Source organism: Leopardus geoffroyi, chromosome B4 (assembly GCF_018350155.1).
Source record: "Leopardus geoffroyi isolate Oge1 chromosome B4, O.geoffroyi_Oge1_pat1.0, whole genome shotgun sequence".
NCBI lineage: Eukaryota > Metazoa > Chordata > Mammalia > Carnivora > Felidae > Leopardus > Leopardus geoffroyi.
In genome coordinates, this window is record NC_059341.1 from 64155345 (window position 1) to 64435834 (window position 280490).

Sequence of the window (280490 nt, forward strand, 5' to 3'; positions counted from 1 at the left end):
CTATTGAGCAACTTTACAATTTCTTATAATATTCTTTGCATTGATGATAAATCATATATAAGGGACTGAAAATGTCAATTTTTACCTGGTAATGATGGATATTATCAGCAATTTAGTAACGTTTCTAATGCTAACTCCAACTAATGATTGTTTTTTAAATGAAGGCTAATACCCTCATCAGAAGCTGGTACCAACCACATCAAAACATTTTGTTGAGTGCAGGAAAGAGCTGATTATTATTATTAAACCTTGGGTTTGGTTCCTTAGCAGATAATAGCCATAGGACTAAATTTTTTCCTCACACCAAAACAAGCACAATATTTGGTTACTTATTTGTTTAAAACCTTTTTAAGTTCAACTAGCAAGTGGTCAGAGCAAGTCAGATAATTTTAAGCTGTAAGAATAGAATTGGTTATGTGATCTAAGCAATCTTCCAACAACCATTTGACAGCTTCTAGGAAAAGGTGTCTATTACTTAATTAAAATTAACTTTTCAAATTTTTGAACTTGAAGACCTAATGAATTGTCACAAATTTATTTTTAGAAAAAGGAACCTCTAAATTTATAGAAATTTTAAAGTCTTATACTATCTCATGACATTTGAATAGCAAACTTTAAAAAAATAAAATTACTGGTAACAAAATTAATTTTATTTTAAGAAGGACATTGACAAACTCGAATAAATTCATAAGAGAATAAATCAGGCTGATGAAAGAGGCTGAAAACCACAGCATAATAGCAATAATTGAAGGAGGAGTTGTGTTTTGATTGTGCAAGAGAGCAATCTTTGACTATCTGAAGGACCATATTTAGAAAAACAAATGGTCTCATTTGTTTATGCCTAGGAACCAAATTTTTTGTGAAAATCACAAAACAGATTTGTGCTAAACATGAGAAAAAATCTCTACACATACAAATAATCCAAAGATTGTTCAAAATATTTCAGAAGTCAACCCTCCACCACTAATGATGGTATTCACAAAAATAAAAGCAAAATTTTATTTCAATGAATTGCAGTATTTACAATATAAAGATTGCTACTTCTAAATTCCTATAGAACTCTATGAATCTAGGATTTCATGGGGAAAATGAGTGGTACCATCAATAAGTGCCTCAAAATCATGAGAGGGATTTATCACTGTGGCTGAAGAGGTTAGGAATGTCTTTTTGGAGAGGATGGGATTTGAGCTTGGACTTCATTCATTCATTCATTCATTCAACAAATACTGAGTCTCTACTAAATATCAGTCTCTGACAATAAAATGATAAGCTAATGCAGAAACCAGAAACTGTCGCTCATGGAATGTGGGAGGCAGCCTTTCCAAATAACCACACAAATATAATTATGACCTGTGAGAAATAAAAGAAAAAAAAGTACTGTGAGCCTACTCATGTATGGCAAGAGAATCTGATCTAAACTGGAAGTGAGAAAAAGTGTCTTTGAGGAAGTAAAGTTGAATTATCATCAGGATTAAGATGGAGAATTGGAGAGTGGAAAGAGTACTGAACCAGGGGCAACATCAGGAATAAGTTCTTAGAGATGGTACTTGGGGTGGTGGGGAAAGACATGATTACAAGAGGCATGTCTGTGATTGAATAAAAGTCATACATGAATCCTGTTAAAGGAAAAAACAAGTGTCAGGTATTGGAGACCAAGAGAAATCATGGTTTAAGCCCTATGGATTTGGAAGTACCTACACTAAATTAGAAGCAGTTGCATGCCAAAAGTATTCAAGAGACAAATCCTACATGATTAGATTGCAATCAGTTTAATCAATATATTTTTCTTCTATGAAAATTTGTTTTTCTAAATGTCAGTAAGAAATTGGGGCGCCTGGGTGGCGAAGTCGGTTAAGCGTCCGACTTCAGCCAGGTCACCATCTCGCGGTCCGTGAGTTCGAGCCCCGCGTCAGGCTCTGGGCTCATGGCTCAGAGCCTGGAGCCTGTTTCCAATTCTGTGTCTCCCTCTCTCTCTGCCCCTCCCCCGTTCATGCTCTGTCTCTCTCTGTCCCAAAAATAAATAAACGTTGAAAAAAAAAAAAAAAAAAGAAATTGATCCTCCTGCCATAGAGTCCACTTCCTGGGAAAACCTCTGTTCTAATAATTTAAATCATTACTGAAGGTAAGCATGCCACATCATCAACAGATAAGAGAGAAAGCAGACACATGGTACAGAAAGTCAGAGAAACATGCTGGGTTGCCATTTCTAAGAGCTTTGGGAACAAAATATCCAGGAATCTAGAAGAATTTAATATTTTGCTTATAGTTAATTTTAAAAATTTTAATATGTATTTTTAAGAATTTGAATTCTTGGGGTGCCTGGGTGGCTCTGTTAAGCGTCTGACTCTTGGTTTTGGCTCAGGTCGTGATCTCACGATTTGTGAGTTTGAGTCCCGCATCTGGCTCAGCACTGACAGTATGGAGCCTGCTTGGAATTCTTTCTCTCTCCCTCTCTCTGCCCCTCCACTGCTGTTTCTCTCTCTGTATCTCAAAATAAAATTAAAAAAATAGAGGGGCGCCTGGGTGGCTCAGTCAGTTAAGCATCCAACTTCAGCTCAGGTCATGATCTCACAGTCTGTGAGTTCAAGCCCCTCGTCAGGCTCTGTGCTGACAGCTCAGAGCCTGGAGCTTGCTTCAGATTCTGTGTCTCCCTCTCTCTCTGCCCCTCCCCTGCTCATGCTCTGTCTCTGTCTCAAAAATAAATAAAAACTTAAAAAAAAAAAAAAATAAAATGCAGGGGTGCCTGGGTGGCCCAGTTTGTTGGGTATCCAGCTCTTTTTTATTTTAATTTTTAAATGTGAATTTATTTTTGAGACAGAGAGAGACAGAGTGTGAGTGGGGGAGGGGCAGAGAAAGAGGGAGACACAGAATCTGAAGCAGGCGCCAGTCTCCGAGCCGTCAGCACAGAGCCTCTGAGGGCCTTGAACTCATGAACCATGAGATTCAGGTTGTGATCTTAAGGTTCATAGGTTTGGGCTGCGACGGGTTCTGTGCTGACAGCTCGGAGCCTGAAGCCTGCTTCTGATTCTGTGTCTCCCTCTCTCTCTGACCCTCCCCTATTCATACTCTGTCCCTTTCTCTCTGTCTCTTTCTCTCTCAAAATTAAATAAACATTAAAAAAAAGTTATTCATTCCAGTATTATTTGCAATGGAAATAATCCAAATGCATCAATAGAGGACTGGTTAAATTAATGAGGGAACATTCATAAAATGGAATTCTATGCTGCTATTACATAGAATGAGGTTGCTTTTTACATACTGGCATAGAAAGATATTAACACTCTGTTATGTGGATAAAAAGAAATTTCCAGAACAGTAGGCTAAGTATGATTTCATTTGAAGACCAAAAAAGAATATATAGAGTGTATATGTATATACATGTACATATATAGAGACATTTATAGATATAGATGTCATGTGTTTGTACATGCATAAAAAATGATTGGAGACATACTACAATGTTAATCACAGTTACCTCTGAAGACAGAAATTAGAAAGAAAGTGGGAGGAGTGATTTTTATTTTATGTATTTTTTATTTTATATTATATAACTTTTTCCTTTTTGGTCTTTTATGAGCATCAATTACTTTTATAATGTAAAATTTTAAGGTAGAAAAACACCTATTAAAACACATGTAGCACATTAGGAATATAAAAAGTGTTGGGATCCCTGGATGGCTCAGTCGGTTAAGCATCTGACTTGGGCTCAGGTCACGATTTTGCAGTTCATGAGTTTGAGCCCTACATCGGGCTCTGTGCTGACTGCTCAGTCTGCTTTGGATTCTGTGTCTCCCTCTCTCTCTGCCTCTCCCCCACTTGCACTCTGTCTCTCTGTCTCTCTCTGTCTCTCTATGTCTCTCTCTCTCTCAAAAATAAACATTAAAAATTAAAAAAAGAAAAAAGAAAAAGTGCCTATATTAGTTTGACAATTACTGAGGTAACTGTTAGCTTCTTGAACTCAAGAGCCATATCCTGTTCGGCTTTAAAGCTTCCAAAATATTTTTTATGATGTGTGCATATAAATAGCTATAAAACCATACAGGCCATAAATGCTCTTTATTTTTTCTATCCAAATTCTCTGCACCCCTCATCTCTGAATGTTTAAATCCTACCCATCCTTCAAGGCCTGACTCAATGCCAGCTCACGTTCAGACATAATTATCATTTATTGATTGCCAGCTCTGATCTAGTATCACTCTTTGTGCATGTTTCATCTCTCTTCATTGTTTAAAGTCTTCATGATAATCCTGTGACATAGATGTCAGTCCTCCTCATTTACTTATGAAAAAATGGGCCTGAGCAGTTATGAGGCTTAATCAGTGTCACATGTCATAGTAAGTGGTGGAGGTGCAAGGAAACCAGGTCTTTTGAGTTCGAATTCCAGATTCATTGTCCTGTACTCTTCTATGGACTTTGCCCTGATTCCATTAACAGAAAATAGTATTTTCCTCCTCTCAATTCCTCTAATATGTTGTCAGTACATCTTAAGACACACATCAATTTCTGCTTTATATTTCAGTGATTCGTGTGCAGCCTGGATCTCTATATGATGAGAATTAAGTCTAATAGTTTTAGTCCTTGGAGGGCATGAAAATCACCTGTGAAGTTCTTTTTTCCAATATTTTTATTGTGGTAAAATACATATAACATAATGAGTGTTATCTTAATGCTTGTAAGTGTACAACTGAATGGTAATAAATACCTTTATTATGTTGTACAAATCATCACTATCAATCTCTGTAACTCTTTTTGTGTTGTAAAATTGAAATTCGACCCATTGACAAATAACTTTCCATTCTCGCCTTCCCCCAGCCCCTGGGAACCACCATTCTATTTTCTGTCTCTATGATTTTGACTACTCTAGGTATCTCATGCAAGTAGAATCATACAGTATTTATCTTTTTGTGACTGCCTTATTTAACATGTGTGATATCCTCAAAGTTCATTCATGTTGTAGAATATGTGAAATTTTCTTCCTTTGTAAGGCTGAACAATATTCTATTGTATGTATATACCACGTTTAGCTTATCAACAGATATTTGGGTTGCTTTGTGTTTTAGCAATTGTGAAGAGTGCTGCTATGAAGATGGTATACAACTATCTCTTCAAGACCCTGTTTTCCGGGCACCTGGGTGGCTCAGTAGGTTAAGTATTCAACTCTTGGTTTCAGCTCAGATCATGATCTCACAGTTTGTGAGTTCAAGCCCCAAGTGGAGCTCTGTACTGCTGGTGTGGAGCTGGCTTGGAATTCTCTCTCCTCTCTTTGCCTTCCCCCACTCATTTTCTCTCTCTCTTTTATCTCTCACTCTCTCTCAAAATAAATAAATAAAACTTAAAAAAAAAAAAAAAGATCCCGTTTTCAATTTGGGGAGGTATATACCCAAAAGTAGAATTGCTAAACCATACGGTAATTCTGTTTTTAATTTTTTGAGGAACGACTATACTATTATCCAACTATATTATTTTACAATCTCAACAACAGTGCATGAGATTTCCAATTTCTCCACATCTTAACCAACATTTGTTATTTTCTGCCTTTTTGATAGTAGCCATTGTAATGGATGTGAGTTGGTATCTCATTGTAGTTTTGATTTGCATTTTCCTGAAGATTAGTGAAACTGAGCATCTTTTCATGTGCTTATTGACCACCTGTGTATCTTCTTTGGAAAAATATCTATTTAAATTCTTTAGAATCAGGTTGTTTGTTTTTTGTTGCTGAGTTTTAGAAATTCCTTATATATTATATTAATCCTTTATCAGATACATGATTTGCAAATATTTTCTCCTATTCTCAAGGTTGCCTTTTTACTCTGTTGATATTGTCTTTTGATACAGAAAATGTTTTAATTTTTTATGAAGTCCAATTTGCCTATGTCTTCTTTTGTTGCCTATGCCTTCGTTGTCATAGCCAAGAAACCATTGCTAAACCCAATGTCATGAAGATTTGCCCTATGTTTTCTTCCTAAGAGTTTTATAGGTTTAGGTCTTAAATTTAAATTAAAAAAACATTTTTTTTAACATTTATTCACTTTTGACAGTGAAAGAGACAGAGCATGAGCAGGGGTGGGGCAGAGAGAGGGAGACACAGAATCCGAAGCAGGCTCCAAGCTCTGAGCTGTCAGCACAGGACCTGACGCGGGGCTCAAACTCACAGACTGCAAGATCATGACCTGAGCTGAAGTCGGATGCTCAACTGACTGAGCCACCCAGGAGCCTCTTAAATTTAAATTTTTGATCCATTTTGAGTTTTCTGCATATGGTGTTAGGAAAGGGTCCAACTTAATTCTTTTGCATGTGGATATCTAGTTTTCCCAGCACCATTTGTTGTAAAGGTTGTCATTTTCCTATTGAATGGTCTTGACACTCTTGTTAAAAATCAGTTGACCAAATACGTGAGGGTTCATTTCTGTGCTGTCATTTCTATTTCACTGGTCTAAATATCTGTCTTTATGCCAGTACTACACTGTTTTGATTACTGTAACCTTGTAGTAAATTTTGGAATCAGGAAATTTGGGTCCTTCAGCTTTCAAGGTTTCAAGATTGTTTTAGCTATTTGGGGTCCTTTATGATTTCAGATGAATTTTAGGATGGGTTTTTCTATTTCTGAAAAATTGGGATTTTAGTCAGGATTGCATTGAATTTGTAGATCACTTTGGTAGTATTGACATCTTAACAACAATATTAAGTCTTCCAATCCATGAACATGGGATGTATTTCTATTTATTTATATCTTCTTTAATTTCTTTCAACAATGTTTTGCAGTTTTTATTACAGGTCTTTCACTTCACTGATTAACTTAGTTCATGAGTACTTTATTATTTTTTTTAGTGTTGATTTTTTTAAGACAAAGAAAAAGCACATGCATGTACAAGCAGGGGAGGGGCAGAGAGAGGGAGACAGAGGATCAGAGGCAGGCTCTATGCTGATAGCAGAGAGCCCAATACAGGGCTCAGACTCACAAACTGTGAGATCATGATCTGAGCTGAAGTATGACACTTAACCAACTGAACCATGTAGGTGCCCTGATAAGTATTTTATTCTTTTTGATGCTATTGTAAGTGGAAATCTTTTTGTAATTTCCTTTTCAGATTGTTTATTGTTAGTGTATAGAAATGCAATCGATTTTTGCAGGTTGACTTTGTATACTGCTGCTTTGCTGAGTTCATTTATTAGCTCTAACTAATAAATAACTCTTTTTGTGGAGACTTTTCTACATATAAGATCATATAATCTATGATGAAATTTAAGGCCCACTGCCCCAAATATGGCACTTTGGCATATTGAATATTTCAAGCTAAAGGAATTTGATAGAATGGCAGAAGCAGGAAGGTCACTCTGGTCTTCTTCCCATCCTTCTCCCCTGAAAGAGATCATAAAACTCTCATGTGAGAGATGCCATTCCTATTACCAGAGGAAAGGAACATCCTTATTTCCAAAGATAAAGAGATGCTAAGAAGAATCTGAACAAGCAGACCTTGCTAAGTTTACTACACTTACCTTGTATTCTTTGACCTATCATATTTCTTCATGACTGTCCATTCTTCATCAAACTTAGCATAAAATATTCAGATTTAACTGTTTTTTGGGGTCTTCTTATGAAAGTTCTCATGTTGCATAACAAATAACTTTGTATGCTTTCTCCCCTTAATCTTTGTTCATTCAATTTTCAAATGCAGCTAGGAACCCTAGGAGGGGCAAGGGAAATCTTTTTCTTCCCTATATCTACAAATAGAGATAATTATACTTCTTCCCTTTCCAATTTGGATGTTTTTTATTTTTCTTGCCTATTCGCTCTAGCTAGATCTTCCCTTGCCATGTTGAATGGAAATGGCAAAAGTGGGGCATCCTTGCCTTGTTCCTGATCTTAGAGGAAAAACATTCAGTCTTTTGCATTGAGTATGATGCTCACTGTGGGTTTTTCACATATGGCTGTCATTATGTTGAGGTAATTGCCTTCTATTCCTAGTTTGTTGAGTGTTTTATCATTAAAAAAACAGTTGAACTTTATCAAAATGCTTTTTCTGCATCAATTGAGATAATCATGTGTTTTGCTTTGCTATTTATTTATTTATAAATTTTAAAAATGTTAATATTTATTTATTTTTGAGAGAGAGAGAGAGAGAATGAGAGCATGAGAGCGTGCTCAAGCAGGGGAGGGGCAGAGAGAGAGGGAGACACAGAATCTGAAGCAAGCTCCCAGCTCCACACTGTCAGTGCAGAGCCTGATATGGGGCTCAAACCCACGAATGGCAAGATCATGACCTGAGCCGAAGTTGGTCGCCTAACCAACTGAGCCACCCAGGCGTCCCTTTATTTATTTTAAATAAATGTTTGTTTATTTTTGAGATACAGTGTGTAAGTGGGAGAGGGGCAAAGAGAGAGGGGAACAGAGAATCCCAAGCAGGCTCTGTGCTAACAGCAGTGAGGCCAATGTGGGGCTTGAACATATGAACCATGAGATCATGGCCTGAGTGGAAGTCAGATGCTCAACTGACTGAGCCACCCAGGTGCCCCTCTGTTTTGTTTTTTAAAATGATTTTGAACCATCCTTGCATTCCAGGAATAAACCCCACTAGATCACGGTGCATAATACTTTTGAATGTGCTGCTGAATTTAGTTTTCTAGAGTTTTGTTGAGAATTTTTGCATCAATGTTCATAAGGGATGCTTCGCTGTAGTTTTCTTTACTTATAGTGTCTTTGTCTAACGTCGGTATCGACATACCTATGAACTTTTAAAAAATGTTCATACCACGAGCCAATTGAATCAGAATTTCTGCAGTTGATATCTAGTTAACTGCATGTTTTAAAACCTGCATCGGGGGGCGCCTGGGTGGCTCAGTCCGTTGAGCGGCCGACTTCGGCTCAGGTCACGATCTCGCGGTCCGGAGTTTGAGCCCCGCGTCGGGCTCTGTGCTGACAGCTTCGAGCCTGGAGCCTGGAGCCTGTTTCGGATTCTGTGTCTCCCTCTCTCTGACCCTCCCCCGTTCATGCTCTGTCTCTCTCTGTCTCAAAAATAAATAAATGTTAAAAAAAAAAAAAAACAAAAACCTGCATCGGTCATTCTGATTCACACCAAGAGTTGAGGACTGCTATGCTCAGCCACACCTGATTCATCTTTGAATGTTCATAGTGCCTTGTGAAAAACAGATATCCAATAAATTTTTGTCAAATTACTCATAATCGTTAATGATTTTTTTAAATCCAAATGTAGAATCAGAGCTGTCTTTACCGGAAGACAACTCCAAGTGGTTGGGTGAAGAGAGGACACTGCAAGAATCAGGTAGCATAAGCTCAAGGGAAGTAGTGTAGTATGAGGATAAAAGGTAAAACAATTGGGGCAGAGAGGTGTGCTCAAACACACCCTAGATGTTAACATAAAAACAGCCAAAACAGCCATAAGGAGTGAAGACAACAGGCTTTTAGGTCATTCCCTCAGGTTACATATTGCTTCTTCATGATGGCTTTGCTCTTTCTTTTCCTTTGAAAGACATCCTCATTTTATCCATATCACGCTTTAATAAAACTGATTGTACTGTGGTGGAAAAATAAAGAATTTGTCTTGGCTCCTCCAAATTCCCTTGAATTTATAAGATAGCAAAAGAGGACTAGCTAGTGCTGGGAGTGATTTGAAAAAGGATAAATTTATCTGGGATGGGGAAAAGGACTTAAGGGGACTACACCAGGAATGTGGTCAAACAGGACTGACTACATATGCCTCATAAAATATGGTGTTCCTCACCCAAGGAATTGCCCACTAAGGGAAACTATTTTTGTTAATATATCTGCCCCTTGGCCAGACAGTTTTATAATTACAGCGACGACAACAACAACAACAACAACAACAACAACAACAACAACAAAAATCTACATGTATTATATTAACTATCAGTATAAGCATTTAGAAATCTTGTTGGAATTTGTTGTAATTAGATTTGGCCAGAAATGGGCTGTTGTTATTACACAGGGATGATAGAGCTGACCCACAATCAACAAAGTGTATGCTTGAGTTATTTTTCATCACGTTCACCATAATAATCATTAGTAAATACCTTCATGCATATAATCTGCTATATGATAAGGGTACACAATGTTATACAATATACTTCCTACTCTTAATGGGCTTCCAGCCCCGTAAGGGAGACATAACAGTGACATAAAAAGTAAATACCCACTCAAAATAAAGTAATACAAGTTCAATATTACATGACATATACTTGCTGTTATTACTATATGAGTTCAGATGGTCTGTGCCCTCAAGTTAAGGAAACAGATAGGTTAATAGATTTCAGCATAACATGATAAAGTATGTGCAAGGTCCTAAGGGCACACAAGGCTGGAGCATTTAGTCCAGTCTGGTGTTCAGAGAAAGCATGTTGCTTGAGTGGATCTGGAAGGATGGATATGAGGTTGACAGGTGAGCAAACATGGGCAGGGCTTTCCACACTGCAGACCAGCACAAGCAAAAGCCCATAAGTGGAAAAAAGCATGCCATGTTGAAGGAACACGCAGAATTATTACAGCGGCAAGTGCATGGTTGGGATTTATGGGGAATAAGTCTGGTCAGGTTATGGAGGGCCTGTGAGCCATGTTAATAAACAGTTTGGACTTAGGCTGTAGGCAATGGGAACCATTAAAAGCATTTAAGCAGGGGAGTGACATGATTAGATTTATGTTTTTAAGTATCCAATTCTAGGTGCAGTGTGGAGGATGGATTAAAAGAAATAAGACTGGAGGCGGGCTGATCACTTAAGATTTTAACACTGTAGTTTAGGCAAAATTCAGTAAGGGCCATAATTGGATAGGAATGAACAAAAAAAGGACAGATTTGGGAGATTCCAAGGAGGGAAAACAAGTACTTGGTTATTGACTGGATGTATATGAAGGAGAGCACAAAGTCTAGAATAAGTCCCCTGTTTCTAATTTGAATGATGGTCACAAGAACTGGGAAATGAACAGGTTTAGAGCATAAGATAATCAGATCTGATCTGAGAAGGGGAAGGAGGAGTAGAAGCTAGAGGGGGATGAAAAGTCAAGGGAAGCTTTTTGTTTATATGTTTTGTTTTGTTTTGTTTTGTTTTGTTTTGTTTTGTTGTGTGAATAACTTGATCATGTTCATAGGCTAACATCCAAGGACCAGTGAGTTGAGAAGAAGAACCTGGAGATAAAGAGAGAGGATGTCTGATAAAGTAAGGTCCTGGGGAAAACAACAGGGACTTGAATCAGGAGCAAAGGTGGATGAGTGAGTCTGCAGCAGGAGAATGATATCTCATTCTCTGAGACTTGTGGAATGGTTGAAGCCACGCTGGAAAACGAAGCCACATGTTTAGGAATGGGTGAAATCAAATATCTGTTGCTTAATGACCTTGATTTCTCTCCATGAAATGGAAGCCAGTTAGTCTGTGTAAGATCCAAAGTCGTGTACTTGAGTAGATTGAGAAGAATGGTGAGGGAGCCATCACTGGGTGGAGTGGAGAGAGTGCTTTCAAAGGGTTGTTGAGGAGATTGAGGATTCAGCTGAGTTGGGACATCATAAATTGGTAGTGGTGATGATCTGTAGTTGCCTAATTTTCCCCTTCTGGCAGGATTCAGGAGTTCTAGAGACAATAAGTTACTAGGCTAGACAGGAGAGAAAACAGGGATACAAAGAAGTGGAGGATGTTGGAGCGACAGCAACAATCAGCCATGCTGGCTGGAGTTAAGGAAGTAGAAAGGATAGATAGGCTGAATAATGGTCCTCAGAGATATCCTATGCCAAAGAACCTGTGAATGATACTATATATGGCAAAGGGAACTTTGTAGATGAGATTAAATTATGGACTTTAAGATGAGAGATATGGGGTGCCTGGCTAGTTCAGTCAGTGAAGCATGTGGCTCTTGATCTCGGGGTTATGAGTTCAGGCCCCACATTGGTAATAGAGTTTACTTTAAAAAAAAAAAAAAAAAGACAGAGTGATTATTCTGGGTTATCTGGTTGGGCCCTATGTGTCATCACAAGTGTCCTCATAAGACAGAGGCAGAAGGAGATTTTACCATAGGAGAGAGTGAGAAGGCCATGTGACAACAACAGAAGCAGAACTTGGAGTGATGCACTTTGAAGATGGAAGAAGGGACCACAAGCCAAGGAATATAGGTGGCCACAAGAAGCTGAAAAAGGCAAGTTAATAGATTCCCCCTCAGAGCCTCCAGAAAGAACAAGCCCTGTTGACACCTTGATCTTAGCCCAGAGAAACTGATTTTTGACTTCTGACCTCCAGATCTATAAAAGAATAAATCTGTGTTGTTTTAAGCCACTATGTTTGTGGTAATTTATTACAAGAGCAAGTGGAAACTAATACAAGCAGTGAAAGATTTGCCAGAAAATCTGGCCCTTAGAAGAATGGTAGGACATGTACAAGCAAAGATGAGGGGATGGGACAATGGGTGATAAAAAATGGAGATAGGGAGAGGATGACAATGTCCACAGCATACTCAGGAGCCAGGAAACTAGCTTTCTAGAACAAAAGATCATGCTGGGAAATGAGGCTGGATCGGTAGGGTGCACCAAAATGCTGAGTGACTAGATTACCTCCTTTGTGAGTTGGGCCATGTCCTGCAGGCTTTGGGGAGTAGCCAAAGGAAGAGGAACTTAAAGTTGATTTGTAAGACTTGGAGCAGAGAAACACTTCAAATACAGAGACTAGATCAGTTTCCAATAGTCTTTGACTAAGGATAGTGGCAATGTGTATCTTTCAGGGTTCTTCATAGAAACAGAAGCAATAGGAGATGAGACACAGATGATAGATAAATAGATAGATAGATAGATGATAGAAATGATAGCGACAGAGGACTGAGACCTCTCTCTTTTCCTCTCTCTCTCTCTCTCTCTCTCACTTATGTACCTACAGAGAAGGACACAGATAGTTATTTTAAGGCACTGGCCCAGCACGTGTGGGGCTGACAAGTCTGAAGTTTGTAAGGCAGGCAGGCTGGAGACTCAGAACTTACGTGGCGGTTGACACTGCAGTCTTGAGGCAGAATTACTTCCTTTCTGGGAAACTTCAGTTTTTGCTCTTACAGTCTTCTGTGGGGACCCATTTGGAATCCTAGAGTTGGTATAAAGATGATCATAAGCTGAAGATACTTGAGATTCGAGAGACAAAGAAAAAGCTTTCTCAGAGTTCCCCCTATCTAACACCAGCAACTTTTGGGAAATAAAAAGCTACCATGAATTCCTCTTCAGGGCAAATCTATTCCCAGAAGGGAAAATGTGAATAAAAACCTACCACAAACCCCTTGTACAGAGATTTTTTATGGCCCTGAAGGAGACAGAAAGACTACTCATACCTGTAGAGACAAACATTATCACAAACTTTCTTATCTCCTGTTTATTCTTCTGAAAACACATTTATCTTTCCAAAAAGTCATTTTTTTTTCCCCATAAGTGCCTTTCTCCCAATCCTCTTCACCCCCATCATGGTATATAAGCCCCAAATTCTAACCACTCCTATGAATTACTCATCAATGAGGTCTCATCATTGTGCTATATGCACATTGAGTGGGTAATTAAACCCCATTTTTTCCCTCCTGTTAACCTGTCTTTTGTCAGTTTAATTCGCAGCTCCCATATACAAGCCCTAAGAGGGTTGGGAAAATTTTTTCCCTCTCCTACACTTTAAAGTGATTAGATAAGGGGTGCCTGTGTGATTCAGTCAGTTAAGTGTTCAACTTCAGCTCAGGTCATGATCTTGTGGTTCATGAGAGTGGTGTCAGCTCAGAGCCTGGGGCCTGCTTCAGATTCTGTGTCTCCCTCTCTCTCTGTCCTTCCCCCCACTTACACACTCTCTCTCTCAAAAATAAACATCAAAAAAAATTTTTTTTTAATTAACCTGATTGGATGAAGTCCACCCACATTATCAAAGATAATCTTTACTTAAGTCACCTGATTGTAGAGGTTAACCACATCTACAAAATATCTTCACGGCAACACAAACTTAGATTAGTGTTTGATTAAATAACTGGGTACCACAGCCTAGCCAAGTTGACACATAAAACTAACCATCACACCAGAGAAAGGAAGGATGGATAATATCAAAAAAAAAAAAAAAAAAAAAAGATTAAGAAAATATTAGCAGGATTTGGTTACTGGCTGGGTATGGGAGTAAAAGAAGTCCAAAATTTTAGGCTTGGAGTCAATGGTTAACAACTATACATCTCACTTCTGTCCTATCCTTAACAACGGGACACACATTTCCAACGACTAGTTGGGGTTAGGGATGCAATGTGTGGCAAGGTAACAAAGGTCTACATGGGGATGGTCAATGGCCTTGGTCCTGTATGTGCAATGCTTTAGGTAAAATTAAGTCCCAATAGAAGTATTAACCTGGTTGTTATAGAAAAAGAGTCTGTTACTGAAGAACTGAATAATCAGACAAAAGAAAAAAAAGCAAGAAATGATGTGGAAAGATTTTCTGAAACATGAAAAAAAATTGTCACGTTCCCCTGGGCATCACCATGCCGACTGGTCAATGCACTTGCTTTAATCCATTGAAATTTAAACAATTGGTGTAACCTTGAGCACAGGTCTACAAGCTTTCTACATTTGACATAAGATTTATTTATCTGGGTTGGTGTTTTCCTGAGTTTCATTTCTATTTTTAGGTTTGGGTTTCTTTCTAAGTGACACATGGGTACTACTTGTAAATTACAAGCTTGGCGTTTTGGCAACTGTAATAACGAAAACCTGAAGTATGAAGATTAAAAATCCTGCCTGGCCAGGTTTTCAATTGAGTCTGGATGCACTTCACTTACTCTATTAGACCGGTAACTTGTTGCCAACAGAAACTTAAAGAAGCTCTTTCTGCAATTAATATGTTAACTATCGTTAATGGTTTTGTTTTCTCCAGAGGAGCTAACAGCACAGGCATTAGTCTTTAGTCTTGATAAACTGGTTCCGAGAAATGAGAAGCACATGAGTTCAGGAAAGAGAACACAACTAGGCAATGAATCGAGCTGCAAAATGCTTTGCCCTCCAAGGTGAATTAAAACCTTGAACTTAGAAGCCAATATGACAGACTTTATTTAATGTGTCAGAAATGATTGGTGACACAAGCTTCATGGCCTCTAGTCTAAACTTTACTAAACCAGCAAGCATATGGCTTTCTACAGCCCCAAGGGCACCAAGCCCCCAGTACACCCACTACGTCCCAGTTCTCCAGACCAGCGTGCTTTATCTGCTCTGGAGAAACTGTTTTCAACACCTCACTTGACTCCTCAACCTTTCCTCAGGGTGTTTAAATTGCGCCTGTAGATGGTGGCTAAACTAGGGGTGAAGGAGGGAGGGAATTAATGTTTGATATTAGCCCCCATTACGGAAGGCCGCAGGCACCTTTCATCTACATCATCCCTTTCATCTGCTTTATCTCTTTACTTATCCCCGTGAGCTAAGCATTATTATTATCATACCCATCTTATCACCGAGCAAAATAAACTTAAGAGAAATGAAGTTAAAGTCTCGCAGCTAGTAAGTGATGGAAATGAGATTGTACTCTGCTCCTTTTGAATCCAAATATTGATCCTTTAATCACGCTGGATTACAAACCTTCATTTTGTCTAGTTTATCAGGGCAATTTCCTGCGAAAGGAACGCCTCTTCTTGGTTTACCTATCACTAAGTGTGGAGTCTTCCTACAGTTTACCTACACAGTGGACATTTCCCCAAACATTTGTTCACTTACTACAAACAAGGAAGAATCAACTTGGGCCTCCGGGCTGTTTTTACCGCTTTCTGTTTGAATGTTCTTGGTGTGGTGGAAGAGGATTGGGTCATTTGGCAAGCGGAGCTCTGCAGCTGGGGGATGCGGGAGCCACAACATCCCCGTCACCTTCTGTAGGAGACAGAGTCACTGGCTCACAAGGTCCTAACTCTGAGATCGTACAATGAGCTGCCAGATCCCTTCCAACACCACCAAGACTGCATCATGCAGCAATGTTGTGGTATCATTTTCAAGGAGGTTTCATATCCATTATCTCATCCCAACTTCAAACCCCATTCTCAGAAAATTAAGTTGCAGAAGATTTTTATTCTGCCCTCCGCCCTATGTGCTGGAACAAGAAGAGGAATAACATAAGCCTGTCCTGGTTAATTGCAGTTAATAAATGCATGAGTTCAGTCTGATTGTCCACAGGAACCAAGTTGTTTCTCAGTCTCATTTTGACTTGTGAGGACATGAGCTGAATTATGTGAAATGACAGTGGATCCATGAAAGATTCCCAAGTGATGAATTCAGGGCACGTGAAAGTGCCTTTCAGAGCAGATTAAAAAATAATAATAATTTATTTATTTACATAATCCCTACACCCAACATGGGGCTTGAACTCAAAACCCTGAGATCAAGAGTCACAGGCTCTTCTGACTGAGCCAGCTGAACTTTAGATTTGTGCTTTCTTGCTTCCATTTTCCCTCCCTACTCCTGCTCCTAGTGGCTCAGGGCTGAGGAATGTGGCCGGAACATCTGTGGATTATCTCACCTTCTACATCAATCTCAAGGTCCATGAGATCTATATAGGTCTCATGTATGTAAAGGTCTATATATATAAAGATCCAACTAGAGCTTTTCTTAAAACTTTGGGTGTCGACTACCCAAGATCTGCCATTTATTAACTCTGAAATCTTGCAAATCACTTAACATCTCGTAGTGTCAGTTTCTTCATTTCTAAATGGAGATAACAAAACCTACCTTACAACTCTTATGAAGATTAAATGAGGTAATATCTATGAAATTAAGACGCTTTTTAAAGGTAAGTCCTATCCTTAAATTAATTATTATTAATTCTTACTGAGTGATACTCTGGGGCAAGAATAAACTTTACTAGGTTATTCCAATCATGCCACTTAGGCAATCACCTATGGAATAGAGTTGGTACATTGGGACAGAACACTTTTTATCAATATAGTACCTAAGAAAGATGGAAATACTTTCCAAGGAGCTAAACTATAAAATCAACACGCAATGGAATGAATGTAAAGATATGCTGTCTCCTTTGAAGATCCTGACTCACAGCTTAAATAAAGAAAATGAAAAATATTAATGCAAGTGAAGCATTCTTATGTCAATCTGAAGGAGTCAGTGAAGAGGGAAGGTTGTGGATCAGCAATAAAAGTAGAGTGAAACTGGAGGTAGATGTTGCCCACCTTAGCCCTGGAGGAGAGTGTGTCCTCTTCAGTCTCTTGTATCTTATTCCCTTACTCAATTGAAATTATCCCCATCTGTAGTCACATATGTGGTAGTAACTCCCATCTTTAAATCTGCCCTTCTCGACCTCACATTCCCTTTAGAGTTTCTGTCCCATTGTTCTACTCCCCACAGTAAATACAGATTTTGAAAGCATTATCTACCCATGCTGACTCCATTGCCCACCTCCCATTCACTTTTCATCCCATCCAGTCTAGCTTATGCCCTCAAGGCTCCATTGGGGAAACTCTCGATGAGGTCCATCAAAAGTCCTTCTGTTTGCCAATACACATTTCCATCCTCATCCTACTGGACTTCTCAGCCACTGATACATGTGACTAGTGGCTCCTTCTAACATTCTCTTTTTGGAATCTGTGGCACTACGCTCTTGGTGTTTCTGCCACTGCCTGGTGGTAGCTTTTCAGTCTCCACTGTTAACACGTTGGCTTGTACCAAACAATTAAGTGTAAGGAGTTCCTCTGATCTCAGTCCCTAGGCCCCCTTCTTAGGTAGTCTCATCCTATTGTTTTTCAAGTGGTTCACAGATTTATATACCACCAGCCCCCATCTTTCATATATCATGGGAGACTCACATATCTGACCGGCACTTAGTATCTCCACTTGGAAGTGCTACAGGCATCTTCTACCTAACATGTTAAAACCAAAACCACTCTTTGATCTTCCTTGCCCTTCTCCTTGCAACATCCTTCTTCATTATTTCTCAATTCAGTTAATGGCAATACCAACTGCCTGAAGCTCAGGCCAGTAAACTGAAAGTCATTCTTGATGGCTCCCTCTCCAGCACCTACTGTGCCCACACCAGGCCTGGTGCCTTCAGTTCTACCTCCCATGTGTAGCTCAAATCCAGACCTCTCTACCACCACCTACTCCAAGCTGCCATCTCCTCTCCTCTGAACTACTGCAAATCACCTCCTAACTGGTCTCTCTTTTCTCTCTTGTCCTTCTTCAATTAATTCTTTTTTTCTTTTAAGGTAATTTGGAACATTAATTAAAGCTTTTCAGTGGCTTTCTGTTGTGGAAAGGTTTTCTGTCCTATAGTGGAAGTTAGGATAGAATCTGGAACCCTTACATAGGCCTGTTGTCTATGTCTCTGGGTTCTTTTCAAGCCACTCTCTTCCCTCTCTTATTACTCTTCAGCTATACTTTGCCTTCCTTTCTAGTCAAGCTCTTTCTGGCTATAGGGTCTTTGCATCTACTATTTCCCTTGCATGGAATTCTCTTTCCTTCCCTTGCCTTGCCTTTCATTCCTCTCACCATACATTTGTTGTCTGACAAACTTCTACTCAACCTGCAAGTCTTGATACTTTCTCCTCAGGCCTTTTTAAACCTTCTGATGTAAAGTAGGTTTCTTGGGGTATCTGGCTCGCCCAATTGGTAGAGCATGCGACTCTTGATCTCAGGGTTGTGAGTTTGAGCCCCACATTGGGTGTAGAGATTACTTAAAAATAAAATCTCTGCTGACTCACAGCTGTTCACTCTGGCCGAGGAACAAGTCGGTCAGGAAGCCAGGCCGCAGCCATGGCTTTTAAAGACACCAGGAAGACACCTGTGGAACCAAAGATGGAGATTCACTGAATTAGAATTACTCTAACCAGTCACAACATAAAATCTTTGGAGAAGGTATGTGTTGACTTTATCAGAGGCACAAAAGAAAAGAATCTCAGAGTGAAAGGACCAGTTTGGATGCCTACCGAGATTCTGAGAATCACTACAAGCAAAACTCCTTGTGGTGAAGGTTCTAAGACTTGGGATCGTTTTTAGATGAGCATCCACAAGCGACTCATTGATTTGCACAGTCCTTCTGAGATTGTCAAACAGATTACTTCCATCAGTATTGAGTCAGGAGTTGAGGTTGAAGTCACCATTGCAGATACTTAAATCAACCTTTTTAATAAATTATCAGTTAAAAAAATTAAAATAAAATCTTAAAAAATTTGGGGCGCCTGGGTGGCTCAGTCGGTTAAGCAGCCGACTTTGGCTCAGGTCATGATCTCACGGTCCATGAGTTCGAGCCCTGCGTCGGGCTCTGTGCTGACAGCTCGGAGCCTGGAGCCTGTTTCAGATTCTGTGTCTCCCTCTCTCTGACCCTCCCCCGTTCATGCTCTGTCTCTCTCTGTCTCAAAAATAAATAAATGTTTAAAAAAAAAAAAAGTAGTGTAGGTCTCTCATAATTTCTTCCCATAACTTTCCTTTATAATACTATAATTGGTAGTTATACATTTACTAGAGTATTTATTTGTTGTTGAATATATGTTCCCCCATAGACTGAAAGCTCCATGGGAGCAGAAATTACATGTCTTTTGTGTACCACTACTCATCCTTACAATGCACCTGAGACATAATAGGCCCTTAATAAATATTTGTTGAATGATGAATAAATTAATATCTTCCTGATAGGCATATTACACTGTGAAAACAGACATCAGAGCCTGACACCAGTAAATATTTATGTCATATAGCTTGTGTAGGTCCACCTTGCTAGGATTCTAGACTCGTCAACTAGTCTTTTTCTTTTCTTTCTTTTTTTTTTCAATGTTTTTTCAAAAAAAAATTTTTTTTTTTTTTTAGAAAGAGAGAGAGAGAGAATGCATGCATGAGTGAGGGGCAGAGGGAGAGAGAGAATCTTAAGCAGGCTCCGTGCCCAGCATGTAGCCCAATGCAGGGCTCGGTCTCACAACCATGAGATCATGACCTGATCCAAAACCAAGAGCTGGATGCTCAACTGACTGAGACGGCCAGGCACCCCATGTCAACTAGTCTTTTGATAGTCCTCTCATTTCTAATGGAAATCTCTTCAGGTCCCCAGGGGCATAACAAAGTCCAGCTGAGCTTTAACACCAAAATTCCTGATTGAGTGGCTCCTCTATAGAGATACATGCCTCAGCCCCCCAAAGTGTCACCAAGTATTTTTCAGAGTCCACTTCTCTTCTCCACCCAGCCCCACTGCTCCTCTGGGAGGATGTCATCCTCCTTGGGGGCTCTCAGGGGGTTCCCACAAGGTAAAGCCCTCAAGGTTCCCTTAATGCTCTGTCTCTTTTATCTTCACTATATTGCATGAATCTCCTAGGACTCCTTTCCTTCCAAGTCATAGAACCAACTCCAACTTGTCCGAACACAAAGTGGGCATGATTAGTGTCGTGACCCTGGAAGAGCTGGGGCTGAGCGCTGGGAAAAGCTAGAAGCAAGAACCTCTAAGCTATCTGGCCTTGGCTCTCTGTCCCTCGTCTCAGCTCTTTTCTTCCTCTTGGCTTCATTTTCACCTCCTGCAGACAAGTTCTCTCCATGTATTTGGAGACATAGCTGCAGCAGGTCTGGGGTTTCATGCACAAACCCCACATCCCAGAGAGTAAGGGCTTTCCCTCTATTAGCTCTATGTAGAAAAATCTACGGGAGGACATTACTTGCCCTGCTTGAGTGACATCTCAGTCCTGTGCAGCCGGGGGTATGGAGTCACAGGTGTAAAGGGCTGGGCAATAATACTCTCCCACGGGAGGAAACGAGCAAGGAATACTACCAGAAGAGGGGGGAAAAGTGTATGAGGTGACATTAGAATGTCTATTACCCTATGTTTTATGTGTACAGCAGTGAGGCTTCCTGTTATGGGTCGAATGGCTATGGGTTGAATTGAAAAAGACATGTTGAGGGAGTGCCTGGCTGCCTCAGTCAGTAGAGCATGTGACTCTTGATCTCAGGGTTGTTGAGTTCAAAACCCACATTGGGCATGGAGTGTATTAAAAAAAAAAAAAAAAAAAAAAAAAGATATGTTGTGGTCCTAATCCCCCAGCACCTCAAAATGGATTTTTAAAGTAGGCTTTACACCCAGCACACAGCCCAACACAGGGTGTGAACTCATGACCCTGAGATCAAGACCTGAGCTGAGATCAAGAGTCCAATGCTGGGGCACCTGGGTGGCTCAGTCAGTTAAGTGTCCGACTCTTGCTTACAGCTCAGGTCATGATCTGACAGCTTCATGGGTTTGAGCCCTGCATCGGGCTCTGTACTGACAGTGCAGAGTCTACTTGGGATTCTCTCTCTCCCTCTCTCTCTGCCCCTGCCCAACTTGCGCTCTGTTTCTCTCAAAATAAATAAATAAACAAATGAAAAAGAGTCTCTAAAAAAAGAGAGAGAGAGAGAGAGTCCAATGCTTAAGTGACTGAGTCACCCAGGCACCCATTAAAATGTGATCTTATTTGGAAATAAGGGCATTGCAGATATAATTAGTTAAGATGGGGTCACACTGGAGTAGTGTGAGCCAGTAATCTAATATAACTGGTGTCCTTATAAGAAAATATTAGTCATGATACTTGTTAAACAATAATAGGAAGGGAGATTTCATTCCGGGGTATTATGGCAGTAGGTGTAGAGACCACTGCAATGGGGTTTTGGCAGGAGAGAGATTAATCTTGACCCGGAACACAAGGCAAAGTGGGAATTTATAGCCAGGGAGCAGGGTGGGGGTCAGTGGATGGACAATTACTAGGAAAAAACATCAGAGGTAAGGAGGGAATTTTTTGCTAGGCTAACCTAACAGGATTCTTGCTGCAGGCGGCCCAGTGGAGGCAGACATCACCTGGGGGGGTGACGGAGGATGACAGACCCAATCAGATGTTGAGGGTGAAAATTCTGGCTAAAATGGGGTGACCCACAGAAGGACATGGAACTCGGAAGTTGAGGCCCTGTTGAGAAGAAAGTTGGGAGCCTGACTAGAGTGTGGTCAGGGAGAACACTGTGTAAAGAAGGAGGCACAGAGATTGGAGTGACGCATCTATAAGCCAAGGGATGCCAAGGATTGCCACCTGTCACCAGCAGCAAGGAGAGAGGCGTGGAACAGATCGTTCCACCGTGCCTCAAAAGGAACCACCCCTGCCAATGCCCTGATTTTGAATTTCTAGACTCCAGAATTGTGAGAAAATAAATTTGTGTTTTCTTAAGCCACCCAGTTTGTGGTACTTTGTTACAGAGCCCCAGGAAGCGAACACAGGGCCTCTTTTCTAACTCTGAATGGCCTTTTGTCAGAATCACATAGAGTTTCTCATAAAACCTCCCTATACCTTTTGACCAGCTTCGGACTATACCTGACTCCCTGTGGGAGTTCAAAACCAATTCCGGGGGGCACCTGGGTGGCTCAGTTGGTTGAGCGTCCGACTTCGGCTAGGGTCATGATCTCACAGCTTGTGAGTTCGAGCCCTGCGTCAGGCTCTGGGCTGACAGCTCGGAGCCCAGAGCCTGCTTCGGATTCTGCGTCTCCCTCTCTCTCTCTGACCCTTCCCCACTCACGCTATGTCTCTCTCTTTCTCAAAAGTAAATAAACGTTAAAGAAAAAAATTAAAAAACAAAAGACACAAAAAAAAACCAAAACCAATTCCGGGACTCTGAAAGTGGTTAATGCTACTCCCATTGTATCAGCTCCACTGTGGCCACTTCTCTCCTCTACCCAGCAACCACCATCCCCCAAGGCGCATGCCCACCGTAAGCTTTGGCTCACACAGGAATGTTCTGCTATGGGTCTCTTTTACTGGCAGGGGGAGAATTCTTTGATTAGGCTGACTCAATACCTGTAAAGTTGGGCAGTTGTATTTTTCATTGGAAATGAATAATGTGGCATTCTCTTTTATATATTCCTATCTTTGAGCTTCGTTAGTGAGTTAGTATCTGAGTCCTGTTTGGGCTACTGATTAAGATTCTGCATCTGCGAAGGTGAGAACTAAACTTCCTGGCCCTGACTGAAGGCCAGGTGGCACCCACCTCCATGATATCCCATTGTTTCTTCCCATTGAAGTGTCCTCGCGGATGAGATGGACTCTGGTTATAGAACTCTTTCCTGTCAGAGGACCATGCCCCTCAGTCCTAACTGAGGATTAGAACTAAATGCGGCTGTTTATCTACATTATCCCTGAAAGCTGCTGTGATTTTATTTCATCTCAAATTTATTTTTATACTATAGAAAATAAAACACCCCCAATAGATTAACTCTACTGTTATTTAGTGGTAGCTTCAAATCCCCAAGAAGACTTGTCCTTGGGCATAATGTTTTTATACACTAGTTATGAGCGTCTGTGTGCATGCATGGATGTTTGGCTTCAAATGAGTGGCTTTTACAACGTGATAACCTTGTGCCATATGTTGGGCAAATATCTTGGCCATAATTCACAGGCAACTGACAGATTAATAGATCCTCTGCCGTTCTCATTGTGGAGACTTTGTGTTAGTGGCCTTTGTCTACCATGGATCTGACAGAGGGGAAGGATTAGCTCACTGACGCTGGGAACACAGTTGACAAGGGATTTTGTGAAAACAAAGCCAAACAAACGAGGCAGCGTCCATAGGCACCTGGCTGAATAAATTAAACTTGATTGAATCCTCTATTATAATGATGACAGGAAAGGAGGTAAAATATGCCTTTCCTAACGAGCTTCTTTAAAATCATTTACTATTTAAAACTTGCTTTTCCAGGAAAGCAGAAACTTACTTAGCAAGACACCTTCAACTGGGTCTTTAAGGCTCTTCAACTGGCACTGGGCCCCCAGAAGTATAGTGCACACTTCCTGAAAGCATAGTCACTGGAAGTCGTTGCTTCAAAGCCAATGCTACAAACGAACTCAGTGCTCTTCTCCCCTTGGCCTGCCCTGGCTTCTGAGTGGCCACATGGGGATGGGCTCCATGCAGGAGAAATTAAATGTATCCAGAAGGGAAAAGACTGATTTGAAGTAACAGTCTAAAAAGGACTATGAAAATAGAGACAAAATAAGTCTAGATTCTATGAGAAAGATGAAGAAAAAAAAAAAATAGCACCAAGGTTTACTACTAAGCTTGGTGTAAATAAATACTGTACCGTTGAATTTAACATTATCTTGGGGCTTTTCCTTTGCTACAAGTTGGCATGACTAGCCAGCATGAGGCACCCAAATGGAAAAGTACAAAGGAAGAACATTTTTCGTTTTGTCAAAATGAACACGTATGTGATTACACAAGTGCCCTGTGAAAAGGTGAGAGTCTGCATAGTGTGATTTTAATAGAGTCACACTTGTCCAAATAGAAATTCCCATCAACCCGCCATTGTGTTCTCTTCCCACAGAGAGCGTCCGCCAACAGAGAGACCCCGGCAAAAGCCAGCGGTGTAGGTTCCAGAAGGATAGTGTTGAAATACGCTGGGACTGGGGCGCCTGGGTGGCGCAGTCGGTTGAGCGTCCGACTTCAGCCAGGTCACGATCTCGCGGTCCGTGAGTTCGAGCCCCGCGTCAGGCTCTGGGCTGATGGCTCAGAGCCTGGAGCCTGTTTCCGATTCTGTGTCTCCCTCTCTCTCTGCCCCTCCCCCGTTCATGCTCTGTCTCTCTCTGTCCCAAAAATAAATAAACGTTGAAAAAAAAAAAAAATTAAAAAAAAAAAAAAAAGAAATACGCTGGGATTAAAATGCTACCTAGGAGTGGAAGGAGTAGCTGAGGTTAGCTTTTACCCTTCAGTGAATTAGAGTCGACCAGAGAATTAGCTATTCATCTTGGTAGACAGGGGACTGATGTTTGATTTCCGTGCGGGATTGGGGTGCACACCCCAAACAGGAAGTGACCAAGGGTCATACAGAATAGAATAAACAAAGCCAGAGAGGCAGAGAGAGGCAGCGTGTGTGGTGAGGATACTTACTGAAACTGCTTCAGAAAACTTATTACTGCCATTTCCCAAGCTATATAATTTTTTGGCAAATTACCTAAATTTTATGGGCTTTAGGGTCCTCATCTGTAAAACTAGGGTCATAATACCACTGTCATAGGACTGCTGTGGAAATTAAATAAGATAAACATAAACCTGAACATATGAGACCAGGTTTGCATTTGGAAATATCAACTTCATACTTGCTTTGCTACAGGATAAGCTGCAGTTGTAAAGGAGAACCAGTTAGGAAGTGTAATGGGGCACCTAAGGAAGGTTCTGAACTGTGGCCAAAGGTGGAGACTGCTAGGTTAACTGATTAATAAAAGTCTTGCTCCATATAACTCTTATGATCACTGCTGGACCTCAACTGGAGCTTTTGGCAAACTTGTTTATTTTTTTTTTTTTAACGTTTATTCAGTTTTGAGAGACAGAGGACGGAGTGCAAGTGGGGGTGGGGCAGAGAGGGAGGGAGACACAGAATTGGAAGCAAGCTCCAGGCTCTGAGTTGACACCACTCTCATGAACCGCAAGATCATGACCTGAGTTGAAGTTGAACGCTTAACCGACTGAGCCACCCAGGCGCCCCTTGGCAAATTTGTTCTGTAAAGGGTCAGATAGCAAATATTTTAAGCTTTGCAGTTCATACCCTGTTGCAACTACTCATCCCAGAAAAGCACAAAAGCATCCGTGGACAATGAATGAATGAGCTTGACAGTGTTCCAATAAAACTTTTTTTTTTGAACACTTACATTTGAATTTCATATAATTTTCAGGTGTCACAAAATTTTATTCTTTCAAAAGTTTTTGAACTATTTAAAAATGTGAAAACATTTCTTAGCTCATGGGTCATACAAAACCAGGTGGCAGGGGGAGGCAGGTAGGAGCAGGGTTGAAGTAGACAAAGGGATCAAGAGTACACTTACTATGGGGTACCTGGGAGGCTTTGTTGGTTAGGGGTCTGGCTCTTGATTTCAGCTCAAGTCATGATCTCAGTGTTTGTGGGATCGAGCCCCGTGTCGGGCTCCATAGCATGGAGCCTGCTTTGGATTCTCTCTCTCCCCCTCCCTCTGCCTCTGCCTCTTCCCTGCTCGCACATTCGCTCTCTCTCTCTCTCTCAAAATACATAAACTTAAAAAGAATATACTTATCATGATGTGAGCACTGAGAAATGTATAGAAATGTTGAATCACTGTATTGTACACCTGAAACTAATATAACACTGTATGTGAACTATACTTCAATTAAAAAAATAAAAGAAATAACCAGGTGGCAGGGCTGGATTTGTCCTAGGGGCTGAATGAAGTTTGCTGACCTCTATTCTGGACACTGGATTATTTTCTTTATATTCATTATCTCCTTTAATTCACATATCAACCTGATGAGATAATGTCAGGAAGGGAACTCATGACGGGGGCACTTTGCTCTCCACGGTGACAGCCAGAGCAGAGGCACAGAGACTGGAACACAAGCATGACAAACACCTTACCACCTGGGAGTCAGTGGCAGGTTCAGGCACATCCATTCCTCGGGCATTTGAGCAGCTGGTTTCCACAGCATTTCTCCACAACAGCAGCAGAGTCCGATCAAAAACCAGGAAGCCAGCGGTCCCCTAACATTGCCCTCAACTTTCTCCTACTCTATCTCCTGCCAAAAAGACAAATAAAACGAATGTAGCACTTTTTCAACTAGACATTAACAATCTTTAGCTTTCTGCATTTTCAAGGAAAAATTACAAAGATTGTTGAGGTCTTTTTTTGAAATGTACAAGAACTTGGGCCGCCTGGGTGGCTCAGTCGGTTGAGCGTCTGGCTCTGGACTTCGGCTCAGGTCATGACGGTTCATGAGTTTGAGCCTTGCATCAGCTCTACACTGATAGTGTGGAGCCTGCTTAGGATTCTCTCTGTCTCTCTCTCTCTGTCTCTCTCTCTCTCCCTCTCTCTCTTCCCCTTTATTGCTTGTGCTGTCTCCAAATAAACTTAAAACACACACACACACACACACACACACACACACACACACACGAAGCCATTATTGAACACTTAACTACTCCTACTACATGCTTCGCACAGCTTATTTAATTTAATCTCAGAACAATAGAGGGAAACAGCTTATTAGTAGACCCAATCGGAGGACGAGGCCTAGTTTGGGTACCCAGCCAGGATCAAATACAGTAAGTGGCAGATCTGTCACCCCCAATCCGAGTCCTTCCTGTTATCATACTATGACACGTCTAGAGCAGAGTCGATGGGTATAACCTTGTTAGCGACATGAGCAGCTGAGCAGAAAGCAGTCACAGAAGGAAGGCCAAGAGGAAATCTGCCCCTGAGTGCCGGAGGAAGGCGGACAGGACAGAAGCACATGCCAGAGGTGCAATGTTATTAGAAACTTCTTAACTAGAAAGAGGTGTGTTCATACCCAGGCGTGTCTTTAAAAAATTTTATCCATCCAGCTTGGACACAACAGACACGTTGGTAGATTGGTTGAGGGGATGGGGGATGGAGGGTGGTAGGAAGAGTGCCTGGGGGGTCTGGGGCAGTTGCCGCCCTTGTATGTAGAGCTGACACAGGGTAACAGAAGGGCCACCAGGAGGCCAAGGGCACTGTTCTTTGTCTAACAAAGGGCAGGAGAGTGCACAAGAGCCCAGAGGACAGCGCTGTTATCTGCCCCAAGGGAGGTGCCACAGAGCACTCTGGGAACCCAGAGGTAGCACCTCATTCAGATCGCAGGGTTGAGTCAGATAGCGAGTGGCCTGTGGGTTGAGACACCAGAAAATGAAAGCAGCCAGAAGTACTTGCATTCCTTTTCTTTTTCTTTTTTTCCCCCAGGGGACTCACACCCGTGTCCTCCTAGAACAGTCCAGTTGGCTGCAAATAAAGGTGGAGAAACTGGGCAGTTCAAAGCAGAAGGTGGCTCTCCCTCCCACCTTTCATTCAGAAAACCCACAAAAGTGTAGCCTGAGGGTGTGTGTGTAAGGAGCAAGGAGTGACTCCACCCACTCTCGAGTAGAGGGCAGTGGGCCCGAAATGTGAGTGTGTGCGCGTGCACACAAGTGTCTCTGGGAGGAGAGGGCAGGGAGGCTTGGCTCCAGCGGGCCAGAGGGTCTTCCTGGGGTTACAGCTGCACTTCGGGGCTATCACTGTGGACACTGTGGCTGTACGAAAGCATGGCCAAAGCAGAGCAGGGATTCAGAGTCTTGAGAGGGAAAATAGTGACTTTCTTCCCTCTCTTCCTTTTCCTGGTAGAGCCCATAATCTAGGGGTGCAGACATGCATAGATCCCTAATTATAATACTAAGGGCTAAGTACTGGGGATGATAGGTGGTGATACCATTGGCCCTATAACTCAGACGGGCACTGAATTGGGTGTGGAGGAGAGGCAGGGGTCCAGAAGTCTATTTGTTATCTATTTCTGTGTAACAAATTAACAAAAACATAGCTGCTTAAGACAACAAACATTTATTATCTCACAGGTTTTTTTTTTTTTTTTTTTTGGGGTCAGGAATCCAGGCATGGCTTAACTGGCTGCCTCTCGTGGCGGAAGGTCTTCCATGAGGTTGCGGTTAATGCTGACTGCTGGGGCGGCCATCTCATCTGAAGGCCCAGCTGGGGGGGGGACCCCTGGGCCAAGCTCACTCACATCATTGCTGGAAGGATTCAGGTCCTCACAGGTTTTTGGCCGGAGGCTTCCCTCTGCTCCTTGTCACATGGCCTTCATCACAGAGCAGTTCACAACAAGGCAGCTTCTGCCACATTCCTTTCTTCAGAATCCCAAGGGCTGGATATGAGGAGCCAGGGATCAGTGGGGGCCAGCTCGGAAGCTGCCTGTCATAGTACCTGAGCTAAGACCTGCAAAGCAGACAGGAGTCAGCTAAGCAGGAGGGAAGGCGTGGAATGGCAGGTATGGGAAGCCTACAGCTATAATTCAGTGTGGCCTGAGGAGAGTGTGGCTCACCTGGGTGGAGATGAGTGATGGAAAGGCCAGTAGGGCCTAGAGGCTATAAAACCCTTTAACCCAGATTTGCAAAGAAAGACTATCTCCTGGAGGGATGGAAAGCCTAAAGCTAGAGGCTACAATTTAAGATTCAGCTCCCCACTGCTGTGGGGAGAATGGACTGGAGGGAGTAAGAGAAAGAGGGAGGCCATCAAGGGTTTGAACTAAGGTGGTGACTGGAGAGACAGAGTCTAGAGATATTAGAAGTTGGAATCTGGGGGTGCCTGCCTGGCTTAGTCGGTTGAGTGTCTGACTTCAGCTCCATTCATGATCGTGTGGCTTGTGAGTTCGAGCCCCACATCGGGCTCTCTGTTGTCAGCATAGAACCTGCTTCTGATCCTCTGTCCCCCCCTCTCTCTGCCCCTGCCCCACTTGCTCTTTCTCAAAAATAAATATTAAAAAAAAAAAAAAAAAGCTGGCTCACCTTTAAAAAAAATAATAAGTTGGAATATGTTAGATTTGGGGACTGATTGCTTACTCTCTGTCTTCCCCTTCTGGAATACAAGTTTTTGGAGGGCACGACTTTTTGTAGTTTCTGTTATCCCCAGTGCCTAGAATAGTGGTTTTAAATGAATGAATGGGGTTACCCCCACGTTTCTAGCTTGACTAATGTGGTAGAGCCCTTCACTGAGATAAAAAACACAAAGAACAGGGGCACCTATTTGGCACAGTAGGAAGAGTGTGTGACTCTTGATCTTAGGGTCATGAGTTCGAGCACCATGTTGGGTGAAATTACTAAAAAACAAAAAACAAACAAAAAAAAAAACAAAAAACACCAAAACAAACAAAAAACCTCACAGAAACAAACATAGCTAGGGATGTAATATTTGAGAAACACTGAGTCTGAGGTGTTTTGTGGGATATCTAAGAGTAAATGCTTGGTAGGTAGTTGAAATGTGGGGACCTGGAGACTTCCCAGAGAAATAGTGAGAGGTGAAGATCTGAGAGTCACAGCACCTTATGCCAGTTGTGGGAGCGGATTCTATGGCGCCTGGTCCGTTACCTCAAGTATCCAGGACACCTTGAAGAGCAGCAGGGCTTAAGAAAGCACAGGAAGAAAGGCCAACTGTCATTCACAAAAGAAAGCCCAAAATATGCTGCCACAGGGAGAAAGCAGGAATCTAGGAAAACCAGAGGGGACACCGATTGGTGAAAACAATGGCATCATCCGGCATCAAGTGTTAGGTAAGGAAGGACTGAAGGGTTCAGGAAGTTCAAGCCCTGGGTGGGTGGCGATGGAGGTGAAAAAAAAGAATTTTCCGGAAATGCAAAGCATTATTTAACATTTTGGAAGTTAAAGCTGCCATTTCCAAATTTCACTAAAAGACAAACAAAATAGGGGTGCCTGGGTGGTTTACTTGGTTAAACGTCCGACTCTTGGTTTTGGCTCAGGTCACGATTCCATAATTCATGGGTGAGAGCCCTGCTCTGAAAGCGTGGAGACTGCTTGAGATTCTCTACCCCCACCCCCAACCCCTTCCCTGCTTGCTCCACAAGCATGAGTTTCTTTAAATAAAAACAAACAAACAAACAAGACAGACAAAATAGATTTAGCATTTAGACAACAGTTTCCCAAAACTGGCTTTTATAGCAACAACTTAAGAATCACTGAGGAGGTTTTTCAAAAATACTAGTTTCTGAGTATGTCCCAGCCCTACAAAAATTAGTCTCCCAAGAGGGAGGGAAAACTAATTTTTTGAAGGCCGCCAAGTGATTTTGAAGTGTGACAAGGCTTTGAAATCATTCACTGAAACCTCTAAGAACCCCTGGTTCGCATTTGGCTTGAGCCCTTTTAGAAGAATTAAAGTGGCAGAAAAGTTCATAGATCGCTGTGAGAAGCTGATGGTTAAATTTAAGACTTTAATAGGAAATTTAAAGTAATCAAGAAAATAAACTACCCCACAGTTAAAAAAAAAAACAAACAAACATAAAACACATCCTGTATGTTTATTATCAGGAAAATGCTGAGGACTGTAATTAGGACTTTAAATTTAGTTGACAGTAAATGAGAGCTAGATTAGTAAATAAAACTGCCTGTAAACATTGGCAAATCAGTTATCCTCTCGGGTGTGGTTTATAAAAGAACCTAGCGGATATCGTAAGAGTTGGGGAGCGGCTCAGACTGGGGGAGAAGCGCCCACCGTTTCACAGCCCACAAAAGCTCTAGGGACCACCATCTCCCGTTGTCCGGGGAAAATGCCACAGGTACCTTCTCCCCATCCCCGGAGCACGGCCGGAGATGCAGTGGCCTCCATTTCCTCACAACCTTCCTTTGTCCCTGGCAATCTGACTTTGATCCTCAAAAGTCCATTAAACGCCCCTTCCAGGTCCCCAGGGACCACAGGCCTCATAAGCGCTACAAACACATAGCAGCCTTTCCAGAAGGAAGTCTCCAGAGCCCTGGGAAGCCTCTTGCTCACTCCCTCCCCGCCCCACTGCCAGCCCCATCTTCAGGGACTTCCCTCCCACCGCCTGGAAACAGGCTTCAAACTTCACCCCTCCCCCCTCCCCCTTTCCCATGACGTTAAAGTGAACTAGTTTTCCCACTTCTACTTTTTCTTGCTGTCCTTAAAGATAATTACACGGGGTTTTCATTTGCTTTATGAAACATTTACTCCTCATCAGGAAGTGAAAATAACAAAAAATAACAAACATAGGGAAGCTAGTAAGTCACAGCTTCCCCTCCCTTGCTCAGGGGAAGCCTCTGGAGCAAGGCTCAAATGTGTTTACATCTTCTGGTCAAATCACACCAGACCATTGGAGCCCTTTGGTTTCACCTCACTGGGCAGAATGTGCCTGCTGTCACGGTCTCCTTTTCCACACAGGATTTCTCGGTGCTCCTTAAGAATATTTCTTTAAAGTTAGTCCAATCTCCACCTAATTAGTCCACAAAGAAATGCAAATAAAATGGGATATCATTTTTATCTTATCAAGATGGCAAAGAAAAAAGAGAGAGAGAAATAAAAATGAAGGCCGATGATACCGAGTTTTGGCCAGCTTGCTGGGAAGCTGACTCACTCATTCTGGCGCGGCTGGAGGGACTCTGAATCAAGAGCCTTACATATGTGCATACCCTTCAACCCAGTAATCCCACTTCGAGGAAAATATCCTGAGGAAATAATCAAGAGATGCAGTCAAGGATTTATGCACAGAGGATATTCGTTGCAGAGCCATAATTGAGAAAAACTGGCAAGGACTTAGGTGCCTCCCAGGTGGGGCTTGGCTCCGCAAATCCTCCTACATCCCTATGATGGAACGGGGCTCATTCGGCTGTCCAGTCATCCGCTCGGCAAATATTTATTAAGTAACTACTCTGCATTAGGCACTTGGGCGGGTAAACAAAACAGGTAAGCTCCCAGCCCCCCCCTGGAAGATGCACCCCCTAAAATTCGGGATCTCGGAAAGCAATTTGAAATTGTTGACATTATGTTTTGGGGGCACGCAGGTTCCACACTGTATCACCCCCACTCTCTCACCGCCTGCCATAAGCAGTTACCGATTCCGAAGAGTATCTCGTTCAGCGGCTCTCCCAGGTCGACCTCTCCTCTTCAAAAGCAGGTCCCGAGGCGCTGGGTAACCTGATCACTGCGGAAAGAGCCGCGACGCGGAAGTCTTCCGATTGGTTTCCAGTTCCAGGAAGTTGCAGACTTCGGGCAAATCGCGTCGCCTCTGGGACTGTTTCTAATCAGAAGAATGAAAGAAAAGGCCGAACCAACCCTACAGGTTGTCTGGGTCTACTGATTTTTGGCCCGGGGACGGAGCCATTCGTGGGTGGGGGGAGTCCTAACCCGCGCTGGAGGGAGGGAAGGCGGTGGAGCCCTCCAGGGTGTCTGCGTTTGTCAGGGAGAGCTCTAGAACACAAAGAAGCCATCGACCACCTAGACTGGAGGGTGAAGGCGTCCGCACACAGCCGGGCTTCGGGGCGTGGGGTGGGGGCCGCAAGCTCAGAGCTCCCCCGTGCTCAGCTTTCCACCCCCCCGCAGCGACGCCAGCCCCGCGGCGTCCTTGGCCTGAGTTGCTCCTTAATGTTAACACCTAACCACTAATAATCACGGGCGCTTCTAGGTGCAACACATTGTGTAGGCGATTTGGTCACCTCTCCCTCGCGCAGGGAAAGTATGAGGTCTGTGCTACTACTCCCATACTTCCTAAGGCAAAACAGGCTTCGGACGGTTACAAGATTTATACGAAGTCACGTGGCTAGCCCCTGGGCCTGAGCGCTTCACCTCGTTACAGGACAGGACAGTCTTTCTTCCTGAAAGGGCAGTGGGACAGCCTCCCGTTTTATCCCTCGTTCCAGTTACAGAAGACAAGGAACAGGGGTCGTAATGGTAGTTAAGGCTTGTTGCTTACCGACTGGGAGCCTGAGAGAACTAAGTCACGAGCAGGGTTGCCACAGTTTACAAGTGATCTTAGAACCTACCAGAGCCCTCTGCTTCCATTTAGAAGCTCCCTTTCTCCCCCGCAGCGCCCTTCCCCCCGCCAGGGTGAGGGGTCGGCTCTGAAATGCGGCGGGGAAGAACAATAGGCGCCCTGGGCCCGAAGGGCGGAGGGCAATTTGCATCTCAGAGGAGCTCCGGTCGGGACGCCGGGTTTGGACTCTGACCCTTGCACTAAAGATCAGCGCTGGGAACTTCCTGTGACCTGTTGAGGTTTGCTGCTCGGAAGCAATAAGGAGTCTTTGACGTTAATATCCACTTAATTAAGGAATCTAAAATGGCAGTTTAGTGGCAGGATTCTGTGAGCTCCCTGAAATTGTACGGAAAAATCTGTGTTGTGTGTGCATAGGTGCGTTTTTCTGGGGAGAGTGTTCATAACTTTCCTTGGATTCTCAGAGGGGCTCACAGCTGCCCAAAGGTGAAGAACTTCTGGTCACACGTGAGCCACACTGAAGGAGAACAATGGTGCAAATCCTGTGGGAGGAGTGGGAGCAGGAAAGGGAGAGACTTAACTGAGGGGAGGTGGGGGTGGGAGGGAAGACTTTCAGGTAAAACTTCTCTGAGAGGCAGGATTTGGGTGACCAAAATATACGTTCAAAATGAAGAAATGGGCAAAGATTACTATAATAATTCAGAAGAGAAAATATGAATGATCATATTTTCCTGAGTTGTCAGTAAAACAGTCCATTTATTGCTTGCACAGTGAGGAAGAGTATAACTTTGAGTAGCCTTAGCGCGTATCAGAGGGCAAAAGGGCAAAGTCTGGATTTTTACTGGGGTTGGAAGACTGGTCTAAGGAGGGTTTTTCAGTGGTGGTTGGGGATTGTGATAAAATACTTTAGGTTTGATGGACACGGCCAGGCAAGGATTTGAGGAGAGGCCTTAAAAGAATCGTAATAATATGCCTTGTGGAAACCTAGAAGCTAAAATGCCAGTTGGCCTTCTTTGAAGGAGTGTGCCATGTGACTGCAGTCATGTGTGTTTCTTCTAGGCACTTGTTGGGTTTGTCCAGATTTACCCGACCTGCTTCCAATGTTTGGCACAGAGTGTACAACGTCTTAAGATGTCCAAAGTGCTTGTGGGTAACCAAGTGATGTACTAAGAAGCCCATTCAATGAGGTAGAAGGGAATGATGGGCACATCGTTATTGGGCTCCCCCCGCCTGTTTTTTTTTTGTTCCGTTTTAGTTTCCATGTACGTATTCTCAACTTTTCAAATAGATTTTTAAAAACTTTATTGAGCTATCATTGACAGTCAACAAATTTCACATACTGAAAGTGTGCAATTTTGTAAGTTTTGACACATGTATATGCCTGTGAAACTATCACCACAATCCAGATGATGAATATGTCTGTCCTTCCAAAGTTTCCTTGTGCCTCTTTATCATCCCATCTACTCAGTGGACCCTGTCTCCAAGAAACAACCCATTTGTCTTCTGTCACTGCAGATTCTTTACATTTTTTGTTTAATCTTATGCAAGTGTAATCCTATAGTATGTATTCATTTTTGCCCTTTTTAACTCAGAATAATTATTCTGAGATTCATCCATGTTGTTGCGTGTATCAATAGTTTATTTCTTTTTATTACTAGTAGTATTCCGTTGTGTGGATATACCACAAATTGTTTATCCACTCATCTGTTGGTAACAGCTGGGTTGATACCAGTTTTTGACTATTACAAATAAAACTGTGATGAACATTCATGTACAAGTATTTGTGTAGATACATGCTTTTACTTCTCTTTGGTAATTAATTACCTAGGAATAGAATGGCTTGATCATATGATAGGTGTATGTCAGACTTAAGAAACTGCTAAGCTGTTTTCCAAAGTGGTGGTCCCATTTTATATTCCTAGTAGCCATATATGAGATTTCTAGTTGCTTTGTATATCTTCACCAACATTTGCTGTAATCATTCCTTTCAAATTTAGCCATTCTTCGAGGTGTGTAGTAGGATCTCATTTTAGTTTTAATCTTTCCTTCCTTCCTTCCTTCCTTCCTTCCTTCCTTCCTTCCTTCCTTCCTTCCTTCCTTGCTTCATGCATGGAGCCCAATGTGGGGCTTGAACTCATTACCCTAAGATCAAGACCTGAGATGAGATCAAGAGTCAGATGCTTAGCCACCTGAGCTACCGAGGAGTCCCTTAATTTGCATTTCTGAGATAACTAATGGTGGTGAGCATCTTTTTGTGGGCTCTTTGATATCCATATATCTTCTTTGTGAAAGTGGCCATTCAAGTTATTTGCTCCTTTTTGTTGTTGGGCTGTTTATCTTATTACATTTTGAAGGTGTATGTATGTATATATACATACATATAAGTATGTATATATGCACACACACACACACACACTCACTCTGAGTACAAATTCTTTATCAGATTTGTGATTTGCTAATATTTTCTCCCAGTCTGTGGCTTAACTTTGCATTCTCCAAATAGTAGCTTTCAAAGAGTGTGCCTTTGGGCAGAGACTACTTAGTTAGGGCCTGGCTTTAGTGTCCTCTCCTTGCAGACCAGAGGCCTTTGCCACAAGATCTGCTCCCCTAGATCCTTGGTTAGGCCAAGAAGCCTTCAAGCTTGATTTCTCTCTTCATATTTATTGGGGCTGGAGGTACTGGAGCAGCAGTGTATGTCTTGTGTCTGGCATTGTTCAATCCAGATATCCATTGGGATGAAGAGAGTAACCCAGAATCCAGAATAAAGTGTGTCCTAATGATCAATGCAATGATCAATGAGTAATCTATAATTACTCGGTAATTATAGATTATAGCAAACTGAAGAAAGAGGACTCAGACTTCTAAATGAAATGTTTGACTATAAAGCTGCTTAGAATGAAGGTTTTCTGGAAGTCATTCGTATAATTTTCTACTTAACCAGGAACGATTTCCCCTGTAAACGCTCAAAATCATGTTGATGTACTGTGTTGGAGTTTACACTGATCAATAAATATCTCAAACTAGAAAAAAAAAAAACACATGCATTCTTAATTTTTATTAAGTCCAGTTTATCAGCTTTTTCTTTTATGGACCGTATCTTTTGTTGGTATGTCTAAGAAATCTTTGCTTCATCCAAAGCCATTTACCTTTGTTTTCTTTTTAAGTTTAACGATTTTAGGATTTACATTTGTATCTATGATGCATTTTGAGTTAATTTTTATGTATGGTATAAGGGGTGGATTGAAACTTCATTTCTTTTGCATGTGAACAGTCACTGCAAAGGCTATTCTTTTTGCCACTTAATTGCTCTTGAAACTTCTTCGAAGCATTGACCATATGTGTCTGGGTCTATTACCACCATTTCTATTCTGTTCAATTGATCCATTTGTCTAGATTTACCTCAATTTTTCTCACACTAAATTACTGTAGCTTTATTATAAGTGTTGAAATAGGTTAGTAGAAGTCTTCCAAGTTTGTCTCTTTTTCTCAAAGTTATTTAGACTCTTCTAGGTCCTTTGTTTTCATTATAAATTTTAGAATTGGTTTGTTAATTTCTACAAAAAAGATTATTAGGATTTGGGATGGGATTGCTTTGACTCTATAGGTCAATTTGGGGATAATTGACTCTTTTTTTAAAATTTTTTTAAACTTTTTTTTTTTTTTTTTTTCTCTGAGACAGGGAGAGACAGAGCATGAACAGGGGAGGGTCAGAGAGAGGGAGACACAGAATCTGAAACAGGCTCCAGGCTCCGAGCTGTCAGCACAGAGCCCGACGCAGGGCTCGAACTCATGGACCGCGAGATCATGACCTGAGCTGAAGTCGGCCGCTTAACCGACTGAGCCACCCAGGCGCCCCTAAATTGACTTCTAAATAATATTGACTATTCTATGAACACACCATATCTCTCCATGTATTTAGGGCCTCTTTATTTTATTTTTATTTTTTATTAAATATAATTTATTGTCAAATTGGTTTCTATGCAACACCCAGTGCTCATCCCAACAGGTGCCCTCCTTAATGCCCATCACCCACTTTCCCCTCTCCCCCACCCCTCCACCAACCCTCAGTTTGTTCACAGTCCTTAAGAGTCTCTTATAGTTTACCTCCTTCCCTCTCTGTAACTTTTTCCCCCCTCCTCCTCCCCCATGGTCTTCTGTTAAGTTTCTCAGGATCCACATATGGGTGAAAACATGGTATTTGTCTTTCTCTGCCTGACTTATTTCACTTAGCATAATACCCTCCAGTTCCATCCATGTTGCTGCAAATGGCCAGATTTCATTCTTTCTCATTGCCAACTGGTATTCCATTGTATATGTAATCCACGTCTTCTTTATCCATTCATCAGTTGAGGGACATTTAGGCTCTTTCCATAACTTAGCTATTGTTGAAAGTGCTGCTATAAACATTGGGGTACATGTGCCCTATGCATCAGCACTCCTGTATCTATTTAGGGCCTCTTTAATTTCCCTAGTTTTCAGTGAGCAGATCCTGCACATTTTTTGGTCAAATTTATTCCTAAGTATTTCAGGTTTATAATGCTATTGCATATAGAAGTACAACCGATTTTTGTACATTTAACTTTGTGTCCTGCAACCTTCTGAACTTTCTTTTTCAAAATAAAACTTTTTAAAAAAGTTGTTCATATTATTCCCCTTTCTTTTTCTTTCTTTCTTTTCTTTCTTTCTTTCTTCCTTGTTATTAATTTAATAGTTGTTTATTTTTTTTTCCAAATTTTTATTTAAATTCTAGTTAGTTAACATGTAATGTAATACTGGTTTCAGGAATAGAATTCAGTGATTCATCACTTACATATAAAACCCAGTGCTCATAACAAGCATGCTCCTCAATACCCATCACCCATCTAGCCCATCCCACCCCCGCCCCCCACCTCCCTCCATCAACCCTCAGTTTGTTCTCTATGGTTAAGGGCCTCTTATGGTTTCCTTTCCTTTTTTTTTTCCTTTTCCCATATGTTCATCTGTTTTGTTTCTTAAATTCCATATGAGTGAATTCATATGGTATTTGACTTTCTCTGACTTATTTCGCTAAGCATAATTCACTGTAGCTACATTGATGTTGTTGCAAATGGCAAGATTTCATTCTTTTTGATGGCTAAGTAGTATTCCATTGTATATACATGCCACATCTTCTTTATCCATTGTCCTTCCTTATTATCCTTTCAGTATGTGTAGAATCTATTTTTATGTCAACTCTGTCATTCTTGATATTGGCAATTTGTGTCTTTCTTCTTTTTTCTCTAAACAATCTGGCTGTAGGTTTAACAATTTTATTGATTTCTCAAAGAATTACCTTCTGGGGTGCCTGGGTAACTCAGTGGTTAAGCATCTGACTTTGGCTCAGGTCATGCCCTGCTTTGGATGAGCCCTGCTTCTCTCTCTGCCCCCGACCCCTCTGCCTCCCTCTGCCCCTCCTGAGATTCTCTCTCTCTCTACCCCTCACTCACTTGCGTCCTCTCTCAAAAAAAAAAAAAAAAAAAAAAAATTACCTTCTGGTTTCATTGATTTTTCTTTTTCTGTTTTGTTTTATTGATTTTGCTCTAATCTTTATTTTGTCTCTTTTGTTAGTTTTTAATTTTGTTTCTAAACTAATATATGTTAGATGGAACTTAGTAACATGTTACATATGTAGCACAGAAAACCTTTTTGTAGGGTAGGTGTTCAGTGCTAGCAATTTGTCTTTAAGAGCTGCTTTAGATGCTCTTTTTGCTTTCACTTTGATTCATTTTTTGACCTGTGTGGCTAGAGAACATACTTTACATGACTTGTATCTTTTTAAATTTATTGATACTTATTTTGTGGCCCCAAAGATTGTCAATCTTGGTAAATGTTCTTTGTGTTGTTGGAAAGAATTTGTATCTTGCCATTCGTGAAAATATTCTATAAATATCAATTTGGTCAAGTTGGTTGATGGTATTATCCAAGTCCTCTATGTCTCTACTGATTTCTATCTATGTGCACTTTTAATAATTGAGAAAAGTGCTTTTCCTACTATACTTGAGACTTTGTCTCTTTCTCGTTGATTCCATTAGTTTTTATTTCATGTATTTGGAAGCTCTGCTGTTTTTGAATAGGATGTCAGTGAGAAATCCAGAAGTTTTGAGGTCGTTTAAGAACACAAGGTATGGGTAGGTAAATGACAGACCTCAGGATTATGTTATGGGAGTTTTAGGAAACATCTGGCCCCACATGCTAGCTCTAACTAGAGTGATTTATTTTTAGGCTTTGCAGCCCAGAGATTAATTGCTCCATCTAGGTTACAGTATCTATTTTAATCAAATTATAACATGTCAAGATAAAGAACCAAAAGAATTATCATCACAAATATTAGGTTGAATCATATACAGTTGTTAACATTTGCCTTTGACCTACAAAAATGGTAGTTTCTCACAAAGCAAGGAATTTTGTTCATTATGGTATTCAGAATAGTGAAACACTGGGAGCTATGTACATGTTTTATATCATAGCATTTTACAGAATAGTGAAAACTTGGGAAGTAAACCTAAATGTCACATGATAAATCATGCCATATGCCTATCATGGAATTAAAGTGAATGTTTTGGGAGATGATTTAATAACTCCCTTTATATTCTCATCCAGTTTTAAGACATTAAATTTCATCTATGTATGTTGGCAACTCCCAAATTTGTATCTGAAGTCCAATTGCTCACAAAATCCAGACTCAGACATTCAATTTCCTGTTCATCATTTCCATGGATATCTAATCAATTTTTGAAATTTAACATGTCCAAACTTGAACTTCTGATCTTTCTCCAAAGCCTGTTCTTCCCACATCCTTACTTAACAGTATTTCTAGCTTCATCCTTCCAGTTGTTCAGGCCAAAATGCTTAGAGTTATTCTAGACTTTTCTTTCACTCATCCCCCACAATCCATCAGGAAATTCTCTGCCTTTAGTTTCAAAATACACCAAGTACCCAACACTTTCCATCACCTTCATTGCTACCCCTGTGGTCGTCTTTCCTTTAAACTGCAAAAGCCTCCTACCCTTCTTAACTGAAGTTATATATATATATATAAAATATATAATATATATAAAAATATGTATTATATATTTTTAATATGTATATATATATACACATACACACATATATTTTAAATTAAAGTCCATATTTTATTTATTTATTTATTTATTATTATTTTTTTTTTTAAATTTTTTTTTTTTTTCTTCAACGTTTATTTATTTTTGGGACAGAGAGAGACACAGCATGAACGGGGGAGGGGCAGAGAGAGAGGGAGACACAGAATCGGAAACAGGCTCCAGGCTCTGAGCCATCAGCCCAGAGCCCGATGCGGGGCTCGAACTCACGGACCGCGAGATCGTGACCTGGCTGAAGTCGGACGCTTAACCGACTGCGCCACCCAGGCGCCCCTTAAAGTCAATATTTTAAAGGGTAGTGATGTAAATCATACAGATACATGTGAACCACGTTCAAATGGACATGGCAGACAATTTCTGCTCTAAATCATTGCACCATAAAGTTTGGAGACATTGCTCTATTGTCTCTTTTCCTCCTGCATTTTCCTACTCCCCTCCTTTGTTTCCTCCACAACTGAATATAAGGACCTGGGGCAGTTATCAGTTTATTGCCTCTCAGCTCCAAATCTACCCTTTATTGCCCGTTCTGTGACAATGAAGCTAGACCCTTCTGTAAACATTTTTCCTTTGCCAGCTGGCACAATGTTAACCTTTGTCAGTAGAATGCACTGGAGAGAGGGCGCCTGGGTGACTCAGTCAGTTCAGTGTCAGACTCTAGTGCAGGTCATGATCTCGCGATTTGAGCTCGACCCATGTTGGGCTCTGTGCTGATAGCCCAGAGCCTGGAGTCCACTTTAGATTGTGTGTCTCCCTCTCTCTCTGCCCTTCCCCTGTTCACTCACTCTCTCTCAAATGAACATTAAAAAAAAAAGTGGCACTGGAGATGCACTGGAGGAGAGAGTTCTGCTTCCTGTTTCTGCTGTGCTCCCCTCTGCAAGCTTCTGCAGTGGGAAGCTCCTGGCTCACCTTGTACTCAGCAGCTCATCTCGTGTGGCATTCCCTTGGGTGCTCTGCACTGAGTTTTACTGGTATAGCACCTGTCCATGGATGGCTTCCCTGGCACCACCTTCAGTGGCTTCCCAGCAACTTCTGGGATATGGCATCTCCCCATGGATGCTTCCTTGGTACCTGAGGGCAGATTTCCAAGTGCCACTGGTGCATCAACTGAGTAAACTTCTTTGACAGCTAGTGGACCTTGGTGTTACCCTTTCTAACAAAATCTGGCTCTCAGCCTGAGGGAAAGGGCATTTTAAGCCTACGGTTAGTGGCTGCTTCCTATAGATGCTATTGTTTATTTATTTTTGCTATTCTTGTATTAAGAGTTCTTTTTGTTGCTTAGTAAATAAATCCTCTATTATTCTAATTTCTTGTTATAGTTTATGATGGTTAATTAATCAAACATATTTAATCAAACATTCTGAATATTTCTGTGAAAATGTGCTTTGGACAAGATTAATATTTACATTGGTGGCCTTCAAGTAATGCAGATTACCCTCCATAATGTGGGTAGGCTTCATCAAATCAGTTGAAGGCCTGAACAGAACACAGAGTGACCTTCTCTGAGCAAGAAAGAAGTCTGTCAGCAGATTGCCTTTGGACTTGAACTACAACGCTTCTCTGGCTGTCCAGCCTACCAGCCTACCCTGTAGATTTTGGATTTATCAAGTCTCTAAAATTGCATTAGCCAATTCCTTAAAATAAATCTGTGTGTGTGTGTGTGTGTGTGTATACACACACACACACACACACACACAACTTCTTGGTTCTTTTTCTCTAGAGAACTCTCATACATAGTTTTTTACATTCAACCCCCCCCCCCCGCCCCCCCTTCAGGGTGATGGGCTGGCTCAGTTGGTACAGCATTCAACTCTTGATCTTGGGGTCATGAGTTCAAGCCCCATGTTGGGCATGGATTTTACTTAAAAAAAAAAAAAAAAAAAAATCCATCCCTCTTCAAATAGCTTATGGTTTCTGTCTCTTGATTGGATCCTGACAAATATATCCTTGTTCTCCCCTGAACTCCTATTCATGCAAGTGCCTACTAAGCTTCTCTACTTGGATGTCTAATAGGCATTCCAAAGTTAGGTTCAAAAGTAATTTTTTTTTCAGTGTTTATTTATTTTTGAGAGAGAGAGTGCAGTAACAGGGAAGGAAGGGGCAGAGAGAGAGAGGAGGACAGAGGATCTGAAGCAGGCTCTGCACTGACAGCAGAGAGCCTGATGCTGGGCTTAAACTCATGAACCATGAGATCGTGACCTGAGCCGAAGTCAGACACTTCACCGTCTGAGCTGCACAGGCACCCCAAAAGTAAGCTCTTGATGTTGATCCTGCAGCCTTGTTTTCTCCTACACTTTTTCTAATCCCAGTTAAGGGCATCTCCATTTGCAGTGAGGCCTTCTCTAGCTAACCCATTTATAATTGCAGTCCTTCTCCAAGTGGCCCAATCATACTTTCAGTCTCTCTTCTTTGCTTGTTATTGTTATCTAAGTATAATGTGTATTACTTCTCCTGTTCACTATTTAACCCTTCATTAGAAAACAAATTCCAAAAAAAAAAAGAGAATATAAATCCCGTAACAGCAGGAATTTGATGTGTATGTATGTTTAAAATGCTATATGCAGGGGCGCCTGTGTGGCTCAATCAGTTAAGTGTCCAACTTCAGCTCAGGTCATGATCTCAAGGTTCATGAGTTTGAGCCCCGCATCGGGCTCTGTGCTGATGGCTTGGAGCCTGCTTCAGATTCTGTGTTTCCCTCTCTCTGCCCCTCCCCCAATCATTCTCTGTCTCTCACTCTCAAAAATAAACATTAAAATTTTTAAAAATGCTATATGCAAAAAAATAATTTAAAAAATAAATAAAATGCTGTATGCCCGTATCTTAAAGCAATGACTTAAGTAATGCTTACAATGGGTAGTCAATGAAACCTTGCCTTCTGTTATTTTTGAGTGTCTTAAGAATACTTCCCTTTCCTAAGTTCATAAATGCATTCTGTATTTTCCTCTAAAAATTTTGTTTCTCCTTTTTCGTTTAGGCTTTTACACCAAGAACGGATTTTTCTGTATGGTTTTCTTGAACCTTAAAAAAAACTGTTTTTTAAACCTCTTCTGGATAACCAGTTGCCCAGCAGGAGTATTTTTACTACTTACTTAATGGTTTTGGTTTATCCCTCTACTTTCTGAAATCACTTGCCACTCAGTATTAAGATTCTGTAATAACAAAGCAAAACAAAGTATCAACCCCACAGTTTTATTTGTAAAGAACAAAGCATGAAAAGTCATATTTAAATGTACTCCAAAACCTGAAAAACCCACGTCAGTTTCTCTGATATGTATGTTAAAGTGCTTGATATCACAATACTCTTTAAATTTTATATTATGTTCAGATGAGAAAAAAAAAATCCAGTTCTGATGCATTGTTAACAATACAAAGAAACACAATATAATTTAAATGCAGAAATGTTCATTTTTTAAAAAAAGATACACAGGGTACATTTACACACGGCTCAAGTGTAACATAGAAGGATTTTTCTATGTTTAACACCCTCAGCTGACTGACAACAGGAACTCCTTACCATACCTCTCTACTGTGAACAAGGTTTGGAACAGACTGGAGCCACACACAAATTCATTCAGGAAACTGGATCAAGCATGATTCCCTCCCACATAACCCAAGGATGCCCTGGATTCCTTTAGATGAGGAGAAATTTTTTGATATATATTTTTGTCCCTCTGGTGTCAACTGCTCAATGTGATACATTTCTGGAGCGAATCTTTACTCTGTCCTTGAGAGGATGATCAGCTCCAGGAAGATCTGGGACAATGCATTTCTTCTTGGATTCCTCTGATCATCAGTACCCTCTTCAAAACAGGTTGGAAATCCAAGAGATTTGTAAATGTATTTTAATAGGAATAAAGGACCTAGAAGTTTATTATTCGTTTCTGTCTCTTTTTAAAGCTAAATGGTAATGTAACAAATGCTTAGGAAAGAAACAGGGACTTCAAAAGAAACTGATGACTTGGAAACAGGATTCATTTTATAAAAGTAGAGAGGAGCCCACGACTCCATTCTCAATGAAGGCATGTTAATACTGAAATATAAATAGCTAAGGTTCAGATTGTCCCTTCAACATGTTGAAAAGGATAGCTTCTGTAAACCTCACAAAGAAAATACAATACTCAAAGTGAAAATCTACTGAAAAATCATAATTCTTAGCAGAAAGAAGATATTTCGATTAAGAGCTACACTTTCAATGCTGTCAAATAAATATTTCCCTGGGGATCTGAGGTCCACATCTGTTGCCTCCTGTTTCAAAATATCTTAGAGGCATCAACATATACTACACACGAACTGTTACGTATAGTTTCTACCTCTCTTCCACTTACATTTACATACAACAGTGCTTTATTCCAAAAAAAAGATACAAGCAATTCAGTATTTCCCCTGTATCATTCATCATTCATGTAGTGTGACAGAAGCTCATTAAAATGATTTTTTAAAAAGGCTTGTTAAAGTAAATATCACAGGGTCACAAAGATTCAAAAATGTCTGCAACATTTAAAATAAATTTTAGAGGGCAACTGCAGACTCTTGCAAGATTTAGGTTTCTTATATCAGATTCTTGCTCCCAGTGGGAAAGGGGAGGGAGAGGGCGCCTTGGGAAGCCTTGCTTTTGTTCTCTATGAGGCCGATTTTACCCCAGCTGGAATGGCACTTTATGCTACTCCACACTGAGCCTCAGTAGTTTTTATGGCATTGGTGAGCCCCAACCAGGCACCGCTTGCAGGGCCTCACACGTAATACCAACAAGTGTAATGCCGCTGTCAGAAAGGCTGACATTAGGAGTTTCAGGACATTTGGAAAACACTTGGAAATTAGATGTTTCAAGAGGTAATATTTTTGGCAATTTAGTTTTAAAATAATTTCCTCTTAAGCTATTATCATGTGAAAATACTAATTATGGTTCCAGGCATTACTTTTAATTTATTCTGAGGAAAAAAAAAATTACAAAGTTGATTTTTACTTAAACTTTGAGGTGTGATTATATAAAGCAATATACTGATTTAAAAAATTAATATAGCAAAAAGGATACCTCTAAATAGGTACGGTCCTTCCAAAAGTCGGTTATGTACATTTATTCTAAAGGTTCTGCTACTGTCCTGCTCAAAATATTCTGGTATTGGCTTAGGGAGAGTTATAAGCCACATAAGAGAGAAGTCTTATTTCTTTAGAATAATTTCCTTGCGGCCTCAAACTCTGCTTAAGCATCCTTTTTATTAATCAATTTGGATCGTAAGGACTTTTTGTTGTTTCCGAATATTAAATTTCTTCTGAAAGGTCAAGATTTACCATCACTGGCAATACTCAAAAGAATGGGCTGTAGGCCATTCAGATGGCTCAGAAGGAGGTCCCCACATGTTTGGAGTCCTGGCTGTATCACTGGAATAAGTATATGGGCTCCTGATGTGACCAATTCAAAGGGCCCAGCACTCTAGAAGATGTGTCATCTGGTGTGACTATTTCTTGTGAAAGCGGTCATTCCCATTGTTATGGTCCTATCACACAGAGTGGGATAAAACTTTACGTATAATTTATTTTTGGGTATTACTTTTAATGTAATGGTTTTATTCATAGGCCCCAAATCCAATTTTGCTCCCAGTTTTTATAACATGTAATTCTCAACCACTTCAGAACCATTTGTTAAAAAGAATGTTAATCCTTATAAATGCTTATTATAAATGGATAGTAATATTTATATCCTACTTGCTTGGGTGTATGAATAAAGATCCAGGGGTACAAAGACTTAATATGAATGCCTCGGAGCTCAGTGTCACGCAGTCTTGGTGTAATAAAAAACATGAATTCTAGACTCGTCACTGACCAGCTGTGGGGTAAGAATTTAACCTCTCCGATCCTCAAGTGTTCCCATCTGTAAAATGGTCACTCAATGCTAGCCTGCTCACCTAAGTCATCCTTCGGCTGCCCAGAGTGTGCCAGAAGCATGGTCTTATGAGGAAGGTAATAAGAATAAAACCCTGCCCTGATCATTCAGTGGTTTCTGATCACGGCAACACAAGAACCTGTGTGAAATGGGTTCTGGACGTCTCCCATAATAGACTTTCCATGATCCTGGAAGAGCTGCGTTGTCACGCAGACACACTTTAGACTCAGGTGAACAAATCTCCAGTCCACCAAGTCACCCAAAAACCTGTCCTTAAACCCTTCGTGGGTCTCTAAATGCGGCCTTCAACTCCCCGTTCCTCCTCAAATACTAAGTTAGATATTAAAAGGGGATGTGCCTTGGTCGCCTGGCTGAATACAGTGCTTGATAAGGGAGTGAGGCACTTGTTCATTAGTTTCTTCCTTCAGGAAAGAAGAGAAACAATACTGTTGGCTAAAGCCCAGGACCCTCAAGATCGTACGGGGGTCCTGAGAGGCCATGGCTTTGCTTCTCAGCCACAACTGGGAATAAAACCCGGCGCAGTGCTGGGGCAATTTCACTGCTAACAATGTGCAAATGCCTAACTGGTTACAGGACCTACCATAAACGAAGTCTTAAGGTAACTAGCTAATACCACATTTATTTAACTTCCTTATAAAATACCCAACTGGAAAGTTACTCACAATGTTTGGTCTTTCAAAACTGTCGCCTCTGGTTCTGCTCCCATTTTGTCAGTCTATGCTGTACTGGCTTTTACCTTCTCTGGGCCAGTTGTTTTACATTTATTACCCCTTCTTAGAAAAGGAACATAAAACTTGCCCTGAAACACCCAGAAAGGGTTCATTCTTTCTCTTTCCCTCTGTTATTTGCATTATCATGGTCAACAAATACTTTCACAAAAACATTCCAAGCTACACCAAGCCCTCCTCCTTCTTAGACATTCCTTCCATTTCCTGAGAGGGGGATGGGCACAGGAAGGGGGGGAGGTGACTGGAACCTAACAAAGACAGGGTTTGAGATTATCCTTGAGGTAAGAACTGCTGCAGGGTTTAGATGGCCAAATTATAAGTGCAGAATCAAACTGCCGTTTGCAGTTCTTATAACTGTAAGACCAACACTTTGAAATTCACATCTCCTCAAAGTACCTCACATAACAAGAATAAAAATGCCAAGAATGAAGTTAGTCTAGGCTAATCTTTCCAAAGTGTAAAGAAGTGATAATCCTACAATTTAACATACTTCTCAGGGCTTTGTGTGTTCTCTTTCCAGTTCAGCCAAGCTCCTGGGGTCCAGTATTTAAAATATTTGAACTGTATCTTTATCTTGTGCCGACGGAAAAAGATTTTCCAAAAGACTGGAGAAGTGACTCAATTCAAATGTATGAAACCAATTGTAACTTAAAATATAGAAGTGAGGACTATCACATACAGTAGGTAAAGCTGTTTACATTCACAATACAAAGGATCAGACACACCAGGATGGATGGCTACGACATAACAATGCATTCTGGGTTCCTTTGTGATACCTGGAGGGAAAAAAAAAGCCCGACTGGGTTGCACTGTAATAACGTGTTTACTGGCTTCTTCCTGGCTAGCACCACTCTTTCCCTCCCAACTCCCAATGTGGTTAAGCTACTTATGTTAAGTCACAGGAATATTCAATCTAAGAAAAGTATCTTATTAGAGTAATATAATTTCTTAAAGAAGATAGCATATTTACACACATCTAACACATGAAAATACTCTATTTTATACTAAATTCCAGGTTCAAATGAACTACAATACAGCATTTTGCCTTGTCTGTAGTGTGAGGATTGTTCAAATTGGGGAATATGGTGTGTTGCCCCCTGCAGTGACTCACTACCTTATCAGACAAGTCCAAATCGGTCCCCATAGTTGGGGAAGGTTCAGGAGCAAGGGGTCTGGACTGAGAGCTTCTAGCCAGTTGGGTTACACATCCACTCCTTTGATGAGTGATCCTTCCAAGACTATGGTGAAGTCCTGAATGGTCTGCAGAATGCGGATGAGAGAGTTGACAGTCATGCGGTCTCGCAGGAGGGCACTCTCCTCATACATTCGGGTAATGGCAGGACATTCGGCTAAGAGTGGGATCCACTGTGGGAGCAGGCGATCCCTACAGAGTCAAAGAGAAAGAAGTCCTGAGCCCTGCCCACCTTGCTGCAGAACACACGTTAGAACTTTCAATGGGAAGGTGTAGGACTGGATGGAGCAAAATCCAGCCAAGCTCTCAGGTCAGCAGAGGACCAAATTCAAGATTTTGGAAATTTGCTGGTTAAAAAGATACAGTAACGATACAGTGTTAATGGGAAAACCCAAGAGACTGAAAATAAGTTTGGGCAAATTGGCCATAAGGACCTACCCACATTAAAGAGATTCTCTATTCTGATTTAACACTTAAAAAAAAGAGGCAGAAAGTCATTTTGTATCTCTTTTTTACAGGGGTGTTACTCAGACATCTGTGGCAAGGCATGCCAAAGTATGCTGACCCTTTGGAAAGAAAGACTGCATTAAATAGTCAGAATTAGCATTAAAAAAAAAAAACAAAACTTATACAACGTAACAAGGAACAAAAGGAAAGTAAAACATTAAGTGGATTTTACAAACCAAAAGAGGGGTTGCATTGGTCTAATAAATCAGAACAAGAGATAAAAGGAGATAAGGATCATGTTTAAAAGGAATTTTAAAAGCATAGCTGAAACTGGGCCCTTTTATTAAGAAGAAATATAGAACTTAGTTTTATAAACCAGTTCTTTCAGGAGGACATCTCAACCTTCAGTGTGTCCTGATTAACCTCTAACATTAGTTACCTGCCACTAAATATCTAAGACATCCTTATCGAGCATCTCTCAATATGCCTTTTGTTTTTTTTAAAGTTTATTATTTTTTTTTGTAGTAATCTCTACACCCAACCTCAGGCTCAAACTCATGACCCCGAGATCAAGAGTCACATGCTCTTCTGACTGAGCTAGTAGCCAGGAGCCCCTCGATATGCCTTTCATGATAAAAGCAGTCATAACTAGGCCTGCCAATCTCCTGGTGGGGCTCTAGGTCTGTAGAAAAAAAAAAAAAACACATTACACAGATAACTTAAAAAAAATCTTGTTCTAAAGGCCTACATGTTTCATTTCTTATAATTCTGACAGCTGTTTAAAAATTAATGGATTGTAAAGCTCCTATGCATCATTTTCAAAAAATAAAGGGGTAGGGAACTGTCAAAGAGAAGACTTTATATACTTAAGAATTATTTATATCATATGAATTCTACAATGTTATTAAATTTAAAACAACATGGTGAAAAAATTAAAAAAAAAAAAGAAAAAAACCAACAACATGGTGCTATAGATACACAACACAAACCCTACACAGTAAATATACGTATGTGTGTCAAATTCCTTACCAAACTACCCATTACCTATCTACCCACCTTTGGAGCCAGTGTAGTGTAATGGCTGAGAGCTTGGGCACTCAAGTGAGACTGGGTATGAATCTTGGCTCTGCTTCTTTCTAGCTGTGTGACCTTGGGAAGCTTTGTTAACTCGGCTGTACCTTATACATCTGTACAGTGCTACTTCATGTATTGTGGTGGGGAAGTGATAGGAGGATTCAATGAGTACTTAGCATGGTGTCAATACACAGCAAGTACCCAATAAACATAGTTTCATAATAAAAATTGCAATGAAAGGAGCCCATGGGAAAGCTTTGCAAGGGGCATGATCTGAGGCAGCCCCTCCTGGACTTTTGTTCAAAACATAACAAAGATAGGGAAAGTCAAGAACTGGCTTTATACCGTGTTCCAAGGCAAACTAAAATCTGGAATTTGCCGTCCTTTCCAATGTTCCTGGGTGCGGTATTAATAGCATTTACATAGTGGCAGAAGGTTTTGCAGGATGATTTCTGAATAAGGACATCGTCTTCATTGTCTAGAATCTGGTCAGTGGTTTCAAAATAAGCAACCGCTTTCTCTGGGGAAGGAAGTCAGAATCATATCACAATACACATTAATACTTCATACACAGAAAGATTAATCACTTAGTTTATTCTGGAAACACTAATGGTGCTTTGCATTAGAGCCAGTCTGGAAACCAAAATCATTACTTTATCACTGATTTCACGATGAATTCTAGAGGTCCATGTTTCCTGGTGGAACGATATGCTCCGGGAGTTTATTTTCTAATCTAGACTGCATTCCAGAAGGGTGCAAAGTTTACTCTCTTTAGAATACCTTCAAACAATGGAAACTGGCAAAAAAGAAAAACAGATGGACTCCCCGGTCAAGACTGGAACCTTCTAGGAGTAGCTAGCAAATACATGGTAGCCATCGAGATGTGCCCTCTGTTCTAGTTATACAGTGGCTGGCTGACATTTTGCAATGAAATCCTTGAAATGGAACTGACTCAAGAAATCTGAGGAAGAGATATGTATACATATATTAGAAACAGGAGTAGTAAGATTCTGGGCATTCCAAAAGAAAAAAAAAAAATCACTCCTGGAAGGCCTAGCTCTGTTAACCTTCTTTTCTTTGTCTAAAAACTCTAAGTTGGATAAAACCAACCACTTCATCTAGACTATATTTACAAGACACAAAATGATTAATCACCCCTTTAAGAAAACTGGGAATTCTAGAAGAACCGCATACCAGAATAAAGATTACAAAGCTTATTTAGCAAGCTAGAGCGGTACACTGCAACAGAACTTTCTGTGATGGACGAAATGTTCTGTTTCTGCAAGGTTCCATTTGGTAGCTACTAGGTAAGGCAGGTGTGACTAACGAAGTGAATTTTAAATCTAATTTAAATTAAATAAATTTATTTATTTATTTATTTATTTTCAACGTTTATTTATTTTTGGGACAGAGAGAGACAGAGCATGAACGGGGGAGGGGCAGAGAGAGAGGGAGACACAGAATCGGAAACAGGCTCCAGGCTCTGAGCCATCAGCCCAGAGCCTGACGCGGGGCTCGAACTCACGGACCGCGAGATCGTGACCTGGCTGAAGTCGGACGCTTAACCGACTGCGCCACCCAGGCGCCCCTAAATTAAATAAATTTAAATAGCCACACGTAGCTATGGTAGTGGTTATCATACTGGATAACATAAAGCTAGAGTAATCCTTTTAAAACAAAACAGAAGTTATTTTATGTCATTTATTCCTTAGCTCAAAGCCTTCCGATGACTTCCTATTTCAATCATGATAAAGACCCAAGTCCTTGCAAAGGTCTAGAAGGCCCTGAAGCTCCTGGCTCTGGCAGTACACAGCCCTCTCCCCCAGTATCCTCTTACTCTGTCTCCCTCACTCTGCCCCACTCGCACTACACTTGCTATTCCATGCAATGGCCAAGCACACTCCCAGCTTGGGGCCTCTGCCCTGGCACTTCTCTCAGCCTGGAGTGCTCTTCTCCCAGATATTCACATGGCTCAATTCCTCACTTCCTTAAAGTCTTTGCTCAAATATCACCTGGTCCACAAAGCGTATAATCACCCCACTTAAAAAAGCACTCTTCACTCCATTTCCTTTCACTTTACTATTTTTTTTCCCAGATCAACCATCACTTTCTAACATACCAGCTGAACTGCATACTTGTTATGTTTTTGTGTTTTATCTGTGTTCCTGTCCTCACCAGAATGTAAGTTCACCAACCAAAGGAATTTCTGTTTTGTTTACTTATATCTCAACGTGTATCTTTTTTTTTTAAAGTAGGCTCCACACTCAATCTAGGCCTGAACTCATAACCCCGAGATCAGGAGCTGCATACTCTACCGCCTCAATGTGTATCTTGAGCATCTCGAACAGTGAGTGTCTGGAATATTACGGACACTATAATATTTGTCGACTGAATGAAAAGCAAAGAGCGTGCTAATTTGGTATTTTTTTTTTTAAAACATACTCCCTTGTCACTAACCCTTATTTGCTTAAATTCCTGGGTCTTCGAGTTTTCTAAGAAACATTTCAGTGCCTTTATAGTAACATACACCTGTTTTAATTTACCTATGAAATCCCAGATGAAGACATTCTTGTGAAAGATGCGGGCAGATTTGAAGCCATGGTGGAAGACTTGTTCAAGTGCCACAACCAGGCCATTTTCTCCACACAGCAACACCGTGAGGCTTCCTCTCTGTGGAACAAAACACACAGTGCCAAAGAATAATCTGCTGCACCTAAGTTTAAGAAATATACTAGAGAAGGAGCATCTGAGTGGCTCAATTGGATGTCCGACTTCGGCTCAGGTCATGATCTCTCGGCTCATGAGTTCGAGCCCCACATCAGGCTCTCTGCTGTCAATGTGGAGCCTGCTTCGAATCTTCTGTCCCTCCCCGCCCTCTCACTCATTCATTCATTCATAAACAAACAAATAAAGAAAGAAAAAAAGAAAAACACTAGAGAAAAGGGTGTTGAAGGTAGCTATGAAGTATGTTCTTGTAGCTACTAGAAAGCTTACAAATAAAAACATACCCTCTACTGTATGTATCATGTATAAAAGTGGCTTTAAAATCATATATATATATATATATATATATATATATAATTTTTTTTTAAGTAGAAGTAGACTTCATGCCCACTGTGGAGCCCAATGCAATGCTTAAACTCATGACCCAGAGATCAAACAGGAGTTGAGATCAGGAGTCAAATGCAACACTTCCATGACTGAGCCACCCAGGTGCCCCTAAGATCCTATACATTAAGTTTGACAGATGATCATACCTCTTTTTCAGGTTTATGAAAATGCTTCACAATATTGTTTACAGCTTCCCCAATTCCTTCTTGGATCTGTCCAGCATTGGGTTCTGAAAAAATAATGAACAGCGGCTGAATTCTCATGCAAGGGAAATACACCAAAGTACTATGGGATATCAACTGTGTCCACCCATGCAGGAAATGCTTCACCACAGAGGATGGCTTGTCAGGCGCTCCATGAAACTTGTCTCAGGTCAGTCTGGCCAAGGGGAGGCATCTTGGCACAAAGGAATTGTGATTCCTAGATTCCAATTCCAACCTTACCACTGCAATCTATAACCTTGGTTAAATGTCTAACTTCTGAGTTTGAATTTCCTCAATTTAAAATAGGGAAAACATATACCTCATGGGTCACTGGGAAAAGTGAATGAGATATTGCAGGTGTAAATAACCTGGCATGGTACTTGTCACAAAGTGCTAGCAAGCTCCTGGATCTGAGGAGTGAGGTGGAAAGACCCATGGCATCATTCCAGGTACTCCCTTATCCTACTTAACTCTTGAGTTCCTTAGTGGGCACAGACCAAGGTTTGTGAAGCTCTGAATGGCTAACCTGAAATCTGTGTTTTTGCTACTGTGTTTAAAGTAAAGGGAAGATGCCAGGTACACTGAGGCACCCAAAGCCCAGAACAGCTTCCCTTTCTGGCTATTTAGTCTACCTGGGTACTGCTTCATTCTCCCGGCCTGCACTTGCTCAGGTCTTGTTTTTAAGGGAGACCTTGGTGGGCTGCCTGAATGGGATCTAAACCGCCTTTGCCTCCCAAAACCCAAGAATGGTTAAAAAGAGATGTTAAACACATTTTATCTAGGGATAGAAGTAGGTAACGAAAAGTTTAAGTATTTGGTACTTTCTTGTGGTGGTTAACTCTTACGTTTACATATCACACCATAAAGGACAAACTACACATTCTATTGTTTAAGAATCTTTGAATTCAGGGTTCCTGGGTGGCTCAGTCAGTTAAGCAGCTGACTTCAGCTCAGGTCCTGATCTCTTGGTTCATGAGTTTGGGCCCCACGTCGGGCTCTGTGCTGACAGAGTAGAGCCTGGAGCCTGCTTTGGATTATGTGTCTTCCTCTCTCTCTCTCTCTCTCTCTCTGTCCCTCCACCGCTTGCACTCTCTTTCTCTCTCAAAATAAATAAGTAAACCTTATAAAAAAAAAAGGAATCTTGAATTCATACTGCTGGAGGATTTCTTGCATAAAACATTCTTCAGGTAAAACTCAAGTAAGTTTTTTTCTTTTTTTTTCTTTTTTAAGTTTATTTATTTATTTTTGAGAGAGAGAGAGTGGAAAGGGGCAGAGAGAAAGGGAGACAGAGGATCTGAAGTCTGCACTGACAGCAGGAAGCCTGATGCAAGGCTCAAACTCACAAATGGCAAGATCATGACCTGAGCCAAAGCTGGACGCTTAACTGACTGAGCCATCCAGGTGCCCCCTCAGGTAAGTTTTTTCTATACCAATGCATAGAAATTGTTAAAATGAAGGACTGATACTGTGGCCTCTTCAGTTGCTACTAATTTTTTTCCTTTCTCTGAATATTTTCTCTTTTTAAGAAAAAAATTTTGTTTTTATTTTTAAGTAACTCCTATGCCCAACATGGGGCTTGAACTCACAACCCGGAGATCAAGAGTCACATGCTTGGGGTGGCTAGGTGGCTCAGTAAGGTAAGCATTGGACTTCAGTTCAGGTCATGATCTCACTGTTCATGGGTTTGAGTCCCACATCGGGCTCTGTGCTGACAACTCAGAGCCCAGAGTCTGCTTCAGATTCTGTGTCTCCCTCTCTCTCTGGCCCTCTCCCGCTCACACTCTCTCTCTCAAAAATAAATAAAACATTAAAAAAAAAAGTCACTGGGGCGCCTGGGTGGCGCAGTCGGTTAAGCGTCCGACTTCAGCCAGGTCACGATCTCGCGGTCCGTGAGTTCGAGCCCCGCGTCAGGCTCTGGGCTGATGGCTCGGAGCCTGGAGCCTGTTTCCGATTCTGTGTCTCCCTCTCTCTCTGCCCCTCCCCCATTCATGCTCTGTCTCTCTCTGTCCCAAAAATAAATAAACGTTGAAAAAAAAATTAAAAAAAAAAAAAAAAAAGTCACATACTTTACTAAGCCAGCAAGGCACCCTGAGTATTTTCTCTTTTAAACATAAAAATCTAGGGGTGCCCTGGGTGGCTCAGTTAGTTAAGTGTCTGATTCGACTTCAGCTCACGTCATGATCTCACATCTGTGAGTTCAAGCCCCACAATGGACTCTGTGCTGATGGTGCAGAGCCTGCTTGGGATTCTCTTTCCCTCTCTCTGCCCCTCCTCCACCTACTCTCTCTTTCTCAAAATAAATAAAAATAAACTTAAAAAAAAAAAATGAAGATCTATTCTGAAAAGTTTTTAAAAAATAAATGAATTACATATATACTTTTTATTATTTTTACATATTTATTATTTATTTTACTTTTATTTATTATTTATTTATTTTGAGAAAGAGAATGAGCAGGGGAGGGGCAGAGAGAGAAGGAGGGAGAGAGAATCCCAAGTAGGCTTGGATTCTGCACTATCAGTGCAGAGCCCAATGCAGGGCTTAAACTCATTAACTGTGATCTCTGAAATGAATGGTGACTTTAGCTGAAATCAAGAGTCGGATGCTTAATTGACTGATCCACCCAGGTGCCCCTATTTTGAAAACTTTCATTCATTATAAAATAGCCCTGTACTAATCAATAGTATTTTATTTTTAAAGACTTTATTATTTTTAAGTTTATTTATTTGAGAGAGAGAGAGAAAGAGAGAGAGCTCACAAGCAAGGGAGGGGCTGAGAGGGAGGGAGAAAGGGAATCCCAAGCATGTTCCACACTGTCAGTGCAGAGCCCGATGCATGGCTTGAACCCACCAACCATGAGATCATGACCTGAACTGAAGTTGGGACACTTGATCAACTGAGCCACCCAGGTGCCCCATTTTATTTTATTTTTTTAAATGTTTATTTATTTCTTTTTGAGAGGGAGGGATAGAGAATCCCAAGCAGGCTCTGTACTATCAGCACAGAGCCTAACTCGGGGCTCAATCTCACGAACCATGAGATCATGATCTCAGCTGAAATCAAGAGAGGAATGCTTAAACAACTGAGCCACGCTGGGGCCCATAAAGATTTTATTTTTTAGTAATCTCTACACCCAACATGGGGCTGGAACTTACAACTCCAAGATCCAGAACTGCATGATACAATGACTGAACCAGCCAGGTGCCCCTATTCAGTAATATTTTAAAATTGATTTAAAACTTTTAGTTCTCTAGGGGCGCCTGGGTGGCGCAGTCGGTTAAGCGTCCGACTTCAGCCAGGTCACCATCTCGCGGTCCGTGAGTTCGAGCCCCGCGTCGGGCTCTGGGCTGATGGCTCAGAGCCTGGAGCCTGTTTCCGATTCTGTGTCTCCCTCTCTCTCTGCCCCTCCCCCGTTCATGCTCTGTCTCTCTCTGTCCCAAAAATAAATAAAACGTTGAAAAAAAAACAAAAAAACTTTTAGTTCTCTAAATATCACCTTGCACACACGGTGAGAAAATGCCAGTTTCCCATCTCTGAATTTCAGGTTATTTAAAATTTTCTACTTATTGAGTAAGGAAAAGAAAATATGACCAAAAGTAGAGGATAAGACCTCTCAAAACAGTAATACCCCATAAAACTGGGACTGTTTTAAACATTGTAATAATTAGGATGGGCTGAACTGAAATCTTTTTTTTTTTTTTTTTTTTTCAACGTTTATTTATTTTTGGGACAGAGAGAGACAGAGCATGAACGGGGGAGGGGCAGAGAGAGAGGGAGACACAGAATCGGATACAGGCTCCAGGCTCTGAGCCATCAGCCCAGAGCCCGACGCGGGGCTCGAACTCACGGACCGCGAGATCGTGACCTGGCTGAAGTCGGACGCTTAACCGACTGCGCCACCCAGGCGCCCCATGAACTGAAATCTTTTAAGATCAGTCTTTTAAGTCAATTTAAGATTACATACAATAAATTTGCCAATTTTAAGTGTGCAATTTGATGAGCTTTGACAGATGTATAGTCATGCAACCACCACAATCATAACGTAGAAAAGTTCCATCAACCCAAAAGGTTCCCCTGTGTCCTTTTCCATCAATCCCCTTCCCCAGCTCTTATCTCCTAGCAACTGCTGTTCTGCTTTCTATCATTATTATACTGCCTTTTCTAGAACTTAATATAAATGGAATCGTATAGGATCTAGCCTTTTGTGTCTGTTCTCTTTCACTTACTTAGTATAATGCTTCTGAGTTTTACCCATGTTGTTAGATGTATCAACAGTTTGCTCGTTTTTATATATTGCCAACTAGTACCCCACTGAATACATGTAGCACATTCTGCTTATCCATTCCCCAGGTGGTGGATTTTGGGGTTGTTTCCATCTTGGCTATTATGAATAAAGCTTCCAGGACATCTGAATACAAGTCTTAGTGTAGATACATGTATTCATTTCTCTCCAGGAAATATTCAGGAGTGGGATTCTGTGTCAAGTGTATGCTAAGTGTATGTATGTCTTTATGAGAAACTGCCAAACTGTTTTTCTTTTGCATTCTCACTAGCAATGTCCAGGAATTCCACTGCTCTCCATCCTCACCAATATTGGGTATTATCAGTCTTTGTAATTTTTGTTTTTCCAGTGTGTGTGGTGTGAATTTTACTTCTGAAGGCAACAAGGAATTATGAATCAGGGGAATAATTTGAGAAAGAATAAGGGGGATTTTTAGACTATATCATTCTAATATTAATATATCACTATGTGCTAATAAATGGATAGGGACTAAAAACATCTAGGGAAACTTCTTTGTTAAGTAAACTAAGGACCTCTCAGGTACCCTTGTTATTCTACTTATGGTTTTATTGTCTATGGCTAAAATAAAACCACTTCACTGATAAACTTCCGTAATTTTTCATTAAATCATACTGCCTCTGTATTAGTTTTTTGTGGCTCCTATAATAGATTATCGCAAACCTGGTGACTTAGAACAACAGAAATCTATTCTGTCATAGTTCTGGAGGTCCAGAAGTCAGAAATTATCACCAGGCAGAAATCAGGGCAGGGCCACACTCCCTCTGGAGGCTCTATGGAAGAGTATGCTCACGTCTTCAAGCTTCTGGTAGCTGCTGTCATTCTGTGGCTTGTGGCTGTTATCACTCCAATCTCTGCCGATACAGTCTTCTCTTGTGTGTTTCTAATTTCTGTCTGCCTCCCTCTTATAAGAATATATGTGACTGTACTTAGGGCCCATTCAGATAATCCAGAATAATCTTCCCATCCCAAGATCCTTAACTTAATAATTGAAAAGATTTTTTCAAAAAAAGTAACGTTACTGATTCTGGATTAGGATCTAATACCCTTGGGAGACATTATTCAGCCTAGTAAAGCCCACATTAGCATAAATTAGAAGTTTATGGTACTATTAAAAATGGCATATAAGCACAATCCTGTCCATAGAAGTCACTCCTTTACATATTTTATCATTTCTGTAGGACGATGGGGTAAGGAGAGGAATTTTTATATTTTTCTCTTAGAACAACGGGCTCTGGATAGCTAGATACGGCTCTCTGGGAATACTGTAATATAAGCTATCTTTATTCCTCATTTAGGGTTTTGTTTTGTTTTGTTTTTAAAATTTTTTTTTAATGTTTATTTATTTTTGAGACAGAGAGAGACAGAGCATGAACAGGGGAGGGGCAGAGAGAGAGGGAGACACAGAATCTGAAACAGGCTCCAGGCTCTGAGCTGTCAGCACAGAGCCCAACGCGGGGCTCGAACTCACGGACTGTGAGATCATGACCTGAGCCGAAGTCGGACGCTTAACCGACTGAGCCACCCAGGCGCCCCAGTTTTTTTGTTTTTTTTAAGCAGGCTTCATGCTCAGCTTTGAGCCCAGCTTGGAGCCTGAACTCACAACCATGAGATCAAGACCTGAGATGAGATCAAGAGTCAGATGCTTAACCAAATGAGCTACCCAGGTGCCCCAGCTACCTTTCTTTTTCCCAAAGTACAATCTACCCCCAACATAGGGCTTGAACTCCAAGATCAAGAGTCATATACTCTACTGACTGAGCCAGCCAGATGCCCCTCCTCCTTTAAGTTTCAGTAAAAATATTATTTATTCATATTTCTATAGCTTAATTAGAACAGAGCACGCAGTTTTTAAACGTAAATTCTTCAGGCCTTTAATTATTTATTAATTCTTCCCTTATTTTTTCCCTTTTCTCTCCCCTCCTGTCTTTTAAGTTCCATTCGCCCTAATTAATTTTCTTCAGCTTTCTTCTTTTTAATCTTACCACAATTCATTAATGCAACAGTTTCCTGCAAAATGGCCCCAGATGATGCCTGCAACACCTGAGGCACACTGAAAATTTAACAAGGACAGTACTTACTGGTGGTTTTTCCTGTCAGTGAAGTGATGCTCAGTCTCCGAGCTGAGGTGGGGGATTTCTGCTGGGGTGGAGTCCGACACTGCTTTACCAGATCCTCATCAGCCACTGAGGTCATTAATTCCCCAATAAGGATTCTCTCCAGGCTTCCGTCATCAATGCCTTTCCCTAACCATCGTCCACATGGGAACCTTGTAGGTCAGAAAAACAACTTCTCAATCACCAGTACTTTACTAGTTTAATCAGAATTCTTTAAATGGCATCATGGGTGAAACCCATCATTTTAGTGCCTATGGGTTGTTTTTTAAATTTATGTTTTAAGATTTCAAACACACAGAAAGGTAGAGAGAATAGTTAGTATAAGAGATACCCATATTCTTATCACCTAGACTTAATGATTGGCCATATGCTTCTTTTTATTTTTTGTTGAAGTATTTAAAAATGTTTATTTATTTTGAGACAGTGTGAGTGGGGGAGAGGCATAGAGAGAGAGGGAGACAGAATCCCAAGTAAGCTCCAGCCTCTGAGCTTCAGCGCAGAGCCTGATTCGGGGCTCTATGTGAGATCATGACCTGAGTGGAAGTCAGATGCTTAACTGACTGAGCCACCCAGGCGCCTCTATTTTTTTGTTGAAGTATTTTAAAGTACATTGTGCATATAAGGACATTTCATTCCTAAAAACACTTCAGTATGAATCTCTGAAAAATAAAGACATTCTCTCTTATATAGCCATAAATTGTTATTGCACTAAACCAAATTAAAATGATTCAATATTTTCGCATACCTAGTCTATATTAAAATCCTGTGCTTAGATCTTCTGAGAAGAATATTTTCAAACTAGAAGTTAATTTGGGAGTTCAGTTATAGGAGAAAAGAGGAGAGTACTTCCAAAGAGGAGTGCCAGCTGTAACTAGTAGAGTCGAAAAGATCCTTTCCTTTTTACTAAATGAATTACTTCAATCTTTTTTTTTTTTAAATTAGAGATCACTCTTTGCCAACACTTGTGGACTAAGCATTAACAGCAAACATAATCAATTTTTTTACAAGTTTTTTGGGGGGCAATTTTGTATTCCATAAACAAAAGCAAAACCAAACAACCCAAAAAACTAAACTAAAATTCAGAAGGCAGCGAGAAAGCTTTAGAAAGAAAACAATTCTTAAAAGTCTTCTTGTCTAAAGAATCTCAAAGAGTTCTGATCTCCCAAGGACATTTACTTACCTGTAAGTATGTCCTGTGATCTCATTTCTGACCATGACACAATCCACTAGCCATTTGGCTAACAGTCCTGAGTTATCGTGACCAATCTGAACAGTGGTCAGCTTCCCCAAGTTCTGGCACTGTAGGAACAGGACCACAGGTTATTCAGTGCCTGATCTTACCGCCGCTACCTCTTAGCTTCAGTGATGGCACTTTGGTCCCATCTAATTTAATAATTACAGAGGACCCATCCTGCATAATGGGCTCTGCTTTGCACTAGAGAAATATATTCACATCTAAGGTGTCCCATCTATTGAGAAAGGAGACATATGGACATTAACTATCAAATGAGGGGACTGTACAAGGTGCTAAACTAGAGATGTAAGCAAGTACTAGAAAAACACTGGAAAAGGAAAAATTATTCTAGCTGGGGAACTCAGAACTTGTGCCTTTAGGATGAGAAGAATTTCAAGAAGTGGCAAAAGTAGGGGCGCCTGGGTGGCTCAGTCGTTTGAGTGTCTGACTTCGGCTCAGGTCATGATCTCACAGTTCGTGGGTTCGAGCCCTGCATCGGGCTCTGAGCTGACAGCTCAGAGCCTGGAGCCTGTTTCAAGTTCTGTGTCTCCCTCTCTGCTCCTCCCCCATTCATGCTCTATCTCTCTCTGTCTCTCAAAAATAAATAAAAGTTAAAAAAAAAAAAAAGAAGTGGCAAAAGGATGATATTTAGATTCAGTTACAGTGTGGTCAGGAAAACAACTATAGATATAAAAAAATCACTGACATGGCTATTTTTCTGTTTCTAACAAATACTAAGGCAGAACTGACTTCAAACCTCATCTGCTAGAAGTCTTTGAAGCTATCATAAAAAAAGTATAGTTATTAATGTCCTTCCTGGCCCTTAGTGGACAAGTACAAAAGAAAGCAATGAGGGGCGCCTGGGTGGCTCAGTCGGTTGAGACTTTGGCTCAGGTCATGATCTCATGGCTCCTGAGTTTGAGCCCCACGTCGGGCTCTGTGCTGACAGCTCAGAGCCTGGAGTCTGCTTCGGCTTCTGTGTCTCCTTCTCTCGCTGTGCCCCTCCCTCATTCATGCTCTTTCTCTCAAGAATAAATAAAACATTAAAAAAAAAAAAAAAAAAAAGAAAGCAATGATAACAGGACAGTAAAAATAAATGTCAATTAAAATCTGACTTTTAAACTCTGATAAAATATCACAGACCCCCCAACTGATTATGTATGGGTAGGAACAGCAGAGCTATGAGTTCTTAAAGCCCTTCACTTGTTTGTATCAAGGTGAGAGAGAAGGCATCATAGCAATCCAGGTGAGGGAGGATGGCATCCTGAATTAGTTGTGGCAGGATAGATGGAAAAGGAGACAGATATGAGACAGCGTCTGGAAACAATAATGATGGGACTTATATAGAGTTTATGTTCCACACCTGCTAGTCAAAGAAAAGACAAGGGTTTTAATCTTTTATATACAGGTGGCTGGCTGTGAGTCCATTAGATAAACAGGGCCAAAACAGGTTCTTGGGGGTGTTATGATGGAGTGGAAACTGCTATTCCATAAGGAATATAAAGAATAGAAGAGGACAGTCAGTTAGTGCTACTTCCCTCTTGAAACAAGAGCACATATTTGTCTTCTTCCTGCATGCCAGGATCAACCTGCATGTGGGCTCAGAGATAAGGGAATACTTCACCAGGTGAGACCTGAAAATGGACTACAATATTGAGAGGTATTTTTTATAGAATCAATCTATAAATGCCACCATGTGGTATACAAGCCAGAAGCATGGATGTATGTCAGCTCTCCTGTCCTTTTGTCCAGGTTCAGGCAGGGAGCACTTGACAGTCAGGAAGAGAGGAAAAGCATGGACTTGAATGCTCCCTACTTGCCCGGTTCTGTGCTAGGCACTGGGAATCATGGAATAGGACCTTGCAAAGTCCAAAAGTATTTCACTGAAAGTAGAAAAATACAGCCTAATAATTAAAATTAATCGCAGTAAAAATACAAAACAAATTATTGTGTTTAAAACTTTAGGTTTATACTCACAAAAATGATCCTGCATGCTTGAGTACTCCTTTGTATTATTTGATTTGAGGAAAAATAAAAAAGCAAAACTGGAATCCTTGTGTAGAACTATGTAAGACATTTTCTGCTAAGAAAGGTATTAGCTGAACTTACCTCAAAAGTCATTTCAAGGAGATTTTTTGGAATCTGCATTACTCCCGTGTCTCCTAGCTCCCCTGATACACAGATCCAAGGATTCGATGTGATGATTGCATTGCTCAGCTTTTTGATGGGGATGATCACTGACCTATAGGGAATCACTGAAAGAAATCATGCTGAAATTAATTAAAAATTACAATAAAATTCTCATGATACTGGGTCACCTAGGTGGCTCAGTTGGTTAAGCATCTGACTTCAGCTCAGGTCATGATCTCACAGTTCATGAGATCGAGCCCTGCATTGGGCTCTCTGCTCTCAGTACAGAGCCCACTTCAGATCCTCTGTGCCTCTCCCCAACTGGCGCATTCTCTCAAAAATAAACATTACAAAAAAAATCTCCTGATGCTATAATAAATATTTATTAAGGACTCTGTTGGCTTTCACAGATAGTTTGTTCTTTATGATCAAGAAGTACTTAAAAAGAGGAGATCACCTCTTCCAGTCTAGAAATAGGAGGTCCAGTTTATTTATTTTTATTTTTTTATTTTTTAACATTTTATTTATTTTTGAGACAGGGAGAGACAGAGCATGAGCAGGGGAGGGGCAGAGAGAGAGGGAGACACAGAATCTGAAACAGGCTCCAGGCTCTGAGCTGTCAGCACAGAGCCCGACACGGGGCTCGAACTCACGGACCGCGAGATCATGACCCGAGCGAAGTCGGCCGCTCAACCGACTGAGCCACCCAGGCGCCCCTAGGAGGTCCAGTTTATAAACCACAAGTCCAACACTTGTGATGGCTTCCATGGCGTATATGTCACCAGGTATGCACGGCGTGCAGAGTATTACCGTGGTGATGTATATAACCTTGCTTTTCTTTCCTTTTTCCTTTAAATGCTTATTTATTTTTGAGTGAGAGAGAGAACACAAGCAGGGCAGGGGCAGAGAGAGAAGGAGACAGAGGATCTGAAGCAGTCTGTGCGCTGACAGCAGTGAGCCGATGTAGGGCTTGAACCCACAAATGGTAAGATCATGACCTGAGCCGAAGTCAGATGCTTAATCGACTGAGCCACCCAGGTGCCCCCATAATCTTTACATTTATAAAAAACAATCTCAGGCATTAACACCAGAACTGACTGCTACATAGAATTTTTACTGCTTTAATATTTTATTTCGTTTGTCTTTTGGAAGATTTTATTTTTAAGTAGTCTCCATACCCAACATGGGGCTCAAACTCACGATCAAGAATCAGGTACCGGGGCGCCTGGGTGGCGCAGTCGGTTAAGCATCCGACTTCAGCCAGGTCACGATCTCGCGGTCCGTGAGTTCGAGCCCCGCGTCAGGCTCTGGGCTGATGGCTCGGAGCCTGGAGCCTGTTTCCGATTCTGTGTCTCCCTCTCTCTCTGACCCTCCCCCATTCATGCTCTGTCTCTCTCTGTCCCAAAAATAAATAAACGTTGAAAAAAAAAAATTAAAAAAAAAAAAAAGAATCAGGTACCTCACTGGCTGAGCCAGCCAGGCATCCCTGCTTTAATGTTTCAATTTTGTTCCAAAATCAAGTACACATGAGCATGGTTGCTGATTTGGTTTCACATGCAAAAGGGGGTGAATGTCTCTTTGTATCCCTTTGTTGCTAATCTTCTTGGACAATGCTTCAGAATGTTCCCATTCCAATTTTACAGCACAATATGCAAAGCCAAGAGTAATAAACAATGCCATTCTGGACATAAAGTCTATAAATCACAATTTGGAAAGCTATTAAGGTGACTCCTGTGCAAGGAGCCCTGGGGGAAAGAACCAAGAGGTGGAAAGAGATCTGTGTGAAACCTCTTCCTTCTGAAGGCTTTTCAAAAGGGACACCACTAGATGTCACTGTCCTATCACTGCCTTTTGCTCAAACAAGGTAGGACAATTCAAAATAGACATTACGCACTCCCTCCATTCTTTTAAAAAATGGGGATGGCTCAAACACACTAACACATTTTTATCCCTCAGAGCCATAGTTGTTTGTTTTTGTTTGTTTTTAAGCAAGGTACAATCAATTTTTGTTGACATCCTTGGGATTTCTACTCATTTAGTCATAAGAGGGGGTATTAGAACCCCTCCCTCCTTGAATGATCCACACACCCGATGACACACATTTATTGTACAAGGTGCCCAGATACAGCCTCAGAGAATGAGCTCACGGTTCAATGCACTCTTAGATGAGGAAAATGAATGGGATAAACGGTTCATTTGCCTAATTTTATATAGAAGACTTTCTTTAGGTTGGGCAAATAAAACCTCCCTTTCTGTCTTTTTATTTTAGCTGAAGGAAAGGAAAATGTCAGAGGAAAGGCCACACTTTCATGGTTTAGTAATCATCAGAATCAAATGAGTTTTGAAACTGAAAGCAGAAGAGGTTAGTGCAAGACTTTATTTTAGGTGCCAGAGGCTTCTCTCATTCCTTTCACTGAGAGGATTAGAAAAGCTACAAAAAAAAAAAAAAAAAAAAGGGGGGGGACTTAGGACCAGCAGTTCTGTGGCTGCAGAGACCACGGACTCACAACAGCGACTACATAAAGTATCAAAGGAGTAATATTATTAAACTTAAAATATTTCTTTTTAAAAAATGTTTGAGAAAGCAAACATGCAAGGGAGCACGTGCACATGCGCACTAGCAGGGGAGGGGCAGAGAGAGAGAGAGAGAGAGAGAAAGAAACCCAAGCAGGCTCCGTGCTGTCAGTGCAGAGCCTGATGTAGGGCTGGATCCCATGAACTGTGAGATCATAACCTGAACCAAAACCAAGAGTAGGACGCTTAACTGACTGAGCCACACAGGAGTCCCAAACTTAAAAATATTTCTTTAATGAAGATCTTAATTCCTCAAATTCAAAGAGTTACTTACATGAAATATATAGATACAAGTAGGATCTTAGGAGTCCTAACTACCTCTGCTATTTCTTCTCTTTTAAAACTGTATATACCTTGTTAGCTTCTTATACTAGCAGTAACTTACTAAACTGATTGAAAGTTTAGATACTAACAGACAGTTGACAGCTATTACTGGTTGGCTCAATACCCATTTCAACTCCATTTTTTCTTGTCTGCCTCTGTCAGACACTAGAAAGCCAAAACCTGTAAGTTTTTGGCTAGTGAAATGTTATAATTATTGGGATTTGGGGGGAAAATTGTTTTCCTAGCACAGATTCTACCCTTTTCTCCTTGGCACTCTTCCTTCTTCCTGTTAGAAGGTGGACTGAGAACAGCCATCTTACGACCATGAGATGGCTAGCACCCACTGAGAACGGTCTAGGAAGAGAGGGACAAAGACCCTGGGTCTGTGAACATACTGTGGACTATCCTGAAACTTCTCATTATGTAAGAAATATAAAACTACCAATTTGCTTAAAGCACTGTTTTCCAAGTTTCTGATTCTTGCAGCTAAACACAATTCCTAACTGACACAAAGTAAAAATTCTCCAAGTGGGGAAGGGGGGCCACTGCACATAAGAATTAGAAACAGTAGTGGCATGCCTGGGTGGCTGAGTTGGTTGAGTGCACCACTCTTGATTTCTGCTTAGGTCATGATCCCAGGGTTGTAAGACTGAGCCCCACACTTGGCTCCACACTTAGCATGGAGATTCTCTCCCTCTGCCTTTCTACCCCCACTGTGCTCTCTCTCTCTAAAATATTTTTTTTTTAAAAAAGAATTAGTAATGGTGAACAGAATAAATGTTATAATTCGACTTTCTATCAGAAACACATCTCCAGTTAGCATTTCCTCCCTCTATATACCTACATCATCCAGTAAGGTCCTGAAGTCTTTCTGAATCATCAAAGTTTAATGATGCTCACAGTTCTATACGTTTATTTCAGTATGCTGGTTTTTAAAAATTTTATGTGTTTTGTGTAAGATACTGGACCATTTGTTTAATTAAACATTCCTTTTTTTTTTTTAAAGAAAGCTCTAGATCCTACATGGGGCTTGAACTCATCACTCTGAGTTCAAAAGTTGCATGCTCCACTGACTGAGCCAGTCAGACATCCCTAATAAATCATTCCTTTTTAACATCCATCCCATTTCCTACTGCAGACTGGGCTTCCTGGGAAGCAGACTGTCAGAAATCTGCATGCAGGATGTTCCTCCTGGGATCACCACCCGAGGAAGAAAGCAGGATGGGCTGAGAGAGAAGTTAAGCTGTGATGCAGTCACAGTGAAGTCCTCAGCTGATCCTTGGTAATTTCCAGGGCAGCCCTATGATCATCCTAGGATGTTGGCTGACCAGCAAGGAGGGATCATCTTGGGGGTAAGGTAGTTTGTTCTGGTGAGGACTCCCCATGGGGGCTGACAGCTGAGGGCCACCCTCCCACAGCACCCCTGGAAGCTGGGGCACAACCTTCATTCCAACACAGAGGTCTGGGGCCCACCTCATCCACAGTGTCTACCTCACTGAACTACCATATATCTCACTTTTCAAAGTATAAACTCTTATTCCATTTGTCACCTGAGCAACTCTTCACCTAATACTAATAGCTAGTTCTCCAGACTTACTGATAGTGGTGAACACACTGGTGAAGCAGAAGTAGTCAACAGCATTGAGGGAAAGAAGATGGTAAAGAAACTGCTCTCTTTCTTCTTCACACCGTAGAAAAGCATAACGCTTATAAAGCTTCCTAGGAACGGGTAAGACAAGCACAAAATAATAGTATAGTTTTCATGCTTTTCATTATGTCTTGCATTAAAAATAAACACCTTCACTTAATCAGTATAGGTAGAAACTTTCACCTGGAAAGAAGACACAATTTACAAAAACGCACATACAAATGGTTAATGACACATTTGTAACTTAACTAGCAATTAAAGGAAAAAACCTCCATGAATCCATTTTTGCCTATCAAACTAATAAAGATTTAAAAAGTGCTAACCGGTACTGACCAGGTTGGAGTGTATGTGTGGGTACAATGAATAGCCATTCTTACAGCTGATGGGGCTGAAAATTTCAGGCAAGTAGTTTGTTGGTAATAATTGTTTTAAACCAGTCATACCCTCTGACACATTAATTTTACTTTTAGAACTCTGTCCTAAGAATATAATGTGAAATATGGGCAAAGATTTACTCAAGAATGACCACTAAAATGTTATTTTGTAGGGGCACTTGGGTGGCTCAGTCCATGATCTCACGGTTCATGAGGTCAAGCCCTTTGTCCGGCTGTGCACTGATACCAAGGACCCTGCTTGCGATTCTCTCTCCCTCTCTTTTTCTGTCCTTCCCCCACTGGCATGTGTGTGCATGTGCACGTGCTCTCTCTCTCTCTAAAGAAATAAGTAAACTTAAAAAAAAAAGTTATTTGTAAAAGGAAAGATACATTATGGCATATGCATACATTGGGATGCTATGTGAGCATTAAAAATAAAGTTTAGGAAGAGTTTTAACAACACAACTACTACTAAAAATAGTAAATAATTTTTACTAAGCACTTACATTTAAACACTTTTCCAAGTGTTTTATAGTTATTAATACATTTAATCCTCATGACTACCCCAATGAGGTAAGTCTATCAGCACTCTCACTTTATAGATGGGGAAAACAGAGACACAAAAAAGTTAAGTGTCTTGTCCAAAGTCATTAGAATAGTGAACAGTAAAGGCAGTATTTGAACAAAGGCATTCAGTCTTCAGAGCTTATGCTCTTAGAATATAGTGAAATGTTTATAAAATGCTAAGCAAAAATAGGAGGATACTGAATTGTACATATAGTATGATCTTTTTTTTTTTTTTTTAATTTTTATTTTTTAAGTAGGCTCCAAACCCAGTGTGGAGCTCAACAAAGGACCTGAATGCACAACCCTGAGATCAAGAGTTAGACACTTAACCAACCGAGCCACCTAGGTGGCCCTCAAAACCCTTCTTAATCCCCTTGCCCTATTTGACTTTTCATCATAACGATCACCATTTATGTGATGTTATTATGTGTCTCCCTCACATGATAAATATAAGCTTCATGAAAGCAAGAACAATATTTGATTCAAAACTATCCCTGGCACCTAGGATAGAGCCTGATGCTCAAATATTTACTCTTTGAATGATATTGACTGAATGAGAATTTGAAGGTAAGTCTTTATTTACATTCACAGTATCTGGTCATTTGTCTTCTTCATTTCTTTAGTCTTTCATTTTTTTTTTTTTTGGTATATTAAATACATATAGTATAATATTAAGTAAGAGAACATGCATAGAAGTACAGAAGAAAACATGTGAAATACTTGAAATTTACCTTTATGCAGTAGGAATTTATTCTTTTTTAAAATTTTTTAAAATTTTATTTTTTTTATTTAAACTATAGAAAATGTTTATTTATTTATTTTGAAAGAGAGAGAGAGAGAAAGATAGAGGGAGGGAGAGGGGCAGAGAGAGAATCCCAAGCAGGCTCTGTGCTGTCAGCATGGAGCCCTACACGGGGCTTGATTTCAGGAACGGTGAGATCATAACCTGAGCCGAGATCAAGAGTCACACGCTCTACCAACTGAGTCAGCCAGGCACGCAACATACATATATACATACATACGTACATATATAATGTATAATACATATACATTACATATACATGTATAACATGTATACATACTAAACATGTATAATGTATATGTATGTACGTATGTAAAGTAAACTTAAACTCTATGCCATATGCCACATATGTGGCTTGAACTCATGACCCTGAGATCTAGAATCACATGCTATACCTATTAAGCCAGCCAGGCACCCCCAGGTGCCCAACCTTTACGTAGTAGGATTTTAAATGATCATTATAATTTTCTTCTTTGTACTTTGGCAACAGTGGCCATGAATGATTTATAATGGGAGGGGATGGGTGAGGGGAGTAATCAGTTTTAGAGTACAAGATCAGGTTCACAGGCTATAATTCACTTTGCATTCTTTATTAAATCTATTCTTTGGACATTAAAACTCATCTTAAGATCCCCTAGGGGGTAAGTAGTCCAATGCTGATGTGTACAAATGCAAAACTACAGAATGAATTGTTACCATAAGATTCCAACACACTGTCAAGTTTGAGATCGTTGTTGAATTTTTTGCATACCTTTGCTCTAGAGAACTACGTCCTCAGCCTTCAAATTAACTCTAACGTGTATCTTATATGGATGATGTATTTCATCTAAGGTTTCTTGATGCAGTAAAGGGAAACCTATCAAAACAGTTAACAATTAACTAACATGTACTCAATTGGTTTTCCTGGCTCTAAACTATTGAATGTAAGCACTGGCATGACTCTCAGAAGAAACCCGTTAATGTGGACTTTTTTTTCCCACTACTTCAGGTTTTGTTGTGATCTTTATAATATGTTATAAATGGTTTACATAGATTCAACCTGTCTTTTGGATGTTACTGTCAGCCTGTGTGGATTAGTTAGTTTTCTGATTGAGAACAGAGCAATCTAGCCTTTGGCTGTGATGTCTGGTGTGCCCTCTCAGGTAAAATCAAACCATGGAGTGTCCAAAACACATGCCTGTTAGAAAGAAAGAATGCAGGTGCACAGAAATCAACAATTCATGCTGAAAAAGCCAGTTTGTCAGCTAATGCAATCTGCTTTGCAGACACACAGGTCACAGAAGCAGAAATGTCTAAGAGGCTATCACTTACTTGGTGAGTGGCTGGTTGGAGAGCAACTGCTTGAGATGCTGGGACAAGAGCTTCTTTTCTAGAGACAGTCTTATCCATGCCCGAGCTCGTCCGACGTCAGTCTTGATCTCACTCATGTTTTGAATATGCCTAAAGAACAGTAGCAACAGCAAAGATGTAGATCTTAAGGATAACCTTCAGCCGGAAAAGAACTAAAGAATTACAGCATTTTTCACAGAATACTTCTTTCAAACTTAGCAGAAGCAATGGCAATACGCACTTTATATTGATTAAATCCTTCAAAGGTTCCGTCTGAATCATGAATTCATTATGACATCAGAATCACCATTACAACACAAGCATGCACAGACATCACCCTCAGATAAAGCATTTAACACTCATTTATTCAGATTTTATTATTTTCTTGTTTCAGCCTCATGGACCCCTATAAGCCTGCAGTTGGTTATTCCTGACCCTCAGGAAAATAAAAGTAATAAAAAAGGCTGAATATTTAAGTTTTTATTCAAAATAATTGGTCTCTAGTTTAACTAAATATCTGTCACAACTTTAATCCATTGAATTAGTTCAAGGTCCAAGTAATTTCTGGAAACGTATGGAAAATACTAAATCTTACTTTCCATAGCCCTTGAGGACAAGCTGTACTGCACTTATAAATTCAAAATTTGTAAAAGACTTTGAAAATTGTATGGTCAAATTCCAACTGAATGTCACATGTATGTATAGAAGTCAATGCTATACTCAGAGGGACGTGAGTTTATTTTCCTAAATGGTTTTTCTCCTAAAGGGGAAGAAGTTTGGGCAGGAAGGGCAGGCCTAAGGGGCAGGGTAATTGTAAAACCACTACAGTGAGTCACTAAATTAAAGTTTTTGTGATTGTGACCCACCATCCTTTCCCTTGATTTTTTTTAATGTCCAGAATGACTCATCTTACCTATAATAAATATTTCAATGAACCCCTTTCTCTAATGATTCTAATAATTCAAAATAAGGAATATTCTCCCTATAAAACACACATATTCTTTCTCTCCCTCTCTTTTTTAAAGATTTCATTTTAAAGTCATTTCTACACCCAACATGGGGCTCAAACTCACAACCCAGAAATCAAGAGTCACATGCTCCACCGACCAACCTAGCCAGGCACCCCCTCTTTTTTTCATCTTTCCCCTCTCTCTCTCTCCTTCCCTTCCTCTCTCTTAATCCCTGGATCTGAAGATTTAGGCCCTCAAGCCGGAGTGCTGATATATGATCAAAGACTCTTGATAAGATATAAAGCATTATAGTCACATTACACAGACATACTGAAGAGGTGGCTTAAAAACAAGTCAAAACGAAGAGTTAAAAGAAAATTCTGTTGCCATCTTTTTAGGGCTTAGCCAACCTCACCTCGTCTCTAAGAAGTTTTTTCAGAATGTATGACACACTTATTTTATTTTTAAAGGGCTAATACCAGTATACATGGTCATGAATGGAGAAAGCTGTCATTAGGCAAGTCCCCTCTTAGACCCTGGTTCTTACTGATGGTAGTGGCAGTGGTGGGACACCTGACAACCCAGTAGGGGCCTAATGAAGCAGCACTGGCTGTTCCTCCACCCTGACATTTCCCAAATGATGACACAGCTGACCAAAAGCAACAAAGGGAAAACGCTCAGGCATTTACCACTCAAAGTTCTAAAGTATTTTCAAGGCACCCCCGTTGAGTGCAGTGTCAACTCAGAGCTCACATAAGTGAGGAAAGTTGATTCAAAGTGTAGTAACTGAAAATGAATCCACATTAGATCTGATAAGCACTTATGTGGTCTAATCTTTTCCTTAGTATTCTTTCTATTCTAAAACAGTAAAATTTACTAAAATAAGCTTTATGTTGGCCTTAAACAAGAATCTGGAGACATGGTAGGTTAAGAATGATAAAATGAAAATAATTGTAATTTGGAAAACAATCTATGTTTAAGGAAAATGAGAAGGATTGGAATATATAACATGCAATCTATCTTAGGTGGCTATCAGCATTCCCATCATTAAAGAATTTGTGCTAGTTTTTTTCTTGGGAGGAGGCATGGGGGTTGGGAGACAAGGCCACCAGACTCTTCTTTGCAAGCCCATCTTATTCACTGGCACCAGGGAAACAGCTGTCTAAAATACTGAATCCATAATATAATTCCTTTGTTCCAGAACCTTCAAAAACTCACAGGATATAGTCTGAACTGTGCAGACTATACTTACTACCCCTCAGTCTCAATATATCCTCTTATTCAAAAAAGTTCCATTCCAGACAACTGACTCATAAGACTTTGCATTCCATTACCTGCTTCCCTATTTGATTCTATTCATGTTTGAGATCCCAGCTCCTTCTAGATTACTTTCCATGACCATCACAGCCTTCAATGACCTCTTTAATTTATGAAACACTATAGTCTAACTTGCATTTACCATGTACTGCTTATTATTACTTTTATCATTTTCTCTTGGTATACATGTTTCTCAGCTTACAAAAGCTCCTGGGAAAAGGAGGCCCACGATTCCTTAGCAGCCTTGTGGTCTTCTTTGTACCCCATAGGGCCTAGCACATAGGAGCTCAAAAACTCTGCTGCTTTGTGAATCTATATCTAACTCTATGCTTTAAAACAATTTATATGCATTTTGTTATTAAACTGTAATCTGAATCTATTAAAAATTTACTGTGTAGTTATATGCCATTTGGATCTACTTTTAATTGGAATAATTTATTATAGATGACTATAATGGAATTCAGCATAGTATTACACAAGTATTACTTCCAAAATAGATCCTGTTAATTCACAGAAAAGCACATATGGTATGGTTTAAATAACTTATTTACTTGATTTATTCCTAACTCTACTACAAAGCTTTCTAATTTAGAAAAGTTTCTGTGTACCTTGTCTTATCTGACTGTCACAAAAACTAGTCAGAGGGAGATCATCATTATTTCACTTTAAGGGTGAGAAAATGGAGACTAATTGAGACTAAGTGATCCAGTCAAGGTCACAGAGATAATAAGTATTATTCTAGACATGTCACCCATTTTCTATCAATTACTTCTTTCTCACACTCACATTCTTGGAGAAGCTCCCCTTCCATAGACCCAGAAGACACAACTCCACTTACCACTATGATCCTAATCCTTCACTAAAATGGACTGAGTAAGAGGAACATCCCTGATCTAAACTGAGTTCACTGGATTTTCTCTCAGAAACTAGGAATTTGTATACTGGAAAACCAGGTTAGTTTTTGTTGAATGCTAAAAATAAGAAAGGATGTTAAAGCCAGGGCTTGGGCCTGTGCACAATAAAACAGAAAAAAAAAGGCAAGGCAAAGGAGGGACAGGGAGGGGAAGATGAGCAGATGTGAAGGGAGAAACAGAGATGATTTGCTTCCAGTGAGACAGTGACAGTAACTTGTGACAAGATTTAGCAGTCACAGTTCCTATTCTTGGATTCTGGAAAACACTTTTATATATCTCCAATAAATCCATTCCTTTTTACTGAAGCTAGTTTGAATGGGCTTCTGTTCTCTAAAACCAAATGATTTCTAAGAGTGGTAGCAGCTACATTTTAATCCACATTTCCTGAGTCTAAAACCAGTGTTTACTTCCACTGTATCATTAACAAAACCCAGTTTTATTTGTTATTTTTAAACCCAGCATTATTTTTTAGATAAATCAAGGATTGGCCAATTTTAATTTAAGCTCACATTCTGTACAGACATAAAAAATTACTCAAAATATTCCTTCCTGGGGTAATGAAATCAATAACCACTTAATTTTAGTGTAGAATAAAGCAAGAGGCTCACAGGGACCTATGCACATATTATTAGTAAAAAATGATAAAGGAAATAGCTAATTTGCCCTCAGATAATTTATTCCCATCTTTTCATATAAACAGAATTTTTCTAGGATTCACTCAGACAGCCGGTTCATTTGTTTACATAGTCAGAATACCCAGACTTGGATTACAGAACTTACAGTCTCCTTGGTCATGTAATGTTCTACGGTGCTCCTCAACATTAATTACCTTGTCATCAAGAATAAAAGTATTTGAGTAGCTGGATGACATGTACATGGTTACTCTGGAAAGAAATTTTTAATACTGGTAACATCATAATAATACTTCTCTTTTCTATGTAGATAATCTATACACTTCTTTACTATCCCCAGCCTTTCTCTATGGAACAAAAAATCATCCTACAATTGACAGTGTGGCGATACTTGGCATCCATGATGGTCTTGCAGAATTGTCTAAGATACCAAGACAAACTGGATAGCCTTCAGATGACTCTATCCTGGACTCATGCCAGCTACTAAGCAATTTGGTGCCAAGATTCTTGACAACTAGGAGGACTCAAAGTGTCAATGTCTTTGCCTCAAGAGATAAACCTGGAAAGACAGGAGGTACCAACAGAGACATGTGCCCAATAGAGAACACAGACTCAGAGAGGTACACTAATCTTGGAAAATATGTTTTTTCTTTAATTGTCTAGACTGAAAGAAATCAAAGTTTAGAATATTACTTGGGTGTTTTTCCTGAAGGAAAAACATCTATGTCAGCTATCTAGGTAATGATTAGGGACTAAAATGAAGCACTTGCCAAGAACCTGGAAACAGGGAAATAATCCTGTCCACTAAGAGTTAAACTCTAAAGTAAATATATCATGAAAAAGAACAACAGTGTATAAAACGTCATTTAAAGGAGGCAGAATGGAAGCAGAGAAGAGGGAGAGACAGCCATGGGTAGTGTTTTCTCAGGGGCTTCCTGAGATGCTATCAGTCCCATGAGCATGAGGATCAGTAGCACGGAGCTGGATGATTAGGCTTCCACACCTCTTCTTTTGAAGAGAGCAAGCAGTCTTCTGATTTTTATCTAGCTTTCAGGCAGAGAATACCCATATTGGTGAAAGAGCATCAAGTCATCTGGTTGGGGAAATAATGCTCTCGTTTCACAGGCAGAAAACCTGGCACCCTGGTGTATTGCTGGCAGGAACGTAAAATGGTACAGCCACTGTGGAAAACAGAATGAATGGTGGTTCTTCAAAAAATTAAACACAGAATTACCATGTGACCAAGCAATTCTACTTCTGAGTATATACCCAAAAGAATTAAAAGCAGGACCTGAACAGGTAACTGAATACCCAATATTTATAGTATTCACAATAGCCAAAAGGTGGAAACAATCCAATGTTTACTGTTAAAAAAATGTGGTATATATATATATAGAAGATGGAATATTAATCTTTAAAAAAGAAGGAAATTCTGATACAGGTTATAACATAGATTTAAACATTTTGATAATGAACATTAAAAAGAATGTTTAAGGGTACCTGGGTGGCTCAGTCAGCTGAGTGTCTGACTTCAGCTCAGGTCATGATCATGAGTTTGAGCCCTGCACCAGGCTCTCTATTGGCACAAAGCCTGCTTCAGATCCTCTGTCTCTCTGCCCTTCACCCCCCAAAAAATATATTAATAAAACACTTTAAAAATATTCATTTTTGAGAGAGAGAGTGAGTGCACGCATGTGTGTGCATGCATAAAAGGGAGAGGGGCAGAGAGGAGAGAGAGAATCCCAAGCAGGTTGCATGCTGTCAGCACACACCCCAATGTGGGGACTGAACCCATGAACTGTGAGATCATGACCTGAGCCAAAATCAAGAGTCAGATGCTGAACTGACTGAGCCACCCAGGTGCCCTCATGATGAACATTTCAAAAAATATACGAAGTGAAACAAACCAGATGCAAAAAGCATGATTTGACTTAAATGAGGTACCTAGAATAGTCAAATTCACAGAGACAGAAAATGAAATAGGAGTGGGCCGCCTAGATGGCTCAGTCAGTCATTTGAGCGTCCCACTTCGGCTCAGGTCATAATCTCGCGGTTCATGAATTTGAGCCCCACACGGGGCTCTGTGCTGACAGCTCGGAGCCAGGAGCCTACTTCGGATTCTGTATGTCTCTCTCTCTCTCAATAATAAACAGACATTAAAAAAAAAAAAAAAAAAAAAAAGAAAGAAAGAAAAGAAAATGAAAACATGGTTACCAGGAGCTTGGGGAGAACCAAGAATGGGGAATCATTTATTGTTCAATGGGTACAGAGTTTCAGTTTGGGATGACAACAGAATTCTGGAGATGGATAGTGGTGATGGCTGCACAATAATGTGAATGTACTTAATGGGTGTGTGTGTGTGTGTGTGTATATTCATACATATAGTCTTTCTTGTGATTAAAAAAAATTAATTCCAGTAAAACACACAGTGTTATATTAATTTCAGTGTACAATATAGTGATTCAACAATTCTATACTCGGTGCTCTTCATAAGTGTACTCTTAATCCCCTTCACCTGTTTCACCCATCTTCCCACCCACCTCCCCTCTGGTGACCATCAGTTTCTTCTCTATAGTTGAGTCTGTATTTTTCTGGTTTGTCTCCCCCCCCTGCCTTTGTTCATTGGTTTTATTTCTTAAATTCTCCATATGAGAGAAATCATATGGTATTTGTCTTTTTCTGACTGACTCATTTCACTTAGCATTATACCCTCTAGCTCCATCCTTGCTGCAAATGGCAAGATTTCATTCTTCTTTATTATTACCTCAACACTTATCTATTTATTTTTAATAAAGATTTTATTTTTTTCAGTTATTTATTTGTTTTGAGAGAGAGTGAGTAAGAGAGAGAGCGCACACAAGCAGGGTTAGGGGCAGAAAGGAAAGACAGAATCCCAAGCAGGCTCCATGCCATCAGCACAGAGCCTGATGTGGGGCTCGAACTCACGAACTGCGAGATCATGACCTGAGCCGAAGTCAGATGCCCAACCAACTGAGCCACCCAGGTGCCCCCAATTGTTTTTTCTTTTTAAAGTAAACTCTAAGCCCATGATGGGGCTCAAACTCAGGACCCCAAGATCAAGAATCTAATGCTCAACCAACTGAACCAGCCAGGCACCCTGCCAACCAATCAAGTTTTATTAAAAGCATCTATCATTTTGTCAAAACATCACTTTAGGATACTCGGGGGTCTTTTTTAGACTTTTTGTAAGACAAAGACTAAAAATTAAAAGTCAAATTTTAATTTGTTGTGTGTTAAGTCACAGGACATCAGTTTTTCGGCTGAGTACCGTGAACAAATATAGATTTAGTCAGAGTTATACTAAATTATATTTAAACTGATATACACCCTTACACTACTGCCAACTTATTTGTGTCTAGTCACAGTAGATATTTTCCTGGTGATGTGGCAAAGGCTGAGAACTTGCATCTAGTTAGACAGAGACCTGACCTACGGTCAGGATACCTTAGTTCTAGTTCCACTTCTGCTGTTAATTGGTAATATGGTCTTAGACTTGACCACCTGGGCCTGAGCTTTCACATCTGTAAAAAGAAGCTAAGCAATAGGACTTACATTTCTTGTATACTCTCACATTTAAACCGATTAGTAAAAAGTATCTCAGCAATCACCACCTTTTTTTTTTTCTTATTTATTTTACAGGCATCTGAAGAATTTATTGTTTTTAATTTTATTTTTTAAATTTACATCCAAATTAGCATATAGTGCAACAATGATTTCAGGAGTAGATTCCTTAGTGTCCCTTACCCATTTAGCCCATCCCTGCTCCCACAACCCCTCCAGTAACCCTGTTTGTTCTCCATATTTAAGAGTCTCTTCTGTTTTGTCCCCCTTCCTGTTTTTATATTATTTTTGTTTCCCTTCCCTGATGTTCATCTGTTTTGTCTCTCAGAGTCCTCATATGAGTGGAGTCATATGATATTTGTCTTTCTCTGACTAATTTCATTTAGCATAATACCCTCCAGTTCCATCCATGTAGTTGCAAATGGCAAGATTTCATTCTTATTGATTGCTGAGTAATACTCCATTGTATCTATGTACATATATATACATGTACATTGTATGTATGTGTGTGTGTATACATATATATATATGTATATATATATATACACACATCTTTTTTTTTTTTTTTTGACTTTTTCAAATATATGCACTTTTTATTTTTTGGACTTACTATATTGTCTGGAATCTCCAGTAAGATATTGCTCAATGATAACACTAGTTGTTTGTTATCTTTAATGTGTTCCTGAGATTAGTGTAATTTTATTTTATTTACTTATTTTTAATTTTATTTATTTATTTTTGAAACTTACCTCCAAATTAGTTAACATGTAGTGCAACAATGATTTCAGGAGTAGATTCCTTAGTGCCCCTTACCCATTTAGCCCATCCCGCCTTCAGTAACCCTCAGTTTGTTCTCCATATTTATGAGTCTCTTCTGTTTTGTCCCCCTCCCTGTTTTTGTATTATTTTTGTTTCCCTTCCCTTATGTTCATCTGTTTTGTCTCTTAAAGTCCTCATAGGAGTGAAGTCATATGATTTTCATCTTTCTCTGACTGACTCATTTCACTTAGCCTAATACCCTCCAGTTCCATCCACGTAGCTGCAAATGGCAAGATTTCATTCTTTTTGATTGCTGAGTAATACTCCATTGTGCATATATACCACATCTTCTTTACACATTCATCCATACATGGACATTTGGGCTCTTTCCATACTTTGGCTATTGTTGATAGTGCTGCTATAAACATGGGGGGTGCATGTGTCCCTTTGGAAACAGCACACCTGTATCACTTGGATAAATACCTAGTAGTGCAATTGCTGAGTTGTAGGGTAGTACTATTTATAATTTTTTGACGAACCTCCATACTGTTTTCCAGAGTGGCTGTACCAGCATGCATTCCCACCAACAATGCAAAAGAGATCCTCTTTCTCCACATCCTCATCAACATCTGTTGTTGCCTGAGTTGTAATGTTAGCCATTCTGATAGGTGTAAGGTGGTATCTCATTGTGGTTTTGATTTGTATTTCCCTGATGATAAGTGATGTTGAGCATTTTCTCCTGTGTCAGTTGGCCATCTGGATGTCTTCTTTGAAGAAGTGTCTATTCATGTCTTTTGCCCATTTCTTCACTGGATTATTTGTACTTTGGGTGTTGAGTTTGATAAGTTCTTTACAGATTTTGGATACTGACCCTTTATCTGCTATGTTGTTTGCAAATACTTATCCCATTCCGTCTCCCATTGCCTTTTAGTTTTGCTGATGGTTTCCTTTGCTGTGCAGAAGTTTTTTATTTTGATGAGGTCCCAGTAGTTCATTTTTGCTTTTGTTTCCCTTGCCTCCAGAGATGTGTTGAGTAAGAAGTTGCTGCGGCCAAGATCAAAGAGGTTTTTGCCTGCTTTCTCCTTGAGGATTTTGATGGCTTTCTGTCTTACATTTCGGTCTTTCATCCATTTTGAATTATTTTTGTGCATGGTGTAAGAAAGTGGTCCAGGTTCATTCTTCTGCAGGTTGCTGTCCAGTTTTCCCAGAACCACTTGCTGAAGAGACTGTCTTTACGCCATTGGGTATTCTTTCCTGCTTTGTCAAAGATTAGTTGGCCATATGTTTGTGGGTCCATTTCCGGGTTCTCTATTCTGTTCCACTGATATGAGTGTCTGTTCTTGTGCCAGTACCATACTGTCTTGATGATTACAGCTTTGTAGTATAGCTTGAAGTCCGGAATTGTGATGCTCCTGCTTTGGTTTTCTTTTCCAAGACTGCTTTGGCTATTCGGGGTCTTTTCTGGTTCCATACAAATTTTAGGATTGTTTGTTCTAGCTCTGTGCAGAATGCTGGTGTTATTTTGAGAGGGATTGCACTGAATATGTCGATTGCTTTGGGTAGTATTGACATTTTAACAATATTTGTTCTTCCTATCCAGGAGCATGGAATCTTATTCCATTTTTTTTGTGTGTGTGTCTTCTTCAAGGGCTTTCATAAGCTTTCTATAGTTTTCAGTGTATAGATTTTTCACCTCTTTGGTTAGATTTATTCCTAGGTATCTGATGGTTTTTGGTGCAATTGTAAATGGGATCGATTCCTTGATTTCTCTTTCTGTTGTTTCATTGTTGGTGTATAGGAATGCAACCGATTTCTGTGCATTGATTTTATATCCTGCAACTTTGCTGAATTCATGAATCAATTCTAGCAGTTCTTTTGTGGAATTTTTTGGGTTTTCCATATAGAGTATCATGTCATCTGCAAAGAGTGAAAGTTTGACCTCCTCCTGGCTGATTTGGATGCCTTTTCTTTATGTTGTATGATTGCAGTGGCTAAGACTTCCAATACTATGTTGAATAACAGTGGTGAGAATGGACATCCCTGTCTTGTTCCTGACCTTAGGGGGAAAGGTCTCAGTTTTTCCCCATTGAGGATGATATTAGTGTTGGGTGGTTCATATATGGCTTTTATGAACTTGAGGTATGCTCCTTCTATCCCTACTTTCTTGAGGGTTTTTATCAAGAAAGGATGCTGTATTTTGTCAAATGCTTTCTCTGCATCTATTGAGAGGATCATATGGTTCTTGTCCTTTCTTCTATTGATGTGATGAATCACGTTAATTGTTTTGCAGATATTGAACCAGCCCTGCATCCCAGGTATAAATCCCACTTGGTCGTGGTGAATAATTTTTTTAGTGTATTGTTGGAGCCGGTTGGTTAATATCTTGTTGAGGATTTCTGCATCCATGTTCATCAGGGAAATTGGTCTATAGTTCTTTTTAGTGGGGTCTCTGTCTGGTTTTGGAATCAAGGTAATGCTAGCCTCATAGAAAGAGTCTGGAAGTTTCCTTCCATTTCTATTTTTTGCAACAGCTTCAAGAGAATAGGTATTACCTCTTCCTTAAATGTTTGGTAAAATTCCCCTAGAAAGCCATCTGGCCCTGGACTCTTGTTTTTTGGGAGATTTTTGATTACTAATTCGATTTCTTTACTGGTTATGGGTCTGTTCAAATTTTCTATTTCTTCCTGTTTCAGTTTTGGTAGTGTATGTTTCTAGGAATTTGTCCATTTCTTCCAGATTGCCCATTTTATTGGCATATAATTATTCATAATATTCTCTTACTGTTTTTATTTCTGCTGTGTTGGTTGTGATCTCTTTCATTCTTGATTTTATTTACTTGGGTCCTTTTCTTTGTCTTTTTGGTCAAACTTGCTAGTGGCTTATCAATTTTGTTATTTCTTTCAAAGAACCAACTTCTGGTTTCATTGATCTGTTCTACTATTTTTTTGGTTTCTATAGCATTAATTTCTGCTCTAATCTTTATTATTTCCAGCAATCACCACCTTTCTAAGCTTCAAAACTTGAACCAAAATAGTTCAATAGCAGTTTGGCCAGTAGAATCAGGTAAAGATATAAAGGCATATGCGAAAATATTAGCACACACACACACACACACACACTCATGTACGCTCACAGAGCTTAAAGTAGGCAAATCCTTCATTTAACAAATATTAATTGAGCACCAATTACATGTTGAACTCCATCAACATTTAGTAGTAATTCAAAAGTTTTACATGTCAGACAGATTGACCTCTCTCATGAAGGTTGTTAGAACAAACAAACTCAAATAACTGCTACGGAGAGGACACACAGGGGTGTGAAAGAGAGTGACTGGGTGGCTAGCAGATGGTCTAACAGGTGGTCTGGGCAGGCTTTTTAGACAAAGCAACATTTGAACTAATATACAAATGACAAGAAGGAGCTTAGCCTTTGCTTTCTAATGATTTCTAAGACCAGTAACTGCAACTAATAATTCTCAGATTTGCATTTGCTTCAAATTAAACCTACCTAATAGCAGTTTTTTTGCCAAGTAACCTGGCATTATGTGCAGATATTTTTGGTCTGTGACTGTGGGCAGGAGGTATTTAAGGAGGTTTTAAAAAACTGAATAAACTGGAAAATAATTTCACTACTTTAAAACTCTTTTCAGTTGTATTTTCCCTTTGGATTTAATGTCAGGGAAAAAAACAGTAAAGTAAGCAAGATTATAAAAAATGTTTTCTTCAGAATACATACGCAAAAAATACATATAACCATAATTATTTGAGCAATATAAGTGAAAGCCACGAATATTTAACAGTTATCATCAAATATTAGCACATATACCTCATGTCTTGGATAAGAGAGACCCTGAGTGTTGGCAACATAACTCCTGAGTCAGATTTTCTTCTTTCTGGTCCAAGGGCAACTATATAAAAAAATACCAGCAAAGTATTAGAAAAATAATAGCAAGGACACAAAAATATATACATGGTTCACATCCTATAAATAAATACTTTCAAATTACTTTGATAAGAACAAATTTTTTTTTAAATGTTTATTTTTGACAGAGAGATTGAGAGAGAGAGAGAGACAGAGCATGAGTGGGGGAGGGGCAGAGAGAGAGAGGGAGAAACAGAATGGGAAACAGGCTCCAGGCTCCGAGCTGTCAGCACAGAGCCCGCCGTGGGACTCGAACTCACAGACCATGAGATCATGACCTGAGCCAAAGTCGCTCAACCAACTGAGCCACCCAGCCGCCCCGATAGGAACAAATTTTAAAGACAACAGAAAAGCTAGAAATTTTTTCCCTGAATGTTGCTACTTTATTAATACAGAAAAACAGCTATTTTCTTTCTAATTAATCTGAAGCTGCATTTGGAAATTTAAAATGAATCATAAAAGCCTACTTTAGCAAATAATAAATAAACTTTTGGTCATAAGGACCAGTCATTGGCTAAAGTTATTCATTCTAATAGCTCAGGATAATTACAAGAAAGCAATGTCTATAAATTAAGCTACTAAGTGTGTGATTCATGTCTGGGCTCATAAATTGCAATCACATAATTTCCTTATGCTGTGAAAGAGTGCTTAGTAAGGAAAATCCAGGGGCACCTGGGTAGCTCTGTTGGTTAAGTGTCTGACTTCGGCTCAGGTCATGATCTCACAGTTCAAGAGTTTAAGTCCTGCATTGGGCTTTGCACTGACAGCATGAAGACTGGGATTCTCTCTCTCCCTCTCTCTGCCCCTCTCCCACTCTCTCTCAAAATAAACAAACTTAAAACAAAATAAAATAAAAAGGAAAATCTAGGGGTGCCTGGGTGGCTCAATCAATTGAGTGTCTTGACTCTTGATTTCGGCTCCCGTCATGATCTCACAGTTCATGAACGCAGAGCCTGAGATTCTCTCTCCCTCTCTGTTCCTACCTTGCGCTCTCTCTCTAAAAATAAATAAATAAATAAACATTTTCCTTTTTCAAAAAAAGGAAAATCTAAGAGTCTAGACTCTCTAGTCTGATAAGTTTCTACTTCAAAGTTCAGAATCCAAACTACAGTATATCAGGCAAAGTGAGTAATTGTCATGGACAGTTAGAAGTTTAATGTCCATGAGTCATTCTCTTTGGAGCTTGAATGGTTAACATTTATAAAAGAAGGAAAGATTATTCTCTTATATAGCAATAGCTAAGCAAGCAATTGTTGGCTAATGTAGCTGGAGTGCTCAATCTCACTTTAAATGGGATGCTGTGGAGTTTTGTGCCCTTTATTTCCATTTTACTATCTGTAAACGAAAACTAAATTGCAGCATCACACTTAGCAAACACATGGATAACATTAGAATTTAAGATGTGGGTTTTACTGTATATTAAACGTCCATTTTCCCAGTTTTTAGATCAATTCTAGTTTGTGGGGACTAGGGTACAATGCGGAAACACATAGATATATTTGAAGCTGGCAGTGAACATTTTGTTGTATTTGGATCTACATGTTTTGGCATCTAGTAAAAGAGGCTAGGCTGATACTTGGCAGGTATGAATGAGCACTGATGAGGCTGCCAGGATAAAGAGACGGTGGCCAGGCCAACCTAAAGGCAGTTCTTTTCAGGGCCTTCCATTACTAGGTCATTTGTCGTGGCAGTTTCGGGAGGGAGTTTTCAATGGGTCACTGAAAATGCCACTTTATCTGGATACCTAGGAGGTAACAGACACCCAGGAAACTGTTCCAGAGACTTGCAGGGAATGTGCTATGTTAGTCTTCCTGTCTGAGACTATCACGATTTAAGTGTGTTGTTAATGAAAGCACACCTTAGAGAACGCCTCTACGTGCTAGATGATTAGACAGCATGAAAGAAGGCCACACCAGTGGTAAGAAATAGGTTGAAAAGAGAGAGAAAAAAAAAAAAAAAAAGATCACAAGGCAGGAAAAAGGAGCTGAAACCGTAATCAGCAACTTGGCTAGAGGGAGACATGACAACAAGAAAGAATCATGCCTCTGGAAGCAGAGAAGAGGGGAGAGACTTAATAAAAAAGGAGGCTGACATTTAAAAAAGCAGCAGCATCCACAATAAGAGCATTCACAGGCCTAAGCTTTTTTCTAGGAATCCTATTTTGGAACCCTATATCCTCCACTCTTTGCTAATCAATGTTTCTTAAACATACGATGTATTTTTTCATGTCTCCATGCAATCTGTTAGTCTTTAGCTCGCCCTTTAACACTTCTGTATCCTTCTCCATGTTTATAGCCTATTTAGCATTTTTTTTAAGAGAAAGAGCTCACACATAAGCAGGGGAGAGGGGTGGAGAGAGAGAGGGAGGGAGGGAGAGTGAGAGTGGGAGGGAAGGGGAGAGGGAGAGAGAGAGAGAGAGAGAGAGAGAGAGAGAGAGAGAGAGAGATAATCCCAAGCAGCACACGATTAGCACAGAACCTGAAGTAGGGCTTGATCCCATGGCACTGGGATCAGGACCTGAGCTGAAATCAAGAGTTGGATGTTCAACTGACTGAGCCAGCCAGGTGTCCCCAGCCTATTTAGCATTTTAGGTTGAGAGGACTATAGTTTAACAGCTAAGAACATGGCTTTCTCAAACCCTACAGAGAACTTAACAGCTCCCTGACTTTGGTGAGTAATTTTACCTCTCTATGGTTTGTTTTGTCATCTGCAAACAGGTCAGTAACAATACCTACCTTAGAATACCTTAGCACTTAGAATACTGCCTGGAACAAAATAAGTTCTCAATAAATAAAATAAAATTTAGCTTTAATTTTGTCTCTTTGTGAAATCTTTCCTGAATATTCTCTCTAAGGTACACTGTTAGATGTGGTTCCCTCTAGCAGGACCTATAAAACTGAACATGTAACATAAACTTAGCATAATCTAACATTTCTATTACTGTTAAACTATATGCCTCGAGGCTCAGTCATATCTTTTTCTTAGGATACTCAAAGGGCCTAGCAGAGGCCCAACATACAGGCTCAACAAATACTCAAGGAGGAAGATGAGACTATTTCGGGCCAGATGGCAGAGCCTTGAATGACAAATTAGAAATCTGCAGAACTCCTAGGAAAGGGGGGAAGGATTGTGAAAAGAATTCTATGCTCCCGAGGGCTTTTTATTAGTTAGTTAACCACAGTGAGAGTGTGATGGTATAAGAGAAGTAAGGGAGATGAGCTACAAGTTATTCCAAAGGCCAGCTTATGGATAAAGAGTGGCAGCCAGTGAGAACAAAGAGGAGAAACGTGCAGTGGCAGCAAACACAGAACTTAACGACTTGATGTAGAAAGTGAACAAGACTTATCCACTGCTGCCAACAAGAACTTGAAAACTGCAGATTTTCAGTTTTGGAGGGGGCCACGGTGTGTGAGGCATAAGAATCCGGTCAAGGTCAATTACTCATGGTTTCAGGACTCTGACAGCGATGATGACTTTATTTCTGCAACTACACCTTTAAATGAGAAACCCAGAACACCACCAAAGGAGTTAAAACTAGAAACAAGGAAACCTAAACTGAAGAATCTCCAGAAAGGAGATATCCCACTGCAAGAGAAAACCCTAAAAATAGGATGGCTTTAGGTGATAAGCTATACCAGCAAGACTTAGAAGTTGCACTAGCTTTATCAGTGAAGGAACTTCCAACAGTCACCATTGATGCAGAAGAGGCTGGAGATAAAAGCATTGAAAAATGTGACAGTAGTGAAACCAAAACAATGAGTAAGGACCCTTATATCTCCAATCGCAGTGTAGCCAGTGATTATTTAGATTTGGATAAGATTACTGAGGAAGATGGTTTTCCTGGTGTGCAAGGGAAAAGAGAAGCCGCATCAAAGACTGTGGTACAACAGAGGAAGATTCTTCTGGAAGGCAGTGATGGCGACAGTGCTAATCACTCTGAACCATGCTTTGCAACTGGTGAAGAGTCTGAGGATGACTCTGATTTTAGTGAGAGTGAAGACAATGATGAATACTTCACCATGAGAAAAAATAAGGTGAAAGAAATTAAAAAGAAAGAAGTGAAGATCAAATCCCCAGTTGAAAAGAAGAAGAAACCTAAATCCAAATGTAATACTCTGGAAGCGACTTCAGGAGGCTGGTCAAGTCGCTATGAAATCAGAACCTCAGCCTTCACCAAAAAAGGTCCCTGTTTCTTCAGAGGACACTAGGAAACCACTACAAATAAGCAGTCCTTCAGCTGAAAACAAAAAACCTAAGTGGGTTCCACCAGCGGTATCTGGAAGCAGCAGCAGCAGGAGCCCACTGGAGAGTCTCCGCCTTGGTTTGTCCAGATTAAACTTTGCATCCAAATGCTGCTAGTAGCTGAGTGTGGTAGTAAACCCGTTTGATTAAGAGAATCACAGTTTTACAAGTGTGTTTATATTTGATTTGTGTTTATATTTAAGGAGGGTATCAAAATATAAAGGAATCTTTTAATGTCCTATAAATCGCCTCTACCCATTCTGTGATGTTCTCTGAAGCTATTCAAGACTTCAGTAAAAGGTGGGGCGCCTGGGTGGCGCAGTCGGTTAGGCGTCCGACTTCAGCCAGGTCACGATCTCGCGGTCCGGGAGTTCGAGCCCCGCGTCAGGCTCTGGGCTGATGGCTCAGAGCCTGGAGCCTGTTTCCGATTCTGTGTCTCCCTCTCTCTCTGCCCCTCCCCCGTTCATGCTCTGTCTCTCTCTGTCCCAAAAATAAATAAACGTTGAAAAAAAAAATTTAAATAAAAAAGACTTCAGTAAAAGGTTTATCAGAATTATCTTGCAATATCATTTCCTTCTGAAGAACATATGCTACTTTTCCCGTGTATAATAAGTCATTGTCATTAAGTGGTTGTCAGTTTGACATGGAGGAAGTCCATGTTGCATGCTGTTCTTTCCTAGAAACATGATGTTCCTTTCTAGCTTTGTCTAATTTATGCACCTTAACTGTAACTGTTCAGAGTTTATCTGGCAAAAGGAAACATTCCCACGTTTTCCAGGAGACATTTCTGATATTTTACCAAAGCCACACTGTCAGTTTTATTGCAAAGATGTTTCTTATTTTAGCCAAATACTTATAGTAAGAATTCAGAATTCTTTTACACATTAAAATGGTTGCTATAATGACATATGTCTCCTACTCAGAAGTAGATGTTTACTGTATAGCAAATAGAATTTCATGACATTTTATGAAGTTCTCATCAAAGCCTTTAATAAAAGTGAAAAAGTTAAAAAAAAAAAGTGAAGACTTAAGAATCAAAAATATTAAGTATGAATATAAAATGATTTAATGTATATTATCTCATCAAATTACTACTTTCCTTTGGATTTGTTAATCTTAATTTTGCAAATGAAGAAACTGAGGCTCAAAGAGGTCAAGAAACCTGCTCAGGTTGTATGCATTCATCAAAAGGGGCAGAATACTCTGATGTCACATCCACTGGGTTTTCTGTTACATTACAGATGACTTTCTAGCTGCTAAGCTTGATTGAGAGAAGAGTGCTGATGCCATTAAATAATACGGAGAGAAGGGAGAAAGCCAGATAGAGACAGGAGGGAAAGGTGCTGAGATAATTAGTTTGTTTTAAGATGTCCTGAGTTTGAGATCCCACTGGGCCATCAAAGATGTATGTGTAGGAACTAGGGCTGGAGAAAGAGATTTGTGAATAATCTTGCCAATCAGATAGAGGATGACATGGGAAGTCAGCAACAGTAGCTGTTATGTTTTGAATTATGCCCCCAAGAAGATGTAGAAGTCCTAACTCCTAGGACCTGTGAATTTGACCTTATTTGGAAGTAGGGTCTTTGTAGCTGATCAATTTGAGGTTATTAGGATGTGCCCTAAACCAATGTGAACAGTGTCCTTATCAAAGGGAAATTTGGATAAAGAGATAGACACAAGTAGAGAAAAGATGATGTAAAGACACATGGAATATACCATTTAAAGGCCAAGAGATTTCTGAGATGACCAGAAGCTAGAAGAGGGGCATGGGATCGATTTCCCTTCATAACGCAGGGACCACCACAGCTAACACGTTGATTTGGGACTGTTTGTTCTGGACTCCAGAACTGTGAGACTGTTAGCCAGTTTGTGGTACTTTACTGCGGCAGCCCCAGGAAGCCAATACAATAATTTATTAGTGGCTTTAGAGGAAAGAGTTAAGAAGCTTGTGCAAAGAAAACAGACAGGAGTTAATGAGCGAAGCCACACATTTTACCTAGAGATCTAAACTCTAAGAGGGTTTCTGTGAAGTCTACTCCAGAAGAGAAATTTATATACTATTTAAATGTATACATCTATTACTATTTCTTAATTCACCACATTCAAATATAATAGGCCACTTTTTCCTTCAATATAAACACTGTGGATTTAACATTCAGCCATAGGAATTTCTTTCGTATATCTGCCTGAATCAAAGCTGCTACATAGGCAGCAAGTTTGTAGAGGGCAGAGACTGTATATATTATTTCTACAGAACCATCTACAGTCTACAGGCAAGTAAGTAGTTAATAGAGAACTTCAAAACAATTTTTTTTAATGTTTATTTATTTTTGATAGAGGGAGAGACAGAGTGTGAGCAGAGGAGGGGTAGAAAGAGAGGGAAACACAGAATCTGAAGCAGGCTCCAGGCTCCCAGCTGTCAGCACAGAGCCCACTGCAGGATCATGACCTGAGCTGAAGTTGGATGCTTAACTGACTGAGCCACCCAGGTGTCCTAAAAACTTTTTTTTTTTTTTAAAGTGAGCTCTACGCCCAACTTGGGGCTTGAACTCATGACCCTGAGATCAAGAGCAACACGCTCTACTGACTGAGCCAGCCAGGTGCCCCTAATAGAGAACTTTTGATGAAGATAAGATGATTGAAGAGTGACTCAAAATTCTTGGGCTAGACCCAGAATGACCATTTAAAAGCAGTATTTTCACCCTCTTCTGCATCCGACTCTACTACTTGCCAACTGATTAAAAAATCCACTGAAAGTTTAGTGGAATCTTGTCTAAGGATGCAAAGTTTAAGAATACCATGTATGTCTAAACTGGCCAACATTAAAAAAATTTTTTTTTTTTAATTTTAGAGAGAGAGGAGGAGCACAAGCACAGGAGAGGAGAGGAGAGGGGGTGAGGGGTTAAGAGAGAGAGAGAAGGTGGGGGGGGGGAGAAAGAGAGAGAGAGAGAGAGAGAGAGAGAGAATCTCAAGCAGGCTCCACACGCAGTGTAGAGCCCAATGCAGGGCTTGATCCCATGACTCCGGGATCATGATATGAGCCGAAATGAAGAGTTGGACACTCAACTGACTGGGCCACCCAGGCACCCCTAAGCTGGCCAACATTTTTTTTTTAATTTTAATTGGCCAATATTTTTAAAGGTAGAAACTTTTGAGTAATATGTCAAGAACAGTCTTTCTAGGATTGATTGCATCCTAAGATCCCTTCTCTGAAATAGGACCTCAAACTACTAGGTGCAGTGACTTGGCACTGCAGAATTTAACTAAGTCAAAATTAAGACAGTCTGAAAGACGTGAAAGAAACTTAAATGCACATTACTAAGTGAAAGAAGCCAATCTGAAAAGGCTATATACTACATGACACTTAACTACATGGCATTCTGGAAAAGGCAAAACTATGGAGAAAATAAAAAGGCCAGTGGTTGCCAGCAGTTAGGTAAGGAAACAGAGGAATAAATAAATAAGTGGAGTACAGAAAATATTAGGATAAATAAAGCGACACTACATGATCCTATAATGGTGGATCCACGTCACTCTACATTTGTTTAAACCCATAATATGTACAAAATCAAGAGTGAACCTAAACTATGGACTTAGGGTAATGATCTGTCAATGTAGGTTCATCAACTATAAGAAATGTACCACTATGTTAGGGGATGCTGATAATGGGGGAGGCTGTGCATATGTGGGGGTGGAGAGTATATGGGAAATCTTGTATTGTGTGCTCAATATTGCCATGAACCTAAAACTGATAAAAAAAATAAAGTCTGTTTTTAAAAAATTAAGACAATCTACCCTGCTGTGGTCTTCTCGCTAAGACAGACTTTCCATTCTTCTGCAACCCTTAAAATGTCTGACTCCTGTTCAGTGTTGCTTCTGAAGGAAAAATAATGATCTATCATCTAGTCTCATCCTGGCTCAATGCTAGTAACAGTGGTGTTCAAACCTACTGTTTGAACTCTAAGTACACAGAGGATCACTCCTTAATATGAAAACGTAGCCTGTTTATTGCCATTAATTAGGATGCTTCACAGTTGGTAAACAAAAAGTAATTTTGGGGGAAAAAAAACTCACCCAGATTTAAAAGCAAGTCAAGAAACTGCTAATTTCTGTATAATTAGAACACACTGCTTCTCAATAAAGAAGTATTTTATTTTTTAACTAATGTTTTTATATATATTTCACACTGTCATGTTTTAAAATTCTAACATCATGGGCTGAATCATCAGAAGTGTTACAGAAATATTTATAATAAAATCTACCCCTCCTAACAGATAATAAGTTTGATTTCAAAAGCTACAAGGCTTACATTAGTCCTACTTAGGATCAGTAAAAATATTTAGATTTTGTTCATTCTCTTATGACTAGCCCCTTATCAACACTTGACACTGCAGCAAAAATAGTGACTACATGAGGCTTGGACACGTTTGATACTTTTTAGCCTTGACTTGAGAGTTTTGCTGGCCCCACTACTGACTAACAAAAGGCCACTGCAAACAGCTGAGTCTCTGGTCTCCACCTCAACCACCCATCATTTGAGCAGCCAAAGCCATGAAGCTGCTGGTGTTGCCAGGCAGCTGCTCGCTTTAACAGCTGGACATTCTCACATGCCTCATCTGGCAAAAGAGTCAAATGCTTCCATCTCTCTGCTCAGTTCTCCAACATTTCATCCTATAAAGGGTTTATTTCTTCGTAGGAATTTATTTTTTCTAAGTAGGGTAAGCTACCTTGGTTATGGTTTTATGGTCCGAACAGCTAAATTTTCTAGGAACGCAGGTAAATGTTAGAGATTGTTTCAGGGCATACATGCATTTTTACTTTTTATTATTTTTGTTTTAATTAAAAAAAAATTTTTTTTTACATTTATTCATTTTTGAGAGAGCACAAGAGGGGGAAGGGCATACAGAGAGGGAGACAGAATTCGAAGCAGGCTGCAGGCTCCGAGCTGTTGGCACAGAGCCCGATGCGGGGCTCAAAGTAGCAAACTGCAAGATCGTGACCTGAGCTGAAGTCGGACTCTTAACTCACTGAGCCACCCGGGTGCCCCCTTTTTATTTTTTTTAGTATTTATTTTTGAGAGACAGAGACAGAGTATGAGAGGGGGAGGGGCAGAGAGAGAGGGAGACACAGAATCAGAAGCAGGCCCCAGGCTCTGAGCTGTCAGCACGGTGCCCAACACAGGGCTTGAATCCACTAACTGTGAGATCATGACCAGAGCTGAAGTTGGACGCTCAACTGACTTAAGCCACCCAACCGCCCTGCATTTTTACTTTTTCAAGAGAGAAAAGGGCAAAGGAGATGGACACTAGAGAACGCTTTTAAACTTGATCTCAATTTTTACAAATACAGTTACATCTTGGGACATCAGAACCTTGGCATTCTATTTAGTGGAGCTCCAGGATAACATATAGTATCAATTCATATTCTTAGCTGTCTGATTAAACACATTTAAAAACTAGGTTTCTGGGGTGCCTGGGTGGCTCAGTCAGTTAAGCATCCAACTTCGGCTCAGGTCATGGTCTCACGGTTAATGAGTTCGAGCCCCACACTGGGCTCTGTGCTGACAGCTCAAAGTCTGGAACCTGCTTTGGGTTCTGTGTCTCCCTCTCTCTCTGTCCTTCCCCCGTTGTGCGCATACGCACGCGCTCTCTTTCCCTCTCTCTCAAAAATAAATAACATTAAAAAAACAAAACAAAACAAAAAAACCCCTAGGTTTCCAACAATAAACACATTTAGGGTAGTACTGCAATGAAGGGAATGGAAGGGTATGCTTCAATTATATTTGCAATGCCTTCTTAAGCTGCTGGTTGGCTTATTTTTTCAAATCTATTTTTTTTAACATTTCTGAATGTGCAAAGTAATCTGTAACTTTATTTTTTATTTAAAAATTTTTATGCTTATTTTTGAGAGAGAGAGAGAGAGAAAGAACATGAGCAGGGGAGAGGCAAAGGGACAGGGGGACAGAGATCTGAAGCAGGCTCTGTGCTAATAGCAGAGAGCCCCACGCAGGGCTTGAACCCATGAACTGCAAGATCATGACCTGAAGTCAGATGCTTAACTGACTGAGCCACCCAGGCATCCTGGGGAATCTATAATTTTAGAAAAGGTTCCCAAATAGCTGATTTAATATAAAACATTTTATCTCTACTAGATTTCCACTATTACTTCTACTTTTTGTGAAATAGATGGTTATTTTACATAAAGAAAAATACGTATCTACGAACCCTATATAACTCTAGCTAGCTAAAGTATAACAACACTTCTAACAAGTGATGTCTTGCTGTAAACTGAAGAAGAAATATGACTCCTGAAGACTTTTGAGGCATATATACATATACATGTTTTTTCTCTGAAAGATTATTAATGATGGGTGTATAAAACTTTAAGGAAAAAAAACCCAGGATACACTACAGCCTAACAGTGGTGAGAGTAAGGTATACTTGTATGATCCTTTACAATTCATTAGGGGTTTTCACATGTTATCTCATTTAATCAACATTACAGTCTTATATAGCATAACATTATTTTCCCTGTCTTGTGGATGAAGATCAGAAAGGTCAAGTGACTATTGCTCCTTCTGCCTTACCCCACTACTGGCAAGATGGGTAAGTTTCAGCCTGAGAGAGAGAGAGGAGGTATAGACAAAGCCATATCCTACTGATTCTTCCCATGGTCCAATGCCACCAGTTCCGCAGAAACAAACCAATGAACTCTCACCTGGTGATTCTGCAAGATGCTCTTGTTTCTCTTCTCTGTCCTGAAACTGAATTAAATGTGACCACAAAGCTGACTTCCCCTGAAATTACAAGGCACAAAAAATTTTTCATCTTATAAGAACTAATTAATCAAAAAATAATTTCTTATCAAAACCATTCATGTTGAAATGGCCATTTTGATGTTTGGAGATCCAAGCTCATCCATTCTCAGCTGTGTAATATTCTGAGCAACTCACTCCTTGTGAAAGGAGGGTCATCCTTTGCCTCACTGAGAAGATTAGCAATAGCCTGGGGAAGGGCAGCTAAAGAGACCGCCAGAAGTACGCATGGACTTCTGAACTTCAGCTCAGTTGTTATTTAATTGTATGTTTAGGACTGTCTACGCTGGCCACACTAGTAACCACAGAATTAAAAGGCTCTAGCAGCACAGAGTGTATTTGTGTATATCCACATGCAAAATATGTTTGTGTGTATGGAATGCCAACTATGGAAGAAAAAAAGCCAGAGGAGAAAGAGAAAAGGGGAGGAAGAAAGAACATGCTCACAACAGAAAACAATCAGAACAGGAGATAAGAGGGACAAAAACAAAGAAACCATTTGATTTTTTGCACACTGAATAACTAGATACCTTAAAATGGTAAAGAAGGTTAATTCTGGCTAACAGATTTTTTTCCCTGGACAGTGACCAAAGTAGACACTCAACAGGGGATATGGCCTCTGCAGTAAATGTGCTGTTTTATCCTTTTCTGTTTACCAGGAAAAGAGCCCCAAACCACCTCTTAATCATGGGTTTTATTTTCTTTTTCTGGAATTAAAAAGCCTATGGTGCATTTCCCGTTATCCTGTGACAAAGAAACATACCCTTTAATGTTTATCTTTTTCTCTTTGTGACATTTCTTGACAGGGTTCCTAACGAGCCACATCACCAGGACCTCCTGAGACTATTACCTGCTTAATCTGCAAGCCGTGGCTCCATATCCTTTCCAGCAGGTCACAGAGACTGGCGATCAAGGTGTTCTCCTCCAAGCCGGTTATGTTTGCTTCTCCATGGCCCAGTTCCACTGCTTCATGTCCCATCTTCTCCACCAACATGCGTTTTGTCTGAGAACATCACATGTGGTCACAAGTGTTATCCCAGTAGTGAAGTAAAAAAGCCAACAAGTCAACTACTAGATCAGAGACCTGGGTTCCTTTCATTACACCTTTTTTAAATTTTATTTATTTATTTATTAAAAAAAAATTTTTTTTAAACGTTTATTTATTTTTGAGACAGAGAGAGATGGAGCATGAACGGGGGAGGGTCAGAGAGAGGGAGACACAGAGTCCGAAACAGGCTCCAGGCTCCGAGCTGTCACCACAGAGCCCAATGCAGGGCTCGAACTCACGGACTGCGAGATCGTGACCTGAGCCGAAGTCGGCCGCTCAACCAACTGAGCCACCCAGGCGCCCCTACACCTTTTTTTTAAAGATTATTATTATTATTTTTTTAGTAAGCTCTACACCCCATGTGGGGCTTGAATCCACAACCCCGAGATAAAGAGTGGCACACTCCACCTACTGAGCCAGTCCCCCATCCCTTCATTATACTTCTAATTGTAGATTTTTCATCACTTTGGGAAAAGTATCTTAATTTCTGTGGTCAAATAACTGCAGTAATATCACATATAATTTTATTATTTTGTCAGACAAATACGGGGTCACTAGTGGGAGAATATGATACTATATGAAAGTATCCTCAAGTAAACATTTATGATGGACGGTTTTCAGAACACTAGCTTGAATAACTGGGGAATCACACCAGACCCAGGAAATGGGAAGAATGTGAAACCCTTCCTGCCACTGCAACTAAGCCTCCACTGCCCCTGCACGTTGGCAGACTGAAGGTACCTGCAGTTAGCTTTGACTACACTTAGGCAAAAACGACAACACAAACAGCTCTAAATTTTTTCGAACTCCCTAATCTGTGAGTGAACCAGGTCTCTTTTTCCTTCCTCTTTTCCTCTTTTATCTTGTCTCTGCTCATGAGTATGCACCAGAAAATAAAAAGGAAATAGAAATTAGTTTCAAGTAGGCAACTTACAGCAGTCTTAGCTGCACTTATCAAATGTAAAGTGAGAGAGAATCTAGTTCTTTAAGGTCGAGACCATCTCTCTGATTCAACACTGTATGCTGACACTGAAACCAGTGTATATACTGAATACACAGAAGGTACTCCAGAAGTGACTGTCAAATAAAAGAATGGAATTACTGGCTAAAATGATGTCCTGAATTTTGTCAGTTTGTATTATCACCTTTGATGAACACAGCTATCTGAGAAGAAGACTAGTGTGTTAATATATACAAACCTAACCTATAGCTAAGGTCTTCCTCATGGGTATACATACATGATGGGCATGGACAAGGTTCTACACAAAAACCATGTTGCCTTTCGCATAAGATGACCACATTCCTGACACAACTTCTGACTGGCTTACTATCCTGTTCATGTTGGAGAAAAAGACAGCAATGGCTGAAGAGATGAGAGAAATTGTGCAGGGCTCCCATGTCACTGATTCTATGAGCAACAGAGAACCCGTGAAAATTCATGACCTCAGTAAAGAGTACGTGAGGTTTATACCCCAGGAAAAGTTTTCTTCAAGGAAAGCTGCAGGCCCAGATGGGAGCTGATTCAGCTCATCTTAGCCTCACAAATGGAATTAACATGATAGCACACCGTCTTCCATCAGTGAGTAATACGTACCTTCATTCTACATTCTTTTAATAAGCCTTCTACAAATTTGCAGTTGGTCTGTGCAATCACTGCAGGAGAAAGGTCTGACAATTTGGGTTGCCTCAGGTTTTTTCCTAAACTTCGCGCCTCTTGCATATATTTCTAAAAATTAAAGAGTATTTTTAAATACGTAAACATCAGATACTCTCCTTTCTTAACATTACACAAATAAGTGCAGAAACAACAAGATGCAGAGAAGGCCGTAAGTGTATTCATGCAATAGCAATTCAAGTTTTAGCGCCACCTAAAGGCAGAGGGCATTCGTACTCTCCTCACTTCCCAATTGTTAACCCCTGTGAAAATTAGGGTGACAGAAACCTCATCAGGTTAAAACACATTCAAAATACGATGGAATCTAATCTCATCTAGTTTAATCTTTTTACTGGGAATACCCGAGGTTGTGATTAGTCAGGAGCATGATGGGGATGAAAAAAATTGGGGTTTCTGGATTACTAATCCAAGGTTCTACAAGAAACCAGTGATTCTCAGATCACTGGTTTCCTCCTCTCCCCACAGATCGAGACTGAACACACTCCTACCCTCTTGGGCAGTGCTCTCCAACCCAACCCTTTGCTTTTAATCAAGTCACAACAGTGAAATCAGGAGCTCTAAAACCTGGTTGCAACTAATTTTATAACCTCAGGCATATCTGCTTACTTGTAAAATGGGCATAAAACATGCCCCCATACCTCACAAGAAAGACCATGAACTCACTCTGAACTTGTTTGCTACATTCCCCCCTTCCTTGCCTTGTTCCACAATCAAGAGAAAGTGGAAACATATTACTTTCAGAGAAAGTGATGGCTCAGAGAGTACCACAGAAATCCAGTCCACTGCTCTTGAGCTTTAGTTAGTGAATGTGCAGGAGAAAAAAAATCACTATGGGTGATTACCACAGGACGCTGGTTGTCCCTCTTCTTTCTGTGCCACCTGCAAAAGCTCATCTACATACTTTACGTTTGCATCAGGACCACGGGGCAGAATCTCCGCAAAGTCCAAGTGTCTTAGGACCATTTTTAGAGAATAACTACTCTAAGTGATATAGTAAAACTAGCAGTTTGTTGAGGGGAGAGAGAGATTGTAAGCCAGCACATCCTCCCACAGGCACATATGTGAAATCTATCTTTACTATCTTAAGGGAAGAATTTGATATTGTAAGGGAAGATGTGTAAAATCCTTTGCATTCTTTAAATAAAAGGGAGTTTGTACATTTAAAATATTTCCCTTTGGAAGACAAATAATCTGCTAAATCTTGTACAAATTTCTAAAAAATCCCACTGATTAGGGATTTGGCTGATCAGTGTAACTGCTACTGCATAAACAGAAAATGTTTCCTTTCTAGTGCAATCATTTTAAGGAAAGATTTTTAAAAAATCAACGCTACAAATACTTAGTTTCCATTATATTTGTGTCTATATTTTTGGCTTCAAATCTTTTTTAGAGGGTCAAAGAAAGAGGGAAAATTGAAAATGAGAGACAACTATCACCACCAGGGAAGCTAAGGGTAACAAGGTCTATCAAAACATCCTGAAGGTTAGTTTTCAAATAAATAAACTCAGGAAATGAAAAGCTTCAGCAAAACCCACCTGAGATACAAGGCAGAGATCCTATATGAGAATGATAACACCTGCATTTCCTAACATTTCAGGTGGTATAGATATTATCTGGATTATTACAAATCAGAGATAAAAGGCTGGTAAAAACAAATGTTAACTGGCAAATGTTAAAGGGGTTGTTTCTCCCCTGTGTCTGTTCTTCCACCTTTAGGACTTGTGCAAATGCAGAGAGAACTACTGTGACTCAGTCCTCCAGAAGAGGGAAGACTCAGTCTTAGCTTAGGAAGAAACACTGGCTAGAAGGAGTGAGGAACACTGTCAGGCTAGAGACTAGAAACAGGTCTTGGCATTTCTGTTTTTTCAAAAATATATGAACAATTAGGTTATTAAGTAAATAACTGGATTAAGAATAAAGCCCTGTTAAAGTGTACGTTCTATTTTATAAATGAAAACAAGCTAGAATGGGGTTATCCTTTGACTGGTCATATTTACCAAGTACACAGCACATATGGGGCAATATGATTATCAGCCAACAGCGAATGCCATAGGGCCCAGTCTTCTCCTGAGCATCTCTGGTGAAGCCATGGAATGAGCAACATTCCTCGGACATGCACACAGAGGATAGAGGGGGTGGCAGGAGGCCCTTCCTCACAAGAAGTGAGGTTACCTATGTACATTGCAAGAAATAGAGCACTTGCCTTTATAGTAAACAAGTGATGATAAAAATGTAATTTTCTTTGGGGCAGTTGGAGGAAAAGGTGTACTTTAAGGTGAAAAATGGAGAAGAAAGAGAAATCTTTCACAAGGAATGTCTTTATAAGAAGTTCATTTTACTACTAAAAGGAAGTGACCCCAGATTTCTTCTGAGATTTCTACTATGCTCTTCTTCATTTCTGTCAAAGACAAAAATAACAAACCAGGAGTCCTAAGTTCCTCTTGTCCTCAGGTGAGGAGCTGTTGAGTGCAACCTGGTAAACAGGGTTACTGGGAAGAGGACCAGTTTGGCTATCAGCAGTCCTGGGCTATAGGCCCAGCTCTGCCTTGTGTGTCCATTTAACTTTGGGCAAGTCTCTTGGACTTCATGTAATGTTGGACAAGGTGACCTCAAGGGTTCCTCTTAGAACTAAAATTCTATACTGATGATCTGCTTTTCTTACCACATAAAATACAAACCAGGAAGAGAGGAAACACATTTCAAACTAAAACAATAAAAAACCAAACCAAAACAACAACAACAAAAACCCTCAAAAAACAGATCAGGAAGTTCATTAAAATACTGTGGAGTAAAACCCAGCCAGAAAAGAAAAACTGTCCAAAAATGAATTATTTCTGCATTTCTGCAAAATACTTAAAGGGAGTTTGAACATTTAATATATTTCTCCTTTGAAAGAACACAAGTGCTACGTCTGGTCCCTCCACAACTCCCCCCTTACCTTCAAAATACCACTAATAAGGAATCTGAATAATTAGTTTTACCTGCCAAGAGTTCAGAATTACTTGTATTAGCACACACCACCAAGAAAAGGTATCAAACATAACAGGAAGTGGAGAGCAAAATTGAGGGGCTGACAATTCACGTCACAAGGTGATGTGAGGCTCTACAGCTATATGCACACACACACATGTGGATAATTCAAGGACACCAAAGACAAGATTCAGGAACATCTGCAAAGCACTTTCAGGCAAAGAACATACCAGGCAGCACTCAGAGAAGGATTTTTTAGGAAGTCGTGCAGGAGGAGGTAGACCCTGATCCCACTCCCAGAATGCCATGGAGTTCTGACAGACCAAAAGTTCCCCGGAAGGCTAAGAGGATGGAGAAGTGCCAATGACAGAAAAGCGAAAAAAAAAAAAAAAAAAAAAAAAAAAAGGACAGGGAGAAAAAGACCAGCAAAATGTGCATGCATATGATATAAAGTCACAGCAAAAGGGAGGGGAAAGAAGAAAATATGATAGCACAAAGAAAAGCACTAGACAGATTATGCTTCAATTTTTAAGAAAATGTTTAAAATCATAAATGTATGAACATTTCAACCAAAAAGCAATAGATACTTGGAATGATGTTTTCTGCTTTATTTTACACATCTGAGTTTAGAAAATAGTTAATAGATCTTCCGATTGCATTTTTCTTTGATTATAATAACCAAAACTTACTTATAATTATTTAAATGTATAACTATGCTTGTATTTTTAAGTAGTACAAATAAAGCATAAAGATCTTAATTCAAAAATAATTTCTAAACACTTTAAAAAATGGTGTCCACAATCCAAGGATAAAGCACAAGCAAATGCATCTTTATTCTAAGTTTAAATTATGCTTGAAACTTAAAATATGTTTCTTGTATACTTTTCCCCCCACAGGAGACATACTGACCAAAAATGTATCCTAAACTTAGCCTTTACTTGATGTGGTACACAGGGAGACTTGTTTTAGGGCCGTATTTTAGGTGTATTAAAATTACAAAAAGGTGTTCTTTTAAAGTCAGTACAAAAGGATTACTATTTTAAAGTAAAACAAAACCATTCTGTAAAGAAATCGGAAGAACTTGCACCATGACAACTGCTGAGCTGAGTAAGCCTAGTTCATGGCTCTTGTATGGAGGCGTCCTGGGAAGGCGGCCCACATACCTCCCTCAGGTCGTTGTCCAATCCAATGTGCTCGGAATGTTGGCGAAGGCGGTCTTTCCTGCGCTGCGCAGTGGCGCTGCGACTCACCCAGCGACTGGAAAAATAGCCATACCCAAGAAGGTGCAGGTTAAAACAAACAACAAGAAAGCGATCACTTACCTCCAAAATAGAAAAAATGTACTGTTTAAAAGACTAACAATACTTATTTTTCAACCAATTCTTTAAATATGTAATGTCTTTATTGTAATGTAATTAAATACCACACAATACACCTATTTAAAGCATACAATTCCAGCGGTTTTTATTATATTCAGAGACATGTAACCATCACTAAAATCAGTACTTTTTAAAACTGAGGTTAAAAAAATACATAGTATCACCTCATAATGATTCTCTCCTTTCCACCCTACTGTCCAACAGAGCCCCAAACCCTGAATACTATCCTGTAACTTCTCATATCTATGTAGATTAGTGGTTGATTTGTCATGCCCTTTATCACCTCTCTCCCATTCCCCTCAAAAACTGTTCCAAACCGGGGCGCCTGGGTGGCGCAGTCGGTTAAGCGTCCAACTTCAGCCAGGTCACGATCTCGCGGTCCGTGAGTTCGAGCCCCGCGTCGGGCTCTGGGCTGATGGCTCAGAGCCTGGAGCCGGTTTCCGATTCTGTGTCTCCCTCCTCTCTCTGCCCCTCCCCCGTTCATGCTCTGTCTCTCTCTGTCCCAAAAATAAATAAACGTTGAAAAAAAAATTAAAAAAAAAAAAAAAAACAAAAAAAAAACTGTTCCAAACCTTTCGCTTTATCCTGAAGGGCCTCCCCTCAATTGCCTGCCTTCTGCTTAAACGATGTATACACAGACATTTCATCTTTCTTCTAATCCCAAAGTATAAAATATACTGGCCATAGCTCAAAACTATTACTGCCACCTGTAAGAAACTCCTTGACTAATTCTCTCTTGCTTTCTTCAACCTGCCACACTAACTATCTCTTTCTTTTATTGTTTTAAGTTTATTCATTTTGAGAGGGAGAGAGAGTGTACAAATGGGGGAGGGACACACACACACACAGAGAGAGAGAGAGAGAGAGAGAGAGAGAGAGAGAGAAAGAGGGAGAGAGAAAGAGAGAATCCCAAGCAGGCTCTGCATGGTCAGGTCAGTGTGGGGCCCGATGTGGGGCTTGAACTCACCAACCATGAGATCATAACCTGAGCTGAAGTTGGACGCTTAAGCAACTGAGCCACCCAGGTGACCCTAGTCATCTTTTTCTGAATCTCCAATTTTTCTTTCTCAACTGAATAATTTCCCTTCAGCTTGACCCTCTACAGTTATGTGTAAGTTTCTTGCTTCACTCTTTCCTGTAAAAATTCTTAAAAGATTACATATAAGGCTTCTACTTAGTTACCTTTGGATGTTCGGTTTATCTCAAATAAGCTTCCCCCAACAATGCTCTTGAAGACATTTATATCCTTAACTGTCATATCCAATGGCTATCATTCAATTCTTAGCTCAACCAATCTCTCTGCTACACTTAGTACCATCTTATAACTCCAGCTATTTTCAACTAAGTCAGTGTTTCCAATGGGGTCAGTTCTGTCACCTTTGAGCCTTTGTCCCTGAAGTTTCCTCCCAATTTCTATTCTTTCAGATAGCTTCAATGTTACACAGAAAATGTTCTTTAATTCTTCCAATTCTAAACTGTCTACCCTTCTTATACTCCCCAATTTTATTACCTATCACATTGTGTTACAATCACTTATCTCTATTCCTATAAAATCCTCTCTACTATAAACTCTCGAAGAGCTGGTATGTCTGTCACTGTTTTTTTGGCAGTCTATATATCACCTGGACTTTCTATAAATACACTCTAAATACATAATCAGAAATCCAGTCTAACATTTAGGCTTACAGACATTCCTCACAACATGTATGTAATAACAAACTGTTTCCTTAATCCAAGACTCATAGTTTGGCCTTTAAATGTTCCTAAAATTAATGTGTCTTCTATTCCATATACATGTTTAATGTATAAATTTTCTAAAAAGCTTTTGAGTTAATAACAGATCTTACAACCAAGAGTTAATCAGGATCAAGTAAATGTGCTCAAAACAACTTAACTGTTCAACAGTAGGGGGTGCTATATAATGAAATGTGTAATCATTAAAAAAGTTGCTAGGAATATTAAGATAGGAGAATGTTCATGGTACAATAATGAATGGGGAAAACAAACAAGATAAAACATTGTATAAATAATCTCCTAATTTTGTGAAAAAGTAAACATGGACATGCACACCATGATCTATGCAATGGAAAAGCATGACAAGAAATGTTGACATCTCATGGTGATGGCATTATGGGCGTTTTAAAATTTACCCTATCACTTTCAAGTATTCTAAATTTTCTAGTGAGCGTATATTATTTTAAATCAAACCATTTTTAAAAATTTCTCAAATCTTGAGTTATCATCCCCATGACTATGTATTCATCACACTTTTCTAAGAATATCTAGTATATTCTTGATAGCACAGAGCTATATAAATTTTAAAAAATGAATTTATACTTTGGCACTCAGGAAAAGTCATATTGTATTACTGACAGTTCATTATTTTTATTTTTTATTTAATAAAGTATGCAATTTACAAAAAGCTTAAAATGAGAATGCAGCTTCTTTTGTTGCTTTTAAAATAATTTATGCATGCCTTTGGTTTCAAGCTTCTGAATCATTTCATTTCAGTCTGCTATTTAGAGGAACACTGAATAATTATGATAAAAATGACATCAAGAAAGGTAGTCCCTCTTAAAATAGTTTAAAAAAATAGGTTTTAAAATTAAAAAAATAAAATAAAAAAATTAAAAAATAGGTTTATATTGGGACAAAAAATACCAAGTCCTAGTGATAAATCGTTGAAGTGGAGACCTTGGAAATGTCCCAATAACAAAGTATTAAAGTAAGACTGTAAAAAGGATACAAAGAAAACTGGGGTGACTGAGAAGGAAGATCCAGAAAAAAAGAATATTAGGCACTGACAAAGAAAGATTATTCGCTTGATCAAACCTTAGTTAGGCTTCTGAACCTTCTCCTAGGTCACTCTGTGCACTTCCTTATAAAATCCAGTTTTGACAAGAACGTTGCTAAGTCAGTTTAGCAGGAGAGCCCCCATCCTCAGTATTTGATCATTCTCAATGCCTGATCAGTTTTTTTTTCTTTTTAATTTTTTCAATATATGAAATTTATTGTCAAATTGGTTTCCATACAACACCCAGTGCTCATCCCAAAAGGTGCCCTCCTCAATACCCATCACCCACCCTCCCCTCCCTCCCACCACCATCAACCCTCAGTTTGTTCTCAGTTTTGAAGAGTCTCTTATGCTTTGGCTCTCTCCCACTCTTTTTTTTTCTTTTTTCCTTCCCCTCCCCCATGGGTTTCTGTTAAGTTTCTCAGGATCCACTTAAGATTGAAACCATATGGTATCTGTCTTTCTCTGTATGGCTTATTTCACTTAGCATCACACTCTCCAGTTCCATCCACGTTGCTACAAAGGGCCATATTTCGTTCTTTCTCATTGCCCTGTAGTACTCCATTGTGTATATAAACCACAATTTCTTTATCCATTCATCAGTTGATGGACATTTAGGCTCTTTCCATCATTTGGCTATTGTTGAGAGTGCTGCTATAAACATTGGGGTACAAGTGCCCCTATGCATCAGTACTCCTGTATCCCTTGGGTAAATTCCTAGCAGTGCTATTGCTGGGTCATAGGGTAGGTCTATTTTTAATTTTCTGAGGAACCTCCACACTGTTTTCCAGAGCGGCTGCACCAGTTTGCATTCCCACCAACAGTGCAAGAGGGTTCCCATTTCTCCACATCCTTTCCAGCATCTATAATCTCCTGATTTGTTCATTTTGGCCACTCTGACTGGTGTGAGGTGATATCTGAGTGTGGTTCTGATTTGTATTTCCCTGATAAGGAGCGACGTTGAGCATCTTTTCATGTGCCTGTTGGCCATCCGGATGTCTTCTTTAGAGAAGTATCTATTCATGTTTTCTGCCCATTTCTTCACTGGGTTATTTGTTTTTCGGGTGTGGAGTTTGGTGAGCTCTTTATAGATTTTGGATATTAGCCCTTTGTCCGATATGTCATTTGCAAATATCTTTTCCCATTCCATTGGTTGCCTTTTAGTTTTGTTGGTTGTTTCCTTTGCTGTGCAGAAGCTTTTTATCTTCATAAGGTCCCAGTAATTCATTTTTGCTTTTAATTCCCTTGCCTTTGGGGATGTGTCGAGTAAGAGATTGCTACAGCTGAGGTCAGAGAGGTCTTTTCCTGCTTTCTCCTCTAGGGTTTTGATGGTTTCCTGTCTCACATTCAGGTCCTTTATCCATTTTGAGTTTATTTTTGTGAATGGTGTGAGAAAGTGATCTACTTTCAACCTTCTGCATGTTGCTGTCCAGTTCTCCCAGCACCATTTGTTAAAGAGACTGTCTTTTTTCCATTGGATGTTCTTTCCTGCTTTGTCAAAGATTAGTTGGCCATATGTTTGTGGGTCTAGTTCTGGGGTTTCTATTCTATTCCATTGGTCTATGTGTCTGTTTTTGTGCCAGTCTGATCAGTTTCTACATCATCCATAACCCCCCAGGTGATGTCTGATCACCCAGGCCTGCCTTCAGCAAGAATCCTGTTAGGTTGGTTTAGTAAAAATCCACCCCTCACCTTACTTTTGATGTTTCCTCTTAGTAAGTTTTTTTCCACTCTGCTACTTGACTATAAATTCCTACTTACCACATATTGTATTTGGAATAAAGTTCAATCTCCCTCTCTCCCACTGCAAGCCCTCAGTGCAACGGTCCCTACATGGCCCCCCTTGAATAAAGTGTGTCTCAAATCTTCAACAGGTACCATGAATATTGTTTTTCTTTCACAACTCTGAAGCAGAATATAAACACCAGATGATAAATTTATATAATAAACAAAGGGGAAGTATAAGTAACAAAATGTATAAAGGGCTGGGGGCTTTGGAAATAGCCCTGTAGCAAAAAAGGTCAGTAAAACATAGTAATATTTGTTCAGGAATTTAAAAAACTAGGGTTACTGCACAGAGTGGGTCAAATAAATAGTAAAAATAGACTATAAAAACAAGCCAATGAATTTATATAATAAATAAAGAAAAGGAGAATACAAATGGCAGAACAGTTTCCTTGGCAGGCAAAAGTGGAAAAGGCTTTAGGTAAAGAAAAGGGTAAATATTAATTTACATGATATAACTAGCATCTCACTATACACTCCTGTGGGACAAAAATTTTTAATTTTGTTTCTATTTTATTTTCAAAACAAGGAAATGATCATCTGCTTGAGAAAATTATGATGAACTATACCCATTCCTGGTCTTGTCAAGGAATTATTTTGTTCTTTTCATTATTAAGTCTCATTTACTAAGCATATTGTTGTCAAAGATGATCACATTCGCTGAAATACTAATGATTGCTTATTTGCTTTTGTTTCATAAGCAGCCTATGAAATTCTAATAGTTGGTCAGCCATTTGCAGTGGCATGGTTATAAATCTCTTTATCCTGCCATGAGTTCTTAGACCTTTTCTCTTTCAGACTACAATATACCTGAAAATGTAATGCTTAGGGCTCAACCTTGGGATTATACACAAGATTAAAAGCAAGAGAATACTGCAGTAAGATTTTAAAGTTGAAATCTTCCCTATTTAACACTTCCTACTTCCCTTTTCTGCTTTATTTTTCTTCACAAATCTTATCACTACCTGATAGGTTATTTATTTTACAAATTAAGTTCCTTTGTCTCCTCCTCCTTGAAAGCAGGGACTTCTGTTGTTTTGTTCACTGCTAAATTCCCAGTGAACAGGACACTGTCTCACATACAGTAGGGGTTCCATAAATATTTGCTAAATAAATGAATGAACAACCTAATGCTATTAAAAGGAAACACTATTTAAATGAAATGAAAACGATTCAAATTAATAGTCCACTAATATAAAAGTAATTCATACAATTAGGATATTTTACAAGCGTAGGAAAAAATAAGTAAGCTGATGACTAGTCTGTTCTGATGGAAAATTCTCATTCATTTCTGAAAAATAGAATATTATATCTAGTACAATCATCTGGAAGGTTTGAACCCCCATACTGGTCAATATGTCTTAGCACGCTTTTAAGTTCAGTGTTTAAAAAAGCAGGAATAGGGGCACCTGGGTGACTTTGTCAGTTAAGCATCTGACTCTTGACTTTGGCTCAGATCATGATCTTACAGTTTGTGAGTTCAAGCCTCGCACTGGGCTCTGTGCAGAGCCTGCTTGGGATTCTCTCTTCACCCCCCTCTCTCTCTGCCCCCACACCCTCAAAATATATAAATAAACTTAAAAAAGGGTTAAAAGAGCAGAAACACTTCTTTAATGGAGGGCAAACCCCTGCAAATTAACGAAGTAAGGTAACATTTTCAGTCATTAGCTATTTATTTCTGTCTTGTAAGCAGCACATCAAATTATCTCCACAATCTTCCTTTCCAAGATCTTAGTATAAATACTTGCATTTTCTATAGGAGGGTAAGATTTCATTGTGAATACATAACTTTTCCACCTTCCTCATGAATCATCTTCCACTACTGACTTCATTGAAGTTTAGACAATCTATTTAAATAAAAGAGTTTAAACCAAAGTTTTTAAAATTCTTATTTTTTTAAGATTTTATTTTTAAGTAATCCCTATACCTAAAGTGGGGCATGAACTCACAATCCCAACATCAAAAGTCGCATACTCCACCGACATAATTTTTTACTTCACTGTACAGCACTCCTTTTCCAAATATGTAAAAGGATACTGGACTGAAGACTTTCCAGACCTCCAGGCTTTATGAATGAGAATTCCGAACTCGGTCCCTGAAGTAAGGAGAACTGAGTTCTTCTTTTTTTAAAAAAAAATTTTTTTTTTCAACATTTATTTATTTTTGGGACAGAGAGAGACAGAGCATGAACGGGGGAGGGGCAGAGAGAGAGGGAGACACAGAATCGGAAACAGGCTCCAGGCTCTGAGCCATCAGCCCAGAGCCTGACGCGGGGCTCGAACTCACGGACCGCGAGATCGTGACCTGGCTGAAGTCGGACGCTTAACCGACTGCGCCACCCAGGCGCCCCAAGGAGAACTGAGTTCTAATCCTAACTTTGCCAGTAACCCAATCTCAGACTTCTACCAACACATTATAATGCACTGTCTTCAGGGTTAGGCCATTTGATCTCAACCACTGCTTCATGTAGTTCTTCCCTAGGAAAGATGGCGCTTAACATGTACCTTGCTCCTCAGAGTATTATCTTATCTTCTTTGGCGCCACCCCTCCTAATAGAGTCCATTTTAAGGTAGAAGTGAGGTATCTGAGGGCTCTTTCATTGTGGAAGATCTTGTTACACTGGGTACACAAAATGTAAGTGGCAGTGAGCCACCTGAATTTTCAGAAGAGGCAAGCAGAGAATTCAGTGAAGGGAATAAAAAAGAAGTAGAATTATGCCTTTTGACTAAATGGCCCAAACTAAATAAGTAAATAATATGAAGGTTCTTGAAAGATGGCTTAAAAGTAAGATGTTTCTTTCGGACGATTTGCAAAACTATGTATGTTACAAAATTTTTGGTACTTACCTTTTTTCCTCATAGTGCACCTTTATGTTCAATATTTTAGGTCACTCAAAATTTCGTGGGGGCTACCAAAGCACAGTTTCCAACTCCAAAAGTAAGACAAGGCATGTGTCACCCTTGTTTTGGAGTAGCTGAGCCAGGCACTATGTGTAGGTGGTGTAACAGTTAAGGGCCTGGGCCCTGAATTAGCAGACCTAGGTCTGAATTCTAGTTTTACCACTTTTTAGGTGTGTGATCTTGCAGTAAGTTGTTGACTCTCTCTGAAACTCACTCATTAAATAGGTAAAACAATGTAGGTTTATATACAGGGGTATGCTTGTAAAAATGAGCTAATGTACTCAATGCTGTCAGCAGAGAAGCCAGTGTAGAATCAGCTTAATATTAGTTATCAGCAGATCAACTCCATAACCAACCCTATGTTGGCACGGAGAAGGCTCCACTGGCAGAAAAGGTATATTTGAAAGCAGAAAAAATATGGTGATGAAAATTTCTAAGTTTTCTGACTAAGAGCTGTAAAGGGGTATATACTTATGAATGATGAATACTAGACTCTGAAAGGAAAAGAAACAGCAATGCAAACAGTACTGCAACTGTGTGATCCATGCACAGCATTTTTTCCCTTAATATGTCTGCTCTCACTATACAGCTTTCTCACATTTGGAACTAAATGAATTAATAATTCTGACACATTTTAGAAACATATTTAAAGGAACACCTTCAGGGGGACCTGAGTGGCTTAGTTTGTTAAGTGTCCAACTTCGGCTAGGTCATGATCTTTCAGTTCGTGGGTTTGAGCCCCATGTCGGGCTCTGTGCTGACAGCTCAGAGCCTGGACTCTGCTTCAGATTCTGTTTCTCCCTCTGTCTCTGCCACCCCCCCCCACCCCCACTCTCTCTCTCAAAAATAAATAAACATTAAAAAAAGTTAAAAATAAAAAAAATAAAGGAACACCTTCAGCTAGGAAATTAGTAAGGATTTCATTCCTTTCAGGTTATTAAAAATAGAGTATAAGCAGTACAAACACAAGGATACACAAATATTACCGCATATACATGCACCCCAACAAATTCCAAATACCACAGTACCTAGCTTAGAATAGTGTTTATTAAATTAAGCCAAGTGTTACCGTCACATATTATAAAGATAATTTACTATGTTTTCCTTTTTCCTGACCAACAGAGACAGAGACAGAGACTGGAGTTAATACTGTTACAAGTTAAGGAATGCCTGAAACCAGCGCTGGCCTCAGCACTGGAAGAAGCAAGGGCGGCTCCTTTCTTAGAGGTCTTGGGAGGGAGAAGGACCTTGCCAATACCTTGATTTTGGACTTCTAGCTTCCAAAACTATGAAAGAATAAATTTCTGTTGTTTTAAAAGCCCCCAAGTTTGTAGTATTTTGTTATAGCAGTCCTAGGAAACTAATACAGATAGTGAAAGTATCATTTTTCTAATTCCATTAGATGGCATTACATTTGGTCATTTAAAGGGAAACTACTCCCACGGGGCACCCGGTTAGCTCAGTTGGTTAAACGTCTGACTTTGACTCAGGTTATGATCTCACGGCTTGTGGTTTCGAGCCCCGTGTCGGGCTCTGTGCTGACAGTTCAGAGCCTGGAGCTTGCTTCCGATTCTGTCTCCCTCTCTGTCTGTCCCTCCCCCACTCATGCCCTGTCTCTCTCTCTCTCTCAAAAATAAACAAACATTGGGGCACCTGGGTGGCGCAGTCGGTTAAGCGTCCGACTTCAGCCAGGTCACGATCTCGCGGTCCGTGAGTTCGAGCCCCGCGTCAGGCTCTGGGCTGATGGCTCAGAGCCTGGAGCCTGTTTCCGATTCTGTGTCTCCCTCTCTCTCTGCCCCTCCCCCGTTCATGCTCTGTCTCTCTCTGTCCCAAAAATAAATAAACGTTGAAAAAAAAAATTAAAAAAAAAAAAAAATAAACAAACATTAAAAAAAATTAAAAAAAAATAAATAAATAAAGGGAAACTATTCCCAAGCACACACTACTTAAAAAATGAAATATATGTCTAGTCTTTAGATTTTTTACATGATGGAATTAAAAGTCAAATACTCATAGAATGTCAATCCATATATTTTTAAAAATATGTATGTATGTATGTATGTATGTATGTATGTATGTATGTGTGTGTGTATGTATGTATTTTGATAGTAAGAGAGTTGCGTGTGTGCAAGCAGGGGAGAGGGGCAGGGAATCCCAAGGAGGCTCCATACTGCCAGCACAGAGCCTGACACAGGGCTTGAACCTACAAAGCATGAGATCACAACCTGAGCCAAAATCAAGAGGTGGATGCTTAACCAACTGGGCCACCCAGGTGCCCCAATCCATATTTCAAATGGGTTGTTTTGGTCTTTGGAAAAGTAATCAGATCGATAAGATAGTTAATGGTTACAATGCCCCATTAAAGTTGCACAGCATTGTACCTACCCTTCATTATCCCTTCAACCGACTATTCAAGTGAAGAACGTGCTTACTTGTTATTAGTTGGTCCTGTTGCCAAGACATCAGACTGTAGCTTTGGAAAGAACCCTTGCTCATATTTGCCTTGACCAATTTTCATATCAAGCAGATGTGGGTGGATTGCAGTGTGATCCATTTTCATTAGTCGCTGCTCAATTGATTGGGCTATAAATTAAATTTATAACAAATTAGAGACATTTCATTGGCTAAACCTTAAAACAATGCTTCCTCCACTCATGCACCAACAAGAACTCAATCTTTCTGACACTCTAAAACAGATTTTTATAAAAGTTCTTTAGAAATCAGTGTAAATATAAAAAGGTTAATTTTAAGTAAACACTAGATGACTAATTTTCATGGTATTTTCTGCCTTTGTCAATCGCAGAGCAGCAGGGTTGAAAAATCTATAATTTAGTACTAAAACAAGTCTCCTCTAAGTGGAATACTCAATATTTTAATACTTCAATATTAAATATTTCAATATTTAAGAAAAATATTTTCTTAATGAAAATATGTTCTAAGTACAAATTTAAGATAATGATGGCAAATAAAATATTGTCCTTCAAATGAAAGACAAGAAGGAAAAGCAAGCACAGTAGCCTTTTTTACTTTTATTTCTTTGTACACAGACCCATTAAATACTCATAGTTCTCCATTTGTAAAAACAAGAAACTATGTAAAGTTTATGACTTCACTTTTAGCAACACTCACATTCTCATTAGTAGGAGTCATTTAGGAGTGTTTATTAGATCAGGAGGGGTAATGCAGAGAATAAAATAAGCAGGCATTTAGAAAATGTCCAGAGGATAAGAAACTGGCCTTCTGAAGAATAAAATAGGCCAAAGTTAAAAGATAGGAATTACTCAACATTTCTATTTAAAACTGCTTAAAGTTAGGAGATTATCTCAAAGACCCAAGAAATAGCAAATGATCTCTCTAGTAAAAAAAAATTTGATCTTAAGTGTTTTTATGGACTGAATTTTCAAGAGAAAATATATTTGTGAAGCGAGACTAGGTCTTTAATCCTTTAGATTACCAAAAGGGGAGAACAAGCAGTAATTGTGGTTGTGTGACAGATCATACTGTGGGAACTGCTAATCTTGGGATTTAAGAGAAGTAAAAAGGTATTTTTATAAGTATTTCATGGAACCAATTTATTTTGCTCGGTTCAATACCAGCAGATTGAGTACTGCTGGTTATTCCCCATACATAGTCTTAAAAACTTTCCTTTTGAGTGGAAAGTTTTTTGAAAAAAACTTTCCTTTTGAGTGGAAAGTGGATCTGTCCATGGCATATTCCACACTTCTCAAAAGAACATGCTTAATACCATCTTGTGTGTGGTTAATGTTTCACCTAAGCCAGTTGCTTGTGTCTGATGACAGCAGTGAGGGATACTTTGCAGAAGTCACTATTATCCTCTAGGACTAAAACTTCACAATATTAGATATCTATCTCAAAATTCCCTATTTTTCCTTTATAATTCAGAATAATTTATCCAAAACTTCTTGAATTTCATTTTACTTTTAATGTGTAACTTCTAACTTCTCTTAAAACACAGTCCATATGTTTTATGTTAGGCAAAAGAATGCCATGTTTTAATATGAAATGATATTTAAGTTTTCAGTGATGCCCCCTGGCTCTTCACAACCCTATCTATACTCTCAGTGCTCCTAATATTTATAAAACACTTAATTAACAGATGGTTTAGGCAAAATAAAGCTTAGATTCATGGCATGGAATTCTCTGAAGTCCCTGCCAATTTTATGTTCCATGAAATACTACAAAATTCCATCTCTGCCAATGAAAGCTTCTGTTCTCATGAAAGGGAAAAAAAAGGTAGCTTCAGTTTTTCCGCTGGATTTAAAATGACAGAGAAATCCATCTGATACTGAGTTATTCTCCTTTAGTCAGGAAGCTTTTTGAAAACAAAAATCATGATTCATAATGAGTTACTCTAGGGTTTATATTTAAGATTGCCTTGGGAGTGTAACGCAATGTTACTATTCAGTAATTATACCACCAGTGAATACTGAACATTTAGAAATTATTAAATGCCTGCTTTGAGAGGTCACGGGCCTGTTAGATTTTCAAGGTTTTGTGCCAATACTCATTTTCTGTGATTGGTAAGAAAAAAGAAAAACTCTGTATTACTATTAACTTGTCTTTCTGCACAGAAATCATGCGGTTCTGGTGCCACAATATCAACAGCAGATAGCCTCTGCCTAAAGAGTTCACCTGCAAATCAAAATTCTTTTTAGTTAGAGGCAAAACAAAAAATAAAATCAAAACAACAAAGGACAAAAAAATACCCAATAAAAGTCAATAATAAACAACAAATGCCAACCTCTATACTTTTGTTTGGGGTGGGAAGAGGATAATTTTACATGATGAAAGAAATAACTGCACCATTTATGGGGGATATAGACACAGTCACAGCCAGCTGCCTTCTTTCACTTAAAAAAAAAGTCTTTTGATAAATTAGGTTCCTGGGAGTCTAGTACTTTAGTCTAATCACATTTTCATATGTTAAACCTATAATGGTGTATTTTCAAGAGTATTATATAATTTCTGTGATGATAATGGGAATGTCAACCTCTTTGAGGGGCTGACAGAAAATCTATTTTAATTGAAAAGATTTTCTGGAAGCACACAAATAAAGGAATCAATGCTTAGCTCCATTAAAAAAATTCTGTCATGAAGGTTGGAATGAAATTTTCTCAACAAGGCATTATATTATTCACATGGCTATTAAAGCACTGAAAGTCATACTATTCTCTGAATAGGCACAGACAGTTTCATTCATTCCACTCCCTCAATTTCCAGAAATATGGAGGTAACTGCCATTTCCTGAAGGGGCTCCAAGGATCTACCCTCCTAAGTGGGAATAAAACAGAACGATGTTTCAGCATAATCATGAATTCTCAAAGAGACCTCTTAAGACTAAAGACATCATTCACATACTTCTTTCCTTAAATATGCTACAACTATAGCATCACCACTCCTGTAACTTTGATCTATTTAAATAAAGTGAGAAAGGCAAACATGGAGGCAGAACAAAGAAACTCTTTTCCTGCTTCTTTTTGCATCAGCAAAAAACTTGCTCTCAAATAGCAACTATGCTTGAAGGGGGAAAAAAAAATTAAAGAAAGGGGCATTCAGGTGATAGGAGGCAGTTTATTTGGCAAAGGAAGTGTTAGGAACAAGGTAGAAATGTATAAAATTGTGTGGACTGGTACACTTCATGTTTCTTTACTAAATAAACATCTAATGTGGTAGTAAGGCTTCAGGTGCTAGAATCAGTCAACCCTGAGTTCAAATCATGCTCTATCAATCACTAGCCAAGCAACCATAAGCAAGTTACTTAACCTTTCAGCTTTCCCAACTATAAAATGAGGACAGTCATAAAACAGAAATAAATGTTTCTGAAATAAACCCCCTCATTGTTAAGGTCAAATCCAAAAATGCATGTGATATGATGTCTGGAACATAGTAAGTACTCAGAAAATACTATTAATATGTTTATTTATTTAATGGACTACATTACCGATGGCCAAGACTGATGGTTCTCTCAGGGAAAAAACTGGTGTCAGGGTTGGGGAACCTCTAATTTTTTTTTAATTTACTTTTTTTTAATGTTTATTCATTTTTTGAGAGAGTGAGCGAGAGAGGGAGGGAGGGAGGGACAGACAGAGCACAAGTGGGGGAAGGGCAGAGAGAAAGAGGGAGACACAGAATCTGAAGCAGGCTCCAGGCTCTGAGCTGTCAGCACAGAGCCCGATGCAGGGCTTGAACCCATGAACCGCGAGTTCATGACCTAAGCCAAAGTCAGATGTTTAACCGAGCCACCCAGGCACCCTAGAAAAACCTCTAATTTGAATATAAGAATTCAGAGATTTTAATTTCAATAAATGAATTATAATTAATGGCACCACTAGAAAGTAAATAAATTGTTGTAGTTATGTAAATTAGGCAGCATCTCAGATTCACTATTTTAAATTAATACTTATTTTTCTTTTAATGAAGAGAAAAGAGGTGAGAAGTAAAAAGGCAACATAAACAGCAAGAAAGAAATTTACATTTTTTCACTTAAGGCAATAAAAGAGAATAAGACAAAAATCATAGCAACCTTATGGTTATATTCAAGTTTTCACCGTTTTTCCTCTTTTAAGGGGAGAGGAATGTCAAATAGGAATAGGATGGACACTAATTCACAGAAACAGAAGGAAACAAAAGGATAGAAAACACTTGATAGAGTATAAGGATTAATCATGAAATCTAAAATTGAAAATTAATTTTCAGCTTATAAGGCCAACAATGTGTAAAAAGAAATCATGAATTTTAAGTCAATTTTAAAAGGTGTGACAAATGTACCTGCTTCTTTTAAAGTGCTGCATTTCTGATAGATAGATGTCCTCAAGGTGGGTGCCCTTACATTATACAGTCTTATCTTCTCAATCCGAGAGTCAAAGACCCGTAGCAAAGAATCTTTCTCTTCCCACTGAGACATAATTTTATTATCAATAAAGGTAGCAAACATCTGTGTTTCAATGAAGCGTGAAAGAAATGGCAGGTAAGGCTCAGGCTGGTCAGACAGAAAGGAAGCCTGTAATGAGATAATTAGAAATTATTAGTGCAAAGACACTATCTTAGTACTACACGGTAAATCTGAAAATTATTTGTTGCTGAGGTCATTAAAAAAAATCTTGTAACATGCAAAACTGATGCATGAAATTAAAAAATTTTTAAATTCACTTTTCCTTTTAAAGTCATGGAGTTAAGGTGACTTAGTCCTTTAGCCTTTCAAAATTAATTTACATTCTGAAACTCATGATCATTATATAGAAAATAGGGCATAATTAGTGAAAGATGGCGGATCAGATGCTGCCATATCATCAACCATCCTCTTCACTTATCAATAATTTTTGACCCTTTTTCTAATGAGCTATGATTTTTTTCTGCTCTCTATTCCTAGTCTATGCAGTATACCTCTGAGTCATAAGGCACTGACATGATCAACGGATACGACTGTGATATATACATAAGTCATAACCTTCTAAAAACATGGAATTTGTGCCTATGGGTAAAATCTTTGTTTTTCAAGTGGATGTTTTTCTAGGCCCCAACACTGTTCAAGACTGATCAAGACTGTTCAAGACTGTTCAAGATCAAACTCCTTCCAGACCTGTGCTGATTGAAGAGTCTGGGCCTTAACTAAAACAAGTATTGCCTGAAAACCCATCCAAAGCTATTCAAGCCTTTGGAGAAAACATGTGCAACAAGCTGCAGGTTCCTGTTACCAGACTGTCTGCTGCACGGAATGGTTCAGTAAATTGTAACCAGTTCTTAATTCAAAGTGTTCTTTTTGTCAGGTCCATGTGTGTACAGGAATTCTAGTCACAGTTTGGTACTAGCTGAAATATGGAAGTGAATTACTATTTCAGCTGCTGGGTTGGTTTTGCTTTTCATTCTTTTGAGTAGGTGCAGTGTGGCAGAAGCCAGAAAGCGGAAGACAGAAGGGTAAGTTCTGACAATCTCCTCCTTAATAGTCATTGGCTTCTTACCAGCATGTTTATTTTTCATTCTAAAATTTAGGAAGCCTTTAAAAAAGTTCCTTATGGAAACCTACTTATTCAAGTGCTTCCATAGTTCAGATGTATTTACATAAATCCGAATAGCCAGAGAAAGGTTCACAGTAGTCTCTAAAAATCAATACACCTCTTCAAAAGATATTTTACAGGTGAGTACCAATTTTACTTTTTCTAGAGCAAACAGTTTTTTTTTTTTTCCTCTAAATGGGCCAAATGTCTGCCTTTGATGTTCAGACCCTCACAGACTACAACACTGAAATCAGCAAAGACTTGGCTTGGATAACTAGCATGTGATAGTCCTGTACATTTTCCTAGTGAAAAATGAGATGGTTACAAGCCTTCTGGAGTCCGCATGAAACTTTCATTTCTCTAGTCGTTACATAAAAAGAATTCCATTTATAGTTTGAAGCTACATAAAGATTAAGAAGGAAGAAAGTACCAGTGCTCGATTTAGATAAGAATTTGAATTGCCCCAAGGATAAATCATGAGTGTACACAGATTAGTTCCAAGTTGGAGAGGAAAAAATGGTTAAGCTTAATAAGAAAGGAACCTAAGAGCAGGAATACATTTGGAGAAGTGAAGACTTCTTAATTTATTGAAGAAGTTTTCTCAAACATAAAATGTATCAGAACTTAACCGTTCAGTGTAGTTTATATACTTCAACTGAAAAAAAATGTCTGAGGAAATCAGAAAATAACCTTTGATACTACCCACCTTTACAAAATTTTTTATTAATATTTGTCAGAGACTCCATAATTGTAAATTAGCTTCTTAGAATACATTAGCTCCTTTGAGAGGTCTTTCAAGACACAAAGATACCATTTAGCAAAAAGCCATAATGCATTCTAATAGCAATATCGTGCCTTGGCAAAACTGAAGCAGGGGACTGAACTATACCCTAGTGACTCAAAAGAGTTAATGCACACCTCTAAGTGCTTTTATCTAGAAAACAAAAATAAACAAAAAAATTAGTAGATATGTCAAGAAAATCTGCCAGAAAACTCTATGGTAAACCTTAGACAGAAGCTTCAACTTCAGCAGGACAATCAAAAGCCAGTGTCATTTTCTGCCTTCCTTTCCCACAAACTTTGGAATAGAACCTTAGACTTATAGTCATAAAACCTAATTTATTCACTTTTCCTCTCTTTTTGATCCTAAGATGAGGTAAAACTTTGTCTTCTGAAACTAGAGTGTTATCTTTGCATGGACAAGTTGAGACGTCATTATAAGACAAAGACAAAATATAAGAATAAGTTCTTAACGGGAAGGAAGAGAGGAAAAATCTGTGTTTAAAAAAGTTAACGAAATTAGTAAGACAGCCCACTAAGAGTCATAAAAAAAGGGAAACTATGTTTTTTTTTTTTTACTTTGTCAAAGTTCTGCATCTGTTCTCGGTTGGTAAGCCAGGACTCCATGTCCTGGGCAGTCTGAATCACAAATGCTTCGTAATCTGCAAACATCTGTGTGAAGCGGTTGGCAAAGACCTCGCGGAGCTGCACATTGAGCTGGTAGTCCCTTAGCTCAGCCTCTTCACACTGCAGCTTTAAATCCTTTTCTTTTTCACTCAGAGAGGCAGAGAGGTCCATTTTTTCCACGGTCACACCAGTCCGCTTGGCCAAAGCTTGGAGGCGGGCTATGGTTTCATTGCCCTTCAGTAACTCATACATGCTGATGTTATGAGTGGAGACATTGCCATTCTTCTTGTCATTAACCAAGTCCTTAAGAACCAGATTCTTCAGTTTTGTGGCACTCTCACTGCAATGGAGACTGCCCTCAGGAGGGATACCAAACTGAAGAAGCACTTCAGAGAGTTCCTGGATAAAATCCACCTTATTGGGGAACTGTGGAAACTCTTCAGGCAATTCAATAAAATGGTTGTCAATATCCACAAAACACAAATTAGCCTGAAAGAGAAAAAAGTAATACAAAGGTTTTAAAATAAAGGAATTTTATATTCTAAAATATCCTTGCCAACTATTTTTTTAAGTTCATTTATTCATTTTTAGAGAGAGAAAGAGGCAGAGAGAGAGGCAGAGAGAAAATTCCAAGCAGGCTCCGTGCTGTCAGCACCGAGCCTGACATGGGGTTCGGTCCCACAAACCATGAGATCATGACCTGAGCCAAAATCAAGGGCTGGATGCTCAACTGACGGAGTTACCCAGGTGCCCTCTTGCCAACTGTTATAAATAAAGTCATAGATTACACTGACTTTTCAAAATTAAGATATAACTGACATATAACATTTTGTTTCAGGTGTATGAATCAATATAGATTATGAAATGATTACCACAGTAAGTCTAGTTAACATCCATCACCATAAATAATTACAATTTTTCTTGTGATGAGAACGTTTAAGATTTTATTGTGCCTTTTATGCTAACTTTCTCAAGGCTAAGAATTTTTATTCTTTAAAAATTTTTTTTCTAGCATTTTTATTCTTCAAAAACAAATTTCAGTTAAGCATGGGACTCAATTCCAGCTCAGGTCATGATCTCAGTTTGTGAGATTGAGCCCCGTGTCAGGCTCTGTGCTGACAATGCAGAACCTGCTTGGGATGCTCTCTCTGCCCTTCTACCGCTCACACTTTCTCTTTCTCTCAAAATAAATAAAGAAAAAAAGCAGCCAGTTATTAAAAAAAAAAAGTTCTTTTTCCAGCATTTTTTTCCCTAGGTGAGTATTTTATACCATATTTAATATATACGGATAATTTTCTCTGGGACTTAGCAATTTGTTATAATCTGGACATGATTCTGTAACACAGAGCATCCATTAGGCATTCCTAAATGAGTAAAGGTACACAGAGTCATAGTACCTTACAAATAGAAGGCACTGGGTAAAATGTTCAATGGATGAATCCAGCCTGAACTTCCTATGCCATTCCACTGCTCTGACACCATCTGTAATTTAGAATTAATAATTGCTAAAATTTAGCAGCTTAGTACCCCCAAATGGGATAAAATTGGCAAAGAGCAACCCAATTCACAAAAAATTCACAAATTTTCAGTTTATCCAAAATTAGCTTCAACCTCTTAGACCGCAAACTGTTTCAGAAGTTATTAGACAAATAGCAGGAGGCAGCGGTAGAGGCAAGTGCTTAGACAACTACAAATGATTGCCCCTTCAATAATTAAGAGCTGATTCAGGAGATATTTTTGAGTTGAAAAAAAGAGGAAATAGAAATCAGAGCAAAGTTTTTTTGAGTTTGCTTATGCAATAGATTTTGATTTTATATTGAATAAAAAGACTTTTAAATATTTTCTAAATAGTTACGGACAATTCAAGTGGCCAAGTTCATGCATGCAATTCTGATTATCCCTCAGGTACTTGATTATAGTAGACTCCGAAACAATATTTTACTTTTACTGCTCACACTCTCTTAATCAGAACAAGGTTGTCAGTGTAAAGGAAGATTGTGCTCATAGACTCTGGAAGGGTGGGAGGCCAAAGGTATAGCCCAACACATAAAACTGATGCTGACTACATTAGTGGCTGGACACAGGGCATAGAGTGGAAGTCAATCAGCAGAACAGAAGTTTCACCTTGTGTCTCCCTGTCTCTCCTATAGCCTGGCCACCCAGGTCAGCAAGGAGACAATTCACACTGTCCTTTGATCCTGTATGGCCAGGTAAGGTAAAAGGAGGAGAGCAAAGAGTTGGGTTTTTATTTTTCTCTTTCGATCCCTGATCTTTATGTTAGGTGCTGATGTACAAGAAGTACAGCAAAGTTCTACATTTAGCTCAATCGAAACTCAAGAAGACTTTCCTCCATCTAAGAACAGAGAATCAATAACGATTCCTCAAGTCTGAAGTGACCTCTGAATTCAACTGTTTATTCTGCAGATGAACTAATTGAGGCCCAAGAAGTTAGGCGACTTCCTGACACCTGTTCTAGATAAGCATTCTCAAACAGCCTGGTGGCTTAAAAGATTTTTTCCCTACAATTTTCCTCATTTCCAACATCAGTAGTTTCCTCTAATTAAAATAAGAGGTGAAGTCAAATCTTGCTGAAGACAGTATTGCTGCCTACAGTTTTCTGTAAATCCACATCCTTATATATGTAACTATAGTCTCTAGAAAGCAGGGTATGTTGAAAGACTTAGGGGGAGAAAGTAGGTCACTATAATTCAAATGGATGATTCAGTATCTTTAAAAATGGAAGAAAAAAATTCACTAACTTGCTAATCTAAATGTTAGCCAGCAACCTCCCACCACTTACATTTTGTACCATCTCCTTCATTAATGCCTTCCTGCTATCTTCTTCTATCCTTCTATGAAAAGAGAAAATGATACATCTGGGAAATTTTAAAGCTTGTTATGCTCATATAACCACTGCTGAGCTGAAAGGGCCATAGGGCAAGGCGGGTATTCCAGCACCACAGCTAACTGGCCTGCCTTCATGATTCCATGAGTCTCTCATACCCTCCTATGACTGCTTAGATTGGGGACAAGTTGGGGCTTTGATTATCGCAAAATAAAAATAGGACTGTTAACTTGCACTATGAAGACTTATGGAAGAAAAACCGAAAAGCCTTTTTTCTAAAACAAACAAGAACTCCATATAATAGGGCATTCTGCTAAGTCACTTTTTTACTTTTAATACCATTAAACTAAAAAATTCCAACAGAAAAAAATAAAAATAAAAATTCTATCAGGAGAGCTCAAGAAATATTACATACGCAATAAAAAACACTCTTGACATCTCAATCTTATATTGTTTTAGGACTAAATATTTCTCTATTTTTTACTATCAATGCTGCTTACACACATTCATGGTAAGTAATCACGTCTAGTTAAAAATGAAAAATGCAAAAAAAAAAGAGAAAAGTTCCCTTAAAAGAAAGGGAACAAAGACTTAAAGTTTAATCATTTCTTCTGCCATGAAGCTTTCCCATGTCCCTACCCTAAAGGTATTCTGATTTCCTCTGCATATATGCTTAGTTCATTCATTCCTCTTAATTATTTTTTTTAACCTCTGTTATTGATATTTGTAAATGACTTACTTTGGAAAGCAAAAATTGTATCTTATTTATCTTGATGTCTCCTAATGTATCCTACACTGGTAGTGTATGAGAAGACACTGTTTGGTGAATGAATGAATAAGACTCAAGGAGACAGTCATTTTGTGGAACCCCAAAGATGTACACAGGAGGAGGAAGTATCCAGGAATGTGAGGCCAGGGCAGCTCTCTCCATGCTTACTAAGGAATATAGTTTCTCAACGGCTGAAGTTAAGCTGGCATAAGGGTAAACTGGAGGAGAATATTTAAAATTTTTTTTAATGCTTATTCATTTTTGAGAGAGAGAGAGAGCATGAGTGGGTGAGGCGCAGAGAGAGAGGGAGACACAGAACTTGAAGCAGGCTTCAGGTTCCAAGCTGTCAGCACAGAGCCCAAAAGAGGGCTTGAATCCACGAACCATGAGATCATGACCTGAGCCGAAGTCGGACGCTCAACCGACTGAGCCACCCAGGTGCCCCATGGAGAGAATATTTAAAATATTCCCACAGAATCTCAGGGGCAAGACATAACAAAAACAAAAGTGGAAAAAGCAATTTCAGTTTTTCTCTGGATTTCTTGCCCACCATTTACTGTAAAGACAAGCAAGAATGGGAATAAGTGAAGTGCCCTTCTCTGCAGTTCATCCCCAGTGCTGTATCCTTCTACCGTCACTTTCTCTACCCCACCCCCTGAAAAAACAATTTAACAAATGGCTACCTGTGCCTATCATTTTAGAACTATGGGGAAAGTAAGTGGGTGGTTAATTATAAGTCTATGTAGTTACATTAGTTAGCTAACAACTAAAATCATACCTTCTTAAAATAATCATTTTGCAAACTTATCATCTTCATAACTATTCTAAGAAGCCCTGTCACTATTTTTTTTCCCATCACTATTTTTAACTATTATTTTATTTTATAGTTTTCAGGGAAAGGAGGGAGGAGGTATTACTAGTGAGTGCATTTAAGTCAATTTTAAAAATGGCTATTTTTATACCTACATCTTCCTCAAATTATGTGAAGTAGATTATTTATCTCATTGTAAAATGTTATGAGCACAAAGTGATCTGTGTGTATTTTTTTTACTCTAAAGATAAGCAAACTTAAAAATTCTGAGAGCTAATGCAACAATGTCTGTGATTTTCTAAACTTTTAACTCGTTAAACCAATCCTCTTTAATAAATGTACATACCCATCTATTCATAGAGTAGAAGAGTATGAAATAATCTGGGTCAGCTGTTAGCATTTTCTTCCAAAATAATGATGTACTAACATATACTTTCTATACAGAAGCACTGCTATTTTCACAGCTGACCCAGGTTATTTCATATTATTCTACTCTACGAATAGATGGATATGTACATTTATTAAAGAGTATTGACTGGGGTGCCTGAGTGACTCAGTCAGTTGAGTATCTGACCTTGGCTCAGGTCATGATCTCACAGTTCATGAGTTCGAGATCTGCAATGGGCTCTGTGCTGACGCTTAGAAGCCTGGAGCCTGCTTCGGATTCTGTGTCTCCTTCTCTCTCTCTCTCTGCCCCTCCCCTGCTTGTGCTCTCTCTCACTGTCTCTGTCTCTCAAAAAACAAATAAACTTAAAAACGTATTGATTTAAAAAGTAAAAAGTTAGAAAATCAAAGTCACTGCTGCAAGAACTTTCAGAATTTTTATCTTTAGAGTCAGAAAATATACACATATAGGGAGACAGAAAGATTTCCCCACTCCAAAAATATATAGTTGGCATTTAAAAACTCTCAACAATTATAACTCATGTAAAAATGGGAAGATAATATTTATATACCAAAACATATTGTCTTATAAAATATCACTTGATTAATATACAAACAGACCAGATACTCAACAAGAAACTAAAACATGTCACTATTTAAGTCCTTAAACTTAAATTGCATTTAAAATACATTTGGCTAATCTATTTCTTTTTCCTTGAAAATTTAAAGGATTACTTTTTGAACTGACAAGATACTTAGATTAATCTAATAAAAGAGAAAACAAGAGAGCTCAGGTAATAGAGAAAAGAGAGATAATGGGGAGGCAAAAGCAGAGAACATGCATAAGCTCAAAAGAGCAAGACAACTTTTATAAGCATTTTATATGATTCCAATCAAGCTATTTTTCCCTGAACAAAAATGTTAATTTTGGAAGGGAAATATTCATTGGAATAAAGTAAGCAATGGATGATTACAGGAATCATTAATGGGTATAACAGCTGTAGCTTAGTATGTTATTTTAAATTCACTTATTAAAATGAGAATCTCTATGGGAAATAAGAACAAATAAAAGCACAGCACAGCATGAAAGATCTTATTAAGAAAGATGCTAATTAAATAGCTAATAATATCATATAGTTAACTATTTAATGTTTTTTAATAGGCCATGGCACTCTCATCACTATTTCATTTCAAAGGTTTTACAGTCTAATTCTGAGTACCATTAACAACAGATAAAAACTACATTCAAAATACTTTCAAGAATTCCTAATTTTCTTAAACAACATCTGAAAATACAACACACAGAAAGCACAGTAACCTTAAGGTGGCCTAAAAGCTAGGGGTTAGAGTTTTTATCTCAATCACCTAGCCAAGCTGACATTTAGAAAAAAGCTGATAACTAGCTTTAGGTCTGAAAACAAAGAATACTAAAGTATTTGATATTTCCATTATCTATAGTTTGCTGAAAGATGTTACTTTTCATTTGAAGGAAGTCAAGAATTAAATTCATCTCAATTAATGATGTGAAGATGTGAAAACCTGGGCTATTTTGTTTAAAAGTAGAATTTATAAAATAAATGAGGGGAAAAAGGAATTAAATGCTATTCGAATGATAAAGCAACTAGATAATGCTACTGTTGCTCCCTCCTCACAGATTTATCGCTGTGAAAACTTGCCACTGTCCTGTCTGAACCATGCTTACTTAACTAATGACTAGTCCCAGCAAGCATCAGGAGTCAGGATCTGCACTCTATGGTTCAGGCTCTACCTTAGCCCTACTTGGAAAATTCAGGACAGTCAGAGACACAGTTTAGACAAAGACAATGCTAAGAAAAGTGGCCTTGACCTAAATCAACAAACAGCAAATGCTTCATCACCCATTATAAGTTTTACCTCTTGAGGAAGTTCTAGTTTAGAACGGTCAGTTCCTTCTTTTGACTGAAGGCCCATCAGATAAGGGACAGGAGCATCAAGAAAATGTAGCAGAGAAGCAGGGAGGATGGGCACATAAACATGCTGCCATTGAAATGGGAACAAAAGTGTGGTGATGCCTTCTGCCACAGTCATCAAGCGTTGATAATCTGTACAGAACAAGGAAAAAAGGAGGGGAAGATTCCAAATAAAAACATAATCACTGCATTAAGCTTGAAAATATTAATTTCCAGAATAAACTCTTGTTCTAATAAATAAAATGTTTCTTTATGATCATGCAGAAAATAGGTCTATCCCACTATAATTAAAGAGTTAAATGGTTTCACTTGAATGGTATTAAGGGGGTAGGAATAGGTGGGAAACCTTATCATATTTTTGCTTCTGAAATCACCAGTATGTAAATTTACATTCCCTTAAAATGTGAAGGAAACAACAACTAACAGAATTGTTCTTGGCATGTCTCCTATTGAAAATGTATAAGAATATTGCTACTGATCACTTTTTGTATACATGCAGATCTATATAATCCCCAATTCAGAGGCTCTTTTTTTTCTTGTATGTATGATCATGGTGATGATGGCCTATGGTTATCCTAATAATACTTATTTTAGCCTTCATTTCGTGGGTATAAGAAATCAAACAAATACAAGCATTCATAATTATACATCTTATATTTAACCCCCAACTACATAACTATCAAATCTAAAAACAAAGTGAAAGTTACCAGAAAATTAAAAGTTGGTTTTTGCCTGTGTTTTGTTTACATTAATTAATTTATCAAAACTAAAAACTGCTTATAATATTAAAGTGCCCCCTCCTCATTTTAGATATAATTGACATATAATACTATTAGTTTTAGGTGTACACATAATAATTTATGTACATATTGCAAAATGATTACCACAGTAAGTCTGGTTAATATCCATTACCTCACAGAGTTACAAATAAAGTGTCCTCTTAAACCACTCTGCCATGGATTACTTTATATATCCACTGTCTATAATCCCTACTTAAACCTTTAGAGGCAGATGTGTTTAGAATTCAGTTTTTTTCTTTAAATTTATAAAGGTAATATTGTGCATATACCACATACATGAAATAGCTGGGGCAGGGCCCCATAAAAAAACACATTAATATTTCTGCAGCAAACTTTATGAGTGTCCTAGTAGGCAAGATAAAGAATTTAAAAAGGCCTGGTTCAGGTCTGGTTTTCTAATAAATGAGTTACAAAAAGAATCTTTGATTTTCTGAATTTTTTTGGATTTAAGAATTTGATTTAAGAATTTAAAAATTAAGAGGTATTATGGACTTGTAATTTTGCTCTTACAGAATTCATTAAGCACAAAAGGAGTAAAATCTGGGGAAGGAAGATTTTGAGGAGTCTTTTAAAAAAGGTTAAAGAAAATGACCAGATGCTATCTGGTTCATGTCCACCCAAAGAACACCTGTCCAAGCATAAACAGGATGTTTTCTGCTTAAAAGTCTTTCTTGTGTTATTTTATAATTCATATACAACTATCTTTAATAGTCTACAGTGGGTTTTTGGTAATGAATCATCAGCTATTCATAGCCTAAGTAAATTAGAAGTTTCCTTATTTGATCCACTATTAAGATGTAAATGTTAGGGGCGCCTGGGTGGCTCAGTTGGTTAAGCGTCTGACTTGGACTCGGGTCATGATGTCGTGGTTCGTGAATTCAAACCCCACATTGGGCTCTGTGCTGGCAGCCGAGAGCCTGGAGCCTGCTTCAGATTCTGTGACTCCTTCCAAAAAATAAACAAACATTTAAAAAAAGTTTTTAAAAAGATGTAAATTTTGGGGCGCCTGGGTGGCTGGGTCGGTTGAGCGTCCGACTCCAGCTCGGGTCATGATCTCACGGTCTGTGAGTTCGAGCCCCGCGTCAGGCTCTGTGCTGACAGCTCAGAGCCTGGAGCCTGTTTCAGATTCTGTGTCTCCCTCTCTCTCTGCCCCTCCCCTGTTCACGCTCTGTCTCTCTCTGTCTCAAAAATAAATAAACGTTAAAAAAAAAAAAAAAAGATGTAAATTTTAGGTGAAAACCTGTTTATAGGAATATGTATAGTCCTATATACATATAGGAATGATGGGCTTGATGCTGGGCATGATGCTTAACTGACCGAGCCACCCGGGTGCCCCTCAAAGGTATTTTTTAATAAATAAATGATTGCTGGAATAATACTATATAATTTTGCTGCATATCTACAACTTAAATAGACTTGATTAGATTTTGTCCAGAAGAGACTAAAGAACTTTTAATTTTTCAGTAGGAGAAAATGGTAACTACTCAGACTATAAACTATGCACTCAAAAATCACACTTCTTGCATATTCATATATTCACTTAATTATCTGCATGGCCACATTATGAAGAAAATTCAAATACCCATTTACTAAGCTGTGGATACTGCTCATTACAGAGAATTTTTACCAACTGACTCATACTTACTATGTTTAAGTGTCCAGAACTTATATGGATCAGAACTACTGTTTGGAAACAATCAAATTAAACATTTTTTTCCCTCCTCTATATTAAAAATGTAAAGATTTTAATATTGGAATATAATGCAAGTTTTCAAAGGCCTTTCATAGTAGGAAGGGACCTTCAGGAAGCTTCCACAGCTTTTTGGAAGTGATGATAGAATGAAAGCACAGGGTGCCAGGGTGGTTCAGTCAGTTGAACGTCCAACTCTTGGTCTTGGCTCAGGTCATGATCCCAGGGTTGTGGGATTGAGGCCTGTGTCAGACTCCATGCTAAGCACAGAGCATGTTTGGGATTCTCTCTCTCTCTCTCTCTCTCTCCCTCCCTTTGCCCCTCTCCCCTACTTGTGCACTCTCTCTCTAAAAATAAAAATTAAAAATTAAAAAAAAGAGAGAATGAAAGCACAATGTTGCTCTACCAGGAAGAGGTATTCCACATGTCACTCCTGAAGTCTGAGAAACACAGAGCTCATTGAAAACTTGAGAAAGAAAAAAATTAACTTCATAGTAATCTCATTCACATATTTTATGATTTGACTATGTTCAAAATGTACAGTATGTATTATATAGATGGACTATTAGAAAAATAACTTGATTGTTCTGGTGTATGTTTGCTAACTTTTAAAAACTGCTATTAAATTTACTGTGGGTTTCTATGGAGTTTTATGGTTCTAAAAATCGTGATCAAAATAAACTATTTTCAGGAGTTTTTTTTGGTATTGTTGATTAAAGATTAGTTTTCTAAGACAATTACTTCCTTAAAAAAAGTCTGTTTCAAACTTAGCTAACTTCTTAAAAAAAAACCAAACATTAAAATCTAGATTTTAAAAAAGAATTACAGTTTTTACACATTAAATGGGAGAAAAATCTAAAATATCTTTAAATAATTTATTTTTCTTTTTTTTTTTAATATTTCTTTAAAAAAAAAATTTTTTTTTTAACGTTTATTTTTGAGACAGAGAGAGACAGAGCATGAACGGGGGAGGGGCAGAGAGAGAGGGAGACACAGAATCGGAAGCAGGCTCCAGGCTCTGAGCCATCAGCCCAGAGCCCGACGCGGGGCTCGAACTCACGGACTGTGAGATCGTGACCTGAGCCGAAGTCGGACGCTCAACTGACTGAGCCACCCAAGCACCCCTTTAAGTAATTTAAAGTAGGGGGATATTCTTCCTCCAATCCTTTACCCATCTCCAACTTATAAAAACCTTACTTAAGAATGTTTTTAAGGAAAAGGAGGAGTGAGAAGATCCATTTGGTTGAGAAATACTTAGTAGTAATCATTTATTCTGTCAATGCACTTCAGTTAAAAACTTCAGAAACACACCTATTTTTGAACAAGTTGGGTTTACTACTTACTCCTTATGGAGAGGGAGAACACACACTATGGGGATCTGTGGAATGTCTTAGTAAGTAAGAGACAGGGTTTAGAGATAACGTATTACAGCATTTGGGCTGGGTTGGGACAATTTTAGGTAGGGTCTAAGGAAGTGGAGATTTGTTTTGGATTAGATACTGTCAGAAATCAAGGCAATTCTAGGAGTGCCTGAGTGGCTCAGCTGGTTGAGCACCTGACTCTTGATTTTGGCTTAGGTCATGATCCCAAGGTTGTAGGATCAAGTCCTGCATCGGGCTCAGTGCTTAGTAGGGAGCCTGCTTGGGATTCCCTCTTTCTCTCTTCCTGTCTCTCTCTCTCTCTCTGCCCCTCTCCCCTGCTTTCATGTGCACTCTCTCTCTCTAAAACTAAAAAAGAAAAAAATCAAGGCAGTTCTATGACAGGGTATCTCAATAAATCTGACCTATGGGGAATGCAGACTAAGGGGGGTGGCTAGAACTGTACTTGGTAAGAAAGTAGAACAGCAGCTACTAATTCAGCAAGAGAAGAGGACGTTTGGTATTTTGTGAGGTGCACAGTGATCTTGCTTGAAGTAGATGTTCCTGTGAGACTATTTATATGTTCTATAGAACAACAGGGCTCAGCTGTGAGCATCGGATCAGTTTGCACTTACAGTGAGCCCTAGTTTAAGAGCTAGGTCAGTTCCTCAATGTCAGGGCTACTTTAATATTTCTTTCTCAATTATAAGCCAGACATTGGTGAAAGGCTCAAGACTGTAAGCAGTCAGATCCTGTGTCAGTTACATATTTACTGCCTCTTAGTTCCAAATTCACTTAGTACATGGTCTAAGCATTTTCTTTTACAGTAAGCACAATGTTAAGCTTTGCCAGTAGAAAGTAATGCTGAGACACTGCAGGAAGGAGCTTCTCTTCCTAGTTCCACGGTACAACCGCAGTGTTTTGTTTGTTTTTGCTCCTGTTGCACGGTTGATCCGCAGTGTGGATATGTGAAGACATCTGGTCGTATACTTCCCCAGCCACATGCCGAGTGGTAGTAGCCTCAATGATTGGGCCAGTAGTCATCTTTCCATGGCCCCCCTAACACAGATATCACATACCCAGATTTCATACCCACAGTGGTGTCCTGACAACTTCTGTGTGCCCACTCACCAGCTACAGCTCACTTGTACCTCAGAGGTTTGTTTTCCACTTGCCCGGTGACTGAGGATCAGCTCTGGACCAGGCAACCCATCGACCTTCTCCACTGGGCCGCAACTGCTCTTTCTTCAATGAACTACAAACCTTAGCCCTAGAAAATGGGTTACCCTCCAAGTTTGTCCTTCCTTGGGTATCTGTTAAGAGTTTTCTTCATATCTTTTTTTAAAATTTTGTTTAATGTTTATTATTGAGAGAGAGAGAGAGATAGAGCATGAGCAGGAGAGGGGCAGAGAGAGAGGAAGACACAGAATCCAAAGTGGGCTCCAGGCTCTGAGCTGTCAGCACAAAGCCCAACGCAGGGCTTGAACTCACGAACCATGAGATCATGACCTGAGCCGAAGTTGGACGCTTAACCAACTGAGCCACCCAGGCGCCTCTCGTCACGTCTTTATAGTCACTTTCTATTATAGCTTAGTCATTCTTCATATTACATTCCTCTGTTTAAAGTACAGATGTGGTTTAATCTGTTTCCTGATTGGACCTAGGCTGAAAGGTCCAGGGTTTTAAGCAGTCAAATCAAATGCCTGATAGCCTGGCCACTTTTTTTTTTTTTTTTTTTTTTTTAACTATTGGTAGGAAAAATGTTCAATCTTATAGAAAATAAATTCTTCTAGTAATGGCAAGTAGCACCCTGGGCTATTTTCTGGTTTGATTATGGAAAACTCTCACATGGAGAGTGAAAATCAATTATATACTTTTCCCTCTTCTACCAGACACTGAAAGACTGATACAAATGGTTTATATTTCCTTCAGCACAATTCTCCCACTTGCTGTGAATATTCTATGTTTATTGTTTCCAGTTCTATGTTTTCTTTAAGACTGGCTGAAATGTCACATCCTTTTTAATAAGGCAATTACTTAGTGGAAACAAGACAATTCTTTTTAACTGAATCAAGAAATAAAAGAGCTTTCTTTTTTAGGTATGATTTGAGATATTTAAATATTTTAGGAAAATTATTTTTTCTTTGATACTCAAAGTGGTGAATGTGTAAAAGACATTATTTTCATATTTAAGACATCTGTCAGCATGGCATATGAGGCTCTTCATGATGTGTCCCTTTCCTGCCTCATTTCTTACCACCACCCCACAGGCAGTCAAATAATTTGCCTATAGTTCATTCACTGAATCTAACATGTTTTCATAGGTTTCTGTGCCTCTGTATACACTTTTTCTCTGCCCAGGAGGTCCCTTTCCCTTGTAGTGTCTGGCTAAGTTCCACTTTTTTCTTAGGTAACAGTTCCTTTGCAAAGCCTTCCCTAAATACTTATCATTACTAGAGCCCCATCTACATGTTTCCACAGTACCCTAACTCTGCTGACAGTGCAGAGCCTGCTTGGGATTCTCAGTCTCTTCCTCTCTCTGCCCCTCCCCTACTCGCCCTGTCTCTGTCTCTCTCAAAATGAATAAACTTAAAAAAAAATTAATATGCTAATATCTAAGGTAAGCAAAATAAAATAAAGCTATTTGGATATTTAAAGAATTATGCTTGGGGCACCTAGGTGGCTCGGTTGGTTAAGCATCTGACTTTGGCTCAGGTCATGATCTCATGGTCCGTGAGTTTGAGCCCCGCGTTGGGCTCTGGGCTGATGGCTCAGAGCCTGGAGCCTGTTTCCGATTCTGTGTCTCCCTCTCTCTCTGCCCCTCCCCCATTCATGCTCTGTCTCTCTCTGTCCCAAAAATAAATAAACGTTGAAAAAAAAAATTATGCTTTGCCACATTATACAGAATATACTGTCAAAAATTTGCCTCACAGTGGCTTATATGCAGACTTTGAGATGGCCCTGCCTCCGCTATCTCAGCCCCTTTCTAACCAGTGTCATTGTTTTGTTTTTTTAAATTTTTTTTAAGGTTTATTTATTATTGAGAGACAGAGAGAGACAGAGCATGAGCATGGGAGAGGCAGAGAGAGGAAGAGACACAGAATCCGAAGCAGGCTTCAGGCTCCAGCTGTCAGCACAGAGCCCGACGCAGGGCTCGAAGTCACAAACCGCAAGATCATGACCTGAGCTGAAATCGGACGCTTAACCGACTGAGCCCCCTAACCAGTCATTGTAAAGAACAAGGTCAGCCCCACTGGGACAGCTGAGGGGTCTGCAGTTAGACCTGAGGCAGAGGGCACAGGACATGGAGTGGCACAAGGCAGTTCCAGGGTTGGCTGGTGGCTCAGTGTCCCAGGGGGAGGCCATGTCTAATGAGATTTGCATACTGCAAAGTGCTGCCAATGGAGGTAATGAGGCTGGTAGTGTCCAGCACACCTTTGGTGAACATGATGATAGAGCTGGAAGATTACACACCTACAATCCTGGGTGCAGTGACTGGTTACCACTTGATGTCACCTGATGCTGGCTTTGAGGCCTCTAGCACATGCATAATTCGGCTCATCTCTCTGGCTCCAGAAATTCATCTCAGATACTGCCCACAATGTCCTACTATATTGCAAAATGAAGAGGATAGCCTCTGGAAGCTCTCAAAACAAGAGCAAGAATTACAAGTTTTCTTTCTTTTTATTTTAAGTAGGTTTTACACCCAGTGTGGAGCCCAACGCGGGGCTTGAACTCATGACCCTGAGACCAAGACCTGAGGTGAGATCAAAAGTTGGATGCCTAGGGGCAAATGGGTGGCTCAGTCAGTTAAGCGTCTGACTTTGGCTGAGGTCATGATCTTGCAGTTCACAAGTTTGAGCCCTGTGTCAGGCTCTATATAGACAGCTCAGAGCCTGGAGCCTGCTTGAGATTGTGTCTCCCTCTTTCTCTGCCTCTCCTCTGTTCACACTTTCTCTTTCTCTCTCTCAAAAATAAATAAACATTAAAAAAAAAAAAAAAAAAAAAAAGAGTTGGATGCCTAACCAACTGAGCCACCCAGGTGCCCCAAGGATTACAAGTTTTCTAACAAAAGAGAACCTGATGCTTGACCTCAGCCAGTATGGTTTCAAAGTGAAGAACCTGTGCCACACTTCACTTGAGCTAACCTAAACATGCTTGTTTGTCCCCTTGTCCCCACACTGACCTGTTTTCATAATAAACTATTATAACAGCAACAAAGATTGCCTAAAGCTCATGAAGATATTACAAAAGACAGAGTACAAATGCAAATCAATATGAAAAAGTTCAACCTCAAAAATTCAATGGGGAAAATGAACCACATTTTGCTTATCATGTTGACAAAGATTTGAAAGAAAATCACAACAAAGGTGTGGAGGAAAAAGTATTTTCACAAGTTGGTAGAGCTTTCTATTTGGCAGTATCTATCAAAAGCTTAAAAATATATCGATCAGGGACGCCTGGGTGGCTCAGTAGGTTAAGCACCTGACTCTTGGTTTCAACTAAGGTCAGGATCTCACAGTTTGTGAGTTCAAGCCCTGCATCAGGCTCCACACTGACAGCACAGAGCTTGATTAGGATTCTCTCTCTCTCTCTCTCTCTCTTTTCCTCCCCTGCTCGTGCTCTCCCTCTCTCTCAAAATAAATAAACTTAAAAAAACCCACTAAATTAAAAAAAGAATGGACTAAAATAATGACATATGGAATAAATTAAAAATATACATACAGATAAGATCATTTAACCTATCAGTTCCAATTCTAGGAATTTATCATTTAAGTGTACAAAAATATATGTACATAATATTTTATGTATAAAGTGTCGTTTATAACAGTAAATTATTTGTAATATCCTAAATATCTAGCAAGAGGAATCTGGTTAAAATAATTATGGCCAGTTATATAATGGGATATACTGGACCTATTAAAAGCACATCTATATTACTAACATAGAAAACCAAAGGGTGCTTGGCAGCAGCTAGGTATTAAAAACTTGCTGAAATTCTACTTCTGGGTATATGTCCAAAAGAACTAAAAGAAGAGACTTGAAGAGCTATTTGCACATCTATGTTTTTAGTAGCATTACTCACAGTAGCTAAGAGATAAAGCAACTCAAGTGTCTGTCAATGGATAAATGGATAAATAAAATGTGGCATATACACCCACTGGAATATTATTCAACCTTAAAAAGGAAGGAAATTCTGACACATGCTAAAACATGGATGAACCCTAAGGTTCACTTACGTTGAGTGAAACAAGCCAGTCACAAAAAGACAAATGTTATGTGATTCTACTTATATGAGGTACTTAAAGTAGTCAATTCATAGAAATAGAAAGTAGAATGGTAGTTGCCAAGGGCTGGAAGGAGGGGGACATGGGGAAGGGAAGTGTCCAACAGGTATAAAGTTCCAGTGTTACAAGATGAAAAACTCTAGAGATTGACTGCATAACAATGTGAATATACTTAATCCTACTGAACTGTTCACTAAGAAATTAAGATGGTGAATTGTATGTGTTTCTTTTTTTTTGAGAGTGAGAGCAAGCAGGGGAGGGGCAGAGAGAGAGGGAGAGAGAGAATCCCAAGCAGGCTTCATGCTGTCAGCACAGAGCCTGAGGAGGGGCCAAATCTCATGAACCATGAGATCGTGACCTGAGCCGAAATCAAGAGTTGGATGCTCAACTGACTGAGCCACTCAACTGACTGATGCTCAACTGACTGTGCCCCAATTGTATGTGTGTTTCTTTAAACACAATTTTCTAAAAACTTGCTAAATCTAATCTATATAAAGATACTTTGTGGGCAAAAAATCCACAAAAAAATGGGTAATTGATGAGAATAATCTGAATTTAACTGAAAAGGATTTTTTATTTGACACTGGATGATTTTTACAAAAATATACACGTGTCTCAAAGTCAAATAAGGTTTGCAAAATAGGTAATGAACCAAGGACTCATCGAGAATTGTGTTATTAAAAATTCTTATTTAACTCACAATTTTAAGTGTAAAAAGTACATTAATCACAAGTAAGCCATGACACTCTGTAGAGCCTCAAAAAATCATTGGCAATGGCTTGACATCAGGCATTTCTTTTAAACTTTTTTTTTTTAAGTTTTTTTTAATGTTTTATTTATTTTTGAGAGAGACAGTGTGAGCAGGTGAGGAGCAGAGAGAGAGGAGAACAGAGGATCCAAAGCAAGCTCCATGACAGGCTGAGAGCAGTAAGCCCCATGCAGGGCTCGAACCCATCAACTGTGAGATCATGACCTGGGCTGAACCTGAGTCGCTCAACCAACTGAGCCACTCCAGCACCCCTTAAATGTTTATTTATTTATTTTGAGAGAAAGAAAGAAAGAGCACATGTGTGCATGGAGGAGAGGCAAAGAGAAAGCGAGAGAGGCTCCATGTCAGCTGCCAGCACAGTGCCTGATGCAGGGCTTGAACTCATAAAGTGTGAGGTCATGACCTGAGAGGAAACCAAGAGTCAGACACTTAACCAACTGAGCCACCCAGGCGCCCTGACATCAGGCATTTTTTAAAACAAATTATTTAAAATAAAAATATATGTATCTATTGGTAAGAATATAATTTTCAAATAGCCATGACTACCCGTGAAAAGTGAGATCTCTTATTGCTTCAACAGAAGATTAAGTATCTATGTATATAACTATGTACTTGAATTATTGAAAGTAGGTTAAATACAATTGGTAATTATTGGTAAAAGAGAAAACAGACCTGGATAACTTTCCTATTTTATATTATTAATAGTTAAGTTATACCTAGCAGTTGTTATATTCTGTAGTAACACAATCAATCTTCATTTTAATTTTACTTCAGTGATCTTTTTCTTTTTTAAAAAAAAAAATTTTTTTTTTAACGTTTATTTATTTTTGAGACAGAGAGAGACAGAGCATGAACGGGGGAGGGGCAGAGAGAGGGAGACACAGAATCGGAAGCAGGCTCCAGGCTCCGAGCCATCAGCCCAGGGCTCGACGCGGGGCTAGAACTCACGGACCGCGAGATCGTGACCTGAGCTGAAGTCGGACGCTTAACCGACTGAGCCACCCAGGAGCCCCAGTGATCTTTTTCAAACACTTCTATTTATGGCAGTATGGTGGACTAGAGCTCCTTTATCTATCTATCTATCTATCTATCTATCTATCTATCTATCTATCTACCTACCTACCTACCTACCTACCTACCTATCATCTTACCTGTATATCTCTTTTTAAAAATTTTTTATGTTTATTTATTTTTGAGAGAGAGAGAGAGAGAGAGAGAGAGAGAGAGAGAGTGTGTGTGTGTGTGTGTGTGTGTGTGTGTGTGTGTGTGAGGGGGAGGTGCACAGAGCAAGGAAGACAGAATCCGAAGCAGGTTCCAGGCTCCGAGCTGTCAGCACAGAGCCTAAGGTGGGGGGCTTGAACTCCCGGACCGCGAGATCATGACCTGAGCTAAGTCAGACACCCAACTGAGTGAGCCACCCAGGTGCCCCTCTATCTTTTGAGAGAATGAGCATGAGCGGGGAACGGCAGAGAGAGAATGGGACAGAAGAACCAAAGCAGGCTCTACACTGACGTCGGATGTGGGGCTCAAACTCACAAACTGTGAGATCACGACCTGAGCTGAAGTCAGACACTCAACCAAATGAGCCACCCAGGCGCCCGCAGAGCTCCTAACCTAAACTAAAATACTAAAAAAACAATTTTAAAACATTCAGTTCATGAATATATCGATTTGCAAAAATTAGGGGAAGAAGCCATTAGGGCCAGAAACAAAATGGGAACAAGAGTCCAGTGTGGTAAAGCTCAAAAGTCTAGGTATCTTTGAGGCATTTACTGATCCCAGGTGGCCTATAGCTTCAGTTTTATTTCTGTGCATGTTGGAGAACAAAGTCCAAGAAGGGGTGGGATTCAGACAGTAGATCCTGTTGTATAAAGCCAGGACCCCCAAATGGTAGAAATCTCAGGGAAAAGAGATGGAAAAAGGAAAAAACAAAAATGAAACAAGAATTAAAAAAAAAAAAAAAAAAAGCCACTGTGCTGACAAGAAATTTATCTGTCCTGGTCCTTGCTCTGGGAAGAGGAGGTAAAAAAAAACCCTTGAGAATTCTTATCTACTGGCCAACATTCAGGTATATTTAGGGCCCAAAGTCATGCTATCTGTATGACCCAAAGAAACACAAAGAGGAAGAATTTTAATTTAAAGTAGACCTGTATGTGAAGGGGCACCTTTGGTGTCCGAAGACTTAGTCAGTTGAGCCTCTGACTCTTGATCTCAGCTCAGGTCTTGGCCTCAGGGTTATGAGTTCAAGCCCCATGTTGGACTCTGCACTGAGTGTGAAGCCTACTTAAAACAAAATAAAGGGGTGCCCGAGAGGCTTAGTTGCTTAAGCATCTGACTCTTCATTTTGGCTCGGGTCATGATCTCACGGTTCGTGGGATTGAGCTCCATCTTGGGCTCTGCATTAACAATGTGGAGCCTGCTTGGGATTCTCTCTCCCTCTCTCTCTGCCCTTCCTCTGCTTGTGCACACACTCTCTCAAAATAAATAAAAATTTTAAAAATGATAAAATAAAATAAAATAAAATAAAATAAAATAAAAAGAGACCTGTGTTGCCAGTCAACTTAGATGTTTAGTGAAAGAAAATACAAATCATTCCTGAAGGAAGAAACCCTCAATCCTCAACCTATCAGATACTGAATTTATCTGATAAATAATATGAAATGCATATTTTTAATATGTTTAAGGAAATTAAAGAAAGAATTAAGAAATAAAACCGTTTTAGGGCCACTGAAAGTAAAATGTCAAAGGAAGGGTTAACTACAGATTAAACACAGGTAAAATGAAAATAAATAAGCTGGAGACAGATGTGGAGAAATCATGCAGAACACAGAGAAAAGACAGAAAAAGAGTTTGAGAGATATGAAAGACTGAGTGAAACAGATTAACAGATTTAATTAGAGTTTCAAAGGGAAAAAAAGAAAAAAAGATGGACAGAAGTAACATTTAGGAAGATAGTTGAAAATTTCCCAGAAACTACTGAAACACAATGACACAAGATTTCAGGAAATACAACAAATCACAAACATAACAAATAAAGAAATCCTATCTAGATAAATCACAGTCAAAATATAGGTCATGAAAGGCAAAAAGAAAATCTCATATACAGCCAGAGTGAAAAAACCGATTTCTGGTCAGGAATGACAATTAGGGTGATTGTGCTAGATTATATCTCGAGAGCTACACTGGAAACCAGAAGATGGTAGAACATTATTCTCAAAGTGCTAAGAGAGTAAAAAAAAAAAAAAACAAAACCCAAAACTTTTTTTTTTTTTTTTTCAACGTTTATTTATTTTTGGGACAGAGAGAGACAGAGCATGAATGGGGGAGGGGCAGAGAGAGAGGGAGACACAGAATCAGAAACAGGCTCCAGGCTCTGAGCCATCAGCCCAGAGCCTGACGCGGGGCTCGAACTCACGGACCGCGAGATCGTGACCTGGCTGAAGTCGGACGCTTAACCGACTGCGCCACCCAGGCGCCCCAGAAAACCCAAAACTTTTAACCTAGAGTATAAGGGGCTCCTGGGTGGCTCAGTTGGTTAAGCATCTGACTGGCATGTCAGGCTAGTGTGAGCTGTAAGTGCTTATTTCCATTGTAAGGAGTCAAAGAAGGTAAGCAAGGCCTCAAAATGTTCCTGAGACTTTAATTATTGGTATCAAAAATTAGACACTAGTGTTTAAGTTCCCCTATCATTTATTCCTCCACTATGCCTTTCTTTTTTTTTTAGATAGAAGAGAGAGTTATTAAGAAATGGGGTGAATATGGGGCGCCTGGGTGGCTCAGTCAATTGAGTGTCCGATTTGGTTTCGGCTCAGGTCATGATCTTGTGGTTTGTTGAGTTCAAGTTCCGTGCTGGACTCTGCACTGACAGCGTGGAGCCTACTTGGGATTCCTTCTCTCTCCCTCTCTCTCTCTGCCCCTCCCTTGCTCATACTCTTCCTCTCTCAAAATAAATAAACTTAAAAAATAAGATAAAATAAAATAAAATAAAATAAAATAAAATAAAATAAAAGGGCACCAAACAAGTTGGGTCTATTTACCCCAGTCTGGAGAAATTTAAAATATGGGAAAGGCAAAGATTACAATGAGAAACCAGACCTGGAATCATCTAGGGCAACAGTCAGGCAGATTAATCAAGATAAAGATTGATAAAAGGGCTAAGGTCTCTTGACTCACCCCCCTGCTGGAGACCCAAACCTAATGCACAAGAATGGGGAAAATGGTCAGCAGGTGAAGAGAAGTTTCTGAGACTCTTTACTCAGGAGCTTCATGCACTGTGGTACTAAAACCCTTTAGTGAAGTTTTAATACAGGCTACAATTAGATAGAATATAAAAAAGTTTTAAGGTTGATGGCATTAAGGTAAAAGTTTGGGTAAAAATTACAATGTTTAAATAGGCTTTACCTGAATGTTTTATGGGAGTGGATATTATGTATGTCTGTGGAAAACCTCCCCCAAAAGAAAAACAGAAAGCACATAGATTACTCTTCAAGCAATATTAACTGGACATGCTAAATGGGAATAACTGCCTGAGCCTACACAGTGTACAAAAGCAGCAGGAGTCATGGTATGGACAAATTCTGTACCACAGCCCTATGTGTAGAGCATAATCTGGGGTTAAGGCAAACATCTGTGAGCATCTCCTAATGATAAGTATTGGGATGTTGGACTAGAGAATTCCCATTTGAGAGGCAATTACTAGCTTGCTACTGGAATATTAATTTAAACTGTTCCTATGAATGAAAGACATAAAATAATCTTAAAACCTGAAATACTCATGCTGTCTCGAGTACTGTTGGAAAAACACTCTAATGGAGAAGGCAATGTTAAGATGGATTCCAAAATAAAATGGAAACTGTTTATGTAGGACCTAATTACAAGGAGAATGCAAGGTAGAGATACAGCCAGGAGCCTCTTTTCCCATAGGACTGACTGTGGAATGTGTAAGGGGTTGCCAGATCCCGTCGTCACTTGTAGAATCCTACAACCTACTTGTGCTGTGTTTTTTTTTTAAGTGTTTATTTTTTTGAGACAGAGATGGAGCATGAGCGGGGGAGGGGCACAAAGAGAGGGAGACACAGAATTCGAAGCAGGCTCCAGGCTCTGAGCACAGCGCCAGATGCGGGGCTCGAACTCACAAACTGCGAGATCATGACCTGAACTGAAGTCGGATGCTCAACCGACTGAGCCACCCAGGTGCCCCAACAACCTACCTATACCGTAAATGAACCTAAGGTGTGTCTTCCCTTCAAAAGGTGGAAGAATTTGGGTATAAATAAAATGAAGGAGGAACAGTAGCTGAGGGTAAAGGAAAGAATAAATGAGTCTGTAGTAAGGGAAATCCAATATACATGAACACCTCAAAAGAGGCTTAGAGAAAGAGGTTAACATTGTCTCTTAGCTCAAAAATATCAGATACCTTGAAAGGGTGAAGCCAAATATTGCTCAGACCACTACTGCTTTGGGAACCTTCGACACGTTTGAATAGAAGTCTGCAAACCTGAGTGACCTCAGCCTGTAAGACACTTTCATACAATAAGGATGATGGACTGAACTCATTGTTAATGACTGGATGGGACTAGTAATGTGCCAGCATGTTTTAACTATACGGGATACAGCATGTTTTGCTATATGGGATCCATGGTCAAATACCAGGGGGCAGCCTGTGGTATAATAAAACATTAGCTGGTCTGTGTCCATGGTTGATGATGATGATGATGATGATGATGATGACGACGATGACGGCGATGGAGGAGGAAGAGGAGGAGGAGGAAAGGGGCAAAAGGGGAAGGAGAAACAAAAACACTAAACAAACCATTAAAAACACTGAATTGGTATCTTACATCTTCCCAACAAGACCAAACAGTTTACAGACAAGTTCTCTCAGTCATGGAACAAATAATTACAACCTTAAATAAACACTTCCTTAAGTAAAATCTTCCAGAAAAAAAGAGAACACTTTCCAACTCAATGTATAATAGAATAGCCTGAATACCAAAAACCAGATAAGACAGTACAAGAAATTAACATTATAAGTCATATCATTAAAAAACATAGATGTAAAAATTCTAATAAAAATATTAGCCAACTAAATCAAGCCCTATATTAAAAAAGCAATAGTATATCATGACCAAGTAAGGTTTAACTCAGGAATACAGGGGTGGATTTTTCCCCTTATTAACTGATCAAAAGGATAAAAACATGATCATCTTTCTTGATGCAGAAAGAGCAGTCAATAAAATACAAGACGAATTCATGATTTTTAAAAACTTGAACTAGAAATAAAAGGGAACTTCTTTAACCTGGTACAAGGTAGTTACCAAAAACACTACAGCAAATGGTACACTTACTAGCAAAACATTAAAATCATTCTTCTTAAAATCAGGAAAAAGACAAGGATGTCTGCTACTATTAATTCTATTCTATATTATACTCGAGAGCCTAGTGTAGAAAGACAAGAAAAATAAGTAAAAATGAGAAATACTGGAATAGAAGAAACAAAACTGTCATTATTTGCTATTTTCTACTGTTGTAAAACTTTACTACTGGAAGACATTAAACAAGACCCTTAGAAATGGAGAGAGATTACATTTTTATGGAAAGGGAAACTTAAATTGTAAGTATATCACCGTCCTCAAATTGGATTCAATGCACTTTCAATAAAAATAGGGAGTGAGCATTATCTGTAACACAGCATTATCTATGTTAGAAAGCTCTAATGATGGTGCGACTTCAAAAGATTAATGATTTTGAAAGCTCTTATTGAGCTAAGTGCTAAAATGATGTCACTATTTTGTATTATAATGTACATATACACACATGAAAAAAATGTATATTGAATAAATTAGTCTATTTCTTGGGGAAAAAATAAGGTAGTGAGGGAACTGTCCTACCAGATACCAAGACGTACTTTAAAGCTATAGCATTTTTTTTTTTTTCTTTTAGCTAGGCTTCATGCCCAGCATGGAGCTCAACGTGGGGCTTAAACTAATGACACTGAGATCAAGAGCTGAGCTGAGATCAAGAGTAGGATGCTTAACTGACTAAGCCACCCAGGCACCTCGCTGCAGTAATTTAATTTAGTACAGGGACAGAAAGATTGGCAGAATAAACTAAAATACACCAGATAAACCCTCACATATAGGAACTTATACGTGATAGAAGTGGCACTCCTACTCACAGGAAAAAACAATGGTCTATTCAAGAAATAGAACTGGGATAACTAGTTATAAATATTTCTAAAATACTAAGTTTGATCTCTTCCTTAAAACAAACAAAAATTAATTTCTTATAGAGTAAGGTCTTTAATGCTAAATACAACTTCAAAATATTTAGAAAAAAATATAGTCTGTTTTATGATCTCAGACTAAAGCATTTCTTAAATAGAAAAGAAAGGTAAGTTATAAATTAAAATATTGGTCAATTTGAATTTATGAATATTATGAGTATCTTAATTCATCAAAGACCCCTAAAAGAAAATTAAGAGCCACATGTTGAATGGAGGTATGTGCTACACATATAATATACAAAGGATTAATTTCTTGAATATACAACAAAACATCAGCAAGAAAAAGTCCTGTTTTTTAAAAAATTTTTAATGTTTGTTTTTGAGACAGAGAGAGACACAGAATGAGAGCGGGGGAAGGGCAGAGAGAGAGGGAGAAACAGAATCTGAAGCACACTCCAGGCTCTGAGCTGTCAGCACAGATGCAGGGCTCAAACTCAGACTGAGAGATCATGACCTGAACTGAAGTTGGACGCTTAACCAACTATGCCACCCAGGTGTCCCAGTCCTTTTATTTTTTTTTTTTAACTTTATTTATTTTGAGAGAGAGCAAGCATGCACAAACAGGGGAGGGGTAGAGAGAGAGAATGTCCACACTGTCAGTACAGAGCCTGATGAGGGTCTAGGACTCACAAACCCTGAGATCATAACCTGACCTGAAATCAAGAGTTGGAAGCTTAACTGAGCCACCCAGCTGCCACAAGAAAAAGTCTTAATATTAAGATTCTATTTATCACAAAATAAAGCTAATATAAAGACATTGTCCAAAGTTAGTCAAATTCTACTGTTTTTAGGGGCATCTGGTTGGCTCAGTCAGTGGAGGGTCTGACTTCAGCTCAGGTCATGATCTCAGAGTTCTTGAGTTTGAGCCTTGAGTCAGGCTCTGTGCTGACAGCTCAGAGCTTGGAGCCTGCTTCAGGTTCTGTGTGTCCCTCTTTCTCTCTCAAAAATAAACAAACATAAAAAAATAAAATAAAACAACTCTACTGCTTTTAGGATATAAGTCATGGAATCCTACTGTCTGCCATCCTACTGTCTGCCATCAAAATTCCAAGTTTACTTTGGATTTAAAAACTCTATAACCCATAAGCTATGATGTTCAGTTGAGCATGAGTAGCAATTTGTGATTAGAAGGCTCCCATCTTTTTCAAGAAAACTTTTAAGTGGCTTTTACTTTCTGACAAGGTTAATTCATGCACAACTTACAAGAGAGAGGGGAAGGAAGGAGGGGAGAGAGGCACTGTGAAGGCATACAAGCTGGCATGTCAGTCTAGTGTGAGCTGTGAGTAACTGCTTATTTCCATTGTAAGGAGTCAAAGAAGGTAAGCAAGGCCTCAAAATGTTCCTGAGACTTTAATTATTGGTATCAAAAATTAGACACTAGTGTTTAAGTTCCCCTATCGTTTATTCCTCCACTATGCCTTTCTTTTTTTTTTAGATAGAAGAGAGAGTATGTGCATATATTTGCTCAAGCTGGAGAGAGGAGGGAGGAAGGCGGGAGGGGGAGAAAGGGGAAGAGGGAGGGAGAGAGAGAGAGAGAGAGAGAATGAATGAACGAATGAATATCTTAAGCAGGTTCCAGGTTCAGTGTGGAGCCTGAAGAAGGGCTCAATCCCACAATCTTCGGATCTGGGAATCATGACCCGAGCCTAAATCAAGAGTCACTCAACCAACTGAGCCACCCAGGTACCCCTCTTCCACTAGTCCTTTGTAAAGAAGATTATACTCCAATCTTCCCACTGTCCTGTTTCAGGTATTTTCAGGGTACAGAAAAAAGTGATATTCTCTGATTTGGGGTCCTAGAAAAGAGCCTCCATCTCCTGGGTACATTCTCTACTTAAAATTTCTAGCTAGTTACCACCATGAAGGGAGTGTGATATATACACTCTCTAAATAGCAGATTGAATCTGTTTAAATGGGCTATAGACCAGAATTTCAAATGAGTCTAGAAGGACAGTTTCATCACTAAAATCCATCTACTCTGATTCACTTTGGGTTTTCTTGGTAATTGTTTAGCACTTGCAATGTTTTTAAATTTTATGGCATAGCTTTATCAGTGAATAAGAAATGAAGTATTAGATGTTATTAAAAGCCTCTCAACACAGGAAAAATGAAGGAGGGCACCGGAGTACAAATCAACATAATGACTCTTTTATTTCATTCATTTAAATGAAATCTCTTTCTCTAATGGGAGAGACACTGTCAATGTTAAAATGTGTATTTACACAGAGCTTTCATTCTATGCTGTACAGTTATTTAGCATGATACCTTAATAATAGATTGGCAGAGTGAGTTAATAATTTAAAAATAAATATTGAGGCAGATAAGGAAAGGTTAAGTGCAGGCCCAATACAGTTAACATGGTGGTTAAGTATTTGGAGAAAGACAGATCTAAGCCCCATTCTTAGTTCTACCACATTACCTAATAGCTATGTGATCTTAGGAAGAATACTTAGCTTCCCTGAGCCTCAACTTCCCTTTGATAAAACATAGATAAGAACAGTAACTCACTGTTGAAGAGAGAAAAAAATAAGCTAAAACATACAAGGCATTTTTATAGCATAATTCCTAAGACAATGATTTCAATGAATGGTTATAAAATTACTGTGTAAGATTTTCCTTTTTATGACACTTAAAATGTACACACACACGTACTCATTTAGAGACAGAGAGAGTCCTACAATCTAGGGATTCATCTATTGTTCTCAGCATAAACCAAATTACCAAAAAAAACCCCAAAAAACAAAAAACCTCCAAAAAATCTCACAAAAAACAAAAAGCACTTCATTTAATACAAAAACATGCTCATAAATACTCATGCTTCTTCATCTGAAACTGAACTAAAGTGGTAGATATTAATCAACTATAAATTTTAACAGCTTCCATGAACCAGCTGGCATAAGCTAATCAAACAGCAGAAAGATGAGAGCTCAGGACAGACCACATGCCGTGAGACATAGAGTGCTTCTTAAAAGAGGAAGTGTGGTAATGAAAGGGTTTTTTCCTAAAAAAAAAAAAAAAAAAAAGGCCCTAACATTCAGGATAAGAGAACATTTATTAGGTTCTCAACACTGAAACAAATACCCTATTTAATTTAACAAAGCTATACTTTAAATGCAATAATATGCCGACCCACACAACTGAAAATATGCATAATTTATAGAGGATTGTGTAGGACTAATAAAACTAACAATAATTACAATAATATCAGCTATCATTTAGTGCCAATTATGCCCCAACTATTGTGTACAGATTTTATTTAACCTTCATAATAAATCAGTGAGAGACAAGGAAAAAACCCTGTTATCTCCATAAAGATGAATTAACTGACACTTGGGAAGATTACATAACTTGTCCATGGTTACAGTTGGTACGTGACAGAGAATAGAGTTGAACCTGTGATTGCTATGATTTCAAAAACCAATATTCTGTCTGGCCCAAACTACTTCCCTAGGCAGAACTAAAACTGAATTAAATGACCTTGAAGATCCCTCACCAATCTAAGATCTAAGTTCTTTTTTTGCATAGGGTAATACACCTGAGAGAATCAAGCTCCAAGCCCCTGCCTCTTCCAACAACTCTCTAACCCTAACCCTGCTCAGGGTAAAAAGCAAGAGAGGAAGAAAGAGAAAGGGAGGGAGAATTACTTAATGTTTCACATTTTAGATAGAAACAAGTGATCGACAGGTAATGATGAACCCTAAGAAAGTAAGAGCAAGAGGAAAGGAGAGTTTAGATTGGTCATGAGAGAACTTCCTGACAACAAAAACTGAGACATCAGAACACATTATCAAAGAACATTATGTAGGATAAACTGAAGAAAATACAACCTCGTGAAGGGCTGTCAACACACAAATAGTGTCAACATACACACAAGATGGGGAAGTACAAATATAGCCTACTTGGCTCAGGCTCACTTATAATTTAAAATAGAAAAGAAAAAAAGGAAAGTGGTAAAATAAGCTTGACGGCAGCAGTCAGGAGACTGCACTACAATCCTGCTAGCTTAAATACAAGTTAGCAAAAAGCTAACCCAAGTATTTGTGCCACATTTTTCAAAGGACCCATCAATGCACAGCAACCATTTTATATTTTCCTTCAATTCACATATCCATTAAGACAAAGCATCTCTATTTCTTCTGCAAAATCATGTTCAGGTTGGAACCAGTATTCTAGGCTCAACATCATAAATGCACTCATAAAAATAAAACTCAAATTTTGTTAGTTCCTAAGTATGTGCTGGGAGAACTCTGAATAAAAAACATCACAAAGGTCACTTCCTTCTGGAATTAAAAGCAAAACAAAAGACGGGGCACCGGGATGGCTCAATTGGTTGAGTGTCCGACTCCGGCTCAGGTCATGATCTTGCAGACTGTGAGCTCGAGCCCCACGTCGGGCTCTGTGCTAACAGCTCAAAGCCTGGACCCTGCTTCAGATTCCGTGTCTCCCTCTCTTTCTGCTCCTCCCCACTCTCACTCTGTCTCTCTCAAAAATAAACATTAAAAAATTTTTTTTAGATACTAAAAAAAAAAGCAAAATGAAACAAAAAAATTCCACATAACTCTGGTGAAACTCTTAGACCCAAGAGAGTCACATCCAGTGACATCTCCCACGGGGAAAGATCCAAAGTTGACTGCCTTAGGAAGCTGCAGTCAACAATTTCATTTATCCCTTTCCAACGTCAACTGAGTTTTTATGTGAACCTTTACCAACCTGCAGAAAATAAGATGTCTACATGTTCCTGGTACTAACATCATTCTCTCACTTTCATTATGAAAAGAAATGTTTCTTTTATGATGATGATGCATTATCTGGAAGAAAGGGCCTATTTCCATTAAAAAATAATACACTTAAGTCAGCCAGATTAATGCTTTTGTATTCTTTCCTGTTTTTCTCCACGGTCCACTGACACCTCAAAGAGAAGTAACATCTTAGCCTCTGGTCCCACCTATACCTGCTTCTTTCACACAAAACAGAAGACTTCTGACCATTAAGTGTGTGGTTCTAGTAATATACCCAATGGAAATGCAGTAGTTGGGAAGAGCGTAAGTATTTTGGGGGGGAGAGACTTAAAATCCAGGGAAGACCTACCTTGAGAGTAGAGAAGAATCTGCATCTCTAAAAGAACACAGGTAAACACCTGCACCAGGTTCTCCAATCCCAGAAGCTCGAAGGCCTCTCGAAGAGGGTAATCGGAGAGGGGGAGTTCATTGGGCCCAGGTCTCTGGCAGATGACAGGTTCATAAACACCATAAAATTTCAGTGATCTCCCCGGAGGTGGAAGGGGTACTTCATAAAGAATGTTATGGATGTAGCTCTCAAGCGGCAAGGGTGGCGGCTGCTGTGAGGTAACTGCCTTGTAAAGCTGGATGAGGAATTTTTTGCAGGCCTGCATGAAAGGCAGTGGTGTGATCAAACATATACTTTTTGAAACATACAGGGTGTCTCTGCTGATGTCATAGGAGTTGTAGCGCTGGAGTTTCAAAAGGGAAGTTGTATCTCCTTCGTCAGTACTGCTTGCCAGCGAATCCATGCTGCAGGAGGATGAGGCATACACGCTGCTGTAATGCTCTGCGTTGTGCATCTGGTAGAGCGTCTGCATTGCTGTGCAGATCTGCTTACTGGTAACTTCTTCATAAAAAGTGAGAACAAAACCATAGGTACGAGAACCATCTTCCCGGGTAATTATAAATGAGTGGAACTGAGGGTCTTTATTGTCAGTTTGAGTTCTGAAAGACAGCCCTTTAGGCATGCACAACTGTGGAGGAAGGGGAAAAAGCATCAGAATGCAGTACACAAAGAACTTCAAACCAGGAAAAATGTTCATTGTTTTTAACATAACAGGACTCAAAAGGACACAGGTTTTATCCGGATTTAATATTATTAGCAGCAGTCTTAAATTAGAAATACATTGTAAGTTCCTCATTCACACGTAGATAAAATTATTTTTAAAAGAAATATATACACAAGGAAAAACATCTTTGCTGTGTATTACATGCAGGATGTTTCACTAAGAATGAGAAGATCTTTGACTTACTCCCAGTAAACCTCTTACCCAATCTTATCCAAGCCTGTGACCTTCAGCACAGCATGTGACTCTCCTGAGCCTCACTTTCTTTATCTACAACATTTGCTAACCAATTCCTTGAAGACAAAATATTCAAAGGTATTCAAAGACAATATTCAGAGGTATTCAAAACATTCAAAGACAAAATATTTAAATTCAAATATTTAAAAATATTTAAGTACTATGCTCCATTGTGGGAGCCACACCACACTAAGGGAGCTCTGCCCACTCATCCTGCCAATGCAGGCTAGTTCAGATTTTGTGTTTGGGTGGTCTTGCCGAGTGCTTTCTGCTGTCTCCCTGAGACCTCCAGCTGCAACGTTCTCTCCTAAAGTCTCCATCTGTGCCTCCCCATCTCTGCTTCCGGGTATTTTGGGGTCTGGGTTTTAGTTCCTTTCTGATTTACCTTTTGGTTTCTCATTCTCATTGCACTGGGACGGATTCCGTGAGGGGAGCCTGGTAGTTCTGCCAACCTGTCAGAGCCTTCACCCTCTTCCTGCTCAGCCTTGTGCACTCAGCACCTACTTTTGTGCATAGGCGGCATTTGCTGACATTGGTCCCTGAGACTAGTAACACAAAAAAGACCTGGGGACCCAGTCTGTGCCAAGTTGGAACACGCTGCCAGGCTCTATACCACAATTCAAGGACAAGGCATTTAACAATAAAAATTTGGAATAAACAGTTTCATGATGAAGTAAACACACACACACAAAAATACTTAAGTACTATTTTTGGAGTAATGATGGTAATGTTTCAGACGAATAGAGAAGTAGGTGAAATCTCATTTGATAAATTAAAAAAAGTTAAACAGAAGAATAAAAATAATAGTATCATTTTCACTACTACTGTGAACAACAGGATACTTGATCTTAGAAACTTTAAAAATAGAATGATTTTTTGATCTACTGAAGCAGAAGGTAGAAAAAAAGACATTTTAGATTTGTTCCAGTAGATATTACACTTTCGGTTGGTAACTACTCAGGACTGAGCCAAACCTGGGAACAAAATTACCTGAAGAATTAAAGATGCCATATTTAAGATTCTTAAAATGCAATTCGAATTGATTCGTTAAAACATTTTAAATAAAAGAAATAAAACCTTATGGAAAACTTGAAATATACTAAGCAAAAAAAACTTGTAATTTAACTACCCTAACTTAATGATCATTATTAATTTTTACGTATTCCTTTCTATTTTTGTATTGCAATATGCTTTCTGCATAGAAATAATTTTACCAGTTATTACATTACATTTTTCTTTTTCAGATTTAACAACTGATCTGGCATAAAATTTAGAAGTTCTCCCCACATTACTAAGAAAATGCAATTCACCTTAAAAGTTACATGTCCTTCATTCAAGCTGTCAACAAACACTTATTAAGTGCCTTTATGAGCCAGGCCCTGTGATGGTGATACACTAGTGAGAAAGACATGCTCCTGCTCCTACACAGCTTCCAGTCCAATAAGGACAACACACGACTTAAAAATCATAAACTGTAAAGTATGACAAGTACTACGATAGGGTAAATACAGACTGCCACGAAAACAACATCACAGGAGGACATTACAAGGAGATTAGAAAAGGAGCTACCAGATAAAAATAAAGGAGGTCCAGGGGAAAGGGTGGCTCAGTCGGTTAAGTGTTCAACTTCAGCTCAGGTCACGATCTCATACTTGGTGGGTTCGAGCCTCACATCAGGCTCTGCACTGACAGGGTTCTGTTCTGACAGCTCAGAGCCTAGAGTCTGCTTCAGATTCTGTGTCTCCATCTCTCTCTGCCCCTCTCCCATTCCTCTCTCTCAAAAAATCAATAAACATAAAAGAAAAACTTAAAAAAAAATAAAAGAGGTCCAAGTGGAAACCTGAGGATGAGTATATGGGTTAGTGAGATGAAGAGAAGGCAGAAAGGACATGTGTACAAGAAACCCAGAAGATAGAACACGAGGGTTTGAGGAACTGACACATGTTTTTTTGTGGGTGGGGAACATAATGCAAGATTGGGGGAAGTGAGAGAGAACACAAGAGAAATAATTAGAGGTTAGATCGTGAAGGGGGTTGGTGAGTCATTAGAAGTCTGAAGAGGAGGGGCGCCTGGGTGGCTCAGTCGGTTGAGCATCAGACTCTTGATTTTGGCTCAGGTCATGCTCTCACTCTTTGTTGAGATCGAGCCCCCCGTGTTGGGCTCTGCGCTGGCAGCGTGGAGCCTGCCTGGGATATTCCTCCCCACTCTCTCCCCACTCTCCCCCTTTCACCCTCTTTCTCTCTCTCTCTCCCTCCAGTGCGTACAAATACGTTGCACATGCACTCTCTCCCTCAAAATAAATAAACATTAATTTTTTTTTTTTCAACGTTTATTTATTTTTGGGACAGAGAGAGACAGAGCATGAACGGGGGAGGGGCAGAGAGAGAGGGAGACACAGAATCGGAAACAGGCTCCAGGCTCTGAGCCATCAGCCCAGAGCCCGACGCGGGGCTCGAACTCACGGACCACGAGATTGTGACCTGGCTGAAGTCGGACGCTCAACCGACTGCGCCACCCAGGCGCCCCTAAAATAAATAAACATTAAAAAAAAAAAAAAAGTCTGAAATGGACCATGGAAAGCCTCTGAAGGGTTTTTAGAAGGAGGGGGACAGAATTAGATGTGTCTCTTAGCATGTCAATCTCCCTACACTGAAGGCCCGTGGTTTTCAAAGAGGTTCCAAGGAGGCAGCAGGAATGCCTCAGGGCCTTACAGTCACTGACTTCTCTCCTCCTCTTCCACTCCATTATCTGATCCATCAACAAAGACCATTGGTTCTACCTTCAAAAATATATTCAGAAACAAATTACTTCTTTCTACCTTTATTCTTATCACTCTCAGTTAAGCCATCTTCTTCTCTTGCCTAGATGACTATTTAATATTCTGCTCAACAGTATCCCCGCTTTTGCCCTTGTCCCCCATAATTTATTCCCCATAGAGTAGCCAAAGTGATCCTTAAAAAGTAGAAGTTAGATCTTGTCACTCTTCTCAGAACCTCCAGTGGCCTCTTATCTCACTAAAAGCTGAAATCTTTACAATAGACGTCCCCTATAAGGCCCTACATGAACCTGGCACGGGCAACTTCTCTGCCTTCATTTTCCACTACTCTTTAGCTCACCTACTCTGCTCCAGCAACACTGACCACATTGTCTTCTGTGGAAAACACCCAGCAGGAGTAGGTACTTGCCAAAATTTGCTGTTCCTTCCGGCTGGAGCTATTTTCCCCTAAGTTTCCTGGTTCATTCCCTGTGGCGGACTGTATTTTCTACAAATGACTCCAATAATATTTCTAGTTCTACAAGCTGTTCCAGAAACTTGCCACTCTCCCATTAAGAGCATGGGTGGCTGAAAATGCCTACACCAGGGACCAGAAAACTTGCTCTGTAAAAAAACGCCAAATAATATTTTAGGCTCTGTAGGCCTTATAGTCTTTTTCACAACTATGCAGCATTATCATTGTGGTGTAAAAGCAGCCACTGACAATACATAAAGGAATGAGCATTATTTTGTTCCAATAAAACTAACTTTATAAATAGTTAGCCACTTAGATTTGGCCCGAGGGCCACAGTTTGCCCACTCTGGCCTGTTCAAATAAAATGTAATGGAGGTGACAAGTGACAAACGAAGTGGCTTTTCAGGCTAGACTTAAAAAGGCAATACAACTTCCATCCCTCTCTCTCTCTCTGGTCACACACACTAGGAAGCTCTGAGCCAACATATAAGAAATCTGACTAACCTGAAGCTGCCATGCTAGTGACCACAAGGAAAGATCACATAGAGAAAGAGGAGCCCCAGCTATATTCCTAGCAGAGGAAACATACCTGTGAGTGAGTGAACCTTCAGATGATTCCAGTCTTCAGCCTTCAAACCACTCTGACACCCAGTAGAGCAGTGGGGTTACCTTGCTAAACCCTACCCAAACTGCAGATTTGTAAGCAAAGTAATGATTTTGTTGTTTTAAATCAAGAGTCAACAAATTACAGTTCTTAGGTCAAACCCAATCTGCCATCTGTTTTTATAAATAAAATATTTGGAACACAATAGTGCCCATCCATTGTCGGTGTCTGCCTTTGCATTTTAACAGCAGGGATGAGTAACTGACAGAAACTGTATGGCCTATAATGCCTCAACCATTTACTAACTGGCCCTTTATGAAAAAAATTGCCAACCCATGTTTCTGGCCACTTCAGTAGTATTGGGATGGTCTGTTATACAGCAATAGATAAGAGAAACCCTTTCTTTGAGTCTCCACATAAACACTACCTTAAATTAGAAGCTTCCTTTACCATTCCGTAAGAAATAACTGTTTTCATCCTATAAGTGCTATTAAAATGTCACTTTTCCTCTAAAACATCTTTAGTGAATGGGGAAGCAATTAAAGTCTTATACTGCTCTATACATATGTACATTGTACACTGACACACGTTACTAGTTTCTCTATTTTGTTTGGCTCTCTCGACTGCAATGACTCAAGGACTGGTACTGTATTTCAAGAACCGTAAACATACAAGAGTACCACACATAGAACAATATACTATTTGGGGCCATAAATGGTGATTGATAGTAAAGATAGAAAGCAAACACCATGAAGCTTAGCATTATTGGTAAGTGAAAAAGTCTTCTGTATCACTGAATATGGGACCTAGAAATAACTAGAGTAGCTTTACCTAATTATCTTTATAGATGTTGAAAATAATTAACTTACTATGTATATTTGGGTAGAAGAAGATAGAGTCAGGTAAAACACACAAACACCCAACTCTGCTAGAGGAAAAAATTTGTTTATTCCTAATCTTGGGAATAGTTGTGTATGGAAAGGTCATGTCAGGACCTTTTCACAATTATGTCTTCACATTCAAACTGCTTCCATTGTACAAGATGAGACCCTCTGTTGATATTGTGAATAAAAACTCATCTGACAGATTTATTATAGTCAATAAAGATTACAGAAAGGATGATGTGAATCCTTCTTGCTCCAGGCTTTGCTCAAATTTCTTTAGCATAGTGCATGACATACATGTATTTGTTAAATGAATAAAGGAACGAACAAATGGACAAGAAAACAAAAACAATAGCTAGGGGTACAGGACCAGATTTAGTTCCTCTCTTGATTAAGTGTAGAGTTCTCTTTTTACATGTAGTAGGCAATACAGAAACACAGTGACCTCCAAAGTCAAAATAAAGATTTAATTTAATTGATAGGCTTTCCTGACATCATAAACCATAAAATTATAGCTCAAACTGTTTTGGAACAGCTACCAAATATTCCCTTAAGGTTTTGTAGCTTTCTTGAGCATGCATTCAAACATTTACAGGAAAAGCTTGCCAAAAGTTGTGCTCAAAGTAAAGAATGATTTTCTCTGCTACAGATAACAGATGTAAGAATTCTTAAATTCTCTTCTAAAATCAAAAAAAGTAAGAATTATATTTCTAATCTGGGAACCATGACTTGGAAAATGCTATTGCTTTTTCATTTTTAAAAGTGAGAATTCTTGTATGAATTGTCAGGTTTACTCTTCAGAAAACCTGAGATATAAATCAAGATTTGCTCACTATGGCATTCAACAATCTCTTGTTATCCCTAATATTGCCATATACTAACATTATTGCTTCTCCACCTCACTCTCCCACAATAAAACAACTAAATATTCAGGGTTGTCATTGTTTACCAGATTGTACTGGTAATCAGATTACTTTAGCCAAAGTGGGCTCACAATGCTGGGTAACTCTCCTAGTTGATGTCACTACATGTCCTTATCTCTCTGCACTATTTCAGGCAGGCTAGAATTTTAACAATTCCTTTTTTCATTTTCTATAGTTCTATCACTTCCATGCCCTCTCTTATTACACAAATAAAAGATAAATTATTCAGAGTTGGTCCATTTGCCTTTCTTTCTTCCTACCTTTGTTCCCTCTCTCCCTCCTTTTCCCTTTAATAAACATTTATTTTATGTCATATATTACATTATATCTTGGTAATTCAAAAGACAAGTATGAAAATAGTATTTTCAGGAAGTTTACAGTCTGGTAAGAAAGACACACACACAAACCAATGGTTACAAAATAATATGCTCAGTGCTGCTATGGAGTATGTTCAAGAAGTTATAGAAACAGAGAAGAGAGAGTACCTAACTACTCCTAGTTAGGATGACTTTGCAGTGGAGGTAACACCTGAACAGACAAAGACAGGGAAGGGAAGTATTGTGAGTAAGCAAACATTCCTTCATTTATTCAATGATTTCAGCCTCTACTATGTGTAAAACTAGGGACAGAGCAATGAATAAGAAACAGTGTGCCTGTCTTCGTGGGGCTTACATGATAGCAGGACCCACACAGCTGATAACTGGCTACATAATCAATTATTTAATTGCAACTGTGACAGATGCTACAAAAAGCTCCAAGGTGCTAAGAGAACCTGAAGGGAACTAACTGAAAAGTAGACAGGAGGGTGGTCAGGGAAGGCTTCTCTGAAAAAGGTGTGTTTAAAATGGAATCTGAAGGTTCAGTAAGAATTCACTAGAGGAAGGTGAAGTGAAGAGCCTTCCAGAGAGAAGAGGCAGCAAAAGCAGAAGCTTTAGCGTGAAGAATGGAAAGGACAGGGGCAGCAGTCCATGTAAGACAGCTTGGTGATTTGGACTAAGGTGGGTGTGTAGAAACAGAGAGAAGTAGGTAGGTAACTGATCACACATGGGAGAGGGCAAGAAAGTGAGAACTTTTGAGGACAATCCAGATTTTTGGCTTAGGCAACTAGGTGGATGTACTAGGTGAATGGTTCACCGACCAAGGCTCATGGGAAGATCATGAATTCAGTTTTGGACATGTTGAGTTTGAGACGCCAGTGAAATATTCTAGCTGCAAAGTTAAGGAAACAAGTGGGCTCCTCAGTAATGGCTGGATTAGAGCCCCATTCCTATAGTTTTCATTGTGAGACATAAACTTAAAACCTGGATGAAAATTAAGGCCTACTTTCATTCTAATGTCAAATCTATTAATGTAACTGTTATCCACTTCAAATTCAAGTACTTTCTGAATCTATAAAAAGTATACACAGCTCTTTTTCCTTTGAATGTTGCAAGATGGGCACCTGAATAGGTTTTTTTCAGTCAACCCTTTACTTTTTTTTACTCTTTGCTTAACATTCCACCCTATCCTTCTTTGTCATCAAAGTAAACAGTAAATTGTAAACTTAGAGCTTTACAGATTATAAAGAGCTTTACAACAGTTATGACTTTTAGTTACTTAAAATATCATATATCAGATGTTTCACTTAGTACAAATATACAAAACAGAATCTTTATACTTCATAACTCGCTTAAAAAGGTATTGACCATATTTTCTTCCTAATATTCCCTAGGTTCACTACATTCTGGAGGATAAGATCTACTGACCAGAATATTATATAAATAGCCATGGATGCCAATTTGCAGATTACCTCAAAGAGATCTTTAATGGGGGAGAGGGAGGCAGGGGAACTTCAGCTCCATTTGCATTGCTTTGCTTCATTTAAAAGAAGTACAGGAGCGCCTGGGTGGCTCAGTTACTTAAGTGTCCAACTCTTGGTTTCGGCTCAGGTCATGATCTCACGGTTCCTGAGTTTGAGTACCACATTGGGCTCTGTGCTGATAGTGCAAAGTCTGCTTGGGATTCTCTCCCTCTCTTTCTGTCCCTCCCTCCCTCACTCTGTCTCTCAAAAATAAATAAACTTAAAAAAGAGAGAAAAGTACAGATCTGAAGCAAATTTGTCAATGTGGACATATGTGTTAGTTCTGGGGATATGACTGTTGTATTGTTCTGTTTAATGATACACCACCCCTCCTTTTTTTTTGTGAAATCTCTGAATCAGGTACTAAAAGAGACATAAAAGCAATTAATTTAGAAACAATTTCACCTGTTATTTATATTTATTTTCTATTGTATTTGCATGGCACTCATACACATGGAATTTTTTTTTTTTTTATTTAACAAAGTTCATTGCTTTGGAATATTTAATTTCTGTGTGAAATTAATGATCCTTCCTCAATCCATCACTGTTGCTTGTTAAAGAAATGACTGATATTGCAGAAGGTGATGACTCATTAGAGTGGGATTTTGCTAAAGGCAAGAAGAAAGTTTTATATCCCTAGGTAGGAATAAATTATAGCTTCATACAATTGCACTTACTAATAAATCAGGAAATTAAGGGCAGTAAATCTATGACCCAAATGCAGACTAGTTTAATGGAATGCTTTTCAGAGATTTTCAAGGAATGCTAGCAAATCCTTTTAGATTTGCAGCAAAACCCAAAATGTTGTGTGGTGCTTAACCATCAAAATACAAGCCTATGTGTTTATTCTTCATAAGAAACTTTGGTTGCTTACATAAAAAAATCTCAGAGGCAAGGGTAAAGAAAATATCAAAGACAGATTAAGGAAGCTGATCACTCTCTTAGAGATGAATGTTTTACAAACTGAGGCTAAAGCTATCATGGATATCTCACTATTAATGCATTCAAATGATTAACAGAAGAAAATATACCAAGTGTGGCATTTTGTTCCAAACAACTACGGATTCATATTGTAATAAGCACCTAGTTTTGGACACCATTCTAATTTATCACAGATCATACTTTGAAATACCTAAGAAGTCAAGTGTTGTGATCTATTTACATTCTTATCTAGGTTTCTATTACTTCATTTAGGCACTCTTTTCTTTAATACTTTCCTATTAATTTGCTGGCAGAGCAGCTGATAAGTTATTTTTTGTCACTGTTATTTGTTGACTATTTTAGTCAGAGGCTTGCCTGTGCTCCTCCAGTGTCATAAATATAACAAAGAGTTGTGTTCTACTTAATATCTGTTGTGCTGTCTTTACCAAAGATGAGGCTAGGCCCCACAGTATTAATTTCCAGAAAAATGGTATCTCTGGTTATTTTGGTATTGGCTAACAGTTTAGAGAAACAACTACACTGTGTTCTATGAAGAATCAATGTCAAAATGCCAGTGCCTCAGGCATTTATACTTAGAAAAAGTACCATGTTACTCCCTCCTTGCAGCAAACTCAGACTGGAATGAAGTTACTGTGATACAGAAATACCACAAAAGGTCCAATGTGACCCATGCCATTTTGGCCCAGGTCAAAACTAAGTCACATCATTTTTCTTTGGGGGAGGCAGTAAGAGGGGAAAAAAGTAAGCTAGAGAGTAAAAATGATCTGGATTTAGCCCTCTGAGACCCCCTGCAAAACTTTGGCTAAATCATCTCTGTAAAATATGATTAAGAACCCTCACTGGACGCATGTAAGCATGTACGTGAAAGTAACATACATGAGCTATCTAGCAGGTATCTACTATATATTAATTTCCTTCCCTTATAGTACCATATCAGAATGGGATCTTTTGACTCTATCTTTAAAATACTCAAAAAGAACTACACCTATCAGTGTCTCAGTCCACTGTTAATTATTTCTGTGCCTAGTAGGCCTGATCTCTGATTTGCTCACTTTGGGGCACCCTGATTTTTATAATCACAGAGTTCTATTCATGGAAGCCCAAAATATTACCCAGGCTTCTAATCAGGGCCCTTCCTAAATGATCTGAAAACTATGACTCTAAGAATCTTTATGGGGCGTCTGAGTGGCTTGGTCGGTTAAGCGTCCGACTTCGGCTCAGGTCATGATCTCACGGTCTGTGGGTTTGAGCCCCGCGTCAGGCTCTGTGCTGACAGCTCAGAGCCTGGAGCCTGTTTCAGATTCTGTGTCTCCCTCTCTCTCTGCCCCTCCCCTGTTCATGCTCTGTCTCTCTCTGTCTCAAAAATAAATAAACGTTAAAAAAAAAAAATTAAAAAAAAAAAAAAGGAAAAAAAAAAGAATCTTTAAAGGGACTTGTAACTACCACTGGTAACTCATTGCATTAATTCAAATTCCTTAAAAAAATTCCTACTAATGCCTAAATGACGAAGTTACTTTCCCTCTTTACTTTGTGATTATGTTAAATTACAGGCCCATCATACAACAGTCCTTGAAATATCAAAAGTGTAATCATGTTCCTTCTATCAGGCTCCTCTCCAGGCAAACCAAGAAATATTATTGTTTATCAGAGCATCTATGTATTAATTAATACAAATCCACAAACAGCTTAATAGTAGGAAAATAAAACAGGCTTTGAGGGACATGTGCACCCCAATGTGTACAGCAGCATTATGTACAATAGCTAAATTATGGGAACACTCCAAGTGTTCATCGACTGATGGATAAAGAAGAGGGTGGTATATAAATACAATGGAATATTACTCACTCATAAAAAAAGAATGAGATCTTGCCTTTTGCAACAACATGGATAGAGCTACAGAGTATTATGCTAAGTGAAATAAATCAGTCAAAGACAAATACCATATGATTTCTATTCATATGTGGAATTTACGAAACAAATGAGCAAAGGGGGAGAGAGGGAGAGAGAGAGAAAGACAGAGACAGAGACAGAGAGACAAACCAAGAAACAGACTCTTCACTACAGAGAACAAACTAATGGTTACCAGAAGGGAGGTGGCTGGGGGGATGGGTAAAATAGGTGATGGGGATAAAGGAGTTCACTTGTGATGAGCACCAGGTGATATATGGCAGTGTTGAATCACTATATTGTACATCTGAAACTAATATTATACTGTATGTTAACTAACTGGAATTTACATAAAAACTTAAAAAAAAAAAAAAAGAAAATGAGCTTTGAGGGTCTGTTGTACACTCTTATTTGCTGTAGGGACTCTATGCAAGTTACTTAACTTTTTTGAGTTTCATTTTCCACGTCTATAAAATGAGGAAAATATTATCTGTCTTATATAGAATTGTTTATTTAAAACATTAAATGAAATAATGTTGACATTCAAAATGCAGTCACTATTGTCATCTTAATAAAATAATATAAAGCTAAAGGTAAAAAAAAACAAACTACATACCATGTTCACTGCATCTTGATCGAAAGGATTCCATTCTATATTCTCAGGATAGTGGGCCAGAACTTTGGATTTGAATGTTCTTCTCAAAGGACTCTGGTCAAAATTTTCACCTACAACAAATAATTAATAATTAGTTGTATCTAGAATTTTTTCAGAAGGATGCCAAAATTTTATTTTTACTTTGCAGATGTATTAACAGATGATGTTGAAATCTGATTCAATTTCTACCTCTAACAGTCTGAGTGGTAAAATTCTCAATGGATGACTGAAAAGGAACTGTTAATGAAAAGATCTGCATTTAAAACTTCAGAATCTGGGGGCGCCTGGGTGGCTCAGTCGGTTGAGCATCCAACTTGAGCTCACATAATGATCTCACCAAACGTGAGTTTGAGGCCCATGTCAGGCTCTGTGCTGACAGCTCAGAGCCTGGAGCCTGCTTCGGATTCTGTGTCTCCCTCTCTCTCTGCCCCTTCCCTGCTTGTGCTGTCTCTCTCTCTCTCTCTCTTAAAAATAAAATAAAAACATAAAATAATTTTTTTTTTAAACTTCAGAATCTGAATTTCAATATCCTGGCTAGACAACGGTACTAAAAATCAAGATCTACTACAAATAAACTTTGCTGTAACCTAATTATTGTTCTTATTTCAATATGTGGTGATAAAAAAAAAGTCTATTTAGGAACATTTAATTTACTAAAGAAACATCTTGAATTAAGCTAATCATACTTCTTCTGATCCTGAAATTTTATACACGAATAGACACAATGCTGCAGTGCTCAAAGGAGGCAATTTTGCTTCAGCTTCCACAGAAATCCCCAACAAATGTGACTGCATCCAGGCTTTTATAAGTAACAGAATTAACAGAATTAGAAACATCATCACTGAGTTGTCTAGTTCAGTAGACAGAACATATTAAACACACTAACCTCTGAAAAGAAACAAGCTATTCTAAGCCAAATTCATCACCTGTCAAAATTCTGGAAAGATAAAGGCAGGCTATACTTTGATTATTACATATGTATATATAAAAAACAAAACTCAATAATGAGTTGTCAAGCTCAGTTCTTTCTCTCCTTGACCAAATTATTTCCCATAAGACCTGTTTCCCCCAAATGCCTTAGTTCCATAAAATAAATTGTGGATGGCTCTTAAATTCTCAATGTCAAAAAGTTGAGACTGGAGAATTAGAAGACCTTAGAGTATCATTCTGTCTTCTGTGTTTTTTCTAAAGTTCTAATTAAATGCAAAACATGAAGTACCAGTATTTGTACAGGTAAAAATAACAAGTAATTTATAAATCATAATGGGGCATCTAGGTAGACTCAGTTTCCATTGTGGGTAAAAATTATGAAAAGATGGATAGTAAAACACCTTTTAGTGCAAAACTTAACAGATCACAGAAGGAGGGAAAAGTCACACTCTCAAATCTTGTTGGAAACTGATATAAAATACACAGCTTTTCTGAATAAAGGAACATAGTTTAAATAGATTTGGTGCAGCAACTAGCCTACTGTTTCCAATTTGAGCCCTTGGCTGATGATCATTTTCCTCTGTATTCCTCTTATTTAGGCAAACACTTCATCTCTCTTTCGACTCCGTATTTCCGCCTTCTAAATGATAGAATAGAGAACTTTCACTTCTAGAAGGAAAACTGTCAAAAGTGTCCCTAGGGGGGCGCCTGGGTGGCGCAGTCGGTTAAGCGTCCGACTTCAGCCAGGTCGCGATCTCGCGGTCCGTGAGTTCGAGCCCCGCGTCGGGCTCTGGGCTGATGGCTCAGAGCCTGGAGCCTGTTTCCGCTTCTGTGTCTCCCTCTCTCTCTGCCCCTCTCCCGTTCATGCTCTGTCTCTCTCTGTCCCAAAAATAAATAAACGTTGAAAAAAAAAAAAAAAAAGTGTCCCTAGGGACAGTTTATGAGTTTTTGCAACATACTTCTGGAATATGTAAGGATCAACAAAGTCAATGGAAAAATGTGGAACTGTCCATGAGTCAGTATGCCTAAAGAGTCAGGCTTCAGAATGCCCAATTTCAGGAAGGGTATATTATATCTTTAAACTGATTCTAGATTCTCATGAAAACACTAAAAATTTTTAGATATTTCACTTCTACATTTATTAAAAAAAAAAAAAAGACTACTTTTCACTTCACTTTAAGTCACAGAAAACACAAAACAAAAATTCCCTCTTGATTCTAAAGTCTATGCTGCTGACTTTGCTTACTGACACAGGAACAGGATATCCTCAGATAATACACATCAACCAAGAAAGCCTCTCTCCTATACCCACTAAAACATACCAGAAATGTGTATTTTTATCATAAGTATAAATAAAATATCAAACACTGTGGAGGCAAAAGAAACAGCACATAATGCAAGATGCAATTCCTTGCAACACTTACCTTTTAATGAATTCCTGCCTAAGTTGGTTAAAATAGTAACATTATCTTCATTCATATATCAAGTTATTAATGGGACAGAAAATAAATCAGAAAAGTCATGACAGTGCTATTTTCAATATGATTGTTCTCTTAACTAAGGAACACCACCTCTTGAAGCACAATGAATCACCCAGAAGAGAGATAAAGAAGGAAAACCCTTTTTCAGAGAAAAAAATTTCACAAAAACAGAAGATGAAAAAACTCACGCAACAGAAACATAAATCTAATCAAAGCAAAACAGAACCACCACCATTGCCACCACCACCGTCACTTATTAGACTGCCAAAAAGGGGAGCAATAGGAAAGATCACTGCTGTATATACAGCTGTCTTGGCAAATATTACTTTGAAGTAAATTAAGGGAAGAACCAACTATGTAGAAATTCTGATAACATATTAAGGGTTTAGAAATGAGTATATGTAGCTATTACTACTCCTACCAGCCAAAGAAGAGAATCTCGAAGATGCCTTTTGGAGATGAGAGGTAGGGGAACAACCTATTCTTCTCATTTTGAATCCATGTTATATGAACCCCTAACTTGGAATTTACTGCTAGAACTTGGCAGGAGAAATGAATCTGTCTATGAATTTGGGTTCCCAGGCAACTGAAATTATATATAAGCATCCTTAACTTAAAATCCATCTTTTAAACATTGTCCTGAAATGAACAAGGATTTTAAATTTGTGCAGATATTAATATGCCCACTACAAATACATATAGACTTAATTCCAAGTCATATTGCCAAGTACCCTGCTACTAAATTTAAGCTGCAATTAAGCCTTTTCTCCCAAGAAAACAAGACATATCTGCCAAGAGAGCTTAAAGACTAGTGAATAATTTTTTCAAGGCTTGAAGCAAATGAGGTCTTTCCAAAAATTAAGATGCAGACAAGAGAACAGAAATACAAAATAATACCTATTTTTTTGCCCAAGCAAAACCAAATAAAAAAACAATTATGATGGGCTTGAGGTGAATTAAAATAATTTCTAACATCTCAACTTTTATTTTTACTTTTATTTTTATTTTTACCTGAAGTCGTATTTGCAGCATCTTGGCTCTTGCCATGACGATCTGCTTCTAGCCATTGGTACAAAACTACATAATGTAACAGAAACAAAAAACTTTATAAACAAAGAAACACAAACACAAAAACAAAATGACTTTGAAGAATGGAAAATGAGAATAAAAAATTAAACAAAAGCAATTAAACATGAGACTTTAACATCAATGGAATGTAGCTTAACACCAACAGCATGTGGTTTATAAGCTATTAGTAATAAGAAAGCAAAGAGAACAGGTAATTGTATCAACATAATAAGTGAAATACTATTTAAACATCTGTAACAGTTATTCATATGGGAAAAAAGCACATATATTCCTCCTGATGCTGATTTAAAGAGAAGTATTAGGAGAAAACTAATGTTTCCATAGTCAGATATAAAAAAATATGATAGACGAAATGACCTACTTTAAAAATTACATCCCAACTTCTGTGCATCTATCAGAATGGCTAAAGTCGAAAAAACTGCACCAAATGCTGACAAATATGTAAAGTGACAGGAATTCTCATTCCTGGTGGGAATGCAAAATGGTACAACCACTTTGGAAGACAGTTTTGCAATTTCTTACAAGACTAAGCACAGTCTTACCATATGATCCCATTGCTCCTAATACCAAGAGGAGCAGCCTACAGTATACCTGATGAATACTTGTCACAACTATCAAGGACATTAAAAACAAGGGAAGTCTGAGAAACAGTCATAGTCAAGAGGAGCTTAAGGAGATATGATAACGGAATATAATGTGGTACATTGGATGAGATGCCCCAAGAGAAAAAAGTACACTAAGTAAACACTAAGGAGATCTGACATATATAGAGTATAATGGGCTGAAAGTATGCTCTGTAATGAGATTCCATTTAATCAACAATCCCTTTATGTGCTATTAACTAGGAAGTGTCAACTCTTAAAGGAAAGTTTACTACAGTAAGGACACAGGCTATTAGAAAATTCACACTAGACCTCTCTAACTTAGCAGCTTTGAAGAGTGTTAAAACTTCTGAATGGGTTACCCAGATATCTACAACTTTTAGACATTCAGTCTTCCCTTTGAAGAGCTAAATAATGACAACGTAGGGTCCTAAAGGCCAGGGAACCTTCCTATCCATACCTCAAAAGTCTGAATTATCTCAAGGCAATTACAAAGGCTAAATTTCTAATCTGGGGGGCTATTTGACCACAGATATCGTGAGAGTTCTATATCCTCATCAAGATTTGCCGAAACTTTGTACACTCTCCTTTCGCAAAACAGCAACAAAACAAAGAGCTGGTGAAGGTGCCCATGGAACTCGTGAACTGAAGATAAAGGAACTGATCCATTACAAAGGCCAAAAACACCCTGAAATCACCAAGGAAGTTATTTGGATCTTTCCAGACAGTCAGATGCTGAACTGACATTTGTCATCAGGAATATATGGCCCCTAACGGACCTCTGAATAGCCCTCACACATATACCCAGTGTGCAAGGTCACTGGCTGAAGGTGCCCCAGTGGGCACACAAGTCAGTGCACTCCTCCAGGATATCGCACACTCCTGGGAGGCAAACAATTGTTATGACTGGGACCAGCAAGGAAGAATTTGAGAAGCAGACCTCACTCATTAAATATATACTTATTTTTTTTTTGCCTTTGTAGTTTACAGGAATAACTACTCATTAGAGTAAAGAAGTAGCAGAGTAGAGAAGTATTAGACCATGACAGAAAAATCTCTGCCTTTGTCTCTCAAAAATAAATAAACATTAAAAAAAAATCTCATTTGGAAAAAAAACCAAATATGGACTTTACAACTGACAATGAATATCGCTCTCACAAAAATGAGATGCAAAGTGGGGAAACGAATCCATTCCCTAGTCTAACAATTCTGCCTAGCTCTCGTCTAAAGGCTATTATGCCCTGATCAAGGTAGAAACTCTTGGCTGCATTGAGGGTATCATTAGGAATATTAACCAGTAGTTCAATTACTTCATATAGACCCTGTTTCTGGTTTTACCAAAGAAAAAAAGAAAAAATATAAAAAGTATTCCAGATCCACTTACACAGAGAATTATACATAAGCAAAAATCTTTTTAGATTCAGATATTCAATTATTTTATCCTTGCCTCCAGATTGCCAAAGTCCGATTATCCATGGTCTAAATATTTCAGAGAATTTCCAGGGAAATAAGTGCATCTGCTTCATGCAAAGCTACAATGTGACTCACCATTACATCAAATTTGGATTTCAAAGCTCACTTTATAACACATATATTTTAAAAGATAATGTAATAACTAAAAAAAGAACTATGACAAATATTTTTACCTAACATACTAGAATGTAAATGGGTAGTTCTAGAAGGACTGAGCTCCAAAAAATTCTTAACTCTCATAAAGCATCTGAAATATGTTACAATACACAGTCTGCTACTATGTTTGTAGATGATGTTAGAATACCAAGAATAACCTTTTTTCACTGTGGCTGGAAGCATAAGATCTGACTTTTTGGTGGCTCCATGCTTCCTCTCATTTGGCACTGAGAGTAGGTACCCATGGCTCTGAGCCAGTGGTGAGAGATTTCTATAGCCTGTGCATGGGGTTGCAAGTGGAGAAGGATTTGTAAGATGCGTGAGCACTGGAGCTATTTCTCGGCCTGAGTGGTCCCGTTAACCCCTTTCTCTGAACCTTCCCACTCTTAGGGTCCCGGTGAATCCCCTCCCTCATTATCCATTTCCACCATAGCCTGTGTCTGACCACAGCATTTTCTCCACAAAACAAGGACAAGCCTCACAGTATTTCCGCATCCTTCTGTCCCCAAAGAGTACCACAGAAGTCTAGGTGTTTTAAAAAAAGCTTGCTGATAGGAACAATGACAACAGATGGGAAGTTAAAAGGTAATCTCTTTTGTCCTGTCCCTTTTCAATTTTATTCCCTTTCCCTCCAAAGGGAAAGTTTAAAAACACACACAGAGATACACATAGGTAATAAATGGTTGACAGAATATTTAGGGTCAAGAAAATTTTCCTATTATTTTGTTAAAGGTGATAGGAGGAAGTGGGATGCTGCCTAAGAAATCCATGCTGAGGCAGAGAAGGGAGAATGTGGTGCTGAGGTAATTTTTCTCCTTCCCATGTCTATCCTTATAGGTTCCCAACTGTTTGTCTCTAAAAACCCCTGCCTGAATTGACATGAGTTGGAGTTGGAGAGGGAATACTGGACAGCAGTAGATCCTACAAGGGAGACTGACTAGGGAAAGGGAAGCAGGGGCAGGGCAACTTTACACGTTGGTTAAAAAAAAAAAAAGGAAAAAAAAAGGAGCACTCCTCTGACATTCATAGAAAGCCATTTCCTATACATGCATTTTCTCTTCATCACATGTAATTGTCCTCTTCAAAACAGTTCCCCCAGGAGGCTGCATATTCATTATTCATTCTAATGGTTCTACCACAATTTAAATAATTTTTGAGCAGGTGACACTTAAGGTGAGACCTGATGAAGTAATAATAATCATCATAGTTAACATATAGTGCTTACTATAGGGCAGGTGTTATTCTAAGTGTTCTACATACATTAAAGCATTTCATCATCACAATTACTCTATAAGGAAGCTCCTATTTTACCATTTTACAGATGTAGGACCTGAGGCACAAAAAAGGTTAAATAACTTGTCCAAGGTCAGACAACTAGAAAATTCAAACTTACACAGTCTGGCTCCAGACTGTGCTTTCAATTCTACATGTGAGGTCATCTCAGAAAAGAATATTTCAGGCAGGGGAAACAGCAAGTTCAGAATCCCTGAGGTGTCAGTGAGCTTGTCATGGCTGAGATGCAGCAAGGAGGACAGTGCAATGCATTTGAGTGAGCTGGTAGAAGATGAAGTCAGAGAGGTAGCCAGGGCCAGATAAGACAGGGCCTCACAAGCCTTGGTAGGATCTTTCTGTCTTGTGTTAAGCATCACGGGAAGTAACTGTGGAGTGTTTTAAACAGAGAAATGACTTTGTTTTAACAAGCTCACCCTGGCAGCTCTGAGAAGAGACTGTGGAGGGTTAAGAGTGGAAACGAAGATACCAGGTGATTAGGAAACATGTTTTGAGGACATAAAAGATATGATTTGCTGACAAGTTAGATGTGAGAGAAAGGAGTAGTCAAGAAGATATCACAATGCCACAGTTTCTGGTCTGAGCACCTGGATGAATAGGATAGCTATTTACTGAAATGGGGAATAATGCAGAAGGAGAGGGTCTTACTGAAGGGTTGGAAGGCTGGAATAAAGAATTCAGTTTGGGATATATTAAGTCTATGATGCCTCTTTGTTATCCAAATGAAATTTTTCAGTCAGCATTTAGAAATCAGAATTTAAAATTCAGGGAAAAGTTAGAAAATTCAGTATCAAATAGATGGTATTGGACATCACAGGGCTGGATAAGATCACTGAGGAAATGAATATAAATGAAGAGAGGCTGGGGTTACAGCCCTGGGACGCTCAAGAATAAACGTTAAGAGGTTAGGAAGAGAATGAGGAACTGGCAAAAAGGTAAATGAAAAATGCAGCCAGTGACGAAACAGAAAGACCAGAAGCATGGGTATCACAGAAGCCAAGTAAAGACAATGTTTTAACAAGGAGAGAGTTGACAGCATGGAAATCACTGGTGACCTTGAGGAGATTTCTGTGGAGTAGTGGGAGTAAAAAGTTGTGTGGAGTTGTTCCAAGAAACAATGCAAAGAGAGGAAGTAGAGGCAGAGAGTATAAATAAGCCTTCTGGAGAGTTTTCCTGGAAAGATGAGAAATGGAAAATACTGAAGGAGAACAAGGGAGGGAAAGGGTTTTGTTTGTTTAAGGACAAAGAGGTATTAACTCATTCAAGTAACATATCCAGAATGCCTACACTGAGCCAGGCACAGTGACCGATGCTGCGGACAGGACTGATTAGTACAGTCCAGTCCTCTGGAGATCTCTCATTCTCCTATCTTGCCTTCCCAATGCCACAACAGAGAGCAGACTTTGCCCATTCCATATGCTATTATGGGGCTGATGCAGGTTGTACTGCCCAGGTAACCATACTTTCTATCCCCAACATACAGGTTACCTACTTTATCCTCATAAGGTTATAAACAGGACACTGAATCCCTTGAAAACTACATTCTCTCCATTACATTTTTTCCTCCTGGTACTCCTAGAAATGGCCCCAAACCATTCTCACTTGGATAAGCCATGTTGTACCAGTGTGCAGCCACTACTGGTTCTGGATCTGTGACAGCCTTCAGGTGCTCACCAACATCCATATTCTCTCTTTGTCAATATCCTTGCATCTGGGTGAGGGTCAAATCACTAGTTCTTGCCAATGAAATATGAGCAGAAGTGATGTGTGTCACTTCCAGGCTGAGGTACATAACCTGTCTGTCCTTTGCCATCCATCAGCTAAAGGCAAATGGAGATGAGGCCTTAAAAAAATGAGAAGGTCACACAATGGAAGAAAACTTGGGTCAATGAATGTCTCTACAAAAGAGCCCCTCCCACCCTGGCCTACATTAGATTAAACAATAAAAGAGAAATAAACTTTTACTGTCTCAAGCCATTGACAGTTTGTGTTGTTGTCATAGCAATTAGCTATTTATGTGTTTCTGGATTACCCTGAGTTTTTATTTGTGTTACTGTTGATCTTCTTACTATGATACCAGTCCCTGACTATACTGTGTCTTCTGTTCCTTGGTAATTCTCTAGATTGCTTTTCAGTGTGCTCAAATACATAATAAATGCAGTTCTTTAAACATGGGAGGAGAATTTGCCCATTTTTTATGGATGCTCTTACCTTTCATAGAAGCCATATACTCACTACTAAAGCTATTAATCAAGACCAAGGTTTTAACCCATGATGGTCCTGTTAGCCTTTCTAAATACACAACTTCTAAATCTAGTCAGCGATCCTGCAGGTCTAAGTTGCTGGTCACAAAGGGAATCAAGCAAAAGAAGCTGAAGGGATCTCTGAAAATTCATAGACCCTACTGAGGAATAAAAATCAGTTAAAGAGACATAAATCCTGGTAATCTTAAGAGTTTAAGATATTAATATAAGCATATCAACATCAACTTAGTAAATTTTGAATTTCTAAGAAATTCACTGATAAGAACAGATACTACAACACTTGATCTTAGCCAAAAGGCCAAGAAGCGATAAAAATTCAAAACATACTTCATTATTGATTACATCAAAATTAAAGAGCCATGCTATATTTAGCTAACACCAAATACACTTCAATTACTGAAGTTCATTCACTGGGAGCCAAAAGAGTATACAACACAGTTATTCTGTTTCAACTCCAATTTACATAATTTCATCTGTTACTAACCATCTGAAGTTGGCACAGATGTTACCTGTTAAAGGGCATGGACCCCACTAAGAGAGCCCTTACTTCAGAGGTCCCTAGCCCACTAGCCCTTCTGACATAGTGGCTATACATCTGGGGCGTTCCCATGACTATCAGGTTTGATAATTCACTAGAGCGACTCACAGAACTCAGGAAAGCACTAAACTTATGACTGCAGTTTTATTGCAAGGGATACAAATCCTAAGAACCAAATGAAGACACACACAGGGTAAGGTCTTAGAGGGAATGCAGAGCTTTCATGGTCTCTCCAGCAGAATCAGGGTATGTCACTCACCACCACTACACATACACAACAATGTGTCCATCAACCAAAAAGCTGCACTAAGCTTTGGTATCTAGAGGGTTTTAAAAAAAAATGTTTATTTATTTTGAGAGAGAAGAGGTGGGGAGAGGAGGAGGGACAGAGAGAGAGAGACAGGGAGAGAGAGAATCCTAAGCAGGCTCTGCACTGTCAGCCACAGGTCCAACACAGGGCTCGATCTTACAAACTGCAAGATCATGACCGGAGCCAAAACCAAGAGTTGGATGCTCAACTGACTGAGTCACCCAGGAGCCCCGGTATCTAGAGTTTCTAGTGGGCTTCATTACATAGGCAGGGCTGATTCAATCACTGCCCATGTGAATGAACTCAAATCTCCAACCTCCTCTCTTCCCCAGAGGCCTGGATGGCTCAAGTCCTCTGGTAACTAGCCCCTATTCTGAAGCTATCTAGGGGCCCTTCATTAGTTACTTCACTAGGATAATGCTCTTACTACTCAGGAAATTCCCAGGCTTCTAGGAGATCTGTGCCAGGAACCTAGGACAGAGAGCAAACAAATTCTTATTAGGCACTGTGCATTCTATCAACAAACACAGAACACAGTAGGCAGATTATCTGCAAAAATAACCTTTGCAATTAATTTGAGATCTAGAGTCCTCTGATAATGATGAATAAACAAAGCACTCTGCTTCTAAGCCATGCTTTTCATACTTTTCCTTTTTTAATAAAATGTGAAACAAGAAAAAAACTTTAATCACTTAAGTACTGAAACTGATATTATAAAACCCTATAAGAGAAATGGGTCCATAATTTTTAGGTTAGTCATCAAAAAAACAGTGCTTAGTAAGTGATTTTTATTACGCTGAAAAATGTAACAGTGATTTTCAAATAATAATTATAGCCAAGAAAACAAGGCTCTAGTTCTATGTGAATATCCTGGGTTCTAGTAGTTTAGGGCAAATCATAATTTCTTTGAGCAAAGGTTTCCTCATACATAAAATACAGATTATATAACAACAACACATTAGTATTGACATCTAACTTATATGAGGATCATTTATGTAATGTATTTCTGAGAAAGCATATTAATGTTATTATTTGATGCTGCATGTTATACAATATAAAACAAATCTTCCCTATTGCTAAAGAACTTATTCTCTGGTAAAATGACATCAGGAGAGCCACCCTTTGCTTCCAGGAACAAAAGAAAGGCTCCTAGCATTAAAATATTTATAACTGACAAGTAATGCTATAGGGCTAGAGTTCTAAGATGATTCAAACTGAAATATTTCTGCTATATGACTCAAAGAAGCAGTTATTTGCTCAGAGCCAACCTAGATTTTTCCCTTCGTTTCCATTCATTACTTTTTGCTGCCAATACTCTCCCCCCAAAAATTTTTATAAGGAGTCAGAAACCAGTAACTCAGTTTAGTTTACACAGGGATACAAATGGACATATACAAGAATACCACTTTCTTCCTCGTACCCTCTTAAAAAAAAAAAAAAAAACCTGCATAAGAAATCAACAAAGTTCTCTAAAGGAAAGATACACATTACAAAGTAGGAAAAGGAGTATATGTGATTTACTAATGCTCCCCTACCTCACCGTCTATGAAATTATTATCATATGAGGAAGACAGGGCAAAAAAATGTTACTAAAATTCACTGAGAAACAAAATCTTCCTATAAGAATCAAACAGAAGCATTATTATTCCAACAATTACTTGGAGTTTTTTTTTGCAGCTAGAATGGCTGTGCTGATGTGAATACTGCTAAGTAAGAGTGACCTCAGAGTCTCTTCATCAGTATGCACTTTTATCCAAAGGCCCTCAAGGTCCTCCTCTAACATGCTGAGTGTTAGCTAGAATATTCAGGCTTTAAAATGAACTGCATGGGGGGCATGATCTCACAGTTCCTGAGTTTGAGCCCCATGTGGGGGTCTGTGCTGACAGCTCAGAGCCTGGAGCCTGTCTCAGGTTCTGGGTCTCCCTCCCTCTCTGCCCCTCCCCCACTTGTGGTCTGTTTCTGTCTCTCAAAAATAAATAAATGTTAAAAACAATTAAAATGAACTGCATGGGATGCCTGGGTGGCTTAGTTGGTTAAGCATCCGACTTCGGCTCAGGTCATGATCTCACAGGTTCGTGAGTTCGAGCCCCGCATCGGGCTCGGTGCTGACAGCTCAGAGCCTGGAGCCTGCTTCAGATTCTGTGTCTCCCTCTCTCTCTGCCCCTCTCCTGCTCACACTAGGTCTCTCTCTCTCTCCCAAAAAACAAATAAACATTAAAAAAAAAAATTAGGGACACCTGGGTGGCTCAGTCGATTAAGCAGCTGACTTTGGCTCAGGTCATGATCTTGCAGTTCATGGGTTTCAGTCCTGCATCAGGCTCTGTGCTGACAGTATGCAGCCTGGAACCTGCTTTGGATTCTGTGTCTTCCTCTCTCTCTCTGCCCCTCTCCTGCTTATGCTCTGTCTCTCAAAACTACATAAATTTTTTTTTAACGTTTATTTATTTTTGAGACAGAGAGAGACAGAGCATGAACGGGGGAGGGGCAGAGAGAGAGGGAGACACAGAATCCGAAACAGGCTCCAGGCTCTGAGCCATCAGCAAAGAGCCCGACGCGGGGCTTGAACTCACGAACCGCGAGATCATGACTTGAGCTGAAGTCGGACGCTTAACCGACTGAGCCACCCAGGTGCCCCATAAAATTTTTTTTTTTTAACTTCTGTAAAAATCTAAAATGAACTGCATGGACTCTAATTCTTAAAATGGTATCAAGGGATAGCACAGAACTATGAAATTATGATCCACATATTCTAGGACGAAGACAACGTGACCTGCCAGATAACAAGGACCTTCCCAGAGGCTGTGATTCCCAAAGCTACTGTCTAGCATATTTTAAAAAGTTAAGTCACATCATCTATGGTAGAGAGAAAAAAAAATTTTAATAACTTCCTAAAGTTTTCAAAATTAACAGAAAACAATCAAGGCTAAAAATGAGAGCGAAGAGTGGAATTTTTCTCTTCCCTGTAGGAAAAACAAAGTCTTCCTCCCTCCATCAGACAAACATAAAAGAAAACCCTCAAGATGATCTCAAGCCCTGAGTTTCAAATCACAATTCCTACTATCCACCAAGAATCTTGCTCACCTGTTTCAGTTACCAGCAGCCTTGACTTAACCCTTGCGAAACCGAATTCCTCTCCCACGAAGCTTTTCCTCTGTTAACAGTGCCACAATTCATGTAGTTACTAAGTACTGCTATCTACTTATTCATCCACGAAGAAAAAAATCAACACTAAAAGCAATCCTATCAAGAGACTCATATTCACTGTTTTTACTCCAGAACTCAGAGTACTATCTGGTTCTCCTCTTCCTCCATCTGGACCCATCTCCTTTCCTTCCATATTCAAATAATCACTAAATTTTGCAGTTTGTACCTCCTTAACATCCCTCCAAATCAGGGTTTCCTTTCCATCTTCACTGCTATTTGTTAATTCTGAGCTTCAAGCCAGACTCAGAATCTTGCTACAGTTTCCTAACTATCTGGTCTCCCTGCCATACACTGTACACTGAACTCCCCTTCTAATTCATGTCATTCTCTCTCTTCTCTCTGTCCCTCTTTTTCTTTTGTCAACAAGTATTTTTTTAATGTTTATTTCTTTGAGAGAGAGTGTGTGTGTGTGAGCAAGGGAGTGGCAGCGTCAGAGAGGGAAAGAGAGACTCCTAAGCAGGCTTCATGATCAATGTGGAGTTTGATGCGGGGCTTAATCTCATGACTAGTCCTTAAACCTGGTAGGGCCTCATGACTGTCTCAAATGAAAGCCTATAGCAGAAGTGAGACTGTGGTTTCCAAGGCTTAATCATATGAAAAGTGCCATGCGTTTCCACCTCACTCTCTTGGAATACATGCCCTTAGAGTGTAGCTACATACAGTGCTGTCAGAAAGCCCAAGCAGCCTCTGGAAAAGCCCATAAGGACAGAAACGGAGGGTCCTAGCCCTTATTCCTTTGTTGGACAAATATATTCTGAGATGGTCACTTGTGTGGCTTCACAGACTAAGGTTATACCCTTGTGAGTAGAGTATTGTTTCCCTCAAAGGAGGTGGATGGACAGTGCCATTGTTAATCAGCTTGGGAAAATACACCTCATGACATGAAAAGAAACCATGAAAGATCGAACTTAGACTGACATGAAGAAGAAACTCTTCTCTCTAGACTTCATTACCTTGAGCCTAGACTACGAGCAGTCCAAATGTGCCTAACAACTCTCCTCACTTTTGGGAAAAAAATAAATATCTTCCATGTGGAACCAGATCTTGGTTTCAGCAAGGAGGCAAACCTCTATCAGGGAAAGAACACAACTCTCTAAAGAGTCCCAAGGGGCCAAATGATTCTATGAGTAATAACAGCAGTCACACTGCTATTTTCCTAAACTGGTTAATGTCACTTTCCATTTATGATTTCCTTCTATCATCTTTAAGTATTTTGTGAAGTGTTACTGTTTTCAGCTATAAGAAATAAGAGAGTCCAGTGCAGGAAGAGCAAGCTGTACTCGGCAAGACCAGCATAGCTGTAGCAGCAATGACTGGTGAGATCCCCAATAAGATTTGGGATTGGAAAGTTCAGCTGCTCATATCCAAGTTGGTCTTCTCTCTTCTCTACCAATTCTTAAGAACTGGGCAGTTATCAAGGGAGCTTGCTTTCAGTTATCTCCATGGGTTTCTCTTTTGTTGCTCCCTACATATTTGTGTTCCATTGGGTTCTGTCCTTGTTCATTTTTTCTTACTCTACATGTTATACTCCACAGTTCACACTACCACCTACATTAATGACTTCCAAATATATATCTCTAGCCTAATCACTCTTCTGTCCAGGTCAACATTTTCAAGTACTATGGGAAATCTTTACCACAGACTGTTAAAAGCCAACATATTCTATATGCTTTTTTAAAATGTTTTATCTTTTGAGAGTGAGCATGCACGTAGGGGAGGGGCAAAAAGAGAGGGGGATAGAGGATTCAAAGCAGATTCCACATTCACAAGCTGACAACAGCGAGCCCAACGTGGGGCTTGAACTCATGAACCACAGGGATCATGACCTGAGCTGAAGTTGGACGCTCAACTGACTGACCACCCAGGCACCCCACAATGTATTCTAATTTGAACTCCTCTTTGTCCTTCAGACTACCTCTTCTTCCTCTATTCCTTTGGACTCTTCCTTCTCTTTAAAAAAGGCTGAGAAAGGGGCACCTGGGTGGCTCAGTCGGTTAAGTCTCTAACTTTGGCACACGTCACAATCTCACGGTTTGTGAGTTCAAGCCCCGTGTTGGGTTCTGTGCTGACAGCTCGGAGCCTGGAGCCTGATTCGGATTCTGTGCCTCCCTCTCTCTCTGATCCTCCCCTGCTCACACTTTCTCCCAAAAATAAATAAAGATTTAAAAAAATTATAAATAAATAAATAAATAAATAAATAAGGCGGAGAAAAACAAAATGCAATGAAAGAAATTCCTTCTAGCGTACAAAGTGTTTTCTGTAATAAACAAAGTTCAATATCCTCATAACATGGAGAATCTTAGCTGTTCGTTTCTGGAGCATACATATAGAATAACTAAGCTTTGTATGACCATGGGTAAACTAGTTTTTCTTTTTTTCATAAAGGAAAATGGTAGTGATAAGTGAAGTTATGTTTTAAAAATAGTAACTATCATAAAGATTCTATTCTTTAAAAAAACTGTTTTGAGTATAGTGACACACAGTGTTACAGTAGTTTCAGGTATACGACATAGTGATTGGACAATTCTATCCTATGCTCACAAGTGTAGCTACCATCTGCCACCACACAACAGTGTTACAATACCACTGACTATATTCCCTATATTGTGCCGTTTATTCCTGTGACTTACTCTTTCCCTAACTGGAAGCAGGTATCTCCCAATCCCCTTTATCCCCACACTCCCCTCTCCTCTGGCAACCATCAGTTTGTTCTCTGTATTTATAGGTCTGAGTCTGCCTTTTGTTTGTTTATTCATTTGTTTTTTAGATTCCACATGAGTAAAATCATACGGTATTTGTCTTTCCCTGACTTGTTTCATTCAACTTAATACCCTCTAGGTCCATCCATATTGTCGCAAACAGCATGATCTAATTGTTTTCTATGGTTGTGTCTGTGTATGTCCATGGTATATACACACCACATCTTCTTTATCCATTTGTCTATTGACAGACACTTAGGTTGTTTCCATTATCTTGGCTAATGTAAGTAATGCTGCAATAAACATAGGCATACATAGATCTTTCTAAAAATTTTTTTTAACGTTTATTTATTTTTGAGACAGAGAGAGACAGAGCATGAACGGGGGAGGGTCAGAGAGAGAGGGAGACACAGAAACTGAAACAGGCTCCAGGCTCTGAGCTGTCAGCATAGAGCCCGACGCAGGGCTCGAACTCACGGACCGCGAGATCATGGCCTGAGCTGAAGTTGGCCGCTTAACTGACTGAGCCACCCAGGCGCCCCCATAGATCTTTCTGAATTAGTGTTTTTGTGGTCTTTAGGTAAATACCCAGTAGTGGGATAATTAGATCATATGGTATTTCTATTTTTAATTTTTTGAGAAACCTCCATACTGTTTTTTCCCAGTGGCTGTATCAATCATAAAGGCTATTTTCAAAATTCTCCTTCAAATGTTAGGAGAAGTGAGCATGACAGCAGCATGCCTAACAGCATTCTTGACTTGCAGAGTTAGTTCTCCATTTGCTTACATCAATTTTTCATTAAAAAAAAAAAAGCCACTCAACCCTTCAATAACATGAATCTATTATTCAGGACTGATTTGTAGTTGGAAGAAATGCCCTATAGTTACTAATATAAAACAATATAAGCAGTATTTCTAACAAATATTGTAAAAGCCACAAAAAATATTTATGTATGTATGTCTGTGTGTATCTCTGAATAAAAGGTAACCCTGGAAGAAGGTGATCCATATATCATCACCCAAAGCCCATAATTTATAATAGGGTTCACTCTTGGTGATCTCAGAGTTTTAACAAATTTGTAATGACATGTATCTACTATTTATAGTATGGTACAGAAGAGTTTCACTGTCCTAAAAATCCTGTTCTCTACCTATTCGAATACCCCTCTCTGCCCCTAACCCGAAGCAACCACTTAATCTCTTTAGTGTCTCCATTTTCTGTCTTTTCCATAAAGTCATATAGCTGGAATCATATAACACATATATAGCCTTTTCAGCTTGGTTTCTTTCACTTAGTAATATGCATCTAAGGTTCTTCCATGTCTTTTCATGTCTTGGTAGCTCATTTCTCTTTGGCACTGAATAGTATTCCACTGCATGGATGTATCATAGTCTTTTTATCCATTTACCTACCGAAGAGCATCTTGGAAACAACGCTTCCAAGCTTCCAAGTTTTGGCAATTATGAATACAGCTACTATAAACATCTGTGTTTAGGTTTTTATGTGGTATAGATTTTCATGTGGTATAGGTTTTCAACTCTTTTAGGTAAATACCAAGGAATATGATTTCTGTATCAGACAGTAAAGTGTGTTTACTTTTGCAAGAAACTGTCAAACTGTCTTCCAAAGTGTACCATTTTGTATTCCAACTGGCAATAGAGTTGTTAAATATTTTAACATTTATTAGGTTAGTTAGACATTATATTTATGTTGTCACCCTTGACAACAATGGCTCTGTCATCATTATAGCTACTTTGTAAGTTACTTAACAATGGATTGTATTGACAATAAAAGATTATATATAACTAGGTTATATATATAACTAGACAAAATTATACACTACCTATAGAAAACAGCATTCTCTCTACTTTAACAAATAAACCAACGAACTCTTACAATGAATCTTAACTATTATTTTGAAGTCTGTGAGTAGCCAAAGATATGGACATCCTGGAAATGACATATTTATTCCTTCCCAATTTTAAGCAAGTAGCAGTGAAAATAGTCTAATCTGCAGGAAACAGAATATGCTTTCTTAGTCAAGAATCACAAATTCTTGGATTCATAAGAGTTCTTACAGACCAAAGAGGGAATCACTTCCAAAGCCCTACCTGGTAATCTCTCTAGCTCAGTGAGTAATAACAACCACTGATCCAATGGCTCAAGCCGAACAGCTAGTCATCCTGGATTCCTCTTTCCCTCTTATTCCCCACATCTAATCAAATACTTCACCCTACTGATTTAACCTCCTATTTTCAAAAAATCTATTTAATTCTCCCCATCCCCACTGCCACTGCTACAGTCTGATCCAATTTCATCTCTCATCTGAATTACTACACATGTCATCACTGTCCTAACTGCCCCCAAGCTTATTTCCCACCAACTCTTACTCCATAATGCAGCCAAGGAATCTTTCTAAATACAAATGTGATATACTCTCTTTTGAAACTTTTCAATAGTGCTTCATCATCCTAAGGATAAATCTCAAATTCCTTAACAGATTTTCAAAATTTTCCACAATCTGAGTGCTTAGGTCTTAACCCTTCCCACAGGATTTTCCATATCCTTTATATTCTGTACTCCAGGCATGAAGAAATTAATAGCTGCTCACCATATGTACAATATTCTTTGAAATTAGCCAACTTTTACCTATGTTGTTCTGCTACAGATATTTCCTCTGGTAGTGCCCCCACCAACCCACCCCTACATCTCACCTGTAAATTCCTGGCCTCCCTTCAGATCTAAGTTTATAGGCATTTCTTCTAGAAAAGCCTTTAGCTCTATGAGGATAAAAGTTGTATCTTGTTTCCTACTGAATCCCCAGGGCGTACACAGTGTCTAGTAGAATATAAATTCAAGGAACATTTGCTAGTAAGTAAGTGAATAATTAAGAACATGGGCTAGTTGAAAGAATGAGACTGCTACTGACTTTGTGGGAAGACTTTTATCCTGTTTATACAAATTCCAGGATAGTTTTGTAGTAGTTTAAAGGCTGTTTAATAAGAATTTAAGATCTGTGATTATAACTGTACTGAAATTATAAATTAAAATTATCATTACTAGAAGACGGTGGAGTAGGAGGACCCTAAGTTCACCTCATCCCATTGATACAACCAGGTAACACTTACATGGTTATGTAAATAACCCAGAAAATTATCCGAAGACTGCATAACAGTCTCCACAACTAAATGCAGAGTAGAGACCATACTGAGGAGGGTAAGTAGGGTAGAAATGCAGTAAGGAGCCAAAGCGGCCTGCAGGGAGTCGAGGGGGTGGAGAGGGGAAAAAAACAGACCCTCACATGGAGGAGCCTTTATAGGGAAGATAAATCCCTATAACAGTTGGCTTTGAAAACCAGAAGGCCAGCCAAATTATGGAAGGAGCCTAAATGTCTATCAACTGATGAATGGATAAAAATAGATGTGGTTTATATATACAATGGAATACTACTTGGCAATGAGAAAGGATGACATCATGCCATTTGCAGCAACATGGACGGAACCGGAAGGTATTATGCTGAGTGAAATAAGTTAGTCAGAGAAAGACAGATATCATATGTTTTCACTCATATGTGGAACTTGAGAAACTTAACAGAAGACCATGGGGGAATGGAAGGGGGAAAAATAGTTGCAAACAGCGAGGGAGGGGGGCAAACCACAAGAGACTCTTTTTTTAAAAAAAAATTTTTTTTTCAACGTTTTTTATTTATTTTTGGGACAGAGAGAGACAGAGCATCAACGGGGGAGGGGCAGAGAGAGAGGGAGACACAGAATCGGAAACAGGCTCCAGGCTCCGAGCCATCAGCCCAGAGCCCGACGCGGGGCTCGAACTCACGGACCGTGAGATCGTGACCTGGCTGAAGTCAGATGCTTAACCGACTGCGCCACCCAGGCGCCCCCACAAGAGACTCTTTTTTTTTTTTTTTTTCAACGTTTATTTATTTTTGGGACAGAGAGAGACAGAGCATGAGCGGGGGAGGGGCAGAGAGAGAGGGAGACACAGAATCGGAAACAGGCTCCAGACTCTGAGCCATCAGCCCAGAGCCCGACGCGGGGCTCGAACTCACGGACCGCGAGATCGTGACCTGGCTGAAGTCGGACGCTTAACCGACTGCGCCACCCAGGCGCCCCCCCACAAGAGACTCTTAATACAGAGAACAAACTGAAGGTAGATGAGGGGGGTGGAGGAGAGGGGGAAATGGGTGATGGGCATTGAGGAGGGCACTTGTTGGGATGAGCGCTGGGTGTTGTATGCAAGCCAATTTGACTATAAGTTATATTCATAAAAAATAAAATAAAAAATAAAAAATAAATTAAAAAGTAAAAAAACCAGAGGATCTGAATTTTGTGAGTTCTTACAACCAGCAGGACTTCAAACCTGGAATTTTAAAAATAAGGAAGGAAAGCAAGGCGGGTGAAAGGATACTGAGTCCCTGCCCTTAAAGAGACAGCACAACAGGGCACCTGGGTGGCTCAGTCAAGCATGTGACTATGGCTCAGGTCATGATCTCATGGTTCATGAGCCCGAGTCCACCTGGGATTCTCTCTCTGCCTCTCCCCCACTTGTGCACACATGCAAATCCAAGCACTTTCTCTCTCTCTAACTAAATAAATAAACTTAAAAAAGAAAAAAAGCTGGTACAAAAATAGCCCCTGGGGATACAGCATAGAAGCAGCAGTTTAAAAACCGCCTGGGGCATACAGGAGGAAGAGTAGTTTATTCATCTCAGAGGTGTCCTGGAGGAACAGAGATCCTTGGGAGACTCCTCCAAGAACAGAGGAACTGGCAGCTGCCATTTTCTTCCCACCCTCCCCAGAATAAACATAAGACTACCTGCTGGAACCAGCACAGCCCACTTACTACCTAACTTGCTTACACCAAACTCCACTACCCTCCCTCCCACTGCACGTTCTGGGTCCGTACTCCACCCACCCCCACCTCCCTCCCCTCCCCGCCCCCCCCCCCCCCATCAATATGCTCTTGGCCAGGGCCCATCCAGGGCAGTGCCACAGGCCCGGCAGTGTGCAAGCAGCCTGGATAGGGGCCAGGGATACTCCAAAATGACTCCTGCCCAGGGAGAGAAAAAGATAACCACAAACAGACTGCAGTGGACTGGGGGCAGACATGTGGTCTGACTACAGGCTCTACCCACCAATGCAAGCTTCTCAGAGAACAGCACAGGGAAAGTGTCCTGCAGTTTGTTGCTACTGCATCTCTGGCAAACACCTCATCTAACTCAACTCAAGCCTCAGACTTGCCCACTAACAGGACAGGGACCACACTCTGCCCACAATAGGCAAAGAGCCACTAAAGACACCTAGACTGAAGAAAAAAGTGACTCAACCACAACACACACAAAAGACACCCCTTAAGCACCAGGTTCTGGTAAACAGGGAACACTGTACTGCAGGGCACTACAGAACCATTTCTTCATAAGGCCATTACTTTCAAGAGCAGGGGACACAGCTGACTTTCCTAACACATAAAAACAGACACAAAGACATGGACAAAATGAAAGTAAGAGGTGAGAAGGTGAGAGAAACAAAAAATTATGCAAAATAAGAATAGACTTAGGAAACTCAGCAACTCCATCAAGCATAATAACATTCCCATTTTAGGAATCCTAGAAGGAGAAGAGACAGAAAAGGGGATAATAATTTTATTTAAAGAAATAGCTGAAAACTTACCAAATCTGGAGAAGGAAACAGAAATCCAAATCCAGGAGGCACAGAGATTTCCCAACAAAATCAACTCAAGCATGTCCACACCAAGACACTTAGTAATTAAAATGGCAAAAAGCAGTGATAGAGAATTTTAAAAGCAGCAAGAGAAAAGAAAGCAGTTACGTACAAGGGAAATCTCATAAGGCTATCAGCTGGTTTTTCAGCAGAAACTCTGTAGGCCAGAAGGGAATGATATATTCCAAGTGCTAAAAGGGAAAAATCTGTAGCCAAGAATACTCTATCCAGTGAGATTATCATTCAGAATAGAAGGAGATATAAAAAGTTTCCAGACAAACAAAAGTTAAAGAAATTCATAACCAATAAACCAGTCCTATAAAAAATGTTAAAGGGGACTCTTGGAGTGGAAAGCAAAGACCAAAAGTAAGAGTAAAGTAAAAAAATTGAGAAGCAAAAAGCAGTAAAAATAAGTATATCTGTAAAATTCAGTTAAGGGACTCATAAAAGAATGTAAAATATAACACCATTTACCTAGAAACATGGGGAAAGAAGAGTAAAGAATAGATTCAAACCTAAGCAGCCGTCAACTTACCATGGGCTGTTCTATGCAGAAGATGTTATATATAAACCCAATGCTAAACATAAATCAAAAACCAGTAATACGTATGCAAAAATAAAGGGAAAGGAATCCAAGCATATCACTAAAGAAAGCCAACTAATCATGAGAAGAGAGCAAGTGAAGAAAGGAACAGAGAAGATCTACAAAAACATAAAACAAGTAACAAAATGATAATAAATACATACATATCAGGAATTACTTTGAATAATTTGAATAAAAGCTCCAATCAAAATACACAGAGTGACAGAGCAGATAAAAAAAAAAAAAAAGACCCATCTATATGCTGCCTACAAGAGACTCATTTTAGATCTAAAGACACATGCAGATTGCAAATGAAGGGATGGACAAATATTTATTAATGCAAATGGATCTGAAAAGAAAACCAGAATAGTAATATTTATTTTGGACAAAATATACTTTAAAACAAAAACTGTAACAAGAGACAAAGAAGGACACTACACAATGATAAACAGAACAATCCAACAAAAGAAGATACAACAACTGTAAATATTTATGCATCCAACATAGGAGATGCATAAAGCAGTTAATAACAAACATAAAGAAAGAGAGAATAATATAATAATAGTAAGGGACTTTAACACCCACTTAGTTTTCCAAACAGAAAGTCAACAAGGAAACAATGGCTTTGAATAACACATGGGACTAGATGGATTTAACAGATATCTGTTAAATGTTAAATGTTCAGAACATTCTATCTTAAAACAGCAGAATACACATTCAAGTGGACATGGAGCATTCTCCACAACAGATTACATATTAGGCCACAAAACAAATCTCAAAAATTCAAAGCGACTGAAGTCATACTATGCATCTTCTCTGACCACAACACTATGAAACAAGAAATCAACCACAAGAAGAAATCTGGACACAGCACAAATACATTAAGGCTAAATAACATACTACTAAACAATAAATGGGTCAACTAAGAAATCAAAGGGGAAATAAAAAATTACATTGAGATAAATGAAAATGAAAACACAATAGTCCAAAACCTTTGGGATGCAGCAAAAGCTGTTCTAAGAAGTTTATAGCAATATAGGCCTACCTCAAGAAGCAAGAAAGATCTCAAATAAACAACCTAACCTTACATCTAAACAAGCTAGAAAAAGAACAAAACCCAAAACCAGTAGAAGGAAGGAAACAATAAAGATTAGAGAAGGAAGGAAGGAAGGAAGGAATAGAAAGCTAAAAATCAATAGAACAGATCAATGAAACCAGAAGCTGGTTGTTTGAAAAGATCAACAAAATTGATAAACCTCTAGCCAGACTCAAAAAAAACAAAAAACAAAAAACAAAAAAACCCCCAAACCAACCAACCAACCAACAAAAAAACACAACAAAAACAAAACTGCCAACAAACAAAAGTCCAGGACCAGATGGCTTCATAGGTGAATTCCACCAAACATTGAAAAAAGAGTTAATACCTATTTCAAACTACTCCAAAATAACAAGAGGAAGGAAAACTTCCAAATTCAGTCCATGAAGCCAGCATTACCCCAAAACCAAAACCAGATAAAGATACTACAAAAAAAAGAACTACAAGCCAATATCTCTGATGAACATAGATGCAAATATTAGCAAACTGAATCCTACATTAAAAAAAAAAAATCATTCACCACGATCAAGTGGGATTTATTCCCAGGACGAAAGAGTGGTTCAAAATGCACAAATCAAACCAATGTGATACATTGAATCAATAAGAGAAAAGATAAAAACCATTCGATCATTTCTACAGAAGCAGAAAAAGCATGTGACAAAGTACAACATCCATTCGTGATAAAAACCCTCAACTAAGTAGGTTTGTAGAAATATACCTAAATACAATAAAGGCCATGTATGAAAAACCCAGTTAACATCATATTCATTAGTGAAAAGCTGAGGGTTTTTCTGCTAAGGTCAGGAACAAGACAAGGATGTCCACTCTCACCACTTTTATTCAACAGAGCACTGGAAGACTTAGCTACAGCAATCAGGCAAGAAAGAGGAATATAAGGCATCCAAATTGGTAAGAAACAAGTCAACCTTTCACTGTTTACAGATGACAAGATACTATATATAGAAAACTCAGACTCCACCAAAAAACTGCTAGAACTGATAAATGAATTCAGTAGAGTTGCAGGATACAAAACCAATGTATAGAAACTGGTTGCATTTCTATACACTAATAATAAAGCAACAGAAAGAGAAATTAAGAAAACAATCCCATTTACAAATATACCAAAAATAATAAAATACCTAGGAATAAACTTAACCAAGGAGGTAAAAGACCTGTACTTCAAAAACCATAAAACCCTGAGGAAAGAAATTAAAGATGACACAAATAAAAAGATATCCTATGTTCATGGATAAGAACAAATATTTTAAAATGTCCATGCTACCCAAAGCAATCTTCAGATGTAATGTAATCCCTATCAAAATACCAACAGCATTTTTCAGAGAACTACAACGAACAATCCTAAAATTTGTATGGAACCACAAAAGGTCCCAGGAAGCCAAAGTACTCTTGAAAAAGAAAAATAAAGCTGGAGACATCACAATTTCAGATTTCAAGTTATACTAAAAACCTGTAGTAATTAAAACAATATGGTATCAGCATAAAAACAGACACATAGATCAATAGAACAGGATGGAAAGCCCAGAAACAAAGCCATGATTATATGGTCAATTAATCTTTGACAAGGAGCCAAGAATATGCAATGGGAAAACAGACAGTCTCTTCAACAAATGGTGTAGGGAAAACCAGATAGCTACTTGCAAAAAAAATGAAACTGGAGCACTTTTTAAAAAAACTTTTTAATGCTTATTCATTTTAGAGAGACAGAGACAGAGACAGAGCAAGCAGGAGAAGGGGAAAAAGAGAGGAAGACAGAGAGAATCTGAAGCAGGTTCCATGCTGTCAGTGCAAAGCCTGATGTGGGGCTTGACCCCCAAACCGTGAGATCACGACCTGAGCCAAAGTCAGACATTCAACCAACTGAGCCACCCAGGCTCCCCAAACTGGACCATTTTCTTACACCACACACAAAATTAACTCAGAATGGATTAAGGACTTAAATATGAGGGCTAAAACCATTACAATCCTAGAAGAGAGCCCAGGCAGTAATTTCTCTGACACTGGCCATAAAAACATTTTTGTAGATATGTCTCCTGACGTTAGGGAAACAAAAGCAAAAATAAATACTGGGACTACATCAAATAAAAAATTTCTGCACAGCAAAAGATGGGGGGGGGGGCGTGCCTGGGTGACTCAGTAAGTTGAGCATCTAACTCCTGATATTTCCCCACAGTTGTGGGATCAAGCTGTGAGAGTGGAGCCTGCTTAGGATTCTCTCTCCCTCTCCCTCTGTCCCTTGTGCTTGCACTCACTTTCTCACATAAATAAATAAATAAATAAATAAATAAATAAATGTAAAAAATTTCTGCACAGCAAAAGAAATAACCAACAAACTAAAAGACAACCTACTGAATGGGAAAAGATATCTGTAAGTGACATATCTGATTAAGGGTTAGTATCCAAAATATATAAAGAACTTACACAACTCAACACCCAAAACACCAAATAATCCAAATTAAAAAGTACACAACACATGAACAGACATGTTCTCCAAAGACAACACACACAGATGGCAAATAGACATGTGAAAAGATGCTAAGTAACACTCATCATCAGGGAAATGCAAATCAAAACTACAATGCGATATCAACCTGCACCTGTCAGAATGGCTAAAATAAAAAACACAAGAAACAACAAGTGTTGGCGAGGATGTGGAGAAAAAGAAACCCCCGTGCACTATTGGTGGGAATGCAAATTGGTGCAGCCACTGTGGAAGACAGTGTGGAGGTTCCTCAGAAAATTAGAAATAGAACTACCTTACAATCCCATAATCACACTATTGGGTATTTACTCAAAGAATACAAAAACACTAATTCAAAAAGATATATACCCCCCCTATGTTTACTGCAGCATTATTTACAATAGCCAAATTATGAAAGCAGCCCAAGTATCCAGTGATAGATGGATGGATAAAGAATATGCGGTATATATATATACAATGGAATATTATTAAAACATAAGAAAAAAAGAATGAAATCTTGCCATTCACAACAACATAGATGGAGCTACAGAGTATAATGGTTAGTGACATAAGAGAAAGACAAACACCATACGATTTCACTCATTTGTGGAACTTAAGGAAAAAAAAAACAATAGAAGAAAAAGAAACAACCAAGAAACAGACTCTTAACTATACAGAAGAAACTGATGGTCACCAGAGGGAAGGTGGATGAAATAGGAGAGGTGGAAGTAATTAAAAGAGTACCCTTATCATGATGAGCACTGAGTAATATATAGAACTGCTAAATTAATACATTGTACACCTGAAACTAATATAACACTATATGTTAACTATACTGGAAAAAAAGTTTTTTTTTTTAAATTATCATTACTATTTTTATAAAAATAGTGGGTGTTTTTAAACAATAGCTGTAGAAATAGCTGAGAAATAATAGGAAAATTGCTTTATGGATTTTGTATACCTGTAAGACTTACAATTTTGCAGATATACGGTAAACAAATATTACTGCCATAAGTTTGTTAAATTATACTTCTGTGAGAGAATATAATAAGTCAAATTCTTTAAGATGAGTTTGAAAGAATTTTGTATGAATGAATGAAAAAAACTCGAACTTCAAATACATATAATTAGTAGACTGTGATTTAGAAAAACTGTTACGTAGAAACACTTTCTGTACAAGTTCAAATTTATTTATTCATTAGGAACACAATTTTACTGGTGGTGAATAGACTGTTCAAAATTCTATACTGCCAATCAACAAATATATTCAGTTCTTGCTATAAGCTTAACCAAGCATTTTAGGAATACAGAAAAATTATTAGTAATGGTTCTTCTCTCAGTGCTTATAAGAAGAAATTCTTAGGAAGGCAGTAATTCAAGCTGGTGAACACAATTATATCAAAAAGAGAGACTACACAGTATATTTTTTAAAAAACTAAATACACGCATTAAAGCCACGCTTTCAGAAAAGTGCTTATGTTTATTTTTCATGTTAGATACATGCGTGTGAAAATCAGGTATACAGATTACCCTTATTTCTTGTGCAATATTCCTAAACTTTTTCTTTCTGGTAATAATGACTAAAATAAGTTATTTATTTATATTAAATTCTTCTAATGATGCACAATGTACTTTCTGTGTTAGGATATCTCACACCTAAAAGAGGTTAAGCACAACCCATGAAGAAGTTTTGACCTGTTATTATTATTATTTTTTATACTTCTCCATTAGTTTGTTCCTTTACTATGTATGATCTTGGTCACTTTACAGTTCTTTGGTTGCAAAAAAAAAAAAAAAATAGACTATTTGTGTGTTCCTTCAAGACCCTGATAAATGACTACCATTACCATTTGCCTACTTAAGAGCTGGCTACCAATTTGCATATTATTTAAGTTTTTTTCCTTTTTCTCTTGTGCTGCTCAGCTTTAAGGCTATTTTCCTTTTTTGTAATTAGAATATTTCAAACATACAGAAAAGTAGAACAGAAATAATGAATACCTGAAAACAGGTGTCTTCCACCCAAATTCAACTAATGTTAACATACTGTATTTACTTCACAATCTTTTAAAACAGAAATGAAACTTTAGAGATAAAATTAAAATGCTCTTTGTGCCCCTCACTGAATGCTTTAGGCTTGAAGGTCAGAACATCAGCCTGTTCTCACTCCATCCATCCTATCTTTCAGGGCTCAGCTTAAATCCTACTTGTATAAACTATCCCACCATAGCCACAGTGATTCCTCTTTTCTCTAAACCCCAATCACTCTGTATCTCATATAAGCAGATCTTCATTTTTTCTGGGATGGTTTCTTCCAGTCTGAGCTTACAGTGGCCTGTGAGTAGTTAACACCCTGACTACATTGCTCTGCATCCTGATTCGGTACTATAGTTGCTGCCTTGGTCTTCAGACATAAGGTAAAACCATCTCAGCCAAGGTGAAGGGCAGCGAAACGTACAGCACCATATTGAATGAAGAGTGCAGTGGGAAAAAAAAAAAGAAGGATCCCTTGCTAACCACACCAAGTACGGTTTAGGTTAATAGCCTTAGTTTCATTGATAGTTGTATTCAGAGGTTGGTCTGTAAGAGAATTCACTCCCCACAAGAACAGTGTTTCAAGGTGGCTACAGTGGTTAAGTCTCCCTATTCTCCTAGCCCTGAAATAGGGGTACTTTTAATGACCCAGAACAGGAATCTGGAAGGGTCAGAGGGAGAGAGGGACAGACATAAAAGTCTGGAAGCTCTCGATTCCACAGCTCTTGAAGGGCTGGGAAGTGAAGCTTAAAGGTCCTGAGAGTCTGATGAGACTGCAGAGCATCATCACATGGAGTTCATCCTTCATGGTGCCTTTCTGTCTCACTCTTCTCTGTATTTGCCTTTTCTTTCCCGTTTCCCCTTCCCACACCTCTCCTTCTTACCCTCAGCTATTTACTCTGCCCTGGCAGGCTCCAAGGAGGTTCTTCTTTCCTCAACTTAGCCTTGCACTAGAAGGGCAAGAAGCCTGGGTTTCCTGTGGGCGAGCTCTGCAACAAGAGTGGTGCAGAGAGATGAAAGGTAGGGAAACAGAGCCTGGTAAACTGAAGCTTGAAAGTCAGAAACCTCTTAAGTTTGGGTTCTCTCATTACATGGTTCATCTTACCTCCTCAACCAGACTGGAAGTCCCTCTACCAAAGATGGCTCTATAAACACATACAAGCTGATTCAAATATTTTAGAAAATAACACTGCATAAATGAATAATTCATAACATGCCAGACTTGAATAATCTTTAGGAGATTATGCAGTCCATCTACCCTCCCCCATTTAGAGCTAGCAAATCTTTCAAGCAGCTTTTAATCAAACTCTTAGTGTTGTCTATACTACCTTCCCTTCCCAAATGAATTTAAAATCACCTGAATTCCACTCACTGCATTATATTCAACTAGCATAGCTAGTTTTCTTTTCTTTCTTTCTTTTTTTTTTTATTCCTCTCGCTTCATGCTGTGCTAATTTAACCTCATCTTGGTAAACAAGAAAATGGTCTGCATTTGACAGACTCTAGCTGCAGCAAATGCAGCTGGCCTGTGTGCAAACCAATTTTGTTCATTCTTTATCCTGGCAGGGAGCCCTGCCCTCGAATTGTTTTGGGACTAATCAGCATTAAACCTGTGTCAGAAAGGTTACTGAAAGCAGCCCTAGAGCAAGGCGGCAGGAACAAGACTGTTGAGGAAAGGGATGAGGACAAATGCAGCAGCTGTGTAAAAAACTATGTGACGAGTTTTGCTCATGACAGTAAAATTGAGGCCCAGCTTCCTTTCTGCGCTTTGGCACTTCTGTGGAAATAACTTGGAAAGAGGACATGGGGAGAAAAGAGATCCACCAAATTTGCTATATTTCTTTCTTTCTGGGATGATGGGTGCTTGGTGGCTAGCCAGGAAATGTTCTTTACTTCAGATGGCAGCAAAAGAAAAAGAAAGAAATGCATCCTTTGCCACTCTAGAGTTGAAAACACAGCATGGTTTTCTACAGGATGAACTTGAGGTATAATAAGAAACAGGAGACATTTCGAATAAGATCCAAGGTAGATATAAACAAATCTAAATTTGACTAAAAAAAATTATTAAGGAATAAATACATCAACATCAAATAATCAAATACTGGAGTATTTTTTTCTACTCACCTGCGGGATTCAGGCTACACCTTTCAGAGTATCACATTTTGTATTAGAACTTAAATGAGAATGTAGTGTACTCAGTCAGCCTTTCAATCCTGTAATCTAGACATGTATTTTTTAATAGGCCACTAGGCTTTCCTAAATATTTACCACTAGCTCTGTGGGACTGCTGCAGAAGCCAAAAAAAGACAGTCCATTTTTATCTGATCACAGTATTTCTTGAACATATGGCTGCTTTTGGTTCGTCTGTTCACATAATTCTCATTAAATGGCTAGTAAGTCAGTAACTTCAAGAGATTTTTTTTTATTATAGCTTTACTGAAATATATTTCACACACCTTAATATTCACCCTTTAAAAGCACACAATTCAGCTTTTCTGCCCGTGGACGCAGCCGAGGAGGCATCATTAAAGCCCCCCCACTCCACCACCGTCATGTCTAAGTCAGAGTCTCCCAAAGAGCCTGAACAGCTGTGGAAGCTCTTCATTGGAGGTTTAAGCTTTGGAACAACAGATGAGAGACTGAGGAGCCATTCTTAGCAATGGGGAACGCTCACACGCTGTGGTAACAAGGGATCCAAACACCGAGCACTCCAGAGACCTTGGGTTTGTCACTGTGGAGGAGGTGGATGCAGCCATGAATGCAGGGTCACACAAGGTGGATGGAAGAGTTGTGGCCAAGAGGGCTGTTTCAAGAGAAGATTCTCAAAGACCTGGTGCCCACTTAACTGTGGAAACGGTTTTTGTTGGTGGCATTAAACACTGAAGAACATCATCTAAGAGATTATTTTGAAAAGTATGGGAAAATTGAAGTGACTGAAATCATGACTGATTGAGGACAGTGGCAAGAAGAGAAGCTTTGCTTTTGTAACATCTGATGATCGTAACTTTGTAGACAAGACTATCATTCAAAAGTACTACACTGTGAATGGCCCGCAACTATGAAGAAAGGGAAGTCCTATCTAAGCAAGAGATGGCTAGTGCTTCATCCAGCCAAAGAGGTCAAAGAGGTTCTTTCTGGAAACTTTGGTGGTGGTCGTGAAGTGGTTTAGGTGGGACTTTGGCTGTGGAGGAAACTTCAGTGGGCAAGGTGGCTTTGGTGGCAGTGGGGACGGCTGTAACGGATTTGGTAATGATGGAAGCAATTCTGGAGGTGGCAGAAGCTATAATGATTTTGGCAATTACAACAAACAATCTTCAAGTTCTGAACCCATGGAAGGAGGAAATTTGGAGGCAGAAGCTCTAGCCCCTGTAGTGGTGGAGGTCAGTACTTTGCCAAACCACGAAACCAAAGTGGCTATGACGGTTCCAGCAGCAGCAGTAGCTATGGCAGTGGCAGAAGGTTTTAATTATTGCCAGGAAACAAAGCTTAGTAGGAGAGGAGAGCCAGAAAAGTGACAGGGAAGCTACAGGTTGCAACAGATTTGTGAGCTCAGCCAAGCACAGTGGGGGCAGGGCCTAGCTGCTACAAAGAGGACATGTTTTAGACGATACTCGTGCATCGGCAAAAACCTGAGGATTGTACTTGTGACTAATTGTGTAACAGGTTATTTTAGTTTCTCTTCTGTGGAAAGTGTAAAGCACTTCAACAAAAGGTTTTAATGTGGGTTGTTTTTTTTTTTTTTTTTTGCATTCATGCTGTTGATTGCTAACTGTAACAGTCTGACCATGATGCTGAATAAATGTGTCTTTCTAAAAATGTTCTGTGTAGTCTACTCTGAAGCCATCTTGGTAAACCACTCCAACAGTGTGAAGGTGGAATTCTTTCAGGATGATGCCAGGTTCCACTCGAAATTTATTTGTAACTTGCTTGGGCAGAGAAGCCATCGTCTCCACAAACTTTGGTGTAGCTGAACTGACATTAATGTGTTGTGACCTGGAGTTCACTGTTAAAAGGGTCACCCAAGCAAAGTCATTGAGTTTATTTGGTTATTAATATGATTGCTGGCACATCCTATGCAATATATCTAAATTGAATTATGGTAGCAGATAAAATTATAGATGGGATTAAAGCTTGTGTATCATCCATTATCATATATAATCAATAAGCAATTTACTATCCTCTTGAAAAAAAAAAAGACACACAACTCAGTGGTTTTTAGCATATTCACAAAGTTGTGTATCACTACCACCATTTTAAAAGATTTCATCACTCTAAAGAGAAACCCTGTACCCATTAGTAGACAGTTTTTTTAATTTTCATTTTTTAACATTTATTTATTTTCGACAAAGAGAGTGCGAGTAGGGGAGGGGCAGAGAGAGAGGGAGACAAAGAACCTGAAGCAGGCTCCAAGCTCTGAGCTGTCAGCACAGAGCCCAGTGCGGGGCTCGAACCCATGAACTGTGAGATCATGAACTGAGCTGAAGTCGGGTGCTTAACTGAGTCACCCAGGCGCCCCAGTAGACAGTTTTTGATAAGGCAGCCATCCCTAATTGCTAGTCGTGTTTGTTACCTGTACAGGGATTTCTTGAAATTGTCAACCAGAACATGGCAAAAAAAACAAAAAACAAAAAACAAAAAACCTTTAAGAGTGTTTAAACAACACATAAAAATTCATAAAAAATGTTTTTCACATAAACTTTTTCTCTCGTCCAGTTTATCTATGCACCAGCTTATTAGGAACCTTCTTTGCAAAAACTATTTGTAGGAAGAGTGAATAAATGTTACCCAACTTATGGATTTCAAAATGCACTGTGACCTCACCTGCAAAAGCCAGTTTCCTACTGATACTCTGTATTGAGGTTCTTATCAATAAAATAGTTATAAGGTCTTACAAAACTTTCAACTTTGTTTCCCAAATATATGAAAACAATTTTACATTATCGCTATTTCCAGATACCTATTATGAATTAAAATGAAACACTTTTTTTCTTTTAAAATTTATTTATTTTGAGAGAGAGAACACACACCCATTAGCAGGGGAGGGGCAGAGAGAATCCCAAGCAGGATCTGTGCTGTCAGCACAGAACCCAATGCAGGGCTCAATCCCACAGACGGTGAGATCATGACCCAAGCCGAAATCAAGAGTTGGACCCCTTAACTGATTGCACCACCCTGGTGCCCCTAAGATGAAACACTTTTTGATCAAACAACTAACATAAAATTTAAGCAGGTAATTGAACAGAAATACATTTAGTCAGCAATAAAAAATAAACCAGAAATCGAACGTGAGACAAATCTAATGTAAGACATACATCTTAAAATTTTCTACTAGCCACATTTTTAGAATAGTAAAAAGAAATAGGAAAAAATAATTGCAATGATGTGCATTTTATTTAACCCAATGTATCCAAAATATTGCTTCAACTTGTAATCAACATACAAAAATTTTGGTGGGATACTATGTCTTTAAAATCTGTGAGTATTTTGCATTTACAGCACATGTCATTTTGAAGTAGTCAAGTTTCAAGTGCTCAATAGCCACATGTAGCTAAATGGCTCCCATACTGCATAGCACAGTTTTAGATTATTCATTTAGTTTCTGTGTGAATTCATCATAGGGGACTGCCTTAGTTTAAGTACTCATCTCTTGCCCAGATTATTCCGGTAGACTCCTAACTGCTCTCCTTGTCAATCTAGCCTCTATACTGCTGCCAAAAAATGATCTTCTTAATATGCTAATCTGACAGTCTATTATTACAGTCGCCTGCATAAAATCCTTCAGTGGCTCTTTATGGCTGGATAAAAATCCAAATTCCTTAGCTTGTAATATAAAACTTATATTTGGCCTTGGCTACCTCTCCAGTTATACTTACTACTCTTCCTCTTCTCTCCCATGTTAGCTGTAGTAAATTTCTTGCTGTCATATTCCCACTCCTTCCTGCCTTTAAATGTTTTCCCTATATTTAAGACATCCTCCCCTCAATCCTTGCACATTTAGCAACATCTGCTCCCAGTTCAGTGTTATATTTTCAGTGAAATTCTTCCCATTTCCCACCAGGGAAAATCAGAGATGTATTGGTCTAAACTCCCTGTTATAGCATCTGTCACAATGTGCACTGGTGTCAGATTTTATGAGGTTTGGCTCTAATAGGATCCTGCAAGTCTAAAATCAGACTCAAATTACCTTAGGAAATTTCTTAGGAAAGCATGGCCATAGTGGGAACTGAAATTTGCTGTATTCTGCAGTCCTAAATGCATCTTTCTCTGGGAAATGGGCAGATCTCCACTTCACAGATGAGGGAAATATCAAAGAGATTATGGCTGGTATGACATTTCAAATAGTAAGGTTGCTAACATTATCCTTAGTATGCCCATAATCATCAACACTGCTTTTCCAACATCTTGTTAAAAAAAAAATCATTACTATCTTAGGAGGTTATTTTTTCTGTTTCTCTTCTTGCTTCTATTCTATCCCATTCTAATCATTAAGATGGATGTTGGAATGATCATTCTTCTGGACAGAGCATTTTTTTCTTCACAGATGTCTCCTCCCATATTCCTCCACTCTTTTTTAGGTCAAGAAAGATGGTATTTAATTCTTGAGACTATTGTAGGTATGGGAGGGAGACTACAGCAACATTTTTAAAAACACCTTTAAATCTCTGGTAACTTCTTATCTGATCCCAGTAAAGCACCAATGACAAAAATATCTAAATACGTTTCCACTTTTAGGGGGAAAGGAACAGGGCTTGCAGCCACCCTGCAACTTGTGGCCAAAGTCTTCAGACCAACATGTGTCAGTCACTCTGCAGGAGAGGCTAAGGAATGTCCAATTTCCCTACTCCTAGAGAAAGGGCTGTTCTCAGGCCTAGAATGTGTCTATGAAACTCTCAAGCCATAGGGTACAGGTGACCACTTTGGTGGATTCCCTAGAAGAAGAGGGAAGGGACGGTAAAATTCATCTATTCTTGCAATTTTGGAGGAATCAGAAGGCTTCCACCAGGCAAGAAGGGGATTGATGGCTTAGGCCTTTTGGTTGCTGATCAGACACTGGCATTTAAATGGGAAAGCGGTAGCCCCAGGGTAAGGTGGCCTATCTCTTATATCATTCCACCAAAGAAACACTATTTTTGAGTTATTATTTGGACATCTTCTTAGTCTGTTTTGCCATAATTTTATTGTTCTTCATTTCCCTGAAAATAAACTCTTTCTTTAAAAAGTGTATGAAGGGGAGAGCCTGGGTGGCTCAGTCGGTTAAGTGTCTGACTTTGGCTCAGGTCATGATCTTGCCAGTCCCGAGTTCAAGCCCCGTGTCAGGCTCTGTGCTGACAGCTCAGAGCCTGGGGCCTGCTTCGGATCCTGTGTCTCCGTCTCTCTCTCTGCTCCTCCCCGACTCACACTCTGTCTCTCTCTCTCTCAAAAATAAATAAACATTAAAAAACAAAAAAATGAACAAAACTTAAAGTAAAATAAAATATCTTAAAAAAATTTTTTTAATTAAAAAGCATATGAAGGGGCACCTGGGTGGCTCAGTCAGTTGAGTGTCCAACTCAACTCATGTTGAGCTCAGGTCATGATCTCACAATTCATGAGTTGGAGCCCCACATTGGGCTCTGTGCTGCCAGTGCACAGCCCACTTTGGATCCTCAGTCCCCTCTCTCTCTGCTCCTCTCCCGCTCACACTGTCTCTCAAAAATAAATAAAAAACATTTTAAAAAGTAAATACGGGCACCTGGGTGGTTCAGTCGGTTAAGCATCCGACCTCGGCTAAGGTCATGACCTCACTGTTAGTGAATTAAGGCCCTGTGTTGAGCTCTGTGCTGACAGCTCAGAGCCTGGAGCCTGCTTCAGATTCTGTGTCTCCCTCTCTCTCTCTGCCCTTCCCCCACTCACACTCTGTCTCTTTTTCTCTCTCAAAAATAAACATACATACATACATACATACATAAAATAAATACATAAATAAAAAGTATATGAAGTATTGTATAACACTGTGAATGTACTAAATGCCACTAAATTGTATGCTTTATTTATTATTTTAAATGCTGATTTTTGAGAGAGAGAGAGAGAGAGAGAGAGAGAGAGAGTGTGTGTGTGTGTGTGTGTGTGTGAGAACAGGGGTGGAGCAGAAGAGAGGGAGACACAGAATCCAAAGTAGGCTCCAGACTCTGAGCTGTCAGCACAGAGCCCGACGCAGGGCTCAAACTCATGAACCTCAAGATCATGACCTGAACTGAAGTCGGATGCTCAACCGACTGAGCCACCCAGGCGCCCTTAAATTGTACGTTTTAAAATGTTAACTTTATGTTATGCAAATTTTTACTTCAATTTTTAAAAATGAAAAACTATATAGTGAGAAAAATACTACAGGATTACCAGGTATATCATAAATTCCTTCAAAGTGTATACATGACACATTTGGTTCTAGAATGTTCAGGAATAGATCTTGTATCCTAAGACTGCTATGATGTGCTCTGAGAGAAGAGATTATAACGTCAGAATACTTAACTCCCAGGATGTGATTAAGCTCATTTTGTTCATCAGTAAAGTGGCATCATAACATTCTTTCTAGCATATTAAAGGAAATGAATCCTAATTAACATCTGTAATAGCTCAGTGAGTCTTCTTGTTGTCTTTTAAGTCAAAACTACTGAGACTTTTTTTTAATCATGAAAAGTTTTGCATCATGTCTTAGAAACATCAGTGGCAGAATGTATATGGGAAGGGATACACAAATGCATGGAATAAAGAGTTGGAAGGACGCTTAGCAATAAGCACAGGAATACCATAAATTATAATATTATCTTTTATTCGTAAATTCTAAGCATCTATTCCCCTGTGGTAAAATGTCATTAAAAAATTGTCACAAAAAAATTCCAGCAAGAATTAAAAAATTTTTGTTTTAATTTCAAAAAAAATTTAAATAAAATAAAAATGGTAAAACCATCTTAGAAAACTGTTAGGCAATTTATCCTATAATTTTAAATTTTTTTTTTTTTCAACGTTTATTTATTTTGGGGACAGAGAGAGACAGAGCGTGAACGGGGGACGGGCAGAGAGAGAGGGAGACACAGAATCGGAAACAGGCTCCAGGCTCTGGGCCATCAGCCCAGAGCCCGACGCGGGGCTCGAACTCACGGACCGCGAGATTGTGACCTGGCTGAAGTCGGACGCTTAACCGACTGCGCCACCCAGGCGCCCCATTATCCTATAATTTTAAACATATGCCAGGGTGCCTGGCTGGCTCAGTTGATTGAGGGGCTGACTCTTGCTTTGGGCTCAGGTGGTGGTCTCGTGGTTTGTAAGATCGAGCCCTGCGTTAGGGCTCCTCACTGGCAGTGTGGAGCCTGTTTGGGATTCTCTCTTTCCTCTCTCTGCCCCTCTTCCCACTCACTTGTATGTGCGCGAGCTCTCTCTCCTCATCTCTCTCAAAATAAATAAACAGTAAAAAAAAAAAATTAAACATATACCTACACATTTACCTACAGTTCTACTAGGAAAACCTGTATCCACAAAATGTTGTGTACAATAATGGCAGCTTTACTCATAATAGCAAAAAAACTGGAAACAAACTCAAAGCCCACCAACAAGCAAACGGACATACAAATTGTAGTACATTCATTCAATGTAATACAACTCAGTAATAAAAAAGGATAAACTACTACTGATGCATGCAACAATGTGGATGAATCTTAGTGACATTTTGTTGAGCGGAAGAAGACAAACAAAAGATTCCATATGAAGTTCAAAAACTAATCTATGGTCTTATCAGCTAGAAGCATCATCCTCCAGTAATTCGTCAAAATGATCAACGCAAAGGGAAGCAAGAAAGGTACTTGCTGTATGTTCTCTAGATCTTTTAGAAAACAGAATTGTTCTTTTGGCCACATACACATGAGTCTACAAGAAAAGTAATATTGTAGATATGAATGGAATGGGCACTGTTCAAAAAGGAATGCCCCACAAATATTAATATGGCAAAACTGGAAGAAGCTCATCTAAAGAAAGAAGAGGAAGGCACATAAGCAAGTAAATTTTTTGGCAATAAGGCAAAGAGGAAAATTATTTTTATAGTTATGTACCACAGAAGCTTGGGGTAAATGAACAAGACATCATTAATTAAGCTTTGGTGACATAACAACAATAAATTAACAAGGCAATTTAATAACCTTGATATTTGAAACAAAATACTTTTGATTTATCAACATTTTGTATAACAAAAAATAATTCCTCATAAGGGTGATTGGTTTTTTTAAGGACTTGAGATTTTCAGCCGTATTTTAACAAATATATAATGAATAGCTATATGAGTAAGACTCTGCTAAGTGCTGTGAGAGATATGAGGCAGCAAAGGTAAAAAAACTCAGACTTCCATGGTACTATCTCACAGTAGTATCTCACAGAACTTAAGTCATTATAATATTTGGATTCATTACATATCATATGCAGGAATATAATGACTACTGCACTCAGCATATTTCAACAAATGTTACTGTACTATCAGCAGTCTGATGTCAGATTAATTGACACAACCACCTGTACAACTAATGAATGAAGCAGACTATTGTAACTTTTCAAAATCTATCTGATTTATCAAATGACAATCCATCAAGATTTCTGGACCATGAGAATACCATTAAAAAGGCTTTTTGTACTGTAATAATATACAATATCTGCTTTCCACCAAAGAAAAATTAAATGGAGAGACAAGAAATCATTTATACTGCTCTTTAATGCCATAAGACCTATACAAGTTATGTGACAAATATAATATTCTGAAAAAGAATACTAACAGAAGACTGAAGCAAGAGATTACTGTTCACAGGGCCTAGAACAAGATGAATTTAGAGTTTATCTAGACCAATCTCACATCTTCTATTAAAAAAATTTGTTTTTACCTCCCTGACATAAGTCATTGAACTTCTGTTCCAATGAACTCATGAAGTAATACCTATTTTTTTTTTGGGGGGGGGACAGAGAGAGACCGAGCATGAACGGGGGAGGGGCAGAGAGAGAGGGAGACACAGAATCGGAAACAGGCTCCAGGCTCTGAGCCATCAGCCCAGAGCCTGACGTGGGGCTCGAACTCACGGACCGCGAGATCGTGACCTGGCTGAAGTCGGACGCTTAACCGACTGCACCACCCAGGCGCCCCTAGCACACCCTGTATTCTATTTACCATTTATCAATAAACAGTAAAGAACCTTCACCGTCCTATTCTCTATTCCCTGTGGATTCAGTAATTTTTTTAAGTTTATTTAAAAATAAATAAAGTTTATTTACTCATTTTTGAGAGAGAAAGAGAGAGTAAGCACACAAGCAGGGGAGGGGCAGAGAGAGAGAGGGAGACACAGAATCCGAAGCAGGCTCCAGGCTCTGAGCTGTCAGCACACAGCCCAATGTGGGTCTTAAACCCACAAATCGTGAGATCAATACCTGAGCTGAAGTCGGATGCTTAACTGGCTGAGCCACCCAGGTGTCCCAGTAATTTTTTTTTAAATGCACTTACCACGTATTGTCCACCAGGCATTAACATTCTATATTGTAGGTACTAGATATACAGCAGTAAGTAAAACATAGTCCCTATCTCATAAAATTAACACTTTAGGGGATATACTCTAGTTAATCAATGTGTATCTCAAAATCTACCACTCCAGTTCAACACAATATGAATACAGTGGAATTATTCTAAATGCTACATATAATGACGCAACCGAGGAGTCACATTAAAGTTATTTTTTTGACAGCCTGGTCATTTTATTGAGTTATACTGAGCCTGTAGTCAATTCATTTCTTAAAAGTGAATATATGATTGTATGCCAAACATATACTATTTCAAAAGGAGAACACATGAGAGTACGTAACTTGGAATATATAGTAGTAAGTTTTCTTAACCAATAACCTGATTTAAACTCGTGTCCTCAGTAGACCAAAAATCAAAAGTGCTCATGGCCAGTAGCACTTCTGTTTCCTCTACTTGAATTTGCTCATCACACCCATTTCCAACATCTTTATGTATAACATGATAGTGAATTCATAATTTAATTATTAAGTAAACCTATGAATTAAGATTCTGAAAAGAACTGTAATTTCTTTTATCATATAAAGATATTTTTTAATGTTTATTTCTTTTTGAGAGAGAGAGCATGCGTGCAAGCAGGGGAAGGGTGGAGAGAGGGGGCAGATTATTTGAAGCAGGCTCTGCGCTAACAGCAGAGAACCCCATGCGGGGTTCGAACTCACTAACCATGAGATCATGACCTTAGCCTAAGTCGGACGCTTCACCGACTGAGCACCCAGGTGCCCCAAGAATTGTAATTTCTTCGAAAATAAATATGAATATCTATATATATGCCTATATATAGATATCCACATCTATATCTAGACAAATATAGATATATATATATCCAAGTTGCTAAACACAAAACTGCTAATTAGATACGAGAAGACTAAAGATTAGGGTGGAAAATCATAAAACTCTAGGAGGATTTTCACTCAGATTTCTTTGAAATGGCTTTAAATTCTCACTCTACTTTACATATAGAAACTAAAAATCATGTCCATCAATTGATGAATGGATAAAGAAATTGTGGTTTATATACACAATGGAATACTTACGTGGCAATGAGAAAAAATGAAATATGGCCTTTTGTAGCAACGTGGATGGAACTGGAGAGTGTGATGCTAAGTGAAATAAGCCATACAGGGAAAGACATATACCATATGGTTTCACTCTTATGTGGATCCTGAGAAACTTAATAGGAACCCATGGGGGAGGGGGAGGAAAAAAGAAAAAAAAAAAAAGAGGTTAGAGTGGGAGAGAGCCAAAGCATAAGAGACTGTTAAAAACTGAGAAATAACTGAGGGTTGATGGGGGGTGGGAGGGAGGAGAGGGTGGGTGATGGGTATTGAGGAGGGCACCTTTTGGGATGAGCACTGGGTGTTGTATGGAAACCAATTTGACAATAAATTTCATATAATAAAAAAAAAAAAAGAAACTAAAAATCATACATGATTCATTGTATGTGGGGTTTATGTAAGAAACATCACAAAAAAATTATAGTCGGCAGATCCTTCTTCAAAGGAAAAGCCTTGATCCTAAAACAAAAGGTTGGTGAAATATACATATGCAGGTTTTAAAAGGTTTAAAATATGCATGCACTTTTTCTTTATAGTTTATCAGACTTTTTGATTAATTGATACCAATTATAGTGGAAAAAAGGACTTCAGCTGCAATAGTCCAAAAAAAAAAAAAAAAAAGAAAGAAAAGAAACAAGGATGCCAAAAGGGATTTCAGGATGCTGCTGTGTAAAGGATGATTAAAGATTAAAACTTGAGTCTGAAAAGGTAAAAGCTGAAAGGAGCTATGGCCCAAGTTAATAAAATCAGCAACAGCATGAACAAAGCAGACCTGGATTTATTTACCACACCCTGAAATGCTGGGATAAAGGCAGCCTCTAAAAAGGGTTTTTTATTGGTACAAAATCATTCCCACTAGAAAAAAAGCTCCATGAAAACCAAGGATCTTGTCTATTTTTGCTCACTGATTTACCCCCCTCACTTAGGGGACTCAGAACGCCTAGAATGAAGTAGGCCCTCTACAATTCTTCAGTGTTGAATGAATCAATTGAATGAGCTAGCCACAACACTTCCTGACATTTACAAAAGAAGGAATATCCTTGAAATTTGAGCAATGTAAACTGAAGATAAGCAGAGGACAGTGTGACTTGACCCATCAAAAAATAAACTTAGAGTCTAAACAGTTTCCCAGAGTTGTCTCACTCCCTTCCTCTAGGGACCTGACTCTAGTTTTACTGATTGTCTCACCATTTCTCAGGCCTTCATACCTGAAGTGCTTCCTTTACTTCCCTTTTCTCTCCATCTATTAAAATTCTATGCCTCAAAAGAATATATACAGATGTCCAATAAGCACATGAAAAGATGCTCAATGTCATCAGTCATCAGGGAAATTCAAATCAAAACCACAATGAGATGCCACTTCATACTTACTAGGATGAGGCTAAAAATCTTTTTAAAACGCAGTAATATGGGTTGACTAGGATGTGGAGAAACTGGAACCCCCATACACTGCTTGTGAAACATAAAATAATACAGCTGCCTTGGAAAACAGTCTGAATGTTCCTCAAGCCAGCAGTTCCACTGCAGTTTTAATACTCAAAATTATTGAAAATATATGTCCACACAAAAATTTGCATATGAATGTTCCCAGCAGCATTATTCATAATAGGCAGAAAGTAGGAACAACTCAAATGTCCATCAACTGAAAAATGGAAAATGAAATGCAGTATACCCACACAATGGAATATTTGCTGGTAGAAAGGAATGAAGTACTGATACTTACAACATGGATGAACTTTGAAAATATTATTATACTAAGGGAAATAAGGTAGACACGTTACATGATTCCATTTATATGAAATGTCCAGAATAGGCAAAAATCTACCGAGATAGAAAGTAAGATTTGTAGTTCCCAGGGTCTGAGCAGAAAGGAGCATAATGAGTCGACAAAGGTATGAGGTTTCCTTGGGGGGTGATGAAAATGTTCTAAAGTTGATTGTGGTGATTGTTTCATAACTCTGTGAATATACTAATAGACACTGAATTGCTTACTTTAAGTAGTATGTTTGTTACACATAGGGTATGTGAATTATATTTAAATCAAGTTGTTTAAAAAAATTCTATGCATGGGGCGCCTGGGTGGCGCAGTCGGTTAAGCGTCCGACTTCAGCCAGGTCACGATCTCGCGGCCCGTGAGTTCGAGCCCCGCGTCAGGCTCTGGGCTGACGGCTCAGAGCCTGGAGCCTGTTTCCGATTCTGTGTCTCCCTCTCTCTCTGCCCCTCCCCCGTTCATGCTCTGTCTCTCTCTGTCCCAAAAATAAATAAACGTTGAAAAAAAAAAAAAATTTAAAAAAAAAATTCTATGCATATTTTAAGAGCAAGTTCAAATATAAGCCTCACCCATGTCTCACCTCCTCAGTAAAAATTAATTATTTCCTCTATACTGGCAAACCAGTTGCTATTATATATTAAAGTGTATTCGTTATGTATTACCTGTATTATTAGAACCTAAGTTTCTGAGTGGTAAAAACTGCTTATTCTTCTTTGCACCCACTTTCCCAAGACCTAATACAGTGCATTACATAAAGTAGGAATTCAATATATCTTTATTGTACAAAAACACTAATTTGAAAAGATATATGCATCTCTATATTTATTGCAGCACTATTTACAATAGCCAAGACAAGGAAGCAATCTAAATGTCCATCGATAGATGAATGGATAAAGAAAATATGAGGTGTGTATGTGTGTGTACGTGTAAAATGGAATGTTGATCATAAAAAAGAATGAGATCTTGCCATTTGTGACAACATGGATGGACCTACAGGGTATTATGCTAAGTGAAATAAGTGAGAGAAAGACAAATACCATGTAGTTTCACTTATACATGGAATCTAAAAAACAAACAAAAAGCAGAAACAGATCCAAAAATACAGAGAACAAACCTATGGCTGCCAGAGGGGACTGTGAGGGGAGGCGAATAAGCAGGTGGGTGAAGGGGAGTGGGAAATGCAGGCTTCTGGCTATGGAATGAATAAGTCACAGGGATGAAAGGTACAGCATGGGGATTATAGTCAATGGTACTGTAATAGTGCTGTATGGTGACAGATGGTAGCTACATTTGTGAGCATAGTGTAACATACACAGTTGTCAAATTACTATGCTGTACACCTGAAATTAATGTAACATTGTATGTCAACTATATTTCAACTTAAAAACGTGTGGCTAAGTTTCAGGATTTCTGTGAACAAAGTCCGAAATTGTATATAACATTTTGAGTGTACATACATTTTTCTAGAAAAAAAAGTTGAAACATTACAATAGAATCCATGAAATCCACACAGTTAAAAAATTTCAGGTTTGAAAATTAACTGAAAACTGGAGAACTGGAAATCAAAATAAACTGCAATGAATTGCAGAACTGAATGTGTCAGAATTAAAAAACCACTGTATTTCAAAAATGGAATACACATTTTCAAGCCTTTAAAAATAATTACATTGACGATAAGAAATTAAATGTGTTAAGTCCAAGCCACATTCAGACATGATGAAAATTCTCTGAACACATGCTCCAAAGAATTTCCTTAAAACAACATTTATACTTCTGAAAGCTTTAAACCTTAGAGGAACACAAACCTAGGACCTTAAATTCAAGTTGCTGCTGTCAGTTACCAATAAGGTTATTAACTAATTCCTCCTGCTCCTAATGATCAGTCAACATTCATCTCCTATTTTACTCCAGGCATCTGGAAAAAGGCTTTTAAATTAGAGAAATGGATAAAGCCAAAAAGGGTCCTCAGTTAAATGGGTAAGACATGTAAGAGAAGGAGAGGCAGAAACAAGTTTAATCATTTTCACCTTGGTTCAGTTTATTCAGTGTTCAAGGAAATTCACATTTTCCTGAAACAAAAAGCTCCTGATACATTTAACATAAGACATAAAAGCTGGCGTAAAAGTCTCTTCAGTTCTGTATACAGTATCAAACACTTACATTCTTATTATGTGGTAAGAACTGTTCTTAACACTTTATTTGTATTAGAGCTCACTTAATTCACATGTGTGTATATATATTTTGTTTTGTTTTGTCCATAAGGACAATGGTAAACTAATTTCTGTTGAGCCTTGAATTCCCTGGACTGCTAAGAAATTACCAGTATAACATCCCAGTTATCCCTGAAGGTTCACTTTGGGGTCTGATTCAGAAGTATGACTTTCGAAGAAGAGTTTTTAAAGTCCTGCATCCTGGCATCAGAGCTATCACAGGTCTGCATTAACAGCACTACTGTGGTTCTGTTCAACACGGGATTACATTCTTTCCAGGATGCATAATCTCATTGGGTTCAAAAGTTACTCAAATATTGGACAGACCAAGCAAATGCCTTCATCTCTCCAGCATAAAATGACTTCCTTTATCCATTCTACTCACCATCATAGACAATGTGCACCTGGCCTAAAAATATATCAAAGCAGAAAGATATTTCTAGATTTCCTATTTGAGGCCATGGAGGTCTTCACCCAGACCTGACAGATAATTATTTCATTCAGATAATATTTACAGAAGAATGAATAATGAAAAGTACATATTTACAATGTTTAGTGAAAAAAAAATAGGACAAAAAGGAAATATAAGTTAGGAGAAAAACTATATAAATCACATTGAAAAATGAAAGGAACCATAGCAAAACATTAACAATGGTTGTAGCTGGGGTTTACATTTCTAAAACATTTTTTTATTTTCTAGTTCTCTTTAATAACCTAGCATTAATTTGTGCTTTTTAAAAAATATTTTTTAAGTTTATTTATTTGACACATACAGAGAGAGAGAGAGAGAGAGAGGGAAAGTCAGTGGGGGAGGGACACAGAGAAAGAATCCCAAGCAGGCTCTGCGCTGTCAGCACAGAACCCAACATGCGACTGGAATGCATGAACCGTGAGATCATGACCTGATCCGAAACTAAGAGTTGGACACTTAACCAACTGAGCCACCCAAGCACCCCTAATTTGTGCTTTTTAAATATTATCTTCAAATTATGAACTATATATAGGACCTATATAACAACTAATCCAGATAACTTTATATTAGATATTTGTTTATCTCCTATCAAAATGTTATTTCTTAAACAGGTATCATTCTATATAACCATATTCTGAGCATTTCCCCAAATCTTTATCAAAACAAAGCTCAACTTACATTCTTTCTCCATTTTATTTGTTTTCAACTCCTCCCTCAAAAATAGCTATTTAGTAGGAATCAAGATTTTATGGCAGAGTATAAAATTACTCTGGATTTAAAAGCAACATAATAAGCCTATATCTAAGAGACCCTTGGAACAGTAGAAAACATTTGCCTAATATGCACTTCCTGTACCCTATTTTAAGTATCTTCGTCCTATAAAAATATGGTAATACTTGATTGATACATTCAACAACAGCCACCAAAATCTATGTTGAGTTTACAGTTTTTAGAGTGAATTTCCAAAAATATCACCCTAACACATTCAAGTTTAGTTGGCATAGACACATTTGCAATATTTAACAGAAACAAACAGCCCAAGACTTGCACATGGAGAATGGCAGCTCTGAGTTTCTCTGTTTGTAGCAAATGTGCTTCATTAGCCATTATGCTTGTTTCCTTCCAAGAGTTTCCTTCAGGTTATTACCACATTGCTTCCTACAAGACAAGTTAGTACTGAGAAACCATTGCCTGAAGCTACACACACACACACACACACACACACACACACAAAACCTTAGTCTATAACCCTGGCAGATTCACATTTATTTTTGTATTTTACTTTTTCTTTTTTATTGTTATATACATTTTCAAACATACCTAAGAACAGAGAATAAGGACAAAGTATAATGAACCCCCATGTACTCATCACCCAGCTTCAACAATATCAGTATTTTATTATTCTTGTTTTATCTATTCCTCTCCCAACATTTTACGGGAAGGAAGTGAGTGTTGGAGTATCTTAAAACAAGTCTTAAACATGATCAGAAAAAAATTCTTACTAGCAAACTTGAAAGTTGTAAAAATGCTTGTCTTATTTTACTTAAACCTTACCATATTAAAAATATTTAAAACGTTAAGATAGTAGTCTTAATGCCAATAATAGCTTAAGTTAGAATCAGACTTTCAGAACTAGAAGGAAAGACAGATATCATTTAATTTCTTGCTATTCAAATTGTGATAGTTGTTCCAGTAGCACTGACATATCAGGAGCTTGTTAGAAATGCAGAGCCTCAGGCCCAGCTCAGACCTACTGAACCAGCCTGTATTTTTTTTTTTTTAATGTTTATTTAATTTTTTGAGACAGAGGGAGCCAGAGAGCGAGTGAGCGCTGGGCAGAGAGAGAGGGAGACACAGAATCCAAAACAGGCTCCAGGCTCTGAGCTGTCAGCACAGAGCCCAATGCGGGGCTCGAACCCACGAACCGTGAGATGATGACCTGAGCCGAAGTCGGATGCTTAACCGACTGAGCCACCCAGGCACCCCAACCCCCTTTTTCTTTAATCCAGCTTGTATTTTAATACAATCCTTAGGTAACTGGCATCCTCATTAAATTTTTTGAAGGGCAGCTGAAACTACTCCACTCAGTTGAGAAAACAGAGGCTTAAAGAGGTTAAATGACTCTCCCAAAAGGAATAAAATTCAGAGTATCTGATTGTGAGACCAGGGGTTTTTTCCTTACATGACACACTGCCTCTCAACAAAGCTGATTCCCACCACATCCTTCTGGAAATGAATTCAATTAACAAATGAATTTCCCATATATATTTTTAAATTCATGAGAACCTGACATTTTCCCAAATACTATAATATGTACTAGAGCAGAATCTGTAAATTAATCAAACCTCTTCCTCCTTTGGGTAAAAGGACAGACCTTTTCAGCAAGAGAGCCTTCAAGGAGACCAATTTAATTAATTAATGGCTATGTACTTTTTTCAAAGGTCAGTACTATAGTCTCCTTATACAGAGACTATATTATCGAGTGCAGCTGAAAACTTGGGCCTTTTAGCATAGGATCAATAAACACAATACTGAAAGCCAGGCTCATTTTCTAATTGTGGCTTCAGTAGGAAAGTTCAGAAATGAGTTAAAATGTACCACCGACCCCATCAGCAATGATAACCAAATCTTCTTGTTACACTAAAAAAGCACTGCCTTTTTCCCTTAATTCTAAGGAAAAAATTATGACTAAGGAAAATTAAGAATAAAACCTTAGATTAAAATTATTTTAAAAGGTAAATGTTACCTTAATTATGGTATCTTTGTATTGTTTAAAAAATTTTTTTTTCAGCTATATGGGCTTTCATAAGAAGCCATTCTTTTTTTTTTTTTTAATTTTTTTTTTCAACGTTTATTTATTTTTGGGACAGAGAGAGACAGAGTATGAACGGGGGAGGGGCAGAGAGAGAGGGAGACACAGAATCGGAAACAGGCTCCAGGCTCTGAGCCATCAGCCCAGAGCCCGACGCGGGGCTCGAACTCACGGACCGCGAGATCGTGACCTGGCTGAAGTCGGACGCCTAACCGACTGCGCCACCCAGGCGCCCCTAAGAAGCCATTCTTAATTTTCAGAAGAGAGTTTTATGACACATGGGAATTCCAGAGGTTTCTCCAGAACAATATTAAGAAACCTATTATTTATAGAATGAAGAGATTCTGAATTTTTCAGTGGAGTATGTCTTCTTAACAAAATACACAGTGGAGGGTAAAAAAGAAATGTCAAAACCAATACTATTCCTTCAACAATACTGGTAGAAAAGTAAACTGGTACAGCCTTTACAGAAGGCAGTTTGGTAATATATGTGTGTGTATACACACACACACACACACACACACACACACACACACACGCTGCTTGACCCAGCAGTTTCCCTCAGAAATGTGACCTAAGGAAATAATTTAAAATGTGTGCAAATATCTTCCTACTAGAAGTTCTGTGCAATAGTATTTATAATAAAAAATTTGAAACAATCTAAGAACCTATAGGAAGACAATATGTAAATAAATAAAAGTACATCATAAAGTATATGATGTTCTGCCATTAAAAGGATAATGCAGGGGCGCCTGCCTGGGTGGCTCAGTCAAGTTGAGTCCAACTTGATTTCGGCTCAAGTCATGATCCTACAGTTTTGGGATCAAAACCTGCATGGGGTTCCACGCTGAGTGTGGAGCCTGCTTGGGATTCTCTCTTTCTCCCCGCACCTCTGCTCCTCTTCCCTGCTGACACTTTCTACCTCTCTCTCCCTCTCTTAAAAAAAGAAGAAAAAAAAAAAAGGATAATATAGATCTAACATGGGGTCATCTCCAAATTATATTATGGAGTTTTAAAAGGTTAAGATAATGGGGCACTTGGGTGGCTCAGTCAGTTAAGTGTCTGACTCGGCTCAGGTCATGATCTAGCAGTTCATGAATCAAGCCCCAAATCGGGATCTGTACTGACAGCTCAGAGCCTGGAGCCTACTTCAGATTCTGTGTTTCTCTCTCTCTCTGACCCTCCCCCACTCCCACTGTCTCTCTTTCTCTCAAAAACTAACCCCCCAGAACAAAACCAACCACACAGACCAGTTTTAGGAGCCCACTATGGTGATAATCTAGCTGTAACTATACTCAGTGCGTCCTTTCTCAAGTAATATGGAAGTTTATCACAAAGCACAAAGTTTTACTGTCCTTCTTAGTAACTCCTCATAGAGAGCAGTTCTAAATTTCCTTCTTTGTGATGTACCAATATGGATCACAGCTTCCCTGCACCTCCTTTTTTTTTTTCTTTTTCTGGAGCATGGAGTGAAAGGCAATTGCACTGGTGACACTTCCCAGGGACATGAGTTCTCAGTTTTCCCATCAAAGATTATTCCAGTGAAACCAAAACAATGGCAAAATAAGAAAACTGAACCACAGTTCCTTGATCTATGGAAACTTGTAGACCTCCTGAGTCTAACATAAAATTTTTCCTAGAACTCCAAAAATTTAGATGCAAGATCCAAATAACTCAATTCCCAGTCTTTTAGTGTCCCAAGGGGCACAAACTTTTATTTACAAGACTTATTTTGACCCTGTAAATAAAATTTGGTATTGTATTAACAATTCTCTGAACCCATACTCCATGAACAAAACAAGAAAAATACTCACACTGATGGATAAAAACACATTTTGCACAATGCTCTAAAATCAACTTTCATTTACTTCCCTCCTTATAAAGGACTGGCTTAATTATAGAGAAAAACCCAGACACAAATCAATCTAATGAATAAGAATTGACTATGTGTCCATTTAGCAATTGAAAGTTTATTTTAGTATTTGAAACTCTGTGGTTCTTCAAACTAGAAACCTCATGAACATAGTCTGACATTGATTTTTATTAACAAATGCAACTAATACCATTTCATCCTTCATTAGGACTGCTTTAAAACTCTTTTGACTGTCATTTGTTCAGCACTGTTGAAGCATTATCTATATGGGAAAGAGAAAAGTATACTTCCCTAAAAATATCAGTCATTCAATCACCAAATACAGTTTAATTCAATGGTAAATACATCATTTGGAACAAACATTTTAACCACAGGTGAAAAATGAAAAACAAACTTTCTACCATCTTAGTACTGACAGATAATCCTTATTACCAAGGAAAGGGAAAATAATCCATCTCCAACCTATTTTACTTGAACTCTCCCATTAGTACAATAAATGAACTAATGGCAAATCAAGGTACTCTCCATAAGATACTTTTCCTCAACAAATCAAATGCAAAGACAAGCTTAAGAACAGGGAACACAGAATGGAAGGAGAGAAGGAAGACACCTTCTCCCCTAAGCAATATTTTAGTTCAGAACCAGATCCATTAATCTAATTGGAAGCACTGGCAAGGATTTTCCATCAGCTATATCAGCTACCTTCTATCATTCATTATGATGTACTGCTTAAGCACATAAAGTTGCCAGAACACAAATATTTTGGAATTATCTCAGGCAAGGAGTAAAAACACAAGCAAAAAATTTAAAACCTACTGTGCTCAATAGCTGATCATTTTCAGAATTTATAGATGAATATATTGTTGGCAGTAAGGATATTCTGTCTGTATTTTGTTTCACTGTTCAGTTTAATGGAAGTATAATGGAAATATAAGAATCTGATAGCATTTATTAGTATCTGCTTAACAATTATAGAAGTTTAATCAAAGATTTAAGAACATCAATAAAGTAGGGGCACCCAGGTGGCTCAGTCAGTTAAGCATCCGACTCTTGATTTCAGCCTGGGTCATGATCTCACAGTTTGTGAGTTTGAGCCCTGCATCAGGCTCTGCACTGACAGTGTCGTCTCCTTAGGATTTTCTCTTTCTCCATCTCTCTCTGCCCCTCCCCATTCCCCATCTCTCTCACTCTCAAAATAAATAAGCTTTAAAAAAAAAAAAAAAAAAAGAACACCAATGAAGTAGTGAAAGGGACAAAATCAAAAGATGTTAATCCACCAGAAAAAGAGTTGGCTGTGTGTTTACTGTGACCTTAAGCTTACTACTAAATTTTAAAAATTTAAGAATTTTATGAGAAGAAAAAGGGGAAAGAAAAAGATACTTCGAGTGCTATTGCCATCTTATTATATCCTTTAAAAATACTCATAATTGCGGTGCCTGGGTGGCTCAGTCAGTTGAGCCTCCAATTCTTGGTCTGGCTCAGGTCTTAATCTCACAGTTCGTGAGTTCAAGCCCCACATTGGGCTCTGCAGTCATGGCGCAGAGCCTGCTTGGGATTCTCTCTCTCTCCCTCTCTCTCTCTCTGCCCCTCATGCAAGCACACTCTCTCTCCTCTCTCAAAAACCAAAAAAACAAAAAAAAACAAAAAAAAAAACCCTCTTAATTTTGTACCCAAAAATTTTTAAGTGTGCTTATTCTTTTTTTATTTCTTTTACTGATATAGTCTCAATGTTAGAGTGTCTAAGAGCTATCTTTGGCCCTTTTCCTCTTCTGAATCTGTATCTCTCCCTTGGTGATCTTATCTAGTCCCAAGGACTTAAACACATGTGTAATTTGTAATTCCAGCTCAATCTTTTCTAACTCCAAACTCATACATGTAACTGCATTCTTGACTAAGATATCTAGCAGGCATCTCAAACTCAGCATGTTCAAATCCCGTCCAACAGTCTTCCCCATTTAAGTCGATGGCAACTCCATCTTTCAAGCTACTCAAGTCAAAATCTTTGCAGCCACCCTTGATTTCTCCCTTGCATTCACCCCCCACCACTTGTAATGAAATCCTATTGTTTCAATCTTCCAAATATATCCAGAAACTGATCATATCTCACCATCTGTTCCGAGCTGCCATTATATCTTACCTAGATTATTGCAAGCTTCCTAACAAATCTCCCTGTACCTCTAAATTTAGTCTTCATACAACTGCCAAATTTATCTTTTTAAAAGTCAGGGGTCTGTGTTGTGTTCAAACCTGCAATGCCTCCCCATCTCCCTTAGAGTTAAAACCAAAGCCCTTTCAAAAATACAAGGCCTTTCTGACCTCCTGTAACCCTTCTGCCCTGTTACTCTTTCCCCTTGTTCACTCTCCCAGTCTCCTAAAGGTTCCTTTAAGTCACTAGAAAACCATCATGGCCCCACTGAAGGCCTTTGCTCTTCCTGTTCTCCTAGCCCAAAAGGCATTTATGTCAAATATCTACTTGGCTAACTCCCCTAACTTCTCTCAAGTCTCTGTTCAAAAATCACTTCTCAGTGAGGCCTACTCTGTCCATGCTATTTGAATTGCAACCAGAGCCCCCCCTACACACTCACACTCACACACACACACACACACACACACACACACACACACACACACACACACACACGGAGCTTACCTTTGGTGAACTCATCTCACCTAACAAAGACTGCAGAAAAAAAAAACCAAAAACTAGAATTACAGGGAATATTCCCATGAGAAAATGGAGTAAGGGATTAGCTAGAACCTTTTGTCAAGACCCTACTCACATTTAGGGACTTGAAAAGATAACTCCATATACAAAGGATGAAGAAAAGAGGTCAGTTACCAAAAAAGAATCTGTATATACTCAGAGGTTCTATCTGAGTCATAAACATACAGCTGCTACACACTAATGTGAGAGTGTCATGGGGGGAAAACAAAACACAATTTAAAGCATAGCAAAGCATTTCCTTACCTACACATGGCAACAGAGAAATAGCAAGAAAATGTACCCTAATTCCAGGCATATGCAAATATATTAAATAATAATTTCTGATCCATATACCCTTAACAGTTTGTCTCTAAGATCCTTACCTGAGACTTGATGCTTAGTTTAAAATTTTTTTAAAAAAAGAATCTCATCATTTAAATCCGATTAGCCAACATCTGACTTCCTGAATTCATAGTTTCAGTTTTCAAAAAAGACACCTAAAGGGCACCCAGGTGGCTCAGTTGCTTAAGCGTCAGACTTCAGCTCAGGTCATGATCTCACGGACCATGGGTTCGAGCCCCACGTCAGGCTCAGTGCCGTCATGACAGCTCAGAGCCTGGAGCCTTCTTTGGATTCTGTGTCTCCCTCTCATCCCCTCTCCCGCTCCTGCTTTCTCTCTCTCTCAAAAAATAAACATTAAAAAAAAAAAAAAAAAGACACCTAAAACCAATCAGTTTAGCATAAAGTGACAAACAGAAAAACTTACATTTATTTTTTTTTAACTTGTTTTATTTTTCATTTTTTTAAATTTACATCCAAATTAGTTAGCATATCGTTTAACAATGATTTCAGGGGCAGATTCCTTAGTGCCCCTTACCCATTTAGCCCATCCCCCCCTCCCACACCCCCTCCAGTAACCCTCAGTTTGCTCTCCATATTTATGAGTCTCTTCTGGAAAAACTTACATTTCAATGGGGAAATGAAAAATCAATAATTTGTTTAATCATGTACTGAGCACCTAATGTTATATAGGCCCATGATAGGAGTACATGTGGCCTCAAGTATGGTGACTGTCCTCAAAATGAGGTATAAATATCAAATACATGAGAATTTTTTCTTTTCAGTAAATTTATCAAATATATTGACCACACTGGCTACATATTCTGGAAGATTCCCATTTCAAAAAATGTGCAGCGAGCACCTATTATGTGCATGGCGCTGTACAAGGTGCTAAGAGGTTATAAAGGTGAATAAGAGGTTATATGTATTGTTTCCTATGTATCCCAGACATTGTACATTATCTTACTTATCAACCTACCAACTTTATAGTTAAATACATCCCTGTTTTATTTTTAATGTGTATTTATTTACTTTTTTTTTTAAGTGTTTGAGACAGAGAGAGACAGAGCATGAACGGGGGAGGGTCAGAGAGAGAGGGAGGCACAGAATCCAAAGCAGGCTCCAGGCTTTGAGCTGTCAGCACAGAGTCCGATGCAGGGCTCAAACCCACAGACCGTGAGATCATGACCTGAGCCGAAGTTTGACACTTAACCGACTGAGCCACCCAGGTGCCCTGTGTATTTATTTTTTAAAGAGAGAGAGAGACACACACAGAGCACGAGTGGGGGAGTGGCAGAAAGAGAGAGGAGACACAGAATCTGAAGCAGGCTCCAGGCTCTGAGCTATCACACAAGAGTCCATGCGGGGCTTGAACTCACGAACCTCAAGATCATGACCTGAGCTAAATTCGTATGCTCAACCAACTGAGCCACCCAGGTGCCCCCACTCCTGTTTTAGAAATAATAATAAAGTAAGGCCCAGAAAATTTAAGGGACAGGGCACCTGGGTGGCTTAGTTGGTTGAGCGCCTGACCCCTGATCTTGGCTCAGGTCATGATTTCATGGTTCTTGGGATGGAACCCTGTTTCAGGGTCTGGGCTACTTGTGTGGAGTCTGCTTGGAATTCTCCCTTTCTCTTGAAATAGATAAATAAACTTAAAAAAAAAAAAAAAAGAAGAATGTTTAACAGGCAACACAACAAGTGGTAGAACTGTGATTTAATTTCAGGTACTTTAGGATGCGTGGGTGGCTCAGTTGGCTGAGTGTCCCACTTCAGCTCAGGTCATCTCACAGTTCCTGATGGCTCTCTGCTAACAGAGTGGAGCCCTCTTCGGAGCTTCTCTGCCCCGTGCTCGCTTGCTCCCTCTCTCTCTCTTTCTCTCAAAAATAAATAAACATTTAATCTCAGGCACTTTAAACTTCAGAATGCATGCTCTTAACTACCATGCTAACCTGGTTCCCTCAAATAGCTTTAAGGTTAGAGGACAGAAAGATATGCTTAGAAATAATGTTAATACACCTGACCAGCCCTACCTCATCAGTGCCCAAAAGTCTACCTGACAAAATAGCAAATTAAGTACTCATGGGTAAAGAGTTCACACATTTTATACTACAGAATGACTCCCAAATTTAATTAAAAAAAAAAATGGCTTGTATATGATTTGGGAAATGATAATTTTACAAGAAAAATAAAATGAATTAAATAATAGGTGATACAAGCAACTAATTTTCAGCTTCTTTCAACTCTAAAAAAACTGCATAATAACTTCAATTCTAATTCTGTCCAACTCATCTCTTCCTAAACATGGGAACAAAATCAGATGACTTATAACACAGCACAAAACTAAATACACTTTAAGTATTTACAGAGAAACTGTATCTTACACACTCTTAGCACTTATGTAGAAAAGGCTTACTTCTGCCAATAAAACTTCTTTTCGCACACTGGCTGCACAAAGCTTCCCAAGACAGACGGGCAGCCTGCAAGGCCTTCAAATCCTTTGTTCAAAAGGTGGCAAATGGGTCCTATTGACCATTAGAGTCAGCCAGGTTTCTGGGAAGCACTGACCCCAAAAAAGACATTATGTTTCTTCATCTTGCAAAGCCAGAGCAGACAAAAGAGCCAAAGCTAAAAAAAAAAAGATAAACCAAAGGAAGATTCGACTTAAACATTAAAATCCGTATCATACAAATTTGACACAAACAGCCCCTAGTTTTCAACATTGCTGTCACAATGTTAACCTACAAAAATGAAAAGACTGACCCCACTGTTTTTAAAATCTTAATCTATCACTCAACTAGGTAAAATCTCAGCAGTTGGTATGAACACAACTGCCAACCTCCTTTAAAAAAAAATGAGGGCTGTCTTCTCATGTAAAACAGGGAACTAATGGAAGGAAATCATATTTAAACATCGAAGACATTCCTAAATAGTAGCCAAGTTTCTTCTTAAAAAAAGAAGTAGGAATAACCAGGTGAATCTCAAGTTACTATTCAGTAAAACAGCAGTTTCATGAGCTTTGAGAATAATTTATATGACAAATTTTCAGAACTTGTTTTTGAATGCCAAATAATAATCCTAGTATCAATGATCCTAAATAAAAGTTAATTTTATTTTTTTTTTTAATTTTTTTTTTCAACATTTATTTATTTTTGGGACAGAGAGAGACAGAGCATGAACGGGGGAGGGGCAGAGAGAGAGGGAGACACAGAATCGGAAACAGGCTCCAGGCTCTGAGCCATCAGCCCAGAGCCTGACGCGGGGCTCGAACTCACGGACCGCGAGATCGTGACCTGGCTGAAGTCGGACGCTTAACCGACTGCGCCACCCAGGCGCCCCAAAAGTTAATTTTAAAATATAAAAAAGGATTACTTATGATCTCCTTGATCTACAATCATTTGATTTCAAAAGATCTCCAGGATTTAACAAGAAACATGCAAATGTCTTTTATAAATTATTACGTTTACTAATCACATGGTCTCTAAATCAAAATAAAATATCTTTAATAAAAATGAAGGGCACTGCTTACTAATCAGGAGAGATTCATAATTCAGAGATGTTCAAAGTACCACAAATACTTTAAAGCATAATGCACTGTAGTGACTGACTGTTCTCAAATCTTACATTATTTCATTTGCTCCACAACTTATTTTGTAAGAAACCTGAGTATATATAAACCTTTCCTTGAGTGCCTATTCTTTATTGATTACACCGACAGCAACAAGGAAACAAAACAAGGGCAACCCACTGTAACTCCAGACTGGCTACCAGAAGATGAGAATATGTGAGGATCTAATGGAAACAAGGCAGGGACTGCTGGAGTCCATGAATATTTCAGAAGAATAAATGAAAAGTGTGCCAGATGGGTTTGCTTACAGTTGGCTAACAACTAAATTTCTGACCAAAGCCAAATGCTTCCTTACATAATTTATCAAGCACTTTTCTGTTCCCCTCCACTACAACACTTTTCATTCCTTTTTTTTCTCATTTTCATTTTCTTTTTTTAAAGAGCAATACCATCATAACTTCTCTTTCAAATTAGGACTATTACATAAAATTTTTAAAAGAGAAAAGAAAGGAACACCTGTGTGCCATGAACTGCTGAGTCTGAAGCATATATCCAGGTGTTACTACTGAAGCAGAAATGGACAAAGTGCTACAAAAGCTAACCACTTCTTTTTAAACAAAGTAGTTTAAAATAAACACTAATTGCCAAGGGTAAGCAACAGCAAAAACACAAATCAACTATGTATAGCCAGCAGAGGTGAAGGCCCATCCTTCCCAGAGCACACTGTTCCTGCCTAGCTCTCCAGACTCAACTTCCAATGTTGTACCATATATTCCAGACACAAAAGCAGCTCAGTGCACATGTATTCTCAAATTCTTTTAACAATAAAAATAATAAACATCACATCTGAGCACCCCCTATGTGCCTGGCACTATTCTAAGCATTTGACCAGCATATCCGAGGAGCAGTTAAGAGTACTATTACTATTAGGTAAAGAGAATTGAAGTAACTTGTCCACAGCAGTCTGGCTTCAGAGCCCAAGCTCAAACTCTGCAGTACTGCTTCTCTAAAATAGTAGATCTGTATTATTTACTGCAAATACAAATTGCTTTAAAATCCTGCACACCACTACAGCTTTTGTATACTCTATTTAAAAATTGTTCCTAAAGTTTGTAGGTCCTAAATCAGAAGTTTAAGAGCCTTAACATTGCCCAAATCAGTGTGGTAGCTAGCCCCCAAGATGGCTCTCAACGACCTTGCCTCTGGTAACTCACAGCCTTGTGGAGTTCCGTCTCACAGTATACCAAGCAGGGGTGGTCTGTGTGACCAAAAGCATAAGGCAGAAATGATGGTATGCCACTTCTGAGATTAGGTTGTAAAAGATGTTGGCTTCCGTCACGGACCTCTCTCTGGGCACTTGCTCTGAAGGAAACCAGCAGCCATGCCATCAGGACATGCAGGCAGCCTATGGAGAGGCCCAAGTGGTGAGGAACAGAGAAGCCTGCCCACAATCACACAGGTTGTGACTCTGATGCTTCAGCCACACTTGGGCCAGGCCCTAGGAGGGCTGCAGCCCCTTCCAACAGCTTGGCTGTAAACTTATAAGAGAAACCCTGAGCTGGAACCACCCAGCTAAGCTGCTTCTGGTTTCCTGACCCTCACAAAGTATGCAAGATAATAAACATCTGTTTTGAGCGCTGTATATTAGGATACTTTGTCTCATAGGAATAGTTAACTAACATAATCAAGTAGTTCTATTGACAAGCCTATTTATAATGAAGGTGTTAAGAGAAAGAGACTTTTTTTTTTTAAAGTTTATTTATTTTGAGAGAGAGAGAGACAGTGTGTGCACATGAGCAGGGGAGGGGCATGGGGGGGAGGGAGGAGGAAAGAATCCCAAGTAGGCTCCATGCTATCAGCACAGAGCCTGATGCAGGGCTCGAACTCATGAACTGTGAGATGATGACCTGAGCTGAAGGCAGACGCTTAACCCACTGAGCTGCCAAGGCACCCCCCCCCAATAAAGTTTTTTTCTAAGTAAAACTTTTATTAATTCAACATGTGTATAACCTTCAACTACCTACTAAAAAGAAAACAGTGTATCTATGGAGTCCTCTTACATTTATGTGGTTGAGCCCTCTTGACTAATTTATATGTCTTACTTATGTGGATGCCTTTAGTCAACTACATGTAGAAAACCTACTCTGAAAACAGATGGGCAGTCAACAAAATTTGTGATTCCCATGTAAAATGGCCCAAAGTTAATCCTGTTTTCATTTAGAATGTGATTTAAGTCAACATATAACAGGCTTACTATTATTCGTTTTAAGTATAAGTGCACTGCTTTCCATCAAATTAGGGAGGTGGGCTCTTTCACATAAGAGAATGGCTAAGTTCCTCTATAATGAATAAGGAGCCTGGATTTGGGCGCAGAAGAACCTTCCTTCTGGTTCTAATTCTGCCACTAGCAATGTAAACTTATACAATTCATTTAACATCTCTGAACATGACTGCAAACTAGGGACTGTATCTGACTTGCTTTAAAAAATTTTTTTTAATGTTTATTTTTGAGATAATGCAAGAGACAGATGTGTGCAAGCAGCGGAGGGGCAGACAGAGGGAGACACAGAATCTGAAGCGGGTTCCAGGCTCTGAGCTGTCAGCCCAGAGCCCGACGCGGGGCTCGAACTCACGAACCATGAGATCATGACCTCAGCTGAGGTCAGACGCTTAAATGAGCCACTCAGGCGCCCCTGACTTGCTTTAAATAAAAAATATAATTTGAGCAATACCTTCATTATTATCAAATAAAATGAAGTAAAAAGGCAGTAACATGGGTAAGAGAAATACATCAAAGTTCAAAGAGTATAATCTAAGATTAATAAAAAAAAACATATCGGAACACAAAGAATACCTCTAGAAACATCCACAAAGAAAATGATAACTATAAGTGTGTCTGGGGAAAGGAACTGGAAGGCTAGGGAAAAGGATGAGATACATTTTTTAATATAATTTTTTTCTACCTTCTGAAAATGAGATACCACATAAATGTATTATCTATTTTATTTTAAATGGATAAAATTATCTGTCAGTAAAAAAGGATACAACCCCAAGGATTGTCTTGGAACATCTGAAATAGTTCCATCAACCCCTTAAATCTCATCAAAGTATCTGAGGCTTCCTCTAATCAATTATGTTTATGAGGATAATAGCTAATGTTTATGGAGCAATTACATCCAGTCAGGCTCTATAGTAAACACCATATATGCATTATCAGCTAATTGGTACACACAGTTCTAGAGCAGTAACAGATGACCTGGACATTCTAGGTGGGAATGCCTAGAACCCACTGCAAGCACCTGCAATCATTCCAACTGGTTAGATGGTTGTTTGCCGTACAAACTCCAAAATGTTAAAGAGCATATGGTTTACTGCCTCATAGCTGAAGAATACAGATGCATTCCAAATGCACTGCTAAAACTTGTCACAGAACAAATGTGCATTTTAGCTACAAACTGAAGCACTGCAGAAAAGAAGGTAAATTATTTACTAATTAATGCCCAGCAAATTATCCTAATTCAAAAATAAGTCTCAGCTTGTATCTGGCCAGTTTCTATATTTTTCTTAATTACAGAATTTTTACACTTCGTGTAAATTAACATGCACTCATTCTTGGTTCCTTCAATAAAAGGGAGGGCGAGAAGAAGGGAGGGAAAGAATTCATGAGTTATGTCTACAAATAGAGGTAAGTGTCACATTATGGAAAGAACACAGAACTCCTGGTCTGAAGCCTTGAATTCAAGTTCTAGCTCCACCATTTGTTGTACAACATTTAATCACTACTACCACGACTAGATGCAAAAAAAGCAGTTTTAATTCTCCCTCCTATAAAGGAAAATAAAGTTATACCAGCATTATCACTATCACAAATTCAAAACTGGCCTAAACATCGTCTGAGACTTATTTTCTCCTCTGTTCTTCCCTTCTATGAATGGCACTATCATATCCCTGCTGCCTGGGCCCAAAATCTCAGTCATGTGCGTCTCGTCTCCCCTTTAACCTCACATACAATAAAGCTGCCACGTCAATTCATCTAATGTTTCTCCTACGTCTTGTATCCATCCTCTCTTCTTTATTCCCACTGCCACTATCCTAATTCAAGCCCTTCCCCTCTAGTTTGTTTTGTAGAACTGTCTTCTACATTTCACAAAATTCCACATCTATTCACAATAAACAAAGTGTATTTGAGGAAACATACCTCAATATAATAAAGGCTATTATATATGAAAAATTCACAGCTAGCATCATACTCAATGGTGGAAAACTAAGAGCTTTTCCTCTAAGACCAGGAACAAGACAAGGATGCCCACTCTCACCACTTTTATTTAGCATAATACTAGAAGTCCTAGCCACAGCAATCAGACAAGAAAAAGAAATAAAAGACATCCAAATCACTAAAGAAGTTAAACTGTCACTATTTGCAGATGGCATAAGATACACAAAAATCCTAAAGACTCCAACAAAAAATTATTAGAATAAATGAATTCAGTAAAATTGCAAAATAACAATTTCCTAACTGGTATCTGCACTTTTAGTTTCTCCCCAGTTTAATTCCACTCTACACCCCTCATCCAGAGTAATATTCCTAAAGAACAGCTTTGAGCATGACATTCCCTTTGTTCAAAACCTTTTAGGGGCTCTTTTCTGTCTCTCAAAGGGCATTGTTCATAGTCTGGCATTCAGTTCGGTTGGTTCCTAACAGCCATTTCCCTTCCCCTTCCATTGTGAAGCAGCCCTAGTTTTCATCCTAAACTGGTCTCTAAACAGTCCATTTAATCCCATCTTCCTCACCACACCAATATTTTAAGAATGGGCCTCAGGGAAGTGTCACCTAAAGGGGTCTAATCATAGCAAAGCCCAGATTTTTGTTTCATGATGTGACTGGGGAGTGGAGGAGGAAAGTTAAATCTAAGGAAGGTGTGATGTGCAAATGTGAAGTGTGAAGTACTGTCACCATTTAAAAAAAATTTTTTTTAGCGTTTATTTATTTTTGAGATAGAGACAGAGCATCAGTGGGGGAGGGTCAGAGAGAGAGGGAGACACAGAATCTGAAACAGGCTCTCAGCACAGAGCCTGACACTGGGCTTGAACTCACAGACTGCAAGATCATGACCTGAGCTGAAGTCGGACACTTAACCAACTGAGCCACCCAGGCACCCCTACCATTTTATAACCATGAAGGAATGAAGGCACCCTGTAAAGGAAGTCAGCATTGGTGATAGAGCGTAAAGAACTGCAATGAAATGAAGTTAGAGCTCTGTTCAAATTATACCTGAACATCCCACCCCCTAAAAAAACTTACATGAACCAGCCAGATTCCTTTATTTCTTAGGTCGTCTCTGACCTATAACAAGAAGCATTCTGACAGAAAAATCATCCAAAAGCTAGATTCAGCCTGTCTTCCCAACTCATCTCCCACTCCATGAAATACTTAAAGCAGACTAATCTACACATCTGTTCTGAGTGACTAACATGTACATTTGGTCCTAGAAACAAAATGTAGGAACACAGATGTGGGAAAAAATAAGCCCCTTCTTCTCCACAGTGCCCCTCTACTTTCTTTAGTTACTATGCTATATGCTCCAAAAACGTTTTCAAGGATCAATGCCAGTCACAGTACTTAAAGCAACTAAAATCCACCTCAATTTGGCCCATTCTAAAAAATAACTAAACAGAAACAAAAATGCAAATAATAACTCTCCAGATAAAAACTAACCAGGGTTCTCTTTCTTGTGCTTTCTTTTTTGAGTTTTTTTTTTTCTTTTTTAGAAGAGTTTGTTTTATTTACTCAAAAAAATTTTAGAATGCACTGTCATTACCGACAGAAATCCTATTCATAACAGTAAATTGACAGTTTAAAGAAAAAGAGGCAAAAAAAATTAAAAAAATAAAGAAAAAGAGGCACATCTGCCCTTGTATAAGTTTTTTCAATTACTATGATAAATATCCCTTCTTTGCTTTCTTAAGGTCTTCATTTGGTTTAAACATATTTCATATGTTTTTGATGTTTTATATGTTCACGATAAATGGATTTTAGGAGGAAAGTCATTTACAGAAGGGATCTAAAAGCACCAACAGCCAAAACACTGCCAGACAATCAAAGACTGTCGTTGTTCTTATTATTACTCCACTACATGAAAAGAAAAACTGCAGACATTCACTGTGTTCTCTGCAGCTAGTGCCAGCACTAACCATGAAATGTTTACACAGCCTCTACAACGAGGCAGGCAGGGAGCTGTGAGGGATAAGTGTCAAATCTGCTGCTGCTTCTAGATTCAGCCTCCCTAAAATGATTCTCTCCCAGCAACCTGAACGGAGACAATCAGATTTTCCATCAGAGGTATCTCATACCACCTAAACATATTTCCATTCTGCTATATAACTACAAATAAATCAGATTCCCACTGAGACAAAAATCCAGAGTTTATCTTATCTGTCACTGAACTAACTGCCTCTTTTTCTTATTAGCTTCTTTCCTCTGTCTTCCCATCTCATTTGTCATCGGCACTTTCCCCTTTCTTTTCCATAAAGGAAAAAAAAATAGATTATTTTAGCATTAAACTCCTGGGGTTCAAAGCTACTTTCTTTTCCCATTTCACTTTAATTCCTGGTGGTATAAAGCATTTTGGTTAAAAGAAAGCGTTGTCAAGTACTAAGGATTTAACGTTTATCCCTCAAATTAAACACCTGAGGCAGAGAACTCCATTTCATTTATTTATTCACTCTTTCAATCAATAATTATTTACAGAGATCTTTAAAGATGTCATATACTAAATCAGCGGCAATGACTTCAACATAAAAAAATGCTACTGTGTTTCTCGGATTATTGCTCAGCTCATTTAGCCACATCACTTCAGTTAAATGGTCACTCTGGCATCTAATTAGTGACCAGAAATCAGAATTTCTATTTTTATTTTAAATTCTACCCCTCTGGGGTAACAGGTGTTCATTGTTTTCTTTAATGTAATCCTGTATTCTCCAGTTTTTATTTTTGTTTTTATTGTTCTCATTAAAATAAGCATATATTACTTCTATAATTTAAAAGCCACAACTTTTTAATTTTTTTAAAGGTGTATGTATTTATTTTGAGAGAGAGGGAGTGCGAGTGGGGTAGGGGTAGAGACAAAAGGAGAAACAGAATCCCAAGCAGACTCCATGCTCAGCCTGACATGGGGCTTGATCCCACGACTGGGAGATCATGAGTCAAAATCAAGAGTCAGATATTCAACTGACTGAGCGACCGAGGCACCCTCTAATGCCACAACTTTTTAAAAAGCACTTACTGCCTTTTATTAATTCAAACCAATTATTTTATTTATCTTCACCTCTGGTGGAACATTTCAGTGTGTAAAACAGACATTCCTCAGAAAGTTCTACTAAAATGTCTGAAACAGCAAATGCTTAGTTTTCTGGGTAAACCTAAAGATAGTATGCAAAACAATAATAAAATAGATCATCCCCAACATTTTATTTCTGACACTAATTTTATCCTGTCTAAAAAAGCAAACAGGGGCGCCTGGGTGGCGCAGTCGGTTAAGCATCCGACTTCAGCCAGGTCACGATCTCGCGGTCCGTGAGTTCGAGCCCCGCGTAGGGCTCTGGGCTGATGGCTCGGAGCCTGTTTCCGATTCTGTGTCTCCCTCTCTCTCTGCCCCTCCCCCGTTCATGCTCTGTCTCTCTCTGTCCCAAAAATAAATAAATGTTGAAAAAAAAACAAAAAATAAAAATAAAAAATAAAAAAGCAAACAAAAAACAAACAAACTTATATGCTCTACCAACAAGTAGCAAAATCAAATGATCTCCTTTTGTCTATCCCTGATGCTCTTCCTACTCTATTTTAGGCATCTAATAAGGTGTCTAAAAAGCATTTATTATCAAATAAGCAGGTTAAAGGGTTGATTTTCTCTGAAAATATTCAATTTGTTATTCTTGCATGATACCCTCTGAATCCAGATTTTAACTTTTCATTCCAAATAGACAACAATGGGGAGTAAATAGGGTCTCTCTTGGGTTTCCTTATCCTAGAAAGCTGTAATTTTTGGCCTCTCCCTAAATAAGCAACATTACTTTACAAAGTTTTATTCCAAATAAAAAACATATTTAGTCATACACACACCCACAAAACTTCAAAGTTCCTATTAGACAATATATAGATACTCTGGAAAATGTTAAGAAAAAAATAGACTTCTTAAAGAAAAAAATTTAAAGAAAAAACACATGTCTACAACTAAATCTGAATGTTCTCCTCAATTCTAAGAACATCTTTTAAGAAAGCATAAAGCTTTAATGTTGCTGTGTAAGGAAACTTGGGTACATTGAGGAAAAGCTCAAAGGCCCATAATCTCATCACAAAGCAGCAGGGTCAAAAGGCAGAGGTCAGGGAACAGGGGAAAGGGTGAAAAACAGTTCCCACACTTGAGAGGAGACTATATCTCATTTCAGGAGATGGTCAAAAGCTATTCAGTTGTATTTAGTAAAATAATACAACCATTTACATTCTCCTTTAAGTCCCAAAGTGAATCTGTATTTCAAAAAGAATTTCTTATTTTTAAAAGCAAGGAATTTAAGAAGTTACTTCTTTCCCCTACATATTAAGAAAAAAAAAAAAAAACAAATCTCTCACACACATACACCAATGCTTCAGCTGTCCCTCAAAGACTGACTTTCAGTTAAAAGCTGTCACCTGATGAATTCAACGGAGTTCAATGGGGCAGAGAAATAAATACTAAATGTGCATACATGTCAACAGACATTTCACATCAAGGCCTCTGCCCCCTAATGATTCAACAAAGTATGTCTACTTCTTGTGGTCCTAGGCCACATTCAGAAAAATCTAAATTTTCACTCTTCCAGGGAAGAATGAATGTGATTTTGTTAAACTTTCAGTCAGTGCAGCATTTGTGCTGGAGACTTTATAATGACTCCTCCAGCAGGCTATTAAATCTGAGGGCTCCAAGTTCTAGGACATTTGTCTGGATATCTCTGCACAATTTCTCACACTCTAACCATAAAATCTGTGTTCCAAGTACAAAAGAGAGAGAGAGAGAGAGAGAGAGAGAGAGATCAAAAGATCAGGAAAAGAGGACTTTTGGAATAAGAGGTGTGGTTTTCGACGGCCTTCCACCCTCCCATACACCCATTTTAGCTCTCTCCCCACTGACCCCTTCCACCAGGGACAAGACAGTTTACAAGTGGTTAGTTTACAAGTGGTTCACAGTACATTGAAGCCCGTCCATCCTTCACTGTGAGGAGTACACAAAACATTACATTTGAGACACACAGCTTTCTTGTATTTATTTTATATCAAATGGTAGCTAGAACTGCCAATGGAAAAAATAAGCACTGCCAGACAGGAGTGAGAACAACTAAACAAAATAACCTATTTTGGCATACTCACCTCAATGGTACCAATGCTTGTGTTTTAATAAACTGTGAAATCAGTCATTGTTCTTGTGAACAATGGCACAAAGCAAATGAAGTCAAGTCGGAAAGCTCATTTCCCTGGAGCTGAGCCAGAACATTTTAAAAGCCAGACAAAAGTTTATTAAGAAAAAGAATACACTTGAGACAGGAGATGGGAAACATTCTTAAACAATCTGTTATCTTATTACCCCAGCCATTTAAATTTCCTTAAAGGTTAGGGTTAAAGTTGAAGTGAAGAGAAAGTAACCTAGAAAATAAAACAAAACACTGTGGTCCTGGAAGTGAATCATCCATAAACTTTAAGCCTATAACTGGTCCTAAATTTCTGCTGCTCAAATTATTCCAACCCAAGTCCGTAGCTGATTCTCATCAAATTCCATTTGACACGCTAATGCCAAGTCTTGTGACAGGGAAGACTTCCATGTCAGGGAATCATACAGGAGTCCAAGATGCTCACTCCCCTTCAAAACAATTCCTGTCTTATCTGCCTAGAAGGTAATAATCCCTCCTTGCTTTTTTAGTCCCAAACTACAGCAAAAAGGAAAAAAAAAAATGATATAAATTTAGCATACAGAAAGAATATTGTTTAGCAAATTGTCCCTGTTTCCTCAAAGAACTATGAGAAAAGACAAAGGAAAGAAACTAAAGGTATACTAGAAACAAAGTATTAAACCTGAAAAGCCAGGGGAAATCAGAAACTGCCCAGTTTCTGCTGGGATGAAGTAACTGGAAGATCTACTTAGACATTAACAACTCTTCACCAAGATGACACTGGAGATTTTGATCAAAAGAATATTTCTGGGGCGCCTGGGTGGCTCAGTCGGTTGAGCGTCCGACTTTGACTCAGGTCATGATCTCACGGTCTGTGAGTTCGAGCCCCGTGTCAGGCTCTGTGCTGACAGCTCAGAGCCTGAAGCCTGCTTCGGATTCTGTGTCTCCCTCTCTCTCTCTTCCCCTCCCCTGCTCATGCTCTGTCTCTCTCTGCCTCAAAAATTAAAAAAAAAAAAAAAAAGCATTAAAATTAAAAAAAAAAAAGAATATTTCTTCTTCTTCATATAAAGAGACAACCAAAAAAGCAATAGGTAGTGGCTTCATAAGGACTAAGGTGAAAGGGCGATCTTTGTAGAAAGGATGGGGGGGGGGGGGGTGCAGGGAAGGTACAAAAAGCCTGGTCTGAGCACATTTATGCCAAACTGTACAGAAGAATTAAGACTCTCAGAAACTTATGTATCACTTCTACCATGTTTCCTCAAACTATAGAAAAATTCCCTGTGTTAATAAATGACTATAAGAATGTACTGTACTCAGAAAAAAGGATGACAGGAAAGGGCAAGAAAACATGCTCTTCAAAGCAGAAACCCGATTCTCCAGGTTTGACCAGGAGAAAATTACGTAAAACAGATGGATTGACATCACAAGGCCTCTGAGATCTAGACAGACTACTGAAAAATATCTTTAAACTGGGTTTCACAGTTTAGAACCAATACCGAAGCATTCAGCATGCTGGTCCTCACAGCAGAGCTGAAATTACAAGTATCTAGTAGTCTACATCAGCCTAAGTATTGAAAAACGTACTCCCATGTGTGTCCTCAGATTATGAACAAAAAAAATTTTTTTTAATCTACAGGGAAGGGAAGCAAGTAAGAATACTTTTGTAGTGGTATTCCTAAGAGAGTATGAACATGTGAAAACTATTCACAGCTCATCAGTAACAGTAGCTTAGCAGCAGCATTAACTAGACATATTTCCCATTATGTGTTGGCTATACACAATGACTGTCGTGGTGCATAAAATGCCACCTCTTTCTCTTCCATCCAAAAAAGCACATAAGAATGGAACTGAGAGAGAATGGCATCATTAGAGGGAAGACCTTGAATCCATTCCACTTATTTTTTTTTCATTCCACTTATTTTTAAACGTAACATTTACAGCCTCAGTATTTCAACTACTGTTAATAATTACTGTGACTCAGCTCAGAAAAGACAGGCCCACTAATATGTCACCACCTAGAAGTTGAGCATAGCTGGTCTAGAGGATTTGGAGAAGCAGCAAGGCACAGTGGAAGAGGCGTATGTTGGAGTCAGAGAGGCTGGGATACAATCCCAGTTTTTGGTCTCTGTGAGTATGGGGAACACCTCACTGAACCTCAGCCTCCTCATCTATAAAATGAGGGAAATGATACCTTCAGGTTATTATGAAGACTAAAAATAATGCTTATAAATCACCAACCACAATTCATGACTCCATAAATGTTAGCTATTTTCATAGCTTCATTGTATAAAGGTGACTTCCTAGAGTGCCTTCTGACTTAATAATGCTAACACATATCTTTGAAAGTCATTTAGAGAAAACATTATTTCAAAAATAGCTTTGTACCAGTGACATATAGAAGTTTATAAAAGAAAAATGTAAGGTATTAACTCAAAATGTTCATGCTAACTAGAACAGTTATAATATTTAATTTAGAATAAAGTTAGTCGAAGTCACGGATTCTTGGAAAAGGCTCGGGGATGTCTAAGAAAGCAACTGTTTCATGTTTTTATCCTCATGATGTGCTATTCCAGCAGCATATAAAATACTTCCACTTTTATTCCTAGAATTCTCACTTCTTAGCTCCTTACACTCATTTTGTTTGAAAAGTAAAGAGGAAAAGACAGTCTTACTGAAAGTTTTTGGTCATTACATGGTGCCATTTCAACAAGTCAAGTCTTAGATGGAACAGAACATTATGCAGGTTACAATAAAGACAAAAACTTTAGAGAAACAAAGAAACTGTCCTGGCTGACCATATCCAAAACTGATATGGGATGCTCATGAAGAAGGAAACTATGAATGCAATTTCCTAAGATATTCCTCTAAAATCACAATGGAAGCTACAACTGATCTTTAGTATAACCACTTTCTGAAATTTCATAAACACTAGCCACCATTTATGTGCTCATCACCTGGCATTAGTTTTTAAATAAGACATGTTATATGCTTAAAAAACAAAAACGAGCAAAAAAACCTTGCTAATACCTGCATACTTGTTTGTATAAAGCTGTTTTTTAAAAAAAGGTTATTCATTTATTCATCACAGTTTATGTCAAGAGAGAAGTAATAGGCTAACAAATTCTAGGGGCGCCTGGGTAGCTCAGTCGGTTAAGCATCTGACGCTTGATTTCAGCTGAGGTCATGATCTCATAATTTGAGGGACTAAACCCCATACTGGACTCTGTGCTGACAGCTCAGAGCCTGGAGCCTGCTTGGGATTCTCTCTCCCCTGGGATTCTCTCTCCCCTCTCTCTCTCTGCCCCTCCCCCTGCTTGAGCTCCTTCTCTCTCAAAATAAATAAATACTTAAAAAAAAATTTTTTTTTAATGTTCATTCATTTTCTTGAAAGAGAGAGAGAGAGAGAGAGAGAGAGAGACAGAGTGTGAGTGGGGGAGGGGCAGAGAGAGAGAGAGGGAGACACAGAATCTGAAGCAGGCTCCAGGCTCTGAGCTGTCAGCACAGAGCCCAATGTGGGGCTCGAACTCCCGAACCCCAAGATCATGACCTGAGCTGAAGTCAGATGTTTGACTGAGCCACCCAGGTACCCTAAATAAATATTGTTTAAAAAAGAAGAAACTTTAGTAGCTCACCCCAAAGCTGAAAAATACCTTTTTGAAGAATTAATCATGGGGCACCCGGGTGGCTGTCAGTTACGCATCCAACTTTTCATTTCAGCTTAGGTCATGATCTCACAGTCCTTGACTTCAAGCCCCGGGTCAGCCTCTGCCCTGACAGCATGGAGCCTGCTTGAGACTCTGTGTCTCCCTCTCTCTCTGCCCCTCCCTGCTCACGCTCTGTCTCTCTTGCTCTCAAAAATAAAAATAAAAACATCAAAAGGAGAAAGAAGGTGAAGTAAATAAATGCATTTACAATATATTGCCAGGAACCATTAGTGCTATGAGGAAAATAAAGCAGGGTTACTGGCAAGAGTGGGGCAGGCAGGGGAAAGAAGGACACTATCTTATACAGGATGGCCTGAGAAGGCAACTCTGAGGAGGTAATACTTGTGCAGAGACCTGAATGAGGAGAAGCAGCACATCTTGCAAAGATGTCGGGCTACACTGTCCAAGAGGGTAGCCAGCCACTAGTGGCTATTAAACACTTGAAACATGGCTAGTCCAAACTGAGATATGAGGTAAAATATACACTGGATTTTGAGATTTTTAAGATTTAGTAAGAAAAAAAAGAATGTTAAATATCTCAATAATTTTCATGTTGATTATATGCTCAAATAATATCCTAGATACATAAATAAAATACACCATTAAAATTAATATCACCTGTTTCTTTTTACCTTTTTTTGAATGTGGCTATTAAAAATTTTAAACTACATATGTGTCTCATATTATATTTATAATGGACAATACTGGTCTAGGGGAAGAGGATTCCCGGGAGAGGAGAGAAGATGAACAGGCCATGAGACAAGAACAGCTCGCTGTTTTTAAGGACCTTCAAGAAAACCAACATAGCAGGAAGAATGATCCAGTCAGAAAAAGCTGGAAAGGTATGTAAAGACCAGATCATGAAGAGCTTTGCAAACCAGGGTGCTATATATCTGTGTCTCTCGCAAAATTCGTGTGTTGAAATTTAATACCAATGTGATGGTATCTGGAGATGGGGCCTTTGAGAAATGGTTAGGTCATGAGGGTGGAGCCCCCATGAATGGGACTCATGCCCTTATAAAAGAGATCCCAGAGAGCTCTCTCAGCCCTTCCACATAAGAGGGCCATCTATGAACCAGGAAGAGGGCCCTCCCCAGACAGAGGATCTGTTAGCACCTTGAACTTGGACTCCCAGCCTCCAGAACTGTGAGATATAAATGTCTGTTATTTACAAGCCACCCAGTCTATAGTATTGTTACAGCAGCCTGAACAAACTGAGACACAGGGTAAAGAGTTTGAATCTTAATCCAAATACAAAGGAAGCTACTGAAGAATTTTAAGCTGAAAAAATTATTCTTAGATCCCACTGCCTATTTTGTGGATAACTGGCAGTGTCACCTATACTGCTAGTACAGAGAGATTATCTAATACGGTGATTTCAAACAGGGGTCCCTGGCTCCCTAAGAACCAATATAGACAGTAATTGAGAGTCTGTGAACTGATATAATATTTCAAAAAGCTTATTAAAAACTGCACCTTTCCAGGGCGCCTGGGTGGCTCAGTCGGTTAAGCATCCGACTTCAGCTCAGGTCATGATCTCACGGTCCGTGAGTTCGAGCCCCGCGTCGGGCTCTGTGCTGATGGCTCAGAGCCTGGAGCCTGCTTCCGATTCTGTGTCTCCCTCTCTCTCTGCCCCTCCCCCGTTCATGCTCTGTCTCTCTCTGTCTCAAAAATAAATAAACGTTAAAAAAATTTTTTTTTAAAAACTGCACCTTTCCTATAAAGGGAACTGCACAGACCTTTTTTTTTCCCTTTCCTTGTGGCTGAAATTTTTAAAATTTTTCTTTAATGTTTATTTTTGAGAGAGAGCACACACATGCACGTGCAAGTGGCAGAGGGACAGAGAGACAGGGAGACACATAATCTGAAGCAGGCTCCAGGCTCTGAGCTGTCAGCACAGAACCCCAAGAGGGGATCAAACTCACAAACCGTGAGATCATGACCTGAGCTGAAGTCTGGTGCTTAACCAAATGAGCCACCCAGGCACCCCTGTGGCTGAAATTTTAATTTCTCAATCGGTCCTCATGTGGCATATGCGGTATATATCAGTTCTTGTACACTATGCCATTAAAAAAAAATTTTTGTAATGCTTATTTATTTTTGAGAGAGACAGAGTGGGAGCAGGGGAGGGGCAGAGAGAGAAGGAGACACAGAGAATCCGACGCAGCTCCAGGCTCTGAGCTGTCAGCACAGAGCCCAATGCTGGGCTCAAACTCATGGACCATGAGATCATGACCTGAGCTGAAGGCAGTTGCTTCACTGACTGTGTGAAGCCTACTCTATGTCATCTAGAATTAATTTTTTTAAAATAGATATATTTCGTTTTTTCACTCAAAAACAAGTTCAGGCTCATGAAAGAGAGGGGTGGTATGTTCAGAAATCAGTCACTTCATTTACCCATTCAAAATAGATGAAAACACTGAAGCCCACAGATGTCCTAAGTATCAGGCCAGGATTGGACTCTGGCTTCTGCCTGTGCATCCAGCTCTAATTATGGTTTCACAAACAATCATACCTTCCTTTGTCCACACTTTTTCGATTGCAGAACCAACAGAAAGAGATCTTGCAAGTCTAAAACACTGCCTCAGCAGAAGGAAGAAAGGTTTTCTCCTCGCCTGGCAACAGCCCACCCAATAAGAGACTGTTACAATTCAGTGACACTGCAAAGCCACCACATTTTGAATTCCCAGTTTACTCCAATGGACTTTGTATTTATAAGAGGCCCTCTTTGCTTTGTAAAAGAGGAGTACTCTACTTTCTTCTCCAGACTTGCCTATGGTTTTGCTGTAGCTTACATGTCCTGAATTGCAATTCTCTGCTATTCCTGAATAAACCCATTTTTCCTGGTAAAATAACATGGCGGCTTTATTTTTAAGATTAACAATGTCAACACAGATAACAACCAAGATACCTCCAATGGTGGTCAGATCAGGGCAGCTCTAACCCACCCAAGTCTGTACATGAGGCCATTGCTTTTAAAGTCATACTTTAGCAGTCTTAACTATGACATGTAGTCTGGAATAAAGGCAAGCCTGAAATGCTTGCTAAACTCAAGTCAAGCTCATCTTTTTTCTGAGCTTAAATAAAATAACTATGGAGCTTAGTAGTGTACTACAAGAACCAGGCTCTAGTTGTCTGTCTGCTGCCAGTCAAATGTGTTCTTTGAGAGGGTCCTTAATCTCTTAGCCTTGGTTTCTTCCCTGATAAATGACGTCCGAGGTCCCTTCCAGGACTAGTATGGCATAATACTGTCAGTCTCAACTAAATTTTGTACAGTTGACCTTTGAACAACACATGTTTGAACTGTGAAGGTCCACTTACGTGCAGATTTTAAAAATTAAATACAGCATAGTACTGCAAATGTATTTTCTCTTCCTTACAATAACATTTCTTAATAACATTTTTTCTTTCTTATTTTATTGTTAGAATACACTACATAATACATGTAATATACAAAATGTGTGTTGACTATGTTATCGGTAAGTTTTCTCGAGTTTTAGAGGAGCCAAAAGATAATATGTGGGTTTCCAACTGTGTAGGGGGGTTCAGCCCTCCTAACCAAGGGTTAACTGTATTTGAATTTAGACCATAGTCTTCACTGCCTCAAAGCTCTTCTGGAAACCACACCCAAGACAACCAAAGCTAAAAATAAATAGAGGCACCAAGGAAGATATCTAAACAAAGGCCTGTGACAGGGATTGCACCCGTCATACTTCAGTATCCCTCAGCAGAACTAAATCTATGCTACCATTGGAATGCTTTATTTTTTTTAACGTTTATTTATTTTTGAGAGAGAGAGAGCGAGACAGAGAGTGTGAGCAGGGAAGGCGCAGAGAGAAAGGGAGACACAGAATCTGAAACAGGCTCCAGGCTCTGAGCTGTCAGCACAGAGCCCAACGCGGGACTCAAACTCACAGACTGTGAGCTCCTGACCTGGGCCAAAGTTGGACACTCAACCGACTGAGCCACACAGGCGCCCCACCGCTGAAATGCTTTAAAATATTCTGGTCACCACACAATTTGTGGACTCATATGTAAACTTTATACTCATTCACTTATTAAACACTGTGTATACGGTTCTATGAAAGAGAGAGGGCAAAGACCGTAAGGCCCCTCCGGGGGCTTGCGTATTTATGTTACTCAAATAAAGGTCCTTCATTTTTCTATTGCCTAAACGATTTGTTGCTGTAAATCAAGCCATGTAAATTCCTACAGCTAGGTCTTAGAGGGAGTAAGAGACATAAAAGAAAATTTCAAAATGTCGTCTGCCTTCATGTCAACTAATTCTAACAACTTCTATTTACACCTCCTTTCGTCTTATGCAATAACCAATTTGAAATCCTTTTCATATATTTAATACTTAAATAAAATTTAAATATTTCTACTTTAATATCAAAAGGACTTTTTTGATTATGGATACAGTGCATTTTAAAAATATACAGTGAATAGGAAAAGCACAACAGCTACGATGAGCTAAAGAAAGGACAATAGGAAATACCAGTATATCTGTATGTGTATATATACGTATATATGAAATTTATATATATATATTTTTTATATATATTTTATATATTTATATATATATGTGTGTGTATATATATACATATATATATATATATACATATATATATATATATATATATATACATATATATATATATATATATAAAAAATCTTTCCCACTGTCGGTAAAGCTAACCTTTACTGGGAGGAGTGTCTAAAAATCGATCTGAAGCCCTGATAACTTTATCATAAGGTCTTAGTCTATCTATTACTTCATCATATGATTTGTGTTCTTAATTTTATTTCAATGCCCCACCACCTGCAAAGCATGAATCCTAGGGACATGTATATGTTAAGAAAAAAAATCTGTAAAGCAATGAGTAAAATTTATGTTTAACAGAAGTCAACTTAGACCTTCTACAGGCAGGGTGACAACTTGCTAAGAAACAGTGTGATAAAAATAGATCAGTTCCATAAAAGTAAAATAGAAACTTAACTATATTTAACTTTGAAATTAATGCAGCAAAACAGAAAATAACCTCCTGACTAATTTGCCTAACTCACTGGCCTTGTTTCCTCATCCTCAAATGTAGCTCTGTGGAAACAGTCAAGAAGATTGTTAGTTGAGAACATGATACTACATTCTCTTGTTTACCTCTCATCTTACTGGCCGCACTTTTTGGTTGTTTCCTCTTCATCCTCCTCACCTCTGAATGTTGGAGTATCTCCAGGATTCAGTCCTTGAGCCTCTTCTCTTTTCTATCTATACTCACTCCTTGGGTCATCCAATTTCATGGCTTTCAGCTCATGTCTATATATAAATTTTGACTGCCAGAGAGATGCCTTGCCTACCTGACATCTCCATTTGAATGTCTAATGGCTACCTCAAACTTAACACGTCCAAAACTGAGCTAATCTCCAGCCTGCTTCTCCATCCATCTTTCTATTTCAGTAAATAGAGATGTTTAAAATTGTTTAGGCCAAAAATCTTAGAATCATCTTTGATCTCTTTCTTTGACTATGAATACCATATCCAATTCATCAGCAAGTCCTGCTGGCTCTACCTCCAAAATATATCCAGTTTCTTACCACTTCACTGCTACTGCTTTGATCCAAGCCACCAACACCTCCCACCTCAAATAATGAAAAAGAGCCTCCTAACTGGTCTGCTTCTAACCTTGCCCTTGACATAGTCTAATCAACAAGAGAGCCATTGCAATCCTTTCAGAGAGTGCATCATATCTTTCCAATCTTATCTTTCCACTGCTCAAAACCTCCTGGTAGTTTTCCATCTCAGAGTAAAAGCTCAACAATTGTCTGTTAGACCCTACACAATCTCCCTACCCTTTCTCTATGATCATATCTACTACTTTCCTCCCCACTTAGCTCCAACCACCCTGGCGTCCCTACAGTTACCTGCACAAACTAGGCACTTTCCCACCTCATTTTGCATGTACTGTCTGCAATGCTGTTCCCCAAGACAATCCTCATGGCTTGCTTCCTCATCTCCCTCATGGCTCTGTTCTAAGATCACCTTTTCTGAGGCCTTCCCTAACCATCTTATTTAAAGTCTGCAACCCCACCATCCCACCATTGTGCTGGCACTACCCTAGTCTCACTTCCCTGCTGTATTTTTCCTCATAGCACTCACTGACATCTGGCACTCTGTATTTTCATTCTTTGTTTACACTAGAATGTAAGCACTAGGACGGCAGGGATTTTTGACTGCTTTGTTCATAGCTGTCCCCAGTGCCTATAACACAATCCACACCTTAAGGCTTTCAAAACTATTTGGTGAATGAATCATTGTACTGAAATATTATCAGGCAGAAGTGATTAGTACTTCAAAACACCAAATATTATGAGGAGCGAAATCTCAATCATCCACACTCATGAATAATACTGCAAAATGAGAAGCCAGTTGGTGTCTAAAAAATGAATTAAAAATTAATTTTTTACTACTTAATTTTATTAAAGCCATCTGCACTGTGCCTGAAGAGTCCCAGGCCCCATCTACAGGTGTTTTAGCTTTACTAGGCATATAGATTGGAAACAGATAAGGAAAAAATACAGGCTTTTTCCTTTCATCATCCCTACTGACAAAAGGCCTCCAAGTGATCCAGTACCACAAATGATTACGAAGTTTAGGGAAGAAAAGATTCTAGAAAAATAAAATAATCCCTTCAATCCCAAAAGAGGAATCTTTCCAAATCTCTCTGCAGACATGTTTTCTAACTTCATTATCACTTAACAAAGCCATTCTTAATATGTACATGAAATTTTAATTGAATAAACAACATGACAATATAATTACACATACAGAAAAACCTGGTACTCATCCCTCTTTTCCAAAAAATCTTTAACTAAAACTAGACTTAGAGTTTTTGTTGAAAATGTTTTGTTGTGAGCCTGGCTTTAAAAGATACTGTCTTAGCTAAGACACGAGTTGATCAGTAGTGGACCTTACAGCTGAACACTTTTGTCTAGTTTGTTTATTATTTAATACATTGTTCTGAATCCCCTCTCCTACTCCCAAAAAAGTAAAAGAGAAAACAAAAATACACATTAGTGCAATCAATAAGGCACGCTATGTCCAAAGCAAGCTGTTCTGAAAGGCTATGAGCTAAGTGTTTGACACTGACACAGATAAAGTTCAGGCGATAGATGTCACTTGTCTCACCCATTAGCAACAACAAAAACAACAACAAAAAACCAAGATTTAGATCCCAAGAAGGCAAGCATAAAGGAGCGTGAAAAATGAAATCGGTCATTCCTCCACGGCCTCCTCTCAACACTGCGCACTCATCCCTCCCGCCCGCCCTCAACGCAGTCATCCTTTAACGGCCCCTTTCCCAGCATCGGTTCCCAGCTCAGCCCTGCACTGCGCCATCAAATGAGTAAAAAGAAGGAAACGGTGCTCCTCCAAGAAAAGCCAGGCAGTAACACACGGTGCACCCAACTGAGGGGAGAATGTCCAACTACTAAACTCAGAAACAGCGTAGGCAGTGTCAACAAAGCGTCGTGCCGAGTCCCGAGCGTCCAAAGGTCCTCGCCAGCTCCCGTGACACTGCCAAATAGACAGGATTCCAAAAGGTGAGTCGACCGTCATCGCAGAACGCGAGGCGGGAAGCGGCGCAGACCCGGCACAGTCAAGGATGTTAAGTCCAACCAGCCTCCTGCCTGCACTCGCCCAGCGGGCCATCACCGCCTCAGTGGACGCGACGCCCGCCGCCCAGCGGTCTCTGTCGCCGCCTCCCCCGAAGGGGTCTGAGCGCCGCGTCACGTGCCAGGGCTGAAACTTCGCAGCCAGGCGGAGGGAGGTAGGATGCACGGGATCGCAGCAAGGCCGGGGAGTTAGTGCGCCCGGTGACTCACCCGCCGCCTCCGCGAGCAGCTGCGGGCGAGGGGGCCTGAGTGCGGGGTGGGGGCAGTGCCCTAGGGGCCGCCCCCGCCCCCGTTATTAATAACCCCGCGCCTGGGAGGCGAAAGCCCTAGGCGAGCGCCCTCAGCAGCAGGACGCCCGCGGGCTCACCAGCGCACCCTGCACGCGGAATAAATAACAATGTCATTAAATCGCCGCCCGAGCGCCAGTCCGGATGGAGAGCGGGCGCCGCCGGGAGCCGACTTTGTCTAGAACCCGCCTCCCGCGCGTCCCCGCAGCGTCCCTCGCGTCCCTGAGGGGACCCCCGCGCCGCCGCAGCCCGGCCTTACCCGCCAGCTCGTCGGGCTCCAGCCCACTGTCTGCGTCGATCCCGCAGAGCACGAAGTAGTGCGCGAAGCGGCAGGCGGCCGGGGAGGAGCCCGAGCCGGGGCCGGGCGCCGCGCCGCTCATCCCGGCCGAGCTGCTCCTGCCGCTACCGCTGCTGCCGCTGCCGCCGCCGCCGCCGCCGCCGCCCGGGAAGGCTCGCTGCCTAGGCTGCGGTCTCCGCGCGCCTGTCCTAGGGCGACACCGGCGCGCCCATGGCCGCGCAGCCGCCGCTCGTCACCGCAGCCTGGCTCCACGCTCGGCGCCCGAGAAGCGGCCGCGAGCTCGCGCTCAGTCGGTCCCGAAGCCGGTCCAGGGTGGGGGAGGGGCGCGCAGGGGGAGTGTCGGCGTGAGAGGCTCGCGCCGCCGTAGCTGCGCTTGCGAACTGGAAGCCGAGGCGTCTGGCGCCCGCCGGTCAGCTGAGCGGCGCTCTGGCTGTGGGAGCGCGGGGAGGGCGGGGGCGCCGAAGACCTGCGCGTGGGGCGGGAATGGAAGGAGGGGGGAGCGCGCTCGCGAGGTGCAGGAGCGCGCGCTTCGGCCGTGTGCGCGCGCGCGCGCCCCGTGGACTCCGAGGGAGCGCTTGGCGCGCGCAGGATTCGTGCCCGCCAGCCGGGGCCGCGGCGCTGGGGGCGGCCGCACACACGCCTGCTGGCCTCCGCCCGCCAACTGGAGGGGTTAGCCGCAGAGCAGGATTCTGTCTTCTAAAGGAGATGCTACCTATCCTAATTAAAAAGAAAAAAACAATGCGGCTTTGGGGAAGGTTACAGCTGGTCTGAGATCATTTCCCACAACGGCCTGGACCATTAACATCTTTTAAACTGCGGCGTGTGCAGATGCCTGTCTCGTTTTAAGACCTTAATCCTTGAATCTTTCCCTCAGCCCTCACCCCATCCACAAGCCATCCTTAGTGAATTGGTGACAACTTAATATCCACAAAGCGTTGAGACTTCTAAAAGGACGATTACCTACTCTCCGCTCCCCTTCTGTAATTTACCCTGACATTTTCCAGGTCAATGTAAAGTAGCCAAGGCACTCCAGTTCCCCAGCGCTGTACTCAGTTGATATAATCAGCTCTCCCTGCAGGTATAATCAGCGACTGATAAGGCAACAAGAATTAGACCCTGAACTCTGCTCCTCACAAGGCCATGGCTTTCTTACCCTGCTCTTCCCTTCGATTTTCCACTCAGGAGTTCACTAACCGGGTTTTATTCCTTTGAAAGGTGAAAAACCCAGTGGATTCCATTTCCACGTTGTCATTCCTTCCGTACCAATCCCTACTCTAAGGGTTTGGGTATAAGGTGGGCATAGTGAGAGGTGGGGGGCATCATGAATACCACTCCCTTCCAGGGAGGTAGACTGAGAGAATGGACCTCAATTATTTGACTGACTAATGTTTTTTCTGAAAGATATGTATGCATGCATACCATCATTTACTATAGCTTTCTTTCTTCACTTTCCTGTATCTTCACTTTCTCTGTTCAATTTTTAAATGTAAGAAAAATCAAGAAATCAGAATGAACCACAGCCTGGGTAATTGACCTTTTGCTCCTAATGCACCCTGTACTTTCTTCAAAGCACTTGTAATGACTTTTTCTGTTTCTTAGCTGGATTGTAAGCTCCACAGAGCAGAAGTCATGCTCTGTGTTTCATCGTATTTCTAGTATCTAGAAGAACCCTGGTCCCATTAAGCCCCTTAATTTATTTTTATTAAATGAATGAATGAAAGAAAGGTTATTCAGATAGTAAAAAACTTATTGATGCTATGAGAAAATATACAAACTTTAGTATCTGTAACATTTGTGAACATATGCTAATTTGGTGTTATACAATTATTGCTTTTCCTCCTACAGAGAGTACTGAAATACATAAAACAATTTCACTAATAAGAAAGAGAGGGAGTCACTGGGATGTGTGTTTCTCCTATTTTTGGTTATAGCTTCTTACAGAATATTAGATTCTAGACTAATCAAACAAAGCACAATAGAAAATTAATTTACCGGGGCACTTGGATGGCTCAGTTAAGCATCCGACTCTTGATTTCTGCTCAGGTCATGATCTCCCAGTTCGTGAGTTCAAGCCTTGCGTTGGGCTTTGCACTGACAGCACAGAACCTGCTTGGGATCCTCTCTCCCTCTCTCTCTGCCCCTCCCCTGTTCTCTTTCAACAATAAATAAATAAACATTAAAAAAGAAAGAAAGAGAGAAAACTAATTTACCATTTCCACTAGCCAAGAGAGATGTCATTTTTGTTCACTTGAAAAGCAAGTAGGGGCACCTGAGTGGCTCATTTGGTTAAATATCGGACTTGATCTTAACCCAGCTCTTGATCTCAGGGTGGTGAGTTCAAGCCTCATGTTGGGCTACAAGCTGGGTGTGAAGCCTACTTAGAAAAAAAAAGAAAGAAAAGCAATGGATTTAGGAGCTTGTAAGCCCTGCATTAATGTCTTTAAGATGAAAAAATAGAAAGAAATCTGAACAGAATTTATTCAATTATGATATATAAATCCCATCAAAATAGACAAAATCTCTAAAATCTTTCCCAAAGCTTCCAAGAGTCACACATTACAAAATTAAACTCTAATTTGAAAATACCTGCGTGCATTCCTTTCTTAAGACATTTTTTTTAATGTTTATTTTTGAGAGAGAGAGAGACATAGTGTGAGCAGACGAGGGGCAGAGAGGGAGGGAGACAGAATCCGAAGCAGGCTCCAGGTTCCAAGCTGTCAGCACAGAGCCCGACGGGGGCTGGAACCCACGAACTGTGAGATCATGATCTGAGCAAAGTCAGGCGCTTAACCAATGAGCCACCCAGGTGCCCCTACCTGCATGCATTCCTAATTACCACTTCAGAATTAAACTGTGTAGGTATATTCTGCATTAACTTGCAATGAAATAAAAGGATAATCAAGAATAACTATATATCATTGCATACATATTTTCCTGTAAAATAATGACATAGATATAATTTCACTAAACAAATAAAAATGACTTGAAATAAGTCATCCAAAATATTTAAATTGTATTGAGGAGGAGAGGGATCGTATACCTCTTCCCATGCTGAGACAACCCTCGTCAGTACCTTTCTTCACCTCCACCAGGCCATCCACACACACACAAAACCAAAACAGAAGGAATTGCTAAAGTAACTTCAGAGCCGCAGACATTCATTGGACCGCATTTTGCTAATAACCAGAATCACTCTACACCACCAGGTTAGCAGTGCTCAATTACTCATTCTTTAGCTTTCTGCGGACAGCGGACCTTAGTGGAGTTCAGCTACTCCAAGCATAAATCATGCCCTCCATTTAAGGAATTACCAGAATCCATCAGAGATAACAAATCATTACCCAGATACTTAGAGCATTGCCTTCCATTCTGCCATTGTCTCTTGCGTATTTGCTGCCTGAATTGAGAACCTGCAGTAGAGGCAATAATCCCAACTTTAACCTTTAAGTAGCACAAAACATGCCAAATAATCACAATTCCAACAAAAGGAAATCCTGAGTGACATTTTCTTCTGCCGGGGTTTTTGCTTTCTGGGAAAATCTTATCACTGCAGAAGTTGATTTGGAAAATTGGTAATCATATTCTCTCATCATAGTTTTAGAAAAAGGATAGTTTATGCCAATAAGAGCTTGGTAGGAAAATAGCTGACTCACAATTTTGCATAAATCTGTTTTTACCTTTTATAATGGATCCAATATTATTAATTTTCCTTTTGTGTAAGTTATTGTGCTAATGCTTTGAGAATATGAAATTTAAAAAGACATAATCCCTCCTCTTCAGGAGTTTATAGTCCAGTAGAAAGGAAAATATTTTTCAAAAATAATTAAAAGACCAAAAATAGAGGAGTACCTGAGTGACTCAGTGAGTTAAGTCTCCAACTCTTGATTTCCGCTCAGGTCCTGATCTCACAGTGGTGAAATTGAGCCCCCCATTGGGCTCTGGGCAGACAGTGTGGAGTCTGCTTAAGATTCTCTCTCACCCTCTCCCTCTGCCCCTCTCTGTCCCCCCCCCCATGCTCTCTCTTTCTCTCTCTCAAATAAATAACCAAAAATAGATAAAAAGTAAAATATGGTATATTCCACATGACAAGTTCAAGAAGCAATATAGGATTTACTGAGCAGAAATGTCAAATCTTATTAAGGAATTCAATAAGATATTGTTATGAAAGTGATAATATTTGAGATGGGTCTTACAAAAGCAATAGGATGTCATGAGTTAGAGATGGGAAGGGGGACATTCCAGGCACAGAAGAAATGACTGGGGTAAAAAATGTGTAAGTATGTTGAGGGGGGGAGGGAGTGTCTAGAGGACCGTAGTCCACTTGGCTCCAGAGCATGAAGAACGCTGAATGCCAGGGGAGTAGGGTTGACTCACGTTTTTACACTCTTCTAGTTACCTCATGGATTGATGCCCGAATGCTAGTTTACCTAGCTTTGAGTGAGTTTGACACAGAATATTTGAGATCAGCCAAGCCAGTCTTCTCATTTTACGAATAAAAATATGTGACTCTTACAGAATTTTGGTGATTTACCCCAAACATACATTGTTAGTGGCAGAACCAGGAGTGAAGCCTAAAAGACGGTGTTGTAGGATCTTAAAGGCCTTTTCACTTCTAATATCTATAGTGCTCTGAAATCTCTTTATCTGAGTTGACTAATCTTTCTCTTGTATGCTGCTTACTTCTTTTTAGTGATCCACTTTGGAATTTGGTAATTTTTTCTTCTTTTTATATAATGAAAAATTTTCAAATATAAAGAAAAACTAGAACAATGAACTTCTATGTACTTATCACTTAGTTTTAATATTAACATTGTCATTTCGCTTCATCTATTTTTTTTACTGAAGTACTGAAAGTAAATGAGGCATAATATTTGTTGACATTTTGATTATGTCTGTTTATCTAAAGTTTCACATGAATGTCTCCTTACTTTCTTGGTGAAATCGCCAGAACTTCTTTGCTCCCTTTACCTCGCATAAAATATACGTTAGTTCCTGTTCATCATCTAGTCGTATTTTCACACTTTTTTCCCCAATAATACTGTAGTAGATTTATATGTAATTGTTTCCTCAGGATTGCCTTCTTCTTCCGAGAGCCCTTTTCCTTCATTCCATCCAAATTGTTCTCTCAGGAGCTACAATGATATGATATAACTTTACATACACATTTCTCCCTCCTCTCTACAACAGCTGACTGATCTAGAAGGCTTGTGGCCCATCCTGGGCCAATGAGTCATTTGCCATTGATCTTGGACTTGGGGCCCAGAGAGTTGAAATGGTCTCTCTGCAGGTGACCAACGTTGTAAGCTGAAAATCTCAGGAGGTATCAGTGGTCACATTTCTATTATATGAAGAAAGATAGTAAGAGAGAAGAATGAGGCTGACAGAACACAGAAGACAGAGCAAGCATCCTGTATTGTTATCATGAATTTGACTTTTTTGCCTAAGCTAATTTAAATTAGAAATCTGGCACTTGCAGCCAAAAGAGCATATATGTAAATGTGATTTGGGGGAATATCAATAGGAAGAATCAGGCACCCTCTTTTCAAAGAGGTCAGAATCAAAGCCTTGTGAGGGTCAGGACATCCTCTTGTAAGTTTTTGGCTCCTCCTGAGTCTGCTGTCCTTCACCCTGCTTACTACTTCTAGTTCCTCTTTTACCCCTTTACATCATTAACCACCTTTTACTAGTCAACAATTGTATTACATTTTCCTGTTCAAATGACTGGTTGTCTTTTGACGGATGTATAATCCAGATGTCCATCATCAGGTGAATGGATAAATATGGTGTGATATACTCACACCGTTAGCTACTACTCATTAGTAAAGAGGAATGAACTACTGGTACATGCAACCAGGTGATGATTGTCAAAAATATGCGGAACAAAAGGTGCCAGATCCAGATGAGTCCATAGTGTATTCGTGAACTTATATGAAGTTCTAAAATGGGCAGAAAGCAGATCAATGGCAGCCTGGGGTCAGGGGTAGGGTGGGGTAGGGAATTGACTACAAAAGAGCATAAGGGAAGTTTTTGGAGGATGCAAAAATCTTTTATATATATATACATATATATAATATATATATATATATATAATATATATATGTATATATATTTTATATATAATATATATGTATATATATTTTATATATACATATAAATATAATATATATGTATTTAATGTTTATTTTTGAGAGAAAGAGAGAGAGACAGAGTACAAGTGGGGGAGGGGAAGAGAGAGAAGGAGACACAGAATCCGAAGCAGGCTCCAAGCTCCGAGCTATCAGCACAGAACCCGATGCAGGGCTGGAACCCACGAACCGTGAGATCGTGACCTGTGCTGAAGTCAGACGCTTAACCTACTGAGCCACCCAGGCACCCAGGAAAAAGCTTACATCTTGATTATGGTGGTCATTTCACAGATACATATGTTTGTCAAAACTCGTTGAATTATCCTCTTAAGATGGGTGCATTTTCATATATGTAAATGATACTTCAATAAAGTCTATTTAAAAAGAAAAAATAGCCAAAAGATATATGGCAATTTTTAATTGCATTCTATGTTTCAAAATGTTACAATTCCAAAGCTCCAATCATTTTAGTTGATTGACAAAAACTGATTTAAATTCTTGCAAAAATCTTGTTCAATTTTCATTTTTCAGCTGGCATTTTTTGAAGCAGTTAGGTGTGCTGGTGAAGGGGACAGCCTCCAGAGTCACACTGCCTGTGTTCAGATCTCACTTCTTCCTTCCTTGCCTATAAGACAACTTGCTTAAGGTTATTAAGTTTTAATTTTCTTATTTGTACAATAGAGATCAAAATAGGGTTGTTGTAAAGTTTAAAGGAGATAAGATATATGCTTAGCCTCGTGCATGGTACACAGAAAGTATAGAATAGATGGAAGGTGTTGTTTCTATGTGCCAGGCATTGAGCTAAATATTTTAATGTACAATACCTCATTAGTTTACTTCAACAGAATTTATGGCATCAGAAAACTAGTGCTTGGATATTATTGTAAATATTTGAAATTCTTTTTTTTTCTTTTTTTTTTTACTTTTTTAATGCTTATTTTTTGAGAGAGAGAGACAGAGACAGAGACAGAGACAGAGCACGCATAGGGGAGGGACAGAGAGAGAGGAAGACACAGAATCTGAAGCAGGCTCCATGCTCTGAGCTGTCAGCACAGAGCCCAACACGGGGCTCGAACCCACAAACTGTGAGATCATGACCTGAGCCAAAGTTGGACATTCATCAGACTGAGCCACCCAGGCACCCCAGTAAATATTTGAAATTCTTAATGAGATTTCTAAGAGGTCTAGTGCTTCTTGGGTAGCACCTCAGAATACAGCAGGACAGGACCAATTATAATCATATGCAGCAGTGGGGATTTTAGACCCTAGCCCTGGACACACTCAGTGATGTATGATAGATAGTGGAGTGACGGGGTTGGGTGGACCCTGAGTCTGTGCTCAGATAATAGGATAGTTGGAGTTTGGCAGTAAAACTTGGCGTTCAAGGTGAGCCACATCCCTAGATGGTGTCTAGACAGTAAACAAAAGGGGTCATAAGATTTAGTTGTTGAAAAGGAGAGCGGAAGGGAGGCTCCAATGCAGGCAGCATTCAGAAGTCTGTGCAAGCAGTGAGCTTCAGGAAGTCACAGGAGTCAGTTTCTCCAGGTGGACTAAAAAGTGAAGAGGGTGTATGGGTTGAATTGTGTCTTCCCAAAAGATATGTCCAAGTCCTAATCTCTGTTACTTGTGAGTATAACCTTATTTGGAGATAGGGTCTTTGCTGATGTAATGAATTCAAAGATCTCAGGGTGCCTGGCTGGCCCAATCAGTGGAGTATCTGACTTTTTTTTTTTTTTTAAGTTTACTTATTTATTTTGAGAGGGAGAAGGAAAGAGACTGCAAGTGAGGAGGGCGGGGCAGAGAGATTGGGAGAGAGAGAATCCCAAGCAGGCTCTGTACTATCAGCGTGGAGCCTGACGTGGGGCTCAGTCTCACAAACTGAGAGATCATGACCTGAGCCACCACCAAGAGTCAGACACTTAACCAATCGATCCACAAGCACCTTTTTCTTTTTTTAAGTTTTTATTTACTTGAGTAATCTTTATATCCAACATGGGGACACGACCTCAAGATCAAAAGTTGCATGCTCTTCCGACTGAGCCAGCCAGGTGCCCTGAAGCATCTGACTCTTAATCTCAGGGTTGTAAATTCAGGCCCCACCCCACATTGGGTATGGAGCTCTCTTAAAAAAAAAAAAAAAAAAAAAAAAAAAGTTAAGGATTCAAGATGAGGGCTTCTGAATTCAGTGTAGATCCTAAATCCAATGCTGATGTCCTTATAGACACAGAAGGGAAGACCATGTGAAGTCAGAGGCAGAGATTGGAGTGATGTTGCCACAAACCAAGGAATGCCAAGATTTCCCTGGAGACCCCTGAAGCCAGGAGAGAGTCATGAACTGGATTCTCCCTCACAGCCTCCCAAAGGGACCAATACTGCTGGTACCTTAATTTTGACCTTCTGGCCTCAAGAACTGAGGAAATCAATTTCTGTTCTTTTAAGTAACCAAGTTTATGGTAATCTGTTGCAGCAGCCCTAGGAAAATAACATAGAGGGGAACTGGCCAAGGTCCAGTCTGAAAAAGGAACTGGAGACCTAGGTTACCAAAGTTGGACCCAACATACATGGGACCTAGGGCTCATCAAGAGAGAGTGACTTCGCATATAAGACAGAAGCCCAATTCCAATAACATAAGCATAATAACAAATTCTACATAGAAAATGCAGGGACTAGGGGCGCCTGGGTGGCTCAGTTGGTTAAGCGTCCGACTTCGGCTCGGGTCATGATCTCGCGGTCTGTGAGTTCGAGCCCCACGTCGGGCTCTGTGCTGACAGCTCAGAGCCTGGAGCCTGTTTCAGATTCTGTGTCTCCCTCTCTCTCTGACCCTCCCCCGTTCATGCTCTGTCTCTCTCTGTCTCAAAAATAAATAAACGTTAAAAAATTAAAAAAAAAAAAAAAGAAAAGAAAATGCAGGGACTAGATTGGGTAGAAGGTCTAGATTTGAAGCAGAAAATGGGGTAAGGATAGGCCTGGAAAATCACATTCAGGTGTTTCCATCCATGGGAAGGAAAAGCCTCGAAGAGACCAGAACCTGAAATGGTGCAATATTGGGTTTTAAAAGGTCAATAAGCAACTTCGTCTCTCTGCCTCAAGATCAGAACCAATCGAGAAGTAAAGACACAGGACACCAAGAGGTAGAGAACAAAATACAGACTCTATTATCAATAAAGCTGATTAGAAGAGAGAAATTTAGACCTGTGGACAAAAAGCCTTGCTGCTAATTTACTCCCTGTCCCTCTAACCTCCTCCTCCCCTATGCCAGACCCGAGCACAGCACACAGCAGGGGATATTTGAGCCTGCAAAGGATCCACATTTATCCCAGTATTGCTGTCCCATTTAAACTCCAGGAAGAGGGGCGCCTGGGTGGCGCAGTCGGTTAAGCGTCCGACTTCAGCCAGGTCGCGATCTCGCGGTCCGTGAGTTCGAGCCCCGCGTCAGGCTCTGGGCTGATGGCTCAGAGCCTGGAGCCTGTTTCCGATTCTGTGTCTCCCTCTCTCTCTGCCCCTCCCCCGTTCATGCTCTGTCTCTCTCTGTCCCAAAAAAAATAAATAAACGTTGAAAAAAAAAATTAAAAAAAAAATAAATAAAAAAAATAAATAAATAAACTCCAGGAAGAAAAAAAAAAATAGCTAAATCTCCAGTGCTTGCGACTTTTCATTAGATTAGCTCTATCCAGTGGAGAAATGAACATGAATGCCAGAATTTAGTATCCACCAGTCAGGGGAGGAGTAAGGAAGGGGTTACTTCTTTAGAAGTCCCTCTCTGTGGAAACCTGAGGCAAGAGGAAAGGAAGTTCCTCCCTAAGAAGTGGTTGTTTAATCAGCATCCATTCCCCTCCTCCCTTACTACGTAGCATTCATATTGTTTGGGTGGGATTGGCCTTACACTTAGCTCTAGGTTGAGGGTTTGTAGACCTATGTCCCTTGTAAGAGATATTGATTTGGGGATGGACAGTTATCCCAAGTTGGTCTAATTAGTGTGGGATTCAGGATAGAAATAAGGAAGTATTCAGTCCCTAGAATTGCTGGTCGCCCTCCCTGTAAGGAAGGCCAGGCCAAGGATGAAGCCAACATACAGAATAGGGCAGAGCCAAGAGAAATTCTAAAAAGCAAATCATATCATGAACCCTGGATCAAATCACACAGGAAGCCTGCCCAATATCTGTCATTTGTCAGTGAATGTAAGCCAATTACACTCCTTTTATTGTTTTAGCCAGTTGGAGTTATTTCTTTTACTTGCAAATAAAAGTATGCCCCAAATATTAGGGGGTTAATCTCTAAGTTCCCTTTCACTTAAAAAAAAAAAAACCATATCCTAAATTTAATAGGAAAGAAATACATAAATCCATATTCTGGAAAAAATCCCAGGGCCGTCTCTTAAGGAGGTGACAGTGTTATGCCACTGGAGCCTCAGGGGGGCAAGGCAGGCTGTCCCCTAGAATCAGGGTCCATTGGATGAGTTAGATATTTTAGTAAGATGTTTTCTATAGAAAACATTTTCCTTGGTTGGCTGTATTCCTTCTTACTAACCCAAGGTTGAGAATACAAGAATACAAGAATTCAAATGTGTAGTTTTTATCAAAATTTAGAACACTCACACCTTCTGATTCATCAATTCTGCTTCTCAGAATCTCTCCTATAAAAACAGACAAACGATATACGTGCAGTGATATTCCCTGAAACGCTATTCATGATATTAAAAAAGGAGAGACAATTCTATATCCACCAGGAGGAAATGGTTGCATAAATTCTGGTATATCTAGGGGCGTCTGAGTGGCTCAGTAGGTTAAGTGTCCAACTTCGGCTCAGGCCATGATCTCACGGTTCATGGATCGGAGCTCCACATCCGGCTCTCTGCTGTGAGCACAGAACCCCCTTCGGATCCTCTGTGTCCCTCTCTCTCTGCCCCTCCCCTGCTCTCGTGTGCGTTCTATCAAAAATAAATAAACATTCTAAAAAAATTCTGGTATATCTATACAATGCAATGCTAGCGATGAGGTTGCACTGATAGGAAATAATTATGTAATATATAATTGAATGGAAAAATCAAGAAAGAAAAACATATAGTATGATCTTATTGTGTTGAAAATAAGCTGTATACGTGTCTGCGCTTTAGAAAAACATGAAAGTCTTCCACCTTTTTTTTCATATTTCAGTATTGTTGAAAATTTTTACAATAGATACAAAAGGTATCTATCGATTTTTTAATTCAAAACCTTTCTTTTTAAAGTGTATGTATGTATTTTTCTGTGAGAAAAGATCATCAATATTGTGAATCATGGCCATTGTATATAAATAACTCAAACTTGTAATTATTTTATTGACTTATTGAGACTAATTCAAATGACTATATCTATTCATATATGCATATATACACATGTATGCATGATCATTATTCAACAATTCTTACTGTGTGCTTACTATAAATGAGTAAAAGTCCTATAGATATATTGTTCTGCACATATATAGGTCCAAAATAGTCTCAAGAATGTAAATAAATATTGAAATGAAGCAAAATATGTACGTTTATGTATGTGTAATTTTCAATCATCAGAAACATTTAATTTGGTTAATCAATGATGAACTTGATTTCCTGTTATAAATTTGTAATCTTTCCCAATTTCATCTATAAACTTTATAGTTGAAAGCACTGAATTGGATAGCTAACTAGAATATTTTGGATGCAATATCTTTAGACCCTTACCACATGCCAGAATTTGAAACTGAGTTTTCAGTTCCAGACTTGACATACAATTTCTAACACCTCTTTTAAATCATGGTTATCATACTCGTTCATTTGCTCCCACTCTGAATTCAGAGGCACTTGTAATTAGTCCCATACAATTTAGTATTCCAATATTAATTAATTCAGGTATATAAATCTTTTCTTTCTAACTTGTGCAGCTGAGAGCTTCTGGAGGTCAGAAACTGTTTTCTCTTTCCTCACAATCATACACCACAGTTTATTCTTTCAGAAATTTGGTTGACTAAATGCATCCCTCAGCTTCCTCAACAAAGAATGTACATTTAAACTAAAAATAGAAGGCAGATCCTCTGTGCTTTTCAGTCATAATCAATATAACTATTCCTGAGGTAATTATTTTCAGTTTAGCAATTTAGACATAATCCCATCATTGAATTAGGCTTCAGGTCCTAGAGAGAAATGTCAGGATGTTTATTCACCCTAGCTCACATCGAAGCAACTGTTACCCTTCAAGCTGATAGCCCCCTCAGTAGGCATCATTTCCAGGGAGCAATTTTAGCTTACATAATAGTTTTTTTGGAATACATTGTGAAAAGTATCTATTCTGTTTTAGAAAAACAATGGTCTCTCTCTCTCTCTCTTTTAAAGAATTCTTGTCCTATGACGATTTCCTTGAACTTCAAACTCAAACAATAATTAAAGGTAGCAAGAAAGATGCTGGGAGAAAAGCCAATTTAATTGTACTATGCTGAATAATTGTTTCTGACTTCCAGCTTGCCCATTGTGATATTTTTTTTTTTTTTTGGCAGGAAAAAAATTAATATCAGACTCCAACAATCTTCAAACAAGTAAAAATTATAATCTGGTGGGTGCCTATTTAAAGTAACAGAATCCAAGGCAACACAAGAGGCTTAATTTTAGACATGCATGTTATTAACTAAGAGTAGGAAAGAGCATTATCTAGTAGTGAAAAAACAGGAGCTTGAAACCTTTTAAAATGTATACTCTCATTTCTTCAAGGTTTGAGTTGAATTAAATAACTTCAACTCCTTGTATTTAGCTGCTCTGTCCTTAAATTTGGTTTTGCTTACCTCTTTATCATTACACAAAATTGTTGACTATCCAGGCTTATAAAACACAAATTCTTTGTCTTAGTTTGGGCTGCTGTCACAAATTACCATAGACTGGGTGGCTTAAACAATAGAAATTTATTTCTGACTATTCTGAAATCTGGGAATTCCAAGATTATGGTGCCAACAGATTGCGTGTCTGGAGAGAGCCCTCTTCCTGGTTTGCAGTCGGCCATCTTTGCATTATGTCCTCACGAGGGGGTGGAGAAGCAGTGTAAAGGGTTCAGAATATCTTATTTACTGACATACGTGTATATTATATAATTTATATATAGGAATGCTAAAATATTATGAAGTGACCTTTTCAACACTGGTGGGTAAAAAGTGAGTTTTGAAGACTCCTCTAAGGCAAAATACGATTGGATTATAATAAAGAACTAAGTCAATAACAGAATTAAAAAATTCTAACCTAAAGATAATTACTGAAAAATGGAAAGCTTGCTAAATTAACATGTGAATTTGGACACTAAAATATCTGTCTTGTCTAGTGATATATTTTAAAATGTTATCAGTGGCTACAGGCAGGCAGTAGCTACACAAAAGTAGCAATTAATGTGACAGCAGTTGAGTGAGAAGACCAAATTAGGGGGAATTATTTACTCTCATTGCTATGCTTGGAAGTGTATAGGAGGTACCAGGATTTACTATAAAGGAGGTTATGGATAAATACACACTACTTTTTATATTTGTCTTGAAACGTACAATTGCACAAAATCCTTTCAAGAAAAAAAAACTTCAAGTGAGTAAAATATAGAACAATTTACAGTCTCGGATCTTGTGTGTTCTTTTTTGAACAGCAGCCACAGTCTCCAAACATTGGATAAATATTGAGCTCTTTTCTTAAACTTTTTGTTATGGAAATTTCCAAACATACACAAAGTAGAAAGAATACGATAATGAGTCCTCATGTATCTATTACCTGGATTCAACATTTATCAGCATATGACCAATTTTGTTTATAACCCTGCTGTCCCCTGACCCCAACCACACTAGATTATTTAACAGCAACTGTCAGAACTGAAAGTAGGGTAACATTGTGTGCCAACTATATTTCAATTAAAAAAAAAAAAAAGCCCTCAACAATAAAATGAAATAAACTGTCAGGTAGCATATTATTTCACCAGAAAATACTGTAGTATATCTATCTAAGAGATAAAGACTTTTTTAAAAGCATCATCATACTGCCATTTTCAAACATTAAAAAAATGAACATCTTATTATAAATAATATACAGTCAGTAATGTCAAGTTTTACTTATAGTCATCTAATTTCAATAATATTTAGTAGTAATACAACATTGTTTTCAGATTGAACTTTATAGGAATCTGAATTTTTGAGTTTAAGAATTTCTATGCAATACTTGCATTGTTTTGTTGTGTTGAAAGTATGTTAAATGAATATATCTTATAAATCACATTCCTGTGTTTGATAGATTGGTTGGTTGATTTATTTTATACAAGAACTAGAAACGGAGGAAGTTGATTATTCGTAAGACAAAACAAACAGAGCAAAACTGAAATCCAACCTCTCTGCTTTTGAAAATAATTTCTCTGAGTCCAGAATGGAAAGAGAAATATCTTGACATCTTTCCTAATGCCATGGCTGACTTTCAGTTTGTTTAGACTGCTATGTTGCACTCAGCTTTAAAATACTAAAATTCTTGGGGTGCCTGGGTGGCTCAGTTGGTAAAGTGTCCGACTTCAGCTCAGGTCATGATCTCACAGTTCGTGGGTTCGAGCCCTGCGTTGGGCTCTGTGCTGACAGCTCAGAGCCTGGAGCTTGCTTCTGATTCTGTGTCTCCCTCTCTCTCTGTACCTCCCCTGCTCACAGTCTCTCTCTGTCTCTCAAAAAGAAATAAATGTAAAAAAATATAATAATAATGAATAAATAAAATACTAAAATTCTTCTTAAAAAGAAGAGGCTGGTGGCTCACGTCAGTTGAGTGTCAGACTCTTGATTTCAGCTCAGGTCATGATCTCACAGTTCATGGGTTTGAGCCCCACATCGGGCTCTGTGCTGACAGTGCAAAGCCTGCTTGGGATTCTCTGTCTCCTTCTTTCTCTGCCCCTCCCTGCTCACACTCTTAAAAATAAATAAAATAAACATTTAAAAAATCTATTAAAAAATAAAAATAAAATAAAGAATAAAAAGTCCATACCATGTTAATATAAATTATATATGTGTATGTAATGCATCCATATTTTCCAAAAAAATTAAGTGAGAAGAGTGGCATTGCTTTAGTTTTTTGCCAATCCCCTTAATATCTAGTTTAAAAAAAGGGGGGGGGATTTTCATATCTACTTCTGCATTCAATAACTTCTGCTTCAATATCATGTCATATAGCCTCTGGAAAACTATATTCATGAAAGAATGAGAATAGGAAAGGCTAATAATGTCTTAGTGTTATTATGAAAATAGTTTTGACCTGAAAATAGCAGACCCATTAGTATGTCTCAGGGATTCCTAGAGGTCCTCAGGCTACACTTTTTAATATTTTTTTTAACTTGAAAAATAATTTACATACCATAAACTTCACCCTTATAAGCTATACAGGTTAATGGTTTTCAGTATATTCACAAAGTTGGACGACAATCACTGTTATCTTATCCAGAACGTTTTCATCATTCCATTAGCAGTCATTGCCCATTCCCCCAATACCATCACCTGTTACCACCTAGTAACCACTAATTTTTCTGTTTCTATGAATTTGCTAATTCTAGACACATCACAAAAGTTTAACCCATATATAATATGTGATCTTTTCTTTCTGGTTTCTTTTACTGAACATAATATTTTCGAAGTTCATCCATGTTGTAGCATTTATCATACTTAATTCTTTGTAAGGCTGAATAATATTCCATTGTATGGATATAGCCCATTCTATTTTATTTATTTATTTATTTATTTATTTTTAATTTTAAAAAATATTTATTTATTTTTGGAGAATGCAAGTGGGGGAGGGGCACAGAGAGTGGGACAGAGGATCCAAAGCAGTCTCTGTGCTAATAGGCTGACACTGGTGAACCTGATGTGGGGCTTGAACTCACAAACCACAAGATCATGACCTGAGCTGAAGTCAGACACTCAACCAACTGAGTCACCCAGGTGCCTCTATTTTTTTTAACTTTATTTATTTATTTATTTTGAGAGAAAAAGAGAGACAGCAGGGGAGGGGCAGAGAGGGAGAGAGAGAATCCCAAGCAGGCTCCATGCTCAGCACAGAGCCAGACATGGGGCTCGAACCCACAAACTGTAAGATCATGACCTGAGCCAAGATCAAGAGTTGGGCGCTTCACCAACTGAGACACCCAGGCGCTTCTGGATATATTACATCTTAATCATTCATCGTTTGATGGGCATTGGTTTTGCTTCTGCTTTTTGGCTATTATCAGTAATGTTGCTATGAGCATTAGTGTACAATTTTTTGTGTAGACATGTTTTCAATTCTCTTGGGTACATACCTGGAGGCAGAGCTGCTAGGTCACATGGCAACTCTACACTTAACTTTTTGAGGAACCACCAAACTAGACGCCACAGTCTGAGAACCACTTCTCTCGTCTCTGCCACTCTCACTTATGTCTGGACTATTGCAAGACTTGCCCAACTAATTTCCCTGTTCCCGCCTGGTGTCCTTGAAGTTTTTATTTCACACAGCTGCCAGAGCCATGTTTCTGAGAGCTCACATTAGAGCATATCACTTTACTGTGTAAAAACCTCCCATGGTCTTTTACACGTGGAATAGAATCCCAACTCTACCAGAACTGGAACATGATCTAGTCCCACTTCACCTCTTTGACTGCGTCCCCCCACCACTCCACCCTCACTCACTGTGGGCCAGCCCAGGGACTTCTGCTTTTCGAACAGGCCAAGCCCCTCCCACCTCAGTGCCTTTTAACTTACCCCCTTCATCTGGAACTTGCTTCCTACTAATCTTTGTGTGGTTGGTCCTTCTAATCTACATTCAGATCTCTACTTGAAAGTAATGTCCTTGGAAACGCCTTCCTTGGCCTCCCCATCTAAAATAACCACTCCTACCAATCACTCTTTATCCTTTTATCTGACTATATCTTATTCAGAGTACTTACATTGTTGGCTTATCTGTTTAATTTTCAACATTATATCCAGTTCCTAGAGATTCAATATTTTCGTATGAGTGCAATAAAAGGCAAAGGCAACGAGTGTTCCAGTTATTTATCACTGCAAAACAAACTATCCCAAAACTTAGTGATTTAAAACAACTGTTTATTTTGGTTAGACTCAGCTGAGTGATTTTTCTATTGGTCTTGCCAATAGTCACTTGTGTAGCTGCAACAGATTGACTGGAGGCTGGGCTCAGCTGGACCTCCCCCTCCCCCACCCTCACCACATGGCCTCTGCATATGGTCTCGACATCAAGGTGGTTGGATTTCCTACATAGCACTTCAGGGTTCCCAAGAGGGAAAAAGTGGAAGCTGCTGTCCTTTCAAGACAGCACAGCATCACTTCTGCCTGGAAACTAGCACAGCATCACTTCTGCCATATTCTGTTGGCTAACAGAGTCAACAAAGACAGCCCAGATTCAAGGGATTACACGGGGACATGAACACCAGGAATGTTTCATGGGGATGGTTGGGCAGGGGGGTAGCCAATGAAATTGGCAAGCACTCTATGCAAAGGCTCAGTATATTTTACTTATTGTTATTATAACTACCCAGTATCTGGAGGAGGAAATTCCCTAAAGAGTTGCCTGCATTGCATATTAGAGCATCTTTCCTAAGATAGAGTTGTAGGAATAAGAATAAGAGAAAGATGATTAACTATTTCGAGTTTAGGAGTCTTTGCTACAACTTGGTCAGAAAGCACACATCTGGAGATGGATGTGTTTTATTATAGACACTTTGTAGTTATATCTGTTAAAATGGAATTCTAATGGAATCCTTATCTAAGCAGCATAGCGTAATAGTTCAGTACAGGTCTCTGGAGCCTGACTGCCTGGGTTTGGGTCCTGGCTAGACAGCTTACTAGCTGGTGATCTCACACGAGTTTCTTAACCTCTTCATGTTTCAGTTTCCTTATCTGTACAATGAGGATAGTAATAATAGTAACTACATTATGGGTTATTGAGAATTAAGTTGGTTACTATCTGTAAAGTACAGGATAATGCCACGAAGTGACTGGTATGTAAGCATTTGTTAAATGGAACAGAAATTTCAGGAAAAAAAAAACCCTAAAATGTGAATTCTAAGAACATCAGTACTTACATTAATCAAACAGTAGATAATCTTTTCTTTTTTTTTCTTTTCTTTTTTTTTTTTTTTTTTACTTTCCAAAAGGCAATTGAACTAAATCAAAATAGTTTACCAGGATGTAATAGAAACCCTTCTCTCCTCCAAGTTTTCTCCAATCATTAACTATATAAACACACATGCCAACTAATCAGTTCTTTTTTAAAATATGTTTTTGCAATACTTAATCAGACTTTAAGACTTTGACCTTTGTTGCATTTTCTTTCACCTTCCTTAATAACTCTTTTTAAAGGCCTTCAAAAAAAAAACCCCACAATAATGACTGGCAAATTAAAGTAATATTGGACAGCAGTGCTCGTTCAAAGGTCGGTTTTGATTGTGCAGGGTTGGAAGTCACTCATAGCTATGAGTGTCATAGTCCCAGGAGAGCTGGTCCCTGGTCTCTTGAGACTCAGGTTAATTCAGGGCCACTCCAGGAATTTCGCTTGCAGCTTCATTAGCATAGACTGTTCCAGACTCTACAGCCTCTTCCTTGAGTCCCCAAGCCAACAAAAGCTGTAAAAAGGGGGACTAGAGTTAATCTAGTTCTCATCAGAGCATTCTAGGGTAAATGTGCAGGCCAAATTGCCACTATTTTAGAAACCCTAGATAAGATGGATTCATTTATGAAAAAGATGAAAATATTACCTTAGGTTTATGTGTCATAGAAGCTTTTTAAAGCATTTTCAGTCTTATATCATGAACAGCTGAGGAAACATAGCAAGACTAATATAATAATTATTGCTTTTGTGACAATCAGCATTCCAAGGATGAGAGGTCAATGCAGAGGGGTAATTATAAGTAAGAATATGTGTGGAGACAGTGGGTTCCCTTTGTCTTTCCTGGACCTCCATGTACTTTTCAAGTTCTGAACACTGACAATTAAAGCTTTAATCCTCTTCTTTTCTTCTCATTTTTGAAGCTATAACAATAAAGGAGGAAATGGAAGGCATGTATAATCTTACCACCTCAATGCAAATATTTTCAATTCTACATATTTTCTTACAGACTTTGTCCAGACACATGCCGGTTTTTATATAATTACCATCATAATGCACATGCTTTTCCATTTTTTACTTTTCTCCTTTTATAGCAACATTTGTTCATGTTGTTGCGTAATCTTCTTAATTATCATGGCTTCATTTTCCATGATAATGTGTGATGTGTGACAATTTACTTAGTCATTTATCTATTAGTAGACAAGTATGTTGTTTTTACTTTTTTGGGATACAAAAGTTATAATGAACATCTCTGTTTTTATACCTTCTTTGGCATATTCTCCATGTGATAAATTCCTAAGATTATAAGTTGTGGTGGATTTTATGTTCTACAGATGGCCACAACAATCTCTCCCAATCCCATTGCTCTTCCACAATGCAACCTTGACACTCCCCCTTTAACATGGGTGGGCTCTGTGACTGCTTTGACCAATAGAATACCATGCGGTCACCGGAGTATTACTCAGCAATCAAAAAGAATGAAGTCTTGTCATTTGCAACTACGTGGATGGAACTGGAGGGTATTATGCTAAGCGAAATAAGAATAAGAACAAGAATAAGAAATAAGAACAAACTACTCCTGAAATCATTGTTGCACTATATGCTAACTTGGATGTAAATTAAAAAAAAAAAAAAAAATATATATATATATATATATATGTATATATATTTGTAAAGAGAAAAAAACAAAAGGGTCTCTCTAGCTTAAAAAAAAAATATTAGTAACACTGCACCTGTTTCAAGTGTAGCCCTTAATTGGCCCCGTGACATCTATTTCCTGCTTCTAGAAAGTACAATTATCCTGACAGTACCATGATGTGAGAGGCCCAAGCGACATGAAGAATCCCTGGGTTCTGAGATGCCAGGTGACAATAAGAAAATCCCAGCAGCAGGGAGACATCAGACATGTGGACAAAGACACAAACTTGGAAATTATCATCCAGACCTCACAAACTGGAGCCAGGCAAACTTCCCAGCAGAGCCCTTCCCACAGACCTGCATGCAAAATAAATGGTTGTATTAAGCTACTAAATTTTGTGATAGTTACTTAGTCATAGGTGTTTGAAACATGAGTGTATGGACCAAGGGCAGGCTGTCTGAAGATGGGCCACTTTGGCATGATTATTTTGATTTAAAAAGCAAAGCAATTAAAACCCAGCAGATCCGGGAAAAGTTCTTTTCTTCTGCCTCAATTGCCTAAAAAGAATATAGATGGGCAACCTGCTCTAGGAAGAGAGTTATCACCGTAGATAATTACGTTTTGAGAGGGTCTACTATGGTAGACAGGGAGGAACCTAGCAAGATGGGTTAGATCAAAGTCTCCTATATTGCATTGTTTCTGAGGGGCCCAGCAAATATTTGTTTACCAAATATTTACTCCGTTTCACCTTCCTGTGAATTGTATTCCTTCCCTTCAAAGTCCAAGATCCTCACCCACTTTTCCTTAATTCAGAATGACACGCATACCTTTTTTTGTCTGTCTTCTGTATGGATTCCTTCTACACATGAAATTAAATTTGATTTTCTCCTGTTAATCTGTCTCATGTCAATTTAATTCTTAGACCAGCTAGGAGGACCTTGAAGGGCAGAGGAAATTCTTCCTTCCTGACATGGGTCAAAAGATTAAAAAAAAAAAAAAAATTCCCAAATGCTGGCAAAAGCATTTCTAACGGGACTGAACCAGTTTATACAATGAATAATGCCTTAAAAAGTCTATACTTTTCAAGGTGCAAGCCTTAGAAGGATTTTGTTGTCTGCCCTGTTTTGGAATTACTTCATTTAAGGGAGAGCAATAGCATTCAACTCTTGGGAAGGGATTTTAATTTTGTCTCTATTCTGAGAAGGCAACTAACTGCTCACTTTGGAAGCCCTCCCCTGATTAGCTAACCCTCACCATCTCTGGTTTACGTCCTTCTTCCTTCTTGTCCACACCGCCCCCCCCCCCCCCGCCCCATTTTAAGTTCTGCTCACCACCCCCCCAAAATAATACCTGCCACTCACCCAGTTTGAATTGAAACATATAAAGCAATTTGAACTTCCTTTAAGAAAGGAACCAAGAAGGGCTGAAGTGGGTGTGGATACCAGTACAGTACATTAAAGACAAACTATATGCTTGATTCATAAACTCATTCCAAAACCTCTTGGAGCAGCTACTATGTGTTAAGCACATTGATTCTCTCAGGTAGGACTCTGAGTATCTAGTGATAGAAACTACTTTAAACCAGATTAAGGCGAATGGGAATTGATTGGCACATGGAATTGAGGATTGGTTTCAGGAGAAGCCTGACTCGGGGCTCAAGCAAAACGGGTTTCTCCATTTCGTGGCTGACTCTGCTGCCCTCTGTGCGCTGGTTCTTTTCTCAGGCTCTGAGTGGTTGCTTCAGACAGCAGCTCCAACGCACAGCCTCGTGGGCTCCAGTTCAGTGAAAGAGAGAGAGATTCTTCCATGGAGCTGCTGCATGTGCCCTGGCATTCAAGGATTGTTAACATCTCAGATCCTACGCCCACGTCTGACAGCCACGTGGGGGTGTGGGGGGGAAAACGTGGTTCAGGATGCACTGATTGGCTCAGGCTGGACCACGTGTTCCATCCTGGCCCTGAGTCCTCCTCTTCCCGAACTTTCTTACTGAGACCGGGAGAGGGGAAGTAAGAGGGAAGTAAGAGGTCCCAGATGTAGCTGCAGAAGAACGCATCTGGCTTCTCTTCCTCTTATGCACGAGTTTTCTGCAGACACTATGGTGTCACTGAGCATTGACTTCCAACCTTGTTTGATTAAATACTACCCCCCGCCCCAGTTTAATCAGTGTCTCTAAAAGTGCTCTCTCTGGACCAGGGATTCACAGTGCCTCAGCTTTGTTTTAGTGTACTGATGCAAGGATAGTTCTAAAAGTTCAGCCACTTCTCCTTTGAGGTGCCACAAAATGCCCTTCTTTCCTAGGAGAAGCAGCCTCCAGGGGAAGGAAGGAAGCCAGCAGATGAAAAGCTACTTCTTTCCTTCCGCTCCCAGGAAAATACATAATTAGAATTTTCCAAGATATGAAGAAAAAGGGTACAGCTAGATTTCCGAATGTGGAGTGAGAAGTATTTTACAAAAGGAAGGAGTTGGATTAGACAACTCTCTAGAGTTCCTCCTCCGGATAGGGGTCTATGATTCACAGCCCTTCTTTCAGAACAGCCAGTTTGAGGTATTGTTTTTAAGAAGGGGAAAAGGCGGGAGCACCTAGCTGGCTCAGTCCAGAGAGCATGGGACTCTTGATCTGGGGGGTGGTGAGTTCAAGCCCCACCATGGGTGTGGAGTCTACTTTAAATAAAAAGAAAAAAGAAGGAGAAGAAGAAAGGGAGAGGGCATTGGCTCCTGAAGTGGAGACTGGTGGAGAGGAAGGAGTCTCTTCAGGAAAGAGGGAAGGGGCAGGAAGGGAAGGGTGAGTGCAGATAGAAAGACACACTTGACCCATTTTCCATTTGTAGCTGTCAGGCTGCTCCTCCCTCCTACATGGATTTTGAGCCTTTCCACAAATCCTCAGAATTAGTTCAAATCATCAGCTGCTTACTTGACAGCTTTATTCCCTTGGCTCTTGAAGGGGAAAGTAAATCAGAGCTTGACTGCTCAGAACCTGACAGGAAATCTTAATAAAGATGTTCATGGGAGGTGGGGGCAGGCTTGAGGATCTGCAGTCATCTCTCAGGCCCTACTTCCCATCCAGGCTGGCTTCCAGAAAAATACAGCAAGTTGTAGGAATTGCAAGATGGCCAGGCTCTACTGCAGAATGAAATGATCAGCCCTCAAGCCATGTCACTTTTAACAAAAGCAATGAAAAGGAAAGAGTGAGAGGGGAGAAGTTATAGGGGCAAAGTGGTTGAGAAAGCCCCAACTTGCAAGTGAAATGTTTGCATTCCTACAAGGGAAGCACAGTAAGCAACACAGGAAAACATTCAGCCATGTAGCAGAGGCAGAGGGAGTGCAGGGAAGTCTGCCGGTGAGCAGCATTTCAACGCTGAGTTACAGGCAGAGAATGGGCTAAAGCAACGGAGAGAGAGCTGTTCCCTCAATATGGGTTGAACTCAAGTACAGTTTCAGCATTTGTGCTGATGTTGCCTCATTTGAAGTTTTATTTCCCATGGATCCTCTGGGGGGTCAGAAGAAGTGCAGAGCCACACAAGCTGTGCAACAAGTGAGTATGTTCCAAACAGTTTAGTTTGCCAAGGGCATCACAAATAAACAAGTCCTCTCTCCAAGCCCTCTCGCTTACAGAACTGTGCCTCTGCATAAGGATCCAGAATGTCTCAGGTCATATCAAAACCCAAATGTTGTCTTTTATCTGGAATAGAACACGTTGAGAATTAGGAAACATGTTGAATTTGACCTGAGCCCTGTGTTCCTGGAAAAGAGTAATGGGGATTAAGAAATCCCCAACCTTTTATGTTCTGGAAAAGGGCCTACTGCAAAGAACCACCCTTCCCCATATGACTTCAATAAGAGTCACTAATGTCCCCTTGTTTATCTGTGACAAGGCTGGACACGGATTTTAAATTCCCTTTGTTTGCTTCATAAATGATTAGCTGAACTGTTTGTCCTCACTGATCAATTGCAACTAAATGTTGTTAACCAAATTTTGGTTAAGCTTCTCTACCTCTGGGCACTTGAACTTTGGCCCACTCTCAGCCTGAGCCCCCGCACACAGCCCCTTGTGAGAATGGGTAGGCCTTAGGATCAAACACTCTCTGGCTTACTATCCAATCATGCCACTCTTATATCTCACTTCCCCATGGATTCTTCTTAGCCTTGTTTACTCTTCTCTATAACAGAAAAACTCTTTTTACCTGACTCTTAAGCTGCTGGCAGACATGTTCACAGCATTCTCCTATTGCAGTGGTCCCTTCCCTCCTCCCCTCTTGCAATAATCCTTTTGGTTTTTGGTTGTTGTTGTTGTTGTTTTGCAATAGTCTTTTTGGATACAATCTCTTACTAAGTCAGGCAATTTTTTTTTTTAATTTGTTAAACCATATGTGGAAGACAACCCATCAACTCCCTTTCTGACCTCCTTCTATCTATAGAAGTTTATAGAAACCTAATATTCTTTGGTTCTTCAGCCACCTGAATGGGTTTCCAGAGTGACTGTGCCTTACCAAGGGAAGGTGACCTCTGACAAATGATGAAAAGGGTAAATAATCTAAGTTAAATGCTTTTCATGTGCTGGGCACTTGTTTTAAGTGCTTATATGTGTTATCTCACTTAATTTTCCCAAATTCCATAAGAGTTAGGTATTGTTTTTAGTTCTGTTTACAAAAGCAGAAACTCTTTAAAAGCGGGGGGGGGGGGGGGGAGGGGGGGTTGGTGCCTGGGTGGCTCAGTCCATTGAGTGACTGACTCTTCATTTCAGCTCAGGTCATGATCTGAGGGTCTTGGGATTGAGCTTCACATCAAGCTCTGTGTGGAGTATGGAACCTGCTTGAAGATTCTCTTTCTCTTTCTCTCTCTCCCTCTGCCCATCTCCCTTGCTCACATGCTCTCTTTCTCTCTCTTTAAAAATAAAATAAGTCTTAAAAGAAAAAAAAAAAGCAGAAACTGAGGCACAGAGAAGTTAAATAACTTACTCAAGGTCACATAGCCAATGAGTGGCAGAGCTGGGACACAAAGTCAGGTTGGTCCAAGGCCACAGCTTGGCATTTAACCACCACGTCCCCAGCTTTCCTCAGGGATGGCTTCATGGGGATGCTCCTTCTCATGGTTGCTCCTTTCTATCTGTGGATAGAAAGCATGTGAAAAGAAAAAAAAAGAGTCCTGACAAGTGTAAGCTGGGAACTGGCCTGGCATCAACAGCTGGGAACTGGTTCAATACTTAGCAAACACAAACCATTTCACATAGCAGCATGTCTAGTAAGGTCCCTCTGTGGCTGTCATAGAGTGACACAAAACAGCCCACTCCACAATCATGCCTTTAGCACAAAAACAAGATCCTTGTGTGAACCATAGAAACAACCAAACATCTCACTCTCCTGGCTAACATGAGCACCTGCTACTTCTTTATCAATGTCAGTGTTATCTTGATCCCACTCCTGCCTTGATAAAAATCAAGATACTCAATCACGATAGTACCCCTATTTTCTGACAGCTCCCAATTCAGAACAAACTTCACTCTCCTGAATCATCCCCCAAACCATCTAACAGAAACCCAAGTCCTAATATAAACCCCTCCTAATTCCCTCTTATCTAGATGCTGCTCAGTCCCCAAGATTTATAATTATCTTTGCTACAGCAAGTAATAAACCCTACTTTATGTGATTGCAGGTGTGAACCTGGTAGGCTGGTGGGCTTTAGCACAAACCTGGAGTTCTGTAAGGGCTCAGATTTGATGTTTCCCTAGGCTCCACCTGGTGGTTACATCTTGTAATGGCAGGAGCTTCTACCTGGGCTGGTTCCGGAAAGGCCACCCCTGGGGTTGCTCGCTCCTTTCTGCTTAGCACTCCTCCTCTTCTCTTTCTCTTTTTCTTAACCATCCCCTCCAACACCACCCCCACCATCTTCCGCTTCAGCTACCTCCGGAAAAGGCTTTATTTCCTTTGACATACTGCAAATGGTTTACCATACTGAAGAGGTCTAACTTGGTTATCTTCAACTCACTTTTGCCAGCTGGAGAACGCTAAGTCTCCCTGCAGTTTCTTGACACATCTGAAAATGAAGGAGAGGCGTCAACAGAGACCTCTGTTGGTGTATTCAGATTCCATCTGTGCAATAGGAACTCCAGAAGCATCTCTTCCCAGTTTACTTCTTGAGTTATGTAACTTAAATTAAGTTGGGCCCTTGAGGTGAGGGAGAAAACCATTTGAACACCTAAATTATTGTTCTTACTAATATTCCCAAATACTGATCATAAGAATCACAAAAATTTTTTGTTTAAGGGGCAGAACATTGGCTCTAAATTAAAACGTTTTATTTTTGTTGAAACTCTTTTATTATCTGTAGATAATGTCCTATGTAAAAACTCATAGCTGTGGCCCATACGAAATAATGACAGAAACACATATCTATAACGCTTTGTATCACATGAATGTAAGTTTATGACGCCGAAACTCAAATACACATGGTATGGCTGTAGTAGACTGAAGACTTTATGCAGGAACATGGTAAGGAAAATGGATAACATTGTCATGCACTTGGCTTCTGTTATAATTATACTACATGAGAATTCTAAAGTGATGTGATTGAACACATTAATGCAGGTTTCTATGACACTGCTTTAGATATTTCCTAAAGCAATCCCTTATGGTAAAATCAGTATGATTTTTTTTTAATTTTTTTTAATGTTTATTTATTTTTGAGACAGAGAGAGACAGAGCATGAGCAGGGAAGGGGAAGAGAGAGAGGGAGACACAGAATCTGAAGCAGGCTCCAGGCTCTGAGCTGTCGGCACAGAGCCCAATGCGGGGCTCAAACTCACGAACTGTGAGATCACGACCTGAGCCGAAGTCGGACGCTTAACCGACTGAGCCACCCAGGCGACCCCAGTATGATTTTTTAAAATATTTATTTATTTTTGAGAGAGAGAGAGAGAGAGAGAGAGAGAGGGTGTGAGTGGGGGAGGGGCAGAGAGCGAGGGAGACACAGAATCTGAAGCAGGCTCCAGGCTCTGAGCTGTCAGCACAGAGCCCAATGTGGGGCCCAAATTCACAAGCAATGAGATCATGACCTGAGCCAAAGTGAGACACTTAACTGACTGAACCACTCAGGTGCCCCTGAATCAATACAATTTTTAAATGCATTTGTATTTTTTTCCAGATATTTTCAGGTAATTTTAGAAAATAGAAAACCTGTATTACTTAATGAAATGATGGATATTTTTAGTATGTGATGTGATGTTTTCTAACAGTGTTGCAATGACCATGCATATCTACACATCACATTTAAAGTTCCACAAATAATTCATTGATAAATAAATTCTCATTGTAAAAAAGTAAAATTCAGAAATATATGGAGTAAATGGTTAATGTCAGTCATCATTCTGGACCCCTTCCCCCAAAATCTCACTTCCCTAGAATCACCACTATTTCTAGTTTTGCATGCTTCCTTCCAGATCATGTGTTTTGCATTTATATCCATGTATATGCACATGTTTGGTAGGTAATAATAGTAAACATTCCTTCTGTACTGTTGTTTCAGATACATTGTTATCTTATTTAATCCATGTTGGGCAGGCAAAATTTTACCTCTCTCCTCTTAGAGTGTTCACCTGGGCCTGAGAATTAACTAGACAAAGACATTAACAGGGGAAAAGCACACATGTATTTAATATAAGGTTTATGTGACATGGGAGCCCTCATAAGGAAATGAAGACCCAAAGAAGTGGCAAGACCTAAATGTGTTTATACCAAGTTGGACAAAAAGAAGCAATTGTGGAAAAGCAACTAAATATAGGGGAGGTTAAATGAAGATAGAATTATTTGAACAAGGTCTGTACAAAATTCTTTTGCCTTCAACTTTCTGCGGTATAAGGAGGACATCATCCACATGGGGGTTTTATCTTCTGCCATTAGGAAGAAAAAGGAGAGACAGCACTCCTTGCACCCACCTTGGTTTTAAGTGCCTTTAGCTCACAATAATCTTTATGCCAAAGTGGCCTATTTTGGGGTGGCATATTATGCCACACTTCATCTCCATAACACCCTTCATCTTTGCAACAACCTTGAGGCTGGGGCCATTGTTTATTCATTTACAGCTGCGGAGCTCAAATCACAGAGGAGGTAACTACATTGTTCAAGTTGTACCACTGTAAATAATGAAGCCAGATGTTGAAATCAAGCTGTCTGTTCAGTGTCACAAACTCTCAACCACTACATTGTGCTGCCTCCCAATGGCAAGTTCAGTATCATCCCAGCTGCTGTTTGGTTTGCTAGTCAGAGGAGTTGAGTTGACTACAGGCAAGTTCTGTGTAGATATTCAGTGCACTGGTAACTACTGGGCAACTTTGTGCAGCTGAATCAGAACTGTTGGGACACTTCCCTGCAGTAATAAACACAAGAGGAACTAATTTGCAAGTGCTGCTAGCTACAATTGCACCAAAAAGAATAAAATACCTGGCAATAAACTTAACCAAAGAGGCAAAAGATCTGTACCCTGAAAACCATAAAACTGAAATAAACTGAAGAAGACACAAACAAATGGAAAGGCATTCCATGCTCATGGGCTAAAAGAACAAATATTGTTAAAATGTCTGCTACCCAAAGCAATCTACAAATTTAATGCCATCTCTACCAAAATACCAAGAGAAATTTTTCACAGAGCTAGAACAAACAATCCTAAAATTTGTGTGGAACCACAAAAGACCCCAAATAGCCAAAGCAATCCTGAAAAAGAAAAACAAAACCGGAGGCATCACAATCCCAGACTTAGAGTTATATTACAAAGCTATGGCAATGAAAACAGTATGGTACCAGCACAAGAATAGACACATAGATCAGTGAAACGTAATAAAAAATGCAGAAAAAACCCACAATTATACATGGTCTATTAAGCTTTGACAAAGGAGATAAGAATATGCAATTGGAAAAAGAGTCTCGGGGCGCCTGGGTGGCGCAGTCGGTTAAGCGTCCGACTTCAGCCAGGTCACGATCTCGCGGTCCGTGAGTTCGAGCCCCGCGTCAGGCTCTGGGCTGATGGCTCAGAGCCTGGAGCCTGTTTCCGATTCTGTGTCTCCCTCTCTCTCTGCCCCTCCCCTGTTCATGCTCTGTCTCTCTCTGTCCCAGAATAAATAAAACGTTGAAAAAAAAAAATTAAAAAAAAAAAAAAAAAAAGAGTCTCTTCAACAAATGGTGTTGGGCAAACTGGACAGCTACATGCAAAAGAATGAAACTAGACCACTTTTTACGCCACACACACAAATAAACTCAGAATGGATTAAGGACTAAATGTAGGATTAGTCTATCCATTAGACTAAATGGATTAAGGACTAAAACCATAAAAATCCTAGAAGAGAGCACAGGCAGTAATTTCTCTGACATCAGCCATAGCAATATTTTTCTAGATATGTCTCCTAAAGTAAGAGAAACAAAAGCAAAAGTTAACTATTGGGATTACATAAAAATAAAAACCTGCACAACAAAGGAAACAACCAGCAAAACTAAAAGACAATCTATGGAATGGAAGAAGATATTTGCAAATGACATATGTGATAAAGAGTTAGTATCCAAAACATATAAAGAACTTATACAAGTCAACACCCAAAACACCAAATAATCCAATTAAAAAATGGGCAGAAGACATAAACAGACATTTTTCCAAAGAAGACATCCAGATGGCCAACAGACACATGAAAATATGCTTAACATCACTACTCATCAGGGAAATGCAAATCAAAACCACAATGAGATACCACTCACACCTGACAGAATAAGTTAAAATCAAAAAGAAACAACAGATGTTGGTGAGGATGTGGGAAAAAGGAACCCTCATGCACTCTTGGTGGGAATGCACACTGGTATAGTCACCATAGAAGACAGTAGGGAGGTTCCTCAAAAAGTTAGAAATAGAACTATGTTATGACCCAGTAACCACACTACTGGGTATTTATCCAAAGAACACAAAAACAGTAATTCGAAGGGATATATGGACCCCTATGTTCATTGCAGCATTATTTACAATAGCCAAATAATGGGAACAGCCCAAGTGCCTAGTAATAAATAAATAGATAAAGGAAAAAGAATGGGATCTTTCCATTTGCAGCAGCATGGATAGAGCTAGCGTCTATCCGCTGCGTCGGGCTCTGGGCTGATGGCTCAGAGCCTGGAGCTTGCTTCTGATTCTGTGTCTCCCTCTCTCTCTGCCCCTCCCCCGTTCATGCTGTGTCTCTCTCTGTCTCAAAAATAAATAAACGTTAAAAAAAAAATTAAAAAAAAAAAAAACTTATCACACTTCTTGTATGCGTGTTTTTCTCATCTTAAGAGAGAATAACGTCCCCCCTCTTTTCAGCCTCTCAGAGATGTCATGAGACCAAGATCATATATTAGGTATTTTATCTCAATGTATAGATTTAAGACATTAAAAAAATTTTTTTCAACATTTATTCAATTTTGAGAGACAGAGTGCGAGTGGGGGAGGGGCAGAGACAGAGGGAGACACAGAATCCGAAGCAGGCTCCGGGCCCCAAGCTGTCAGCACAGACCTCGCCGCAGGGCTCAAACTCACTGACCACGAGAGCGTAACCTGAGATGAAGTCGGCTTAACCTACTGAGCCACCCAGGTGCTCCGGATTTAAGACATTTTTAATTTTTATTTATTTATTTTTAAAGATTGTAATTTTAAGTAATCCCTACACCCAATGTGGAGCTCAAACTCACAACCCCAAGATCAAGAGTCTCATGCTCTACTGACTGAGCCAGCCAAGGGCCCCTAAGATATTTTTATGTATGTATTTCCCATTAAGGGCCACACAAGTAAGGTGAATTGTCAACATGAGTGTGTCGATGGGAGCTGGCAGTCCTCAGGTCTGGGACGTAGGTGGGGGGAACCAAGGCTCCTTATGTAGGGCAGGGAGAAGTGTGTATGAAGCGTGAGAAGGAACAAGTGGAGAACCTGACTTGGAAGAGCGTTCGGAGCTGGGAGACTCAGAAAGTGAATAGGAACTACTTAATAAATACCGGGGAGGGGATGAGAGGCAAAGAACTCTTCAAAAGATCAGCCTCAGTGCAGGAGCCTGGCAGTCAATGGGAGTGAACTGGCAACCGGGTTACCATTGCTAGTCCTGGTGCAGGTGTTAGCTGCACTTGCCCCGATTTACTGTGTCTGAGTCAGAATTCCTTTCCAGCTTTGCTTCGGAAGGTTTTGCTGACACATGGAGCCAACGGTTGACTTCAGCACTTAGAGGTGGTCTCCATGGAACCACTCGGTGTTGCTTGTAGCTCTTGCCATCTTATTGTGCATATTCATGGCCCTATCTGCTGCTAACAGGGAGTCATCCTTGCATATAAAGTAAATATTAACATGTTTATGTGCATGGTATACCTTACGCAAATCCTATGAGTGGTGTCACAGAAATAACACATTTAGGAAGCAAAATAAATGTTTAAGTTGACAATTTCCACATGTGATTTGGGTAGTGCTGTTAGATTTTATTTTTCGGTAATTTCTACACCAAATGTGGGGCACGGACTCACAACCCTGAGATGAAGAGTCACATGCGTTACCGACTGAGCCAGCCAGGTGCCCTGGGTACTGCTATTACAGGTCTTGATGTCACATTATGCAAATACTAATGTTCGCTCATCGTTCTTCAGTGTTTGACTCTTTGCTATAGGCGGCAATTCTTCGTAATATTACTAAACTTATTGTCTATTAATTATTAAATTTTGTCAGATATCCATAACAATGCATAAAGAATAGGAAGAATGTTGGCAGTACTTTAAGAACTTAAGGTTTCTGGAATTCCTGGGAACTTTGATTTCTCATGCCTGAATCCCAAAGACAGTATCTGTCAGGAATTTGGAAACATGACTCTAGTTTAATGTTCTTAGCTATGTGTAGGAGGGTTAAGGCTTTACAACTGCAGAGAAGCAAGAACTTACCAGTGATTTCTAGGTTCTAACTATAACACGGCCTGAAGCCTAAAGGTAAGAATGGTGGGGGGAGGGTTCTTCTGTCTATGGAGAGTGGTTTATAATTAAAATGTTCCTCCAGGTTAAGTATGTAGGTTAACATGTCTTTGATAATGTCACAAGAACATGAAAGTTTTATTTAACTTCTCTCTGTTAATTAGAAATTTTACAGAATCCAAGGGGGCGCCTGGTTGGCTCAGTCAGAATAGTGAGAGACTCTTGATCTTGGGGAGGGGAGTTTGAGCTCCACATTGGGTACAGAGATTACTTAAAAATGCAATCTGTAAAAAGATAAAAATTTAAAATGTCTTAAATCTTAAATCTTAAAAAAAAAAAAAGGAATAAAAAAAAAGTCACTAGAAATTTTGCAGAATTCGGAAGGTGGAATTGACACAGAAAGATGAAATTGATGTTTATAGGAAGTTCCTTTGTTAAAAAATAATGATTAACAATTGTGGCAAAAGCAGTTCCATGTGTTCATGGAACCATTTCATCGTCCTTTTGAGCTCTGAGGAAGACTACATTTCCCAGCACCACTTGCATAAAACACTTCTCAATCTTTCAGGCTGGCTGGCTTTCTTTCCTTGTGCATGGCTGGAAGTGAAGGTTCCAGGATGGCAGAGGCACATGATAGAGAAGCATCAATCCCTTAATTTGCTGCTTAGAGAACAGCTGTCTGGTGAACCCTCTGACCCAGAACACCAACATGCGTGAGAAATAAACCTTTATGGTGTTAAGATCCTGAAAGTTCAGGGATATACAGTGTGGTGAGTGACTATAAAATAAGACACATTCATTTTGTAGTATATATGGGATATTACAGGTAAATGTATTCCCCATACTTGTAAATAATGTACCTACTGGGAAATCAACCAACAAAACTCACATTTAATAGATTAGGCTGCCATCTGTTAAAGTAACTTCAGCAACCCAACTTTAATAACCCAAGAGCTCTTTCCATTAAACTGTGTGCCTCCGTCATTATTCCTATGCCCTAGTTGTTCATTATGACTTAATAAATTGCAACTTATTGTTTTTTGTGTAACAATCTCTTGAGAATGTGGTAGTATGAGACTCAACCATCGTGCCCTGTCTAAGTTGATTTTTAGACTGTGTGTCAAGGAGGGCCAGACCCTGGAATGTGAGGTCCCCACCAGCTTTCTGCTTTCGAGCACGTCCTATGTTAGCAGCCAGCGAGGCTTACCAGCTACAATTTCTCATGCAGCCCAGTTGTCTTTTAAGTGGTTTAAAGGAACTTAGGCCTTAAAAAAGCAGATCATCAGCAAGAGGAAACAGCTGAAAGGCAAAAGCAAACTACTGAACAGCATTAATGTAAGAAAAGGGGTCCCCATACCTATTGTGCAGTAACAGTACGTATCTTCATGAGGAGCAGAGCCATGGAAACGGAGTGGGGCTGGATGGCTGCCATTTTCTTGACTGGGGGTTTGGTTTGGTCTAGAATCTAACTCCCTTCTCGACATAAATAGTACTTACACACCTAATTTATCTAATTTAAAGAAATACAAATCTAAGGTCAGATTCTTACTTAGATTTGGTGTTTCAGAGTTCATAGAGATGAGATTATATACTCTGGCAGATAAAAGCTACAGGGCCATGTCAGAACTGGGATATTTCTACAGGCTCTGGAGAGAACGGAGAAATGAAGTCAGTTACCCCCAAGACTACATTTAAAAACATGTATACAAGGTATCTTAGTGACACAGCAAAAACCTAATTACATCCCAAATCTTTGGCAGTCTCTAGGTTACAAATGCTAATTTGTAAAAATCTCAGCTGAATGAATGCATGAAAATCAAGTTGGCTTTTTTCCTTCTTTAACTGCCCTGGAAACAGCCCTTCCCCACTCATAGCTCCCAGTGCCAGGCAGCTCTGAGCTGATGGAGCCTCCTGGTGGCCAGCGCAGGGAATCACCGGGCAGAGCGCGCCTCCTCGCTTTGTGCTTGTAATCTCCTCACTCTTGTGCCTCTACGCAGCATTTCTTAAAATTAAGAGTAAAAAAAGTTGGATTTATGTACTCTGTATCAATTTATATGTTATGGGAGTTTTGATTTCCAGAGAGCCAAATGGTAGTCGAATTCTCACTTTTATTTCACAATCTTCAAATATATATTTCTACTAGTTGGCACATATTCTTTAATTTTTTTTCTTTTCCTTCACAGGTAGATCAGTGGATATTTGACTGAGACTTAGGATTTGTTCCTTTGAGAGTCCTCTCTATCTCAATTGTGTTCTACTTATGTGGTCTACATATTTTCTTTATTTTTAAGTGTTCTCACATTTTTAATGTTTTCTTCACATTTTTAAAATTCAAACGAGGGAAAACAAAATAGGGTATGAAATCACATGGCAAACAATGCCAAACAAAGATGGCGACTGTACTGTTGACCAGCAGAAACCTCTGCAGAAGGGCTTAACTCCATCATTTGCTGGGTCCCAATATTTACCACGTAAAAGTGCAGGTTTGAAACATGCAGTGGTTGAAATTATGAAAGACAAGAGCTGCTGATATATATGTTTTCTTTTGGGGAACTCTAGCCCATCTTTCTTTCTTTCTTTCTTTCTTTCTTTCTTTCTTTCTTTCTTTCTTTCTTTCTAATGTTTATTTATTTTTGAGGGAGAGAGAGAGGGAGCACAAATGGGGGAGGGGCAGAGAGAGGGACAAAGGATCTGAAGCCTGCTCTGCGCTGACAGCAGTGAGCCTAATGTGGGGCTCAAACTCAGGAACCTTGAGATCATGACCTGAGCCAAAGCCAGAAGGTCAACCCACTGAGCCACCCAGGTTCCTGCCTGCCCTATTTCTTAATTCCATTCCAGATAGGTTTTTTTTTCTCCCATGTGTATACACATAGGTATAAGGGAAATATAACTTCTTTTAGTCCTCTTCTGTCCTTTTAAATTCCATATACAGGTGCAAAACCACTTCTAATAGTGGTGAAAAGCAAAAGCCATAGAACTAGTGAATAAAATAAGACTTTCTAAAAAACTAGAGTGTCAACCTCTAAAACCTTTCAAGTACTTAGATATTTCTTTTCCTCATGTTACAAATTTCCACACTTTTCATCCTTTTAAAATTCTACCCTGTTTTTCTTAAAGTGCCAACTTACAAGATAAATAAAAAGCGACAGTTTATATTTTTAATCATTGTTCCATTTACTTTCTGCTATTACAATAGAATGGTCTTAAATTTGTTTTTAAGCTACAACCATGCAAGTCTTAAGTGATAGCGTGGGGTTAATGAGCCTTTTGTTCAGGGCCTGGGAATTAAGCATCATCTATTACAATGTTTCTGTGTAAAGATATACTCCGATTCCTGAAATAACAAACAGACAAGGACTTTTTGTGCTGAGTTCATAAAAATTCTAGCTCATTTGACTCATGCAGGGATAGAATACTCATTGGTAGTTTAAATAATAATAATAATAATAATAATAATAATAATAATTATAAACATTTACTGAATGTTTTCTATGCGCAAGCCCTGCTTTCAAAAGTTTGTATGCATTGACTCATTCAATCTGCACCTCAATCCTACGACACAGGTACCTACCTCTCACTGTCTCATTTTATGGACAAGGACGTTGGAACAGAGAGAGGCCAAGTCACTTCATCATAAGCTCACAGAGCTATTAGGTGGTGGACTAGTTTGACTTTAGAGCTGCTGTGCTCTACTTTTTTACAGAACTTATTTTGGAACATAGGCATATTTCAAAATCTCAGTTTACTTCTGAGATTCATATGAAAGCTCCTTGAAGGCAGGGACCAAGTCTCATCCATTTTGCTTCTCCTACAGTGTCTACCCCTATCAGATTCTCAGTAGAGTTTTGACAACTGAGCTAGCTGGGGCATCTCTCTAACGGTCATTATTAGCCATCATACACAAGGTTTCTATGTTTGCCATATGCCCCTGAGGGACATGCCCTACTCAGTGCCATACATGTTGATTTAATCAAAGGGGCACGGGCACTGTCCCCAACCCTCAGCTTCTGAGGATCGCTGCAGGCTGAGGGTTGGGGACAGTCTGTGAAATGCTGCCTCAGAAGCAGACATGGTTCACTAGGCAGAACACTAGAGTCTAGTTGATGAGGGAGCATAGGGCAAGGGAGGACAAAGCACAAGCTAACAACACCCGTCCCCCTCCCCCACCCCAGGTGGGATGTGTGTGACATTCCTCAGTCATGCCTGGCTGCCCAAGAACAAAAAAAAGGAACGAAAACAAATGGTTAACTGATAGAGATCACAATCATGCAAGACAGGAGTCTCTATCCGTTTACACATATCTTAGTAAATTATAAGAAGGCAATCTTATCAATAACCTAGTCTCCAGAAACCTATAGACTTAGTTTCTTGGACTAAGGATGTTGGAACCCCAACATCACCCTCCCCTCCCTGGTGATGTGGGAAACAAAGCGAGAAGGAGATGGCAGATAAAATTAAATTTCCTTATAACCTGCAGCCCATTGATAGCTATTTGAGGCAAATACAGAGTGTAGAGTTTTTTCCAGGAACCCCCTACTGTCATAATGTTAATGCCTTACTAGAGGGAAAACAACCTTAGCTTGACAATAGCTAGGCCTCAGGTATCTTAGGAGTCTTCTTTAACATATGAAAGTCCTTCTGGAAGCCTCCCTCTTGACTTTACCTCCCCCAGCTCCATAGTATATAACCAGTCACTCTTCACAACCCCACTGCAGCTCTTTCTGCCCACAGGTCCTGTCCTCCTGCTTTAATAAAATCACTTTTTTTTGCACCGAAGATGTCTCAAGAATTCTTCCTTGGCCATTGGCTCCGCACCCCCACCATGACAAAGCTCCATCATAGTGACTCTACTGATCTTCAGATGTTGCAGAAAAAAAACTGAGCATTAGTGTGGGTGACATGAAAGTTTCTTTTCTGTTCTAACAGCCTAAGATTCTAGAACTGAGCATTGTGTTCCTCTTCTGAACAGACTGCTGCACGGATTAAATGAAATACTTTATGTAAAGGACGTGAAATGAAGTAACATGGGTGATGCCAGGTCACGACTCCATCACCACCATTAACACTGGCTAACTGTTGACTTGTACATCTGAGTCTCTTTTAGAGACAGGGAAAGTTGGTAAGGACACCTGGCTATATTTCCGTCTTTTTATAACGCGTGATTAAAATACAGAGTAGTTTGAGCTTGGTGATGAGAAAGCTTTTCCTTCACCTTCCCAACGTTCCTTATTTTGTGTACTTTATTTTCCGAGGCCATTAACAGGTTGACAAGGTACAAAGCTGCCATCTTCATTTTATTACTCCTCTGATCACACACCTACCGGGATTCCCAGTTAAAATTTCTGATGGAATCCAAGCTTCTAAGCCCAGCCATTGAGACCCTCCACCAGCTGGCCCCCACCTTCCCCTAATTTCATCTCCTAGTCCCTGGTGCAGGGATGCTCTCTTCTAGCTGGCCTGAGCTCTTTATTCTCTCCAGAAAACAAACAAACGTACGTAAATTCTTGCCCTTCACTCGGTGCTTAAAACATCTTTCTTCTTTCTCGTTACCAAGTCTAGATCCTAGAAGGCTGAGGGATAAAGCCTGGTGCACAGCTACACAGGCCCAGCTCCAAAACCAGACTGGCTGGGTCTGTCATCCTAGCTCCCCTGCGAATTAGTTATGAGACCTCGAGTGAGCGTGGTACTTAATTTCCCCGTAACTCCATTCCATTACCTGTAAAGCAGAAGTCAAATAAGTCTAGACTTATTTTGAAGCTTAAAGGAGACGATTCGAGTAAAGTACTCAGACCAATTATCCACTGGTTAGTGTGACCAAAGCATGTCCGCTCAGCTGTTATCCATGTTGCCTTCTCTGACCTGAGCCTTTTCACAATGACGACTCTTTTTTCTAAATTCATACATTGTCTCTGCTGCTTCTTTGCACATTCATTAATTCCACAAATATTTGTGTGGTGCCTATTATGTGCCACACAATGTCCTCAGTGTTGTAAACAAAGCGAAGTCCGTGTCTTCGTGGAGCTGATATTCTAGTGAGGGGACATAAGCAGTGGACAATGAAATAAGCAAGACATAGAGTTTGTCAGATGGTAATAAATACAATGGGAAAAATTAGGGGAGGGGTTGGGTATGCTGGGGTGGGCATGGTGGTGTTGCTACATTATCGAAGGTGTTCAAGGACACTCCATGAAAAGGTAAGCTGAGCCCTGATGGAAGCAAGGGAGAGTCTCAGCTGTCTGGGGTGGGGAGCGAAAGGGCAGCGGAAATGCTGGCTTAGCTCATGTGAGGAGCAGCCAGGGTGAAGGGAGACTAAAGAAGCCCAGGGTGACTAAATCCTCAACAGGGTAAGGGCAAGGGGGTTGGGGGTGACATCAGGGACAGCCCTTAAAACCCATTGTAAGGACTTTGGCTTTTTTCTGAGAAGAAAAGTGATTCCTACAGGCATGTCTTTTTGTCCTGGGTACTATCTCCATCAGTCAAGCCCTGTAACTTTAGCCTTTCTGTCTATGCTGTTCTTCACTTCTCCTCAACTTGAAACAAATTAAAGTGCAGTTACCAATTTGAGAATGTTGTCCTCTGGTTTGTATTCCTCATCCAGCAGTCACACTATTTTGCCCTTCGATTTGCACAGCAAGGGCCTTGAAAACTTATGGTAAAATGCTGCCTGGGTCTGGCATCAGCAGGATGGCTTCTCCCACACAGCTCTGCTGAAACTGCCCTGGTCAAGGTCATCATTAGACACTTTAAAACATTTCTCTTCCTTGGCCTCTCTGCAGCATTTGCAACTATTAATTCTCTTTCTCCTTAGTTTCTAGGACAGGACTCTTTCTGATTTTCTTCTCACCTTTCTCTCCTTCCTTTTCCATCCTGTGCCACTTACCATGTTTTACCATATAAAACATTATTGACCTCGACCTATTTTTCCCTAATCCCTTTTTTCTGTTTTTTTTTTTTTTTCCCTTTGGAAATTATCAATAGCTATTATATGCCCTTATTTATTTCATCTGTGTACTCCATGAAAAAAGAAGACTCAATTAGGACAAAGATTTTGTTCTCAAAATAGGTGCCAAGATTGACCACGTAACTAAAACCATGGAAAATGAAATCCTGGATAAGGGGGGGACTGTTGTTACTCAAAAAATATATACTATTACAAATGATAAGGGAATTAAAATATCTACTTTACACAAAGGAAGGCAGTAATGGAAGAATGAAAGAACAAAAGAGACACGAGACAAAAAAAAGTAGCAAAATGGTAGAGGTCCTTCTTTATCAGTATACATGCAATATAAATTGATTAAAACTCCAATTAAAAGGCAGAGATGGATAGAATGGATTAAAAAAAAAAAAAACCATGATCTAAGTACATGCTGTCTACAAGAATCTCACTTTAGATTCAAAGACATAAATCAATTGAAAGTAAACAACAGAAAATTGTCATGAAAAGAGTAAACAGAAGAGAGCTGGAGTGGCTAAAACAGTATTAGACAAAACAGACAATGAAGACAAAAATAGTTATGAGCAACAAAGAAGGATATTATATAATCACAAAAGGGCCAATCCATCAAGAATGTATTATAATTATAAACTTATACACACTTAACAATGAAGCCACAAAATACATAAAGCAAAAACTGACAGCATTGAAAGGAGATATAGAAAATTTAATAAATGGAGACTTTAATACCCCACTTTTGATAATAAAACAACTGGATGGAAGATCAACAAGAAAACAGAAGACAAACTACAGTACAAACCAACTACATCTAACAGGTAGTGATAGAACACTACGTCCAATGACAGCAGAATATACATTCCTATCAAATACACATGGAACATTCTCCAGGATAGACAATATGCTAAGGGAAAAAATAAGTCTTGATAGGTTTAAAAGTATTAAAATCATACAAAGTAGGTTCTGTAATCAGAGACTCTTTTTAATGTTTACTGTTTTTGAGAGAGAGAGACAGAGACAGAATCTGAAGCAGGCTCCAGGCTCTGAGCTGTCAGCACAGAGCATGACACAGGGCTCAAACTCATGAGCCAAACTCACGAGCTGTGAGATCATGACCTAAGCCAAAGTCAGGCGTTGAACCGACTGAGCCACCCAAGTGCCCCGGTATGTTCTCTAATCAAATCCAAAAGATAAACCACAAGAATCCCTTCATAAACCTTCATCCCAGAGACTTGGGCATATTGAAAAGCATATCAATGTAAGACTGTTCTCTAACAGCACCAGGAGGAACTTTATCAGAACCAGAAAACGTCATGAAGGAGATGGTTTTTCCAAGAGCCTCAGACTACACAGCAAGTGGCTAGACATGAACAAATTCTACCCAAGATCTTGAAAACAGGGCCTAGGCAAACCGGGAGTCATTGACTGTCACATCCTTCTTAGTCTCTTTCCCTTCCATTTCTTGGCTTTCTTTTCTCTCTGTTAGTTTAGAGCTTTTATTGCTAAAATTAAATACTTAAGGTTTCCTTCCCTAATATACGGTACTTTGGGTAAATATGGAAGATAAAGAAAGGGTTACACAAAACTGTTAATATCAAATTTCATTTCTCTACAGACTTAGGATGGGAATGAGATTTAGTTTCCCTCCTAACCCCAGGTGGGCTAGTTCAGAATTAACAGAATACCGTTGACTGGATGGCTTAAACAACAAACACATGTTTCTCACAGTTTTGGAGACTGGAAGTCTAAGAGCAGGGAGCCTCATGGTTGAGTTCTTGGTGAAGTCCCTCTTCCTGTTTTACACATGACCACCGTCTTGCTTTATCTTCACATGGTGGTAAATAGAAAGAGAAGCAAGCTGTCTCCTATCTCTTCTTATAAGGGCACTAATTCCATCATGAGGCCTCCACCCTGATGACATAATTACCTCCCAACGGCACCATCTCCAAATACCATCACGTGGGGAATTAGGGTTTCACTATATGAATTTGGGGGGGATATAAACATGCAAACCATGCAGTCAGTACTAACGTGACTTAGAGGCACTGTTCAAGACCTTCAGATAAGTCTCATGCTAATATTTGTCTCCACAGTCATTCTCTATTTTCTCCTTTGGGCAACCACTCACTTGACAAATGATTAGAATTTCACCACAAAGGTAAAAGTCATGGGGAGCCTTGATGCTCATTCTTACCAGAGTCTGAGATAGCAGTCTTTAGGAGTAGTGTAGACCTCGTGAACTAAGCAAACTTAGATGTGGTCAAACCAAGATACGAAACTTGGTGTCCCTGTTAACCAAGACGAGAGCTTTCGAGACACTGAAAGACTGTACATTTTCCCTTGAGGACATGGCAGGTGTCTGTTCTGCAGCTCTTCTGCCTTCTTGTACAGGGCTTTAGCCCCTTTTGATCCTCTCCATCACTCCAGGTAAAATCCAGATCGCTCAAGGTATGGCTGCTAAGTCTCTAGAACAATTCCTCTCCATTCCCAAAACAATCTGAGCGTCGACAGACCCCTCTTGCTCAAGTCCTATAAAGCATTCTACTCTTTTCTTCTAAAGTGACTGCTCCTCTTGAGATTTCTCATGCCAGGCTTTCTCTAATAAAAGCTCATGCTGAAATGTTTGGGTTATTTTTTTTCCTACATAAACAATAATTAAACGTTCTAAACTGCCCTCTGGGAATGCTTGGGCTCCTTTTAGACTCAGCTCTGGAAAGTCTGATTAAGGTAAAGATAAAGAAACGGAGTAGCTTATCAACACCTGTAGGAGATAATTCAGAAGTTAACAATGACAATGAAAGAATGGAGAAATCTGAGAACTAGAACACAGAATGGTTTTATTAAAAAAAATTTTTTTTAACGTTTATATTTTTGAGTCAGAGAGCAAGTGAAGGGGGGCAGAGAGAGAGGGAGACACAGAATCCGAAGCAGGCTCTAGGCTCTGATCTGTCAGGACAGAGCCTGATGAGAGCTTGAACCCACGAGCTGTGAGATCATGACCTGAGCCGAAGGCAATCACTTAACCGACTAAGCCACCCAGGAGCCCCCAGAATTGAATGGTTTTAAAATCATGTTTGAGGCCCACTGTCTGCCAAACTTCTGGCCTCCTAATCATTTGTGTCTCTTATAAAATAGATTTCTGAATTCTACCCCAAACCTGCTAAGTCAGCATCTCTGGGCCAGAGTCTGGGGACTGGAATTTAATAAAGAGTCTCAGGTGGGTCTTATCATGAGGGAGTTTGAAATACATTATTTTAGAATTGTGTTTGTAAATAGAATTGGCTTTGGGAGCTTTAAAAGTTACAGCTCCCAGATTCCATTCTGAGGATTTTGCACCTAAATGTATAGTGAGGAGAAGAGTGCATGTGTAATTTTAAATTTCGTTTTAGGTGATACCCACTGATGGTGCTGTCTTCCCTGGGAACTTGTTAGAAATGCAGACTTTCAGGTGCCTCCGTGGTGAGCCAGCATCTGACCTTTAACAAGATTCCTAGGCGGTTGATATGCATATCGAGGTTTGAGAAGCACTGCCCTGGAGTACTTGGAGGGGCAGGTATTTCATTCCCAACTTTATGTGGGACAGCACAGGCCTCCGTCCAGAGAGGAGGCACCAAGCCACGTGTGAGAAGGAGCCCAGCATTCCTTTTGGGTTCTGGGTAATATTTGTTTTGAAAACAGGTTTTTTTTAAAATTTATTTATTTATTATTATTTTTTTTTCAACGTTTATTTATTTTTGGGACAGAGAGAGAGCATGAATGGGGGAGGGGCAGAGAGAGAGGGAGACACAGAATTGGAAACAGGCTCCAGGCTCTGAGCCATCGCCCAGAGCCCGACACGGGGCTCGAACTCACGGACCGCGATATCGTGACCTGGCTGAAGTCGGACGCTTAACCGACTGCGCCACCCAGGCGCCCCGAAAACAGGTTTTGCTGATGAGGACATTGGAAATAGGCAAAGGGAAGTGCTGCTGTGGAAGAAATGGGGTTGTGTGTGAGCGAGGTTTGGGGTTCAGAGTGTAGGAGTTACAATATGGTGAGAAGGAATGCTGGGGGTTGTGTCGAAAAGTGTATTTGCAAACTGTTTCTCCTTAGGGTATATGTTAATGTGAGGCTGCTGGGAGGGGTTCATGGCTGAAGAGACTCAGGTTAGCCCTGGGGACCCCACTGCTCTCAGGAAGACCACTTTATCTTCTTAAGATCTGAATTTGAACTTCTGCTGAGCAATGAGGACTTTGGCAAGGGACAAATTCCTTTCAGCTTTATGATTGAGAAATTGGGAAGAAGAGACCTTGTTTTCTCGTACTGAACATTAAAAACAGTTCACGTTTAATGTTTCGTTTGTAATACTATTATTTAAAACAAAAAAGACTGGTCTCAGAATTCAACTCAGGGTGCCTGGGTGGCTCAGTCGGTTAAGCATCCTACTTTGGCTCAGGTCATGATCTCATGGTTTGTGAGTTTGAGCCCCGTGTCAGGCTGTGGGTTGACAGCTCAGAGCCTGGAGCCTGCTTCACATTCTGTGTCTCCATCTCCCTTTGCCACCCCTGTCTCCCCAAAATAAATAAACATTAAAAAAAAAAATTCAACTCTCTTGTTGGCTGTCTGAAAGCTTTTCTGTTGGATTTCATATCAGTCTGGGGTCCAGGTTTCAAGGAGAAGGAAGACAATTCACAGGGAAAAGGGAAGATCAAATGTTTGGCAAATAAATGTTGCCATGCTATGCAGAGAAGTCTTTCCGATGTAAAAATTCTCTCTGGTAATAGCTCTCTTTCTGGTACAGGCCCCCTATCTAAATTCTTTTAGGCAGTTAAGCGGGGAGGTTAAAAGCTCTTTTTTGAGTCTGTTGGGCCTCAGTTGTCTTCAGCTGGAAATAATCTACGTGCCAAAGAGGCACCTTTTGAGGCAGCTTGCCCTGAACCCTATCACTTACCCTATAGTCTAGCAACTCCACTCCTAGGTATTTACCTGAGAAATGAAAACACATGTCCACAAGAAGAGTCCTACAGGAATATTCAGAGCAGCTGCTTTATCGGTAATGATCTCAAACTGGAAACAACACAAATGTCAATAAACAGAGAAAGCGATAAACTATGTTCATACAATGGAATGCTACTGAGTGACAAAAGGAACGGAGTGCCAATATCAGTGACAACATGGCAAATCTCAAAAACGTTATGCTGAGCAAAAGAAGCCAGATGCAAAAGCCTACACACGGCGTAATTCCATTTATGTGAAACTTTAGAACAAGTAATAGTTACCTATGGTGATAGATATCAAAACAGTGGCTGCCTAGAAGTGGGTGGGTGGATGGATGAGATTGGATGAGAAGGGGCAGGAGGAACTTTCTGGGGCAATGGGAGTGTTTTATATTTGACAGGCGTGGGTTACATGCATGCGTATATTTATTAAAACTCTCATCAGGGGTGCCTGGCTGGCTCAGTGGGTGAGCATGTGAGTCTTGATCTCGGGGTTGTAAGTTCAAGC

The 280490-nt window shown here is 39.3% G+C and overlaps 2 protein-coding genes, 1 long non-coding RNA gene and 1 pseudogene across 13 annotated transcripts; 1 reads left to right on the top strand and 3 right to left on the bottom strand.

The window, feature by feature from the left end:
* Positions 1 to 28355: 28355 nt before the first annotated feature.
* LOC123590643 lies at positions 28356 to 33410 on the bottom strand. Of its 5 annotated transcripts, none has more exons than XR_006708892.1 (4): positions 32365 to 33086; positions 31852 to 31977; positions 29872 to 31745; positions 28356 to 28723 (listed from the first exon to the last, which is right to left on the bottom strand). It is a non-coding gene; the product is annotated as an uncharacterized LOC123590643 (long non-coding RNA). The 5 variants fall into 5 exon arrangements; XR_006708891.1 differs by having other exon boundaries at positions 29826 to 31745; XR_006708889.1 differs by lacking the exon at positions 28356 to 28723 and adding an exon at positions 33292 to 33410 and having other exon boundaries at positions 30797 to 31745; positions 32365 to 32549.
* Positions 33411 to 43545: 10135 nt separating this feature from the next.
* DENND5B (DENN domain containing 5B) lies at positions 43546 to 236565 on the bottom strand. 7 transcript variants are annotated; one of them, XM_045466580.1, is made up of 24 exons: positions 236213 to 236463; positions 161951 to 162016; positions 158490 to 158599; positions 146567 to 147233; positions 124233 to 124420; positions 117483 to 118019; positions 114898 to 115129; positions 112678 to 112761; positions 110541 to 110691; positions 100414 to 100507; positions 99481 to 99591; positions 96200 to 96331; positions 94408 to 94560; positions 93461 to 93539; positions 82406 to 82487; positions 70409 to 70537; positions 67304 to 67425; positions 62788 to 62933; positions 60625 to 60743; positions 59409 to 59596; positions 52973 to 53055; positions 52259 to 52385; positions 50061 to 50235; positions 43546 to 48386 (listed from the first exon to the last, which is right to left on the bottom strand). In XM_045466580.1, the coding sequence occupies exons 1-24, from the start codon at positions 236331 to 236333 to the stop codon at positions 48203 to 48205; spliced, it is 4080 nt and encodes a 1359-aa protein (XP_045322536.1). In that variant the 5' UTR covers positions 236334 to 236463; the 3' UTR covers positions 43546 to 48202. The 7 variants fall into 7 exon arrangements, with proteins under 7 accessions (XP_045322536.1, XP_045322538.1, XP_045322539.1 ...); XM_045466582.1 differs by lacking the exon at positions 161951 to 162016; XM_045466583.1 differs by lacking the exon at positions 112678 to 112761.
* On the top strand, positions 85820 to 87039 carry LOC123591000 (RAD51-associated protein 1-like; the record flags this gene model as incomplete). Its single annotated transcript, XM_045464700.1, is given in 3 exon segments — positions 85820 to 86096; positions 86099 to 86630; positions 86632 to 87039. Coding segments are annotated over 3 exon segments (1038 nt in total), but the record flags the coding sequence as incomplete, so codon positions are not given.
* On the bottom strand, positions 167917 to 168123 carry LOC123592364 (annotated as a pseudogene).
* Positions 236566 to 280490: the final 43925 nt, after the last annotated feature.

What these genes read in the sequence shown, in the direction of transcription:
- DENND5B (XM_045466580.1), bottom strand. Translation starts at nt 236,333, where the DNA reads ATGAGCGGCGCGGCGCCCGGCCCCGGCTCGGGCTCCTCCCCGGCCGCC. An exon ending in ATCAAGATGCAGTGAACATG is followed by an intron (nt 147,234 to 158,489) that starts GTATGTAGTTTG and finishes CTTCCTCCACAG; the next exon opens with TTGTGCATGCCTAAAGGGCT. An exon ending in AGATGCAGAACTTTGACAAA is followed by an intron (nt 115,130 to 117,482) that starts GTAAAAAAAAAA and finishes ATCTCATTACAG; the next exon opens with GCTTCCTTTCTGTCTGACCA.